We start from the raw sequence: 232,509 nt of genomic DNA, 5'->3' as shown, positions 1-232,509 counted from the left end.
ATCCCTTCACCGTTGATTTTAGCCTCCCTCTATGGCTTTGAATGTCTTCACTGAATGACATGGGATGCTGATATTGTGAGTAATGGAGAACACTAATGGAATTGGCATTAGGTAATACATTTGAATAGCTACTGTACAGAGCAGAAAAAGCTGTTCAGCCTCTGAGCCAAGGATATTGATAGTTCCCTCCTTGACAGTGTTGTTGAAGTACATTTTGTCCTTCTGGGTGAGGCCAGCTCACATTAAAATGCAATAGATGCGATGACATTGAGCTTTATTATGATGCATTTCAATTATAGCTATAATAAATGTGTCAATTAATTTTTTTATGAATATTTTTTCATGTCTCCACAAATGTTAGTGCTGTGTACTTTGCACACATGCTCGATAACCTGTAAGCTGTATTATTAGAAAATGAAGTTGTTTTCATGTTTATGATTTTAAAAAAGCAGTATGTTTTGGGTTTTTTTTTTTTAGGATAAGGATAAGTCTGCTACATTATTCATATTGTCAAAAAATCCCATGCAAAGACCAAACCCACAGTGAATTGATCCTAGTATTGCCTTTATATCCAAAGCCAGATTTAGTCATAGTCCTCCGTTGCTGAGCCACACAGTTACACTGGGTGACATGTTCCTTTAATTACTTTGTGCACTGTAGTTTATTTTGAGTCAGTCCCCCACATAAATATATTGTTTGTTATTGTGTTTCAATATGAGTAACATAAACTACACCATTGATTACTTTAAAAATGATCAATGATGTTGATTAAGATATATATGATTATTGATATGGACGCCATAATTAGCCACATCTGTGTGTGACGGTTGCACAAGATGACAGTTGTTCTAACATTGTTGTAGAACCTTGTAGATGCGACATAATTGGTATAATTGGATTACTTCTTTGTCACTCATTGACAAGTCTAAAACCTGGCAGAGCAGGCAGAGGTATCGATATGCAAACAGGTGATTAAGTCTACATCCATTTATGTCTAATTGTGGGAGTAGAAATCAGGCTTGTGCATGCGTGCCCAGTTTTCCAATGTAATTTTAAGATTTATATAGGAAAACTGTGGAAAAAATGTGTACACATATGAGAAACCTTAAGACTTTTATGCATCTGGCCTTCTCTGCAGTAAATACCTGTCATCACGAGTGCATATTGATCCACAGCTGAAAATAGTCCCCAACAAATGCTCTGTTTACTCCTGTGTGAGTAATGTTTGCTAAAACCGACAGCGCCCAGCTGTATTACAGAATTACTTTCTTAAAAACCAAACTATATATTTGAGGCCCGCTTTTAAGTATTTATGTCTTCAGTAGGAATGAGTGAGCTTGGGGTAGAAGTGGTAAAGTGATGGACTAACACAGTGTTGATTTGGTTTCTCTGTGGAACTTAAGATAAATATAGAAAAACACCAACCATATCCTTTCAGAGAATGTTGACAAATGACCAAAAGAACGTGTATAGTTTGAACTTTTTTATTCATCCTTTTTTTTTTTTAGTTCTTTTTACTTTTTTGCTTTACGAAACAAATGTTTGCAGATGTCCTATGAATAAACAACAGCACCCTTTCTCCTTAAAAAAACAGGGATCATTACCCCTGTCTTGTCAAGAAAAGAGACTCTTCTTGTCCAATTACAACCTCTCCAGATTCCCAAAGTGACTCTTATTTCCTGTATTTGACATTCGTTTAAGTGCATTAGTAGACAACATAACCATTTCGATTAATGTGCAATAGCTGAGTTTATGGTCAATGCGAAAAGATATTTACATTGCAGCTATGACTCACATTAACTGTCTTTTTCATCACTTGAGTTAGTGTCAGAACTGGAGAGGGAGACAATCACAATGCAAGGAGTCTCCTTTCAAGCACAGCCTTCGTAAACAGCAACCTTTACCTACATCATTATCATCATCGTCATCATCATCATCATCATCATCAGGATTAACTAGACTCTTTTGTCATACCTGTTTTCCTCCAGTAAGACAAAAAGGTTAATAGATAGAATGGTTTAAAATAAAGTTTAGTGATTGTGCTTTTAAAACCAAAGTAAAACAAATAACAAACATTGACGACAACACGAAACATAACAGTGCATTACAAAAAAAGGAGAAAAAAAAAAAAAAGAAAAATCCCAAAGTGGCACTTTCTTGGGGCAGCTAAATAATATAGCAATTTACAACATGGATGGAAATGATAAAATAATTATATTTACTGGCATAATAAAATTAGAATTCGCAAAATAAAACGAGGAAGACAAATTTGAGGTACCACAATGGGTAAAAACAAGAGGACATCATGTATACACGTATATTTACAGACAGTCCACCCCCCCCTCTGCTTGCAGCTTTTTTATTACAGTAACATCTGACTGTATCGGCTCTCCAAAGTTCTTGTCAAGGCAAGCTGAGTCATGTCAATGTCTGGAGTAGGATTTCACTCCATATTGCATTGGAATTAAACATAAATATCCTACTGCACATTTTGTTTTGAATGCACCATTCTTTTATCTTCAGACACTCTTTCCTTTTTTTTTTTTAAATGGACATAGAAAATGATAAGTTAGAAAAAACCCATTTGTCTGTTTTCCAGATGTAAAGAAACACTACTGATGTACAGTATGATGGCAGCCAACATGATGGTGCAATACTGAGATATTTAAAATTGTAAGAGAAACAATGGTGCTCCACTCTTGGAAAAATCAGGACAGTTCCTCCTGTTCGCCCTCTCTATTCTTCAGCTTTCTACCATCTGGGTGAAAAAAAAACAAATATTTTAGTTAGCATCCATCTTTCAGAACAGTCAGTCATAATTGTGTAAATCTGCTACAGTCGGATCTGTTTAGGGAAAGCTTGTCAACTTGATAACCGTCTGTACCTCTAGCTCTTCATCTCCTGGTTGGAAGGCCCCCGTGGTGTTCAGGCCCATGTCTGCAGGGTTTCTGCGGCCTCCTTCTCCTCTCCGCCGGCCCCCTGAGCCCCTGGAGGACATGGAGCTGGAGGAGCTTGGGTCTCGGGGACTGTTGACTATGGGGAACTGTGGTCGGCTATAGGGCAGAATGTCCTCTGTACCTAGGGACACAGAGCACACATGTTGAAGGTGTTGAGGTTTTCAGAAAGCATATAAACAGAAATACTACAAATGGAAGGGATTCCTTCACATTTAACTTGATGTTGTACCTGCATGTTGGCGTGCCTTATTTGCGTTGCTACCCTCATGTTTATTCCCTTTCCCTCCATGAGCAGTCTTTTGTCTCTCCTGAGCCTCTTTGCGTTCAGATGAGCTGGTTCTGGGGTCTGAGCCCTCTCTGGGCCGATAGCCCCCCGTTCCTCCTCTCTTGTCTCGACCCTCTCCTGCCTTGGGGGAAATCACTCCCCGGCCCTCCAGGGCTGCCTTGGAGGGGTGTGTAGGGGACTTGAGCACTGCTGGAGGTGGGATGGGCGGAGGTGGGAGATCTGAAGGATAAACACAGGAAGTAAGAACACATTAACCACCAAGATCAAAAACTAGGGTTTTGGTAATTACACAAGACCGGGGGACATGAATCTGTATACTCTTGAAACTTAAGTGTGTATCATCTGTCACTCAGTTGTCTCACACCTGCAAGGTGATACACAAACACAGCTGCAGTATGTGTACATACACTCAGAGCTGTACACACGGCTATGCCCAACGGAAACTCCTCCGAGCAGACAGTAAACAGAACAGATGACATTGAAGAGGCTGTATCTTGGCAGAGAGTTTTCGAGATTTGAATGAGAGGCAAGAGAGGAGGAAGAAGTGAGCGTGACGGTCAGCAGCTGGCTCTCTGACCTGCTCGACTTCCCCCGTCGATGAATCAATGCCGCTTGTCCTTGAGCCATTATTCATATGAGGCCAGCCAGTGGGCCGCCTGGCCTCTCACACATCACATAGCCATCTAAACAAAACGCCAAGAGAAAAGCCTTGTCTGCCTGCGATCGATGGCTTTTCATCTTCAAATCAGCTTCCGACCTGAAGGATGGTTTTGTCAGCAGCCAGACCCCATAATCCACATAGGATTAGAAAGTTAATAAACGGCAGCAAGTGCAAACTCTTACACCTTGTATCCACCTTGTATAAGCCGAGAGACACTTTAAAGATTGTAGAACGCTGGACTTTGAGGAGAATCAAAGCTTTTATTTCTTTTTTACACACAAAAGGCTAATGGGGCAGGTGATGTCTTTGCTGTGTCTTGTTGGCGGAATCAGGCGGCTTCAATACACTTTTCTGATTATCCTCCACCTCCGTCCACTCCTCCTGAATACAAAAGGGGACCAGTCAATATCATACAGCAGAGAGGCGTCCGCAGTTTTTTAATATCTCTCTTGCCTCCTGAGTCCTGCCTCAGTCAGAGCCCGATCAATGCCACAGTCTGTGAGATATAGCTCACTACAAGGGAGGAGCAAAGCGCCAGTTAGATTTATGAGGAAATATCGGCGAGGACAGCTCTGGTCTGAAAAGTGTCTCTGCGCTTGCCAAGGAGGGTGTTTCGGAGGTCTTGGTGGTTAATTAGGCAGAGACGGATCAAAAGAGACTGGAAAGGGTTAAGTTGAGAGAGGAGATAGACAAAGGCATTAGAGTCAAACGCAATATGAATCTTGGGGGGGAATATAACTTGGGTGTTTCCACTTCCACTGTGCAAACAAGAGTAAAATGAGTAGGTCAAAGAGGGGTAAGGGGTGGGGAAGGGAGGTGGCTGGGGCGTTTGGGGGGTTGTCTCCCTTGCTGGTTCAATTGTTTTTCTGCCTTTAACCAATGGTATGTTTGTGTATTTATAGTGCTGTTGTCTGGATAGTATTCTCAGTTTGAAGTAACTGGAAAGGTAGAGTCATGTAAAAATTACAGGAACATACAGTACATCATATTGCGTGTGTAGCAAACATGGTCAGTATTTTCTTTCTTTTGTCCTCATTTAAATTTCATTAAAACACCTTTCCTCACCTATCACCTCAGCACCAGTCTTCCAGACCACAGACGGGTATGTGGGGTGGGGGTGGACAGGGAGACAGAGGAGAGGGAGACAGGAGAGGCAATAACCTCCAAATGAAAAACAATCCATTCAGATCAAATGCAATCAGCAGGAGCACTGATGGACAGACAGAGCTGCAGAGCTGTCAGTCCGCCCCCTCGGTGCTCAAACAAAGACAGAGGAGAGTGGAGCATGGGAGAAGAGGAGAGAGTGGAGAGGGATGGAGAGATCACTCCAAAGGGAGGGGCAGCGGATGGGAAGGAGCCAGGATATAAGGATGATGGCAGGAGGCGGCAATTCGAGGGGGGGCGTTGGATTTTCTGCAGTGATATAGCTGGTCTGGCTCCCAGTGAGCTGGATATTAAATCTCCCTGTCAAGTGCTTCCAACACTCAAGGACACCTGACACTAAGAGGAGAGCCAGCTCTTGGACAGCACGTACTGTACACACCATAGTGAATGCGTGCACACACATACTCACATATAGATACATTTTACGAAATTATATTTCTATGAGATCAAAGTGAAACAGAGTGGCTTCCCACTGTTAGACTGTGTGTTGTATCGAATGATGCTGTAAAAAGTCAATTGCTCTTTTACTTAACAAGGTTAAAGCTTTTTCTTCTGTGTACAGCTGCTCCGGTATTTAGCCCCTGTTTGGTTTATGTTCGGCCCCTGTCGAGTGAAAGGTGGCACTTCGGTACGAGCCAGAGCACCTGGATCAATTTCATTAGTGGCTAGAGTGGAGAGACATCCCAGTGTCAGCATAGCCAAGCTGGGCAGAGCTCCCCTGAGAGAACCCCCACTCTACTCCTTTCCACCACGGCCCTGGCCTCCAGCCCACCACTTGCCCAATCTGTTCAGCACCGCCTCAGATTAGGACTGATGCAATGTATGCATGTGCATAAACACATGAGAGAAGATGATTAAAACTCTGGCTCATTGCAAGCCCATACTCAGTCATTTGCAGATTGTATATCACAGTAAACTGCACTTTTCCCTTCCTTATCTGTAGAGGGAATAGAGGGAGAGCCATTGATACAAACTGGCCATCTGTGTACTTGCGGGATACAGCTAACCTGCTACTGCCGCTATATGTCTCTCTCTCGTACTGTCTGTTGGCTGCTATAAAGTCATAAATACCTCAATCAAGAAAAAAAGTCTGAATTTTCTGGTTCCAGCTTTTAAAATGTGAATAATTGTTGATTTCTATGATAGTAAACTGAATATCTTTGAGTTGTGGACTGTTGGACGAGACAAAAGACAAATTTAATTTACCAATTTAGATTGCTTAATGTTAATTCTTTATGTAAGAATCTAAAAGCAACAACATTTATATCCAGCTAGAGTAACATGATTTTTACAGGATTTTTTACAGGATTTATTTAATTTTGAAATATGTACCTTCATTATAGGCTTCACGTCGCTGGTTCCCTTGATGGGCCGCAGGATGCTGTTTCTGCTTCTTAGGAGGCCTCCTGTGTACAGCTGCCATACTCATGTTGCTGTCTGTAGATACCGGGCTGCTAGGACGGTGGCCTGATGGGTTTATTTGGTATTTTCGTGCTGTGAAAAGAAACAGGAAAAGTTTGTGTTTCCCATTCCTTTAAATTCTTGCAGTGACATTTCTTGTGGATGCGTATATTAAAACCAACCTGAAGCTCCTCCGACTTCCTGGCCCTGTGTGTTGGGATATTTAGCCACCCTGAGGCCTGTATATTCTGCAGCCGCTGCAACGGCTTGAGCAAAGTCGGCATCAGTGAAAAAGGATCCATCTGATGAGCTGACGGCGCTGGATCTCCCTGAAGAGACATTATCCTCTTCAGAGGCCGACCCCCATCCGTTGATCATGGAGCCGGTCACAGAGCTCTCCAGGTCACCCATGCTGGATGCAGGCGTCTGTTCAAGCCCTCGCAGCAGCAACCTTCTCGGATGCATCTGGGGATGGTGAGGGTGTGTATGGGGGTGGGTGTGGTGGTAGTGCATCTTGGCCACCTCTGCATCTGTCTCGTCACCCTCCTCCTCTTCCTCCAATATCTCCTCCTCTTCCTCCATACCATCAGTGTCCAAGGCCAGTGGGCTGGTGATGTACCCATACGTGTGTGATGGGGAAAGGGGCCTTGGAGGGGGTGGGGGGCTCACAGCATGGCGCCTGCAAAGGATGAGGTTTCAGAATCCAAACAAAACAAATCCCAACTAAAAGGTTCATCAAATTGACCAACAAATTGTGGAAGGATCATACTGCTGGTTGTGCATGTATTTAGCCAATTAACTACAAATGTGTACTTTACATTACTGCTGACCATTTTCTACAGAATACCAAAGCTACAATCATTTGAGAGACAACTCCTACTGTATGTTGTTCAGAAATCAAACACAGATGATAAACAATAAGAAATCATAGACGTCAAGGATGATGTGAATGTGGTGACTTTGGGTTTCCTACTTTAAAAAGACTTGATAGTGTGGTCATTTCTTTGAATACAATAACAAGGAGAGTCTTCAAGATAGTTCCTGCTCTCAACTGGATCACCACCTAATTTAATAATGATAATACACTTTGATCAAAAAAATCTTGGTCATATCTTAGCCAACTTTCAAATTCTTGCAAGTTGATTTTAATGCTGTGCTGAACTGAAATAAAACGTTCCCTGGAAAGTAGGAAATTAATCTAAAAACGGAGATCCGCTTTTGGAAAACAGCCAACAGTGCTGCGCAATATACAGAATATGTAGTTAATGGGCTATAACACGGAAAACGGTTATGAATTTCAAATACTCTGGAGATCACGTTGCTCTATGAGGCTTTAAAAATGAGATACATTTCCTGAACATCTTGACATAGCCTGATCACTCTTCTTCTGCTGTTCTGCTACTTCTGTTTGATGTCGGGCAGGTGTACCTGCGTTCGTGGCTGTCAGGTGCATCCTGGAGCATCGGCTGCATCTCCTCCTGGGGTGAGGGGGTAAGAGTGGCTGTGGACTGGTGACTGTAAGATACAGCAGCAGGAGAAGAGGCTGTTCCTCGGATGGGGGGAGTGGGTCCCCTTTCCATTTCCTCTTCTTCCTCCAGCTCATCAGGCTGCAGGTACATGTGAGAGGGGGGCATGGAGCACTGCATGTCTGGGTCACAGCTGCCAACAGAGAGAAACAAGCCTTGTTACCTTCATATCACTCGCTGAAAACATGTTTTCATATACTGAAGCCAGGAAAACATTACTAAATATTCATGCCATCCTTCTATCAAGGTTTGACATGAACCTTGCACTAATAGATAAGAAAACCTTTGGGGGAATTGCTTGCAATGGATGTGAGAAACAGGAGAAAAGGGAGGAAGAATGAACTAGTATTTAAATATAGTGTGTATGTGTGTGTGTGCTTGCTTGTCAGATTGTCTGTGTCTTTGTGTCTGTGCATGTCCCACCTTTGTACCATCGATAGAGAATACTCCTCTGTGCTCCGACTTGGGGGTGGGTTTGCAGGGGGAGGGGGCAGGAGGTCAGCCCAATTCATTGTGCTCTGTTTGGGTAGTTTGGGGGTGCGCACTCCCTTCTTCTGACCCTGACTCCCTGCTCAAAAAGAAAGGGGAAAAAAAAAACAACACTCTGTCAGTCACAAGACACCTACTAGCTATTCTAGCTGTCTCAGAAAAACACATAAATTATTAATGCGAAGAAATCACAAGGTAATGAGTAAGGAATTGACAGCAGATAAAATGCATTAACAAGACTGACTGACAAAGAAAGGCTCGTTTTACACATGAGAGTGCAAAGGCTAATGCAACCCCACTTTATGCAAGTGTGCACACATACCTCTCAGTTATTAAATGATGTGAATTACTATAAAAGGCAGTCATTTCCCCACAACGGTATTACCCCGTACCAGGAGAAAAGGTAGGAAGAAAACAGCAAAAAAGGGTCCAATTAATACCAAACTATTAGAATTGTGAACCAATGAGCTGTGAGGTGCAGCGAGCACTAAAGGCTTAATGACTTGAACTTGAAATGCAATATCAGAATGGATACATGGCATTAAGGTGGCAGTGTTGCATGCCATTTGCAATGTGTTATCATTTGTCCTTGTCCACCGACAGACATTGAGGCCCTGATGAAATTAGGTTGCTCCATACTGGAATTAAAGTAAAGCCAATTAACGAAAGCAATGCAAACTAAGCAAGGGCAAACAGAAAATAAAATAGAAAGCAGTAAAACAAAAAAAAACAGAGTTAATAAAGAAGATCCTTTTGTGTAATTTGCTTTAAACATTTCTTGGATGACATTGCACTCAGAAAACAAAAAGGCACAAGCAAACGCCTGGCCTTTGTTTGGAGGCACTGTTGTCAGTTTCCTCTTCTGTTTTTATTCAGCAATTTTCCACTTTCTGAAGGCATCTTCCTTTTAATTTTTCTTCAGGATAGGCTGACATGGAAATTAATCAAATTATCATTTTAAAGCATGCATTATTAGCGTCTCAAAGTGATTTATTGATTTTTGAGGAAAACTGGAATCATCAAATGGAGCTTGGGGGGTGTATGTGATTATATGGTTCACAACAATAATAAGCTAGGAAAATACTTCAGCAAATAAATTAAAAGGAGAAAAAAAAGAATAAAACTTCAAACAACAAGAGAGAAAGAGAGTCTTTGGATATGTTGATATTAAAACCTCAGTCTGCCTTTCTTGCAACTTTGTCTTTTATGCCCCAACCCTCTTACCGGAGGTGCTACTGCTGCCTCGGTCAGAGCTGTTGTAGGAGCCCCCAGTGTGGCTGTCATGGCTGTGGTTGTAGGGGATAGTGGCTGGCATGGGGCTGTCACCTCCTCTGTAGCGGTCTGATGGTAGGGAGAATGGAGTGTACGGTTAGTTCAGCCCCGGGCAGATATCTTGCCAACACAGAAATGTTGAAGGAAAGCAACCACTTCATAATGGAAAAGGAAATGAACAGTTTGATCAGTAGTACAGAACTACTGTATACTGTATACTGTGTGAAATGACATTACACTGAGCAAAGCGTAGTGTTAAACATGCAGTTCATGCTTTATCATTTTCAGGTAAGTAGTTGAACACATGCAACATCTGCACAAAAATCTCAAAACTATCACACCAGATGTGGTTCCTTTCTGCAGGCACAACAGGGTGATGATAGCTTCGTTCAAAGTGTCTAAAGATCCAAGAGTTATCTTTGTCTTTCCTTTAGAAATCTGACACCAAAGATAATCCTCACACCTGCCTTCATCACAAAAAGACAACCCAGATACCGTACAATGACAGCAACGCAGACCCGGCCCACATTTAGCGGCAAAGATTACACATGATTGCATGGAGGGTGATGAGGGGTTACATGAATGCCATACAGACAGGCAGAAAGAAAGAGTGCCGACGCTTATGTTGACTGAAAAGGAGCGAGACACAACCAAGGAAAATATGAGCATGAAACTCTTGTACAGGCTTCCACAGTGGGGCTGAAAGAGCCGGGACAGGAGAGAACAGAGGGGAAAAATCAAGTGGAGGAAGATCATGGCTCGGAGTTGACCTCTTTAACCATGGCTGCTGGGTATCCCACACACTCACCCTTGTTCAACTTGTTTTGCTCCATGATGTTGTACTGCAGCTGGGAACCCATTTCCTGCTTCTGCTGATGGGCTGAGGTGGGCTTCCAACAGTGTTTCTCATTCACCTCCCCTCCACCCCCAAGTCCTCCTCCACTCCCTCCAGTCCCTCTGTCTGTGTTCATGTTGTTGCCCATGATGGAGGACTGGATGAGCTGGGTGGTGGCGTAAGGTGTAGGCTGACCCCCTGGACCCACAAAGCGGCCATCTTTCAGGTTGGGGCTGTTGAAGGTCTTCATCTCATTGATCTTGTTAGACAAGTCCACATCTCCATAGACTCCTGACTCTGGCACCATGAGGTTGGTCTGCTTGTTTTCCATCTGGTTGTTATAATTGGCGATGCAGTCGGCTGGAGAACATGAGGAGGGTTATTTAGTCAATCTCGTCTACTGCTGATCAGCTTAGCAGCAGTATGCCAGTTCGGTAAATGCTTTGAAACAATAGGGCATCATCATCTGATGTACTGCAGAGCTGAAAGCATTTATTTGAGGAAAGGGAAAGACATTTACATATTCATTTCAAGCTTTTGAAGGATCACCGTGCCCAACAAAGAGACATTTCTATTTAAGTTTAAAGTCTCAGTTTTGTTTGCCAAATGATGATCTACTTTAGGTGAGTGACACAGGTGGTATTACACCTTTCTCTCACTTTCCTCTGTCTCACCCATGACTCAATGTGGGTGTCATCTCTGTTCTTTTCCATCTGACGGTGGGAGCGTCTTTGCTCATTGAGAGGGACAGAGAGACATGTCTGTATCAAAGACCTGGAATGAGGCGTGCAGTAAAAGCACAGCGCTACTGACAGATCCAATTTTCCCTGGCTCATAAAATATTCAAATCCTCCAGCAGATCTGAGAGCCAGCCTTGCGGTAAATACCAAGGACGGCCATAGGTGCACACAGCTCGTGCCACGCGCCTCACATTTCAGCAGCACGGAACAGCTCGACACTTCAAAGGTTGATGTGTGAAAGCGCCCCTATGGCTGAGATAAAGGGACATTAACTCCTATTTCTTTGCTCTGTCACCTAGCCAGTGATCCTCTTAATGTTCACAGAGTTTAGGTTTGGCACACACACAAAGCATGCGTCTGGCAAGCTCCTTAGCGTCATACAGTGGGGTGTCATGCGAAGAGTGAGGGCTGCCTTTAGCCTGTTATTCCCTGTTAAACATCTCACACCATGTTAAGGTAGAGTTAAACACTTCAACCTCAGAAGGGTGATTAGCACAAAGAAAAAACAGAACTTGACGAATATAAAGTCTACAAGATGAATTATTAATCCTCATTGGGAAAGGTCTGAGGTACAGGAACTAGTGAATGGCTGGATGGATATTTGGCAGAACAGCTGGATGGGAATTATGGGCTACCCTTAAAGGCATAGTCCCAATGTGCATAATTTAGAATATATAAAGCATTTCATTGCAGTCCAAGTTTCCGAGGTTAGGGTTGTTTAAGACTTGAGTCATGGCTGCAAATTCTACATTCAACAACATTAAGATATGTGTCATCCAAACTGAAGTTTTTTGGCTGCCAGTGTTACTCTGTTCTCTTTTTAGATAAGTCACTGTGTGTATGAGTATATACAACAGTGTATGTGCTCCCTATGATATCAGGCCAAATATTCTCCCTTTTGTTTACATCTGTATTAGCGTTGAATAAACTAAAAGGCCACCTGGTGGTGTTCCATAAGTCTCTTCCCTTTTTTCCTCTCCACCTACCCTACTTTACTTTATGCCATCCATGCTCTATACCTCTGCCCATATATTTCAGAGTATGCTTTAGCATATACTTAATCCTCATCACTTATTTCCTCCCTCTTCCATCTGGTGTTCCAGGTGCACCTTTCTCCCTCTATCATTCTCTCTTTCTCTCTTACTCTGGTTTTGGCCACCGCCTGTAGTCCAGCCTTGACCTCTTCGCCCGCTGCACATTTCTTAAATAACTGAGCACTTAGAGGAAATTACATTACTGGCTATAACAACAGTATGGAAATCAGCAGAGCAATTCGATTAGCAACAGAGTAGAGCCATAAGCCCCTCTCAGTGTGCTCCTTTTATTTCCTGCCTAAAACAGCTCTACTTTAACCTCAGATAAATCAAATACACAAGCACACTGGCACTCTTAATCCTAATATTTCTCCAGTTTTTTTCTTGTGGAGACCCACAGAAAGGAGAGATACACAGAACAACTCTCCAGGGAGCTAACCCAGATATCAGATTTTACTTTCTTTTGCTCTGCAGATCCCCTAGCGCCTACATTTCTTATCTCTACAGTTATTTTGTCAAGGACTGCATCATTGCATTTCAAGGGAGTATTGGTTGTTGCCTACGTATGGAAGCGTCGACAGGGCGTACCTGGGCGGCTGTATGTCGCCAAGTTGCTGTCACTGTTGCCATTGCCTGCAGTGCAGCAGTTGATGCTGCAGTCGTTGTGGTTGGAGCAGGAGTTGGGCCATGTGTCAGCTAGCCAGGGCTGAGTGGCAGATTCCCCAATGTTTAGCAAACCAGGCCTGCAAAAAATGGGACCAAATGGTTAACAATAGCAAGAAGCTGAGCCAACACCACAATGACATTTATGTGAATGAACTGAAACACCCGCAGTAACATAATATTTGAAAGAGAGGATTATGGTTAGTTTATTTATCCAGCAGCTGAGAATAGAAAAAACTAGAAATCCGGCTTTAGTACTTTTTGCCTTTTGGCCGCACAAACACAAACACACACACACTCACACACACAAACACTGGCCTTAGCGGCACATTAGAAAAAAGCCCAGCTAAATAGATTGTGTGTGCTTGACTTGGCCACAGCCGATGACACTTTCCCTGAGCCCTCGTGAGCATTAGCGATCCGCCTGGATTAGACAGCCAGATAAAATTCACTCCCGATGTTGCAAAATGCACGTCCTGAACAGCCAGTGAACCACAAATGCTCCCTGAGTAGATTCCATGGTGTCACACGACATCTCTATCATTTTAAAAGATTTTTTTTTTTTTTTTTCTAAAGCTGTATGGAAGGAAGGAAGTGAAACTCTAGTCCCAGAAGAGAAACCCATGCAGCTAATTATCTGGACATCAATCTCCATTGTTTCCATTTCTTGCTCCTGTTTCTTTGCCTTTTAATCCCAATACAATCCAAGATCACTTGTTCAACAGGATTCTACTGTACAACATGACCTCGGGCCAAACACTGCCTGTTAAAAGAGCTGAGAATAAATAACCTTCTATTGCTCATGAAATGAATCAATCTAGCATGCAAAGGAAATGCAGGCTACTCTACCAGGGCCATATATTGTTTCAGTATTCAAATCTCCACAGAATGACTCCCAGTTTGCATATCCCAACACTGAATTAGCATTGAATTACGTTACCTCATTCCCACTCAAATGACTCATTTCTTGGATTCATTTTGGGTAATGAACACATTTGTCTTGTACTGCCAAATACAATCTCACAATAGCTCCTCAATCACCCCGGCAGTTGTATGTTGATATTGAATGGCCATTGTCTTTGTGCAGAGCTGACACAGCCTTGCTGCATATGGGATTCAATCATAGAACTGGATAATATAATGAATATAGTTTTACTGCTGATGGCTCCAAGCTAACTACTCATTAACACATCAACACACAAATATACACATAACAGCATTGCGTACATTCTGTACTCTGAGTAAAGAGAGTGCAACAAATGAATATATATTATTCTTTTTGTCTGCATACTCAATTTTCGCCATTTTCCAGCTGTATGAAAACATGCCAAACGTCATCCAGTGGATCAACAAATAAATGTTTGCAAGTTTATGCAGTGTTTGCCAAGCCTTAACCTCTATTGTCTCACTGTTGAGTTCAATGCACCATTCCACAACATGAAGAGGTGTGCTGTTGCTGCTATGTGTGTGGACGAATCTCCATGAATGTTTTATGGTGATGCTATGGCACAGCCTTGTGGTTGGATGTGGCTCTCCACCATATGGGATGAGGATGGGCTCCTGGCAGACTGTATGGGGCTTTGTTCCTGTTAGTATCATAACATACTTTATTCACCTCCTCAGCCCTCTTCCTCTCTACCCTGCTTTAGAAAGTCACAGCACTCCCCCTAGTGTTTGTCAAAGAAAAGCACACTTGCCCAACCCTGCAACATCTATTCAAGAGGTTTACCATCCTATTGTGTTTGAGATTCAGCTCTAATTATCATTCTGTTCTCTAAAATGTTCTTTATATTTGTAATATCATCATAAACACTCTTCATATAAGCAGTAAATTCTCTCTTACCTTCCAGCACTGCTCACTCCCTCTCCACCTCTCTGATATGCCACTGAAAGGAGAGACAATAATGAGTTTCCAACATGATTTCATCACTGTAATTAGTCATCACATCATCATCTCGGCCATTGTCATACAAGGTCAACACAATATTATCAATTTGATTTTGAATTGTCAAGCTTAGCTTAGTGAGTGATGATGGTGGGTATGCTTCTTTTGTACGAGTGTGCGTGCGCAGTTCAAGTGAGCATGTGTGTGTGTGTGTGTGTGGCATAATTTCGGCTGAGTCACACACACAGCAACAGGAGCAGGAGGATATGTAAGAGGCTTATGAAGAACAGAGATGCAGAGCTCTTTGGTTGTCTGGCTCGGGTTCAGTGTGTTTGAAGCTCTGCACGCTGCAAGTTGGACTCTTTCAAGAAGCTCTAAGCTGCCGGTGTGTGAAGGAGAGATAAACTTCCAACTTTAATTACAATCTCTTCCCCGAGAGAAGAGAAGGTGGAAGAGGGGTAGGTAGGGCCTTAGCTGTGTCGATTCCCTGTCTATTTTTCAAAACAGGGAATGGGTTTTGGCCTCTGCATGTAGCCAGAGGAGCTCTTAGATTAGCTCTCTAATGCAAACCAAAGTATCACAATCTGGTTCTAGATTAAAATCAGCATAATGTACTGTAACGTCCTGGTTTTCCACTGAGTACCAGGGCAGGGATTTTCCTCTTAAAGAAACAGAAACCTAACCACACAAGCAAAGAGTGTGTTTCACCTGAAAGATTTCCAGCAGATCCTGAAACAATCTTGCAACTACAAAATTATTCTGCCTGATTGCAAGCCTCAAGGCAGACAGAAACAACACTACTACTGTTTAGATATGAACTCTGCACAGACAGGATCAGCCAGTAGAACCGCAAACACACAGTACAGTATTGTCTCACTTTTACTTCCTCTCACCTATTCACTGTGCCACATTTGCCATTGCACTAAGAACTGCCAACACCCCTGACACACCTCCGGGGAACAAAGAATTTCAGACAAATGAAAGTCCACGAGAGAAAGAAAAAAAACAGGGAGAGGGCTGTAAATACAACCTCGCAGAGAGAGAAAGATAGAGAGGCACAGAGAGAGCTTTTCTGTTATCTGTTTTACGCTGTGTCACTTCAATTCACAGATAACCTCCTTAGCTCTGCTGCCGCTCGCCTATCTAATTGGTGTGTTGGAGTGCGGGTGATGTGTCATTCTCTTAAATCTCATATGTGGTTGCTAGCAGCCCTTTGATCAAGTTACCACTAGTTTTAACAGCCTCTCAGTAGTGCAGTCTGCTCCTCTTTGAGCATTACATTCTGACAACCCCAAACATTTGGTGGAACATTTATTTCTAGGTAGATCTTTAAGCTCTGGTAATGATTGGCTCCTTTTATTTAATAGTGTCCCTCGCTGACTAAACATTCTGTCGCTCTCATCTATTAGGACCGCTGCTGCTCAGTGTTTCAAAAATCAAATATAGTAAAAATGTCCGGTGCACAAATTCAGTGAATACATGAAAACAGTATGAGGAGTGCTTACCTGTAGGTGTGAAAGTAAAGGATGGCACTGTCGGGAGACAAAAAAGGGAAATAAAATTAGGGGAAAAAACCTTGAATTGAATTATTGTGCATCAACAATATCTGAAATCAGTTCCTTTGACATAATTTATCTTCTTTATCTCTACATAGATTCTGTTCAAGTACACAAATATATTCATTACAATTACTCCCCAGTTATGTACAACACTTTCACAAAAAGTATTTTAGCCTGTCTTCACACGCTACATGCTGCCCTCTAGTCTTTGATCCCCTCAGTTATCCCTGGACCCCAACTGGGGGAAAGTGAGTGTTGAGGCAGCTGCTGGTTCAAATCCTGGCCCAGACTGTCAGAGGCCTGCTGGGAGGGGGTCACACACCAGGGAGATATCTGTTGCTATCTCTTACACTCACATCATCACCCACACAGCTCAATTACTCACACTTTGTCATGGAAGGTGCCCTTGTACAAAACAGTAAATTACTGTAGGAAGATTTAGTTTGTGTCTATAATGGCTATTGTGGTCTGTGGGTATCTTCTCTTTCTATAAAATGCACTTTGTTGCAGTGTATTGTTTCCTTCTTTGAAAAGCCACAGAATAAATACTAGAGTAAAAATAGCTGTTGATGCAACATTGCACCATGCTGGTAGTCATCCAGTTCACTGCCTTCAATCTGCTTCTTTTTTTTTTTTTTTCTTAAAAGACATGCTGCACTCAACCTAAAACTGCATCTGAGTGAGACACCTGAGAAGAGAGAGATACTGCTGTTGTAACATTTTCATTTCCTCAATTAATCCACGCAGTATCTGTGTCAACAAATGTCCTGTAAACGACACAATCATTTTATCATGTTCGAATATCTCCTCTTGATGCTCAAATGAGTCTAAAGATTTGAGCTTTCGGATGGCTTTCATCAGTTTGATGAAAGCCTTTGAAGAGGAGACAGACTTAACACTTGGTAGGCAAAACAATCTGTGAGAAATATAACCTTCAAACTCAAGAATAACGTTTCCACAGCTGAAAGATGGTCAGTTCCAGAGTAGATTCAGTTGTAACTGCACTGTGACTCAGCAATTATTTATTTGCTGCAATTTTAGGATTCTATTTCTGATTTGTTTGGATTATTGTCTCCAGCATCATGTAATAACACTTGCACTATGTTGGTTTGCACAATTACATTCATTGTCAGGGAAAAAAGAACAAAAAAAAACCAACTACCATATACTACTGGAATATGACAACATCAACGTACACTGTAGCTGTGCACACACACGTACACAAGTCCCAATTCGACCTATTTCACCCTGAATGCCGATTATTGCTTCATGTGGTTGCAATTATGCTCTTTTCAAAACATTCTTAGTTACCAGTTCCAACAAAGACCTTGGCCTCTTGTGGTCTGGGTGTATGAGGAGAAGAAGAGGGGGGGGGGCATGTCTGCCTACTGTGCCTCTGAAGAGCTTTTTCAGTTTATGTGAGTAAACATCAGCATATAGAATCACAGAGAGCTGGAGGGTAACCTCGGCCTACACGGTATGCTTCTGTATCACCTGGCGAACCTGATGAAGATGTCTCAGCTTGCAGGCATACCATTTCTTCACATAGCAAAACTAACTCATATTACTAACAACATATTAACTATTAATGTGTTATCAGACTTACATGATCAAGATATCCTTTGAAATGTCATATTGGTTTTATTTATTTTTATATTAAGTAGCATAAACCATAATGAAAAATCTGAAGTTCTGAACACAGGTGGGTGTAAAAGACTTGAAGTTGACGGTTAAGTCTTTTAAGACAGCTTAAGGAAAAGCTTAGCTGAGGTGTTTCTCACTTTCACATGAGTCACATGACACACCACTGTTAGCATGACCGCAGTGGATTCAAAACATGGATCTAGTCTGTTTTCTGTGTGACAGCCCCAGATTAGCAACAGCTAAGTCTGCCTATTGTTTGTGTGTGTCTTAGGGTTGAAGGGTGGATCTCCTCTAACCCTGGCAGTCAGTAGTAAACCTGAGCCCAAGAGTGGGGAATAGTGCAGGTAGCGCTCACAGGCAGCAGCTGCACAGCCCAAGGCCATACATTAAGTCAGCCCACACATAAATGAGACTCAGAAAGAAAGGCTAATAGCTCTCTTTATACTCTAACTATTGTGGGCAGAGGTTGGGCATGTCATGAACCCTGTCACTTTGACTCAAGTCAGGTAAAAACCCACTGGGTTACGCTGCAACTCTGAGAGCGCTGAAATGCACACAAAACACACATATGGCCAGGGATTCTTGGATTTTCAAAACATATGGGAAGTAGTCGCTATTAACAGGATTGCTCAATGCTCCACTCCTCCATATCAAAAGGCCTTGCTCTAAAAGGACAGCGAGAGTACTTCAAGCTTGTGAAAATGTCAGTATGTCCTTCATAAAGAGGGATTATGGCAAGACAGTCTCTTTTTCTCAGCACAGTCAGAAGGGAGTTGCTAAAAGGGGAGTTGTTGGACCTCAAAATGTACTTTACTGAAAACACTCTTCACACGCCCTTGCAGAATCAGCATGACAGAAGTATGAAAAAGAAATAAAAGACGTCTTCATGCAGCACTCTCAGTGGGGGCTCACATCACATCTTAGTACTCTACTGGAGAATACCTCCACCTGGAGCGCTCCACAAAGACATCTTTCTATGTGTGACAGAGAGGATGTGAAATAGGTTGACAGCATTTGGGATGACAAAGATGGAGGGGACTGAATTGAAACAGAAAAAAAACACAGTACCACACTAATAGGCTAAATATTGCACTCTGCAATTTCTCACCAAATTTTGTAAGTGAGACAACCTCCTCTAACCTCAAACCAGTAATGCAAATTGGAAATTCAAGTGCAAAGTCCTAGTACTGTAAAATATTGCACACATGTTGCACACTGACCCTTGCGTATGCCTGCATAGCTGCTGGAGAGGCCGTTCCTCTTCTTTCGGTGTCTGTACAGCCAGATACTGAAGACCATGAGGATGATCCAGCAAGCAGCTCCTATGCCTGCAATAAAGGCCGGCTGCTTGACCACATCAGAGATCTGCTGGGACAGGGGGTTCTCCGGGTTCATGGTCTCTGACATTCGTCCAGATGCATCTGAGGATGGAGAATGGGGTAGTGATTGGAGGAGATGTAAGAGTGGGATTAGAAAGGATAAAAAAAAAAAGTACATTTGGTGGTGCAAGAATTGGATGCCACACACAAAAGGAAAGGAGTTAGAAATGTGATAGCATAGCAGAGGAAATTTTAAAACCTAAAAGTGAGACCAGGTGGAAAAGCCTGAAATAGGGGAAAATATATTTACAATAAATGGAGTCAGCACAGTACATAAATACGAACATTCCTCTGTCTCCTGACGCACAAAAAGATTCTTCATCTCAGCAGGTGAGTATGAGGCTGGGTTGTGGAAATGGAGTCGTTTCTCTCTATTATTCAAAAGGCTTTCATCGCAAATCCCAGTCAACAATGGCAGGTGAGCAGACGCAAGCAACCAAAGACATTCAAACAGAGCCTGTGCGCCACACAAGCCTGATGGAACCGGATAGGAAAACACAGAGAGGCATCATTTACTCCGAGCAATGGTGGTTTCATAATCATATAAATAAATCCAATGAGATGATCCTCAAATACAGACACCACAGTAATTAGCAAACTGAGGCACATCTGTGGAAAGCTGAGGTGCAAAATGCCTTGAAGCTGTTTCTGCTGTGAAATGCACTGTAAAGGCACTGTCTGTACGGCTGCTCACAAAAGCCCGCTCTCAGTCTGTTTTTCTCATCTGTCTATTCTCTCTGTGCTCTCCCTCATGCGTGATACATGAAAGACTTCTCTGAGTTGCCCCACCCCCACGCCATTCTGAAATTTCTTCATGTTCGTGTTACTTTGTCTTCATCTCTTTTTCTCAAGTCTTTCATGTTGGAGCCACTCTTTTCTATCAACTCTCTAAGCCAAAGGCAAAAACATTTCCCCAAAGAAACCAGCTCCCCGCCTTTACCCCTCCATATCCTTGTGTCTGTCTTTGTCTCACTCACTCGGTCCATGTCTCTATTCGACTGGCACTCTTCTCACTTCTCTGTCTTCTCAATTTGTGGCTCTGTCTGGCCGAGTGAACGGAGCATGCCAATGTGACTAAGCAGCCCACAAGGGACTGTACAGGTATCTAGGCTGGGATGACGCATACAAGCTCAGAGTGTGACAAATGCATTTGGGTGAAGCGCTGGTCCCCGAGGCACATTGTTCCACTCCAGTGTTGGAACATGGCAACAATCACCACAGGAACTCTTCAAGTGAGAGAAATTGTATCAGTCACAGCTGATGCTTCTTCATGCCCATCCCAGCCTACTCAATCACACATTTAAAACCAGATGGAGTTCTCTCTCCTCTTCATTCTGATATTCATGTGTTTTCCATCCCTCTCCCGTGTAGGCCTGCTCAGAGCTTTGGGGAATAAAACTGACAAAGTATCTCAAAGAATCTGTCCGTCTAGACAAAAGAACAAAAATAAGAAGTAAATTACAACAAATAGCCCTGATGCAGTCAACACTGTGTTTCTTAGCATTAATAACATGTCATGTCTGAGCCCGGAGTGCAGGATTCATTATTGCCTTTGTTGTTTGAAGCAGAGCAGAGGCAGAAAACATTGCATCCTTGACTGGAGAGCAGAGCAGGGTGGAGTAGCTAGCTCCACAGCTCTGCTGCACAGGAATTTAATGTTCCTGTGTTGGTCGCAGTGCCAGCGACTGTAGGGAAAAGCCAACTTAGTGTGCACAAAAAATGAACAGACAGATCAGCACTCTGTAAGTTCCCTGTCACTCAAACTTATCATACACTTCCGTGGCAAGTTTAATGATGTTAGTATAACAGTAATCACGTCAATTACAGTTTTAGGCATTGCTGTTGATAATGAAAGAGAAAGCAGGCAGAGGCTTGAACATGTCCATTACTACAAAGAAAGGAATTGGCGTAATTGTCTGTTTACTTGGCAGAAAGTCATATTACTGAAAAGCTCTTAATTTGAGATGACTGGATTAATGCCATAATTATTTGTCAGTGATTGGGCTTCATTCTGTGGGCAAGGATTGCCAGAGGACAAATACATTAAAAAACAGCATGTATCCACTGGAAGCCAAACAAAACGATGATATGAACTCCTAGAGAAACGAAGAGGATCATTCAACTCACCGAGCTGGAAAAAGGTGACATCGCTCTTGACTCCAGGACCGGCCCCGGTGCTAGCTGCTACCTCCACGCTGTAGCGGATCCCTGGGGCCAGACTGGGAATCACCACGGAAAAGGTTGAGCCGTCAACTGTGCGGTTAATGTGGTATCTGCTCTCATTCCCCAAGCACCAAATCTGTCATAACACAGACAGAGACAAATGTAGAATGAGGCACTGTTATGAAAGCTTTGTGACAACATTCAGTTTGGTAGCTGCCACTGATCTTTGTCCCTGTAATTGGTTGGTGCTGCAATTGCAAAGTTTTGCACACCATGGGTATTGAGTTACATCTCTGAGGTTGGAAAACATTTTACAACATGGCTTTATGCTATACAGGCTGTTCTGAACACAGAGTCAGTATTACCTGAGGTAGCCATAACACATCAGTGCAGGCTTGAGCCCTTGAAAAACAAATGGGGATCAGTAATCACCCCCATAACCCAATTTCAGCAGAAGCTAAGTGCTGTCACTCCCAGGAAGGAGAGCAGTCTCCTAAGCTGACTCAAACAAGGGTCACAAAGAGAACTACACATTCACTTCAGCATGAGGCCTGTAGACCTCTACATCCTGAACCCCTGACATTCTGCTTTCTTAACCCTCCAACTCCTCCCACTGGTTAACTAGGTTAACGTACACACTTCCTTGGGAGCATACTATACATGTGTGTGCGTGTGTGTGTTCGCACTAATGTGATGTGAGCCGCTGGGGACCTGGCTCAGTAATGAGCAGGGAACGCTGTCGAGTTGGACTTAAAAACCATGAAATTACTCTAAAGCCTATCACCAGAAAACATTTACCTGGAAAATGAACAGTGGCTTAACTTTCTCACTGGCTTTGCCTCATCTCCCTTTCCGCCACTAACCTATATTCCCTGTGACACAAAAAGGCTGTCCAATTAAAATACAGGACTTCCACAGCATAATGTATGAGAGAACAGCACTGTCCAAAGTGAGGCTATCACACTAAGAGCATACATTATCAAGTAAGAAGGAGGAAAAGGTGACTCGGAAAGAGGTGCTATAGGTTGAATGATGCATTAGCGCAACCCACGACCTGAGAAATGACTGGAATTATAATAGAGGTCTGTCTCTTTATTATTTTGTCCTTGGTCATTATCATCTTCCACTCTACTACCGTACGTGCAACCTGCCTTCACATGAATATCTCTACTAAATCATAAAATATTTTTGCTTTTTAAATGTCAAATTATTCTAAATCTCATTTGTATCAGTGTAGGATTTGAAATGCAGCATCTGTCATGGATCCTGTCATGCAAGGCCAAACCTTTTATCTTCCACAGGGAAAGGACTGAATACCATTAGATGAAAAAAGAAACCCAGCAATAACTACTGCATAAATTGCTCCACTATACATCTTTGAAACGCCACACAATGTAAGAGTCCACAGTCTCCACCAGATGGCACTGTTTCACAACAAGTTTTCACCAGCTACCCTTCTTTTGACTCATTTTAATCTCTGTCTGCACACAGAGGGGGGAGCACTGAGGATTCTACAAAGGTGCATCAAGGAATTTGTTACCTTTCTATGTCTGTGCAATGTCTCTGTTATCTCCTCTGTCTGCATCCCTGTTTGCGTGTCATTTGTGTCTCTACAGCATGAGTCCCACTTGCACACACTTTAGGTAGCTGCTGGCTGGTTTTTTTGTTACCTTGTATTCCTGGACCACCCCATTCTGCTCCTCTTCTGGAGGGGGTTGCCAGGAGACCACGATGGCGGTCCCATTGTCCCCGCTCTCCGTCACTGTAACCTCGCGAGGAGGGGCACTGGGGGCTGAGGGGGGTAGACAAAAGATAAAAAACACACCTTCATACATGATACTGATTTTTTTTTTTCCATAACTGCGTGCAGTCTCTCCTCGTCTCGCCCCATTTAGCTGTCAGAATTTGTCCTTTATCTCTGTGTGAGACTAAAACTGAGGTGAGAACAAAGGACTAATAATCAAAACTAGGATGCTTTCATCTGAAAACTTGAATACAAGTGCTTTTGTGGGTAAATAAAAACAAATAACTGTATACTCGAAACAGATATGGAGTTATGATGATGTGGTGTATGCTGGTGTGTGAACTCTAACTCTGTGGTAATTAAACTGAAATAATTATGAATGCAATAGAAAAGACATAATCACAGTGTGAGTGAGTGCTATGAAAACAGGCAGTTTTCTGCTAAGGAGAGAACAAACATTATGTATAGAGCTCTGAAAACAATTATCAACAAAAGTGGGAACAAAGGAGAATTTAGCAGGAAAAGATCAAAACCCTCCCACACATGCAACACACACAAATATACTCTCTAGTAAACACTTTACACTCGCATTTCTCTTAACTGTTCACTACAGATTAAAATTTGCTGTTGGGTTTCAACCAAACCTCATGAGACTGCCACAACCACACCCTATGAAAAATTAGTACAACCCTTAGTACTGGAGTGTTGCATATGGGTTTCCATAGGGCCTTTTAAAGAGCTGAACATTCACACTAACATGCTTGAATACACCGCATTTTAACATAGAAAAATCCTTCCCTCACTGCCTGCTGTGAACAGCTGTTGTATGCTCTCGCACATGCAAGCTGTGCATATAAAATTGTGTAAACATGAAAACATGCCTGCACACATGCAAGCACTACAGCGCATTTGCACACTCATACACATCCCCCACCTTCCTCCAGTGTCTTGCCAATTTTGACATCACTGTCTGTTCCCTGGAATTCATTGAAGAAGGGGCGGACTTTGAATTCGTATGTGACTCCCTTTCGAAGCTGCGGCACAACGGCGCTGTCCTCCCCGGGAGTGCGCACCTCGAACACAGCCCATTCACTCCTCTGTTGCCCCTCTGGTGAAGGCCTGTACATCACCTTGTAGCCCTGGATGTACTGCACCTGCTGCTCCACCTAGTGAGAAACCAGACAATAGGTGGTGTCAGCTCGACTTGATTAGGTGCTTAACAGTTAACAGTGGAAAATAATACAGCAGTATAACAGATTGTAGCATCACTGGACAGCTATGGATTTATGCGACTGATACACCAGGCGCTGGATCGAATGGCATGCTAACTCATCACATCACCCCTCTGGTTATCCATCCACATCTACATCTTTCTTTTTGACTGTCTGTCTATGCGCCATTTGGAGCAGCAGCGATTTGTGCAAACCGCAGTATGAGGTCATTGGCCAGAGGTTCCTCTAAGTCTGGAGCTGGTTAAATAGGGCCCAGGCTCCCAGAACAGCCTGTCTCATCCTGTCCTGTTCTCCAGTGTAGTGACTGGCTGCTGAAGTCAAGGGAGAGGGGGAAAGGGTACCTTTATACGGAGTACCAGAAGTTGAGAGTAAAACAAAGTGAAATGGAGTTTGATGTAGCTAAATAAAGAGGATATATGTAATTGGAATGGATTTGTCTGTTAGTTTAATCTAAGGATAATTAATGTTGCTTTGTGATCCAGAATGTTTGTAGAAAAGAATAACCACTAACCAGTATGCTAATATCCCTACGAGTCCCTGTGGAAGGCAAGCAGCACTGGCTTGTAAAGATTGTAGTGATTTCTTTATCCCTCCCCCATAAAATATGCTCCCGGCTCAGGTGGTCTTCATTAGCCTGAAAACTGTGCAACCATTTACCACAACACAAAGGAAAATGTAAAACCAAGAAACTCCACACTGGGAATAGATTTAACCCCACAAAACAAGGAAACTGCGGCGTTTAACTACAATGTCAGTCTCCCTCATGTCATGTGTTTTTCTGGAACATTCCAAGGAGACAGGGTAACTGGGCAGTAATGTTTTAAATCAGTCTTGACATGTCAGTATCCTTTTCACGTTTCCCATTCCCATTCATCACTTACCATGGCACTTCATAATACCAGGGAATGTAGGGGTGGCGTTATGTCAAAAGGCAAAGCAGGTTGAATGTGCCTTCAGTTAAAACAAAGGCCATTCTGCAAACAGATATCTGCTGTGTAACTGGACAGCTATAATCTGCAGCTTTATTATGTCATATTCTGAAAAAAGGGCATTAAGCAGCTCAAATTCAGGTGAACACACTACTTCATATTCAGCTTGCAAGGGGAAAGAAACGTCACCATAAGCTCCAAGTTCTATCCTTCTTCCTCACCCACCTATCCGCTTTAACATCTGTAAGCCATTTCCACTTAAGAGTATGAGTTGGCCGCCTCTTCCTTCTCACTTGTATTATTTTAACAGCCGTGAAGTGTTTTCAATCTGAGAGGGCATAGACTGGCACGCCACACACTGCTATACGGTATTATATGGCCTATTGCAGAAAGCTGTGCTCTGTAGTCCAGCTTTTGGGCGGGTTTGAGAGGTCCACTGTGGGCATGGCTGCAGATCTTTGGTCTCTGGCCAGCCAACCAGCTCAGGGCCCATGCCAGATGGACACTAAGAACACTTAGACTGTGTTCCAGGCTGCTCTCTGCAGTGTCCTTCTACTTTAGGGTGCGAGGATGTTAGCACTTTAGCTCGGCTGAGTGGCCTGACAAATTGACCGTAGGCACATAACTAAACTAACCTTGGAGCTTTGGTGACCAGCTATACTAATGATCCATATGGCAATCTGTAGCTGGCTGCAGCTGTGTTAAGAACAGTCATTGAAATTCAGGCATTCTTGATACTCACCGTCCACTGTACCCTGACAGAGGAGGAGGAGAGAATGGTGGGGTTGTGCAGGTGGATGACCACTTCCCCCAACTCCCTCTGGATCTGACGATGGTCCACTCCCTGACTAGTAGGGGGGATATCTGTATGCAGATGAACAGAGAAATTAATTGATCTAGCCTCAAACTACCAACCAATAGCAAAAAGCAAAAAAAAAAAAAAAAGACTTCTCACCTTGTGTTTTCACAGCATCAGTGATAGGACTGGGATCACTCAGCCCATAGGCATTGGCTGCCCGTACTAAGAAGAGGTAGACGGCACTGGGCTTCAAGCCCTTTAGTACAAATGACTCAGTTTTCACATGCTCTGCCAGGGTCTGCCAGCTGCTCCCTGATGCATGACTGTGGACACACAACAGAGAGAATTGCAGTTTAAAAGGTTTTAATACAGCCATGCAATAATTTGTTTATTTACGGTCAAGCTGATTAGTTTTACCTGAAGGCCTCTATAACATAGGAGGTGGGTGTGGCTCCAGCATTAAGGTTAGGCTTCCAGGAAAGAGTGACAGAGGTCCGGGTAACATCAGTGACCTCAGGTTTGGAGGGGGCACTGGGGATCAGGTTTGGGTCAGTAGGTCTGTTTGGCTGGACTGGAACTCCAAACTCTAAATGTAGAACAGACAGAGGAAAGGAAACAGGTGAGAATATAGTTTATTGCTGTTTCCCAGTAAATCCCTCCAATCTTCAATTCTGTTTTTCTCATTTGGCTTGTTCTTTTGGACATCATAATGAATAATAGTACAACATATCCAACTGAAATGATTAAAAAACTCTACACCTGTTGATAGAAAACTAATGCCGATGGACAAAAATCTCACTTACCTTGGACCTCTAAATAGGCTTTCCATGAGGCCTCACCACTGGGTGTGGAGGCGATGCAGGTGTAGGTGCCGGTGTCACCAAGCTGGCGGAAGAGGGGGGGCATATTTGGTTACATGGAAATTATTTCAACGCCTGCCATAGTTTCCTGATCTGGTAGCAGTCTCTCCCCCTCTTTCTGCTTCTTGCTATCTCTCCCCCACCATCACTGCTCTGCTTATTGACATTCTGACAGAGTCTGTAACAGGCAGCTGTCATTGCCTGATAATCTCAATATCATCTCTTTCATAGCAGGAACTGGGCGAAAGCAGCTGGAAAGGCCAAGTGGCAGACAATTCCTAGTCAAATGGAAAAGATTTTCACAGGATCATAGACTAATTGGAGACCCTTTTCTCTGTCTACCATCCCCCTGAGTACCAAATATGGAAGTGGTTGCTCTGTGGAACAGATGTGGTGGCAGTTTGGTCATACCTCAATTATGCAAACGCTTTTTAGATATAACTTTGTTCAGAAAAGTGAGGTACAATAAAATTTCAGAGCACACCTTATTGAAATCTGAATATATGTATTATGAGCCAGGTGAATTACATTGTAAGTTTAAAAGCAACATTTCGCGACATGCATATGTCTAACAAAGCTAGGAAGCACTTGGAGAGGCTGAACAATCCTCTAAATGTGTTATTTTAAAAATAAAAAAAACATGTTTAGACATTTGTAATCTGCATTTACTTTGGACCCGAATCAAAATACACATAATGAGAGACAATCGTCTAGAACGTGTGCCAGATATTTTTCATTCAAAGTGCACTAGTTCATGAGAAAACAAGCAGAAAAAAAGCCCTTTCTCAAAAAATTCTTGGATCGGTACCTGTATCTGGATCCTGACCAAATACAAATCAAGTGCTTTTTGGCTCATGGCCTACATTTCCTCCAAATTTAATAGAAGTCATTTGACAAGTTTCATAGATATTCTGCTAGCTAACAGGCAAATAAACAAAACAGAAAACATAACCCTGCCGGCAAAGGTGAAAAACATGACATATTTTCCATTTGCTATATTTTTTAAATGTCTGCGGTGTCAACTGCATCCAAAGTCTGTGAGTAAGACAAATAATTCTGTTGTGGTTTGTTGGTGAAGCAGTACGCTAAGGGCTACTGTGCTGGTGTATAAGCAAAATAAAGAGAGCAAAACAGAAAAAGATAAATTGTTTGAATAACTGAGTGTGAACATGTTCTGCCAACGACCCACAAAGTGTTTATTTCTTTGTCTGGTAGGTAAGACTATGTATTAAAACTCAATAACAATAACACTCACGCAACCACATTAATAAAATAAATTACCTCACGCATCAAAAATGCCTTCATTAAAATGTTGTCAAGTAGAAATGAAAGGTTCATTAATGTAAAATGCCTGCAGGGTTTACTCAGCTACATCAGGAGAGGGGTTCAGACCATAGACTGTAGATTTAGACACATCCCCTACTGCCTGCTTCTCACTGGCAGCCCAATCACACTGCAATCTTGTCACCACAAGACATGCCAGCATTCATCAGAATACCACAAACTGACGCGAACTCTGACCCTGTGACGCCTCCATCTGGAAGACACGTCAGCACCCCCTACTTGTCTCTCCCTAAGAGCGTGTTCAGCATCACACAGCTTGCAATCTCAAACACACACACACACACACACACACACACACACACAAACTCGCTCACACACTAAATTACACACAAAACCCACTGTGCTTGCTGACTGACAAGAACTACAGACTGTCTGACTTCACAGACTCCATTTCAAACCCGCGACAACTGACTGACAGCCCACTGAGGGCTGGTTGCTGGCAGGGAACACATGGTTTATTTACCAACCAGCGGGGGTTTGCCGAGCGCATTATAGAAGTGATATGGACAACTTTGAAGTTCATTTGAATGGATTGCGACATTAAAGGCAGCCTAATAGAAAATCTTGATCAAAACCATATTTTTACATAAACATAGAAATACAAGGCCAGCTTATACATTCATAGTCAATCATAAATTAACTCCAAATGCCACAGTACAGTGGCTTTTACTTTGCTTGAAGTTAAAAGGGATCTGAGCATGTGTGCAGGTGTCTTACCTTTGCATAGCGGATCTGCAGTGCACCTGTGTCCAGCTGTTTGACCCTGGAGTCATGGGTGGACACCAACACTCCATCCTTCCTCCACAGGATGGTGGGGGTGGGGTTACCTGATGCGACACAGTTGAGGACCACTGTGCCGTCCACAGCCACTGTCTGATTGGTTGGGCCCTGTCTGATCACTGGCGGCGGGCGGTCTGACACAACTATGGACGGAGGAAGTCGAATGAGCAATTATGTGGAGGAATGGAAGGACAAAAACTGTGAAGCTGTTCATGTGGTGTAGCAAGAACGAGAGAAATGGAGGATTCAGACAATTATATCCAGCTTGTGTGGAGAAACACACAAAAGGCAGAAAATGGTGAGAATCTGACAAACAGCATGTAACAATGTAAGCATGTGAAAACTGCAAGGGTAGTGGGAGACTAATTAAATCCAATTTTAAGAACTGGAAGCATTTTTCTAATCATTCAGCAGCAGGAGTTGAACTTAGCCAAATAAAAGCAGCGTAATTAAAATGAAATGGCCTCAGATACTTCAGCCTTCTCACTGCAGCTCTACCAGATGCCTGGCACTACACATATGAACACACGCAGCCAACAATCCCCTGGCCCATCCCCCAACCATAAAACACAAAACAAGGGAGAAAATGCTTATAAAAACATCTAGCCAGAACAATGTTATTAGCATAAGGACGTTTAAACTCCCTCTCCCTGCTTCCCAGCCTGTGAACGCTGGGTGTTCAACCAGTAGACAAAAACACACACAACAAATAAAGAGAAAGCATTTATATGAGAGACACAGAAAGAGGAGCAAGAGGAGGCCAAAGAGAGAGAAGAAAAAAAAAGATCAGAGACTTTAATTACATGCACCTGATCATTTCTTCATTTTTATTTTGTCTCTACTGTGTGTGATTCATCATGTTCCTGCTATAGGTTGTCTGCCTCCCCCTGATTATTATTATTATTCATAGCACTATTAATGACCATTGCTGTCAGCTCTACTGATTTACTAGCAAGTTACATTCAGTGAGGAACAATCAAATTAATACCTAACACAGTGTAAAGGCAACACATAATGATGTATGTGTGTGTGCATAGATCCTCAGAACCATACTGCGGTGTAATCTCTGGCCCGCTTTGTCTTTGCTTTTGTGTCAGGGATGGTGCAATTACTAAAATATTGTCAGCATGACCTGTAATTACCAGATCTGCCTGCGGAGAGGTGGTGGCCTCAGTGCAGTATGCTCACTTTAATAACTGTTATTATTATCCAGAGAGCAAGACAGAATGAGAGAGAGAAAAGTGGAGAGAGAGATGGAGCATACCATTGTAGGCCTGAAATGAAGAAGGACATTTGGTAAATGAAGGGATGAATCTAGGTGTGTCATAGACAAAATAATAGTTGCCCAGATCGCTGTGGGAACGGTGGGAATTAAGCCAAGGTTAGTCCACCAGGCTGACGGGGATTGGCTAGCAAAGTAATTAGAGGACCCAATCCAGACCTCACCACACGGCCACAGACTTCCAACGGTAGACAGCAGCAAGCCAGCCATGGAATACTGAAGGAGACATTAGCCAGTGTGAAGCCAGCAAAGCCAAATACTGAGCCACGGTCTGGGTGCACAGGCACCAGAGAGTCTCTACCTCTGACAGGAACACATTGACCAGGCCAGACCAAACCTCACAAACCTCAATTCGGATATTAATATGCTCTATAGCACAACCACAGTATTTCAGATGAACAGCATTATCCTCATGAGCCAAAGATTATCTGAAATACCAATATTTATCCAGTCAAGTTTTTCGTTCAGTGTTCCTCTAATTCCCTCTGAGGCTTTGCTGTATGTAGAAACTGTGTTTAAATGGAAAGGTTGCTCACCATCGGTGACCTCTAGTAAAGCCTTGGTGATGACACTGCCAGCAATGTTGAGGGCCTGGCAGCTGTAGTATCCCATGTCTGAGCGTTCAGCATCAGTGATAGTCAGGTCCCCAGTCTGGGATACAGAAAACCGGCTGGATGGTTGAGGAGGTTGGTAGGAGAACAACAGGTTCTGTCAGGGATGAAAAAAGATCACATGCAGTGAGACTAGAGCAAATTAATGTGACAATTTTCTCTCCAAATTTGCAAATATATGCAAATTATCTGTGCTGAGATACAAGCTATAAAGTGAACAAAATAGTTCTTTACAAACTTTAAAATGATTTATGCTTTTCAAACTAAAACAGATGATTTTCAGGTGCACTATTACCTGAACTTATGAAGCATTTTGGCATGAAAACCTTAATTTTATTTTGTTTGTTTATTTTGATTACCTGACTGCCTTCCCGCTGCCAGAAAATGGCTGGCTGTGGGTTACCAGTGACCTCGCACTGGAAGGTGACGGTTCTGCCAACCCCAACCACCTGGTTCCTTGGTCTCACCACAAACGCTGGGGGCACTGGAGGACAGCCATGAGAGTGGTTAGTTATTGAATAAACAAACACACCATACTATACTACTGTAGTTCTCATCTTTACAGTTACAAGTCATCTGGGTTATTTGACTGAAAGGATTACAGCTCTCTTTCAAAACTTTGCATGGTGTGTGCACAGCAGATTAAACAGTACGCTGATAAAATTCAAAATGCAGTCATATTGTCGATATAATGAATAGAAAAAACAAGCCCTCTGATTTGCATGGGCAAGGACAGAGACCATTAAAATTTACATGGAAATGGGGAATAAATTTGAGCCATCTGTCCATGCTGCCACCCTCCAATAGCACCCTCTACTAAGATGCTTTATCCATGCATCTTAATGACAAATTCCAGCTCAGACTGAGTCAAGTCAATCAAGTCAGTTTTATTTATATAGTGCCAAATCACAACAGAAGTTATCTCAAGGCACTTTTCACATAGAGCAGGTCTAGACCATACTCTTTAATTTACAGAGACCCAGCATTCCCCCCATGAGCAAGCTCTTGGTGACAGAACGCAAGGAAAAACTCCCCTTTAACAGAGGTTTTTCCATGTGTGGTGTCATAGGAGTGTGGTGTCATAGCCAATGTCCTCTATGCAGCTCTACAGCAGTGGTGGAAAGTAACTAAGTACATTTATTCAAGTACTGTACTTTACTTGAGTATTTCCATTTTATTCTACTTTATACTTTCACTCCACTACATTTATTTGACAGCTTTAGTTACTTTTCAGATGAAGATTTGACACAATGAATAATATAACAAGCTTTTAAAATACAACACATTGTTAAAGATGAAACCAGTGGTTTCCAACCTTTTTGGCTTTTGATGTCTTACAAAAAAGCAGTGTGTAGTCGCGGTCACATTTCACATGTCTGTGAGTTGTTAACAGCTCCACCAAATAGTGATTTTTCCCTCTAAACTTCTCACTTGATTTAATTTCAATAAGTGTTTAAATGATCCAATATTTCATCAAAAATCAAAGATTAGAGAAAAAATCCAAAAACTGAAAACAGATTTGTGTATCAGAACTTTGTTTTTCCTTCTTTCCTCTCCCATTAATCATCTCACGACCCCTCAGATTTATCTGGTGACCCTTTGGAGGGGCCCGACCCCTAGGTTGGGAACCACTGGACTAAAGTACCTAATTGTATATAAAATAGTTCAAACTAGCTCCACCTCCAGCAGCTACAACAGTAACATGCTGCTTACAGACTGATGCTTCGGTATTAATAATCTAATGATGTCACATAATAATATATCAGTCAGAGGGACCAAACCACTACTTTTACTGCAATACTTTAACTACATTTTGCTACTAATACTTACGTACTTCCACTTATGTAGGATTTTTCATGCAGGACCTTTACTTGTAATGGAGTATTCCACCACTGCTCTACAGTGACATTAGGCCTTGCTCTTCTAATAGACTGTCTATGTGAGGAGACACACCCTAATGTAGAGGTTCAGATGCAGGCCGGTTAAAACCTTCAATTCAATGGACACTGGATACAATCTCTCAATATTACACACCTACTAACATTTAAATCCTTTTTATACAGGGGTTGTGTAGAAAAGCAATCTGGAAACCGTCATTTGAAATATAGACATCATTTGTCCATGAATTAGATGGGATGTTTGGTAATGCATAAAAGAGGAAAATAATAGAATGAAATGATGCGGCTTTACCTTGGAGGACCATGCTGAGCATATTTTTACCCATTAATGTCCTTTTGTCACTGTTGCCCTTGACAACAGAAACATGAGTGCTGATTGGAGGGTGGAGAGGTGATGGGAGGAGGATGGAGGGGGGTTCTGACAGCTTCCTGTCTCTGTCAGGGCGGTGAATAGGTGACGGGTGACATTTCAACTTACCAGACACGACTAAAAGGGAAACAAAAACACAACAACAAAAACCCAAAGATGAATAAATAAATAATAAACAGCATGACATAAAGAGGAGAGATAAGGAAAATAACAATGTGATGTCCATGGGTACAAATATTCATGTTATTATTATTCAATGAATACAAGACATGTCATATTTCACCCTTGACTCAAACCCTAGGGACCACAAGATACACACGGCTAAAAATAATTACCACAAGTGATCAGGAATGCATTAAAAATGCACACACAGAGAAAATACTGAAGAACATCTGATTCAACATTCCTTCTTAGTCTTGGGACATGCTCAAGGACAGGAAACATGCTGGATTATATAAAACAAAATGACAAAGAAGGTACACAGACAACATCATGAAACACACAAGACAGATGTTTTGAGCTTAGCAACATCACGCTTTGTTTATTTTTTTTCCTCTCTTTCCAGGTGTTGTGTGAAGGTGAACATCTCTGTGCCCTTAATGAGGTTTAGAGCACCCTGAGGAGCAGCTAGATCACAGTCTCTCAAACACAGCCAGGCAAATGTAAGCCTGGTCCATAAAAATACAAGGTGAATGTTAACTGTCACTCTCTGGACATAAATCTCCCCCAGCCAATCACTCACCTTATCTAATCTGTCTGCTTCAACGGCTCCCACGGAAACATAAACGCTGTCAGTCAGAGTAATGGCCAACCCCTCCCTCCTCCCCCTACCTATCGCTGGCCTTTAAAATGCAGATAAGACTTGCATCAAATGCTCCCAGAAGAAGGCGCTCACTGCTGTGTGTGAGAGGCTCTAGATACACACGATCATGAGAACATACACACCCACAAATACACACACCACCTGAAACACCTACACACATCCATTCATGTGTGTCTAAGCCTTTAATTAGGTAACCCTACCTCTCCCATGCTGCTGTGATCACAGTTGTGGACCTGGAGGGAGAGGTTAGCCCTAAATCTGACCGGAATACTTTGTTGTGGGCTTTCTGCTAGCTTACAGCGCAGAGGGGAGCCTCTATCAATACGCTGATCAGAGAGGTTGGGGGAAATAGCACTGAGCATTGTGGCCTCCAGCCCAATAGGAGGCAGGCTATGTACCAAAGACCACAGCAGAGATATTAATGGGGATCTGTGTATAGTTGCTGTTCAGTGGGCCTGACATCAACACCAGAGTAGAACTGCAAGCAGAGGATTTAGCATGATTAATAGTAGCTCCCACTGGGAGGTCCGTAGCGTGCTTTAAATGCTCTGTCTCGCTCTGAGACTTTGTATACTGTATATCAACTGAATTGTGGCCCTCACAACTTTGTGTGACAGCAAGCAATACACAATGAAGGTCTATTGGATGGTTAAGCCAAATCAAATGCAGAGATACAGAGATAGAGCAGCACAAAGCATCAGTTCTAAATGTGGCGCCCAACCGCGATTTGGTATTTATCATCACATGAACAGCACACAGACTGCTGACAAGAAAGTTCCTCTCATTCACTCTCTTTTGGCACCAGTTCCAAGTCTCCTTCCAGACCCTTTACATGGGTTATTAGCAACGCTGCTCTAGGGACTACCATTCCATTCAAGGCCTTTCTACACATAAATCACCGCTAACGGCAAACTTTAACTAGCTGAGAAAAAATAACACGTTGATTTTCTGAATCTTGTCCAACACTGTGTGAAGCTATGCATTTACATTCCTATGGTGGAAGTCCATCGGTAAGGTTTAATTAATAAAACACTATATAAGCATTATCTAACCACACCAGACCCACATCAAAATGCCTTTGTCTGATCCTTAAATCTTTAAAAATACATGTACGCACACCCTACTTAATAGCTAAAGAGGCCATCTCACTAATACACTCCCATGTGGCTCGGATTAATGATTTTACTGAGAAACTATAAATATAGCTGGTGACTTGGCCAATTATGTGCTTCTTCCATCAATCAATGGAATATTTTACTTGACATATTTATAAGTCCAGAGGAGGTGTACCAGACTGACAAACACACGTGTAAGACAATAATTCACTGATTAAGTTAGTAACAAGAGCGGAGCACATTGAAAGAAAAATAGCCCAGGGCGCCACTTCCACAATGTCTGCATTGTTCACTGACAATCTGACCATGGAGGGTGTGAAAATCCCCCTCTGTCCATACAGAGCTGGATTCTTCTAATACACTGTTCAGCTCTCGAAAGGGATTTAGTTTGAACAAAAATATCTTCAATACTGTGTGTCTTGCTATATTGTTAATATCACTTTCATATACTATATTGCAATGATAAGCAAATTGCATGATTGCACTGCAGGGAATGATTTATATACTTAACAATTTGAAAATTCTATTTTAATTCAATTAGTTTTATTGTACATTTACACATCAGAGCAGAATTGCAAGAAACTTGAGTTCAAAGAATATTTACATTAATTCCACTTAGGATATAAGAAATTACATTATGGTGTAGTTCTCCCTGCCAGTAGCTCACAACCTCTGAAGTGATTTTATTCAGCTGCTCAGTTGTTCTTATGCCGCAGCTCAGTAATCTTGCCATACTTTGACTCTTGATACAGAGCGACAGCATGGCCCACAAAACCCACAGACTAAACTGCTACCCCCCACATTAGCGGTGTCTTCACTACTACAGCGACATCTTACTACCTATACATCGCTTCTGCTACTTTGGCTCATTTAGACCTACAATTACTCGGCTTTTCTTTCCTTTCCTATGCCCGCATCTGTAATTAGAAGCATGTCATTTCCGGGCGTGGGACTGCGGCCTGCTTGTCTTTAATTAGCTGGACTACTCAGTGCCCACAGCCTCTCTGGCCTCCTCATGTCCTGGTCTGGATGAAGCTAAGGGATCTGAAGAATAAATGGAAATGGCTCTAGGAAGGTTCAGGCATCAGTCTGATCTAACAGTGAAAGCAGTACAAGGATTCCTGTGATTTATGTTATGTTGTTATGCTTTTCACCTGATATTACACTTCAGCATTGGCATGTGTTCTTTAAATCTGCAGCACCACTCAAAAGTTTGGACACACCCTTTCATTCAAGTGAATGGGAAGATGTGTCCAAACTTTTGACTAGTTGTATGTCAAACATTTTTTTCTTTCTTGTACTTTAATCAATTTAAGCACTTTTCCTTCAGTTTTCATGCCTTTCTCACTCTTAAGAGCACGGGGAGCTGGGAGGCACAAGGCAAGAAAAGAGGGTCAGTGCCTGGCTTCTGCATGCAGGCAACAGGGAATTGGTCTGAGGTTAAGACATTTCATTTCCACTGAGGACAAGGGAGGATTTAACATTTCAAATATGATTCTAAGCCTGAAAAACAGTTTATTGAACCATCACATCAATGCTGTTCCTGTTCATTAACTAAGCTTTCATCAGGGTGAAGGGAAGAACGAAAAAAGGCAATAAGAGAAGTAGATATATTGATGGGTATATTGACAGGTGTGCCTAATCTCTCTCCTCAAACCAATCTAAAGATTGCTGTCTTGCGGAGAAAATCAAGAAATAATTGCAAAGGGTAGCCATGTGAAGATGAAATATCTGTGTTTGTGGGTGGGGGTTGGCAGAGGAATAGAATTGCCTTGTCTCTTTATATCTCTGCTGTGCTGACTGCTGGTAGTGACATTAATATGACTGACCTCACCACAGAAACCTCTTTTCCCCTCTATCGTCTTCACCACAATCGCCCCCAGCCCCAATTCCCAACCCGTTCTGCATCAGTGGTGAGCCGCCACCAAAGACCAACATACTCACTGTCCTTCCATCCAATCCCTATCTCCAATGCTCTGAGCCTCCTCCTCCTTCCCTCCCTTCTCCTCTCACCCGACTCCCAACATTCCCATTAGTTTGGCGTTAAATGGCCCCTGTGTTCCTCTGAATCTCAAGAGGCTTTTGGGGTGATCCCAGCCCCCATTCCCCTGAATGGTTCTCTTTCTGAATGTTCACACACTGTGACCGGCTGCTTTATATTCTCACTGTGTTAATAAGACGTCCAATGGAGAGGGCTACAAGAGACACACAGATATTCCATACGTTCACAAATAGTACTGTATGTCTTAAAACATGAAGGAAGACAGGCCTCCTGAGAAATGCCACTTGTATAGGGCAAATGAAATCGATTGTAGAGTTGAGCTCCCATGTGCACAACTCTACAGCTGTTATGGATTTTTGCGTTTCTTTTTATTAGAAATCAATCAGCTAATTGAGAGAGAATAGTTGAAAGTGATGACCGTGTAGTACTAAAGCTGGAGGCTATTATTGCAATGTGGCTGGGCTAAATTGCATTTGAATCAACTGCACAAAGACCCAAAATGGAAATGAATTTAGAGTAGCTGTCTGAGGGGCTATAAATGAAATATTTAACCCACTGAGCAGTGTGAAACTGAAGCCCGTAACTGTGTTCTGTCTTACCGTGGACGGTGAGGGTGGCCACTGCTTCCGCCTTGCCCACCATGTTCTCTGCCACACAGGTGTAGGAGCCTACATCAGCTGGGGTCAGACGACGGATCTTCAGGGTGTGGTCCTCACGAATTTCATATCTGGATGAAAACAGGTATTCAGACACAAATATTGGTCAAGTTCACAAAAACTTTGTGTACACAGAGTCAGAGTAAAAATGCAACATGCGTCAGCTGACGATGTAGACAAAAGCGCGCAGTGAATCAAACAAAGAGAGGGAAAGGGTGAGGGAGGAGGGTATTGTGTGATGAAAGGCAACTAGTTGATGAGTCATACCTTCCTTTGGGCAGTTCTCCATCATCTTTCCTCCAGCGCACAGTGGGAACTGGGTCACCACGGGCCTCACACCTGAACTCTACACTTTGGTCCACCAACACCACCTGGCTGCTGGGACGACGTACAAAGCTGGGACGCTCTGTAGAAAGACCCAACAAATTAAACATCACAAAGCACAGATCGGTAGCGCAGGAGAAATGTTTTGATTAAGTTAAAGTCATGAAATCTGTGGCTCTGATTTCCTCAATAAATCTTGGTTTTATTCTTTATAGTTTGAAATTAGATTTAAAGTTGGATAAAACCCATAGTGGAAAAGACCATCTTGGAGAGAAGCCTGGTTTAAATCATTTTGTTATTGGCCTCGTGATGTGTCTTGTTTTATGTGATATAATGTAATGAAAATAATGAGTAATAATGTGACATAATCTTATTTAGTTTGAGGCACAACATCACAAGAAAATGGTGTATGGTTGATGACACACATTTCATAAATCCAAAATATACTCTTGACTAGACAGTACACATAGAGTAAGTCACAAGACAGAACACAGGGCAGGAAACAGTTACTACTTTGTGGTAGAGTTAAGGCTTTAATTACGCGCGACAAGAAACTAAACTGATTGAAGACAGGACACCTTCTGTCATCTTGTTAACCCCATGACCCTTAAGTCCAGCCCCGACTCTCTGGTCACCAGTCCCAAAAGTCACCACAGCATGTCCAATGTTTATTTTTTATATTCACTAAACCTAAAGAAGCCATAGCTTTCTGTTGCTTTGAACACATTCTTTCAGACTTGGTCCCTAAATCTATCCAGGGTGGCTTATAAATAAACAGAGTTTCTGGTTTATGATACTCACTCTGACAAAAGCTAAGGGCTTGCGTCTTTTAAGCCCTGAGAGTGTTATTTTTCTGTATGTACAGTGTAATTATTTATCTTGCCAAAGCCAGCTTTGTTGTTGTTCCTTATGACAGATTACAAGAGGTCTCTGAGGAGGAGAGGTAGAGGAAGTGAAAAAGCTAGCGATAAAATCAAGAGTCTGGACATGCTCTCTGCTTCGGACACAGAGGAATATAGAGATCAGAGGTCACTTGTGGTGAAATAGGGTGCAGCTGGTCAGAGGAGAGAAGCCGCTGGGGTCAGTGTAGGTTTCATAGTTAAGTGTGAGATTGGAGGTCATCTCACACTATCTGATAAAGGTCAGTGACACCATTTAGTTCTCTGGGAGACAGACAATCAAAGCTTAACATCTGGATTCTGTTTCTCACTGCAGACAAACAGAAAAAAAGCAGTGTGTGAATGTGGGCATGCGTGTTTTTGGGTTGTATGTGGGCTGAGAATAAAGTGGACAGCAGATATAGACACTCTAACAGAGAGAAAAACAGGTTCATTACCAAGCACTGTAAGTTCAGCTATTTCACTTTCCCGTTCTCCAACCATGTTTGTGCCGACGCACACGTACTTCCCAGCATCGCTCTTCCGCGCATTTGTGATCATCAGCTTCCCTCCACGAATCTGAGGAATAGAAGAGGAGGTGAGAGGCTAAACATGGAGAGGAAAAACAGCAATATTCAAGTCTGTGACGCTTGAGGCTGTGTTTGACACAGAGAAAACAGAAAACAGCATAGGCCAAACATTACAAAACATTTCCTGATTACACTCAAGAATGCCTGTGAGCATTTACTTACCAAAAGGTCATTACAACACCATGATAAAATGTATTCACAAACACGTAATAGCTTTGTGCAGAGGAGTTCTTTTTATTGGGCTTTGCTCTGAGACCAACTGGACTACTCTGTCTAGTGGTTTTGTGTTCTTCCCACTCAGCTTCCACTTGAAGTCTAAATCACTATCAGTCAGCCTGTTCCTCCTCAAAGTAATCTGAGCCAAAAAACACTTTCCCAATCCAACACAACCGCAGGTCCCTGAGGGAACACCTGAGGCAGTGCAGGACTGCGAGCACTTTTCCAGTTGCTTCAAAGGGCTTCTGGGCAGTTTTGTCTATTATTGTAGGGAATGTTTTAAAGAATAGGTTTCTTGGAATGTTTTCTGTGTGTGAATACAACTACAGGTGAGACTAAGTGAACATACATTCATGAAGAACACACACACCCAGCAGTGAATGTGTGTTTGTCCAGGTGAATGTCATGTCTGTTATTTCCCAGGGCTTTGATTACAGGCCAGAGGAGGTGCTTTGTTCTCAGGCAGTCAGAAAGGCAGCACAGGCCCCAAGACAGGCCCCTCAGCCCTTCTCTCAGCTGACAACCGTGCCAGTCAACACAGAGACAGACAATAGCATGGTGCACCAATGATCTCTGTGTCTTGATAGGGCTTAAGGTTTAAAATGCACACATCAGCCTGCAAGACCAGGACCACCACCTGCAAGCATGTCATTGATACCCTCATTAGAGAACCACTGACAGGGAGCTTGACACAGAAAAAATCAGCTTTCTCCATGACTGCAATGTCAAACTCAAGCTCTCCTACATGTGTGTTGACTTGCATGCTATTATATGTCTCTCTCCAACACTTAACATACCAGAAGAAAGACAACAAAGAGTTTTCATCCCTTGCACGAAGAACAAACTTAAAACTGTGTGTATATACTGAAAAATGGATTTTAGTCCATTCATAGAGCAGCCAGTCTGAGTCTACGATTTCTTGAAGGACAACTTTGCAACCGGACACATTCTTCTAGGTTCTGAGGCATTCCTCAGCCCTTCACCCCTGTTTAATATTCATGGTAAAACAGGAGGCAGAGAGACTTGAAGAGGCTGTGGAAGGCTGGCTTATTTAGGGCACCCCGTGATGCTGGAGGGGTTTGAAGTATCATTATGTTACTGTTTGTTTGAGGAAAGGCTTAACAGCTAAAACACTGTGACACTCACAAAGGCCCAAGGTCAGGGCAGACCATACAGCAGAGAAAGAGAGGGGGGGGGGGGGGGGGGGGGGGGTGTACTGTTGGTTCCACAGGGCTTTGACATGAGGATCCACTTAAGGCTCTGTCTACTCTATCCATATTCTTACCACCATGTGTCTGTGGCAGTTTCCCATTCTCAGAAGGCATATTTGGAGTGCCAGAGCAGCAGGGACTCTGAGAGTTGGCTAAAATAAATGAATGCAGCAGCGGTCCTCTTTTTCTCTGCATGCATATCCTCTCCACACAACACAGCGCAGCACACAGGCGGCTGAAAGCCCCAACAATCTGACCATTATCCCTGCATTACTGGGAGATGGCTCTATCCTGTTGCCTTTTGTCTCATGTCATTTGGCAGTGCTGATAATGCAAAAGCCCCCATTCAGCATGAACTCTGTTTGTATTCACACAGCAGTTCATTTTCCAGGCTGATAATTAGCCACAACTAGTACACAAAAGAAGGAGAACAATGTGCAGCATTTTGGACATTTATGATGCCGCAGACAGACTTTTGCTCTTAGCAGACAATGGTCTAGGTTTAAATACTGGAATTTTTCCTTTTTCTGTTTATTTATCCTTCCCTCATTGTTCCTGAAAGACCTGTTTGACTAAGTTGAGAGGAATGCAGACAGCTGCTGCTAGTAGCACAGCAGCATTACAGGGTAATAGTCCTACTTCACTTTTTATGGCTTGGTGGGAAACTTTTCACAACCACCCCACATGAAGTCATGAATATATGTGAGATGGTACACAGCACATCATTGGTGTTTACACATAGCTGACTAGAATAGATAGGAAAACAGAGAGGGTTCTCTCTGATGTGTCTTCCTTATCTGAAGTTCATTCCTCTTTATGTAGAAACCACCAAAGTAAAGTGCAGTACAGAGAGAGAAAATCCCCATTGCAGGTGGTTAGGTACCTCGCTCTGATTACCAGTGATCACCAAGGAGACTGCACGTTCCAGCATGTTGCATGGTGGGAGGAATGGACTGAACCAAACAACAAAGCAGGCAGGATGAGAAGCCCTTTGACGAGCTCAGCTGTTCATCACATTATAAAGATTCCACCCACTGCTTCCCTCTACAGTCCCATATTCACTCAGACCACATTTGCTATACTGTAAACATACACTGGGCATCGCATCATGATTGTCCTTTTTGCAATACAACTTGATCTGTTAACATGGGCCACAGGACATCGCCCAGACTCCCATCTGTCACCACAGTTGATTACATATACTTCGATGGTCATAGATGACGTCTAGAACTACTTTAAAAGTGGTCATTTGGGAACACTCAGTCTGTGAGATTTTGTGCTTGACAGGAAGTTTACAGTGAGCAACACCAGCTGGTCCACACGGTGTTGTTAAATCTACCAGACCCTGTTTTCAGTTCCACAGAAGGCCCAACACTGCTTCAGGCTACAAGGACACAACTTTGAGTCATTTAGCCTGTGTTACAGCAGCAGTGCAGAAAATCACATATACAGCAGTGAGAATAAGCCCTCACTTCCACCATGCACATGCAGGGGGTAGGATGGATGTTATTGCAGAAATGATTTATAAACAACAGAAATAGCGTGTGAGTGTTGTATTCAGTGGGGCTAAAATATAATTATGGGAAAGGCCATGTGCATGAGAGCCATGCATAACACTGAGTTGAAACAGGGCTGCTTTGTCCTCAAAGCACCTCTTCTTTAACACTCTACAGTTAGCAGCATGAGATAGTTTAACATTAGGTGATAGCCAAAACTGAAAAGGTAAACGATAAAACTGATTAATGCATTTTTTCTTCATACAGGAACAATTCTCTAATACAAATTATCTTCAGTGTCAGCTCAGGAAAAAATGGGATGTTGCATTTTGCCCAAAATATTATTTACAGTGGAACAGCAAGCACAAATATGTGGTCAGATGTGCAGACATACATTATAAATGCATGAATCAAATGATTAAATAACACACGACAGATAGTAAATTCCTTCAAGACCACAAGAGTTCACTATGTGGCATAGAAGTTTTCGTGCTTATCAGTGACTATTGATTAAACTCAGGGACAGATATGATGTGATTCTCTTTAAACTAGATTATGTGCTTGTTTCTTTCAATTATGCTGCTCAGCAGCCAGACACAGACTCTTAATCTTCTGCCTGTGCAGCTTAGGAAAAAAAAAAGAGAGAGAAAGAATACTTGCACTGTTTAGGAGTTTGAATTGCGATCAGAGCTCAATGTGCCCAACCTCAACAGACAAAACTATGTTTTGTCATGTACGACCCTCCGCTGAAGACAGCCAATAGTGATAAATCACTGTTTTGACTTACCCAGTAATGAAAAAGTATTGAGCACAAGTAGTCCAGGCTGGATTTCAGCACTATGCTGAAGGCATACAGAGTGGAACATCTTTATTAGTACCTTGTATTTATTGTCTGGGGCAGATTTGATTTTCCACGACTTTACTGTGAAGTTAGCTATCGTCAGCACTTGGGGGCCAAACTATTCGATTACTTAATAACTGCACAATGTGGAACCAGAACCTTAAAACCCCACCAGTCGGATTGTGAAAATGAGATCCAGACACACTGCTAACTACTTCCTTCTCACTATCTGCCTGTGTTAGCTGAGTGCTGAGTCAGAGCCTTCACATCCCTGAAGCACACATCCAATCATTACAAATTAAACACAACACAAGTGTCTTCCTGTTTAAGGACAGAGAGTTGTGTTTGGTTGAAACAGTTTGAACTGGGATTATTAAAGACAGGCTTTCGGTACGACTGACTGATACTGCAGTGCTAGCTGCTCTGCTATTTTAATTAAAGCCGAACAATTGGTGGTGTTTTGGTTGTAAATCAAATGTAGAGTGTTGTTTGGATTCTGCAGGTGCTACTGCTGCTGAGCACAACTTTCTCTTCTTTGATTCCAGTCAGCTCGTTTCTGCTTCCTGATCTATGCATTTCTTAGTTGATTTCATCAGCATGCTATCCCCAATCAATGCACTGCTGCTGACCAGTGGAGCAAGACTGATTTTATACCTCAGTCATTAAAGGTTGTAGCCACCAAAATGGGTCGTTTTGGGTTTGGTAATTGCTATATGTGAATGATGAGCCAAACAAATCAATGTTTCAACAAACACTGAAGTGGTGGTAATGGTTTGACCTGCATCACTGGGTCAATCTATCTTACACATTTAAACACATCGTCCTTATATACAAAGCAGTCTTCACACATCAATATATTTGACTATGTGTCAGCAATAACAATGTTAAAGTCAATCTGCTTACAGTGATTCTTTCATCTCGGTCATCAATGTTTACGCCATCTTTTTTCCATGATATGGTGGGTTCAGGATGCCCACGTGGAGGTTGACATTCCAGGACTGCTGGCTCTCCAGCTGCCACAATCACATCTGCAGGGTTCTGTCTGAAATCATCACGAAGAACTGCAGAAGACAGAAAGAGGAAAAAAAAACATAATTTAAACAAGATGACAACATGTTATTCTTTAGGAAACATACAGCAAAGGAATAGTTAAAGAGGCGGATTATTACGTTGTTTTTAAAAAAGCATAACACTTAAATTTGTTGCTACATTTACAAAGTCGGAGTCAGCTAGTAAAACAGCAGTTAAGTGTTTTGACACACATAATTAGTTCTGCACAAATGACAAAATGTTGGGCACACATCACTATTGATTCACTGCTTCTAGCCTGCCATGAAAACTAATCCCATCAAAATGTCTTTACAGTATACAGTATTGACTAAATAAAGTAAAAGCTTGTACAGCTGCTATTTTTAATGGCCTGCTTTCTCCCATATAACCTTACTGTCAATATGTTTTACAACAGCGATGATGAACACATATCAGCGCCAATCATCATCTCTAACAGCAATGACCTTCGTTTTTGTTAACTGAACCACACGGACCTTCATATAACCATGTACATACACACACACACATAGTACACACTGATCATCGGCTCTCCATCATCGCGTTTTCATCTCTCCCTGACACTCCATATTTACATCCCCTGCACTCATACACCCGTGCTATCTTGACATAGATGAAAATCTACATTAGATCTAATCTACCTTTAATGCTTTGCTAAGTACTTCGGTAGGATGTGATTCTTATTTGCACTGATTTCTCTGCTGGAAGTGCTGTAAAAAAGATGACACAGCGATGGATTTTCATTATTCCCACACAAGAGGTCCACAGCTTCTCATTCCTAGGTCTAATTTGTTGATACAAATTTGATAGTGAATAGATGTGAAGGTTTGCAGAGATTAACTGAGCATTTCTTATTTTCATTCGGGAATGCTGGATGCAAAATTACAAAACCTGCCTCACCTAAAATCATTAGTCTTTGCCTGCCGGCCTTATCAGAGTATCATTACCACCTGGTAGTTGCAACAAGCAGATCAATGCATATCTATTTTCTGAAGGGCAGAGTAACAGCATATCTTTGCTCTCTGTATCTCCGGTGTTAAAGATAAACTGGAGGTTTATTGAGAGCGGAGAAAGTAGTGAAAGAGCAACAAGCTCTCCACTGCAGACGGTATGCCAGTAATCATTTTCCCAGCTCCAGCGCATGTACATATAAAAACATATGAAAACAGTGCTTGTAAATTTTAGTCTGAAATTCAGGCTGCACACAAAGTATGCAGGGTCAACACAGTGTGTATGTGCATTGTTATCCCTTTGGATGCATGGAAAAGTAATGTTATTTTCTCTGTGTTTTGGGGATAAACGGAGCTTTGGCCGCCAATTGTCTCACGCTCCTCAGCTTGCTCTAAAGTCACCTCAGTCACAGATCAAAGTCAGCCTCACCCCAGGACCCCTCACCTACTGACAGCCAACAAATTCCTGACTAAACCCTTTAAGCACTTAATTGGTCATTCCGAGCCCAGATATTGCTCTCTGCTTCTTGCAGCGTGGAGTGGGAATCACATTCAACAGTAGGAACCAGGTTTTAGAGGAAGATGGGTGGTAATAGCTTCCCCAGTCCTGCACTGCATAATCATACCTACAAATCCCTGCATACAGCTGAAACACTATAGCTTCAATTCTTAAGCACAGGAACTGTATAAATCTGAAACAAAGCAAAGTGATCCATCAAATATTCTGTGACTCGTATGCTGTTGAAAAAGGCAGAAATGTGCACATTAGTGTACACAGATGAATAACCATTATGCTAGTGACCCCCTAAATGTCCTGCGCTCACACTGATCCAACTCAAACTCAGCAGTGCAGCTGTGTGGTGTGTGAGGTAATTTGCTGTAGTTAAAAGCAGATACAGTCATCCTGGAATGCAAATGTAAACGCTAAACATCCGATCCATTAGAGCACCAGCTCCAATGAAGAAAAAAAAAAACACTGTGTATTTGTATCAGCAAGGTCAACCTGCTCTGAGGAGCATTACTGTAAAAGGCAGCCTTGAGTATCAAGGTGAGCCAAACACCTGAGACGCCACAGACAGCCTTAGCTTTCTTTCTTTTTTTCTTCAGTCAGCGTTAAAAAAGTGTAAAGATACTGCATCAACAACTGGTGACAACATTCTATCAATCAAGACAATGCATACTTAAGAGATTAAAAGAAAAAAGAGTGTGGGAGAGAATGCATGTTCTTTCCTGCACAGCTAATGCAGAGCCTGTAATAAACGTTTGGGTGAGTGAGCACAGTAACTTTAACTGTGACATTAAGTGCACCTCGTCTCCTCTCAGTGGGTCTCTACCTCCCCTGCTGGCCTCACCGTAACTCTTTCGGCTAACATGCAGATGCATCTGTCTCTCTGGAAAATAAAGGGGGATGTGTGGGGAGGAAATGAGGAAAAAAAAGGGATGCTGTATTGACTAGTTGGAGGCCCGAGGGAGAGCTGGCATCATCCACTGTTTACACCAACAGCGCTGTGACCTCCACCCCTTCTGAACAGCATTCACCCCCTACCTCGCTGCTCTCTCTCCTCCTCCAAACCAACACCTCTTTGTTATAAACACAGCTGAGTGCAGCGCAGCAGACAGCCCCGAACATCTGCGTAGCGGAAAACAAAATCCTCTGGGATGGAGGCAGAGAGAACAAGAGGGAGACAGAGGCAGCCAGACAGTCTGTCAGACAGACAGACAGACAGATGAAACCCATATCTGGATGGGGTGCAAAGCCCCAACTTTTCTGCCAGAAGCCCTGCCAGATCCAGAGCTGTGGTGGAATCGGTTGCCTCTGGCCCTACTGGTTTAAATAAGGCATCCACAGTCCCTCCTTCCTGTATACATACTGCATAAGGCTCTGCATGCCTCCCTCTCTAACTGTTCCTGTTCTGGGACCCAGATTTAGGTGAAAAAATGGGATAGAGTGGCTCTCATGCTGTGTGCTGTCCTAAAGAGAGTGTGTATGTGGTGTGGTCTGTGTCTGTCTTTGGGATAATGAGCCTACTCTACCATTCTGTCTCTCTAGTGAGTCTGCAGCTGTCCCCTAGCAGATAATATTTCCTGCACTATTAACAGGGAGGCCAAACTCAATGTGTGTGTGTGTGTGTGTGTGTGTGTATGTGTGCGCATTTGTGTATGTACTGAGAGATTTTCAGTTTGTGGCTTAATATGTGGAAATGGGTCAGAGTCACAGGTCCCAGCATAGAGACACCTCTTTGTCTGTCCTGGATTTGCTCAAATATGCTGATGATGGGATGAAACAGAGTGAATATCCATACCTGGACAGATATCAATATGCTCTATCAAGGTAAAGGGATGCATTCTGCATTGCATTTCCTCTTTTAGCTTTTCAGTGGACTAAGAACAAAACACATCCTATCTCATCTGGCTGCCATATCACGCTGCTTGTCAACCATATCTATCAATGCAGAGGTTTAGTCTGCAGTGGCAAACATCTGTTAAGCCCAGTCTAACCACACTCTACTGTACTGTATGATAAATCGCTCCCCAGCTCCACAGTAGCAAATTGGAGCTATGCTGAGGCTAACACAATTAGCTACCATCATTTCTTATATTCAAACCCCTCCTTTAAAGGTCAGCTGAGATGGCTGCTCTCAGCTCTGAAAACTCCCAGGTTCATCACCCCCACAAACTATCCACCCACACAGTTATACACAGGCACAGGCACACCAGGCAAAGGCACAGGCACACACAGACACACACACATGAACGCACTCTTTTCCAGAGGAAATTGAAAACAGATGTTTAAATGTCAAATTAAAATGAGATTCCCGTGCTACCCCTCCAACATTAATGAAAATGAAGACTTAATGCCACACACCAGTCTGGGTGGGAAGATCAGATGAGCTTTGTTCTGAGGAAATTAAACCAAGTACAACAAGCTTCCCCACAAATCTTTGGAAGGATACAAAAACAGGCCCACCGGGGAATTAAAGATTTATCAGAAGGCACCCGGAGTCAATCCTGCAGAGACACAGAGCACAGCATGGGTCTCGCCTTTGGCTTTGGATTTTTCCTTGAAACAGAATGGACACAGCTAGCCCCAGGGAGTGCAGAGGAAGCAGAATGAATGATAGCAGCAAGGAAAAGAGACTATACATGAGTGAGGAAAGAGAACAGTAGATGAAAGGGGGGGAAAGACAGAAACTGTTCCATAAAGGGGAAGAAAATATGACTTTCTTCCATTCTGTCTGTCTCTCCCACGAAGTTCTGCTTCTTTTAAACTGAACAAATCTACTCTGTTTGCTTCACAAGCTCCCACAATATTATGCTATCACTGCTCAAACATCATCAAATATTACCTGCAGATTTAAGGTGGACACAGCAACAAACACTGAGAAAATATTAAATGGCTAACCATTCTCAGATGTTCTTGATTACATGTCTGCTTAAAGGACCAGTGTGTAAGATTTAGTAGCATCTAGCGGAACAGACTTGGCAGAAATGGAATATAATATTCATAAGTATGTTTCAATTAGTATATATTCACATACAAATAAGAATCACTGTGTTTTCATTACCTTAGAATGAGCCCTTTATATCTATATAGGGAGCGGGTCCTCTTCCACGGAGGCTGCCATGTTGCGCCGCCATGTTTCTACAGTAGCCCAGAACAGATAAACCAAACACTGGCTCTAGAGAGGGCCTTTCGCGCCTTTTCGTGAGTTTCGCAGCCCGCCTAGGTTCTCCTACTCACTTGGAAGAGGAGGGTGAGTGGAGGTGTATTCATTTGGTTGCAATCTGCAACCTCACCGCTAGATGCCGCTAAATCTTACACACTGGTCCTTTAAGGGCTTGACTGCAGTAGAATTTCAGCTTCTTACCCATCCATTTTTTTTATCCTATGCTTATATTATTGGATATTTACTGTAAGGGCTTCTGCATGATGCAATAACAAGATGAGTTAATGTCTCAATAACAGCAAAATACAAACATCCAAAAAAAGGTAAAAGCATGGATGTTTCAATATTTCACATGTAAAAAAAAAAACACATTCACAACAGCTGAATTGTATTAAAATATACCATATTCTGGGCAAATGACAGGCAAATGGGGCTTACAATAGCTGAGGTCCCCTCCAGTCCATTCCTACTTACTATACAACAGAATTCCTCTTCCCCTTCATGAGTATTGTTTATGCCATAAGCAAAAATCTTCCTTATTCACAATGCAGCTATGTTGTGTGGTAAGCCCTTACATATTGATGCTCCTCACCTTGCCTCCAGCTCTGTCCTGTGGGACAAACACCTCTCATTCTCTCCTTCTATGTATCTCTTGCTTTGTCTCTAAAATTCTCTCTACCCTCTCAGCATTTGACCCCCTTATCTTACCTCTCTCTCAGCTTGAACACAGCTTACATCAAAGAGAGGCTCATAGTGATGGTGTGTTAACCCATGCCACTCTATTGCAAAGGCTGCTGCAGGTGGATAATTTGCCAGCGGCATGTGTGTGTGTGCGCGCGCGTGTGTGTGTTTGCACTGTATAAATCTGTAGTTTTGCTGGTGGGTGTGAAGATATAATAGGACTCCTACTGTACTCAGGAGATCACTGCTTCCCTCCTCTCCCTCCTCCTTCTCATTCCCTTGTTCCCCCCTGACCCCACCACCAGGGAGATGAGATTGGACACGGCAGACTCCCCTCTCTTTCTCAATCTGGCTTTCGTTCCTTGGCTCTGAGCTCATGCCCTCTTGCCCACCCTGAAGACACTCTATCCTATCCTGCAGCACGCAACCTGCAATGAGCATGCTCATAATACTGTCTGGGATGGGTGATTATATATATAAACTTCACAGCTATGTACACATACACAAGTACCGAGATAAAACTGACAAGTAGGGAAGCTGTAAATAAAAGTGCAATAAACTCATCATACATTTTCCTGCATATGTTGTTCTTTTAGAATTTAATTTATAGATTTCACATTTATTTCCAAATGCTACTATATTGATAAATCATTTACAAAACAATAGCAGCTCCCTAGACAACTGTGACATTCAATATAAGGTCACATCTGTAGAGTCACATTGGTTAAAAACCCATGACAGCCTAAGTGCCTGGTCGACCACAAGACACCTTGTGGACACCCGTAAATATGTCAACGATAGCAGACAGACTATTAACCAACTGGTCTTTAGGGTTTGCACCTGCACACCCTGAATGCCTTGAGGTCATCCTCAAGATGTGATGTCATGTCACAGAACGGAGACAGGATGCCTTGATTAACTCCTATAAACATTCAGAGACGGCACAATAAACTATGTGAGTCCATTTATAAATAAACAAAGTATATGCAGAACCGATAAATGATATAAAAATTGGACTACGTGCAGACACACACACACACAATGTTTGAAAATAATTTGAAGACATCTTGACAGTTGGAAATCAGATGAGACCATGACGCTGCATTTTGATCAGCATCCAGAGAATGAGCAACACACATGCTACTAACTGTAGAGATACAGATGTAAACGATGCCATGTAGGGAAATGAGTCAGGCTGGCCCTGTTGATGTAGTGTGGATTGAAGCAGGGATAAAAGCTAGGGGGGGTAAAGGCATTTACACTGTACTGTGCCAGGTGATTACAGTCTATACCTGGCACTGGCAGCCTACGCAGATGGCTTTGTGGACCTTTCAGTGGCACAGCACAGGGCTTTTCTGCACTCACCGTGGCCCAGTAAGGCTGCATAAAGCTGAATGCAAAGAGTTCAATCTCAGCTCTTCATTCTTTATGTTACACACTTCAACAAAACACATGCAGTCCTTGTGTATCAGAATCCAACAGCAATTATGTCTGTACATAAAGAAACACAAACATATGTGGACACACAGACACACACACATTCACCACATAAAGGAAACCCTGCCCCACAGACGTACAGACAGAGAGGCCATTGAGTGCCTGTGTTTGTTTAAATGGTCATAAGTCTTCTCGCTGGGCTTGGAGAGAGAGATGGCGTTTGGCGAACACAGCGAAAGGCACAGAGGGCAATGGGGAGGTAGGTTTATGTGAGTAACTGAGTGAGTGAGTGACTTGGCACCTCATAGTTCAATAAACAGTGCTGGTTTGATTGGAGTGCTGGGTGAGCAGCAGTTGGACTAAAATAAAGAGTGTTTCGAGTGCTGGGGCTGCACAAGCTGGAATGTTAGAGAAAAATCACGGCTCAAAAACTACTCTCCCTCCATCCAAAAAAATTTTAAAAAAGGGAAAAATACAAATCCTATAAAAACCTGATAGGAACACCCACCACCACCACAATGCAAACTGTGTAATAAACATCTGTATGGGATTATCACATTTAAATTTAATGTTTGAAAAACATAGAGGGGCTATTTGTGGGGTTTCAGCTCCCGACAAATCGGCTCCTACACCCACCCTATCTGCATATGAAAGTGATTTCAGGGCTGTTTTGATTCTGAAGGAGAACACGTTACCTGTTGTGGAAACACAGCATCAAGTTTGGTTACTCAGACATGTATAGTTTTCTCATTATGGGCTGGCCAATCTAAATAACATATTCCGTGTACACAGCATAGAACTGATGCCAGTGGAATCCAATCTGTTTCCATTTTCAACCTCTTTTTTAAGAGTTTCACAGTGTAGTAAAATAATAATGAGGGAGATAAAGGTGGGAGAAGCAGGTAAATAAACATATTTTACAAGTAGAGAATTGCCTTCGTTTGCATCACTCTTGCAACAAAAAATGACTTAATGACATAGCTGTGGCAACACTGCAGTTGTCAACACTAAACTGCCAGTGCTTAAAGAAGCATGTTTATGATATGTCCTCGTTTGGCAAGCCAGGTTGCACCGGTGCTTTCAGGTACAAAGGTACCAAGTGAGTAAAGCATGTCTTCCGTGTTGTAAGCCTTGTCTATAGGTGGAGCTCTGGTGCCTATTCCCTGAGGACAAGGAGGAACTGAAAACCTCAGTAACCTAGCTCTCACCACTCACTGTATAGCCTCAAGCTAAAAGCTCTCTGCAGAGGTACAAAAGAGTAGATGTAACACTATAGTGCATACAAACATGTACACCTGTACAGTTTGCTATCTCATTCTCTGTCTCTTTCTGCCTCTCACACACAACACACACAGATGCAGTGGGTCTCTCTGTGGACTGTGGCGAGGGAACAAACTGCTTCCAGCATGCACATAGGTTCATGAAACATGCACGGTATAGACACAATGCCACATGGCAGTGGCATTCAGCAACATCTTGAAGGCAGGAGAATAATTATTTCATCAAGGTAATGTGCAGCTAGTATTTTGCATGTGAGAAATTGCCATTCTATTTATATATATATATATAAAAAAAAAATACTACACTATGTAGCCAAGATGTGAATGCGAGTATGTCCTGAACACTATGTGTCTCCATGGTTATAAATATGTGTTGGTAAGCTGTTAAATAACTTCATGATTTACATGCCTCACTGGAAGTGTTTCCTAATTAAAGTATCTGTGGACACAACTTGGACCGACTCTCTACCAAATAAATAGTTCCTATGAAAACTGCTGACAGTGTGGTCTGTGGATTATCCAGGGTAATGGGACCTTGATCCAGTAAGGAGATGTTGCTGTAGATTTTATTAAAAAAAAATTGAATTTTCCATTGCTGTGAGCGCCACCAACAAATTTCATCCACCAAAGTCTGGCAAATAAACCCAAAACCAACAGCATATAGTACTAGAGATAAGTGAGAAAATATTTTTTTTGTCATTTTGGGGAACCAATCCTTAAAGTATTCTTCCTTTTCCCCCCCGCTATTTTTCACTGATATTCTCTCTTCTGTGTCTGTATTCGGCTTTACTAAACTATGGCAGTCTGTCTGAGGCTTCACAGTGTAATAGGATTTTACACAACACAGAATTGGTGAGCATATGCAGATCGCACATTTGTCACCACAGAATGTTCATTACAGTAAATCCCTTTACCTCCAGAAAAGCAAGCGTAAACACGCCAAGAGCCATGGAATATCTTTATCCACTTGTGCCTAAATCCCGCTACGTGTTTTACACAGCTCTGTTCACATTGTGTCCGTGATGTTTGCTGACAATATCTCACTGTGAGCTGCCCTCCTGTCTGTGTGGCCCCACCAGCTAAGCATCTCCCAGCATCTGCAAAGATGAGGGTCTTATTAAAACAATCTTCCCAATTAACATTCCTGGCCCCTGGAGCCCCATTGCCCTCCTCTAGACCTTACCCCTCCTCAGCCCTATGACAAAGAAGCTGTGTAGGAACCTAACCGGCCACGGGACCCTTCAATATGACTGGGATAAGAGGGGGATGTGAGGCAACTTGTTTTTCTTCCTGGGAAACCAAAATCTGTGTGGTTGACTGTTTTTACATGTGTGTTTGTGTGTTCATCTGTGTAGCGCATGTGAGAGAGAAAAAGAGAATGAGGGAGAGAGAAGGAAGATACAGGGATGGATAAATGAGTTAGTGCACCAGTCAGCACAGTACAGTCATCACAAATGCTTCTAATTTGATGTGACATGCAATGATGTGGGCTCATTTGCAGAGGGTGGATTTCTCATGATCCTGGGCAGGAAGGGGTACTGTAAGAGGAGCCTGTCAGCTAGCTAACTCACACCATCAGAGAAATTACATCTATAAACACAGCATGCTTTCCTGCAGAGTGCCATTTGACCCGCCGCTTACCCTTGTCTGCGCATTTCGGAGCACAATTATCTGCTCCAGATCTTTTCACTTCTCTATTAGCCTGAGATCTCAGGACTAGATTACAGGACACTCCCAGTATTTCGCTCATCTTCCCAAAACAAAGACATACTACTGACAAACAGCAGAGACTGACACAATGTTATTCTACAGCGGTGCTGTGCAAACAGGACCAGGGTAGGGGGAATTAAATCCTGGTGTGGGGCTAGACGAGAGATCGTTTACAATGAATGAGGGTCTGGATATCATATTCATATCAGTGATAATAGATATCACAAACATAATAAAGCTCCTGCTTGCCCCTCTGCTCAGCTAGACCTTCCAGTGGTTAATGTACAACAACTTCCACTGTTAGAGTGCAGTATGGCAGAGTCCAGTATGTTTGTGTGAACACTCATGTATAGGCAGGCAGGTGTGTTTGCTTGTGTTTTAGTTCTCCCTACTATGCTGCCACTCTGTTTGGGATACGCCTTATTAATGCATGCTTAATGAGATCCAGTGGACATGCGGTGCACGGATGTTCTCTATGTAACATATGTCAAACAAACTAATTCAAAGCAGAAAAGTCAGAAGGCTTCCTTTCATCTTAAATTGGTGTAATGGAAATCTCAGCCTAATACACTTAGTTTCCAATGAAAGTCTAATTTGATAGAGGTTTAGGAAACAGTAGGAGTGAGTGATTGTTGTGGAGAACAGTGTGTCTTGGTTGGGACAGGACCATAAACTAGGATTACATCAGCGGCTGTTGCGGAGGTGACTGGGGAAGAGTAATATGATAGCGGCTGTGTGGAGGGAAACAGGCAGGCAGAGAGGAAAATGGGGAGGGAAAAAACACAAGGGGATCCAATGTAATGTTACAGCAGATCCCTCAGCCTTTCGTCATGGCCACTTTCATTTCCACCATGCTGATCCCTCTCCAATCACTTTACCAGGCACTGGGGAGACAGGGAGAGATGGAAGGAAGCAGGAAGAGTGACAAAGAGAAGAGGAGGTTGTAGAGGTTAAGTCAAAGTGTGGAGGTGGGGGGTCCCCCAGAGATAGAGGGCACAGGAATGTTAAAGAGGGTTAGACAAAGCAAATAAGGGTACTGGGATCCAAACATGTGCTGCAGCTCCAGAGGGGCACATCTTTCTCTGATCAGTTGGCGTCCCCATTTCAATGGTTTCCACATGGACCCTAAACTTTCCCAGATGGACCCAGAGAAGATGAAAAGATGCCCATATCCCTATCTAAGAGGGGATCTGTTACAGTGGGAAAAGATACCGAAAGGAACGGAGTGAGGGAATGTTGTCAGAGATAGTGTGCCAGAAAGAAATAGAGAGTTGAAATTTCATCTTTAGCACTTGCCTACCACGTGAGTGTGTACTCCTACATGTGATCATTGCCAAAAGCTTTGGTGCTATAGCTTTTCACTGCACTTGTCAAGTTGTCCAACATGCAATATCAAGCATGGCTGATGCCAAGGAGAAAGTTTTGTAAGTGTGCCAGAAATTATCCTGATCCCTGTGAAATTGACACTGTGTAAGGTTTCAAGAGTAATGTTAAGCCCCGGATTTTCCATCTTTACATTTTCATTAGACGGGCCACAGACAAAAGAAAAGTGCTTTCGTAGTTTTTCTCTTTTGTTTTATGGGATACTTTGCTACTGTTAACATGGCTGAAACATCCTGGTGAGCTGATTTATGATCCTTCTCCCCAGGGTACAAAGCCAAGCCCAGCAACGGGGGAAATTTAAGGCTACTGCACCAACTCTACTCACAGAGGCCTCTAAAATATCTACTAGATTTATAGAAGTGGTAGAGAAATCTTTTGCTCCTATGACGTACTATGTGCCTTTTGTGTAGACTCCTCAAATTCAAACTTGGCAGCCTGGGACTAACCTTTCATAGAGAGGAGTGTCTGTCTTAACATATTTTGTAACTATGATTTTGGTTTCCCAACTGTCGATTTGGCCCATCCACTCAAAAAGTCTGTCTTCTTTGTCTTTAAACCCTCTTGCACAGTTGCAAACACTTTCATGAAGCTCATCTTTCAAAAGCCCCAGGAGGAAACTTCCCTAATTTTTTTTTTAATCCAATCCTCATGTCAAGAAAATTCTGTCTGATGGAAAACAACTAACTCATAATTAAAATCATGTCTGTTAAAGCACTGTTTATAATAGTATTGCAATGTTAACATGTTTGTAGACTGTAACAATGAGTTATGAATTTGCAGGTGACACTGTCAGTTAAGACTTTGATGGTGATGATGATGACATGTAATAAGATGTTTTCAAAATTTGCAACATAACATTGAAAAATTGCTAACAGATGATGGACAACTGCTGGCTTTACTGGGTGACATTAAAAGAGAATATTAAAAACTGGTCTCATATCTTTTCAATCCCATTCCCAACAAGCTCTCTCTGCAATGCAGTTGGTGATGGGTCTTCAAAACATCGACATTTGAAAAATTAATATCTGAACACCTAATCACATTGAAGAAGCTTCCTCTGGCAGTTAATCCTCTTGGGAGGAAGAAAAGCCCTGGCAAGGATGGTATGAAACCTATCAAATGTACAATATAATGAACTTATTAAAGATCAGCCGTTGGCATGTTTCAATTTTCTTTTAATAAGGGCAATTTATCCTCCTGGTTTTACTTTTTACTTTATTTTCTCCTTTTCATTTCTTTGTTGCCCCATCTGCTCCGTAAGATTGTCTGTAAGCACTGTTGGAATGTTATTTCTATTCTGATGAAAGTTAATTCTTTTATATTTTCGTGCAAAAAATAAAGCTTTATCTCTTTGCCTCTCCACTTCTTCTGTGCTGTTTTGCTGAGCAGGTGTCTACGGGGACAACTACGGGAAACAGCAACCTCTACTTCACCCCCTCATAAAAAAAATCCAACTCAACACGGATGCCATTCTCAACATCCAAAGGCATGTGGTCAGACCAAAGCCCTTGTGCATCATAGACAGATTGCATCGTAGATTTGCTGAAAGGAAAGGAGAGCCCATCTGGAGCAGAGGAGGGGCAAGGAGCGAGGGGGAGAGGAAATTTAAGAAATGGAGGAGAAAGAACTGGCCGGATGATTTGAAGGACAAGGGAATGCAAGGCAAGAAGACAGAGAAGTATTGGGGGGGGGTGGGCAAAGATGTTGGAGTCTTCCTGCCAAAGGGGGATGCAGGGATGCATGAGAGATCTGGACTGCTCAAGCACTGACTTGAATGTGCTGCACAAATCAGGCTAAAAAAAAACACAAGGCAAGGTAAAATAAGAGCTCATGTGAAGGACTGTTTAAAGAGAAAGAACCTGTGTCATCACTCAATTAGAACTGAAATATAATTTAATTTAATAAGAACCTCAGTATGATGACGGATAGAACTTGGCTATCGGATACTTGGCTGAGACAGTGGTGTGAGTTAGCGTCCAGGATACACACCCAGGTTTGAGGGAGTGACGGGTTCAGTGTATGTTTGAGGTCAGTGCCTGTGTGTACACACACAGCAGTGTGTTAAGAGCTGCTGGGTTGTGTGGTCAGTGGTACATCTCATTAGCACCTGCTGACCTAACCGGTTCACTGCACTCACGGAGCAGCAGAGCTGGGGCGTAAAACAAGCAAGCGTGAAAGCAAATACGAAACACTCTTCTGTGCCAGCAAACAAAGTGTCCCCTGGCAGAAAGAGAGAGAGAGAAAGAGTATGAGCCCCCACGACCATCATCCTCTCTCTCTCTCTCGGTATCTCTTCAACAAACTCATCAGCACAGAGAAGTCAGGACTCAGCGAACAGATAAACTCTCCCTCCATTTTTCCAAGCTGTCCTGAGATAAGACATGCCTAACGTGCCTCACATGGGGAGACAGTTTGCCACAAAATGCTGCCATTCCCTCCCCTCTGCCTGTGCAAATCATCAAATAAATCCATGTTTAGTTTCTGCCAGGCTCAAATATGCCAACAAAGCTGTGATAAGGGAGCTTGCAGCTAAAAAGCTACATTGTGCACAACAAAGAGGAAAAAGCAAATCAGGGCGAGGATGTGATGGGGCTTGTTGCCCTCTGGAGCAGAGGAGATGGGGGTGTTCAGTTTGTTGTAGAGAAGAACAAAATAAAACAGAGCAGTTCACGTAATGCGGGCAAGACCTGTCTTGGAGCAAAGGCCATATGGGTGACATCAATAATATGTGCCTCTTTCATTTATGTTGAAGTCTGTTCTCCGTTCCTCTCTGCTAATTGCAAGGACTGGACATATCCCAGCATGCCATGGGTATACTCTCCATTCAAAGTCTAATGCTGGGATTAAACTACACAATAAACTAGTGATTACGGTTTGGCGTGACAGGCGTGAGCCATGAAAATGAACATTTGGGGTAACAAATATTTGTTTTATCCCATGTATGGATGCAAATCACATCCCAAAGGACGTGCTGAAATGGACTCCTCCAGGAAAAAGAAAACATGGAAGACCAAAAATGACCTGGTGTAGAACAGTGATGGATGAGCTAACCAATATGAATTTAATGTGGGGGGGGGGGCAACATGTTGCCAAGGAGAGGGAATGATGGAGGGAGCTCATTGTGGCCTTATGTCCTACAGAAGACGAAGAGGATTAAGGTAAGATAAGGTAAGCTAAGTGAGTCATACTGCAAGAATACTGATGCAAGATCTGGGGCATCTCAAAATCTCCCAACAGAAACTCTAGCATGTTAGTTTTTACCTTCTCTCAACTAGTTCACGACTTCTATGTTCCATGACATTGGACAATCAGAACGCAAGGCACTCTTTCGTTGAACAACTAAAGATGATGAAGCAAAATAGGAATGATATCGTTGGTGCTTTCAGGTTGAACTGTGAAGTCAGTCCCTGGCACCTCCTGTTCAACCACCTCATCACGCAAGTTGTGAAAGATGGCAAACTGTGATTGACTGGTGCTTTGTCTCTTGGCCAAACAAGGCAAGAAATTATGTCTCTGATAACCTAATCTTACACAATGACCAGGCAAAAATATCGTATAGTCTGATCCCTGCATAACAGAGATAGTCAGACACTCTTCAGGCAATTTGAGTCTTCATTCCACCTGATTTGCATTTTTTTGGAATGTGGGATGAAACTGGCACACCCGGGTCACATTATGTCGGAAGGAAAACTCTCCTAAACACTGCACATATTTTAACTTGACTCAAAACAAAACATTACATTCCCCTGCAACCAATTGGATCTGCCCGCAAAGTTTAGCACTGATTGCAAACATTCCCCCCCTGCAGTACCAGAGTCCACATGCCTTCTATTGTCTGGTCCCCACCATGTTGTCTGTATCTGCGAGAGATAGCATCTCAGCAAGCCCTCTCTGTGGAGCTCTGTGGCTTTCTGAGAACTCCAGAGCCTGTGGGAGGCAGCACACCTGCACAACAGACAATAGCAATGGCTCCTATAGATTCTGCTGGTCTTTGAAGTGGCGATGGATGTGAGCTCAATACCCCAGGCCCTCTTTTATCACACGCATCACTCTGTGGTTTCAGCACGCAGCCTTTGTGATGAGAGACAGCTTCAAGATGAGTCGACCAGAGCTTTTAAGGACATTCAAGTGTTTGGTTGACCAGCCATTCCACATCAGACAAGGTGTTCACATGAGACGTACACAAAGCAAAAACTATGAGGATGAAATTTTCATAGCACACACATACTTAATTGGCATGAGGTCAGGTATCAAAACAGAGACAGTGAAAATATACATGCGGGGCAGAGACAAATCATGGGAGATGACCTGAACGCTGCAGTATGTTTGGGTTGGGGAGGGAAAACACCACACAGACACAACTTTACATTCCTCAAAGGAATATCATAACCTCATCTAATATCTCTTCCTTCAGCATGTCTGTCCAACAGGCCTCCTATAAGCATAAACTAGCTATGAAATATGACAACCAACATAAAAAGCAGGGGGTTTTTCGATTATGAAAAATGTAGGAATTATTCAGAAGCTACTGAATGGCACTGTTTTTCTCTCCATCTGGCTGCTTCTGTCCCTGTTGCATAGTTCTCTTGCTCTGCTTTTTTCTCTCTCATTGCTTCTCTGTTTTGCTTTTTCACTTTATATCTCATTTTTTGTCTCATCTTTTCATCTCTCTTCCTCCGTCTCTCATTTCTATCCTGCGGGATGAATAGAACAACTGTTGCAAACACCCGGCTTACTTTGGATGGGCTTAGAATAAAGAAATATTCTCACAACTTCAAGAGGATTTGAGGAAAGAAGTAGGAGAAGAAAAAAAAAGTGAGCAGTGGAAAGTAAGGGAAGGTAACACTGTGATTGACTGGTGTTAAAGTGGACATCTCACCTCTTGACAGGGCTACAACAAAGTCAAGTGAGTGGAAACCTTGACTGGTAAACAGAGACATCCCAAGCATGCCAGACGCTGTTCCAGTGTCATCTCTGTCATCATGTGGCTAAAAACTCTGGCAATGTTGTCTTTACAATTCTGGTGTCTGACCCTCTATCTGTCACCATCTATTTCACTATCCCTCCTTAACTACGCACCATCAGTGCATGGCCTCAGAATAATAACTCTCTTACTGTACATCACAGTGGTTTACTGTGCTTGCCTAAGCATGATACTGTAGCAGCCATCGGGGAACGAACCAGTCACAGAAGTGCGTCTTTCCTCAGCGGTGACAGACAAGGCCATAGAGTATGTCTCGGCACAGTGAAGAGTAATGATCTCTCTTGGGTTCTCTGTCCCGCTGCATCTCATTCTCATACAATACATTTTCATCTACGTTGTGCTTTCTAGCCATACAATTTTGCATTAAGAATGAAAAGCAGAGAGTTCTTGACCATGATTCATGTTTTTAGAGTGACTATTGCCCATGTTTGGACATTACAGTGACATTATCTGCCCTCAGTGATTGATGCTGGTTATTCGTAGTGGTCTGTTTACATGTTGTTTTGCAAAATAGATGCAAAAATGTCAGCTCAAAATATTGGCGAGATCCATATTCAAATTTGGATTTGTATCTCACTCTCAATACACACTTTACATGCTTGAATACTGGTGAATTTGTTTTGCTTCAAACTTCTGAAAAGGAAATATACATGAGCTAACTGTACAAAGTAAAGCCTTTTGGCAGCAACTTTCATAGAGCAAATTAAGTCATACAGTACATAAGCAGTATACAATGTGACAAAGCCTACGCAGCCGCTTCAACTCCATACTGAAATGAGTGAATATTTACTTGGCCCACTTCCAGTTACACATTTTGAGTTGTAATTTAGGATGCCAAGGAGATGTGCATTACATTTGTTTACCATTTATGTTTCCAAGTTTTTACTCAGTACTCTCGCCAAGGATGAAAGTTTTCACTGGTATTGAGTATTACTGTTTGAAGTTATGAAGCTTGCATGAAGACATGATTCTGTGCAGGTCATTTGACCTGAGTTGTCCTCTCCTTCAGTGTGTGTTTTGTCTCTAAATCACCAAAACATGATCCTGGTGTGCCACTCCAGTACACATAGGCACACTGCCAGCTACTGAGGAGGATACAATCCATGAAAATGTAATTTCCTGATCCAAAGCACATTTTTTTCTTTATTTCTGTAATAACTCCAGTAATGAGAAAGAAAATGAAATAACTTCTAGGAATAGATGAAGCATGACATCCATTCACCAACTAGGCCACATGCTCTGATTCTCTCTCCATTTCCTTCCGGCCTTCACATGCACATGTAATCATATGCATACTGTATTACAAATGCCATACAGGCGTTAGCAGAACAGTGAGTGCACTGCTGCAAAAACACTGCCGCATCGGTCACTAATGTACTCCAAATTATGTGCTTCAAATGGTTCACCACCACTAACAATATCCATTCTTTAGAATGGCTAAAGTAAGGACTGGTAGTGATCAACCTGAATGGTGTAGTAAGAGCAATCCAACGCCACTCCATATGAGATACAAGAGCAATGCCCAGGCTGAAGAGGCCCTCCACCTTCTCATCTATCCACTAAAAGCCCTCTGTCACTGCTTCATGCATGCATCCTCACCCACCCACACCCCGTATAAGCCCATAATGAGCCCTGGGCTAATGCATAGAACAACACAATTAAAGCCAAAATGGACATCTACCCACTCCAGTCCAGGCATGAGCATGCAAGAGAGCCCTCACTGTGCTGATGTGTTTGTGTATTCTACGATGTGGGTTTGACCACTCGTGCATATCTTGTGCACGCTTGTGTGTTTGCTCTAAGAGGCAGAACAAAGATGACAGCTCCAGCCAGTAGCCCTTTGACCTGTGGCCTGAAGGCCCAGCATAAGACAGCAGTGCTGGTTTGCAGTTAGTTCCTCCCTCTGGCACAGATTCTTTGGCAGGTCACCATGAAACACAAAGGCCACAGGCACATGGACCTGATCCAGGGTGCCACGCTTGGTTTGAACTCTACTGACAAAGAGAAAAAAAAATAATTTCCCTCAAGAAAATCCTGGAAGAAAGGGAACAGAGGAACAGTCCGGCAGTGTGCTGCACTGTAGTCAAAGAAATCTAAGTTAGATTTCCGCTCCAACAGGCAAACCTCAGCTCACAATAATAGTTTCACAGAAGCAATATTTGCTTCCAACTACACTGTGTGCGAGTAAAATTGCCTACACAATGGCACATTTGTTATGGCCCTGATATATTTGTCTTCTTCTGTGTCTTTTTTCTTTAGGCCAAAAAGAAAATCATTCTTGGTTTCTGTACTGCCTTGCCTTTCCCCATTTCAGTCACAGCTATTATTTCATGAAATCTGAGTCCTGGTGTTCAGTTTCTTTTCAATTTCCTTTTGAGCAAAGCCCAAGCGTTCCCTCCTCCCATGTCAAGCATCTCTTAGCAAGCAGCACAATGTGCCAAATATATCTCTGTACCAAGACACAACCAACATCCCTTTAAAGCTACGTTCAATTAAATTTGCAATTTCATTTTAAAATAGTAGGAATAAGTGTTGCCATTTCACAAAAATACAAAGACACTCATCCTGGGATTACAGCCTGCCTTTGTTCTCCATCTCTATCAGTCTGTTTATTTACTCCTCTGAGAGTGTTTGTGTTTGAGCACTTGTTTTGGACAGACAACATGAGCCCAACAGACCTCCAAGAAGTCCCTTACAACCCTCCCATGACTTCCTTTCCCCAAAGATAATATACACTCTAATGTAGAAGAAGAAAGCAGCTAATTGACCTGAAATCAAAGATAATTGGCTTCTATTTAGCCTCTTCCTGTCTTACAGCAGTAGAGACACAGAGGGAATATTCTTTGGTACACTTCCCAGAGTACCACCAACAGACAGCAGTAATAAGCAGTGGGAAGTGTGATACTGGACTGTATCTGTATCTGCAGGGTATAGTTGGCCCCTGGCTGGGCTACTGGCTACAGACGACCTGACCTGTGTTTGCCTGCTCGCTGCAGGCTTGGCTGATAGATATCTCTCTCTCTGGCAGTTCCCACCATACAGAGTCATTCAAACTCCCATACTTAATCAGAGGAGTTACCCCAAGACCTACTCCCCCAACTCCCCATAGATCATTTTCTAGATATTTTTCCGGAAACATTTCCTCAGTGTGTGTGCATTAGAATGTGTGTGTTTGTGGGTATGTGTAACCATGGGAATAATTAACACAGACTAAAATCCCCTCCAATAAAAATGCTAATACCGTCATTTAGGTTGCCCTCAGTTATTACTGTAACAGCAACACGCTTTGCGAGCAGCAGGGAATTTACTTTTTGGACATTTTTTTTGCGCTGGATTTTGCCTCTCAGGCTCTGTACAGTTCTAATCATCTAATTGGGGCTGAAAAAATACTGTAACCTCCTCTGCATCATTTCCAAGGAGAAAAAAACAACAAAAATCTATATTTATACTTGACAATATGGACAGTCCTCATATAATTCTCCTAAAAACACAGTAATGCTGATCATGAACACAGCCATTTTTACTAAAAAACACATTATTAATTCATTCTTTTGTTTGCCTACCATTATTGTGGAAAGCATAATAATCCATTTTATTACAGTATGTTATTTGTTAAATTGATGCAGTTTAATTTTTTCCCATTTTTGTTGAGGAACACATGAGTACATTGTACCACCCCCACTTCTAAACCTACGCCCTTGTGTATGCCACTGTTCAGTGAATAATGCGTGTATGGCCCAGAGAGAGATGTTGATTTGATTTTATCTAAGCTCCGCGGGTGCAGTGAAATAGAATAGACAAACTGGAGCAAGATACCCAGTTTGATCTACGAGGTGCAAAGGCAGAAAATTCACACAACACAGTGATGGGTAATAAAACAAATGAAGCAAGACTTGCACCACTGTGGCTACATGACCTACATCTGAAGAGTGGAGGAATGCTGATCCTTATCTAATGTAGGATATGGCCTGAGGACAAGACAAGTCATCTTGGCACACAAACCTCTGTTATTCACTGTAATCTTCTCATTCGCAGTGTTTTCAACTACAAGAGGGAGCTTCGGTGTCCGTGAGTGTGCCGCTTTAATTGATGCAGCAATAGAGTTCGATTCATGTTACATTCTACAAGGAGAGCCATGAAGTATCCGATGAGAGCCCGGGCAGGGTTACATTAAAGGCATTCCCGTGAACCCTCAGCACTCCACAGCACAAGATCCCAGTCTCTGTTCCCCCTTCCAGACAGATGCCAAAGTCATTGTTGTTCGGAGCCTGCTTTTCAGAGAGAAAACTCGATCCTACTGGCTGCCAGTGTCACCAGTGGCCCCCCGTCCTCCCCAGTCATTCAATCCCATCTCTCCTCCTTTCAGGAATGCACTTCAGTCATTCTTTCTTATTCTCCCTCCTTTTTTCTCCAGACCGTGGTGCCCTAGGCACTCTGGGGGCACTGTGTGTTTGGTTGTCCCAGATCTATTCATCCTCTCTGGTGAAACAGGATACAGTGACCTCCACTGTGTCCGGTGGTCCCCATCCCAGGTTCCTGTCTGGTAAGTGTCAGAGATCGAGAACCCGTAAGGGGAGGGGGAGGTAACGCGATGGCTGGTCAGGAGACAAGCCAAGAACATGAGCCTGCTGGGCACCTCAGAGAGATGATACTGGATCTGAGTGAATGGATCAGAAGGAATGTTCCGCAGTGAGTTTATTGCCTCAACACTTTGGACCAAATTCTCAGGGCCATCTGCTGTGTTGTCTTTGTTTGACTCCCTTAACCAAAGCAGTAGAGTACCATGACTAATAAATGATGCAGATTGGTGAAACATGCCATACTGTACCTCAGCAGGGAGTAGGAACATAAATATGTCCATTTCTGTGCTATTTTAACACAGTGTGACACACTTCAGCGCTACGAGCAAACCCCTCGCTTCCCATTAATGTACAAAACTAGGGGCAATTACAGAAAGGGGTTGCTCCATTATAAAAGGGGAATATATGACACCCCCTACCTCACGAGACATGCCAACCTTTCTGCACCTCAAATTAGCATAATCTACGTTTACCACGTGAGCTGCAATTTGTCTGGAAAATCTTTCCCCCAACACAATCTTTCACCCCCATTATTGAGAGTGTGTCCATTAAAAACAACTGAATTACCATCTCAATTGGTTCACCATAAGGTACAGTGTTGGCAGTCTTTGAAAGAGTAATTGGATCCATTAAGGCAGGAAAAAAATGCAAGAGACCATAAGATGCATATTCTTTTGTGTGCTCTAGCTGTGTGTGTGTGTGTGTGTGTGTGTGTGTGTGTCAGTAGATATCTGTGTAAATGCCAGTACATGACGGTTCCTCTTGACTTTTTCTGCTGCCGTAGCAGAACAATGGTTAATTGGGACCAATTAAGATAAAGTTTCATAATTTAATTTAGTATTCTTTAGAGCATATAGACAGCAAGTCATTTTAATGACAATTTCAAGACAAGAGCAGCACTGAATAGACATTTGAACGTGGTTCTATCAGTCACATTAATGTTCATTCAAGAGGATTTTTTGTGATTTTTATACAAAATATCTTCAAAAATACACCCCCAATCTTGTTTTTATCCAGACATTAATATATAGTATGAAGTTGAGGATATAATCATCATTGTTAATAATGCCAATCTCAGTTGCTGTGTTATGACCCAGTCAAGATTTTTATAATTTTTTCAATTATACATGTGCTACTGCATTCACACACTTGTGTTATCTCTTAGCTTGTAGAGGGAAAAGTGGAGAAAAAGGAGCAGAAAACTGGGATGATCCATGTGTAGACTGGTCACCTGTGTGTAGCGGCTCAGTGAAGTGAATCCATTTACAGTTTAGCCTTAATAAAAGCTCTTTTAACTTTGCAGCACCTGCAGCTCAGGACAGCTCATCTAGCTAATGTTAACAAGCTGAACGGGAGTTGTGCTCTGTGATAAATCTGACCACAGCCAGAGAAAAGCTCCTCCAAGCAGCCCTTTCCTTATGATGAATGAACAAGGCTGCAGAGTCCTTGAAGCATGGGGGTTACTAGGAAATGCCACAAACCTATCTGTCTCAATTGTGCTCAATGGCCTGTGATTTCTATGGGTCCATGCAGGAATGTGTATCTGTGTGTATCTGTGTGTGTCTGTGTGTGTGTGTATGTCTCCTAAAAAGAATGAATGTTGTAAAGCCATTACCTGTCTGAAATGGTGGCCCAATTATGACAGTCTCCTTCAGCATGCAGTCTTGCAAAACCAAACTCCATGAAATTGATTACCTGCACACCTGGACCTCATTTGTGACTATTTTTCCTCACCCTCCCCTGTCAGCGACTCTCTGCTGGGCCCTGTTCATTTCCCACCAACAACAAAAAAAAAATGCTTTAAAGATGCATGCATATAAAGTACTCGGATATTAAATCCCAGACGCCAAGGCAACAATTGTGTTGGGAGACAAAAATGCAAAGTGCATTAATTTTTGCTGAGATATGAGAAAATCCTACAATAGCTTTTTCAGACCTATTTGAGACAAAGAGAGAGAAAATGAGAGTGTGAGGAAGAGAGATGGAGAAAGCAAAAGAAAGAAAGAGAGGGCAGGAGATGAATTTACAGATCTTGAATAATCATATGGCTCCCAGTGTTGCCCTCCTTCCTGCTATCATTAGCAACACAGAGTCTTTTATTCCCTCATTCTATTCTCTATCCCTCCTTTAAAAGACACCCCCCCCCCCAACTGCGCTCTTCAGACTGACCTCCTCCATTAGGCTCAAGGTTACTGGGGCGGGTACAAGGACATTCCTTTGAGAGAAACAGCAACGCTTGGTTGCCACTAAATAAATAGAGATGTTTTATGGGTGCTGGTGACAGTAACTGAATGAGATGACAAATCTGCCAGTTGGGTTATTCTGAATACGTACAGGGGAAATATGTTTTTGTGCTGAAGTATGTACGAAAACTGATAGGGCTTAAAACAATTAATAATATTTCAAAATGTATGACTGTATCCTGATTTTTATTCATTTAAAACGATATGAAGTTCAGTCCAACAGTTACTAAGTGTACATTCAGAATTAAAGAAATACAGAGAATTCAGTGGCAGCCAGCAGACAGCCACTGATGGCATCTCAGCGTCCCTGTTTTTCTCCGTCTGGCCCCTGCCTTTGGTCTTAGCACCTCCACTGTGCTTCTCTGTGGTCTGTTATAATGAGCTCTCAGTTCTCAGTGACTGATCAGGCTGAGAGGTGGAGGGGGGGGAGCTGAGACTGTTGTCTCACTCCCTCACAACTCCTGGAGAAAAAGCCTATTTGTGTTCTGCTGTTGACCTCTGTCTCTCAGTGGGAAAATCTCTGGGGACTCCCTCCGTTCTCCATCTCTCCATCCTTCCGCCTGTCCATTCCTCCCTTCATCGCTGACTGCCCGGTAGCTATGCATATCTGCTGATAGTGTTACAAGGCTTTTCCCTCACAGGGATACGTTACGTAGAAGCGAGATGACAACACAGTCAAGTCAAATTGCACACAGATGGCTCCTATCTTTGGCTGTTTTCAAGCAAGCACAAATGTTGAGTTATTTCCCTAGGTCCAGGTTCTTGGCTTGATCTCAGTTTTTTGTTAGATGGACTCCAGAGGCTGTCTGAACTCCCACTCAATGAGCTCAAATGCGAGTGGATTTGGTCTTGCCTGCTGGCTGTGCTCAGAGCACTGTATGGCTGTGTGGTGTTATAACCACAGTACAGGGCTGTCAAATCTTTGCATTAGGTATGTTGATACACTACACATAGGAAAACAAAGCACTGTTAGTAGCAGAACAACATCTCTTAAGAATGCCAGCCTGTGGTAGTCATAATGTGGGAAAGAATGACTGAAATACAAAGCTTAGGTGGGAATGTGTCAGATCTGCATGATTTTGTGTGTGTGCTGGTGGAGAGTAATGTGTGAGCCTGCACAAGTAGTCATGCGGTGGTGGGTCCCACGCAGCAGTGGCTGGTGAGTAAGTCTGGTGTACGGATGACTGCGAGGCGACCTCTCCTGTCTCTCCTGACTGTTGTTTTGCATTCTTCATAATTAGAAGCACCCAAGCATGCCAGGCATTCCTAATAGAGGTGTTTTACACTAGCGGCTGACACCATCACTCAATCTGAAGCCAATGGTCCTTTCCCAAAGGTCAACAGCCCAGCCTTCTCCTTCTTCGAGCTGCCTCCTTCCCAGAGATGTGGGGGCCCACTCGTCAGTGTGACAAAGCCACACGCCTCCTTCTTTTGTTCCCTCCCTCCTGCCCTACCTCTGTAAACCCTGACAACCAACACTAGGGCTGGGTACTAGTTAAACCAAGGCTCCCTATAGTGACGGATGACTCCTCTGCTCCCTACACCAATGAAGATGAATGCTAAGCATGAATTATTAAGGGCCAGAGCAGAGCGGAATATTTTGATATTGAACCCCTTATGAATAATTCCAGCAGGGCTACCCCAAAATGAATTACCTTGCTCTCCATGTACCACAGAAGGAGAGTCTGTTCTTTGTCTCCAGGTTTTAAGGTAGTGGAAGAAGATATTGGGTGCTATATACTGGACATAAAAATCTATCTCATATTGATATTCGGTATTGTGAGAGAGGGAAGCAACCTCAGCTGTGATGTGTTTGGACAGTGCAGGATTGTATATTCCCTTTGATCCGGTGGTCAAAGAAGGGTCTATGGAAGTGTGTGGAATGCAGAGGGGGCTGGAGAGACGAATGATTGGGATGCAAGGGTTGGGGTTGCATGTCCAATTATCTAGCAGGCAAGGAGAGAGAGGAGCTGGCCAATTAGAGGAAAAGGGGAGAGATCTCTGCCACAGACTGGGTATATACCCCCACAGAGAGACAGACAGGCAACCAGACAGAAACATAGCCTATAGAGATACAGGCAAAGAGAGAAACTGAAAAAAGGTCAAGTCAAGACACACAGAGAAAGACTGGGATTTAAAAAGATACTTGTAATACTTTTTTGAGAGGTGAAGGAAAGGATATGAACCAGGTTTTGCCTGAGTTTATGATACATATTACTGAATACTTCATGTTCATGACCAGTTCTGCAAAAACATCCAAATTTTCACCTGATTCGGGTAAACATGGATAAAATCATACACCATTTCACCTGTTTTTTATTTCCTGGCAATGTATTCAGGAACTTTCTTACTGTGTGGGTTGCCACTATTGAAGGAGTATACTGTGTGGCGAACATGGGATTATAATTACCGTTCAGTATGCTCTTTCTGTTGACAGTCAGCTCAAGAAAAATGATGATTATAACCTATGCGAAACTGCAGCCAGCCAAATCCTTGACTGAATAACACTTAATAGGGTTATTACTTAATAAATAATGTCATTTATCCACCCTTACAAAAGCTCTCTGTGCTGCTGCCAGTGTTCACAAGGTTTACTATAATTTACAGTAAGGCTGACTATAATTACCCTCTCTCTTAAGGAACCTTGTCAAAGTGACTGGGTATTAAATCCAGGGGTAAATAAAGAGGAAGACAAGGTCTGCTTTTTTACTAAGACAATGCCACCTGTCTTTGTCAAGATAGTTCATTCCCTGTCAAGTGGAAAGATGCGGTTGTAATGTGAACCCGCCAGCACATCTGGAGCAGAGATAAATGGAACAATTAAGAATCATCCATTCTCACTTTCTAATTAAAGATGTCAAAGACTTGACTTTTAGAACATAGCTAATTGCTCAGGTTATTAGTACTTAAACTCTTTGACAGTCTTCCAGTTGAAGATAATTTGATTTGTTTCCTTTTGTTGGAAGATTCACAAAGTATATAATGAACAAACAGTCAAAGCACATGCTGAATTCTCAAGATGAACAATAGCTTTAACAAATATTTACTGAGGATTACTCACTTACAGTGCACAGGCACAGACATGAAAGATGGAATCAAGTATTTGCTCAACTAACATAGTCATTCACCCACAACAAGCCTGATTAAAATAATCTAAAAATCAGTTACAAAACCTCATTTCTCAGAAAACCTCATATTTCAGTAAGCAGTAACAATATTTATTGTTAAATCTTCGATCTGTGCCCTTCCTTCACCATCCCTTATTTATTTGACTACTTTCCTCTATCATCTCCGTGCCCTGACGATACAGAGTGATTGCTCACTCACTTCAGGAATGTCTGGTGACTTCTCAATGTCTCATTTAAGTCTAAGCAAATTGAGGGGTTTTGAGCTAAACACCACTGCACTCCATGGCCAAGTCAAGTCCAAACAGTGGATTCTGTAGTTTCAGACCAACTGTATAATTTCTGACACCACAGGAATGGAGCCACAACTCTAAACTGAGACTATGCTCACTCACTTTGAAAGAGGAGTAACGCTGCCCTGAAGTCTGACTACCATTCTGCTATCATACACTGTGATAACGGAAAATGGTCTTCACTGCAATCAAGAGCATGGCATTCTCTCTCTAGGCACCTGCATTGCAGATTATCATCTGCTTCCAAGACTGAAGGACATGCCCAATCATCATCAAAGCAGCAGCCTCCATTTCTGTCCTTCAGGAATGCTCCTCTCTGATACAGAGAAACATTTAGGAGCTGCAAACAGGATATTAAAAGACCACAGTCCCCTAGTCTTACAGCTGGCTCTCAGTACAAAGTCTCTCGCAAGCCAATAATTAGCCACAGGTCCACTTCACACACTCGCCATGACCCCTGACCTTTTTTACTCACCACTACTTCCTGTGAGCATATTTAGGGCCCGTTGTAAATGGCCCTTTGATCAAGGAGCTGCACAGATGTTTAATACATGCAAAGTCATTAGTAGGTCTTTGTGCTTTAATACATCATAATTTGGAGTTAAGCAGTCAAAGGTCAAGAGGGCACTCTGGCCTGACCTGGGAGGGCCCTTGGTGCTTGATCAGTGGTCAGTCTTTAACAAGCCTCTTCAAGGAGAGCTAGTGTGCCGGCTAAGAGAAGAGTGGCAGGGGGCTGCTTGGCGATGTGCGAAGCAATACAATTTACTTCACATCAGAACAGAGATTAAAAGTAAATGGGAAAAGGACAGGGTCATCAGTCTTTTAGCCCCCAAGCCCATCCCCCCTCCGTGCATAGCCATTGAAGTGGCTATGCACGAACGGCTGCATAATTGTGCTAAATAGAAATCATGCAGGGAATGAGCAGAAATTAAGCATGTTGTCAGAGTTTCCAAATAATACTTTTGGTGAGAATTCCTGTGATATGCTGCCGTTACGGTTATATGTATCACAGAAACCATGCTAGTTGGTCCTTGCTGCATTATCACTCATCAGCGCTAACCACAGCCAAGACAATTTCTACTTTATTATCTATTTTGTTCTTTTTCCCAGTTCTCTCCACATTCTGCCACTCTCCTTCCTCCTGTCTATTCTTTGGCCTTCTGCCTCACACTCCATTTATCTCTGATGTCTGCTGCATGCTGTGGCTCTCGAACCCACATTAGAAAAAAGCTATAGTATGAAATATATCTCCTTATAATATAGGGAATATTGTAATAAAAGGACACATAATAGACCCTTTCCATTTCAGGTCATCTGAATAAAGAGCTGAATTATTGCAGGCACACAGATGGGTCTACTGTAAATCATCAGAGGAGCAGCAGTTTGTTCAATGTGCTGATGTGGATATCAAATGAAGACATCAATAAAAATTAGTACAAAGTCTGAAAGCACATTATGAACTATGCTTTTAATAAATCAATCTTTTTCTATGCTGTGGCAAAATAGCTATTTCTCCGTCAGCAATTATTAAGCCGCATGGAGCATTCATTCAGAGCTATTCATCATCAAATACTATGATTTATGCAGAACAAAATAGCTCTAATATTTCTAGAACCTTCCCCGGCACTCAAAGGACACTATAAAACTTGAGACAGATAAAACAAGATGTATTAGTAGAGGATGTGCAATGGAAGAGGAAAATTGCAGGGTGGCATCTGGACAGATTAAGATGCAGGAATTTTACAGCCTAGTATCTGTCTTTTCTGTCCTCGGGCTTAAAGAAGACCTCGGACTGTGCATCTTTCTGATTGTAATCTGCGGGTGACCACAATCAATGAAGGCCTCTGTTTGCCAGATCAATGGAGGACAACAGTAGGTGATAGGAATTTATCATGCTAGAGTGGTTTCGGGTGTGTATGGATGTGTGTGTTAATGGTTCCTTACGCACTGTAATAGCCCCCCCATCGACACTGAAGAAATGAGGGATGATTGGCAAACGTCCCTCTCGATAATCACACCCCAGGAACTGCATCCAAAAATAAGTATGAACATCATACATGCACAAAAACTCAAAAAACCCCACATGCAATCATGTGCTTTAAAATGTATTTTTTAAAATATTTTTTTATTACATTGTATTTTGATGTATTTTGTATTTTATGAGAATAAAGTCAAATTACGCTTCAATTCCTTTGTATGTGCAGGCATTTAGCAAATTCCCAAATCTGATCCAAACCTCAAATAACCACAGTTACAAGCATTTTATGTTTTTGGTAAGTACTGATGCATCACCAGAATGATTATTTGGAGTTGAATGGAAAGGCAAGGAATGATGAACAGAAGAGTGTCCATCCATAAAAGGCTGGCCTCAAAGAGATGAGAGGAGAGAATGTAGGTTACTAATCCTCCTAAATTAAAGGCATAAAAGAGATTATCTGGACCAAAGCTCTCACTTCTAGGCCAGTACACTGCTAGCCCCTCTACTCTCAGCTTGACTTACTCTCTATGTATTCAAACACTTTTTCTATCACCACTTAAGTTTTAGCAAGATTTATAAAAAGATAAAATAGATCAGAAGTGCAGGCTGGCAACGCAGTAATGAAAAGGCAAAGAAGTAGCTTGTGCGATTGTATGTACACAAAGTTTTAAATCTTCTGAACACATCAATGTACAAAAACACATGTGCACACACTGACACATGCAAGTGTTTACACTCACATTATGCACACTCACATAACACTACCATGAATACACTGTAATTAACATAATATACGGAGTGGAAAGTGCCATAGGAGAGACACTATTGATGATTTACCGAGGGGATATAACCCATGGAAGATGGTGGGTTCACTGGAATATGTGTGTAAACAATACTTAGATGCACTTACCTCCCTTTTAACACCTGTTTAAATACAGGATAACATTCAAATGGCTGTTTATGCACAAGCATAATGCCACTGACCTTGCTTTCATCCTTGAGAGAATTTTAAAATAGAAAAACCTCATCCAGATTGTACATAACACATAAGCATATTGACCTAGCTTCAAAGGCAAGCATGTTTTTTGAACCAGCTATTTAAGAGCAGCTTTAGCGTCAAAGTGTGGAAGAGAATACCCCACACTGACCTGACTATTTTAAGTCGTGAACTCTCACCTTTAGACAAGGACATGTCAAACTTTGAACAAAACTATGCACTAGCTCTCCAAGTTTACTTTAACAGCAAACTATGAAAATAGAACACTTGATCCAGCTTTCAATTAAATAAACCAGCCATTAATCACACAGTAATTACATCTGACTGATCGGTAAGCGCAGGCTAAGCACGTCTCTATCATATGTGGACCATATTTAAGTGAGCGAGAGAATGCCCTTCCAGTCTGTAGAGCATTGGCTGCTCCTTTTCATGTAATGAGGCTATGCTATGCATCTGCTCATGGTGAACTGCACACAGATGAGCATAAATACCATTCACTCCCAGCTGTGTCTGCTTGCCTCACTGAAGGAGCAGTGGAGAGAAAAGGGAATGCTAACATAAGACCAGGGAGCAGATAACCTGAAGCACTAGCATGACGGTTATTTGCATGTGGGGCAAACAGGAGGGGAAGGAAGGGAAACTACAGAGTGCAAAACACACCACGAACCCACCTCTGTTTCAGGTAATGACAGAGCAGAGCTTCTAAATGAGTAGGTGCGGAGAAACATGTGGAAAGATGAGTGAGTTAAATAGGGAGAGAAGAGGAAGGAAGAGCTCACAGACAGATATGTAGTTGTCAATTGCTTTTCTGACTTTTTATCTCAAGAGGAAAAGTTACCCAAAGTTTCATTTGAAAAGTAGTGTTCAAAAGAAGGAGGATATCCTCCAATGCCTGGCGCTCTTTTATTGTAAACCTAATTATCAGTAACATATCTGTCAAAGAATGAGGCCTCAAAGAAGTGTTTTGTCAGAGAAAATACATAAAAGATGAAAAGAGCGGGGAATAGAGGAAATATTCACTTTGATGAGAACACATTTATGCTGGTTATGGACGTCTCTCCCTGTGTTGTGTTTTCATTGCCCTCCCTCATGTTTGGTGAGATTTTAAGGTCTTCTGGAATCTCCCAAATCTCTGTCTGCAGGAGGGCTGCTTTGAGAGCAACCACATCCCAAGGGAAGTGTATGATGGGAATGCTTTCATCCTTCAGAAAACTGTATGTCTGTACGAAGTTTATCATAACACCGCTGCCTTGGATACACAGAGAGATTCTGCTTCGAAAGAGATGGCAGAGTTCAGACCGTTTAGACCAAATGGACCAGTTGGATTCTAAAAGGTGACCATTTACAGGTATAGTAGTAGTGCAGGAAGACATAAATAAAGTCATTACTTATGATGGTAGCACAGTGCTCATTAACAGCAACATTATTATCTTGTGTGATCATCTCTGCCCGTCTCATCCCTCACTTTCTCCTCCCCGCTTTTCCAAAAGGTTAAGAGGAGGGTGATTTGTTATAAAACGAGGATTAATCCAGCTGTCTGACCACCGCTTAGCTTCAGCACTCGACCGATAACAGGTGCCTTTGTGCGCAAAGTTGACATAGATAAATTAATAGTATAAATGTTAATTTATCTAATACAGAGGTAGATTCAAGCTGGAGAAAAGCAACGCCACACAGATTCATCTCCAGACAGTCGGCTTATTCACTAAAATCTAACATGAAGAATCCCATTTTAAATAAAACCGACAGATACAATGAAACACAAACATGCAAACATGCCCTGTCACATGTGAACATTCAACACATAGACCAAACATATATTCATGCAACACCTACAAATCTATACTGCCACTACTCACAGTTCACAAACTATGACATGGAATGCGTTGCCTATCTCCTTTTATATGATAATTCGCCACGGTTGACATGCTGGAACCTAGATAAGCCAAGCCAGGCTGAGAAGATAAATGTGACAGGGCTTGCAGGGGACCGCTGCTTACATATATGGAGTTTATTTGGGGACAGTCTGGCGTGAAAGTGAGGATACGGCCCAGTGAGATTCCTTGTTCCAGGTGAGGGCTTTGGCTATTACATTTAGTTTCATTACAGCAGCAGCTGACATCCATGCTCAGGGAGCCACAGCAAAGATGAGAGGCACCCTCTCAGAGGTGATGGGAAGAGAACAGCCCTTCAGCACTTAATTTAATGTTTTAGAGTAATTTAACAGACTGAGAACTTTTGTTTATCTGGAGAAACTTGCCTGGGCACACATACTCATGTTCTGCAATGAAGTACTTTACATTCATACCTGGGAGCCGCCAGTCTGTGACAACTGGCCACTGACCAGCTCCGCTAGTGGAACTGGAAGTTAAGTGCACCTCGGCAGCAGCTGTTGAGAGAGCGTACAGCATGAAGGTGGCAGTGTAGTAGAAACAAAATTGGCATGCCTACAGAGGCGCAAAAAAACAGTTTTTCTGTATAAAAAGATTGAGATCAACCTTGGTGAAGTGAGCCAGAAGTGCATCCTTATTCTGATGATGATGGGTCAGCAATTCCCCCTTACTCTCTGGCAGCATATCCTGCCAATGTGACATATGTGACTGGAACTGTACAGCAGGTCACCTACTGTAGCAAGCGTGAATTATAACCCATTATGGATAATTGATCCCCATATAGCGTTCTAGTAAAGATAGCTTGGGTCACAAGGCTAACCTTGGCGACCAATTTCACCGCTGTATGTATCAGTAAAAACAGCTTAGTGATGAAATAGATGATGCGCAGGGATAAAAGGTTAGGCTATTTCTCCCAGTCCATGAGACTGTATTTACTTCCATCACTGGAGTTGGCCATCAGTGTATTTTTTTTCCTGGGAGACTTAGTGATTTCACTAGAAGGTAAGACATTACAGTCAGGAATAATAGCATGACTACAGACAGGCAGGGAATCTCAAGGATCTTCTGCTGATAGATGAAGAGACTGACAAGTGCTGTGGAACACTGCTGATAGGCAGCTAACTGCAACCAAGGGGGACCAATTAGCTATTAGGAACTACAATCATTCACACTTACCTGAAGATAGTGATTAAGTATCTTTCAACACTGCCTGTTTTATCTCGAAGTGTGTGTATATGTGTGTGTGTATGTGTGTGTGTGTGTGAGAGAGAGAGAGATAGAGGGAGGGGGAGAGGTTGCACACACATCCCATCAGACTTTGAGGTATGGTGATGAAGTGTGGCAAACAGACCTTATTAACACAGAGTAAAGCTTTGAGGCCCTCCTCGCCCCATCTCCACCTAAACACAACAAAACAAACAGGGTGACCCTGCTTTAACCTCAGCTCTGTCCATCCATCACCCAGCAGCACACACACATACACACAAGCACACACACACACACACCACTGAAGCCCATATCTCTGCATTGTCGACATTAGACCTACCCCTGTGGAGAGATTCATGCTGCCCCACTCCATTAATAGTTCCAGCTCACACACGCAGTTCACACCATGAGCAATCTAACAATCCGACAGAGCTCCAGTATTCGAGCAGGTTCATATGATTTCTTCATTTTTAGAGTAAAAAATACTTGTAAATTGACAGCAAACTGTTCAAATTAAAGAGTAACTCTTAGCAGAATTTTTAGACTTGCAGATTTGATGGCTTTCAACCTGCTTGTTAACAGACTTGGAATAGTAAACATTTGCTGTGCTAAAAAAAGATGGTTCCACATGAAATTCTCCCTATTTCCTGGAACATATTTTAACTGCGAAAATGTACTTTCCAACATTAACTAGGAATTTTTCCTCAAGAGGAGGAGAGAAAACCATAAAAGGTCTATCTTTTGACAACCAGTGTTACTGCCAATGTTCCTTCTGATCTCTTTCACTTTGTTTCTCAACCTTTGTTTATTATATTTCAAAACTATGGGTATCAAGCAGGGTAGTCGGATGGTACTTCCTATCCTCAATACACCAGACAGACAGATAAAAGATAAGAGCTTAGACAGTCAGACGTGGTCAGCGAGGCAAAGGAAATCCCTATCATTTGTCTAGCCCTGCAGACGTATGTTCAAGCTCAAGTCTCAACCCCCCTATCTCTTTCTTCGTTTCTCTCTCACTAGTTTAAAGTTCATGTGGAGGTGAGGGTTCCTACCTCCCCTCCCTCCTCAGTGACCCCTTGCTCCCTATGCGTCTCAGTGCAACAGACCCCCTCGGGGATCGACCTCTTTCCCCCGGCAAACAAAAAACACACACATGCACACGTGTTGCTTTTACGTGCTCTGCAGGTGTTGCAACACACAGCCAAGCATATTCCCAGCACAGACACAAAGATATATAAGAACATTAACAAAGGATAATACAGGCATTGTAGCTTTTCTAAGAACAAAAAGAGATAGTACCAGACATTGCGCTTACTTTGCATATTTTTCAGGCTGGTAAGACCTAACTTATGCAGAACTTGGGTATAAATTCAGGACAAAGACCTTCTGATTCAAATGGCAGGTACAGTGTGTGCCCTATTGTTCAGACATGGATTTAAAGGATTTAGACGGTGCTCTATGTGCCAAAAACTTTCAAAGAAGGTAATTGTTGTAATTTGATCTTGAATGGAGCAACAACAGAAGAGAAACTAGTATTGCTGCTTGGTGGGAGGGCTTTTAGGGCAAGGGGCAGACAGACCTGGGATGACCCTGTGATGCATAGAGAGAACTATCAGTCAAAATGTCACAGTGACTTTAAATCACTAAACATTTCACTGCACCGCCTGTCTCCTAACACATGTGATGAAGGATAGTTCACAGTGTGACTAGTTTTCCAGCATGTGTGCATTCTCACTTACCTCTCACCCATCACCCCTGCAAATATATCCTGTTTTCCCAGACTTTTGTGTCTTTTCAACCAAATATCCCAGTAAATAAAGAGCTCTAGAAACCAAACTGTCTTTGCCCATCCCCCCCCCCCCCCGAGGAAACAGACACTGATGGACTGATAAATGTATGTATCCTGCAGCTGGTCATGACCAACCAGTCCTGAAATAGGAGTACATGCTGATACGCTACAACTACGCATGATTGCAGTGACACACATAGATAATGTTATGCAGGGCCGAGAAGCTCAATCAATTTTCATCATCCATAATCAATAACGGACAGTATAAGGTTTGCTCATCCATGAAAATGGGATGTGTGATTTTTATCCATATACCTGAGTGTCACCGCAAGCAGAGACACCATTGTGCCCTGACCCAGCAGCTTCACCTCTCAGTGCCCTGGCAGCACCCCTGGGCGTGATGTGGTAATGAGAGGGCAAGGGGACAGGCAGCCTGGGTTCACCCACAGAGCAAGGGGCAGGGGGCAAGCAAAAGAGGCCAAAGGATATGCAGGCTTGAGATGCATACTAAAAAGGCATCAATTACAAATTCCATTGCCAGCATTCTTTGTCAATCCCATCACAGCTAATAAAATTGCCCTGTGATCCAAAAACCCTGCTGAGCACAGAAAATCTAGAGGGAGAGTTCTGCATATCTTAATCCCTCCGACAAAGACAGTGCATCTCAACATTAATTGCTCTTGTCACCTTTAGTGGGGGAAGGTTGATAGGGGGAGGGCATTTTTTTCTTCATCATAGACAGGTGGCAAAGAAGAGATGAGCAAACAAACAAGCACTTTGAATATTTCAACATAACAGAATAAATTAAAAACTAGGTTTATATTCAACCTAAACATACAGATGTTTGAGATGACAAGAAAGAGAAAGAGAGTGTGTGTTGTGTCCTTTACTCTGCAACAGCAGTTCATTCCCCCACAGGACTGTGGGTTAAGTGACAGCTTGGGCCCATCACTAAGATGAATGGTTCTGTCCTACACAAGGCCTTTTAATTAGCTCCACAAGCTGCCTTTTATACAGAGCACATACACAAACGCACCCGCACGCACATGGTATTATGCACACATGCTCATAAACGTTTGCCTACAAGCAAATGCAGAAATATATATATATCAAAATATATATTTTAAGTGTAAGAATTTTGACACAATGAATATCTTTAGTATTTTTCAAACACAGCAACAAGAAACAACAAATACCTTTGACAAACCCCAGCCCCCACCTATATAATACCAAAAAATGTGGGCGTTAAAAAGTCATTTCCGGTGGTTGAGATCAATCCATCATCATTTCAGTGGCAGAAACAAGGGGGTGGATAGTTGTGGTGGATTGGGCGAGGCGTTGGGGGCCAAGCAGCCTGGCAAGCAGACGGGTACCATCAAGACCGGGACAGGAAGCAAGAGATCACACTCCTCCTCGTCTGGTCCCCTTTCATTCCCTCCTTTTTTCCCTTCTTCTCCTCCTCCAAGAATCTTCCTCCGCACATGGTTGGGAATGGCGAGCCCCATGCACCATTAGAGCGTGGGTGGGGTTATAACGGGTCCTGGGAAGTCTACAATGAACCACCAGAGCTGTTCCAATTACAGAGTGACGGATACCAGATGATGAAGCTTGCGGCATCTCACATTAACATCCACCATATCCACAGCATCTGCCCAGATGAAGGGCTATGGAGGGACACTGAGCTCCGTGCACACACACAGTACCATCCAATTAGTGGGTCTGCCAGCTATCCAACATCATGTTGGTGGGTGGAAAAAAGGAAGACTGCCTGAGCGGGACTCTGTCAAACCTGAGCCACTCAGCAAAGAAGCTGTAATTGTGCTACACGCTCTCATTAGCGAAAGATCCTCTTTTGAGCCGCAGTATACTGGTTAAGCTATATGTGTGTGAGAAAGAAAGAAACAAAGAATGAAAAGAGAGAAAGAGAAAGTGAGAGTCATAACGAAAGAGAGAGACATCTTTTTTTATTAATACAGTCAAAGACAGTTAGTGAAGTGCACATAATGGCTTGATCTGCCAAGCTCTTCATCTGGAATGTTTCCCTTTTTCTTCCTCCTCATCATACTCGTTCAACCACTCGGTCACACATAAACTCACACACACACACACTCACAGCCGCAAAACACACAGACAATAAAAGCAGCAAAGGGGCTTACAGTACATCTGTCACACTGCTGGAACAAACACTATAGCCTCACAAGACACCACCAGCTGTTCTGGAGCCCTGACTCAAGGTTTGTTTATAGCTCATTGTTTTCTCTGCCCTGTCTTTCGCTTCTCAATTTCAATTTACTCAGATACACGCTAACACAAAGGAGGGCAGTGTGTCAACGCCCACAGGCCTTTGAAGTGCAGGCTGAATGTTAGTTTAGACATCTGAGAGCAGCTTTAGAGAGAGCACGCTCTCCCCTCTGTCTGCTCTGCACCCGTTCATTGCACACATTTGGAAAGATATAGGACACTAAGAGTATGAGGAAGGAAAGGGAAACGCTCCACTGCTTGCTGCCCAATTTGACCGTCAGCCGACTCAGGCTGTATCATTCCTAAAGATACGGAGGTGCAACAAGAGCAGCCTGGTGGAGAGAAAAAAGTGAGTATACTTGAAAAAATGAAGCACTAAAATATGATCTATATTGGACACCTTAGAGTGGTATGTGTTTCTACCACTCATTTCCTAACTTGTTCCCCATGGAAATAAAATAATTCTTTATCAGATCTACTTAAAATACTGACAGTCCTATAAATCTGTCAGATGTACTATGAGTAACTGCATTCCATTCACTCAATCCCGATATTTTCTGTCTGCGTGGAAAATGGTCATAGCTGCCGGGCAAGTCAAACAGATTTGATTTCACTCATATCTAGTAACAGTACGTTTTTCTTTCTCCTGCGCTGGCTGTAACAGAATATGCCTTGTTCCCCTTGGCCTCGGGAGAAATCTTCTGCCTAGCAGGGCTAGAGATGGACAGAGAGAACCCTGACTGACTGTGGCTGGCGGCGGGTCTGTGGGGAGCAGGCTCATCAGCAGTCTATTGGAGAGGGAAAGAGGGATGGATGGATAGAGGGGAGGGACGAGGGAAGTAGGGAAGGGGGAAATCAATAAGTCAGCCAAGTGTATCCTTTCTTTACTATGTGCTGGTCCAAATTTCCTTTTTCCCCCTTTCGCATAAAGGGATGGTCCACAGCACTCCAATCATAGAAACACCCAGAACAAAGTTATCTACGGATAGATATTACAGACAATCTTGGGAGGACAAAGAATCCAATCATACAGCCACTACATAGACAACTTTTCTTAGTTTTGAAGCAAACAGCCAGACCAAACTTATTATTGTGAGAAGGTTATAGTGCTAGATATATCCACCGGTGCAAACATACAGGAAAACCAATATTACTGAAAGAGCCACAGGGTGCTTCTTCAAACACATCCATATACAGTATTCTACCAAGGGGGGTTTATTAATTTAATTAAACACACAGGCTTTCTCTATTTTCTTTTGTTTCCACCCGTAGGTGTTTCTTGCCAAGGTGTCTCAGTGTGCATCTCATCCCTCTGTCTCTCACTTGTCAGTATATGGAAAATATAAAGTCCTGATTATGATGAAACAGAGAAGCTGGACTCCTGGGAGATGATGGTAAAAGACAGAATCCCCTGGAAAAGTGTTCTGACACCTCAGAGAAGAGATTTTTCTCCAACTGAAGACATTATTCTGCATTTGAGGCTGGAGGCAAATATATATATCACATAGTAGGACAACCATGTCTGATATATTGTGAATTGTAATCCCATTTGTTAGTCATGTGTTGAAAGGGCATCTCTGTTACCACCATCATTAAGAGTGAACGCATTAGTCAAGCCGGCATTAGGACACTTAACCTCTGCCCACAGAGTCAGCAAATGGCCTAATCGATTCCTTCAGATCAGTAAAGAATGGCAAACAATGGCCAACAATCACTGCGAGCTCGGTGCTGAGGGTAAGGCCAAAAGCCTCTCCCACAAGGTCAATATTAGAGCCACTCTACCCTGATAAGAAACCAATGAGTGATAAAGAGAGGGCAGAGGCGGTGAAGAGTCGACACTGTGGTACTTTCCAGTCAGGCTGATTCATAAAGATGACCTCATATCCTGTTTACAGCTGTTCGTCTAGACTGGTTCAGAGAGCTCTGAATCTGAGAGGACAGATAAATGGTTCATCTTGGGCTATTTGATCAAACATAGAGGGGATCACAAAGGGCCATGAGGTTGCCTCATACAATCTATAGCTCCAAAGTGGCAGCTAAAATCATTCATCCTGACTCTTGTCAACAAACCCATGTCACTGTTATTCGGGCTTCATCCATCTGAAAGGGCCATGTTTGATGAAAGGACAGCTGTCATAGTGGGGGACCGGCATAAGTACTGTGATGACAGAGTGATGCTGAGAGAAAAGGAGGTCATGTAGCTGAGAGGCACTTAGGAGCCATGGACCAAGGGGGCCAGGATATTGTTCGTCAACACGACTAACCCCACAGGGCTCACAGAAAACAGTCTGGCTCTCATTTAGTCTGTCCCTGTCTCTCCAAGTGGAGCCGCAGTACAACAAACATACCAGCACTTAAAAATGGATATTCAAAATAGAGATTCATTGATATGCTGCATGTTTTACATTCCACATATGATAGGTCATTAGGTCAAAAGCAAGATAATAATAGTAGGATGATTTAAACATTATTAAACCAGTGCAAACATTACACAATGTATATATGTATATATGCATATGAAACTCAAATGATCCCAAAGGAGACATTGTATACGATATGCAAAGAAAACAAAATAATATAAATCAGATTTTTATAGGGGTACCAACTGGTTAACTGCCAACATCTGCTTAAAGCTCTACCACACAACCCATTGTGTGAGTCTAAAGAAAATAATTATACCGTAATAAGAGAAGAGTCTCCTGTTCCACCTAATTAAGTGTGAACACTCTCCGCTTACAAGAAGTGACTAATAGAAACACAAACAGTCTTTTTAAACAGAAGCATCCTATCCATAGAGAACTATAGTCACCAGATCCTGATACAGTAAAGCAACACAGACTGGCTGGGTTGTTAGACATAAGCTTGCTATCTACAGTTCACTGATATTTGCTGGCAATATTTCTGGGAATATATGTTTCAATTTTCCAGTTTGCACGCACTGCTATTTGAAGCCACCAATGTGTGAGTTGGCTTGTGTAACCTAAAGTCTAAAAATAAGGGAAACACTGAACAAGCCAAGATATTAAAATTAAACCTAGACAGTAGCAGAAAAAAAGCAGCAAACACTGGCATGTGGCTTATTGGTTTAGAATAACATGCAATCAACTGGTTTTCTCTTTTTCATCTTTTTTTCCTGACAAGGGCTTGCAAACAAAACTGCCTCGTTTGAACAATAGAGCCATGATTGTTGTACGCATAAAGTAAAACTTATCTGTCATGTAGCCCCATTCCAGTACGCAGCACTGAGGCCTTCAGAAGGAAAAGAAAAGCCAAAAAATGTCCCTCTGGTACAATAGTGGCCTTTGTCAAACTACAGGCCGATAAATAGCAAACTAAATGGTAAATGTTTGAGCAATGAAACTGAACCCATGTTCATTGGTCAAAGCAAGGCACAACCTGCTCAGTTGTTTGGCAAGCTCTTTCTATGTGTCTGGGGAGAGGAAGGAGGGTAAAGAAAAGTGGTCAAACTTACAAAGAACATTTTCGATACTGTACAAAATAGGAGTTGGTATGTAGTTGTAGGAAGGTAGTAGGTATTATCTATTTGAACTCTTTCTACCTCTTTCAACTATCTGCCTATTCATTTGGGCTGAATCATTGCCAATGAACCCGCAGTACTTCCACGTTTAGCCCTCTGGTGACAAACCTATGTTTGACTTTTTAGTTAAGGTCATGTGCTCTGTTTGGATTTGGGCCCCTGATCTCGGCCTGCCAACACATACAGTACAACTCCTTAAGTCACCCAAGGCACTGAAGTCAAAGAGTGTTTCTAGTGTCCAAGTGAAGAAAAAGCTGAGATGATGGAGGCTTTGAAAAGAACAGATAATGACTACTTTCTTTGGTTGTCAAATCTATCTAAAGATCTTCTAGATTTGGATGAGGGCCCTCCAACATAAATGGACTTTGATATTGACATGAAGAAAGCCAGAACATTCCTCCTATCTCAAGGGACAGTGATTTGGTACCAGTCATTGACATACTTGTCCAGATTCAGAGCCCTAGCTGTGTTCACTCACCCACTGAGAGTATCCAGATTTATCCTCTTTCACTAAATCTCAGGCAGGGATACAAATTGCATGTGACATCACAATGTGAAGACATTGAGCAGAACTGCAGCATGGAAGGAGGCATGGACAGGAGGAAGGAGAAGATGAAAGGAGGCACCAGGATGTCACAGTGAGTCTATTGTGGATTTTTTTCAAGACCCAACGTGCCCTATTGTAGAGGGAAATCAACCATGCCTTCCTGTGCATGTCTGGTAATGAGGGTGTCCGACCAAGCTAACAACTACCACCCAAACAGACCAACACACACACACACACATATACACACACACAGCCAACACATGCTAAAAAACATTGTGAACACATTTTTACTACTGAAAGCAGCTTTGCTTAGTCTACCTATTCACATTGTATAGTCCTGGTCCATAAATAGATGTGGCCAAATGGTACAACATAAACTTAAGATCGAGTTGTGTCCCTCAGCAGCATCTGCCACGGAGTAAATCTGCCCACAGCCTGCAGCTGTCAACAGGAAGCCCAGAATGACCTCCACAGACACACACATGCTCAAAGAGTCAAACACACACACACACACACACACACACACACACACACACACACACACACACACACACACACACACACCAGTCTTTCATCTGTCCATAACTGGCTCATGTCCAGCACTGTATATCTGTTCCACTCTCTTATAACAAAAGTTAATATTCAGTCTTGTTCAGCACCACACTGGGTTAATATTACAGGAAAATGGAATTAGAGCAATAAATTGTCAGTGCACTGTTAGAAATAAGCAAATGAAAAAGTGCTATTGAACTTTTTGTAAACACGTGCTATATTTAACTGCAGTGCCAGCCCATACACCCTGTAGCAGAGTGCCGACAAATGCATGTTCTCAAAGGAGGGAAGGGTTTCTGGTTTTTGTCAGTGCAATAGCTCCTCGCACCTCAAGTGCTGTGTCTCGATTGTCAGTTTGCTCATATTTTCCCCAGCCTGTTGGTGGAAAATTTATAAGAACGTTTTTAACAGTTTGTTATTTCATGGGCTGGCAGAGTCAGTTTTGCTGAGTGCCTTGTAAATGTCTTTTAGGACCTCAGATAATCAGGGGGGCTATATGCACTTCAGAGAGTGGAGTACATGAAAGTAGCAGTTTTCAATAATCTATCATGGAGAGTTGTGGCGAAAGGAGTAAAGTAATTGGTAAAGTAATTGTGCATGTGTGTGACCGCCCCCTCTTCAGCATGTATCAGAAAGCATCATGTCATGTTTCATCATTTTTCATTTCCCTTATCATATCATAGATAAGAAGATGGGCTGCTGCAGTATTTACTGTACAGATGGTTTTTTAGAAAAAGTGTTGTAAGTGACAGCTGAGGCAACTGCCCTGCACAAATCATATCTCTCATCAGTCTTCATTAAATAGACAACAGAAATGAACAGAGTCAACACCCTTGATGAAACAACAGGAACAGGAAACATGTACACATGCACATGCACACACTCATGCACTCTCAACACACACAAATGCAGTCAAGATAGACCAACAGCGATCCATTAACAGTAATGAGCGTATACTAGTCAGGGGGATCTCAGGGTCTGACAGCGGTAGAAAGACAAGGGGGGTGTGTGCACCCTGTTTCAGTGCCAACATGCCATCTGCGCCCAGTACTGGCTGAGTTAATGAGGGGATTAGGCCCACATGCACAGCCCTGGGACAAGGCCCCTACCCTGCCACCAGCAGGAGCCCAACACACCAGCACTTTAATATGGAAAACATGACAAAGGCAAGGTGGGCTATTGCGCACATGCTGAGCAGAAACCCCACTGACTGCCGACGTGCAAGGGCATGTGGGTTGTCTGTTTGGCCATTCCTTTATGGATGAAAATGTGTGTTTCTGTGTGTGCAAAGATGACTGGTGGATGTACTAATAAAGGACCAAAATTCTGAACATGAAGCAGGCTACAATGAAGCCCTCAGCACAGGGAACAGTCGGGATCACAGGGACTCTCGTCACCTCACACAGACCAAAGAGCTGCTTGATTAAAGGAAACCAGGAGGCAAAACAAATCTGTCCACCTAGAAAAGATTAATACAAGGAGAATGGAACAATCTGTTGAACAAAGCAGGAATATGTTAGCAGCTCCGTTAGGCAGTGACCCTAGCCAGCACTGGGAACACACCACTGTTTACACCCAACATGCCATCAGCACCCCCAATCCACCTCTAGAGACTACATGTCCACAGGCAGCCAGCCCCTTCACGCCAACCTCTTCACACCAGCCCACAAGGAGTGTGAGGGCCCTCAGGCCTTCCAGGCTAGCAGCAGCGCCTTCATGTGTCACTCGCTTCCTCCTCATGGTCGTCACCACCTCCACTCAACATACAACACGGAGGTAGTGTTCTGTTGCAGAGGAGGTGAGGAGAGGAAGGCTGCAGCCAAAGACTCAAATGCCAAACAGTGAAAGAGATAAAATTACCTTAAAAAATGCTAATTACAAAATAAATGAACAGATAAATGAATAAATCCACTGACCTTGGGTGCAATTAGCCCTTAATTACTGCACACTATGTGCCCTGGGAGATACATTAATTAAAAGGGGATAATAGAAGGCAACAAGGGAGGCTTTGTACGGAAATACCTGCCAGCAAAGAAGATCCACCACAAGCACCCAGCATGAAAATCTTTATGTGAAGCATGCTGTGTAGTCATAGCGTAGTGTGGAAAAGGACAAAAAAATGAATGAACTGAACACTCAAACCTAATGAAGCTCACAATTTATTATTATGGGTTTGGGAAGTAATGAAATGCGAAATGACATTAATATACCAGCGAAAATGCCTACCATTATAGGTATTATCCGCAAGCATCCACTAGCATTCATGTTGGACATTTTAAATTCAGACCTTTCATGCCCAATCTTGCCTCCTGACCACAGCGAGGAAACTTTAACGACTGGTTAAATTGGGTCTTGGCAAAAATGTTAATTTGCCCTTTTTTCTGTCCGTGTCTATGCTTGTTTCTGTCTGCTGTTTCTGCTCCCGCAACTAAGATGGTTGCTTCCTTCCTTCTTCTTTCCTTTATGCCTGTGGAAACCATCATTATCTTGCCAACCACCCATGCTATAACACTATGAGGGCAAGAAGAACAGAGGCGAAATTCGGGTCGTATACACATCGAAGGGTCAGACGTAATCATAACCTTTACAATTTGAACCACAGTCTTTCTTTTGCCCTTTGTGCCATGTGAAGCTACAGCAGTGTGTGCCAGTCTTCCCATGAAACCAAAGGACAATTATGTTTATGTCTTGACCGTCCCTTTCTCCTCCCCCTGCCCCCCTGGTCGGCCTGTCTCTCCACACTGGCTGATCAAGGCCTCGGGAGCCCTGTAATAACAGTCTGTTTAGACACTCATCACTGATTGTCAATTAGAGCTTCTGTCTCCTGTGACCCCCAACACTGAGACTTTAAGGAGCTGTTGACAGGCTCAGTCGTCTCAACCTGGTTAGTCACCATACTCTTTAAAGACTACGTCAGCTCAAAACATCCTCAAACTGCTGAGTGTCTCCAGAGCTGCCGGGATAAATGGCCACAGTTTAAAATAATGTTAGCAGGCAACCAATAAACAGTAATATAATAAACCAGAGCCTAATGGCTGAATGCAATATGTGTTAAAAAAATAAAAAAATAATGAAATAAAATCACTAGCACTCTGAGATATGGAGTGAGTCATCACTATTTAACCAAAGCCTAATAAAGAAAAACAGACCACAGAATAGACTGAAATGGAATGAATGGCATGGCTTTTCTGTGGCTCATATACAACCTATCAGACCACTGGCAGAGCTGGCAGAACACTGTCCAGCGGTGGTGTTTTATTGGAGACTTGTATTTGTTAATGTGTCTGGGCTCCTGCACTGTTGAGAGAGAGAGAGAGCGCCTAACAGAGAGGCCGTTGTGCATGGGTCTGGCTGAGCTCCACTGTCCCCTCCGGCCAAACTACCATATTCACACTTTTTTATACAGCCTTATGGACTGGGGGCACTCTGTGTGGGTGAATAGTCAGTCTACCTCTTCACACACAGAGTACTTTTTTTAGAGTTCACAGTGTCAGCTGGGCTGAGAGCAATTGTTCCAATGAGAGTGCCATTGCTTTATTTCCATCACTTTTTCGGTCCAGCCTTCCTCTGTGTCTTTCCGGGCTGCTGAATAGCTGCCTACACCCTCTCTTTCATGGTGCCCTCTCTGTTGCTGGAACAGTGACGCTTAGGCAGGGCCTGGGTCCTAAATAAGTGTTTGAGGCCTGACACATGTGGCCTGTGAGCTGACAGCAGCTTTGTGGCAGAGGCAAGAGGGGTGGGAGTTGGGGGCCAGGGGCCAGGGACACTCAGGGAGGAGAGACAAGCTGAAGGAGCCCCTTGAGAAACAGCCTGGGCCAACAACCACAACAACACCTCAACAAGGGCTCCAGTCATCCAGCAGAATTGAGCTGGAAGGAAAGGATGAAACAGTACTACTGCTAGATGCCAACAAGAATCAAGAAACCCTACGTCAGATGGAGAAGAGGAACAGGAAGGCAAAGGAAAAACTAAAAGGCAGAGTGGACAGATGATGGACAGAGGGTTGAAGAAAGAGAGAAAGAAGGTGAGGGGAGACTGAAAGGAAGGCAAAGACTATATTGGTGGGCTAATAGGTCCAAAGAAACCCCCCTTTCTGCTTGTCACAGACAGGAAGCTGGAATAAATCCTGAAGAAAGCAACCTGGGTAAAGGCTGAGTAAAAGGGACGTTGTAAAGAAATAGGAACAGACAGGTAAGAGAGGAGAAGAGAGCAGCTTGAAAGTGTGCCTGTGTCACAACACATTGCTGCATATACCGTGGTACCTGTTAAAAGGCCAGCGAGGAGATAAACAACTCCAGAAGATGCCATGAAATAGCAGCCAGAAATAGTTCCCTGTGACAGCAGGGAGCTAACATAACAACAAAGATAACAACAAATTAAAGTGAAAATGCATAGGAGAGTTATGTTTCAGAATTAGATAGGGATCATCAAAATGTCTCTGCAACAAAAAAATATGGAATCCTATTGTTGTTGGTTGTCACCTATAGGATTCCATCAAAAACTCTATAAAGCTGAAAGAACTTCAAGGGGAGGGAAAAAGAAAAGGCAAGGATGAGTGGGTGGTTTTCCAGGACAGCAGACAAAGAGAAAGACAATTACAGAGGTTCTAAAAATCTCAGTGCATTTTGCTGGGAACCGTTCCTCCTCCGTCTCTCTCTCTCTCTCTCTCTCTCTCTCTCTCCCCGTGAGTCACTGTGCACTCCTCTGGCCCAATCCCAGCCTAATCCTCCACTTTACCTCCATCTCAGATGATTTCACAGTTGTCAGTAAATGCTGAATTTCCTCTTTCTTCCCACAAATGTTAACTGGGGGACATGCCAAGATGGCGCCGAGATAGTAAACTGGCTAGAGGGGTGGGAGGTGGGGAGGGGGGGGGGGGGAATGTGTCTCTCAAATTGGCAAATGTTTCCTTCACGGTTGTTAGCATTCTCCACAACAGCAAGTTAAAACACTTGGCTAACAGCATCATTTAGCAGGTGAAAACATCCAGACTGGAGGCACTGTCCTTTAGCGAGCTTGAGAAGTGGTCACACCAGCTTACGTCCTTCACCTAACATTAACCATCAACATTTCACTAACGAGACAAGAGACCCTCTATGAAGCCAGAGACCCGAGTCAAAGGACTCCTCAGAAAGGCGCAGACACACACATACATGCAATGGTACGAATGCACACTGAAGGTCATGATGACATCCCCACCTGTCCCCAACCAATCAACAAATGTCCACACATCAAGATGGAAGTCATGTCTGTGCCTGGTCTTGAAAAGAAAGAGTTGGAGCCGACTCCCTGTCTAATTACATTTAGAGAGGTCACTGTCCTTCCTGCAGCTAATGTGGATTTACTGACACTAAATCCTGCCTTAACAAGCCATGGAATCTATCTGTCAGAAAGAAAAAAAAACATACAGCTGTGCAACATGGACAGTTTGTGTAACAGGACAAGAGACAGTAGCTAATGGTTTAAAATGCTACTGAACGTTAAATCCCCTCTGTCATGTCCACAATTGTGCCCATTGATTCCCTCCTACAGCTGCAAGTGTTTTGTTTTCTACACTTCAGATCTCTTGAGCTTTATGCCATGAAGCTATGCCACTGGTATGTGACTACTCCGGGCAGTGGAGTGAATTAGGTTTGAAACGGGATCATAATAACTATGCTGGGCCAATGTTCTTGGCATATACAGCACCATGTGTTACCCGGATGGTTACCACTACACACAGAGGAGCGAGGTGTGGTAACAGTAAACAGCCCAGACAGAGGAATGCACAGGGCAGTAAAACGCTATACAGCGCCATTCATCACAGCACCCAGAGCTCAGCAGGGGCACAAATATCAACGTTTCCCCCACACGCCCTATTCCACAAACAGATTTCAGCATACTTTCAGTCTCCTGCTGTCTATAATTCCCCCCCATATGCCTTACTGTCTAGATGGCATGACTGACTGCCTGGCATTCTTGCAGTCTATCATTGATGTGCTTGTCAGAAAGGTTTTTTATTAATAGCTCTATGAGTAAACCATTTGAAGTTTAGTGTAATGCCACATAGGCCATGGCGGTGAATGCCTGAGGGGTCGCCACTGGGACAGAACCTCAGAAAATGGCTCCAGTGTGGAGGTATACAGCAGCTGAGGATTGAAAGCCTAATACGCAAGGCTGGGAAAAAAAAAAAAAAAAAATCAGGAAGGGCTGGAGGAGCACAAGGGATGTCACTTTGAATGACAATGCAGTAAATTGTTCTGCATTGATAGGCTATGATGATTATATATGAGTCAACATTTGTATGAACTAACCTGGTTGATTCAATAAAAAGCAAGTGTCTGTGACCAATGAGAGGAGGTGCAGTCCATATACACCGCTATGGATCATTTAGCTCACCATCAACAGAGTAGGGCAGCAGAACTGAAAGCCTGTGTGACATTAAGGAGTTTGAGGTGTCTGAGTGCGAGTGTGCTTGTGTGTGTGTTCATGCGCCAAGTGTTCGAGCTCCTCCGATGCCTTTGGTGATAAATCCAAACATTTCTGGTCAACTTAAACGCAACATAAATCTGTCTTCTGAGGCAGTCGGCAACAAACAGCCTCAGGGACAGATGTGTAAAGAAATAAAGTCAAGAGTGACAGCCAGCAATCTATCCCCTGCTTACTGTGTCCTTCCTCATGGCGAACACAATCACCGTTTATCTCAGTAAAGCTTTTAAACTTTCAGCCACCACCTTCCCCTGTTTCCAATATATCACAGTACAGCAAAAAAAACCTAACAAATGTGAGATCCTCATAATATGTAGTCACATGTACTGTGCTCTCTCTATTCTGTTAGAGATTCCCGGGGATATTGAGTAGGCAAATTATTTAACAAAGAACTGGGATTAGAACAGTGTGGAACAAGGTGTTTGAAGGGAAAACAAAAAAAGGAAACAATGAGCGATAAGGAAGACTGTGCAGGGAAGATAATTAATGAATAGCTGCATCAAATAATACAAGCTGTAACAGTGGGACCTCTTGTCCTACTTATGCTGCATATTACGCACACACAAAGACACACAAATAAGGGGGAGGAGGAAGAATTAGGAAGCGGTTCTGAAAGGAATTTAATTGTGGTTTACCAACAGACTTTCTCATAAAAAAATGTCTTGAGGAAATAAAATTATGAAGCTGCATGGGTCATTGAGAAAGACAAAGAAAACAGAGTAAAGCTAGCACTAAGGGACATTAAGATTGTGAAGCCACACTGCATGTGAAAAATGTTGGTCAACTGGTCAAACTCAGTATTTTAGGTGATGTGGGGGTGGGGTTGGGGAGTTCAGGGATTTTGTCCTGCACAGGGGGTTTTGGAGTTCACTTTTCTTTGTTAGGCTGTGTCAGCTAGTCAGGGCCACAGGGGAAACAGACGTGCTTAAAAAACTGGACAAATCCAAATGGTCTGAGAACTATTTTATATGGAAATCCTGACACTGTGTTTGCATTAATAATGCAAGTCAGACCAGGGGAAAAAAAACATATACTGGGCAGATAATGAAACCAGTTTCCAGAGGTGCATATTTACTATGAAATGTGATTTGTAAATTAATATTCAAATATATTCAGCTCATGGATTCTGCCTTGAATTATGTGAGGTAATTTTGCCTGTGTCAAGAAAGTGCCTTATTTCTGTGGCAGGTAATTGAGAGCAGTGATGTGAATAGAGTGTCGGATATGGTGAAGGCCTGACTCTCCCCTCAGCGTCAATGTCTCTCTGAGGCCCGGGAAAGAACCATTGTTCCATCAAGAGACACAAAAAAGGGATTAATTTGAATTTGGTTTACAATGCCATGCCTTTCAAGTTAATCCATCTGGCCTGTGCCCCGGAGTTGCCAGCTACTCCCTCCATTCCCCATTCACTCTGCCAGCGCTCTTTGTCTACAGAAGGGGTAAATGTCAACTCTACCACTGCTTGAACAGACAGAGTCCGGAGAGATGCTGAGACAGAGAGAGAAAATGAAGACAGAACAAAAAACAGTCTGCATTTATAGACAAAAATGTCTAATTCTTTCACTTGATTTTATTTACTGATCAGTATAAGTTTCCTTCCCGTTTTGCACTACGTATTTACGATCTATATGAATATCTTTGAATGCAGAGGAATTATGCACAGCCCTGCTATAATCTAGCTTCAGATTTCGTAAATGATAGGCTGTGTAAAAAAAAAAATAGTCATGTCCTTGCTTCCTATGTAGTTACTACTGTACGTGGCCTGCATTATCTGGCACCCCTGCAGAGAATGTTAAGATGAGTCTCCCCATACATCCATCATGTCCGTTTCCTCCCCTTCCCCCAGATATCCAGATTCAAATTACTATAATGGTTTGCTGAGGGGCAGTTCAGTCGCTGTTTGTTTGTTTCTTCACTATCATTATTTCTTTAAAAAAAATATTTTCTGTCATTTAAACTCTCCACCCTCCCCATTTTCCAAATGCTGTGGCATTAAAAATTAAAAAGACTGATGTGGTAAATTGTGCCTCTAAAAAACAGAACAACACACACACACATACATACAAACACACACACAGACACACACACACAAAAGAACAGCAGTACTTCACGGTGCCACTTCTAAACTTAGTACTCATACATTGTGGTGGCTTCAAGAGAAGTATTCAGAACTTTTTATATATCCCTGGTATACAGTATTCAGGAAGCTGCAATGACCCAAAATCATAAAATCTAATTTTACTGCAGAGTGGTTTGGAGAATAGAGTGAGAGGGTGACTGTGATGCAGCAATGGGAGAAGCATCTAAAGGGAAAACTTATGGAGCCCAAAGGCACAAAATGAAAGACGATTAAAAAAGCCTTTGCTACCGTCATTGGCTTATAGATAATAGCACCGCCTCTTCTTTACTCTCCCTTATCCTATGTCTGTGCCAGAGGGACAGTGAGACTACTGACCTGTGTTTCTGCTGCACAACTCCCAGTACACCCCCCTGAAGGACACACACCTCGGCAGATCAACAGAGGACAAAATTTAACAGTTGCAGCAGACATCTGCTTGGTGAACGTGATGTGGAGAAACAACTGAGGGATACAGATGGGGTTTTTGAAGTCTCTTGGCTCTTACCTAGTTAACAAGCCTTTCAATTAGCAGGCACAGTAATCTACTGCAACAAATATCACTAAACACAAAGATTCTTCATTTGGAGCTGAACTTAATTAATGCAATTTATCTTGTTCCCGAGAGAGCTAAGTAAAATACAGATAATACACACAAAGAACAACGGAGAGGAAACACAGATTTTAATTAGTGATGTTTTATCAAACAACTCTACCGTCTCAGCTGATGTCCTCCTGGCGCCACTTAAATACTTCTCTGCATTAATCAGGCAGCTCACAGAGGAGTAGATTATACACAGAATATGTCACTATAACTCTCCACAGATTCTAAAACAGGGCACCAATTCTCTACTTTTTCTTCACTTAACTTCAGCTCTGCTAACATTACTTCTTACTTTGTCCTTATTACAGTGAAGACATTTCAAAAAAGTAGCATAGCAGACAGCCCGAGCCCGATATGAAATTACGACTAACAAAGCCAACTCTGATATTTTATTTATACATGATTGTATGCTGTGCAAAGAGCATTTCAAAGGCTACGAACGAATGATGCCAGATGATTTCTGTACAATTTTCAGATTCATTGTACCTGAAAAATTGTCATATTCAAACTGTCAGAAACCATGCAAACATAAACAAACCAGCTTCCAAATATATTTTAAACTCATACACAGCTATATAGTTGTTCCTAGAGCAAAACCTCAGATAATAACTGAAAAAAAAGAAAAAAGTTTGATCATCTAATTAAATTAGGATAAATACAATATTGTAGTAGCAGGCCAACCGTGATGCCTATGGGGGGCACTATACTCCAATTACAGATTTGGGCTTTTTAGGTCAAATCTCAGTAGTATGGTGAGGATTTAACTAATATTCAATTACACAGTGGCTTAGTGCTAATACAAGCCTGCAGATTTAGCTGTCAGTCAGAGTTTGACAGCATCCAGCATGTAAAACAGGAATAAATGGACACAGTGTTGTGGCCATGTCAGATGTGTTTAACCTACAAAGATCCTGCATCCTGCTCGCACTTCCTGGTACACAAGCATGCTGTCAACTTTGTTTACGAGAGGTCTTTTTCACAGACCCAAATATGTCCGTTCTCTGGCCACTGTCAAAAGTCAGACTCATACTGCACGCTCCTTAAACTGCACAGTGATTTTATCAATGCTGCCATTCTTCAGCGCCGATTCTGAAACATTATACTTGAGGCAGAAGTACAAAACATTGTGAAGCTGAGAATTGTAGAAATGCAGAGTGCACAGCCCTCCACACAGTAGAGAGGTGTATTGAGGTAGACAGCTCATACCAGCCCCCTCTCATACACCATTAGTCCTGGCTGTGTGTTGTACATTCCAGCCCCCCTGAGTGTGTCAGGGAAGTGGGGCCCATGCACTGTGGATCCATCTATAGAGTGCTAATCCACCGCTGGGCCATGCAAAACAGGGGACAACCAAACATAAATAAATAAGAATGAGTTGAATCTCTGTCTACTTTTTCCCATTTCAATCAAGTGCGGGGATGGAAACCAGACGGCACGGTCACATCCAGGGGTCAGTCCAAGCTCAATTAGAAAGCCCCTCACTGAAAACAGCGAGTGATTATTTTTAAGCCCTTAAAGTGTCTCTCCCTGCTGGCTGAGAAGTGGGGAAGTGGGGCTCAGAAAGATTAAAAAAAAAGTGCCTTTGCCCCCTCAAGCCCGCCTCTTTCTTCACACCGGCTGTCAAAATGTATAAAGTTTATAAACAGAGACAGACGGGATTAAAGGTGCAAGGAGGGAGGTCAAAGCAAAGGGAAAGGGAGACTGACGACCCCCCAACTCTTTCACTGACAGATACCAGTCGCCGGAGAGCGCTAAGCTGTGGTAGCTCAACAAGACCACACTGCTGTGGAAAAAAAAAAAAATCTCCTGAAATGTCTAGAAACTAAAACTCACTCTTTATTCTTATCACTCGTTTAGCATTCAGTACTGTGCCAGTATGCACGGTATAATGACAGGCACCACACTGGGGGAAAAAGAGTGGAATACACAGTAGTGTTAGTGTTTATATACCCAGGGAGCATTATCATGTAAATGGTAGTTACTGTACAGTAAAAACCCTGCTCTTACAAATGATAGCAGCTGGGCCTCAGAGAGGGAGGGATGTATCCTGAACATAAGTGCTCTTCAGGGACACCATCCCTGCTTTTTGTCTGCTACATCAAAGAGATACAGCTAAAGAGCCTCCATTTCCATTGCTGAACACTAAGTACTTTGTCCATGAAACTTACATACCTCTCTCTCCCTGACAGTATCCATATGCATGTATGACAGGTGCACAGGTTGGTGAAGATGAATGATCCTGTACCTGGCTATGTCATGTTTTGTATTATTTCAGACAGTAAGTCCTCAGCATACATTTGGTTTCCATAAATAACTGAAGAGTCTTCTAAAGCAGTACTTTATCTGTGAACTGGGGGTCATCCAGAGTATTTCATTAAAACTCTGCTTGATAGCGTAGTTCATTTGATTAGCTTGATGGCATCCAGCTAGTTTTATGCTCTACAGCTGTACACTGTTAACGCACAACCTCTATCACCTTTCACTCATCTCCCATAGCGTAACAAAATTTCATTATCTCAACACCAATCCCTGCAATTTTCGCTAATATGCTGATGGCACTTCTTTGGAGCGGGAACAAAGGGGGAACGATATGAAAAGGACAGCTAAGGGCAATCATTGCAGTTCAGCAATGCAGCATGCATGTAAGGCAAAAATCCACGTCAACGAAGTATGAGTCAAGTTTCATCTCTCTCTAAGTTAACCACTGTTTGGAGTCTGTGCTAAAGGCACTGCGTTCCTGACCCAAGGGCCATACTGTGGCACTGTCCATATCAGACAAAGTACCTCTTCAATCAGTCCAGTCCTGAGACATTTAACGCTGTCAGCCAATTACAGGCCGATGCTGTCAGCAGGACAGAGTGATTCTGAAGCTCCCCAATGAATAAAGGCATGTCGAGGATATAAATCGGTTTCATCTGGAGCCCTTCCATGGATCCAAAGTGCATATACAAGTACGCACATACTTTTACACACACAAACACACACACACACACACATATACACACACCCCTGCTGAAAGATTTTCCCCTGGGTCTCATCCGTCTCACTTTGTTCCACAAACTCACTTGTGATCGTTTGCAGAAAAAACCTGAGTGAGCATCTGTTTAACTTAGTTCTACAGGAGTACGAACCAACCGCTTTTTAACAGTTCCTACTTAGCGACCATGAGCACTCCCTTGAGATCCAGTGACTATATGGGACTAAGAGGAATTATGATTACTGCATAGAAAAAAACTGACAATATGACACTGCATTGTGCTCCTACTATGGCCTTGATGTAATATTCCATGACTTCTAATTACTACAATTTAGCATTTATATGACCTAACGAGTGTATAACATTTTTGTTCTGTTTTGTTCTTGTTGTAACTCAGACAAGCTCTAAAGGGGTAAACAGACTGTTACAATCAGGCTCACTGTGGTGAAAAAGTTGCAAAAACACCCTGATATGCTCAATTAAAATCACCCACTAGAAAAATGACTTGATAATCTTTGGAAATGTATCAAATCCCCTTACTTCCCCTGTCTCGCTCAGATATTCCCAAAACCCCATGACCAATGGGAAACCCATTACTTCACTGGATTCCTCAGGAAAAAGCCAGATACTCCAGGTAATACAGGTGTGTTTAATGTCTAGTCTACCATTTCCATCCAGCAACCCTTTTGTCTACAAGCAGGATAGATGCTCATTCTCCATCTGTGGCTGAGAGGATTAACAGACGGACTGAGGGAGAGTCTTATCTCACCTTGCAGAGATAAATCAGACAGGGACACACGGTGCTGCTCACACACCGCTCTGGGGAGCTGCAGAGAGGGAGATGTAGGCATTTGAACAGAAAAGCCACACACAGCCTCTTCGCCAGACTGTTTGTTTAAAACCTGCTTTAAGGGTTTATGCTCTGCTCTGCCTGCCCTCAGGAATGAACGGCCAGTGGCCATAGGCTCCGAGGTTGTTTAGAATGGGCAGAATGGTCACCTTGATCTCTTCTCCTGTGATAGTTTCCAGACAACATGAGACAAAAAAACTTGTCTGATGAGAGCTTGGCCTAGTTTTTCTTAACCTCTGACCAGCCTCCGATTTTTTTTTACCTCTCTTGGGAATATCCCGACACCCTGTCAGGTGAACTTATTCTGTGGTATAAACAGAATCAGAAATCCTGCTGTTTTATGCCCAACAGGAAAACAACAACTGATTCATCTGAATACTTGATTTATAGGCTCACCAAGGTAATAATATTTGTGACAGGAAACTGGAATTTCTACAAATTATGACACTACCGTATAACTGTGACATACGCGGTGTTGTAATGCTTATATGCACAGAGGACAAGCGAACGTTAACTTAAACGTGGAGTACCGCATACAAAAAAGTGAATTATTTGCTTTAATACATTTCAAAGTGAATGTTTTAGGGCTCCTTACAACTTTATGGTCAAGATGAATAACAGTTGATGTTCAAAATGAATATATTTATAGTTATGTGAGGACAGCCATAACGTCTGTGTTTCTGGAGGACAAAGCTGGCTTTATGAGTCTTCGCCTCAGGGGAAAAGTAGGAATCTTGTGTGGGATGAAAGAAAACCATATTTTCTGATACAATTCAAGCTTGAAAGCAGTGCAGCAGAAATTCTGTCTGTGGCAAAGTGATTCTGAAAAAGTGACCACCACTGAATCCATGGGTCCGAGTGTGCAAAGGATTTGTTCGTGCAGCATTACTCTGCTACAGTCACGGCTTAGACTAATCATTGCGAATAACATTGCCACTCTAACGTTGACACTATAAATTAATCTAAAAAAAAGCTCACTGTGCTGTGAAAAATTGAAGTATAAAAACTGTTATATTGAAACTATATAAACAAACACCTTCCTTTTTATACACAATTTCTATTAAGAAGTGGATGTGTGTGCAAATCACCCCAAGCAATTAGGAATTACTGATCTGCAGAGCTGTCTCAACAATTGTAAATTACAAAAAGCCTCAGTCTAAATGATTGCCTAATGAGATGCACATTTCAGAGAAAATAAGCTAACAGGAATTGTGATGCCAGTGGACATAAATGATGAAATATGTGTGCCCAAGGTAGGTGGAAGTAAGTGTAATTATGGTCTAGAAGGGATATTCAATGTCATTATGGGACTATTTTAACACCTGATTAGATCAGGAATACACTCCCATCATCGTGATTCATACGTACTGGAGGCTACAGCTTATAATGAAGAAAGATAGAGAGTTAAACATCTAGAGAAAGGTGTAGAGAGGTTACAGATGGTCTTGTTGAAGAGACTTCTTTCATCCTAAAACACTATCATTAATTTTTGCATATGAAAAAGTTCCCCGACACAAAGAGGGCATCCTAGTCAAGGTGACCTCTGGGGCGTGAAACATCAATGTATCAGGTGCAGGCCAACTGTTCTATTGAAGTGGGAAGCTGAAAGGAATCAGAGCGACTTCAAAGAAACCTTTTGGCAAAACACAGAGAAAAAAGAGCGGACACTTATAGCAGTTGACATCAATCAATAATGGTCTAGGAAATGGATTTCCATTCTATTCACCAAAAGCAGTGCTAGTGGGGAATCTTTTTCCTGAGTGTCCACCAGAGTGCGATGGCCATGCAGAGTTTAAGAGCATGAATTACATTTAAAAGCAACATGCATTGTGAACAAACTCTGCAAGGGATGAAAGCCAGCTGTCAGGCCACAGTGGCAACTGAGTGCTTCGCCACTGAAGACAGTGTCTGTTTGCCAACAGCAAATAACCACCTCTGGCCCATTTAGTACCATCTCTTTTTCTTTTCTGCAAACAAAAGCAGTCTGCCACTGAGATGACACGAGCTCTTCTCAGTGGCTACCACTACACCGCCCGATCAAACACAGAGCTGTATGTGGAACGAGCCCAAAGCCAACACAGTAAAGAACTCTGAACTAACCAGAGTACATGAGCACTACATACTGCCAGGCCAGCACAGCAGCATTTTAAGTCCCTTCTGTTTTGGCTCATTTGTTATCCCAGCATCTGCTTTGCATGGAAAAGTGTTCATTGGTCATGAAATCAAGTTTACGAGAAAACCAAACTTAACACAAATAAATACCTTGAATTTTTCAGACTAGACTGGGGTATGTGCAGTATATTTTATACGTTTTAAAACAATACAGTACTTTGCGATCTGTCTTTAGCGGCATGACAGAGGCAAAGTCCAAAGTCGCATAAAAAGGGCAAGGAAGTGGGTAAGTGGCTAAGAAAAATAAACAACATGCTTTCATTAACATGAACGCACCACTCCTTAAATCTGTACTTTGTCAGAACAGGAGTCAACCTGCTATTGCCACATACTGAAAACACTAAGACAGAGGAAGAAAAATATTTTAGTAGAACAGACTGGTATAAAATGGCCCGATGCCAAGCGGCTGTAAGTGAGTAGAAAATAAGAACAAGGAAACTATGAAAAAAAGCACAGGTATGAGAGTCGAGACTGACTTTAGGGAGATATCTCAGCTGGCAAGTGCTCAAACAACCACCAAATGCAGACACATGCAGCTATAAACACACGCACTCACAAACAAATGTCACACAAACACGCATACGCACACACTCAGCGACACGCACACATACATTCTACGGCAACATGCTTATAGCAAGAGAGTTGCCAGCTGTCGGAGATCTTTGAGAGAACAGAACACCACCTGTCCCCTTATCTTCCCCTCACAAGCCAAGAGAGGCTCTCCGTCCAACTGGAGCCACCTCCTACTCTCTCATCCCATGCTTAATGGCAGCTTGTCCGCTATTTTCTCTTCAACAATTTCTCTCTGTCTTTGTTGTTCCTTCCCATCTCTCCTTCTGCACGTTTGATCTCAAAGCACCAGATTCAGCGCAATTATTTTAAATCACATCAAGGTTTTTTCTGACAAGAGAGTAATCTAAATGTTGTACCTTAAGCCCTGCTAGTGATGAGACCTGATGAGGTTTAGATTTCAGTTAAGGTGGACAGTTTTGCCAGATGTTTCTCCTGTTGTTGCCAGATAGGAATTTGGCCATCAGGTCAGTGACAGTGTGTGTGTGTGTGTGATGGGGTGCGAGGCCAACATCTCTGTCTCTGTGTTTACACTATCTCACTCTTTCACTTCTCTCCTCGCTGTGCCAGTGTTTTGATTTTGGTTAGCTGAGTATTCGGGTGCAGACAGATTGATAGAAGCCAGGCTGAAGCATGACGAAAGTCCGACCACAGCTAAACCTGGTTTTGCTGCTTTCTATGTAAACAAAAGCCAATGTGATACCCTCCCAGAACCATTAGAATGAGCCTGCTGTCCAACACATAGCACAATCAGTCCTGGCTAGTGATTATGGGGTTAAGACAAGAGTTATTCAGTTCTGCTGCAGTCCTTGTATTGATATAGAGTATAGTGTTAATGGCAGCTTTGCTTGAAGCTGTAAAAATAGGGGAACATTCTCTCAATCTGTGCTGGCAGCTAAAGAGCCACCGGTCAAATAAAAGCAACATTTGCAGTTTCCAGGTAACCAGCCGTAGTGAGAATGTGTATATGATGGTAGTGCAAATGGGCCAGAGTTCCTCTGAGAAACACACACACACAGACCTTCTTGTTCATACTGTACACACACATACACACTGAACAGGAGCACTTAGGCATGGGAAAGAGCAGTGGAAGAAGTGAGTGATGGTCCAACCAGCTGTCTGGAAGTTATGGACTGAATAGTGGAGGCCCGGCTGATGTTTTTCATACAACCTGAGCAGCACTATAGCAGATGGAGGTCACCGCTGGGTAGCATTGCTAAAATTATCCCAACATCTTAACATGAATTAAGCTGGGCCCCTGGGCAGAGAGCCTGCATCCCACAGGATTGAGGCGGGTGCCGGCCAGGGAGTACCCGGCCGACAGGCACCAGACCGCAGCTGAGGAAAGGTTTCACAAAATCAGTAGGGTCCCCTCTGTCTCAGAGCAGTCATTCCAACTCCTCCGAGGTTGAAAGTGAATTTACATGGCAGTGGTGAACCTTGGGTAATGTGATTAAATCCTGGCAACACACTGAGCGATGATTAACTTATTCTCTCCCCTCTCCGTGCCCTTCCATGCTGCTTCTTGCATCTCTGTCAGGCAATCAATAAGCTATTATAGCTCCAAACAGTGGGGTAAATTAACTTACGGCTGCACCTGCAGAGTCGGCACTCTCCACTAATCCCATTGGCAGGGAGAAACGAGACTGGACGCAAAGGCCAGGTCCCGAGATCATCTGCTACCACACCATGATTATTGGCATGAGGATCACATAGAAAGCAAAAGAGGTCCAAATATGACTGAGTGCTTACATTGTAAGGCTTTAAGGAAGTAGGGAAGTCTTGCAGTGATTATGCTGATAGACTTTTATTAGGTAATACTGCAAGTACAATGAAGTTATATTTGTTAAACAAGTGTTGAAAACTGGCATAAAGGCGATTGTCAGGGAAGTGAAGAACTCTGGGAAAAGGACTAGCTATGTCCCGGCTGGTCACTGAAGAGCTTTCTATCCCGTCCATTAGATGTGACCAGTCGACTAAATGGAGCTGAGGCACCACTGACAGATTAGAATCTGATACTAGTGCAAGGCGGAGAAAGAGAGCGAGAAGTCTGGAAGGGAGAATAGAAATGTCACCCCCAAGCCCAACAACAGCACTGTGGTCATATAATACTGGGCCTCACTGAGTCAGATGTCAGCTATTTCAAAACTTACCCACAGCAACACTGACTACTGTTTGAATTTTGAATGGATCCTCTCACTTTTCTCCTTTTACACATGACGTCCCCCTGTCTGTCTTTTATCCAGCTCTTTGCAGTATATGGTTACATGGAGATCCTTTTGTGTCCTTGCCACACCCTGTTTAGAAAGGTCACATGGGCACAAAGGAGAGGTGAGGGTGTATCTGTTCTATTCACTGCTCGGTCAAATTGCCATTCTCCTTATGGTCCTAATTAGACTATTGTATATGTTTACATACACTCCACTGAGGATGATTATGTTCACAGCACGTGTAGTTAGGGCCTGAGGTGCATAAACAACATTCTCTGAGTTAATAAGATGAGACAGATGTTTAAATAAGTCAGACAAAACCTCTCAGAGATGACATGCGCACTCTAAATTATGTTCAGTCTTAGTTTGTTGCTTTTCCTGTTCATCCATTTCTTTTTATGTCCATTGTCATTAGTGCATCATTACTGTGGTAATGGAGTCAATCCCATCATTTGTAACATGAGACCTAGCACGCTGCATATATGGGGCTTAAAAACGAACTGCTTGCTTTACAGAAAGGTCAGGATAACTGAAAGCTTGCATAAGAACTACACTGCGATAATGAGCAACAACTCCCACGCATGCCGGTCCTATTTTAGGACAGACTCTTGTATCTGTGACATGACAAGGAGAAACTCATTTTCTCCCAATTGTTGCTTTAATGATCAGATTAGCTACCACAGCAACCAAGGACAATTAGATGACACTGAATGCCATCATGTATCCCCTGTTTGCGTTTGTCATTGACTGATGACAGGGCTATGACTATCCACAGTCAGCAGCAAATAGACTGCATTCATTTGTAGTCAGATAGCACCAAGGCAGATCATTATCAGTGTTTGGGTCTACTGCTTACCTCACCAGCTCTTCCTGCCTGTCACGCTCCAGGCTCAGCAACATGCTACAACTCTGATAAAATTTCAGATCCCTTTTTTTTCTCCCCTTCCCTTCTCTGTCGTAGAGGTCTTGGAAATACTCCCCGTCTCTCTTGCCTCAATCTTTCTCTCTCTATCAATTCACAGGAGACGGATCGAGTGAGAGCAACACAGCGAGAAAGAGGTAGAGGATGGAATAGAGAGGCAGTGATAGAAAAGAAGATAGTATGTTGGAAAGGGAACTATATCAGATAAAGGCTGATACAGCAAAAGTGCGGCAGAGACACCGTTTCGTGGGTTATCAGTCCATTGAACCTGAGCAGAGTCAGCCTGCCTTTTTAAAGCTACTGTTGAGCAACCAACACTCTGCCTATCAACACAGCAGCAAACCTTAAAAATCTACAAATTACAAATGCCTGCCATACCACCACCAACTTGTTTGTTTCCATATTGCAAAAGCAACTGAAAGTCATAAGTATTTTCAGTATGTGCCTCACATTTCACCAGTCTTGCTTCGTGCCCTTGATGTACTTGAACCAAAAAGTCACAGCTAGATGTCTGCACTCTGCTGAGAGTTAGAGGGTAACTGCAAAACTATCAATAGGTGGCGAATTGGTGGTCTGTCTCCTGGGAACAAACAGTGAAGACAAGGTAGAAAAACAGGCCATCGCAAGGTCCATGCAGGCTCATCTTAAGTGGACTGACTGACTGTGCCCCTTGAGCACATTTTTCTAAGTTTGCCAAAATGTTGGCAGAAAATCCCTGAAGTTCCAGTCTCCAAACCCCCTAATCCTCCCTAACTCCTTCGTCTCGGATCGAAGAGCATGATAGAAGGTTTCAAGTGAGGGCTTAACCCAGGTTTAATAAGCAGAGCACGTCCGCAGAGCAGAACACCTCGTCATATGACCAGACACCAGAATGCAGGCACGTACCACGCACAAACCTCACAGACACATAAACACACATACGCATAGCCTCTCTGGCCACAGTAGAGGCTCAGACCAAGAGGAGATTACACCTCGCAACAAGAGTAATACCCAGGTCTCTGCAGAAGAGGTGGAGATTAGAGTCAGCAGCATATATTCATCTGGTTGTCACAAGTACTGACACACAGTTACCATCAGGAGCATTTATCACATATGGAGTACAGCCAAAGACATACCTCAAACAAATATGGAAACATGTTGATAAAAATGCACACAAAAAGTACACTTACTGCACACTGAAACATGCACACACACACAAACAAGATAGGTGGGTAGGTTTTAAGAGGACAGGAAGCGAAGGTACTCTTCTATCAGTGGTCCTCCTGAGTGGTAGTATAGGACCACTGGACTCAAGAGCTCACATATTGTATCTTATCTACTCTAGACCAACACTTCATAATGTTAATGTCATACTTCACTGTCCTGGGACCCAGCACCCATTCTACCCATGACCCTGTTCTGTACTAGCTGGCGGCTAGGAAAGAAAAACCTCTGACGTACAAGAGTTTAGGGAAGTGTCCAGACACCCAGAGAGAAAGCTGTGCAGTAGCGCTACTTTTTAGAAGACGTATTGAGATATCTGGGCGATGTCATCGTTTGTAAATGGATGGGCCACAAAAATGTCCACAGAAACAGAGGGAAGTGCTTTAAGTGGACTCCATAAGTCAACATTTCCTTACTCGCTAAGAGAGACAAGCCATTTCCTAGATGAATACACAAAGAGAGGAGAATCAAAAGGCAAAAAGAAGAGGATGTCAGAGTGAAACAGCTGCGCTTAGCTCATCTAATGCATTTCATTCTCTATTTTTATAGAGGAAGATCAAACAGACAAATATCTATCACGCTAAAGGGACTAAGTCAAGCTTGGCCTATTGAAGAAATAGGTCTTATAGTTTTATGTTGCCATTAAAAAGGTGTCTCATTTACCCAGGCTCTGTGTTTATTGTTTTATGGTGCTATTTCCTCCAAAATTTCATCCCTGACAATCTGATAATGCACATGATAAGATACAGAGTGGGAATCATGTAGAATCTTGTGAAAGCTCCATTAATTTGGCATTTCCTTGTGTCAAAATCTCAAACTGTGCCGAGCTTTGCCTTCATCCTGTGTTTTCTCTAGGACAAAAAGAAGTGGAAGGAGGGATGACGGGGGCTCTGGTGTACTTTTGGAGGGCATATCTCTGTCTTCCTTGGCCCAGTAGCCTGTCAGAGACGGCTGGAGCATAGAGTGATTGATGGGTCTCTGGGCAGGCTCTTTTACCCATGTCTGTACACCTGCCCCTTTAGCTCATGTACAGACTCCTTCACACAACACTCCGCTAGACATTGTTCACTAGACCAGTGTACACACACTGACAGATTGATGGAATCAAACACATACACAGACTTACACACTCCCCAAATACAGGAAGTCTTGCCTCACCCAATCCTGTTCTATCGAAGGCTTCATTCTTATATAAACCAATCCATTCATACCACTTTCTCTCACCCTGTAGGATGCGTGTTCTCTTTAGGCTTGGTGCCAATGTTCGCTGTAGAACAACACAAAGCACCTAAAACGGTTAAAAAGCTGCCCTGCTTCCCTACTCTGGCTCTTATCTGCTGCTACCCCACTCTTTCCCGTGGTGAGCATTTTCAGTGCTTGGCCTCGCTTCTAGCCAGCAATATTAGTTTTGGAGGGGGGGAGCTATGCGTGGGCGAAGTTATATTTGTGTGTTTGTGAAAAACCATGCTTTAAAAATCCCAAATCAGTGTGACATTTGACACATTTTTACATTACTGAAGCAGACATGTTTCTCTTTACTCCAGGCTGCGATCACTGTAGGGAGTGACAACTGCTATTAGTCCGATTATGTCAGTCAATATATGTCAGGATGTGTCTTATGCATATTTAGTCAATATGGTCAAAGTTCTAAGGTATGTATCCAGGTCACTAACGAGCACAGCATTTTATCTGAAGCATCGCACATTTTTGCAACGCCAGCCTTGCTGTGTATCACAGAAAATCTCTACTCAAAATGGCATGTAAGTATTGACCAAACACAGCAAATAGATGCTGCAGGTTTAATTGCATGGACTGCATTGATTTATGCAAATACCCTGAAGTGCTAAATATGCTTGGTTCAACAGACCACACGCAACATGCATGATAAAAATTGCTCTCTGCATATATGGATTAAGAGAAAACTAATTGAAATGCATGTGTTGAACATGTCTCCCCTACAGAGGTTTCACAAAGACTACGCCGGCAGTTACTGTATGTGCCAGGGGGAGTGTAATTAGACAGTAGCCAGTTGTTTTCCATGTGCTGTAATTTCAAGATTAACAGCAGTGGGCCGAATAGCCTTGAAAAACAGTGTACACCGAGCAGCTATGATTCAGAACAAGATAAACACAGAATAAAACAGAATTCATGCAAAGAATACACAGGGACTTCTGTTAAAGCCAACACCATGCATGCAAAACGTTTTTACATTAGTATGAAACTGAGAGTTTTCTTAACAAGGCAGAGTTCAGGCTTTGACAGCCACACACACACACACACACACACACACACCACTGGGCTTTGAGATTGTGGAAGGGGTCTGGATTCCAACATAAAACAGATTGGAGTGGAGGCCAAGGAGAGTCTGTGGTGTGGAGCCCACGCTTCGGCTGCGTGTTGACTCATGAAGCAGACCCTGGCTGTGCCGTTTGCACCAATTTGCTCTGAACCTCCCTGAGACAAATAACTGCCACAGAGCTGTAACACACTCTGCCTCCAGTCCCCTGGCAGCTTGCCAGCACACTCACTGCTGCTTCTGCTGGGGTTTGGCTGTCCTGATTTTTTCTCATTCTGCTCTTGCTCTCTCGTTCTCTGCAGTTTATTTTTCTCTGCCTCTCACTCACTGTCTCTCTCTCTCTCTCTCTCTCTTCACCTCATCGTCTCATTTTATGTTCGGAACTTCTTAATATTTGCCAAACAGAAAAAGTATGCTAAAGAGACTCGACATAATAGCCAAAAATAACAAGAGCAGGGAGAGTTGTATGCTATAAGTCAATGAAATTCAAAAACAGAAAGCTGTAACAGCACACCATATTGCCACTCTTGTAATAAGTTAATGAAAGGCAAACACCATGACAAATAAATAATTACTCTGCCACCAGGTAGTGAAAGAAGCTGTTTCAGCCATAAGGCTCGTTCTATTTCGGTGGGTTGCAGTGGAGAAATAATGAAGAGTAAAGAGATGAGTGAGGGTAGAGAAGACAGAAACGTGAGATAGACATTATGTGAGACAAGTAGAGGTTCAGTTTGGGAGGAGTTCAGCTAAGACCCCCGGTGAGCCAACAGATGTAGTACAAGGGATTTCCTGCGAGGCAGGCGGGTGCTCAGATCAGTGAGAGGTGGCCATGCTGCCTTTAGATTGGCGCATGCCAGCCAACTGTCCTCCACTCTGCAGTTGACCCTTAGGCATGGCCCCAAATCTGTGAGGTTGAACCCAGCCTCCTTCAACACATCCGATGCCCTGACCTTCCCCCACCGCTCAGAGAATCAGTGAAGCCAACTGGCTGCACATGGTGACAGAACCTTCACAGAAGCAACGAGATCAATGTGATCCTGAGATAAACTTGGCAGAATGGAGTTATACGCAATGGACCAAATTCAAGTAAACATCCCTTTGCTTCTGTTGTTAGTGGCTGTAAAAAGTAAACCCTGCCTCTGGAGAGGATTCTGTGTGTGGATGTGAGGCCTGCAGCCAACCCTGTGCGGTCAGCACTGTGCAGTAAGCCAGGCCACTAGACAGCAGGCCCTGAGGTTATCGCCTGCTCAAGTGCAGCAGTGTGCCGTCCATTACCTCACTTTACTATCTCTGCATCCAGGAAAAGGGAAACAAGCTATTCATAGAGCCTTTCAGGGTCTCATGTGAGCACTGAGTAAAGGAAACTACTGTGACATATCACAAAGTATACAGTATACTGAACACATGTTGCACATGTGTGTAATTGCTAAATAATAGTGAGCACGTTTATGTCTTACTGATGACTACATTATGTTCTTAAAAAAGCAGCTTAATGTCAAATCTAAATATATTCATCTTAGTGACACAGTGGTAAAAATAATATTGTCATAAGGGCAGCATCCAAAGATTTCAAGGAAAAAAGTTAAAACATGCCATTCAATATTTGGCTCTAACTGAATCTGTCCAAGCATTTTAAGGCATTTATTCCAATTTCTATTACAAACACATTCTCTATTTTTAAAATTTTTGTTGAATGTTTGATGAGAATATGAAAAGCATCTGAAGATGCAGAGTTTATAGAAACACATTTCATAACACATAATCACAGTTTTTAGTACCGATGTTAGACTAATTTAAATGTGGTCTTTCCCTTAGTTCTTTATCAGCTTGCAGTTCATTATTTGATGTTGACATCTCTAATACAAAGAAAACAATAACATAAGAGGAAAAGAATCCTATCTTGAGCTTGTTTGAATACACAAGGCAAACAGGATTCATGGTACATGCATTAGCCTAGGCTTTGGGTTAAGAGGCGGAGATAGAGAGATTGTGAGCAGTACTGTACATGTGGTTAATGATAAACCAAACAAACTGGGTTAGCTCTCCTAGCCTGGCAAAACAGAACTTGTTGAAACTCGGATTATGTTAACAATCGCTGGTGAGTAAAGGAAACTGTAAAAGCCAGGCTCTTACAATAACATCTCCAAAAAGCTGTGTTTTTAGCTTTTAAAGTGAAAACGTTACAAGGGCAGAGCTAGGCAAAGTAAACACAATTAAAACCACCATTTCCTTCTTAGGAGTTTCATTGGAAATGAGAAGCCTGGTGGTTCCCTCAACTTACTCTAAGTCTCACTTCAACACACGTTCTATAATGTTCAACTCATAACAGGTTTGACAAGCATCTTTAACGACAGCATGGAATTCAAAATGCTTTAAAACTTTCTTATATGCCCTCATGAGTCAGATTTATGCTTAGTTAGTTTAAATGAGGCCTTGTAATGAAATCTCAGTGCTTCTCTGCTTTTTCTGTTTTACAGCCTTTTTTCTTCGGCAGGGATCCATCCTGGTTGCTCCGACAACATAATTATATGTAGTTAAGCATGAGCTGCAGAGAGGGGAGCGAGAGACACCAACTAAGCGAGAAGGAGAGAGAGGGCTGGAGCACAGTGGCTTGTCATTATGGGTCTGTTTGAACCTTATACAGAATAAGCAGCCCGGTCTTGAGACGGAGCCAACAGCACTCTGTACTCTGGTCCTCATGAGTCTCGCCAAGTTGCTTGTTTTTCTACTTGAAAAACCCACCTCTGAAATAAACGTTGCATATCATCTACTACTAGAGAAAATATTTTTAGCATTTTGACCTATAGAAACTTGTAATATTTGCCAAATACTTGGGTTTTGTTGTATTTTTCTTTCAATTATATTTCATGTAATCAATTTGCTCCTAAAATAGTCTAAGTACATTTAAATTGTGAGCAGAACTCTTATTTCTATGTGGCTGCCTTTAGATATTACATCAAATATGAGGATGAGACATCATTTGACCACGACTGTGCACTGCATTTCTGCAGCTCATCTGTTCTCTGATCATCTGAGGATGTGTCATAGTAAAAATTCAAAAGCAGAGCTCATCAAACACACAACAGAAACTCAGTCTATGATCAAGAAGCCTAATAAGGTATTTCACTCAGATGATACCGAAGACTGCGAAATCAAAAACAGCAGAGCTCTGTCTCATCTGTATACTCCAGAGATCCCTTAAATTTGAAAATATCTGACCGACACCTCATACCTAAGACCATTACCCTTCAAAAAGCCAGGAGCCTATACCCCCCTGCAACACACACGGACACACACACACACACACACACACACACACATACACATTCACACACACCATCCTTTCTTTCCCCATCTTGATTAGATTACAGTGAGCGGGTTGGTGACAGCCTCTGGGCATGCTAGAAGAGCGGTGGATATCTGAGCTCTCCTCCTCAGCCTTCACTCTTAGCCAGTCAAGAGAGCAAAGAGATAATATATCTGAAGAGCTGACCTCACCAAATGAAAGCAGCCTTTAAAGAATCATGGGAACAAATTTGTCAACATAGGTCACCACTCACAAAAAGACTAAATGGTTTCGAAAGATTATTCTCTCTTCCTACATTGCATACCCGCTGACTGACAAATATTCTCCTGACTAATATGTCTCCTAGCTTGCTTGTTGACCCGAGAGATGCTTAAATCCACTTTACATCAAAGCCAGTATGTCTTCGCGTGAGTGTAGCAGACAATAAAAGGCATCTCTGATACTTCATTAAAATGAGTGGGAAAGCTCTTCATTAAAAGATGACTAAACAGATGCAATGATTGCATTCCTCTCGATATAAAACCTTATATCTATCTCTTTGACAAAAAAAGCAGAAGCAGGGCCAAAACAGAAAGGGCTTTGTTCCCATTGTAGCTCCTGACCACCTACCAAGAGTCCTTTAGAGGAGCACTCACCCTGGAATGATCAGGCCACTTCTCCCCCAAGGCTCTGCAGGCCTACGGAGACCGCTGGGCCAAACACATCCTGCCCATCTCCTGAGAGATTATCCAACTCAATGAGCACATTGAAGACAGAAACACTGGAGGAAACTGGAGCCTGCTATTCAGCTACATCTAAACCCAAACTCTTCCATTCACACCCACACTAGAGGCCAAAGAAGAAATAAGAAGACATGCTGCACTTACGGGCTACTTCCAGCGAGGCGTTGTGGCTCACTGCCTCTCCCAGGTAGTTACGGGCAACACAGACGTAGGAACCTTCGTCCGGTTTGCTCCGTCGTCCATGGACAATGCGTAGGAAGAAGAGGGAGCCGCTGGGCAGCAGCATGCGTTGGGAACGGGGATTGTCCCTGTCTGTTTCCACTCGCTCTCCATCCTTGTACCACTCCACTGTTGGGGTTGGTCGCCCTTCTGCCTTACAGTTGAGAGTGGCAGGCTCCCCTTTGGAAACAATCAGGTCAGATGGATGCTCCACAATCCGGGGTGGGGTGTCCTCTTGGCGCAGACGGGATCCTAAAAAGGAACAAAAATTAAAAGTTTATACTTAAAAGGATTTATACTGTTTATTGGTAATGTATTTTAAGGTCCTTATTTACTTGTCAACAGGACGGTTTTAGAGCAACTACATCTTACTCTGCATACACTGTATGTAACAAGCAAATTATCTGTAGGCATCTGTAAAATACCTAGCAGGATGCACTTTACTGTACAGGGCCAATGGTGTGTCACAGATACTGTTAGTGTATGAGGTGAGTGTACATTCATGCTGTACTCATTGACCTTTGTCAGCCTATAAAGTTAGTGCCTTTTCTCAACTCAACTTATAGACTCATGAATATTGATGCCCTATGAGTAGGCATCTCCACTCCTCCATACAATATAATAATAAATCCATGACACATTTACAAAGTGAAAATGCACTTTGAAAGTTGAGAAAGGTATTCTTACAGCTACAATATGAGGTGCTGCTGATGCAAGCAGTGACGGCCAAATAAACTACCAATCTTTGAGTGAAGTCAACCATTAATTACAGTAACAGCTCCTTTAGTAAAGCTTAGCTCCAGCTACGTGACTCTGTCATTTCTCAGATCAAAGAGCAAGATAGAAGAGAAAGAAGGCAACAGTAAACAAAAATGTGACACACCTTAAAGGTAAAGGGAAATTAAGAGATAAAAGATGAGATACAGATGCACTGCATAGTTCACTGACAAAGAAGGAGCATGAGCAGAGATTACACAATTGAAGAAAGACATAGCAATAAACAGCAGTGCCAACAGCAGTGCCAAGGGGGTTAACACCCCAGTGCTATCTCAGGTCATTACTATTGCTCGCCGACCAGTCAGCTGTGGCAATCAAACCTGTTTTACATGCAAATGCGCTTCCTGTTGTTAATTCCTGAAGGGTGGGACTTGGTGGTTGTGAATGCATTGTGTGCCTCAGTGTTTCCCCAATATTCATTCCATTATGAGCGCTGCTGCTAAAATTTCATCATTAATGTCAATGAGCTACTAATGATTTTCACTTGTGCACTGTGAGAGCACGATAACACCCTCCGTTATCATGGAATTGTTTTGAGTCATCGACTAGTACATCAAATCCCAGAATCCTCCCTCTCCTCATTCTTCGAAGGACGTCTACATGAAAAGTACTGTTATAAGAGTGTAGCTACTTTAAGGAATAGGGCAGTGCATAATGTATGTGCGTAGCATGTGTGTGGTTGAGCGAGTGTGATAGAGCAAGCAGCAGAAAAGTGACTGTGAATGCGAGCGGAGCAGGTAACGGTTAGCAGTAAGTTGTGAATCCGGCAGTAAATGTACAGTTCAGGCTACAGTGTGCCAGATAATAAATGCTGCAGCTTCTCAAGACCAAGAAAAGTCTTGTCTGTTGTTTTTCCAACCGCTGGAAAAGTGAAGGGGGTTAACCCCAAAGTTAGCGACTATGGGTTAGCGTAACCTGACCAGGCTCACTTAAGGTGGACTGACCTTTAAGATGGATCTCAGCCGCTGCTAAACTGACTGAGGCCACTGAGTTTCTCCTGAGTTTTATCTCCCCACCCCCACTGGTGCCTACACACAATAGCAGGCGAGAGAGAGACATGCCTACATGCCATATCTCCCAGCATAGGCCTTTGGAACCCATTCAGCACCAGTTTAAGACAATCGGGTCTAATTGGAGGCACAGGCCAGCAATTAATTTACTCAGCATCCCGTGAACTTGCCACACTGCCTCATTTCAGTGCCCACCACCCATCCCCCATTACCCTAGAAATCTACTGCTGAGAAGGCATCTTCTTGTGGTCACCACATATTTTAAGTAAAGTCAGCATAATTAGTGACAGCTCTGTGGAAAGATTTATCACTTCAACGAAAATGTGTAGTATGGTCAATGAAATATAATTAATCCAGTACCCCAATGAAGGACATCATGATTATGAGTCTTTTTAAGTCATTCCTAAACTATCATTTATGACAGGCTGCGGCTGTGCAGACTTTTTTTTTTTTTAATTGCTTGACCGCTGGTGACAATCAGAAATACAATAACTTATCAGATATAAAGTTTTTCCCTCAAGAGATTACAGTAAGTTGCCTCTGGGTATGCATCTTCTACAACTGTTGTTCTTACACGTCTTATGCAAACACTGGGTCTTCTCTTGAGACTTGGTGTAGGCTCCCTCATTGGGCCAGAGTTTCATGTTTAGATGCTACACGTGTTTTCTAGGTCTCTTGGTAATAAACTGTAAAGGTAGTGCGTAGCTGCAGCTTGAGTAATGTTGGAAAAAATTACCACTATAGCCAGCGAGCTACCCTTATTATGCAAATATTTAATTTCCAGATAGCCTACTGAAAATAATACAATGACAACCTTCAGAAAGTCTTGCATAGATATTCTTGTAACTCTGAAACTGTTTTGATTCTGCATGTCATTCCATAGATACTATGTGGATGTAAAAAAATATCTGTGGAGATTAAAGCATTTCAGAGAGACAGACAGAAACAGATGGAGAATTAGAGAGAGCGGCATCAGCCTTTAGCAAGAATGAATTAGTCTGCTATCTGACACTGAATAAAGTTTATAAAAAATACATGTCTGTGCTTCCTGGCTATTGGAGCTGTCTGACTCTGAACCACTACTAGGCTAATTAACCCCCATTTGTAACCTGCTCCCATCACAGGCTTTTGAACCTACAGACCATATGCTAACGAGGCCGAGCCCTTTACTCGGGCGGCATACTGTAGCAAAGAGCTGAACTAACACTCCTCACTATGCTGGCGCACACAAGCCCATTACTACCACAGCAACTGCACCACTACCACCGCCCTTCACCAGGCAAGACAGGCTAATATGTTTTATTAAAGAGGACTTTGAAGAGCTCCGCTGCTATCTGCTCTGCCGGTTCTCTTCCTGATTTAGATAGCTCCTCTCTAATTTGAAATGGTCTGAAGTTTGGAGTTTTATGGGGGAACCATTAACTATTTAGATGTGGCCTACTGTGAAGGGAGCAGTGCAGCAGGCAGTGCCGTGTTTGATCATTGGCTGTTTACTGTAGATGATTACACCGGATCTGCATGATTAAGAGGCAGACTGAGAAAACAATATACAGTAGGTTATAGTATCCTGTTACAGTGACGCTTGTGAGAATAATCTGATAAATATTCAGCAGTTCATTGAAAACTCAAATAAATGTTTTGTGTGTGATTCTTGAGAGGGTGTGCATGTTTTGAGCAGGGAGTGGGTGTGTATCATGTATCAGTGACACAATGCTATTATACTTTCCTTGTCCATGATTGAATTCATTATGTGCGTGTGTGTGTTTTTTGCCATGCTGATCCCCACAGACACTTTGAATGAACCTGGTTACTTCAGCTCCATTACCCCTCACCAGGGGAAAAAGACACAGGGAGTGTAAGGGATTATTCTGAAACACTCCCATGTCCCCTTCTACAGGTGCATACTTGCAGAGGATGGCAAGCTAACTTCCCTCCTTCCCTTCAGCGTGCACAGAAGACCGAATCGGAGACTGAAACAAGAGAGGAACATGAGAGAAGTGCACACTTCACTACCGATCCAAGCTGTTCAGCATCTCTTTCTTGCTTCACTTTGAGTCGTCTAACCCTCCCTTTATTTCAAAGCGCTGCCCTTCCTTCTCCTCTACTACTTTCAACCGCCCTCTCTCCTATTTTCTATCCCCCTCATCCCCCCTTCTTTGCTTCGAGACAGAGAATGTGAGATGAGCTAATGCAATACACAACCTCACCAAAGGGAAGCTGGGACTTCTACTGCAAGGATCTGATCGATTGGTGCCTGAGGCAAGATCTCCTTCTCCCTCAACTCTCTTGCTTGTTGGAGCTCTCTCGGTTTCTTTTTTCTCATTTACTCACACACACACACACAAAGTTAAACTAAGCTTGAGGGAGCTTTTGCTCGCTGTGGAGGTAATTAAAAAAACCTACAATTCTCTGTGACTTTTCGCTCACTGCTAAAAGCAATCTCAATAATGAACAACAAACCATGAGAGCCCAACAGCAAGAACACGTACACTGGATTGAACAGACCCATCCATACAGTCACCACAAGGGTCCAGACCCAGACATTGACCCATATACTTACACATCCTAGGATTCATGAAGACATCCAGGGTATTTCCCCACTCTGAAATCCAGCCTCCCCCCCCAATCATTGATAGACAGGGCATGAAATTTGTGATGGTTCTGAGGAAGCCAAGATCACTTTGCATACATTGTATATTAACATTATGGCTACTAGCTTCATATCGACCATTCATCTGTGTCTTGGGGCTACACTTGATTTTCACTATGCAACATGTACTGTGAATCTATATTCCATAAGATAAACCTGCTTTCTCAATCTGATAAATATATGTATGTGTGTATGTACAGTGTGTGTATATATACATATATATACATATACATATACATATACATATACATACATACATACATACATACATACATACATATATGCATAAGAGACAGACAGCTACTCATCACAGTGAGAATCACATACTGTAATTGACGTCACTGGAGAAAACTATAGACACCAGTGCTATAGTTGCATTATTTATTGTGTATGTGTGCATAATACAATTTTGAGAGAATTTACTATCAGTGTAAATGACCAAGATGTCAACTACAAGAAAATGCAATGAAGTCTTGCTTGTGTTGCTACAAGGGCTATATGTCTGTGAGGCAACAATCGATCTACCTACTCTCTAGATGAAGGAAACCGCTGAAGACGACCCTGGAACTGCAGACTCTGAGCAGCCTCAGGACAAGAAAAAGCCAGACGGGGTCAGCTCTGTCAGAGCCAGGGTCATCCCTTAAACACGGCATGTTTGCTCTTTGCAATTAAAAGCTCTTGTACTGCCATAGGCAACATCATGCATGCTGCATTTTATTGCTAATCACTCTCAGCTGAATTAATCTATATGCCAGAATAAATCAGAAGAGGACAGACATAAAGATGGAGTGAGGCAGGAAAAAAACTGTAAAAAACAATCATTGAGCTGCAGTAATAAGTTCAGGTCTGGTGACTTCTCTAACTTGAAAATCAAATGTGCCTCTGTCTCTCACAGCTCCTTTTCATAGCTCCTATCTTGGCAAAGTGTGAGGAAGAGGAAGGCAGCCAGGCACCTGCCCTTTACCCCAGAGAGCTCACAGGGGAGAAGGACAGTGAGGCAATTTAGATCAATTGTCACTGTGGTCCCCTGAGGTAGGGAGACAAAATAATGTGTCTACTTCCTTGTATAATGAACCAACTTCACAATTCTGGACCATTCAGTCCCATTCTCGCCATAGAACAAAGGATCCCTGCCTAGGATTGCATTGGAGCAATATTGTGGTGAAGATTAATTTCCCCCACAAAGATGCTCAAGGTCGCAGAATCTCATAAAGACAGATGCTAAAATTGAGAGGTATTGCAGGAGCCAAATCAACACACCCCACATCAAATGCCCAGCTGAGCAATGGCAGAGCTATGGAATATGGATCTGTGATAAGCAAGGCCAAGCACAGTAGGCCACTCCCTATCTACACCCCCATTAATCTGTGATTAGGGGACTTAAGAGGGATTTATGGCAGAGATAAGAGCAGAGGGCGTGTCCCTTGGGGTAGCCAGACGGAGACTAGAGCCACGCCTGCCAGGACGGGGCCAGCCAATAAATGAATGAGAGCGAAAGAAAAGGCACCCTTTTCTGTTGAATTAGAGAAGATAACGGCGAGAGAGGGCAGAGATAAGAAGGAGAAACAGAGGGAGAGACGGAAACAGAGAGAAAAGGCAAGGTACCGTATTCTGCTGATCAGATGACATTAACAGGAAAGTGAAACAGAATCTTTTACCATTTCAACATCAAGATCCCACCCTGGAATGCGCTGCATGAATGACTTTGCCAGTTGCATCAGATCAGACCTGTTTTTAATGTTACACAAGGCTATCACTTACACTCCTGAGAGGCAGGATTAAAGCCCTGTGTGTGAGTGTGTATGGGGACCCAGAGGTGGGGTGAGGGAGGGGGATGATGGATATCTTTATGGCCTCTTTCTTTCCTCATCTCTTTGTCTCCGTTTACCAAACAGACTAGGATAATGTTACCTCGCTGATACTACGGCAGCACTTGAGAACCAATATCAGTTTCCCAAAAAATAGAATCACTGTCCAAATTTGTGCTTTTTCAATCAAAGCCTGAAGATACCAAGAGTTTATACACAACACTGCAACCAAACCCTGACAACTAGACAGCTACAAAGACGTGTGGTTCATTTGCTTGTTTATCTGTATTTGCTGTTTAAGAAACTTCCGTAAGTCTATAAACTCATAAATGATTACAATGCTCCCACGGATATTTCAGTGAAATATCGCCTCTGCAGACTGTAGTGCAAACATGACACAAAGCTCCTTTGTTATTTTTGAGGCCAAGACATTCAACAAGGTTAAGAAAGTAATGAGAAAAAATGAAGAGCAAAGTCTAGGGACAAGAGAATATCTGCAAGGCTACCATTATTCAATCATGTATTCATTTCATTTCAAACAACAGCAAAGTCTGATATGCAGGAAAATGCATAAATAGTTAAAAAAATGTCCTTAACTTTAACAGAAATTGCTCCAGGATTCTAACAGTAAACAGTAATTGGGGCATAATAAACTTAACTGCCATCACCATCACATTATCATATTACTGTTGTTACCTTTGAACATCCTGTTGCTCGTTTGTCATATGCAATAAAGAGGTGACAAATCTCCTGATAATACCATAAACAAGTAGCACTCCCTCCTTTGCTCAGGGCCGTGGGTTAGCAACATTAGCTCCGAGGCTAAGGCATAATCATAAGTGCTCATCAGGAAAGGACCCAACAGAGGTCTAAAGGCCTGGAGCACCAGCCCCAGCTCCTGGCTGTGTCAGCTGGGAAACACATCCCTGGCAATGCAGGCCAGGCCGGGAGTGAGACAGCGCAGCAGAGTGCTCCTTTGGGAGGCTGGGGCCCATCCTGCTCTGGGGCCCCTATCTGAAGCCAAGACAATAGAAGCAGTATTTCCACTTAGGCTCCAGGCTTTTCCCCAAACGTGCCTGATACATTTGGAAGACACTAGGCATGATTGCGTGATAGAGGAGTGTTGATGCTCATGAAACACCTCGTATGTCAACTGAAGACAACAAGGACATCTTTGTTTTGTCTGTCTTTAAAGACTTTTCTCCCTCCATAAACTCATGGATAAAAGTTACGAACACAAACTCTATATAGAACAATTTTTTATTCATTTATATTTTAAATGAAGTTTTCTCCTTACAATTTTAGTAATTTTACTTAGACTTTCAGCTGCATAACAATGAGGAGGAATCGTGAAAAGACATGACAGGGGTAAAATATACTATACAATAATGAATTTTCAACAGAAACCCAGGGGACACAATTGTGGATGAGTTGTGGCTCCTCTTGATACCAAGCTGCTCCAGTGAGTGTCATTAGACACAAATAAAAGCTGTCAAACTCTGCAGAGGGCCATGAGGGCAGAATTCATTCTTGCAGGAGAAATGTAGTTCCTATGCTTTATTATATCCATTTACTGAGACAAGGAGGATATCTGTAGTGGAAAAGACTGGAATGCTTGTTAGGAAGCTGCCTGTCAAATTGGCTCTGGAGACCAGGCAGATGGGCTGAACAGAGCAGGGCGGACGCAAGTGAAGTCAGTCTGTCCATATGCATGCATGTCAGTCTGTCTAGTATCTATCTATCACTCAGTCCATTCACAATGTGTATGTCTGTGTATGACTATGAGCAGACTCACAGACTCCTCCAGATGACCCTGCATATTCACAAGAATGACCTAAGAAGAAAAAGGAGCCCGAACTTCTCATGAAAGAACTCCAACACCGGTGTCAGAGATGTCATTCCTTCAGTAGAGCAGAGACCACCAGGAAAAGAGCTGTAATTAATATGGAGCCCAGATGCCAGACTTAGAGCTTCTATTAGGAAGCCTCTGTATGCGGCACATAGGTTTGGAGCATGGAGAGGATTACAGAAAAGCAGCACAAGGGAGAGCGAGTGGGCAATTACTTCTTGTTTTTGTTTTCCAGCATTGCCAGTTTTTAATGAGGTTTGACCAGTGCGATCTCAGTGATACATCAAAGCGGCCTGCAACAGCAGGATAGGAGAAGCAGGGGTAATTGAATATGCTGGTACATTTATTTCCCAACAGGGGACAGCTAGAGTCTCACTGCTGACTTGTTCTATGAGATGCTAGACTTGAAATCCTCAAGAGATTAATACAATTGGATTTAAGCAAAACAATTTGTATAGCATTTTGTAAAACATATATAAAAGCAGACATTATAAACATACTTTGAACATTAGTAGATGGATTTATTTTACATCGGATTATGCAACAATTGCAGAGCAATGATGATAGCACAGTAGGGTTAATATAAACAAAACCTAATTTAATTTTAAATCTGCTTCTTTATATATAACAATATGGTGCAGTGATCTGCTCTTCCCAAGGTCACTCTCTGGACTGCAGCATTTCTGTTCCTGTGACTGGCCATGAGGGGACTGTGATAGGTGGCAGGGAGTTGAGGGAAAGCAGAGGAGGGGCTCAGGGGCAGTGAGGAGCAAGGAGGACCAGCACACTCAGCTGGCACAGACCAGCCACAGGGAGTATGGCATTTGGGCTCAGTGCCAAGAAAAAGAGCAGCTCTGAAGAGATGCCAAAGTGAATCGGGGCAGGCACGGCCAAAAAGTACCTAATGCTTTTTAAATGTTATTTAGTTGATGGCAGCGGCTGATACAGGCCTACTGTTGGACCAGTGTTATATTACAGTCCCTGGGAGCAGAGCCGATGACCTTAACTGCTTATGTGGGCTATTCTAAATGTTCGGCAAAACACATTCTTAAAGCAAATCTCAGACAGCTGGGTGTTGAAAGGGAATTTCAGTTACAGCATTCAGTCGAGGGTACAACGGTAATGTCTGAGTGCAGAAACTTGGCACATTTCCTTCAGGTGCCCTTTAGGTTAAAAGGGTAAGCATGGAGCACATAGCATTGGAGTGTCAATTTGTGCAGGCTTGTGTATGTGCATGCACATATGTGACAGTGGTTCAAACACACAGCTGTGGATACGAAGTATTATTAAAGTGAAACGTGGCTCCCAGAGGCATAGCATAAGTGAAGACTCAGTGGAGCCAGTTCCTCATGTGGCAAGATCCCAGAGACACCAGCATGGGCCTGCTGAGTGGGGCATGGCCCCAGTCCAGCCAAATGGAACACAAATCGCCCCAAACTGTTCAAAACCTGGCCTGGAAAAATGAAAGTGGGATGTAAGGCATGCCATGTGATGCACAGTAAATATTTGGTCAAAATTAATGAAGGGGCAACGTCTGCCAAGAAGCCTTTTTCTAGACGTCCACAGAGGGGAGACTGTGCCCAGTCTGGCATTAAAATTAAATTTCCTTTTGCAGACAACTGCTCACTGGCCTGTCTGCTTTCCAGCACCCACTTACCACGTCCTCTCCTCAAAACACATACCAACTGTCCAGGTACACAGTATATCTAACAAAATACTGATTTCCTTTCATGCTATGACTGAAAATGACTTGATCATAAATGTATCCCAGCTCTTTTATTCCTATCGGTCAGTTTTTCTACATTTGACAACTGAAACACTGTCAGACGTCTGAATAAAATTTCTTAGAAGACCTGTTTTCCTCCAGAGTTTGCTGGGGGTGTGGGGGGCAGATCTGTGCAGCTGAGATGCAAGAGAGGAAATATCCCTATCACTGTTTTGGAAGTGGAAATAACCACCCTAAGGACATCTCTTCTTCTTTCCACTGATGGTAAATTTCATTGATTTTTCCAACTTCTCCTTTAAAAAGTTATTAACACTGAGGGAGCCAATGAAAAGATACAAGTGCAAATATAAGGCCTGTTACTGAAAAAAAAACCCTGAATTTCTACGATGCCAACTTAAAAAGTGAATGCAAGGACGGAGGCATAAGCTCAGCTCAATCAAAATCAAAGGGTAAAGAAAATGCTTTGAATAATTTTGGCTTTGGCTATCCAGACTAGGGGAGGGCAGAGAAAGAGGAAGCCAAATACATTTCAAGATGTCGAAAGGATGCCCATCAATATCACTAAAGCAGAAGTAGAGACAGAAGTGAATGGTATGCTCTGATTAGAGGACATAATGAGATGGAATAAATACTGGCTGTCAAGACTGAATGTCACAAAGAATCACAACAGTCAAGTAGGACGGCATTCATCACGGTGTACCCTCAGACATTTTGCAACAATGTCTTCTGAGCAAAAAGGTGAGATTACTGAAGCCAAATGCATGTGGGGAACTGAAGGTGAGGCTCTAAACCTAAAGCGCACTTTTAATAGTTTGAGCTACGACGCTTCCGATTAAGACGTGGTGACAGACATGCAGTCAAATGCAAAAGCAATCTTGTGCTTAAAACCTGAAGAACCTGTCTCTCACCCAGCAGCTACAATTGTTATTCAATTAGAGCTTTCATTGTACAAGCAAAGAGAGGGGACATGGGAGAGAGAGTGAGCGATTGCAGAAAAGGGAGGATTGTATTCGTAGAGTTGAAGGAGACTTGAATGTTGACGGAGGAGACTGATAAACAGCTCTGCGAGTCTTTAAAAATTGAAAAGTATGGTTGAAAAGCTTGCTGAAAAGGTGAAAATCCAGAAGGCTTTCATTTTAAGTCAAAAGTATCACTGCTGTTCAAAGGGTTATAGTGCCTGCACCTTTTACAAACAGTAAGTGCACCACACACATTATGTACAGCAAAGAAAATGACAAAAAATGTTTTGGATTATTGTGTTCATTTCAATGGTGACATCAGATTTAAGGAAAATGTCACCAATTTGCTGAAAGTAGGTAAGCCTCATAATAGATCTGGATTAGAGTTAATCTCCCAACTCAGAGCGACTGTGTATTTACATGTTGGAAATTCACCCAGTTATTTGAAGCCTCCTCACCATGGTTACAGCTGAATGGTGGGAGTGGCTCCAAAAGCAGTGCTATAATCGTGAATTTCAAGGTCACCTTATCATTAATTATGTTTTCCAGTGCTTCCTCTTAAATAGAGCACACCCCTCCTCCTTTTATCACTGTCTTTTGTGTGACAGAATTAGCCCCCAGGAACTCGAACATAAAGTTGCTGATGTAGCTGTGGATTAGAGTGGCGTTTTTGAACATGGGTATCCTGATGCATCAGTTGCAATGTGTTAAAAAATGTTTCCAAAACTGAAATAAACAGGAAAATAGTGTTTAGAATATCAAACCAAAGAAGGAGAGCAGAGGGAATCTTAACTACCACCGTAGCTATAGAGGGGGAGGAACCAAAGACATTAATCAACTAATTAGCAGTCTCTCTTTTAACTGCTAATTTAATCTATTCCTCTCAGCCTCTTTAATGGTATTTTCCCCTGTCAGTTATAACCAAAGAGAGGTTTAGCATTTCAAAAGTGTATCCAGGCCTTGCAATGAGAGGGTAATAGAATGGTCACTGAGGCTGGGAGGAGGCCTGAGCTCGGGGAGTGAGAAAGAAAAGAAGGATACTGAGGAAAGGCTGTCCTCAATGCCATCTCTCAGTCTCCCCAGTGGGGAAAATGAAAGGGAGGGAGGTCTGAGCTTTTTTAAAATGCACAAGGCAGAGCACCCCACAGTAGCATAGCTTCTCCACCACAGCAAACGCCAGGCCCAGGGCAAGCCTTCTGGGAGTTCCTGGGCATGCAGAATTTAGATACATGAGGGATGTTGGCCGTAAAACACCAAACCAAACCCGCAGCGCCACAGTGAAGCTTTGTACTAGCATCGTCTATTTACTCAGCACTTCTAAAAATCAACCTCACCTCTCCCCAGATGTCCACCTTTAAAAGAAAAAACAACACCAGCGTCCTTGACTCACAGTTTTCCACTACCATCACCCTAATCAGCACATTCTCTGCCATGGGGGACCAGTAGGAATATGCAATGTTAGCATAGAGAGCCAGATCAAGAGTATTCCCAGAGCTGGTGTATCATGGTATGTTTGACTGCTCCGTCCTCCCCTTCGTCCTCCGTTCCCCCCCCCCCCCCCCCCACCCCCTTCCACACCCTGGGGTAGCCTTTGTGTAGCCGCACCCCCCCCCCCCGCCCCCCTACACTCCTCACACACCCTCAGTCCCTGGCGAACCATTGCCTTCCCCTCCTCCATGCCTTACAATCGCCCTGTTAAGGCGACACAATGCGGCCTCCCCGTCCCCACAGGCTTTTTCTGCGTGTCGGCCTGCTTTATTTAAGAAAGGATCTGTGCTGACCAGCCACAAAAAAGGCAAGTCTTAAAAAATTGGGCCAAAACAAAACATGGGGGGATGGGTAAGAGGATGAAGAGATTCCGTAAGCCCCCTTTCACCACCCCACACATACACAAACACACTGCCCACCTCCTCTCCCGTCTTTCCTTCTCGCTCACATTTTTATTAGTGGAGTCATGGGGAAACTAATCCGTGATGAAGCTAGATCAAGTAAACATGCATATGCAATGTAGAATCAAATGTGGATTAGCATTATGTAATTTGCTCGTGCATTACTGTGTCTGCAATATAAGCTTTTTGCATTTTTCATTACAGGAAGCAAAGCCGTGGGAATTTCAAGTGTGTCATTTGTGAACCGAGACAGAAACCAGAAAACACCTTTCATCCTATAAGGACACGCCATTTATCACTTCCACACCAAGTGGCAATAGGGAATGTTTGTCCTCCACGTCCACTATCAGAACGAGATACATTAACTACACTGACTGACCCATGAGTCTAATATTCTGGACACGCCTGCTGCCTTCTAGTATCAGCCTGCTCCAGACTAAAAAGCTTATATGAAGTTATGATCCAGAGTATTCTTAGTGTAGACAGCTTAACTCTGTCTGGCTATATGTTTCTGGAGCTTAGACTGACATACAACTTGACAGACAACGTGATACTTACTAAGTAAGTCATAACAAAGTTATCAGCAAGCAATGAGCAATACTCTCCACAGTTCTCGTTGTCTAAACTGAAGCCTGGTGTGGCATACCAGTTAATTCCCAAGGAATTTGATATACCAAGAGGTTGACACAAAAGGGCATGGGGGTGTATCCTCAGTTTTATAAAATGATCTAAATCCTCCGATTCTACTTGCAGACATGCGTATCAGTCAGGCTGCAGTCACGGCAAATTACAAACTATTGACGTCAGATGGATTTGTTAATTAATCCAATTAAACAGCTCTTTTGGGTCATTAAAGGAAGAGCAGTTGGGTGAAAAGAGATCATTAAGAGTCACCGGCTAATTTATCTGCCCTCAAACAAACTGCTTTGAAATGTTTATCTAGTCAGTCATTAATGACTTACCCACGGTTCTCATGAGCGGGAAGAGGACACGGACTGCCCTGCCGCATTCCTCCATGTGGTTTCACTAAGCCAAAGTCTACCTAATCCCGGATTTTAGGGTGTAAAACCCTGCTTGATTTGGATTAGGATCAGATTAATGTGTATTAGTGGAAGTTATAGAGATATAGCTTTATGGACAGTCACCTCACAGAGGTGTGACACTTGTCAACTCAGGGAAAGAGGCGACATAGCAGACTTTCTTCCATTGAGAAACCTACTGTGCTCACACAATAATCAGCCCAGGAAGTTAAACCTTGAAAAATAGTATGGTATGGTGGCTATTTGAAATGACAGCACACTATTTTGCAACACTGAGAAAAAAGTGGTATAGCTGTGAGAGATGGTGTGGGAGAAAAGCTGGCTTTAATGAGCGTGTTTTCAGGCCTTGCGAAAGGTAATAGTAAGAAGACAGGAGACAGAGATGGGTCTCACCTGTGGTCTCTGGTCATTAATTGGCTGTGGAGCCTGCTGTGTCCTGTCATACTGTCATGATGTAGGAGGTGGAAGGGCTCCGCAATTTATCAGCACTTACGAGTCAATTTGTCAAGACCTCGACGGCTAGGTGTTGCTGGGGCTGGGGGCTGATTACCAAGGCACCACTTCCACTGCCCATATTTTTTTATCAGCACTAGTGACACTTAACATACTCACACAAACACACTTCTATACTTGGATATAATCACCCTAAAAGTTTAAAGCAACATGTATAGAAATTTAACCTGTTCATTAATATCGCTCTAACAACCCTTATCTCCTCAAAGAAGTACAGAGTATACTCAGTGTGAGAAGTATAGCCACCTCTTGCCCTCATCTGAACGGTACCTGTGAGGTGTGTATAAGGTCTGACGAGCACTTGAAGGAGAGATAACAACCATTTAGTGTATAGCGGGAGTACAGATCATCTGATAACAGGGCAAAACATGATAGATGGAGGCATCAATTTACAACCTTCAGACAGAGCAAAGCAGCAATAAGCAAGTCACCACAAGTTTGACAGAGGCAAAGGTCATCTCATCTCTCTCCCTCTATCTCACACATATAAGTGGTATAAAAATACTGTCTTACAACCAGACCAGCCATGTGAAAATAATCTAGATATGATCCACAGAGATGTTACTAAACACCATTAGGAGTTTACTTAAGAGATTTAATACCTTCCCTACACAAGAATGAAGTTGTTAACCCTCCAATTAGCAGCAAATATGAAATCTTTTTTTCTGGCAAGTGGCATGTAATCCAATTTTCCTGACACCAGTGTCTAATCCAGGGCCAATCCTTTGAGTATCTGCTGTCCAGTCCATCTCTATTAGCAGGCCCGATTCTCACGCCTCTCCCCAGAAAACATCCCCAGACATCCCAACAGCTAGGCGTAATTGGACACCCCAGTGTCTGACGGTCTTTCTCACAGGACAGGACCATTACTGACTCAGCCCTGGCCCAAGATCCGGCCAAGGGTGGAGCACATGGAGCCACCATCTAGTTCTCAACGCTCACCTCTGACCCTACTTCCCATTTAGGTGGCTACACTGTTTCCCCAAATGACTGCAGTATCACAGGCTATCCTGTCACCACATCTCTGCCCCTCGACAGAAAACAAAGACCCAATTCAGGAAGCAATCAGGAAGCTTGAGTAACATTTGAATATGGATGCTGAAATTCTGCAGACAGACATGGACTCAAAAAAATGCAAACCACCACCAGAGAGATTAAAATTTTAGATAGACTGACCCTGATATTTTAGCAGGATTTTTTTATGATGTCCTATTGAAGGAACTGGGAAAAACGACCACCACCTGATCAAAGATAAGGAGTTTGCAAATGTGCATGATTGAAATTTGATTCATGCAAATGCTGAAGGACTTTACTTCAAGGGACACCTGGAAACAGACTAAGAATTTGGACAGGTAAGCCATAATGGTGTTCAGGTTTAAACTTGAAAACAATCACTGTGACTCTTACTTAGATAATTATATAGGTGTGTTGGAATAACAATAAACAGTTATGAAGACCGTGGATGTCACCAGTTTCTCTGCTACAATAAGGTTCGTATTTTTACTAAATAAATAAATAAACCTTCTTTTGACCAGTACTGTGCTCTTTGTTCGTACAACTTTTCTTTGTCAAAAATGCCCCAGTTGTTCCCATTCAGGATGCACTTCTCCTAATGTCTTATAATGGGGCGGCAGGCATTCTCTTCCTCATAACTCAGAAGCAACTGACCTGGAAAACTCCTGGTATCATGGTCCAGAAGCTCTATAAAGACATCTATGTGATGGGTGAGGAGGAATAATGTGTAAGATAATAAGGAACAATACAGGCAGCATCAGAGGACAAAGACAAGTGAAAGCAAGCCCCACATAAGCTTGTATAAGTGGTACGAATCTGAACTAAAACATGTCTAACAGTCACTGAAAAAAGACAAGATAAAGATCAGAACCAATGTCATTTGATACGCTGCAGACATTAAAAACATAAAATATGTTGAGCTCAACAATAATAGTCATCCGTGGGCAGAACCGTGACATACATGGAAACATGGTCTCCATAGAGGATCCTACTGTCTGTATGACCGATGATAGCAGCTCTCTGCACTGATCCCACATGGCTTCAGCACTTTATGCGTGACTTTATGTGTGCTCAGCTCTTGAAAGTTAGACAACCTCTTTACCCTGAGAGTTGACTTTCTCATCAAGAGAGAAAATTTCACTATTGTGTATCAGAATTTTGCCATTTTAGAGCATAAAAATTGAAGACAGATGCCAGAGATGAACCTCTTACAATCATCAGACCAAGGCCTAAAACACTCTCTGTTGCACAGCAGTCCAGTGTTCAAAAGTGTTTTCTTATGGTTTGAAATGTATGTCCCAACATTCCACTAAATCTCAATGGGAAAGCAGATATTTCAATAATTAGCCAAATATTTGCTGGATTTGCAATTACTTGTTTTTGTACATGTAATCTAACTGAATATTTGTAGTATGAGGCATGGACACTAATAATTAAAAGGGTTAAAATGGGATTTCTTATCTTCTTTGACTTTTAAAATATGTATTTCAAAATCCAATTTATATAAAAGTGTCTGTATCGATTCCAAATAAGGATCACTGACTTACCTGAGCACACATGGAGAATTCCTACTAGAAATACAAATCCAATAGAAGTTGGAGACATCATTCAACGTCTCTCTTAATAGAAAATTTCTTGTATAATCCAAATTAATCAAAAAACAGTTTAGGCATCCACTCCTTCATGTCAAACTGCAAAACAAAATCTCAGAATCCAGAGTTGAAAACTGAAAACCCAGGTTTTGGTTTTTTAATCAGAAAAAGCAAAATGTCATTTCAGTCCAAAAAAACAGTTCATCAAGAGCTTGCTTTGGCTTCTTGCGGATGAGAAGAAGGGTTAAAAATATGGTGAAAAAAAATACAAAAACAGTTCCAAACAGCCCGAAATCTCAACACATTCTCCGTTTCATCAGTTCATTAGAACTGAATTACAGTATGTGTTAAAACTATGCAAGAATATCTGAGCAAAGAAGTAGCAGAGCTTTATCCTTTCTTTGAATTCATCCCGTTGCTGCCGTGCGCTCAATGGCCAGCCAGCCGATCTCATTCAAATCATTTAGTTCCTTTGTGCCGTGCAAAAGACACAAAATAATAAATCCACTGCAACTGAAAGTGAAGTCAAAAGTGAGTTTAAAAACGCGAGCTGTCGCTGTAGTCCACGCTAAAAGGCTCTGTTCCTGCAGTCACATTATTTCAGTCCAGTTTTGAATCTGTCACTTGAGATCGGAAACTTTGCGAGTTAGTCCTGTCCTCCCTCATCCACCAGACCCAAACAGAAGATCAGTGCAACTTTTCCACTTTTTCCCCCGTTTCTCCTCTGCTGCAACTCCGATTGATCCTCGCGGAAGTTGCGGACCCCGAACCTCAGACAAGAGGGGGGAAATACGGACTCATATTCACAGCATTTCATTCAAGGAAAGCGGAATGCCTCGTCAATTGGTATGCGCCTGTCTACCCCCTCCATAGACCCGACAATGTTTCCCAGAGAAGAAATTTAACCTCTTCCCGCCTGGATCCCACTGAGCAGCGCGCACCCGCAGGACACTGTATTATTTTAAAACTATGTCCAAAAATAAGAGAAACCATATTAAACTATTCGGACATGCTGTTTTTATTCTTGCTGCGGTTCCCGACTGAAAACAACTGCAACAGCCTATTCCAATGATATTCCTATAGGGACTTAACAGTATGCTTTTGAAACCCAATAGTTATTATATAATGGTTCTAACATACTTTAAGATTTTGTTTTGTCTCCTGTGGTTTAATAGTCCATTAATATTTCAGTATTAGGAACTTTGCTGTAAAATGCTGTTTCTGTCCCTCTAAAACTTATTATAGCATAACTTCTTTGTCATAAAACTTGTCAAATATGTTATATTGTAAAGGGCCACCTACTTCATTTAAAACTTAACTTTTCTAGAGGTAAAACGGTATGCCTCTAGCTTACATAGTCTTTTAGTGGCTATAATATTGGCTATTGTAACGTAAATTCTTTATGGTTTTAAATTAAAATTATTCTCCATACAGGGTTATTTTTTTAACATAATCCAAAGAAAACAACCTATATGTATAAGTGCATGTGCTTAATTAACATGGTTAATTAAAATCTGGTCTGACAATTTATCTAGTGATTAATGTTCCCAATTTATCTTTTCCCTCCAATTTAACATAAACTCACCCACATAAAAATGTGTTTCTCATCTCTTCTTTTTTCTACTTCAGACCTCAATGAACCCTCTTCTGCAATAGTGTGATCAGTTTAGCCTGTAGTCTGTTATTTATTTGTCCCTCTGAGGCATAACCATATTTTAGAGTGCCTCATTCAGATCTGGCGTACATCATTTATAACAGTGCAAGTTATCTTGCATTAAAAAAAAATCTAAAATGTAGGGAAAAATATAAATGACTAAAAAAAGAACTGCAGAAAGACTTTCACATATCCTCAACTCAGCACTGCTCAGAGCTTTTCTGGCGACTCTCCTGAACATTTGTTACCAAACAGCGCCCTCCAGTGAACGTTGCCTGAACTGTTCTAACAAAGGCCTGTTTTTACCAGGAAAATATGGCAAGCCTGCTAGGCATATAGGGTGACTTGTGACACATTACTCATCAAGCCCAAGGGTTTCAAAGTGTTTCATGTTTCAAATACATACTTCTCAGAACACACACCCACATTCGATGATGACCTCGTCTCAGAAATTCAATACTGCAGGCAGAGAAACAACAGTAGAGGACAGAGAATCATATGCAGTCTCTCATAACACTAAAATACATTAAATTAAATAGCTGAACTTAACTAATCTGTGCTGAATGAAGGTGCATTAATCATAAAGCAATATATCTTGTGAAGGACATGTCTCAGAGAAGGGCAAGCCAATTTGAAACTGCATCCATTTTTTGAAACTTGAGCATATGGCTTTCTTTAATTACTTTTTATTAGGTGTAAAGACTAATGTTTCAAGTCAATGTGCATCCACATCATAGTGAAATAAACAGAGTATAAATATCCCTCTTAAGCATATCTTCTTCGACATGACCATGACAGCACCTCATGTAGCACATTATGCTGTAAAAATAACCATTACACACAAGGAACAAGGAATGTATTCTCATAAAAAAGAGGAACATCAGTGATCATATGAATAATTTAAAAAAGATGCTTTTTATCAAAAGTCATGGTAGATATGGCGCCTTTTTGTATGCTCCAATTTGAAAAATCTACTTGTATCTATTTTAATCTGTAATTTATTTTTTTAATTTAATCACTATCCCATGGATCCCCTTCAGTGGCCCTTGCATGTCTGTGTTCACCAGTTTGTGACCCCTGCTGGAGTCTGCTTCATGATGAATACTGCTGACTGACATATTTGACTCTGAACATGTTTTTATTTCTCATTCATCCATGTGTGCATTATATTACAGTTTTACACACTCCATTCCCACTCAGTCCTCATGTGCCTTGTTTTCCCGCAAAGCTTTTACAGCCCTGGACCTGTAAAGTGGCTGTACAGCTGAATACATCCAATTGAATAGTAAAATTTCCTCTTGCCAACAGGAGGGAACTGTAACATGAAAGCAATTATCAGCAAAGTCCTCACTTAGACCCACCAGGATAGGAGGGTGTCTGGGAAGGCTGATTGCTATAAGAGGATGTGAGCATTTGAAATGTTTGATGTAGCACAGCAACGAATAAAATGTTGAAATAAAGCTGTGTCACACATAACAGACACTTGTCAGGGACCCTAACATGGTTCTCATCTGTTATTTTCTCACATTAACTGCAAATAATAGAGTGACAGGAAAGGAAACATATAAAATGTAGAAGATATGAGATTGATATAAGTAAATTGTTATTTTACTGGTGTTATGGTAATGGTACGTTTTTAACCTCATCTCATCATAAAAAGCAGTATGCTTGTAGATTACTATTGGACTCATTAGCCATGGACCCACCTCTATAATAACAATCTCATAATTAAATGTTGCCTCACACCCTTTTGTACTCAGGTTCACATGCTTCCCATCAAAAAAAAAATCCACCCTGTGCGCAAATTATAACAACTGAGCTCTGTGAACAGGGAGGCTATGTCCTCGCTCTTCCCCCTTCTTGAAAACCTTGTAACCTTGATCAGACCAGAGCGAGTGAGAAAAATGACTGTCAGGGCTGTGACGGCAGTAGAGACAGCTGAGAGCTTTTAACACCACAGCCAAACCTTTTTTTTTGCACCAAACAACTTCCAAGAATATACAATGTACAAAAGGATAAAAACGTCACCATCATTGACTATAAAGGACGCCAAGGCTTTAATGCTTTAACAACCACTAAAGAAAACCAAACCAACTTCTGATGTCAAAGATTGATGAGTCATTACTTTTTTGGATGGCAGTTATGTAACATAGCACTTATTGCACTTACTGTGAAAGACTTGGTTACATTTGGCTGGTTTGTTGTGGGAATGCCTCGGAGTCTGTTGGTTTTGGTGAAGTCCAAAGTTATTAGGCATCCGTTTGCACCAGTGAGACTTCTGTAACCCAGCAAGATGATGGGCCCTGTGTGGACCCTTATGGTCTTTAGGAACTCCCAGCATCACCAGCATGGCAAACAGAACAACCAGCAAAGACACAATCTGCATGGTGATGGACAACACAGAGCCAGAGCAGTCTTGGTGTACTTGATCTACAGTAGCTATCATAAAACCTTCTCTTGGTAGTTCAGAAGTCTTGGCTGCAGACGGGTCCGTCTCTGCAAACAAGTGTCAAGCAAATAGCATAATTCATTAGCGCCCTAATTACATCACTAGCATTCCTTAAAAAAGTGACAAATAATAAAAATTCAAAAATAATCTAATCCAAAGATCTTCTTGAAGACTCAAAAGCAGCAACAACCTGCAAACATTGCTGCACTTCCCACCAAGAGACCCTCATGCTGGTACGCTTAAGATCTGCCAAATACATAAACCCCTGCCGGCTTGGCTGGTCTCCTAAATCCAGTGACAATGTTTCCCCCCTGAGTACGATGGGATCTTAATGAGGGCAACTCTATATTCAATGTGCATGGTGAAGTTCACTCCCCTCTCCATCTCACCATCCCATCTCTCAATGAAGAGCCTGTCTCTCATCTTCCCGGCCTTTTTTTCATCTCTGATAATTCTCCTTTTAATATTCAAAAGGAGTTTGTGGACGTTCCATCTTTTCTTATGATGTTTCTATGCATGCAGCAAGACGGGGGATCCTGTAGACTACATGCTGAGTCCCTTTTCAGATTCGTTGGACTCCTCACAAAAACCTAGGCCCCTCAGCAAAGAGGTGATGGGGTGACACACAGGCAGGGTAAGGCAAAGGAGCCCACATTCCCTTTCCACTGACTAAGACGATTTAATGGCTTTCATTCCCATCCTACCAGTGCACTAAACAAGATGGCATAAAACAAAACCTTTACCCTTCAAAAAGATACTCCCTGTTGAGCAGCAAACACAACACTCTTTCTCAGTAGACAGAAAATTAAGAATACTTTTCCATCTGAAGAAAAAGTGATGCTTTTTTGGATTTGACACTCCAAAAGCTTAAGTTTTAATAGAAGTAAACAGAAACTTGTCAAAGTTGCAGATGGAGTCACCTTGGACAGAATGTGGCAGTCACAGGAACAGTATGTTTGAGCTCCCTTCACAGACACTTCAGTCGAATGGTTATACTTCACCGCCTCACATTCACTAAAGCCTTTTATCATTTGCGTCCTGTCCTTGACGAGCCATCTTTTTATTTATTCATTGTGTTACATTTCTTTTTATAAGACAGCAGTTCAAATTTGTAGTCTTTGTGAGTTGGCAATGGGCGACACGTCTCCAGGGTGTTTTGAAAAGATAAACACGAATAACACGAGGTAAATAGACTGCATTTGATTGAGCTCTTTCAGCAATTTCCAAGACAATCAGTAAACAGCTGCAGGGTATCTTTGTCCTGTTTCAGTTTTTTGGGCTATGATCCATTTTACAGCTACACAAGTAGCCCATCACAAATCAGAGACAGTATCTGGGCTGACTGAGTTAACAGTCAGAAGAGCAATGTCCTCTAACAAGAAAGGGCAAGACTCTCAGGGATGTTTTATGCCCATAAACAAACTTGAATGTGCTTGGAAACGAGGTTAGAAGAATGGATAAAATACTGGCTGGCTGATGGCATCAATTTTGATCGTTTTAAAGCTCTGTCCTCTTTTTCTTACCAACCTCAATGGAAGACCAAAGACAGAAAATGGTAAACATATGGAATTGCACTTCATCAAATAAGCCAACATGTATCCAGTCTCTTTCAACATAAGGAAATCTCTCATTTTTACAACTTCCTGAGGGAAGTAACTTGCATGATTGATATGTGTAGTCATGACACTCAGTCATGACAGACTGTTAACATTGGACAGGACAATGACAGAAAGGGGAGTAGACAAGAAGTCAGAGTAGGGAGAAGAGGAGAGATGACCTGAAGTCCTGTGGAAGTTAGATCATATTACTGTGTCGCTGCTAAAAGGGGCAACAAATCATCTCTGCTCTATGAGGGAGTGGCGAAGCACCTGGAGCACAAACCATGCCACTATTGCACAAGTCCCTGCAAAGATTAGAAATCTGCTATGTTTGACTTGAAGTGACTCTGTAACGTTTCTAATTGCAGACCAGCCAAACAACTTTCTTGTGACTGTCAATGAGTTAAGGTTAAAGTTTACTGCACACAAAATGTGGGCATTTATCTTATATATAGCCAAAGACCAAAAGACTGTGAGCTTAATTCAAAACACAGCTGGCCAGTCAGTCCAAAATCAACCATTTTTAGAACATGACACATTTCAGCAGAGACTAAAAGTGAAGCATAAAGTGCAGCCTTGTCATATTTCTGGACAGAAACCTCTGCAATTGTCAAGCCATTTCACCCTGCCAGTCCACTGTGGACAATACTCTGGTCCCTTAGCTCGACATGAGAGAACAAGAATGTATCACTCTAGGCTCCATCCCAGAATAAATATAGTTAACCCACTCAGATGAACACCAGAAACAAGCCAAAAAGTCTTTTAAAAACTGGACAAGACTAAAAATGTTATTTGTCACCATTATGTTGAGAGTTTGCCAGTTTGAGAATAGAGAAAGGAACAAGCGATACAAAGCAAGTGCGATGCAAAGCAGAGTGTAACAAAACATAAACAGAAGAGTGAGAACATTCTTCTTCTCACTATAGCCTCTCTGTTCAGCTTTCAGACGTGATAAAAAAAGACAGGGGTCCAGTGAAAGAAAATGACAGCGAACTAAACAAATCTGTTTCTGTTCAGGGAATGCCCCCATGCATGACGCTGATGCTAGAAATGTGAGGCAAGGGGGGTGGGCGTGGGGGGCAGACACTGAGGAGAAAGAAAGAGGGGGAGCTTCACAGGATGCCGCGACGAGGTTTGGAGCACAAAGCAGGATGAGGCGATAAACAGGCTGTTGCTTTTCCGCTTGCCTGCGCACACTGAATCCCTCTTTCCCTGTGTCTTTTAATGGGCCTCACATTAGCATCTGTTTAGCGTCAGCCTTGACATGGCCTGTGGAGGCTGATTAAAATAACCCAGCTATCACATAACATCCTGGCAGCAACATCAAAATACAGTCAGACGTTGGAATATTTACAGCAACAGACGTTCAGGAAGTTAGCATGAATGTTCTGCACTTCTGTTGTTGGAAAAATATTTATTAGTTGCTTCTGTTCAAAGTCTCCTCCCTTGTGATTATGTTCCATATGGAGAGGTATGTAGTTTATTATGTTAGTGTCAACAAAGTATTCAATATTAAGAATACCATGCAGCACTTCATCATTACAGTATCTAAACTGTGCATTTCCATGCATGACTGCGCTAGCAGAAGAGGAAGACAAGTTGTGAACCCAATTAGACAATATTTAAAGGTGCAGTGTGTAGAATTTAGTGGCATCTCACGGAATGGACTTGGCAGAAATGGAATATAATATTCATAAGTATGTTTTACTTAGTGTTTAATCACCTGAAAAGAAGAATCATTGTGTTTTTGTTACCTTAGAATGATATATCTACATAGGGAACAGATCCTCCCCCACGGAGGCCGCCATGTTGCAACGCCATGTTTCTATAGTAGCCCAGAATGGACAAACCAAACACTGGCTCTAGAGAGTGCCTTTTGCATTTTTCTCTTACATGCTTGGGGGGGTGGGGGGTGGGAGTTTAGTTGGTTGAAATCTGCAACCTTACCGCTAGATGCCACTAAATTCCACACACTGGTCCTTTAAGTATCTCTGATTGTACTTGGATTGCTCTCCTTTTCATCAAACATAGCTCTTTGGATGACCCACGCCTCACTCCTTCTCTCATAGAAATGCATAATGGAAGAAAGAAGCAGCATTGTGTTTCATGCTTAATTGGCTTAAATTGGTTTAGAGACAGGAGAGCTTTAATGACTGACAGTGGGGCTCAGGGTAACCGAGCCAAGAGATTCTTTTGTTCTTATCACTGACAGACCTCAGCCAATTACGTAGCAGAGAGATTCAAGACAAGATCACGAACAAGAGCTGAGCTCAATCAGAGTAACAATCTGACCCTAATTTAAGTGAAAACAGGTCAAATCTCTTCATTATTTGTGATCACAGAGTTTAAAAAAAAATAGTGTCACACATGCAACGACATTATGATGTGAGCGTTAGCAATTAAGGATCAGCCTTTGAAAAAGGTCTCTTTCAGTCAGTCAGAAAATATTGTGTCACTATACAGATGTGACAGCACAGACAGCTGAAACAACTCAATTAGGGTTCAATTAAAGAGGCCCAGTTACATATTCAGGACATTGTCATCAGTGTGAAACTATACAGTTGACTCTGACGTGGCAAACTGGTAAAAATGTTCAGTTCTTGTACTACAGAAAAAGGAGCACACTTTTAGATAATCAAATATTCACAAATTGCTGGAGCCACATCCAGTCATTTCCCTTTTCATTAAAAACACATTTTGTATTTTGAGAGTACCGCACATTATTGAAAAAATAGACAGCCAGTGCCCAGAAAAAAAAAACAACAAATTTTGCAGTTTTTGTGGGCTGGAGAAACATTCTTAATTCAAATCAGTTGGTTTTCTACCTTTTTTCATATCATTGAAGCGAAATCAATCAAAGAAGTAAAAACACAAATTGTTCTTTCAATAGTCTAGACAAACCTCAACTGCAAGCCCTTGTTGCCGCAGAGCTGAGAACTGATGGAACATTAACATTTTTTTTTCCTCAAAGTTATTTCTTCCAGAAACTTTCCAGAACTCTACTTAGAATATCATTCTGTAGTAGTTGTGGTTTTGATGGGGCCTGAGAGCCAACATCAGTGACTGATCTGTCTCTGTAGACCCTGAGCTGAGAAAAATGCAAAGACACTGCTCATGCTAAAAGCATTCCCCGTCTCTCAAATAAAAAGCCTATTCTTTCTTTCTCTTTCCCCGGTGCAATCAGCTGCCAAAACAAACTGGCGCTGTGATGAATGTAATAAATATGATCGATGGGATATCTGGCGCTGCTGACCTCACACCACGCGCCAGAGTCCAGGGAGCAGGTGCTGCTCAGATTTACAGCACTCCCACAACCCCCCACCACCACCCCCCCATCTCATAATATTCTCCTCTCTCACACACATAGACGCTGAGCCCTGCTGAGATACATTCACACTGCTGAGTCTCCACAGCCCCCTACAGCTCACTCTGAGGCCTAATATTGGCTCTGGCTGAGTTTCATGTGCAACTTGGCTATGTGTTAATCATACCACCACTAATAAAAGCAGCAATGATTTTTCAGATCATCAAACTGTCAGTCATAGTTGACAGCTATAAAGAGTAATTTCTGTTAAGATGGGAGGAGTACACAGAGCTGTCAGTGAGGTGCAGAAGTATGCCTTGTGTGTTTGCTCGTAAAGATGGCTAATTGATCTGAAGGCAAAGGCAACTCTGGAAAAAAAACATATAAACTACTTTATGTGCTGTGTATTGCAAGAAATGGGTGGCGGTGGGTGGCTCATTTAAGAAAGCTGTTAATATGTTTGTTTCAAGTGAACAAGTTGGTTATAAAATAGTAGATCATATACATAGATATGTGTTCAAATATACTGTAAAATAATGATGCAATAACAAATTATCACAACTGTATCAACACTTTTTAAAAATAAGTGAAATGCAATTAAAAATGGATCAAATTTGACCTCTTCTAATTAAGAATACCTCACGCTTCTAGTGATTTGAACATTTGAAATGGCCAATTTGTTGGCTGACAAAGTTGTGGCTGAAATGCAACAGCGGTTTGGATTTTATGTAACATGCCTTATGTGAACTTCTCCAGCATATCCAGCAGCTGTGCGGCTACAGCTGTGAGCTACAGCAACTGTACCCTTATGTTGTATTAGTGAGTTTGAGTATGTTACTCCTAGAGCCGTATGTTGCAGAACGGCTATAATTAAGTATTTTAAAACCATCACCAGATGGATTTTTTGGAGTAACTCTACCCTTATATGTTTCAAATGTCATCCACTCGTGTGCACTTCATGAGGGGTAAAACAAAGCACTTAAAATCAGAGCATATCTATTTTTGTAGTAGTAAGGTAACCATATGTGTCTGTACAGATTTATTCCTGAAATATGTTACCAGCAACATACTACAGGTACCTGACTCAGACATCGCTGTACACAGGATTTTAGAAATAAGGGGATCCAAAAAATGAGCTTGCCTGGGGAATTTAGGGGTATGGCTCCCTGAAAAAATGTTGATTTTCCTGATCTAAACATTTGCATTTTAAGATGTTTTGAGAGCAAAAATTGGATAACAATATCTTATAACCATACCAGTGGACAATAACATAAATTATCTGTCAAGGAGTAATACATGAGAATCAGTTTAAAGCTGCAATAAAGTCAATGCCTTCTCATAAGCCTCTCCCAGCAAACCATGCTCCAGACACACATGGGCATATGCCAATGGGGAGGACCTTGGCTTGTAGAGAGCTGACTTGATTGGTAGCTACATAGCTAGCCCTGATTGGTTGGTTTATCTAAGACTGGGGTGAGATTTTTTGACTTGTCTAATACAGAGCCCAGGGCACTCACACAAACTGCATTTTTTCACAGAACACTTAATTTTTTGATAATTGCTGGAATGCAACAAATAAATGTAACAATTCTGCCAAAATCTTTGTGAAATAATTTAGCTTTAAGTGTTAAATGAATGATCTACACTAGATACTTGTCCTTTATTTCATTATTTTGCTTGAAATTATATTGTGTGCAGTACAGTGTTCAGTACCTACTGCTCTTCCTCTGTCATCTCCATCATTTTCTCTCTTTCTCTTTCTCCCATTCACCTTTTTCTCCCACATCATCGTCTTAATTTTTTAATTTTCTTTTCTATTTCAGTGAAGAAAATTAACACAGGGTCAAGTGCTGAACTGAAAGAAGAGCATTTCACTCAGATGAAACTAGCTGGCATAAAACATAATGGATGGCCACTGTCTGTAATGCGACCACACAGAAGCTATTTGTCAAAGGATGTCTGTGGATTAGTGACAATCAACAGTCCACTAGTAAAATTAAGTAAAAAATTGTCTGGTTACCCAAAGTATGCTTCTATTTAGCGATTGCCTGTCAACACACGTCATCCACTTGCCCTGCATGTGCACACACATACACACAAGCAAGTGATTTTGGTGCTGTTTAAAATCTTTGCTGCACCAAAGCTAAGTCATTTTAAGCAGTTATTTCACGACCTTTATTAATATACACATCGGACAAAATACCAAGGTCATGACCTTGGGGACCTGAATGGTGCATACGGCCATAGACTCAGGTGTCGTATAGTATGCGACACATTTGCCTCTCTTATTTTCCTCCAGCTTGGATTTATCTGAATTGCAATGTAACATATAAGAGGTTACAGATTACTTGGCCAAGTATGTAGAAATTATAATTCAAAATCAATGTTACAAATGCTGTGTGAACCACTAGCTCTTGTATAGTCAGAAGAAACAAAGCATCCCTCCCTCTCCTCCTTGAGATGGTGAAGAACATGTGACCCATTTACATCCTAAGAAAACACTTATTACCCTTTCACTGAGAATTAAAGTGTGTTTGACGGGGCAGGAGCAGCTGATTATTAGCACTTAGCAAAACCCTATCCAATCTTCTTCCCAATTATCATGAGGACACTAGAAACGTGAATCTGAATATTCTAATTTAATTCTCACCTCATAGTCTTTGTGCTTTCGACCTCTGTGCACTCGTGCTAACTCCCATCTCAAATCTTACCCCCCACTGCAGTGCCTCTTGACCACATTACTCCACTTGCTATCCTGAGAAGAATGGCTAATAGACCTATTTTCTGGGACGGTGCTAAGCTAAGCTGTGCGGATCAGGGAGATGAAAAGAAATTGCATGGGGAACAAAAAAAAAAACCCTTACTGGCCTCAGCAGCACGGAGACTGTGGGGAAGCTGTGTGTAGGACATTAGTGCATGGTTATAACTAATTATATCTCAAGTGAATCGCTCCTCCAGGCGTGTCCAGGGATATTTCTCTTTTGTTGCACTGGAAAGAAATGAGCACTGCTGCTGCACTGGGGATAATACGGGAGAGTGCAGTTAGCTGAACATGTAATGCTCTCTCTGCTTGTTTCCTGTATGATGATTACCAGGGCACTGAGACTGATGAACATAAGTGAGTGTCATGGAGACATGACACCCTGGATGCTGTGGTGACTCTTGTGTAATATATGTGGGGGTGACACTGTCAAGGAAATTGGTTTTCAGGGTGGAGACTCAAGGCCAGCACAACAGCCCAGTAATGAGTGCAGAGGACGAATAGAGAATAGAGCTCTCCATCTCCCTCATGGTAAAGCTGTCAGTACCATGTATCCAGACACAGACCACTCCACCTCCACATCAATAAGGAGAAAAAAGGCACACTGTCTCCACCCACTGAGGCCCAGAAATACAAAGACAAGTAAGCCTCTGTTCTAACGCCACATCATGGTCTGTTCATACTAGAGTTAAATATGGGCATTATCTCTCATTTCAGTGTTAAATATGGTCAGATTTACCCTTCATTTGGTGGTAACATGTCCAGCTCTAAAGAGATAGCATCAGCTGATTTTTGATTCTGGTGTGGTGTGGTTTTAAGTGCTGTTTGATGTGTAACAAGTAACTGTGCAAAGCATTTACGAAGTTTCATTCCTTTTGAAAATAATGGCAGTGAGATTATGGTTAAACTTAGTCAGATGCTGAGACAAATTTCATTTTAAGTTACGGGTCAAGGTCAATATTTGAAGAAAATTAGAGGGAAATAAACAATCAAGTATGTAGATTTCAGTTGATTGGGGGTTTGTGGATAGCAACAAGCAGTTCCACAGAAAACTAAAAGATTTAAAAGATAAATATGAAAAACAAAAATGGCAAAATGAGTGAAAAAAAATTTTTTTTTTGCTCACTTTGTCATTTCCTGCCAGAAAAGACTTCTTGCTTCTTTTGGCCTCCAACATCATGGTAGTTAATACTTGTAATATTGCATATTTCCAATGCAATGTTGCAAAATTGGCAAACAGAAACTTGGCACATTACTATTGTAATGTCTGATAACTATTCAATTCTATCTGTAGATGAACCACAAAAGCATTTTCACAATTCTACTGGATGTTTTGGGGAACTTTCCCTTCCCATTTTCACCTGTTTAAAATTTTCCATACTCTCACCACTTCAAGTATAAATAAGGCTTAAGGCTAATTTGTACAGTGAAAATGTGTCATGTGACATAGTGTCAGCTGACAGAAACGTGTCACACAACACTTAGAGTTCATAGTTCAGTGAGAGTGTGAGTTCTCACTGTAGCAGCCAAAGGTCAAGCCAGACTGTGGATTGTTTATGCTCTGTGAGATAAATGGCAGCATATGATGAAATGTTGCATACTTTGGAAGGAGGGGAAATTTTATGTTTAAAGGGGCCACATTATGGTTTTTGTGATTTTCTGTTATTTATATACTGTTATAATGTTGGATACCTTTGCTAAACATGGCCAAAGTTCCAAAACTTGAGGCGAACGTATGTATAAATACTCCCTGAAAGTCAAAAGCCCAAGCTTCAACCTGCTCTAAACGTTTCGTTTGCAACAGTTTTGCCGACAAGCTGACGTCAGATCATTGCACATGTCAACAAATGGCTACCACTATAGTCTGTTTCATAGTTTGTTGACATAGTCTCCCAAACCGCCAGAAGTTGACTGTGATGCAGCTTCCAGAAGCTAACCAATCAGAAAAGAGTGGTCTTATTAGGAGAGGGGCCTTAAAAAGACTGGAGCTAAAACTTGTTTCAGACAGAGGCTGTAATGTATTGTATTTATTTATCAGGACAGTGTACAGTTTTTAACATAACGATGCACTGTACCAGATTTAGCTTCAAGCTCATTTTCATCTGCAGTCCCTTACAATTAAGACATATAACAGCACAATAACAAACAGCACAAAGCAAAAAACACACAGGACACATTATACAAAATACAAAATACAAAGCTACACACAACAGCACATCACATACGCCCACAATGTCATGCCCACAATGGCTGAACTGAGGGGCTGCATAAAGGTACAGTTTAAGATAAATAGAATGTTTTTTGAAATGTGAATCATGCAAAGATATGCTAATACAGCCCCAGAAAAAATATATAGGCCAGGAAATGTGCATGATATTACACAGCTATAGGTATATCACAGCTATATGACAAACACAATATTTCTGTGTGTGTGAACAGGATCAACTTCGGTTAATAACATCAGCTAGCAAGCCCACAGATGACATCTTTATCATTGGCTGTGCACCTTTTACATTTTCACCATAGAAATGGAAGAATAAAAGCCTGCATTCAACTGTGTGTTGATATTTTCTATGCTATCTCTCCAATCTCTGTGATTGTTCACCACTATTAAGCTCTCTGCCTCCTCAGCTCTAAACTGTTCTCACATCACCTGCCTGTACATCCATCAGCACAGAGAATGGTTTGTTCTAGACATTCATCGGCCTTTGCTTTGAGAGAAGATAAAATACAATATTAAGGCAGTCTGGACCCTTTTATTCTGTAGCCAATCGGTGATGACAATGTGGAAACCTTCAATACCCTCACTTTCTTCCTATCTTTATTTCCATAACCTGACAAATAGAGCAGCTCTCTGAAGTTGCCGTCCTTTGTGATCTGTGACAAACGCAATGGTAGCTGTCAGCAGGGAGGGAGGATATGAGTGCTGATGTGCTCTCTGAAGTCACGCTCAGCCTTTCATGTTGAGGCAGAAGAACCAAAGACCTGTCTCCTCTGTGTGTGTCTGCCTGCCAAGCAGCGGCTAAGCAAAGTGTAAGTGCAAGAATTTTAGCATGCCTCTCTAATCCACTGCATTCACACAGGTCAGTTTCATTTATTATGAATGTGAAGTTCTGTGCAAAGCTCTTTGATATCGGGAAACAATTTAGAGCTGGCTGAGAGTCAGTGTCTTGGGGGACCAATAAAAAACACTCTTAATGTATTGTGAACTTCAGGTCAGCATGTGGTTCCTTATAAAATTCACAGTAGGCTGTATTAGTCCCAGGTGACTAACATACAAGACATTACCATGTCATTGCCCAGTGCTATGCCAGCTGTTTTTAGTTTTATATGAACTAAAAAAGGTCAAGTTACAGTTTGTGCTGCAACATATTCCTCTCAAAAGTGGCACATCCTTGTCTTTTATTCCAGATTTAAGTAAATACTACAACAGGTCACAGAGGGAAGGATGACAAGGACTTACCACCCTCCTTACTCAATGTCATGTGTGAGCATGTGATCAGATAAACAGTGAAACTTACTCAGAAATCAATGAACCTCTTCCCCCCCATGAAGGTCACTGAGATCACAAGGCAAAGAGTCACAATTAAACACAGTCAGGCACCTAAATGATTCTTCACTGTAAAGCTCGAAGGTGCACTCTATTTTCACCTGAGCTAAAATTGGCAGCTGTCAAGATTATCTTCAAGTTCCATCCAGCGAGTAATGCTCTTTGAAAATGGAGTCTTTGGCAGCCGCCCACTTTGTTCTATCAGCGGCAGACTGAGGTATTAGGGCACATTAGTCTCATTTCCAATTCACTGGCTGGGCCAGATTGATTTCCTTCATTTTCATGCACAGATGGGATTAAATGGCCAGATTAAAGATGAACTCCTGGCACTGTCCACTGGACAGATTTATCATTCTAAAGATCAATCCCAAATGCAGTGAGGCAGATATGACATGATTTTCCTTTTTATACCCCCATTCAAAGCATGCTAAAACTGTTGAAAACTGGGAACTTTCAAGATATGCTGACTCAGAGTTTAAATTTATAGATTCCTGTTCTGATAGTTGTTTTGGCTCAAACTTTTGAAATGTCTTGGCATTATTGATAAAAGGCGCAGCGTTGCGCTGATGATAACTGTGTGGTATTGTCTGTTAATGTCTGAATTTCAAGCTAAATAAAATCGAGAGCTGCCAAGCTACCGCACACTGTGATGAACCTCATAACGGTTTTGGCAGCTAATTTGGACTTCCTTTTTCTGCACAAGATTTCCTGAAGCTGTGTGAGGTCCAGTAAATCACCTGGGGAGGTAAATTTCCACGTGGGGACAACACACTGAGAACACTTTTTCCCCTCACTCTGGGGGGAAGAGCCCAAAAAACTCCAACCAAAACATATGCGTCATCAGTAATTTTCTCCAGACTTGATTCCTTTGCATGTGTGCCTGTGTATGTGTGTGTGTGTGTGTGTGTGTGTGTGTATTTGTGTGTGTGTGTGTAGGTCAGTCCCTTAGGTGAGAACCCCATTTCCGACTCTTCATTTCCCTACAGAGCTCTGTGGTCTGGGGAGATACCAGCTACATCAACTGACACACTTGGAAGTGGTGCTGTGTGCCTCATTTTCCCACAAGTCTCCTCTTTCAGCACTCAAAACTGAGAAACTCTTAGCAGCAGTCACAACACGAAGATCATGTTTGAATATATATCTGCAATGGAAACACATGTGGAAACTCAGCATTGAAGCTTATTTATTCATTCCAAAGACTTTTCAACTATGGGGGAATTTCTGTTTGAAAAATGTAAACAATAAGCTCTCCCAGGTGCATTTTGTAATCCCTTTGATTACTATTCTCAATAAAGAGCTTATACATAACACGTTTGTATATCTGATGTGATAGACAACACATGCTCTGTGATTATATGTGCAAGAATAGGTATATATCACTGATATAAATAAGAAGCTCTTTATGGAGGGTAACAAAAGTGTAACCATATCCTGTTTCAATATGAGAAGTTTGAGCTGATGTACAAAATAATCCAAAGTCAGTACTTCAGTTAGGTTCGACTCCAGATTTCCTGCTGGTTATGTCTGTGTGCAACAAATGACACATGAAGCATCGTGGGAAAGCAGCAGCAGTACCTGTGTAGCCCAAAGAGTTGTCATCCTCATGTTCAGTGGTGGGAGCTGGTGTTGCCCCTTCGCTGGCCCCGTCCTGAGCGACTCCCGTCTCTGTCAACAATAATACCACAGGGACTGAGAACCCAGACACATTCTGCCCACTTTCCCCACCCACGGTCCAAATCTCCAGCCCTGTGCATCCCTGACACAGGCAGAGAGCGATGCAAAGAAGTGTTGAGCTCCATCCTTGTAAACTCTGTCTCTGGCTGCAGAACCCAAACACCCACATCTCAGTAAACAACCAAACTTCCACTATCACAATAGTTGTAATCCAATCCGTGTGTCTGGAGGAAGCTAAATCATAATTTTTTCATCAATCAGTGGTTGGGTATAGATCCATCAGAAGGATGCATTGATGCAGTCTTCAGTTTTTCTCTGGACTCAGCAGGAGGTTGTCCTGTTGTCCTGTGTTGGGCTTGAGTGTAAATGTGTGAGTGTCAAACAGAGCCATCTCTACCGTATCAATAGCCATAAGTGGCTGCACCCCAATGGGAGCACATGGGCAGGACAGAGGGAGGGAGGGCCAGGGCGCACTCAGCATGATTGACAGCGCCACTCTGCATGCACACACACACTGTGCACACAACCCTGATGCAAATACAATGATGCACCATTAATTGCTAATCAGCTCCTTTTGATTCGGACCCGTCTTTGTGTCTCTGTCCTCTTCCGAGTGACAGGTTGAGTGTGTGTGACAGGCGGTGTGAGGGCGGGACAGTGGGGGGAGGCGAGAAATAGAGAGGCCAGAGGTATATATGGCTTATGGGGGAGACGGGAGGCCAACTGTGCCCTTATGGTGGCTCTGTGTGAAATAAATCAGACTCAGTCATGCCCATTCTCTTTGTGGGCCAGTGACAGGAGGTTAATTTGGGCAGGGTGGCTGGGGTGGGGAGGTAAGAGGAATCTTAATCATAGAGCATCCAACCCCTTTAGCTAGCTGAGTGGCAGTCTATCGGAAGTATCTGTTTCCTGAATGAGATCTGGCATCACTTCTGATAAATAGCAGACGGGCAGATGGAATCATTTATTGGAGAGTACTTTAGATCACCCAAGTGTGAACAGGAGGATGACCCGTCATTTCATCTACTCCTCCCACCATTAGAGGATTGACAGCAAAAATCTAGGCAGCCTTTTTGAGCACAGTGATGACCCGAAAATCACACTTTATAACAGCACTGGACACATTAATAACAGTAAGCACAAAAAAGACATTCAAAATGCAGTGATCATGTCCCCCATGCTGCTCCTGTAGTGTTGCAATTAATGTGACAGTTAAAGGGCTTCATGCTGGGCCAAACCTATTATCTGGCACTTCTCTGCCTGTCTGTTTATCCAAACAGCAGCATCTGAGTGACAACACTACAGCAGAGCAGAGCCACTGAGTCACACAAAAATAACTACATACAGTAAGTTACTCAGACTCATGCACATGAATGAAGTGCGATGACACATTATGCATGAGATGAAAACATGGTTGACGTGAAGAAACACAGACATCAAGCAGAGTCTGATGCACTGTCTGACACTTACAGCATGACACCAGAAGGATATACAGTGTGTGTAGTGCTTTCAAACTGTTCAAAACAGACCAATTAAACAGCAGTGAAACAGCTGCTTCTGACAAAAAATAAATTGTCACTGACGGCAACCATAGTCTGGAACAAGTATCAATGTACAAATTTGTTAGAAAAAAGGAGCTTTTTAAAATTGCTCTTGCGAAAATGACATATACTGTGACTAACACAAAAGGGGTATACTGTCTGTGATGTCCAATGATTAAACTAAATTTAAACATTAGAAGACATCAAACTTACTCTTAGTGTAATATACAAGTAGTGAACTGTGATGTACCATAGTATACTATATTGGCGGTGGCTCAGGAGGTAGAGTGGGTCGTCCACTAATCAGAAGGTCGGTAGTTTGATCTCTGGCTCCTCTGCATGTTGAAATGTCCGTGGGCAAGATAATCAATCCCAAATTATTGTGAGTCTGTATGTGAATGTATGAGTATTATTATTATTAGAAACATTGTAAAACGCTTTAGATAAAAAGCGCTACATCGCTCTTGATGAGCAGGTTGGCACCTTGCATGACAGCCTCTGCCATCCATTATAATCTATCAGACAATTAGTGTACTCTAGTGTAGTGTATTACGAAAGGTGCATGATGTTTTCCAATTCTCAAGCTAACATTTGATTGATTGGGCATACAGGTGTAGTCTAAAAAACTAGTAATTATTTAGATATTACATTGATAATAGTTTCATGAATAATCGAGAGCAGGTTTTTCCAGAGCTTTCAACTGTATCTGATGTCAGCTGACGGAGCTTACACTGTTGTCATGGAGATGGTTTTCATGAGTCTTAATCAGGTTGTGGTTGAAAGCTCCAGTATAAGCTAGTACTGTAGGTGGAGCTTGAGTTTTGATAATTACTAAATAATTTATAGCAACCTCATCAAAACTTCAGACTTTATATTACCATTAGGATACAGTTTTTCTCAAAGTGTTTTATCTATTGTGTATTGTGTACTGTATGTACCCCTTATGTTCTCATGTGGACTCTTCCTCTGTCTGATTCCCTGGGTGGTCCACAGTCAGAGGTCCAATTAGAGACCACTTCAGAGCTCATTAACAGGTGGTGTACCCAGCTGCCCTTTGGGTATCAAGTGAAAGTCAGGACCTCAATGTTGCCTCGTTACCCCTTTTTAGCCTCAACATTGCACCGAGACCTAGCTCGCCTCTTGGCTAATTAATGGGGGCACATGTGCAGATAACTGACTGCTTACCAAAAGATACAAAGGCAGAGCCTGCCCCCCTCCAGTCATTCCTCCTGGGCCCCAGACTGGAAGTCCTGGCCCTCTAGCCTTCCTCAAACATGAGAGAATGTCCTATTTTCTGGGTCACAGGCCTTTCTTCATGGATCAATCCATGGGGTACCGTGCAGGCTTTTGGCTCAGTTTCCCTACTGTAGTCATAAATCACAAAGTCTACTCTAACTAGATTTGACTTAAGTGGCTGTTTGTAACACTGTGGCTATGTTGACCCAATCAGCACTCAAGCCCCTGGCCTGTACAACCTGGCATGACAATAAACCTGATGTCTAACTTATCGCCCCTGTAAGTGAGGTTATTTCATTTCTTTTTTTTTTTTGTTTCTTAATAGAGGTGATAGAAGAAGCTGTGGAGGCTGGCTGTTGTCTCATTGTTATCTTGTCATGTATTGGCAGCAATGCTCCAGCCCTGGCAGCCTGTATAAGTGATGGATGGGCTTAAAATGATGAGTGTGTGGAGTCTGACTCTGTGGCTTGTTAACAGGACTGACTGATTGTTTGCTGTAGGACAAGTTCCTTCACACAGCCTGATCAGAGAGGCGGCATATTTCTGTAACATGACCCCCAAGCAATTGCAATGATTAAATTGGTTTCTTGGAAAATGTTCTCCCCTAACGTCTGTTTACTTTTTGTCTGATGACAGAGAGAAAAAAATGAACAGCCAACAAGAATGCTAATTGTGGGGCAAAGCCAGTGAAATTTAATTTCTTTCATTTGCAGCCTTTATCCTGTAAGTTGAACATTTTAATCAGACCCCCCACTCCTGAATATCAAACCCATAACACCATCTACAGCATGTAGAGTATCTTCATCATTTTGGACCTAGATTCAATAGGTCTCTTTATTAAAGGCAGACAAAAGGAGACCAAAAATGCCAAAATATCTTTTTTCAGCAGAAGCCAGTCTGTTAGCATTATCTGTTTCCACAGCACCATTACACTAATTTCCATTTTGATTACACTGTCTTTGTTTTCTGCATGACTAATGGAGTTTTAATCAGGCTTTGATACAATACATACACACTGCTGCAGAGAAAAAGTAAAGGATGAAGTTGAAGTAAGGAGGCATTTTTTTTTGTCTATAACTCTTGAAGAAACCCTGAAGAAGCAGCAGCAGCAGCAGCAGCAGCAGCAGCCACATTTAGCCACAAATCCCATGAGATTCAAGTCTAAAGAAAAAAAGAAAACCACAAAGTATACATCATTGCCACTCACTAGTAATTGTTGATATGAAAAGAAAATCAAAAAGTGTCCATCTAAACTGTTGGAAGGATGCCTTTAAGACAAGGAAGAGAACGCTGGATTCGCAGTATAAAAAACATAACACATACGTCATATAATCACAAAGTTGTACTGCAGCTGTCATGGGAAAATGAAGCAAATAACACGAACACACACACACACACACACACACACACACACACACACACACACACACACACACACACTTGGTGTCAGCTCTACAGTATAATAGGCTCTTAACTTCCACCATGTATGAAACTCTGCCCCCTTAACCACTGTAAAATATATTAACAGGTAATTGATAATACATTTAACTTCAAGTGAGAAACAGTAATTAGTTTACCAGAGTTGTGCATCGTATATTAAATCACAAAAATGTATATGCCATGATATATATCATTACTATATACAGCACATTTTAGGTCATACTGCCAAGCCCCATTCATACCCAGGCAATAAAAAAAGTATCTCAATTTAAATTGCCTATAACTTGATCTGTAAAGCATTAATATACAATTTAGTAACCATTAAACATAATGACCGACTCACTAGTGATTAGTTGCGGCTTACATAAATATTACTATGAAAACATTTTGTGTTTCAGCGTGTTTATGTATGTGTGAATGAAAGAATGCGTGGAAGAAAGAGCAAGAAAAAGAGCGATTTGATTATGTCCCAACCCCCGTTTAACTTTACACACTGCTATTATGTTTTCAACAGATATTTAAAATTGTAGCTGCGACACTGACTGTGAAAAATTGCCATAAATAGGACTATATTAGTTCCTGTGGGTAAACTGCAGTGAAAAGCACATTCTAGCAAACATTAACATCAATAGATTTTGCAGATATTTTCCACAAACCCCCCCTGATGTCCTTAACAGTCACGGTTTCATTGCTCATTGCTGCAGCTGGATGAAACATCAGTACAATGAATTACAAACAGATCCGATCTGATCAGACTTGCCAGTTTGTGAATGAATGGATGCTCACAGGATTTCCTTGTTGACAGTTGCGCTGCAGTTGTGTGTATTGTACCTCTTTCCAAATACTGTTCCATTGATTATAAAACCCACAGTGAATACATGCACGTCAATCCACAGAGCTGGAATGTGACTCATCTCTGAATGCCTGATTTGATTGTGGTTAAATAAAAGTACAAATGTCAAGGAAGAAATATGTGCCAATTTGCCTACTGATAGATTTGCTTGGAGGGCATCAGCAACCAACCACAAAAAGAAAAACAGAGAGACAGATAGTGTTGATTGGCATGAAGGGTACTGAATATTGCATGGTCACTAGACTGAACTTCTTTGTAATCAGTCATTGGGGCAAGCAGGCTCACGGTAAGTTAGCAACTAACATTGTAACTGTCACTGCTGCTGTCAGGGCAGTTTTATCCCTAGGGTGAATGTTAAAATGAAGGATGAGCTTTTGTGAAACACTTCCATGGATATCTTGTTCCCACACCCTTATATTACATAACATATATTATTATGCCTCCTTGAAACTTGCTTCTCAGCGTTGTTTGACAACACTAATATCAAATAAGTTCAAAGCCCACGAGGAGTCTGAACTTGCTTGACATCCCTGCTGAGCTGATGCAAGCATCCTTCAAGCTGCCAAAAGCCCAGATGTCCATTTCTATGACACTAGAATACCTTTTCTGCCCAGAGAGAGAAAAATTGAAGGTAAGGGAACAGAAATAGAGAGAGGGAGACTTCTGTTAGGTAAGAAAAATGAGGTCTTTCTAGGATTTAAAGTTCTGTAGCCAAGGTGAACAGCTTCTGAGTGCTTGTTATGTATCAGTCTGTTCTGGCATCTGGAGCTCATGGTCATGACTCATAAGCAGCTTGTCAGCATCAACACCACCACAGCTGACAGACAACTGACCTTCCATAACTTTCTTGATATAAAATTTGCTTCTTGCAAGTACCGTACCCTGCACGCTACTTGAATACCATGAGATTTCTTTGCATGTGGGGGCGATTTGACTAAGTAATGGCATTTAATGCTTGTTTTTTGATACTTTCTTTCATCCCTGATCTGAACAAATCATTCTTTTTACTACCCGCATCACAAGAAAAAGAAGATATACAAGGAGGGAAAAAAAGTCAAGCATAAAAGAATCTGAAGGTTTATGACTATGGCAAATGAGTTGAGAGGGCAGTGGAGCAGATAATTCAGACCTCATTTCAAGGCTGTGGTACATAAATGACAAACTACAATGATGCTACCTTTCCCTGCTTTTTGGTTTGCTTAATCAGGCACATGTGCTCTAAACACAAACACACACACATACACACACATTCAAAGGGAGGGGAAAAGAGCCCCCAAACAGAATTCACATGTGTTTTTCGTATAATCTTTGAAAATTCCATCAATATGTTAATGTGAACAATTCTTTCCCAAACCTAGAGACCAAAACCAAGCCTCTAATCTGTCATCCCTCCCAGCAACATTTACTGGAGCTGCTCCACTGACAAAGTCTGACTTTCCAGGCCTAAGGAAACATCATTTGAGCTTTTATACTTAAATGGGACATATTCCACAGTAGCAGTAACATGTTTTTGAACATAAAGTTTACCAAAAACTGCTTGACTCATGACTCATGCTGTAGAAAAAGACCTGTTTAAAAAGGTGTGCACATTTTGTTTAAGAAAGATATAAAGACTTGATAGTTGTTTATAATTCTCTGTTCACCTGTGCCCTCAGTGCCTGACAAAGTGCCTGGTAAATGCCTCGAGGCTATTTGTGCCATTAACGTGAGCCAAGGGGAATTCTGAAACTTTTTAATTAGAGATCCAGAGAGGTGGAAAGATCCACCAGTGATGTATAACTTCCACGGTCTTTGATGTGATGACACCCAGCTTTCAGTTCACGCTAGGCACACCTATTAATCTGTTTCTTCTCACAAGCTGTGTTATGGTCAAAACAAATGAGCAAACACCACATGCATCTTGGTTTGGCAATGTTTGCTGAATATCTCCACTGACATGCAATTATTGCTTCACACTACGGCATTTACCTGACCTTTATACGAGACAACAGAGCTGCTGTTGAAGGATATGCCTATGAATATTGGCATTATTTTCTTGATCTGACTTTCTCTATATAGTTTACGAGAAAGGCACATTCTCACCATATATATTTAAAATATTTTAATATACTCAATATACAGTATTTAAATTGAGTTGATTGAAACATTTTTCATCTTGGCTTGTGATTTTTTTCCCCATGACAACATGAGTTACAGAAATATACCAGTCTGCCAACCAATATCACAAAATGCACCTTTAATCAGATTAACTTGACATTCAACAATGTGGCAAGACTAAGAGACTACAGGCATGCTAGTGGCTCTGAGGCTGTACCTAGTTACTTGTACTTTGAGCTAAATACTAATGTCAACAACATGATCACAATGACAATAATAACATGCTGCTATAATATTTACCATGTATGTTCAAAGTCCTAGTTTAACATGTTAGCTTGCAGACATTTGCTAATTAGCACCAAACACAAAGAACCAGTCAAAGAATGTGAAGCTGGCACTAGATGAAAAGTCAAGGGATCACAAAGTTATTACAATTTATCCTAAGAGGAACACAAATGCCTTCAGCAAATTTTATGGGAATCTATCTAATATTTATGGAGGTTATTTTACTCAACAAATGTATTACAACAAATGTCAACTGCATGATGGTGTTATAGGAAAAGTCAGGGAATCATCAAAGTCATTAGAACACATTGTCTGGGAACCATGAATAGCTGTAAAGAAATTTGTACCAATCCATCTAGCAGATGCTCAGATATTTCCCTGGATATGTGAAAACTTTGACCTGCTGGTGGTGCATGAGGAAAAGTCAGAGTATTGAGTCCGTCAAGTCATGAGGATTTATCTTCTGGTGACCATGGATGTCTGCACAATATTTAATGGCAATCCATGAAAAGTTATTGAGATATTTCAGGCTGGACCAAAGTGTTGAACCGACCAACCAACCAACAAACACATCCATAGGGACATGCCACTAGCATGGCTAAAAACAGAGTCGACATACACAGTATGTATAGGTGTCAGATTCATATATAGGAGTTTTTCTGCGGAATTCCATATATAGTTGTTTTCCAATGAATTAGCCTGAATTAGCCAAATAGTAAAATCAAATACAGACTTGCACCAGAGCTCTTCTCTGGTTGTTGATTAAAAATGCAGAAAAGGTATTTCATACATAACAGTTTAGCAATAGCTTCAAGGTAATGATTTTGTTCATTTAGCTGTGATTGCCTGTGTCACAGTTCAGTCATCATCTGATCTGAAGTCAAGCAAATTGAACAAACAGCAAGCGCTATCTCCCTTTCCCAGCCTCTCTCACCCTCTCTCTGAAAACACACTCTCATTCCAACATGGATTGGTGCTTTTCAGGGAGGAACATGTGTATGCTAATTTGCTGGAGCACACACTAACTATTCACAGTCCAATGAGAGAGTGCAGATAAACCAACTTATGCTCTCAATATGTCTAGTTCTGATTAGAGGAGAAGGAAATGAGGCACTAAGTCTCAAGTGTGGTGAGAACATTGCAGGCATGCGGCCAGTTTCTCAGCACTCCTGAAGAGAAAGCTAACAATCTTAGAAGACAGCCAGATCAATACTGGCAGCTTAGGTAGCAGAGGCAGTGCCAGGATCTCAGTGCTCTTTTTTTACATATCCACAGATGTGCAAAGTAGTTGGTGAGGCCACAAAGGGACCATAAAGAAAGTCTAAATCTGCAGGCTACTATGACGAGCCCCACTCTACTTTTGTTGTTCCAAGTTACAGTAGTTTACAGCTGGGAACAAGGATGAAATGTCAGAAAGCCTGTGGCATGGCTTTGACTTTGGTCTATGTGACACTGGATCAGACACTTTTCAAGTGTGTCAAATAGTCAAGCACAATTTGTGATATCATTTTTGGTCAATAAAACCCAGGGATCAGTGTTTCAAACATCCACTAACTCACTAAAAAGGAATGTAAGAGAAACTGCTGGTAGGCCAGCTGAGATTAGACCCATTCATGGTCTTGTCTGCTGTTAAAGAATGCCTTTGGCATTGTCAGGATCGTTATGTTGTGCTAAAAGAAAGACAAATTATGTGTTAAAATCTATAGAGATGAAATTCATTAGGCTGTTGAGTGAAAAAGGCTTAGGATGAAGGAAATGTATCACCTAAGGCAAATTGTGAGTCTAAATTCTTCAGGATGAATAGGGATGGATCAGGATTTACAATGTGAGAACTCACTGCCTGACTTCTCTGACAGGTTAAGCCACACATATTTCTGTCCTTATGGAATGCAGAGAAACAGTTGTAAAGCCGTCAAATACAATATTTTGACAATGTTCCAAGGATTTTAGAGAAAGATATCAACCCAACCACCCCTCAAAGGTAAGAGAATGACTATTACTGAGCAATATATGGCTGCTGACAACATGACCTCAAATATACTTTAAACAACATCCTTCCACACAATCTTTCAAACTGTCACCTCATTAAATCAAAGCGTGTTTCCACCTGATATCCTGCCAGGGAGTGTTCAGATGACAACATAATTATTGGTTATAAAACAATTCATAATATTTCATTAGGCATTTGCCGTAACTCATTTCAGTATAAAATGCTGTCAGAAAGATTTATGCAATTCATTCCCAAAGATATATATCTTTCAACATTAACCTACCTTGTATATGTTATCATTATCATCAATGTAAGATAAATTGGTCTGCATCTCTGAAGACAGTATAAAGTGTTGGCACAGGATAAGGCATATAGACTGCAGAATGACTCACATGAAAGTGGATCTATGGAAATAGATGGATACCAGCTGTGATATGCAAGCCATATAATTCATATGGAAATGACATCAAGAGAGGTCTCATATGGGACCACATGAACTGAGAGTCTTGTTTGTTAGCTTAACCCCAAATATCAAGCTACCTTCTATCACATTTGTTCCAACTGTTGTTATCTCTTATTTTCTTATTCTGTTACATTGCTATGTCAATAATCTTAATGGGGAAATTAGATCATGGCGAGTCAACAAGATCAGATGGGATACATGGTAAGCAATTCCCTTTGATTTTTAATCTCAAATCAGCAACTCTTTAAATAAAGATACTGCATAACTGCAGATAGAATAATATTAAAAAAAAATCAATAACTGCTAGTGTCAAATAAACCCAGCAATGGGCTTCTCAGTCAAGATGGTTTTTGCTCTCTACAAAGCAGTGGTGTCACATGACCCTTGGGAGTGCCGAGGCACCCAAGGGCCAGAGGCTGTGAGAAGCAGATCGTAAATTCAGAAAAGGCAAGAAATGCAACAAAAGACAAAGTGCAACTCTCCACACCTCCTGTCAAGGCCAGATACAGCCCTCCCTTCTGTCACCCCTTCACCGCACAAAATCAGCCAAATTTATTAGCGGCAGGTGACTTTCTGGAGTGCAGTGAGATTATGGACTGATGTGCTATAGTGCAGGGTATTGCATTACCATCTGTTCGTGTTAAGCTTGAACACATTAAAAAGGGGCATTTTGATTCCAAAGGAACTAGTCATTATGTCCTTGAAAGTTGAGAATGTAAAAAGTGGTTGCACACCAACACAATTCCTAATGCACTTGCTCATGCTTTACTGCAGTAAATCCCCAGCATTGTAAATCATATGAGACATCAACAACATTTTTGTTACATACATGTGTTCAAGAGGGCTATAGAGGGGGAAATGAATGCCATGGTGTCAGACATCTGGTGGTAATATGTCCAATACTGCCTTCATGTGGTGTGGGATTATTTCTGTGCTGATTCACTTTTATCCTGCACCACTGCTATATTCTCCAAGCAGTGTAGGTCTGTTTCCAGTATAAAGAAGAGAGTGCAAAATTAAGTGAGCACATACAATGATGTAGTAACATCAATCAAAATTCAAAGTACAGTTGCATATTGTATAATCAAATGCACTGTATGCCACTTAAGATAATCACCGTCATCATTGTTTTTTTCCTCATGGTCTTTGTCATTTTGTAAAAGATGAATACAACATTATATTTTCCTTTCAAAATGAAGATACAAAGGAACTGTTCTGTATAATAACACAGACATTGTCTCATTCCAGATTTCTAAATGATCAAATTAATTAGAGAGGTTCATTTTCAGCCTGTCCTCACAAGAAAAATGACAGAATAGATCAAAAATTCAGCCAGCAAAAATGATCTATAGTTACGTTTAAGTGACAGACACCATCTGGCGGCCATAGTAATTATGACCTGGGGAAGTGACACAGTTCAGATGACGTCAATATAAGGTGGCAACTTATTATATTAGGAGGATGGCTAGATAGATTGTTGGCAAAAAGTGGACTTAACTGCGAGAGACCACTGTTTGCTTCCTGTTTCCGACCACGAGTGTCACTATTCCAACTGCAAGTCATTGTTTACTGTTCTCATGACGACAAAGATTGTGTAACTTTAAGGAAGTAACTTTAACCCACACCACATTTCAAGTGATCATTTCAACCCAAACCATGATCTTTCCCTAACACTTACCAAATGGCTTTTGTGCCTTATGGTGTTGTCACACCATAAAACACAATCATTTTTTACGATTACTGCCATTAGCAACAGCATATTAGAAAACACTCCTATGGGTCGTTCCGGAGTGCAGGTACAATCGACCTATGTGGTTGTTTCATTATGAGGATGTGTAGTTCATTTTAGGTTTTATGGTGTGAGGCTCCACTGCCAGACTTCATTAGTGCTGATTAGTGCCACTGCCATGACTGTGCTCTTCACTTAGTAGATGTGGGCGATTCTCTATTGCTCTTCCTATTCACACTGCACTCATAAAAGTCAGAAATATACTGTGATCTTGACATTACAGAGTTGAGCAATTTTAGAGCAAGACAATTCCATCCTATTTCTCCACTTACATCCTGTAACTTTAAAAAATATGAAAGCAGAGGCAAAACCAAGACTTTGACATGGACCGGTTTAAGATAAAATACCTTCATGTGTAATTTTCCACAGTTACATGCGAGACTGACACATATGGTGAGAATGAAACTCTATTTAGCATTAGGGGTGTAACCTTGACTCAATCTTGGATTCTGCATCCCCCTAGCGATGCCAAGTGACGCAGGCTTCAAACCCAAAAGAAATCTCCTTTCTGTCTGTGTTGTGGAAAAAGACGGCTTGAATATCTCTGCACAGATGCAAAACACAAGCTCGCAGTTAACCAGTGTTTTGTGAGGAATGTATTTCCATCATGCCTGTGCTGATTCTGGTAGACAGAGTGGGGGATTGTTGTGAGGAAATGATGTGTGCAACTGCTGTGTCAGCGACAGAGGGATGCTAATGCACAGACCTTCTCAGTTCCCACCATGGAGGACCAACCACTGACACAGCTGGATTGTGCTTACATTTATGTGGATCTACCACAATGGCAGCCATGCAGACAGCAGAATTGGAATAGTTATTAAGCTGATTTACAAAACCATTTTGGGGGAGCAAAAAAGTTTTTTGTTTATTCAATGTTGCTTGAAAGACCTCTATAAGCCCAAGGATTGTACAAAAGGTATCACACCCCCCCCCATCTGAACACATTCATGTACCATTAATGCAGGTTCCTAAATTGGCATCTTCCCTGTAGTTTTGTGCTTTCTCATCTTACAGGAGACCTTCAGCTGCAGACTGCCTGCTGTCCCCCATGGTCCACCCACCGCTGCTGCTATTATTATTAGTCATTTTTGCCCACTGCTACTGCTATTACTATTACTCATATTCCTATTATTATTATTATCGTTGTTATTGTTATTATTGTTGTTGCTGTACTTCTCTGTGTCTCTCTCTCCCCTCTCCCGCTTTCTCTCTAAATCCAACCAGTTAAGGCAGATGCCTGCCCAATTAGAGCCCGGCTCCGCTTGAGGTTTCTTCCTATTAAAGGGGAGTTTTTCCTTGCCACTGTCTCCAAGTGCTTGCTCATGGGGGAATGTTGGGTCTCTGTAAATTAAAGAGTACGGTCTAGACCAGCTCTATGTGAAAAGTGCCCTGAGATAACTTCTGTTGTGATTTGACACTATATAAATAAATCTGACTTGACTTGACTTGACTAGAAAGGAACCATGTTATCCTCTAATTCCTTTAACTGAAATGAAAGATGCGGTTGCATTGCAAAGTTTTTGTACACAGTTTAGATTAAGTCTTCCTATAAAATTGCATGAACTTTCTGTCAGTGATCACATTAAACTGGTTCAAGTGCAAAAATCACAAAGCAGAAATTTCCCTGCTTGCAACGCTCAGCCATGATGCCTCTGGTCCATAGCGTGACCAAAATGTGTTGGAGACAGGCATGACAGCGGAGTGCCTTGAGCATGAGGATGTTCTGTTCTCTGGAGGTGTGAGGCCTCTCCTATAATTACCACTTCATCAGTGAAGTAAAGGGAAAACAGAGGCCTCATTTTTGCATGGGATGGTAAACAGTTTGCATAGTCTTTGCTGTGGTTGGACAATGGGCTTTGCTGCTGTCAGCCAGACAGACTGCGAGCCCTACATGCAAGCATTTATGTCTGAGTGTCCCATGTATTTCAGAATAAAAAACAGACAAACTGTAATAATAATAATAATAATAATAATAATAACTTAATTTATACAGCACTTTTCAAAACACAGTTACAAAGTGCTTTACAATAAAAACAGAACACATTTAAAATGCAAAAAACTAAAAGCCATAAAAACTAAGCACATTGTAAAAACACAAATAGAGTAAAATGAACTAAAATTCCATAAATTATATAATAAAATCACAGAAAAGCAATTTTTAACAACTGAGTTTTTAACAGTGATTTAAAAGATGAGAGAGTTGGCAGCCCTGATCTCCTCAGGCAAGTCGTTCCAAAGTCTAGGAGCCCTGACTGCAAAGGCTCTATCCCCTTTATATATCATTCTGGACCTTGGAGCAACAAGAAGCGATGCATCTGATGATCTCAGGTTCTCAAATGTACTTTAAATTGAACTCATTCTGTCAAACGTGTATGCAGAAATGTGCAGACAGTCTCTAGTATTTCTTTTAAACAATGGCATGAAGCATATAGCATATAGTTACTTTTTTTTGCTGCCAGAAGGGTAAACATACAGTATGTGCCCTCATTGGTCTAAAATCTTTATTGTTCTGGGTTTTTTTTTCCACTCTCCACTTTATTATTGCCAATTCTCTTGTACTGCAGTACTTTTTACTGCTTACTCCACTGTTGGCCTGGAGAGTATGTAGACACCACGTTCCTCTCCTGATGATATGATGGTATTGGCAGCCCTTTGGGGTCAGAGAAGCTCCACCAGGCAATTATTGCAAGTAGCAGTACCTTTTTTTGAGATTAATATTACAATCAAATACTTACAATATATAAACTACCCATAATGCATAAATAATACTTGATTGTCTATAACACTCTAATTGTTTCAACTAAATCAATTCTTCTACTTTAACTACTCTAAATATTTAAAAACCAATGCATCATGCCTCAAGAACACCTTATTACAAGACATTTACACACACCTCACTATAAATATTCACAATAATCAATACATTCATTATAATACATGGCGTTCATTATGTATTATTCTTATCACCTAACCACTTTTTAAATTGACTGTAAAGAGTTAAGTTCCAACATCAGCATGGTCTGCCATGTCATACTGTTTGAATAGCAGCCAATCTGGAGAACAGAAAATGGCAACCACTTAATATCATCTCCAATACCCACATTTTTAATTGTTTGTCAGTGTGGTCTCATGCTGCTATGCAAATGTGATATAGTTTCTCAGCGGGAAAGCTGACAGAAATGCACAGAATGGCTGAAGGTCTCCTAAATGAATGGCATCAAAGTAACTGGTGTCAGGGCTAAAGCAGAATACAAATGAAAGGGAAAAGCTCTTTTTTTCCCTTCCTTTTTTAGTTGCCATTTTATATGTCTCAGATCCAGATGTGGAAACCAGGCATTTGTGCAAACATTTGCCTAAGTAAAAATGTTGAAGTGAAAGTGGCGTGAAAAAGAAGGAATAAAACATCAAGGCGTATAGTGCCATTTCATTTTTAACCTCTAAAGACCTGCTTCAGCACTTAATGACCCTTGACCCTGTATATCCTCAGAATCCCAGATCCCTGTGCTTTCACTCTGGCCCACGCCTGTCAGAGCTACATATTTATGGACCATGTCTGATCACAGTGTCCACCTGTTTTTCCACTCCTCTCTGCTGAAATGTTTCATTTCTTCTCATAATTCACAGCATACAAAGTTGTTTTCCTCTATGTGACTGCAACAAACACCCAATGACTTTATCTTTTAGCTAACATAATACCATACAATCTGAAGGCATGCTCTGCAGGACTGTAAAAGTGAGGGAGAAGTAGCCATAAAACAGGCTTAAATAAAAATGAATTATTAGATGTCGCCTTCTGTGAATATGGAGTATAAATATGTTTTACTGTATATTCATATACATTGTATTAGTAAGCAATGGCAGAGTCAGGTGCCTTACATTTATGCACTGTGGTGAGATGAATATTCAGATATGTGCTGCCCCTTAGGTTCACCCTCATTACATCCCCACCTTCTCCCATTCCCAGCCCACCTCACCACTAACCAACTTTCCGCAGCCTTGTTCCTGACCTTGCGTGTGACAAGCAGTAATTGAGATTCTCAGCTCATTGTTACCTAATTAAAAATTGTCTGAACCTTCTGGAGCCTTGGACAGAGAAAATTGGGAAAGGATGTGATGAGGAGCAGTGCTTATAGGAGGGAATGCACAGAATGACAAAAACACAAACAAAAAAAACAGCCTGAAAAAAAAAAAAGAAAACATCTGGGTGCTGGTGCTTATTAATACTGCTAATGATGAATTAGGGGGAAGAAATAAGATCATCTTTTCAAATTTATTAGCTATAGAGGAGTAAGTGATAGCCATTGAGGGAAAAATTCTGGCTTGATACTCATGGGATATTTTCTATAGTTCGCACTGGTAATATACATTCCTTATACACAGTGAAGCATGTGCAATAATTGTTTTACATGCCTGCGAGGGTCTACTGGTTTTGGCAATGTTTCTGATGACAGTGTGTTTGTGGTTAAGACTGTCTGGACTCCATCTGGCCTCTGACCCAAACCACAGGATTCAGTCCACAGCTCATTAGCACTCATTTATTCCATCCAACTCCACCAAGCTGTATGTCACTGTTGCCATCTATTGGATATATAAGTTCATATCCTTGCACATGGAAATCCCAAGGAAAACAGTCAATGGTAGCTATAACTAAAAACTGTACAAACTTGCTCAGAAGGAGGTCTCATCAATTCAGGAAAACCGCACACTTATCCGTTACAAAATCTATGTAGACAAAACATACTTTCAACTAGATAATTTGTCATGACTTGTCTTCCAGTTCTATTTTTGACATGCAAACCACAAATGTAATATAAGATGATATGGCAATACATGAATATCTGTCTGCACTTTATTTGCTTGCAGTAATAAACAGAAAAAGATATCCAGATGCATCCATGGAAAACTCTGGTATATGTGAAATAAAATAATGTCTTGTACTTCGATTGAATTCTGAGAGGCAGCTTCTATTAGCATCGAGAGCAGAGTAAATCAGCCGTAAATCCTATAATCTGCCTCATCCATCACAAGGATGAGGCTATGTCAGGGCAGAGAACCAAAACCTCAGCAAACAGCACGACTGGTGGTCTTCACTGTGGACTTGCAAGTACAAGGTGGACTAAAGCTCATCTTTATGCATGAATACTGTAAATATATTGCATTCATTATGGGTGATGATGTCATTTTGAAAGAGGGTAAGTCCATCTGCTTGCAGCAACACAACCGAGCCACCCCTGAGTAGTCTTCTGACTTGTCCAGCAAATTGTTATAAATATTCAAAAGGAAGAGAAGATGTGAAAAGCAAAGAGTGAAGTTATAGACGTTAAGGACAGAATTGCACAGAGGGACATATCTAAGCTGTGTGGACTCGAGGAGACAACTTGTTGCTAAAAATAGAAGATGTGATATTTTATTTATCACATATGCACACTCACACAAGCACACACACACACACACACACCCACACACAAGTAAGAACACACACACATGCATACACTCACACACATATCCCGCTTTATGTATTAGACTTACTGTGAGTTCATGCACAGGCTGGTGGACTTTGTGTGTGGGTGAGAGAGCTGTAGAGACAGACGGATCGAGATTGTGTGCCTACATGAACTATAAAAGTGCACGTCTTGATCTGCCAGAGACAGGAGCTCTGCTTTGTACGGCCTTAGAAGCGATTTATTCTCAGGTAGCAAATAATAGCTTGTGACATTATCACTTATATCAGCAGCCTGCCCTCATGTATATCAGTATATTCTTTGTGGACTATCAAATGGAACTTTTGTGTGCAGACTGCAGCATGCCACCTCCAGTATCCAAGAGATAAGTAAGATAAATCCATATACATTTTATAGGTAATGTTTCCATATTTTAGTGGTTACCATAGATAAAGATTTATTTTTTTGCCCTAGCTCGGTAAGGTGAAAAGAACAGAAAATACTCAAATGACATTCTGCCACAAGAGAAAGACTGTGGTGGTTCTATCATATCATGGGATAGGATTCAATACAAGGCCTCTGCCTTTATACAGTGTTGTATTTCAGTCTTATACGGAGCATCATGAAAATAGTTCTATTTAAAGTCAAACATAGGGTTAAGTTAATTGTAGATAACATACAGTGCCTATCAAAAGTATTCACCCCCCTTTGCCACTATACCGACTCACCAAAAGTTGGGCCTTCCAGATACATGTACATTCATACTACAATCAACTGAATCACTGCTTGACTACAAACAGGTGATCCAATTAAACTAATTATGAGACTTCTAAAACCAGTAACTGCACAAGTGATGATCTGGGTAAGTATTTTATATTTTACATTTGTAATTACATTAGATTGTGTTTGCATTCATGTTTTGATGGTAAAGAGTCTTTGATCAGAGTCAAAAAAGCCACATTAAATCTGCGACTGATGTCTGGTTGTAAATACATGACTTTAAAATGGAGAAGAGCTCGTTTTGGCTGAAGTTTTGTCCTTTCAGCCATAACAGCCCCAAACAAACTGCCTCATTGACACAGTTGTGTGGATCCAGACTCAATCAATTAATCAATCCAGTTAATTTGTCACATATAATCGAATAAGGTACAATCACAGTGAAATGGTCTTTGGCAGTGACCTCATTTAGGATCCTAGTGGCCTGAGGGTAGAAGCTGTTGGCCTCGTCTCTTGGCTCGGTGTATTCTGTACCTTCTTCTCAACTGCAGCAGGGACAAAAGGCCGTTATCTGGGTTGCTATCTGGGTTGGGATCCTTAATGATTCTGATTGGTTTAAATTTCCTTTAGGCAGGGTAGAGCACCACCTATTGTATATTCAGCTGAACGAACCACTCTTTGCAGGGCCTTGCAGTCCTGTCTGGTGCTGTTTCTATACCAGACAGTGATCTTTCCCATCAGGACACTCTCAATGGTGCAGGAGTAGAAATTCCTCAGTATTTGAGGGGATACCTGGAATTTACTAAAGTGTCTGAGGTGAAACAGTCTCTGCCTTGCCTTTCTCACTACTTAATCAGTATGCAGCACCCAGGTCAGGCCCTCAGTGAAGTGGACACCAAGGTACTTGAAGCTGTCCACCCTCTCCATCGAGGACCCGTTGATATTAAGGGAGGCGTAGTTCCTTCCCTGCTTCTTCCCAGAGTCCACTATCAGCCCCTCAGTCTTGCCGACATTGAGAAGTAGGTTGTTGTCCTGACACCAGTGGGTCTGGTCCTCTACTTCCTTCAGGTAGGCCTTTACATTGTTTTCTGTGATCAGGCCCACAACAGCTGTGTCGTCAACAAACTTGATGATGGTGTTGGAGTTGAAAGTGGCTACACAGTCGTGTGTACAGGGAAAACAGCGGGGTTCTTCAGCTTTGTGACAAGCCTGGAGTGAACTATGGTGTTAAATGCTGAAGTGTAGTCAATGAACGGTAATCTCAGATAGCACCCTTTCTTGTCCAGGGAATAGGGTGGTGTGGAGGATGTGTGCTATGGCATCTTCCATTGGTCGTTTGGGATGGTAGGCAAACTGTAGTGGGCTCAGTGTGCTGGGTAATGAGGAGCAGATGTAATCCTTGACCAGCTATTCAAAGCACTTCATCACTACAGAGGTAAGTGCCACTGGGTGGTAGTCATTCAGGCTGACTGGTCTTGTTTTCTTTACCTGTGTGTGTATATACGTGTGTATGTGTTGGAATACAGGCAAGTGTTGTGTGTTTATGTATTGTGTATATTGGTAATGTTATGTCGATATCTGTATGTTTCTGTGTGGAATATGCACAGGCTATAAAAAAAAATCTCCCTCAAGACAATAAAGACTATCTATAGAGTCAATGTTGACAATAAAACACAGCACTGTATAAAGTCTTTCTTATTAACCAGATGTTATTGGGACATTTAAATAATAAACTTGAAAACACGTTGCCTCAAAATCATAATGCATACTGTATATATTTAACATTGCACAGTTGTTACTGATGACTATACTGAGGCTTTGTCAGAAAGCTTCCAAATTCAAAATGAGTGTCTCGATTCAACACTATAATCCAAAGCAGCACAGTCTGTGGATGTAAATGGAGCAAAACTTGTATCTGCATATCATTAATGTTCGCATGAGTGCAATTCTCCCACCTCCAGGTCCACTTAAGAGGTGTTGTTTCTGGCCAAAAACAGCTCAAAGTACTCCATGCTCAGAACCCTGCAGAAAGCTGAACTGAATATTTTTAATCATTAAAAGTCTTATCTATTAATACCCCTTATTTTGTCATAGCAGCAAATAAAATCCCTACATTTCTCCCCCGTATACTGAAAGTCGTCTTTTAGCTGTGTGGGATTTGAGGGCACTATTACACTTCACAGAATTTGTAATTGCATCTTCATGTAACTAAATATAACAACAAACTCAAGACTTTAAGCGTCATTGTCATCTAAAACTATACAAGATATCATTTTCATGCCATCCTGAGACCAGCTCATGTCTCCTTGGGAAGGTAAGTGACCTGCTCTAGTTTGACTTAGTGCCTCTCCCATCCCATTCCAGTCATTTAATCTTGGAACAGTATCAAGATAGCGATCTCCCTTTAACCTCCACAGAAGGGACGGACACAAAGGGACATACTCCCCACTTCATCACTCAGCGTCAAGCAGTGGTGGCATGCCAAACAATCCTATTAACCAGCAGCCAAGAGCCCGGGGACAGCAGCAATGTCCTGAATCAACTGCAGCTCTCTGCTCATTTGAACATCCTCTCTCCTCCCAACATCCATGCACTCATGTGTCAGCATATATAATGAACTCACTCAGAGCTACACTCAGCTTTTACTCTGAGGAAATAGGCAGCACCATCACTCCGAATAGCTTTTTACAGCTCAACGCTGATCAATTAATGACTACGAATGAGACCCCAAGAGATATACGGGAATATTAGAGTGATGCTGAGAGAGAGAAGAACACAGGGAGCGGGATAATAAACTATGAATTGCAACTCACAGCTAATTCAACAGCACTGAGGCACTTTCACAGTCACGTACGTATTGATACCTCTTAAAGCTGGCAGCACATGCCAAGGTTGCTGGCCTCATATAGTAGATTTATTTCACTCTCATATCCAGGTGCCTGTCACAGAGAAATGAGCTGAGACTCCAGCAGCAACCGGAGCAATCAAAGTGGCACATAATGTTTAGTGTTTCCCGGATCATACTTCACAATTCCAGGAAAATAATAGGAACGGTAAAAAAGTAACAGAAAGAGAAGACGTTTGACTCTGCTCGTCTTGGCGTAATCAAAAAAAGGTAAAATTTCACAGGAAGAGAAAGGAAGGAGGAGAGCGAAAAGAGTGATATAGTGTAGCAGAGGGAGGAGGAGTTACTCACGGCTCCTGTCACCTTTCCACCTCCAGCTTCCCTTGTACTTCCCCGAGCTGTCCCCTGGTACACAAACTCCACTCAGCACCTCCGCCAGAAGCACCAGCAGCAACAGTGGCATCCGCCCGATGGCCATGCCTGCCTCTGAAGCTTGCACTGGGGCTACAGCAGAGAGTAAAGGGCCATGGGGAGTGCTGTCCCTCGCTCAGTCATATCTCACACAGCTGTATGGAGAGATCCAAAACAACAACACGTCCTCCTCCTCCTCCTCCGCCTCCCCTGGAGCGTTAGCCCTGGGCCACGACAGTGAAGCCCCAGAGGGGTCACACACTCACCGCAGACACCCCTCCTCCTCCTGGGGGATTGGAATGATCCTTCTGAGGGCAATAGCTTCGCAGACTGACTGTAATTCCAGCATTGGTAGATAGGCAAAGTAAGCCTGGATTTCTGGAGCTTCACTCTGAAATATTGATCTTAAAGCCTCAACTGAGCTCAGTAGTAACAGCTCCCATGAGCAGAGATAGCACAGGAAGAAGCAAATTGTTTTCCCTCTTGCAGAGCAGAAGACGTTCAGGTCAAAGAATGGACCAGTGACACATCACTGATCCAGCTGCAGCCAACTCTTGTCACCCACACCAGGCAGTGACTGAATGAGTGAGTGTGTCCAGGAGTGGGTGCGTATAAGTAGCTGTGTCCTCCCCCTCTCTCTTCGTCTACCGAACACTCGTCTCAGATCACATGAGGTAGTGTTGATATGAAAATAAAGAATAAATCACAGAGATAGTTCACTACAGAGCAACCTTGACTTTGTCAACAGAGCGTCTGAGAGAGAGAGAGGGAGAGAGAAAGAGGGAGAGAGAGAGTACATCTCGCAAGTGAGGAAGGGAGATATGGAGGAGAGAGACTGAGTGAGACAAGCATGGGGGGTGTGAATAACAATTTTTCAAGTGCAATAGCTCTTGCACTTTTGTACACCCATGATGCTCATTTATGAAGGTATTTTCATTGTGGATACCCCCACTGCCTGACTGAGCTCAATGGTTGTAAACTGTGCATGTATATGTGTGTATTTGTGTCTCTGTGCTACTGAAGCAGGATTACTCATCTAATGCCCTCTCAGATTTAAAACAAACAAAAAAAAGACCTGTACCTGCATGTACCTGCAAACTAACCAACCAACCTGCCCAACATGCACCTGTGTAGACATGCACACAGACCAGTTTGACTGGGTGTGTGTGCATGTGACATCTTTAATTGCTGCAAATTAATACCTACAACACTGTTTACGAAAGATGTCTTAACAACATCAGTCTTACAATAACAAACACTTGTGCTTTGAGACAATATGCATAGGCTATAATAGTTACTTTAGAATTTAGAGCTGAGGAATATGAATAATTTTGCACTATGAAATCTAAATGTGAAAAAAGTGAAACCTGATACTTTATATTGTTTTGTATTCACTGTAGGTTTGCAATGAGCCTGGTACATGCACTTGTATTGGTTTCCTTTTAATGACACTGTGCCACTTGGTTGTACTGAAAGTAAGATTAAGTTTTAACAACTTTAGGCTGACATGCAGTGTATGTTTATTCTGTATGAAATAAATTAACCATATTGAAATAAATAAACAGTTGTTTATTTATTTATAACTATAACTCCAATAAAACTTTTTTCATGAAAAAAGATACTAAATTCTTCCTCAAAATGATCAAATCTTTCATTAAAGTTACATATGCATACTCTATATTGTGTTTAAAATATACACAATGCACAGATAAACAGTATGCACACACATGCATAAGCACACACACACACCCTACAATGACTATTTTTGTAAAAAACGAGCTCAGCAAGTCTGGGTTTAGAGTTACACTGCTCGTTTCCTTTGGCTGCCCAGGCTGTCAGGAGACAGGTGAGCGCAGGTTAACGTGGGAAACTGGAGGTGTCAGCAGCCCCTCTCCCACTGCCTTCCCCCCATCTCTCTCATATGCCCTTCATTACGTTGTGTAAAATATCATTACTAAGTGTAAAATGCTCCTAAACCAACGAAGTGTAATCCAAATAAATGGAAATTTACAGTGTGTGAGGTCAGTGTGAGAGTGAAAAAAAAACATAAATCTGTATACTGGCTTGTTTGCTGAATGCTTTATGGAATTATAATTATAATATATTGAATTATAAATATAGTATGTGAGTCTACATACATCTCACAAACAGTCTGAATGCTTGATGTTCTTATTGTGTTGAACAGTGCGGACAATACCTTGGAAAAGTGTCCCTATTCGTCAGTCATGTAATCCTGATGTAGTGGCCCCTTAAGGACAATGCTCCTGGAGATGTAATTAATCGTGTTACATTAGCCACTGATGGAAGTCTGATTAAAACAGCTCTCTAATGATTAGGACTCTGGAATAATTACCACTGCAGCGAGGATAGGCCACTTTAGCCCCTCAGGACTCCAATCTAGCACTCCTACTACCTGCAAAATGTCACTGCTAATGCCAACTGCTCAGAGACTTGGACAATGCAATGCTAATTATATGCTGTGGGAATAAATGGAAAAGCAAGTTACAACAGAGGCAGCATTTACAAACTGTCTACAGGTAGCCTAATGTGTATGTTTTTAAGGTCTATCTCTGTTAAAATGAAGCCTGAGAAAGAGATTAGCTTCATGTTTACTGACAGCCAAAGGGTATACCCACAGGTGCATGACATGACTGGCAAAAACACATAAATAACTCTTTGTTACAGGGTTACAGAGAATGGAAACATTGATAAAAGATGATTATATCAGTCTCAGCACAGTCATTATAGACTTACGTCAAGTTCTTCTGTTTTGTGCATTAGCGACAAGAGGCAAGCAACGACATGTGATGCTGATGTCTCTGAGAAACTTTCATCTTTTTTTTTTAATCATGTCCTCATTTGTGAAATGCTCGTGGCAATGCATTTTCCATTTGTCACATTCCTTCTATACAGTCATTTGTCCGTAAATGCAAATGCTAATATGCTATATGTTTCTTTATTTGTTTATATAGGTTACATATTACCATTATTTGCAATTCTAATTTGAATAAAAGTACCTTTTTTATTCCCTGACACGACTGATGTATTCTGTGCATGTTTGCAAAAATGCAGATCATAACGCAACTTCAGCTGGCAAGAAAATGCCACCACAGCTGTGTGGGTACTTCACTAAAAAATTAAAACAGCACACAAATAAATCACATACATACTGAATAACAAATGAATAAAACTCACTCACATAATCAGACATGATATAATTTGCTCTGGCAGTTTTGCTAATTAACAATGAAATTATGGGTATCTCACAGCTGGTTACCATGAGACTACTGCCAAACCTCCAGTATAGTTATTATCACTTTTGTTTTCCATACTCACTCTAAAGTTGGAAACACATTTCACCAGCAACTTGAGGTCATTTTAAGCAATGCATCTATCTAATCTAAAGTACAATATATCACTGAAACATTTAGTCAGACTCGATCTCAGCTTTCTGTATATATTGCATATTATAGGACATCCTTCTCTAGTGCCTTTATGACTCCATGACTGTTGATTCCCGGTACCACCTTGGACTTGTTTATCTCCTATCTATTACATCTGGCACAGTTCACAGGTCACACATACACATCCTGTCAGCTTTAGTGCCCCACAGTGTTAAACCTCTCTTGTCATCCTCTTCATGCTCAGTCAGTGTGCTAGATAGCCAGAAATAATGCATATAACCTGACCCATAGTGAGCCTCCATACTGCACCTTAAAAGCTGCAACGGCAAGGATGAGGAACAGTTATCCTCAGTAAAATAGTGCCTAGCAAACCCAAACCCACTGTGACAGATCTTGGTGTAAGGTTTGATGCTCAATTAACCTTTGAGAACTACATAAAAAACCTTCTAAAACCTCCTTCCTCAACATTACCAGACTCTATCCCACCTTCACCTCAGACGCAGAGGAGCTCACCCTCAAGGCTAAACTACTGCAACAGACTCTTCACTAGAGTCCTTGGCAGGAGTCTCTTGAGACTCCAGTATATTCAGTACAGCACTGCACACCAGAGACTGAAAACACTATCAAACCACACCCTTTGTGTACCAGCTGGCTCCCTGTCTCCTTCACCTGACCGTTCCCTGCATCTACAGACTTGCAGCACCCTGCCTGAAAGAACTGCTCACCCCTGCAATCCTCCAACCTCAGATCAAATGACTGGCCCCAGGACTAAGCATGATGAAATGCTTATGCTTAGAAAAGCATTAAAATGCTTACTATTAGTATTATATCCCTGCACTCAGTTTAAGTGGAGCAACAGCAAGCCACATGTTCTTTCTGGCAAGAAATTGCTGTTTAATGGCATTGAATAGCTTCAGGAGCTGAAGGAAGAAATACACTGTATTCTGAGATATATTCTCTCAATGACCTTGTGTATGAAAATTATTTAACTACTAATGTCCCGGTGTATGTAATAAATGCTGGTCAATGCAGTGGCTGTTCTCTATCCCTATCTCACTCATTGTTCTTTGTAAACTTAATCTTTAACAGTATTACTCTCTTGAGTTTAATATTTCATCTTTGTAAAACAGAAAGCTGACAGAGTGAATGTTATTGAAGATTATTGCATGGCAGTGTTTTGGAGCATCCATCTCTTACAGCCACCGTACAGTATAGCCTAGAAAATGAGATCCCCTTTATTTTTGTTCCTCTCTTCCTCGTGTCAGTATGGTGTTTATGAAGTTCCCGTTCTGGCCCCTCTTAGCTCTGCCAATGTGATGTGACAGCAGAGTTGATGGGTGGTACAAAGACACCCAGCAGGGATGAACAGGCGGAGGACTGGACATTAGTACACAGCTTGGAGCACAGCAAGAGATTCGGGGGGACTGGCACCCACTTTATGCCACTCACACACACACTCACAAATCAGGGAAAAAATAAGAAAAAGCTAGAGGCGAACTGCAGTGGAGTTGAAAAATCCATCTTGAATCATGAAAGTTTTGACTTCTAGTATTGGACTCCACAGCATCATTACACCTCCAAGAGAGTATGGTTCTACTTTGGTGTACTTAAAGGAATAGTTTGACATCTTGGGAAGAACACTTATTCGCTTTCATGCTGAGAGTTAAATCAGAAGATTGATACCACTTCTTGATCATACAGTGGTGTCTTCTTCTCAACAAACTTTCAGCTGAGATGTCAAACTATTTCTTTAAGTCAGTAGCCCCCACAGAGGAGCCACATTTTCCACTTCTATCATAAACATATCTCATACCAGCATATCTGCTCAGTACTTTATTGAGAGTGGTATTAAAGGATAGGTTCACAATTTTTCAAGCTTATCTTAAAACAATAGTCGGGTGCCCGTATGAACTTTGAGACAGGTTTTGCTCACTGTAATCATTCCTCTTGCAAATACTGTCCATTAAAAGATCCCCTCCAAATGCACTTTCAGTGTAAGGGATGGGGGCCAAAATCCACAGTCCTTGTTTTGTGCAAAAATGTATTTAAAAGTTTATATTAGGCTAATACAAGGCTTCAGCAGTCTAAGTTAGTCAAATAAAGTGGATATCTTCCACAGTTACAGTCTTTTTAATAAACATTTCAGTGGTGTTTTCTTGTTCAGCTGCAATGGAAGGATCAAAACAAAAAGAGGGACTTTGGCACTAAAAACACAGTAACTTCGAAAGATATTGACTTAATATTGACTAATTTGCATGGCTGAAGCCTCATATTATCTAGTTGTTGCTAATCTGTTACAGTAATATAACATTTAACTTAGCAAATTACTAAATCAAGCACAGTAAATATGAATATGTGCTCCTCAGACTTCATAACACAATAACTTACAGTATGTCTTTTTCAGTGCGTTTGTGTAGAATTTTAATTACAGGGCTTTGGAGGAAGGCAGATGGCGCATAAATTAGCCATCAGGATTCTGGTTGTACAGTGACACTGTGTCAGGACGGATTTTTTTTTCAACCTACATACCAGAGTTTCAAGAGATCCATATTTCATTACTGTCTCAACCTCAAGAATGCACAGAGAAATCAGGATCCGTCCACATTCATAGAGATGAGGTGTCAACTCGACTTAAGAATTACTGCATGACACACATCACAGTGACATCTAATCTACAGGTTGTAAATACAGTTCAGCACTGGATGTGCACTGGTATCTCAGTGTGTGCATGATCATCGTGGGGAATGCAGTAACTCTGTACTTGAAACACACATTAGTGTATCTGTTGCAGAGTTCCTGCTCTTTCTGAATGAGTTATGTTCAGCACGTATGGAGGATGATAAACAGGACCACGCCCAGCATTCCTTGCATGGCCAGGTTAAGATGACCCACTCAATCAACACCACAGTCCCAATCCCACCCACATCTCCACCCTCTATCTGTCTTGTCTGATACACACACACACACACAGCCTCCCCCACAGCTCTCCAATCAATGAGAAGTCACAGGAGGAACCTGGCTGAAGGTTAATGTGTGCAGGGAAAAACACATGTGATCACTTACAAAGACATAAAGGGAAAGACACACCTTGCACACATTTAGCTACAAGTTTTCATTCAAAATTAAGTACATGACTTTTTCCTGAAATGTGTTGCTTATTTATGTTCACTCTCATATTTCCCATGTTCACTGAGAGATAAAAATGTGTTGCACAATAATTCAGTCTGCCCGAGATTTCATGGAGTTTTACTATGATTGCAGCAGTCAGAATTGCTCCAGCTTTGAAAATAAAGTATGTCAATTTTCTGTTTACTGCCGTGAGCATGAAGAATGAGGAAAATTGCAAGTCAAAGATTAAACTGATGCTTGCTGACCAGACAAATTCTCACTATTGCTACTCGAGTAAAATACTGATCTTTCACGAAAACTCCAGTATGCAGTTTTCGAGGTATTATTATTTATCGAAGCACTGAAATTCAAGAGAAAGGGAGAATGACTGAATACGGCAGATTGCTGTTCACATCTGAAGATTTTATGACGGCTGTATGAATACTAGCATCTGCTCTTTTAAAGAGAAACAGGGCTAATGCCATTTGCCTCACCAACCTCCACCCCCAAAGTCCTGGTTTCATTCCCTGTAATAGCTGTCGTCAGCGGTCTCACCTTGCAGTGAGATTCCAGCCTGCAGCACTATCGTCCTGATCGCACAACACACTGTGATTTACAGCTGCTGTTGCTGCAGGGCCATCTGGACCATAACCACTCCTGAACACTCAGCATTAGTCTCTCTCCTGCTCTCTCTCTCTCTTACACTCATACTCTCTCAGTGCATGCTTCTTTTGCATAAATGCATATTCCTTGGTTCTTCCACATCCACATGATAACTCTCTTTTTGATCTTGTTTCCTATCTTGCTTTATCTTCACATACACACATGTACATGTTCTCTATCTCAAAACTCTCATGCACACTGTATCTAAGTGTAATTGGATTCAAATGCATGATAATACATTTTGATTGTTAATACATTTGAAAAAAGTACAGGACTACTCTTGAAAAAATTAGTTTGAATGAGAAAAAACACAAGACCATTTAAAAAGGTTTCTTTTCATAAAATGTGGCACAGAAGAAAACCTCTTGGCACCATACCTGTTATAAATTTCCTTCCGTTTATGGTTTTTCACCTCCCTCTGTCTGTACTGTAACTACTGTATATGCCACGATTATGAAAGTAATCAAAATGGATTACTGAGTTTGCATAACGCCTAACACAGTACAATTTTATCTCTCCATTTCTGTCTCATGTAAACATACTGACATAGCACCTTCCATTAAAAGGTTTGCACTTACAGCAGGGGTACATTTTCTCATCCTCTCTTAAAAACGTTCTTGCGGTCACACAAACAGAGCTGCCAGGGGCCCTTGAGTTGTAAGGTACATTTGATATATGGCTTAAAATGTCCACAATCTTTTCAGTGCTAAGGTCTCTACAGTCAGGTGGCACTAAAGACACCTGCACCTTCCACAATGTGAGTGAGTCCTCTGCTGAGTTCACACAAAATCCATGGGAACACACAATGCAAACCCAGACACACGGGTGCCGGCTTTCCCCCAAGTACATAGGTGATAATCACATAACCCTCCGTGTAAATGTGCCTCATTCATGATGATGGGAGTGTCATAACTGTGGTTCCGCATCTTTTAATGCCTTGTGCCTCTGATTCAATGTGTCTCTAAAGAGCCCTCTGCTGCAGTTTGTGTTCGCTGGAGTGTGTGATAAGAACCAGGTGAAACATCTGGTGTCATATAAAAAGTGTTAGAGCATTAAGGGGAGAGCTGTACAAGCTACAAAAGAGGTGCCAGATATACAGCAGATGTAAGAAGGGTGCTGTTGAGGTCAACTGCTGTAATATGACTATTATCCAGCAGGGGGCGGTGTTGGATTCGGTCAATATTAAGGTTAGACACTTCATCCACTGATTCCACCCCAGGGAGGTCAGATACCTCAGATCAGGGTTTAGGTGTTGAAGTAACACCTGGCAGCTGGGTCCCGAATTAGACCCCTTTAGATTTGATCTGTAAATCAGCCACTCTCCATTTACGAGATCACTTACACCACAGATTGATTGTAATAAATTATTTACAGATCATATACATGTACACAACCTTATATCCTCTAAGAGCGTCAAGGACGAGCACTTTCTTGAGTCGATCAGGTAGAGAAGAGGAGCATGTTAGACATACTGAACAGTGGTGTCAATGACCGAACAATGTCCTGGTTTGCTGTTAACACAAGGACATTCTCATTCAGCATCTAATGCAGAGCACAAAAGTGTTCAACAGGAAAATATGCATTGCTTCATTTCACTTGATGTCTACATTAGTGAAAGTGGAAGAATGAAGCATGTGGTGGCTCAGGAAACAGAATAAAAGTGCATTTATTCTATAAGGTATGCATTATTCTGTGGATATAAAGGCAGAAAGGGAGGACTTTTTTTCCTTCCTATGAAACCAGAAGTGGTGCTTTCACTTTTATGATTACCTTTATTTCTTTCTGTCCCTAAATTTACTTCTCAGCTTTGAAAACCTCAGCAGAAGATGTCGTAATGTGTGTTTGTGTGTGTGTGTGTGTGTGTGCGTGTGTGTGTACACATGCATATACACTATCTCATGAGTGACGTCTCACCATCTTTTGTGCTGCAACTACAATATCGCATATGCTAGGAGACAATTCTCCACAGGGCTGCAAAAGTTGTCCACATAAAACATTTACACCATAAAATTATATGGGAACTGACTCGCACATAAAATGAAAATACTGAAGCTATATTTTTTGTAAATCAAACTGTAGTATCTGCTGTTGAGCTGGGGAGAAGATAAATGAGAGGCATATAAGAAATATACCATGTGGCCAGTAGGTGGCACTCTACACCAACTTAAAATATAAACCTAGATCTGAAGCACAGACTGAATGTATTCATCTTGTGTATTTGTTTCTACAGTATCTACTGTAAATATAAATTTTAATTGAAAATTATTTAAGCTTTTTAAATTTATTGCAGAGCACAGCAGAAACCAGCAGGTTGTCCACTTTTTAAATAGAAAGTAATCATGGAAAGAGCAAAGATTCGGGGAAACAGAGACAAAAAAAAAAAAAGTTACAGTTGGATTCATACCTCATTAAAAAGTATAGTATAATTACTCATGCCACTGCCTTGATATTGGCTGCAGGCTGCAGGTTACATTTGTGTTGTGTTTTTGCAAAATTCATTCATAAATTCAACTGTATTTATTCTCGTTTTTCGTGGTATCCATCAAAAATCTGGAGTGCTCCAGTTCATTTAAATTGTTAGAAGTGACATACTTTACACTGCCAAAAGAGGGCAGTAGAGTCTCATATTGTGCGAGCTTCAGGGTCACAGCATCCTCACAGCTCTGACTACTCATGCTGTACTTTCCTTGAGCACATCCTCTTCATGCTGTTTCATTGGGACTAATTACAGTGTCCTTCATCAAAAGCAAAATGTTAATGATTGATATGGTTTGTTCCCAAATTGATGCCAAAATGGCTGCATCGGGTAAGTGTTCACTAATTGGTCAGAGTAAACGCACACCCACAACTAAAGTATATGCTGACATATTGCTCACATTAAATACTCAAGTCTCTCTCTCCTCCTCTCCCTTCAGAGCCTCCTGTCTTTTCTCTATTTTCCTACTCTTACACTGTTTCCTCTTTTCTCCCTCTGTGAATTGACAGACCAATAAGCCTTTAATCCCTTTAATACAAACTTTCAACAGAATCACTTTTTAATTGCATAAAATAAACAGTGAATGCGTAACCAGATCTCCTCTCAGGATAGATTTAGTTCGGCTACAGACGGCGGATTAAGTTGAAAAGTAAGCCTGCAAGATATTTTGAGGAAAAAGGATGAAAGAGCAGAGAATAGCGCAGGATGTCACAATAATTCCTGTGCAGCGAGGAGTTAGCCAACACATGAGGAGAATAATCATATGGAGATGATGGTAGCGGCTCTGTGATTAATGGGCCCATTTTCTTTGCACAGCTTGGGTAGTGGGCCTACTTGGCCCCATTAGGAAAAAGCCTAAAGCCACCCGTTTCCTCTGTATGCCATTCATCAGGCAGATATGAGCAACAGAAATGGTTTACTCTGAACATCTATGAAATGCACTATGAAATACACAGAAACACATTCCTGTATTCCTTTTATGCCTCTTTTTGATACAATCTATGCATCAGAATACCTGTGTCAGAGGGTATCGTGTCTCTTCTATTCAGAATGAGATGGGGATAGGAGACATAGCCCCTATCTCTCATAATTGGGTATACCTGCTGTGCAAAATTGGAGGAAGGAGCATGCTTGTGTATTTCCTTCCTTATTTGATGGACTACAGGGAGTAAGAGCAGCAAACACTGGCCAGACAGCCACAGAGACATGCCAGTCCCCCTTTTAGAGCAGTATGCAAATCCACTGTTAAATTTCATTTTTCTAATCCCTTTAATCAGAAACAGGGGAATAAAGCCAGCTGGTAGGAACCCATGTTAAGATGTAATTAAGCATCTGATTGAATTTCAGCGCATACCAAAGTGTGTGTGCCAAGGAGAGAGCAGGAGTAGGAGGAGGGGGTAGAAGATAGAAGGGAGGAGGGATGGGTACTTGTACACCAGATTGAGCGTTGGGGTTGGTGGGGGGACACATTGCCCAGCGACGGGGGACCTGGAGCTCGCGGCGGGCTTGGTATTTTCCAGCATGCTCCACTGCATGAGTGAACAGCGATCAGAGGCATATTTTTATACATTACTAGGAAAGCTCCCATGTCAATCATCTCCCTGCTGGCATTGGAATGGCTTTCTCTTACTTGAATATCAACATAAGGTCCCAGAAAAGAGACACAAAACGCCATCACTACAAGTCGCCTCTATCAGCGAATATATGAAAAAGTGCAGAGGTTGTTATGGTATATTGTTTCCCTGTTAAATGAATTCTGACACAGTCTTTTCTCTCCTCCAACTCATTCTACATAGATCTGCCTCACTACACACTAGTTTTGGGGTCAGTGCAGACAGATATACTGCATGCACACATCCTGCAGCCCACCTGGGAACTGGTCAAACATGTAACCTAATCCATGTCTAGTTAACAAAAGCGCATGTGCAGACACACACACACACACACACATACAAAAGGGTTGGTAATGAAATTCATTCACTCAAAATGCATTCACTCCCAGACAGAGACAATATAAAGCCTGGTCTGGGGAGAGGGAAGAGCTGTCACACCAGTTTAGTCGGGCTTGGATATAGAAAAGATCCATTACTGAAGCCTTTCATCACCAACATTGCACGCTACCTGTGGGGCTCTGAAGCAGAGCGGGAGACGGGGAGAGGGGTGGGCCATGGAAGAAAGAAAGGCAGACAAAGACAGGTGATAGCATTCGACAGGTCATCATGTGTGTGCCCTCCCACCATCCTTTCCCAGTCATCCTTCACCTTTTCTCTGTGCTAAGGTGGACAGCACTCAAGGCCCATCTGCTGAACAAGCTGCCTGGTGACGAATAGGGTTAAAGGAGACCCAAACTATGCCATCATGACCTCAACTGTACCAAGCTGCCACAAATACACTGTTAAGCAACCGGACAAAGGATATGACGAAATTTGTTGCAATATTTGCCCGTATTAAACCATTTTTATCTTATACTCAAAGGTGCAAAATGGGGACGATGCTGTAAACACATTACTCCATAGTGCTACCAGAGGTTAAAAACTCCACAGGGTACCTTTAAGCGTAACCAGCTCTAAAATGTCTCACTCACCGAAAACTCTATTGAAGGAACAAACATCGAATTAAGAACAGTTATATTTTCTCGCAGTGGCATTTTCTATGGCAGCTGATTATGTTTACTGTTTCCGTCCATGACAACATAACTACGAGCATCTAGCTTTGTTGTGGAAATAATGTAAGCTCATCTGAAGCAGACCAAAAAAAAAGCAACTCTTTTCTTTTTCCGTCATTATTGACAGATTTAATGCCACGTTTTCACAACCATTTACTGTATATGAGGCAAATACAGATAGTTCTTTGTCCACAAACCAGAGAGAGGTAGAACTGTTGTGCGCTTGTTTACAGTTCATTGTTGGAGAAATGCAGCCCCTTTCAGGGAGACAAAAGGACAGGGGTAAGCAGTAGTTCAGAGAAAGGTGATGTATGATCAAACGTGAAAGCAGTATTGATTTTCCTCAATTGTGTTTGCTCCGTTTGCCACTATTAAATATGGATTCTGTGCAACTGCCATCTTGACTTTGTCTTGAAATTGACACTCTCTCTATAAAGGGCTATAGCTTTTTCAATAAAGCCCTGTGTCAAGAGAGAGAGAACGGCCTGACACAGCCACAGACTCCACGTTTGATTTGCTTCAGAGGCAGCACATCAATGCCACAGCAGCACTCAGGTTAAACCACGTCAACACCACTTGCAAGAAAGAGACCAGGAATAACAGAAATGCAGTGAGTGGGACGCAGGAGGTGATTGCCCTAAAAAGCACAATATCGCACTAAGACTTTTATCGAGGTTATTAATGCACTGTGTTCATGTGTGTGCATAGGCACATGTTGTTTAATGGCAAAAAGGTTATGAAAGTAATGGCCATGGTAAGTCCTCCCCCCTCCAACGACATGCTGCAAAAATAAGCATGCAAGGCCCAATAAGTGGAAGAGATTCATCTTTGTTAAAGTGTGCTATGGCACTGCCCCAGTCCCCCAGCAATGGTGACAATGTGTCTCAGTTTCCCTCCAACTCCTTAGTTACTGTAGCTCAACTCCTGGCCTTCAGCGTTATCTGGAAAAATATTAAAAATGGTTAACTGCTGAGGAAAGTGAACAGGAACAGCAGAATTATTAGAGGATATATTTTTTCATTTTAAAAATAAATAACATTTTATGGACATAAATGAAACACAGCCAAGAAAATACTGTATTCTTAAAGTATGTTAGAACAAAAGCCAATAACACATAAACCAAAGGAGCGACCGTTAAGTTAGCACATTAATTTTAAAACTATATCCTGGAATGAATGCCTTTTTGACTGATTCCTCTAAAGGAGGAGCTTCTCTGTGAATTGTGGCAGTGACTACAGAACAATAGCACTCTGCAGCATCCATAATGGACAAACATCCAGTTCACTGCTGCTCCTGCCTTTGTCTGGAGATGAATAAATCCAAGTTGATGTCCAACTAATGTACTGTTAAAAGCCATTGTCTGTGACAAATTACACATTACCCAGGGTGCTATGTCCTTGTGAAGTTATTCCTGCATTGTGGCATCTATTAAACGTTTGTTTTGATTTATTCTGACCATTATACTGTGTTTTGTAGACAGATGCAACTGAGCAAATGAGGACTGTTAAACATAACAGGTAAATATTTGATGTGATAATTGATATATGTGCATTATCTTGGGGTTGAGCGACATGCTGATAAATCTGAGAATAGTAGCAATCCTATTAAAAGCACGATCTGTGATCCAAATGTAAAGAAGGCAGTTCTGCCAACAAATTTAAATCACAGGATTAGAACCTAATACACTATAAGTATGTGGTCACTCCTGTCTATTTTGGGTACTTTTGTGTACTTTCTTAATGCTACCAGGTTCCAAAATCTCATGGAAAGCCTTCCAATGAGAGCTGTTATAGCAGCAAACTCCATGGATTTGAAATGAAATGTTCAGCAATCACATCCACTTATAATTAGAAATATCATTTGTTTTCTCAACTTACTTACAAAGTGCTTAACCAAACAACATGAGAAACAGTGATAAAATCAATTTAAAATGAAATAAAATAATAAATAAGAATAGATAAAATAGTATAATATAGTCCTGGAAATATAAAAGTTGAAAGCTAGTTTAAAAAGGTGTGTTTTTAGTTAGTTAATGGTTAAAACTTCAAGTATTCACATATTTTTGACCATGTAATGTATCCCACTCTTTTTAATAGATATTTTGGTAGAGAAACTAAAACTAAACAAAATTTTAGTTGCATCACTTATATGCTTGTAAAACTACAAGTTTAACAGATTTCTTCAATTACGATACTTGAGAAACACACAAAATATTCATCTACAAGAATAACTCTTCCATCACATGTGTGAATATAAATAGAATGTATGAGGTCAAAAATAGCTGATTTAGCCCGTCATGGGTTGCAATCTCATTGTAAAACCATTAAGCAATGTGTCACAGGGAAACATTCTGGGTGCACATTAAAGACAGCACATTTTGACCTTCTGATTAGTATACATAGACTCACAGATGTATCCATACTGAAATATGCACACACATACACACACACACACACAAACACACACACACACACACACACACACACACACACACACACACACACACACACACACACACACACACACACACACACACATATATACACTGGCAAGAATATGCCCATACAGGTATGTTATCCCTACAAAGCTGGTCTCATTATTCTGTGTCCCCTGACATTTCAGCACCACGGAGAGCTCCCATATTAATCTTGAACTGTGCGTCTCCTGTTCCCCGCACATTCCTGCCCCTAATGACAGTTTTATCATAACTTATTACTGCTGCCCCAACTCTGAGCTGAAATTATGTAAATTTTGCATGTTTCGTGTGGAAAACATCTTTATGTTTTGCTCAACGGTCGCTCAAGCGGGAATCTAATTCTGCTTACCGACAGCCTAAATGAATCGGCTTGTTACGATTTGAATAATGGTCTAAGCAGCCGAAGACGGGGTCGGCTGGCTGAAGGTTGAGAAGGAGAGACCCACTTAGTTAGGTGCCGCCTTATCGGATTGTACCCCCGCCTCATTCATTACCTTCCATCACTTCCCTCATTTGCAATAAGCAATATCATTACAGGATGATTTTTCTCAAACGTGGGGTTGAAGTAACATCTCTAGGCAGGAATAACTGCTCCAAAATTTGTAATTTGGGCAGCAATATAGATCGGTAATAAAGCTTCAGATTCACTCTCACCCACACACCCGCCCTGCCCTCTTTGTTTTGTCTCTCTCTGTCTCTCTCTCTCACACACACACACACATCAAGACAGGCAATAATGTAGATAATAACACAATACCTTTCCTTTAATAGGATTTTCTTGAATGCTCTACATCTTAATTGCCATAAAGAGTGTCTCTGACTCTGTCTTTGAATGCATGTCTTTATTCACCCCCCCGTGTTTCTCTCTTCCTATGTGCAGTCAGTGACACCAGACTCTAGCCACCCTATTTATTTAGGTAGTTAGCTGAGCAGCCTCACACGCAGCAGGCCTGATTTCCAATTATGCCGTATTTTTCTGCCTCCGAGAGTGTGTCTGGCCTCAAGAAGCCTCTGCAGCTCGTGTCTTGATGTGTGAGAGCCTACAACCTTCGAAGTCTACACCAAGATTACATGTTTAACATGAGTGATCTCCATGAAGAGTTTGGATTTATATATTAAAATATTTCTGACAATCTATAAAGACTCAAAGTAGACTGAGTTAAAACCATGTAAGCAGGGGTCTTATAGTTAATTCAGCTCTCATTTTGACAACTTGGGTTGGCTTAGAAAGATCACATGAATGCATCAACTACTCCTGCCACCAACCACTGGTAGGCACGTCTAACGTCTTAATAGTATCCCATGTGATGGAATTCCATACTCCGTAATTAGATAAATGTCTTCTAACCTCCGTTTCAACCCATGCTAGCACGGCAAAGTGTGTGAGTCCCAATAAATTAGCAGCTTCTGATGAAATTGAAAGGATCTCAGACCTATTTTGAAACTAAGCCTCCCTTCCCTACCATCTACCCCTCACATAGCATGAATTAAGTTCACCCACGGAGCAAAATAAATTGAGACAAGAATGCAAAGTATAACTCTAATATGCTTTTCTGGTTGACATTTAGCACCTCACATTTCATTTTCTCTCTGAAAATGTCACTTGAAGAAATTTAAAGTTTCCAAATCCTTGCCCTTTGCTGTAAAGCTGATGCTAAAACACAGGTGTTTTGGGGATAAAGTCGGTCAGATGAGACCAAGAAGAAAACAACAGGATCCTAAGCAGTGGTTAACAATATTCAGAGGTATCAGTATCAATGAATAGATTGTACCTGGAGAAAAGTGTGAAGCTGGCAATGATCCTTATCACAAAAAAAACAAAACAAAAAATAAAAACATAACACAGGTAGTCTCTCTTTCTCTTGTTTGCCACAAAGTGTGTGCAATGGGGTATGGGGGGTTTAGTGGTGGTAGGATTGGGCTACTGGGGCAACAGACAACAGACAGATGGATATAAAGAGAAAGACCCACACTGCAGACTTGTCATAGTCGGAGGTGGATAGAGGTGCCAATAGGAGGAGCATTTCTCCCCTCTTCTCTGCACGGTCATTGATTGTGAGACAGCTGAGGATTGACACATTAGCCTGCGGACAGGGACAGATGGGCTGGTGCCTCTGGAGCACACAGGCAGCACCAACTCAGTCTCTGCTGTTGGGCCAACTGATCCTCGATGGGTGAGAGGACAGGGGACATTGAATTATGAGTGATACAAAAACCACTGGGTAAGCATGCCAGAGCATTTGTCATGATTTGGGTAGTTATATGGCTAAGGGAATGGATTTTCAGTGCAGGACAGCACACTGACAAAGTGATAGAAAAATAAACAAAATATATATATATCCAGCATGACTCCAAGGTTGATTTCCCTGCATGCTCAGGCTGATGCTCCCACCAGGAATGGAGGGTAAAGTGAGTCTACTGAGAGAGCATTTCAAGTTGTGTTTAAGCTTTTTCAATTTTCAGGTGTGCGTGTGAGTCTTTTGCTTGTTTTCCAGTTCTGTCTCAGACATACCCTGTTCTCAAAATAAAAAAAAGACAATGGCCTCTCACCTCTCTTGGCACACACACAGACATGCAAGCACACATATATACAGTCTCCTATATCTCTCCTGAACTAGAGGCAACTCCTTAGTCTGTAGTCACGTCTGTATATTTAGGGGAGTAGAGCTGGAGTGCTTCTCCTTGGCTCTAGGTCAGGGGTTTTGTCCGCCTGGGACTCAGACTTCTACAGGCTTCTCAGTGCTCTAATGGGGCACCAAGGGAGAAGAGGTTTCAGTCGGGACCATCTACCTCCAGTGGCAGCTTAATTGGGTATAAAGAGATATAGCCCTCCCTGCGCCCTCCACCTTAGGGTAAACTGTACGATATGTTTAAATAAAGGCTTGCTGGTGTGCAGGTTAAAGCTTGCTTTGCCTTAAATGGAAGGACAGTGTTTGGGCCTTTGTATTCTTGAAATGTCTGGGACATTACTCTCAGATGAGCAGTTTTCAGTTTTTCCTGATGACCACAGTAGTGCACTTAGGGCTCTGTTGAAATTACCCCTGTTTCAAGGGGAAACTGGCCTTTACATTGATGAATGGACTTGAATGTCACTGCTCTCCTGCTTTCCTGAATTCCTTTTTTTAAACAGATAAATCAAGTCAGAAGCCATCGGATGTGTAGCAGCACTGGGGCATTTCCACGACTACTACTGAACATAAAACCTAAACACACACACAGAAAAAAACAATCCCAATAAAAAGGCGGATAAATCACTCTGAATCTGCAGGTCAATAGTATTGAACAATAAAGGTCTTTTTCACCGCTCCTTCATCAGTGTTTGGAGAAGGGCTGGTAGGACGGATGCAGTGGGGGTTGGTTCAGCATGGAGGGAAGTGTTAATGTGTGTTAATACACTAAAAGCCATGGGGCCTTTTCTAGGTGATGGATTGTCACCACTAAATTAGTATATGTGACAGGTCTAGTGCTGCACTATAGGTCAGAGGAGAGCTGTCAGTCGTGCAATAGCAGGTAAAGACAGCAATATAAGTTGGATTTTGGTATGAGTGAAAAACTGAGATGGGCCAGTGTTATACTGTAGGGGCACAGTTAGCTTAAATTCATAGATGTATGGAAATGGTAGACTAGCAAAAGCAGTGAAGCACTAATAAGGGATTACAGTGAAGAGTGGTTTCATTGCCATTAGTATCCCAGTTATCAGGTTTTTGAATGGTTGAATGCTTGCCCTTGTCTTGGTTTTGAGAGACCTGAATAAGCTACAAGGCATAGATCACAGACCGTAAGTTACAGTTACATTAGTAGAAAAACCCAAATATGTGATGATAAACAATGTCATGACGATCTAAAGAATGGGTGTCACTGGTAATCTAGAGGATAGATTGTATTATTGCTCCCATCTTCCATTATTGCTGATCAGATGAAGAAGGCAAGTCAAGCAGAGCAGTAAATACCCTGGCAAATGAACTAAATCCACTGTATCCTCAACTGAACAAAAATGACAGAGACTGGCTAAGCTGTTGAGAAAACAAAGACACTCCTGGATCTATAAAATGCACTGCAAAATCTGGACACTTACACGCCAGAGACAAATTCTACAGATTACAAGTTTCATTCATAAATTATAGACTCCATCAGTTGCAGCTGCAAAACAAAAGCAGTGGAGATATATAAAGCAAAAAACTACAATTCCCTCATTATCATAAATTTGGATACTGAAAGAGAAACACAATTTTGATGCTACTTTGACACACATAAGGACGGCAGGTTCTATTTCCCCATTATCTACCCATTACCTCTCCACTCTGTTTCCAGACATGGAGTGTATTTCTTTAGTGCGGGACCCAGCATAACCACATGACTGATGGTAAATCAATAGTAAGCAGCCCAGTTCTCATTGAACATATGGCAGGAGAGCAGAAACATCTGGAAATGTCAAGACATCCGAAAGTTTTGGTAGTAGAAGACACAACGGCAAACACCAACCAATCGACAGGTAGAAATATATAAAGTAAAAGTGGATGTTATAGTTGATAGTAAAAAGCTGGGCTGGCTAACATTTTTAAAATCCCAACAAAAAAAATAAGGAAATGCAAAAAAAACAATGTAAATCTGTAGCACTGAGGTAGTGTTGCAGCTGGGAGGGGCCGGTCTTTGACGGCACATGTCAGATGTACTGAGGACATGTCACCCAGGAGTGATGTGAGCCCTGTCAGCACCTCACTCACACCCTGTCCAACACCGCTGCGTCAGCTATCTCACTATTGATTGTCAGGCTTCTTTGGGGAATTTAGCTTGATCTGTTGTTGGGGGAGCAGCAAAACCAATTGAATAGAGAAATCAGATGTATAAATAAGCAATGTTCTGCATGAGGGCGCCCAGGAATGACACAGTGACATAGTCACCTTGACATAACCCTGCAGCTCCCTCCCAGAGCAATCAGCGCTGACCAATGCTGTAAAGCCCTTAAACACTGACACGCTCACATCCCTAATGACTGTCTATGTGCTTTTAAATAGATAGAGTGCCAATGTCTTTCACTGGGATCAGTTGGAGGCTTTTTTCAAAATGGCAGGGAAATTCCTCCATCGATTTATATGGCTACTATAAAATTATAAGACAAGTATTAAATCTGTCATTAAAGGGCTCATTAAAGTCTGTAATTGCTAAGTTGGATACATTTGGTGCTGTTAAAAAGAGAGTGTCCTGACATTCGTTATTGTTACTGTCACTGTCATCTTAGAATATGTATAGTATGCCATAAGGCTTCTTGTCATTGAGTACAAAAACCCAGAAGGGAGACACTTGATCTCTGAGAAGTCTTTACCGATGCTCTACCTGCAACTCTTCAAGTTTCTTCAGAAATGTAATTTAAGATGAAAAAAGAAGATGAGGAAGGGTTAAAATATCTGATTCATTTATTCCTCCCACAGGTGGCGAAATGCACTATAAGAGGATTCAAACAGCTTATGCATATGGTGAAAGAAAGAAAAATCTCAATTTTTGTTATTCTTTTCACTCTGCAGGTAAATCACACTTCATCACAGCTCATAAATAACTTTCTCTTTCAATTCTATAATTCATCTCTCTGGTATGATAAGCACAATGTGCTTTCCTCTGAGCCAAGACGAAAAACACATGAATGAAAGATTAAGGAGCGTTGTCTTAAATGTGAATTTCCCTGGTTAGACTGCAACTTTAGCACTGTCGAGTGAGGGTCGAGTGGTCTTGTTCTCATCACTATGCTTGCTTGCTGGTGTCGTTGCTGCTTGCTGTGTCAGGAAACATGAACTCAGCACCTTGGCCTCTCCCTCAGACATGCACAGAATGGCCATGTCAGCAAACTCTGTGGACTTCAGAGTCCACTTGTTCAGCATGCAGAAATGTTTACCATGCTTTACTGTGCCTGTGCTAAAACTGAAGTATCTGTACAAATGATCAGTATGCTGTGTAGTTTGGTTCTCTCGAAGTTCTACTTCTGAGTGTGTTCCAATCAGTCACAGGTAAGGATGAACCACCCGTGGGTCTCTCTGTTAGCAGACCCACCTCCGCTCAGTGCACTCATCATCAAACACAGCTCTGATCAAGTGATTAGATGAGTGGTGTATGGGAGAAGGATGGGCCACCTTTTCCTCTGTGCTCTCTTCCCCGGGCGGTCAGGACGGAGCGATAGAAGGGTGAGGATGAGGCGAAAGATACTTCGAATGACAGTTCACTGACAGGAAGATTAATGACCCGACACACAAAGGTCTGGAGCAGCGCAGTCTTTTGGTAAGACACTCCGGACCCCTGCCGCCACCTGGCTGCAATCCACATAAATCGAAGTCCTGTAGATTCCAGTGGCCAATTAATGAGAGACCCTGGCAAACAATACCACAACCCCCCCCCCCCCCCCCCCACACACACACACACCTTCCCATCCCCGCCAGCGCTTTGTCTAGATAATCTGATACTGTAACATAGACAGAAAGAAGAAAAAAAGACCTGTCAGCGATTGTGAGGGGCAGTTATCTATGGTAATGTGCTGGTAGTTTAGTATGGGCGAGTGGAGTGAAGTGTGTGAGTGACTGTGTGTGTGTGCAATTTATGAGCAGTGCAGAGGTAAGTAGGCAGGTTGAAGGCCTCTTCAGCACTGTTGTTCATATGGAAATGAGAAGTAATGAAGTCAACACTGTCAACTTCACATCTCTCTGCATTGTCATAGTGATAAAGGGCACTAGAGGTAATTAATTTCAGTCAAAATACTGAACACAGAATGGCAGGGAAATGATGTCACTGACACTGAAGACACTGTGCTGTGTCGTTGTCAAGTTTTATGTCCCCACAAATCTGTCACAGCGCTCATGAGATCTCACAACAAAAGTCTTTAACCATTAATAACTGTCCATACTGTCCGTTTTCAGATTAATTTATGCAAATGCAATGGAAAAAATAGGGTATCGCAGCCTTGCCAAATCTCTGGGGCCAGATTCAAAAAAACTCAAAAGCCAGTGAAAGTCTGTATATGCACAAAAGCAGCATTATGCATAAGAAGTACGAAATGTGTAATCCCCCGCATACACATTGTTATACATCTCATTAGTGTATATCTCACTCATCACACATCTCAATCATTGGGGAAATGTAGTTAGCCATAGATGGCTGTTGACACACCCCCATTTCACCATGTTTGGACATAAACCAGACTCATTTTGTCCTTCATCTGGTCCTCCGTCACCACCACCAACACATCTCTGTGTCATTACACACAGCTATTATGTATCAGCATGTCGTGAGCCACAACAGCCTATTGATTGATGACACATGAGTAGGTCGAATTTATGATCCGATGAGTGTTATTATCTACATTACCATCTCATTTGACTGACAAAATCTAAACCTGTTTACTCGTGTGAGAAGAAACTGATGCCTTTGTTAAAAAGGATACTGTTGCATACAAACAGTAAACGGTTATTATATGTAACACAAGTCTAGACACTGTTGAGACCTAAGATATGCAAATATAGCTCCAAATAAATATTTATAGTCTTTGATGTAATCCTCCTCTTTGCACAGAATGGTATATATCACACTCATCTCAGCTCACTCATAAAAGTGAATGCATGCACAGTGTAAAGCATGTGTGGAGGAAGGCATTCTCACTGCATGTTCTTAAAGGATTGATTCCTAATTTTCCAAGTCTGTAAAACAAAACTCATGTCTACATGTACATTACATGGACGTAAAAGTTATCAGTATTAATAATTCCACCTCTGCTTATGGTTTCTGAAGAGATCCCTTCATAACGTGATTCAAATGTACAGTAAATGATGGGGGACACAGCCAAAGCTAATACGAGGTGTCAGCAGTCTGAGTTAGTCAGTGGGTAATCATTGGTAATTAGCCTTTTTAGTACAAAATTCTGTGTTTGTGTCATATTTTCCTCCACAACTCAGCAAGTAATTGCTGTCCAGAGTCACATTAGACTGACGAAGAGTGAATTTTGTACTATAAATATTGTAACTTTGCTTTCTAATGACTTGAAATGAATCTGATTAACATCTGAAGATTGCTTTTTTTATATGTATATATATATATATATTTTGGAGGGTATGGGTCACTGCATTTGATATTTACCATATCCTTCAACATTTAAATGCTTGTATCTGTGTCTGTACATAACGTAGACTGTCAAAATGCTGGTCGACCTAATAAACTAGCTAGAAATCATCAAACAGCTGTCATTAACTTGTCATCAAATATATTCAGGCCTAAAAAACTGTGACTAATATTTATGTTATACCAATATAATAGGCGTGAAGGATATATCAATATAGCGTTTTGAATAGCTTTTCTGCAGCTCGTGGGGCACTGTAACCTTCAAGCTATGCCCCCCTCGCGCAGTCAACTCCACAGAGCTGATAAAAGTGAATCCTGAGTACACAGCTGCACTTGTGCACCAAAGCCTGAAGGTGTGACAGACACAGGCAATAAAACTCAGCAAAGAACGGCAAGATGGTGCTGCTCTGTTCTCCTTTACCCTTACTGTCAGAGACATGACATTAATATGAGACAGAGGGAGCGAGTAGAGAGAAAAAGGCAGAGAGTGTGGGGGAAGTGCACCATATGGATTCAAGCGGAGGAGAAAAAAGAGCAGAAAACTTGACACTTGACATAAGTCACCCGAATGCAGTCGGGGTTCTACCATCATCATCACCATTGCCACCATTATGCTGTCTACACGAATAAATGCTGAATGTACAGTGTGTACACATGTGTGAGTGTATATATATATATATATACATATACTGTATATTTGTGTGCCTGTGTCTGGGTGCATGGGAATTCTCTTTTCATAAACGTTGTAGCCCAGCTGTGTGTGTTTAACCCCCCATACTTGGCCTTGTCATAGGTCTCCTCATCCAGGCAATCACATAACAGAGGCCAACGTCCTCTTAGCATCCTTGAGCGCCTGTGATGGGCACCCAGCCAGTGACTGATCACCCGCTCCTTCCCTCTCGTCAGCACTTTCCCTCATCCAGCTCGTCATCGATGCTCTGCGGTAATAAAACCAATGTCATCCTGCTCCTTGTGAAGTTCATGTGGAGAGATAAGGGTAGAAAATCTGCCACTGGCTTTTGTTCCAAATTAATTTCCCACTGTCTTTGTGTACACCATTTCCTGGGTGGTATTTAGTGCTGACAGCAAGCTAATTTCATGTTTCCTCGCCTGATTTCAGCCTTCATTAGGAAAATGTGCTTCTTCAGAGTCATTTTCCATTTGACTTTTATAGTCAAGTGTGTGTATATGTGCGTTTCGAAATGGAAATAATTGATCAGGTGAGGTTGTTGGGGAGCAACAGGAGCACCTCTTTCGTTAATTAAAGCTGCATGTGGCTGCTGTAAACATTAGGGAAATGGGGCTGTATATCAGGCTTATTAGTTGGACATGATCATCAGCGCAGGGACTTTGTCCAGGGGAATCTCTTATAGCCCATCAAACAGAGGCTTTGCTGCTGCTAAGAGCACCTGTCTCCCTCATGTCATCCAGGAGAGGAAAATGTGAGTTTAGGGAAAGATGGTAGTCATACAGAGGGGCAAATATTGAGGGAAATGGAATAAAACTTTTGGCAGTGTCTGGCTATAAATCATGTTGGTGCTGAGACAGGCCTATTTTCTTTTTTTTTTTTAAAATCTTTCTGCTTACTTACTATTATATCAAAACAGAAAAATCCTTAAGCCTAGAGAGTAGTCCTATCTCCCAATGTCCCCTAACATTTCTTATCCAAATCATTATATGTGCAGTAGACAACAGTATGTTGGAACTGGGCAAAGAGTGCCTGTAGAGATTATGATGGTGCAGGTGGGACAACAACATTAAGAGGAGATAAGGGCAAATCATAAAATAGCAGCATTTCATTTCCTAAAAACGCAATAGATCCCAGAGATGCTAGACAGACTACTATCAGTCGGTCTGTAGAATTATAGCATGGTTATCATTCCTGTGAATAGAAAGGTAGCCCAGGACCACATATGTGTCTGGAATGTTGATATTGGCATGCAGGAAAACTTTGTGAGACCATCATCCTGCAAAATGTCGCCTGATTAATGAGAAAGTAATTCCAGTAAAGCTAAAAATGTGGAAGAATCATACAGAAGTTAACTTCCTGCATCCTGTTCCACATTTTAAAGCTTCACTCAGCTCATAGTCTCTCCATGTAGACCTGACCTTCTGCTTTAGAAGCACAATAGAAATTAATATTTCATATCACAAACACAGATTTTGCTCCAGTATGAAACACTTCAGTGTTGGGAAGTCTCTAAAGCACAGCATACAGCCTGACTAGCTCCCTGGTGCTTTACAATGCTTACACACAAACAGATACAGCGATAATAAAGTGGATTTCCTGACCCTGAAAAAAATACTTTTAAATGTGTGAAAACAGATCTCTACAAATGAATTACAAATACAAAGCATAAAAAAATAAAAACATGTTTGCATAATTATTCATCCCCTTTAATAGGACACACCTAAATCCTCACTGGTGAACTCAATTGGTTTTAGGAGTCACATTATTAGATGAATGGAGTAAAACATGAAAACGCCCCTACTTCTTAGAGACACTATACAATGAGGCAGGCAGTCTATTGTCTTTCACAAGCCTTGAGCATGTTATTTACACACTCATCTCCACTGGGGCAGTTGTTTTCTCATGTTGCCACTGTTGAACTAGTAGTTCATTTCCCAAATAATGCTTTTCCATGAATTGTTTTTCTTATTCAAGACCTGATAGCTTATAAAAAGTTAAAATATAGTAGGAAGCAGTTGACATTGATATTGAGGACATAAAGTTGGACATTTTTCAACTTCCCTATCTTGCACCGCTGGATGCCTTTCAGTTGTTGAGTAGTGATGGGCAATGCTAGCATGTTTTTCAAGGTTCAGTTCAGAGTGAATGGCATCCTGTTGCATCTCCAGTGTTAAGCCTGTATGTGTGAACTGGGTGGTGAGCTAACAAAAAGCCAGATTGATTTAGGGATTAAGATGCCGACCATGAACCGACCATGAACCGCATTGTCCCCGATTTGTCCTTTGTTGCACTCTCTGCCTCATTTCCTGTCACCTCTCCACTATCATTATCTTATAAAAGAATGAACGCCCCAAAATATAATTTAATAAAAGAGGCTAATGAAGCAGCAGCACATCACATGTTTGTTTTTCAGCTTCTGTGTTTGGTTGGAATATATTTCCAAGCAAAAGATCTGTGCAATATTCATCAATTGAAATCAGAGTGACCATAGATCAGAGTGTGTGGATGCTTGTCCTGTTGCTACACATTCAATCTGAGCTCTGGCAACACCAACAAGCCTTAATTTGGTGAGCAGTGGTCATTATAAATTAGACTATTTCTAAGAAAAGATGATAAAATATCAGGCAAGTCGTTCTATTACTCCTCACCATAGATGGACACCTACAGGTGGATCCAAACCGCTATGCTGGGCGTTGCAGCGTGACAAAGGCTAAAAAAAAAAAAAAATTGAAACCAGACTCCTCCTTCATCCTCTCCTCTTCCTCATCGATTGTCCGCATGTCTGTGCCTCTGTCTCTCATGGCAGCAGAAGCCAAAGTGACAGAGACAAAAGACGGTTTGGGTATTAATTCAGCGCTCACGTCTTCTTTCAGGATCCTTTCACATGCAAAACGCTGGGCTGCGTATTGGGCAGAAGGGGACGCTGACAATTACAGCCTCACATTGAGCTACCGTTGGAGACTCACTCTTCAGACTGATTGACAAATGAAAGAGCTGAAATAGCTTCCATTTAAAATGGGCACTTGCCAGAATAGGGGGATCATCTCCAATATCTTGTCTCAAATGGGAAAGGGAAAAGATGAGTGTGCATGGGAAATTGAGCTCACAATTCAGTACTTTACAAAGGCCATTTAGGCTACATGCACAGAATACCCAGTGGTATTGCAGAGGCTTTAAAGCTCAAATTCAATGGAACATCAAGATAAAGCAGCAACTTTCTAAAGGGATTTGCATCCAACTGTTCTTTCCCCTCAATCTAAAAACTTTTCATACTGTGCTAAGTAATCTACTCTGCACACACACACAGATGAACATAAACGAGGGGTGCACATGCTCACACATGCACGCAAACGTACTCTGATTAGCCAAAATCGCCTTGTTCATGAAGTGAAAATCAACAAATATGTCTGGAAAACTCTGCATGCGATTTCTGGGGAGACAAACAGAGATGTTCATTGTCCTGCCAAGCACGTAGGCACATAGATTTACAATCATGGATGTTGCTCAATTTGTCTGCCAGTCCCTCAGTGTATCCAATCTACACAGCTGAGTACAGAATCCAAATCAACAGTTTGGAGAGACGGACGCCTGTTGAGCGCCTCATCACACGTGAAACCAGAATGACATGGCCCCCGTGTGTGTGAGAACTGACAGTGTTTTCTGGCTGAGATTAACTGTGTAATATTTTACTGTCCTTTAAACTTACATTTAAGAAGCAATATCACTGCTTGAGTTAAATCTTAATTGGGTGAGTCAAAGTTTTTCAGTGCACAAGCTAATTAACTGGCAAACATGGATAGCAAATAAAGATATCAACAGATTTCACAATATGAATAAAATATAAATAGCTGAGTTAATATGGTTTAGGTTTGCCTTCTGGAGAATACTTTGGCTCTCGGATTTGTATCCTGCAAAGCAGCTTTTGCAAACTGGAAAAAAAGAAATGCCCCTCAGTAACTTGAGCTAAATCAATTGTCTTGAGGGCAAACCTATTAAAATAGGATCCAAGAAAGTAACTGGAATGATCCAGCACGCATGAACAAAAGTACATCTAAAAATATATGGCAAGAAAGAATTAGTCTCACTGTTGTGTGTCTGAGATGCAGATAGCCAGAGTAGACACAACATAGGTATAAATAACAAGTACTTGTGTCTGAGAGCACAAACAGCTGCAGGGGAGTGCTGCACGCTGCTGTAGGAGCACAAACAGGTTCTTTAATGGAGAGAGGGATGTGAGGAGAAATTCATTTGTGAGATGACACTCTCCCACAGCACAAACCCCGTGAGAGGGATGTTGTGGCTCGGAGGATGGGGGGTGGGGGGGGTGGGGAGGGTTGGATGTGTGATGTGTGTGTGTGTGTGTGTGTGAAGGGGGGGGTTTGTGTGGGGCAGAATGAGGAACGGGGTGAAAAGATGCAGAGGTGCCTGTGTCATGTCTCTATGGAAATCAATAAACTGTACTGCATGCACAGCACACCATCCCACAGAAACACATGCATACAAGTGTGCGCGCACACACACACACGCACACACACACACACGCACACACACAGTACAGTCAGGGAAGGAAGAGGTATGAGGGAGCTGAATGTGGAAAAAATGGGCAACCATTCTGTTATTGTATTATCTGTTGCTATACTGCCTTGTATTTGATTTAAAAAATAATGATATAGAAACGAGGAGATTTCATTGTTTTTTCTTTGTCACATTCAAATGCTTTCCAACGACTGTTTATCAATAAAACCCTTATTAAAACCACCAGCTGTGCCATATGAATATTCATCAGAAAATATCATATTGCTGCTTGAAGGATGTTCTGAATTAGATTAACAAATGCCTTAAACAAGGTTTCCTAACTTGCAGTTAAAATGCCTGAGAGGTTGTAGATGTGTAGATGTGTAGGTGGTAATGACTATTTAAGACGTCAGCATATTTTATGATGACATTACAGCTTCAGCCATTTCTGTTGATCTTGCTTAAACTGCCGAAAATGACTTGCACACACTTGTGGGCTCAGAGCATCTGATATTATTTAAGTTCTTTGCAGTCTAATTAGAGTTCACCTTGATGTCTTGATTTTGTATGAGTAGCGTTTTGTTGTTTGGGCCCTCACAGAAAGTGTGACCTGCTCTAAATCTCACCTTCCCCTTGGACTATCTTTGTTAGCAGTAGTGAGCTGAGGTTCAAGGTGAAGTCACACTGGATTCATGTGAAACTGTAGCCAAAGGTGTGGAATAAAGAAATAGCATGATCAAGTTAAGGACATCAAATTTCAAGCCTGAGAGCAAAAAATGAAAGACAAAAATAAAAAAAAAGGTGCCAGCTGTGTACAAAGACACCCCTCAACACACAAACACACACACACACACACACACACACACACACACACACACACACACACACACACACACACACACACACACACACACACACACACACACACACACACACACCTCCATGACAAAAAGAGAAAAGCCCAAAAAATACAAAGAAGAAAAGGAGAAAGGGAGAAAAAGAATAATAATAAAACAAATGCCCAAACCTCCTGGAGCAGATTTTTCATCATTAAATGATGGCCTGAGGGCAGATGGAGTGTGATGAGGAAACACTGGCTTGTGCCCTGCTCTGTAATTAAATGGTGGCCGGATGGAGTGAGAGGCAGGGAGATGATAAGCACTGGGCTCTCTGCCCCAGGACAGAGGAATATTGTGAGATGCTTCAAACAATAAGGTTATCTGCGAGCAAAGTCGCTTTTTTTTTTTGCAAAAACAAAGATGGCAGACAGATTGCTTCTGTTTTCTAACAGAATAACTGCAGCCTCTCTATAAAACAGAAGTGAAGGATGTGTGTTTACATTTAAAAAAACACATCTAACAGCACAGAGAGAAAATATACAGGAAGGCAATACAATACAACTTCAATACAATAATTAATAAGGATAAAATTGGCATAAAATAAGCAGATTAAAAGTGGGTGACATAAAAATACAAATATATAAGGAAATCTGCGAGTGTGCATGTCCAGAACTGTGTTAAAAGATAAGAAATTAAATTGCCTAAAGGGATAGTTCAGGAAATTTCCTTTCTTTTACCTGTTTAGCAACTGTCAGACAAACTCATGAATGTCTCTTTACATCTATACCAACAGTCTGATTTAAAGGGTCTGCTCCACTGTTACCAAAGAAATTAGATTATGCATTATTATGACAATAATATAAATATTTACCTGTGCCCATGACCATGGTATATGATATGAACATATGATGTGTATTGTGGAAACAGTATACGTACAGCAAAATTTAATGTAACTGTTTGGAATTTGTAGTTACTAATTGTTTTAATAAAGAAAATATCCAATGCTGGGCTTAAAAACACAAAATATAAAGCCAAGCATCTTCAGATAGGGAATGTGATATCAGAGTGAACGTACCAGTTTACAGAGCGGACATGATCCACATCCAGTCACCAAGAAGCACAAGAGGTTTCCTGACATTTGAGTCATGCCTTGTCTGCACACGCCCCAATAATGAGTTTAGTTCCAGTTTAATCAATTGCATGAACACGCCTTTGATTCCATCAAACACAAAAGCAAACATTTTGCTCCCTCAACACAAATACTACCATGCGTCATAGTTAGAGGTGTCGAAAGAGATTAAACTACACACAACAAACAACACACAGTCCTGAAAGCACAATAGAAGGGACTGATATGGTGAAAAGGAAAGTAATACATGGACTGACAACTGGGAAAACCACATATGCAATTTCAAGTGACAAGACTGAGATTGGTTTGCTTTGAGAAATCAGTATGGACAGTGTTTAGAGAAAGGGCCGCATGTAGGCTTTTTTTTTTGACAAAGCTTTTTAATATTTCTTAATGGAATGAATGGCGTCACTAAATCGTATTGTTCTCCAAAAAAACATTCTGTCACAAGAATTTCATTATATGAAATGCCAAGCGTCCCTTGAGAAAGAAGAATAAAACGCAGTGGTGAAATGAGGATTTTTCAACTAAATACAATTAGAGGGCATTTTGCAAAGTGCTGTATAAAGCAATCAGGAATCGCTCTTGAACGTTGGCAAGGAGAGAAAAATACTTTGTTTTTAATGCTGGGATATTTTATTCTTACTTTTTCATCGGTAAAAAGCTTTTGTCTGCCCTTTGCCAAGCAACAACTGTTGTATCGCTGCCAGTCAGGTTTTGAATTCTCTCGCTGGGGATTGAAGATGAGTACAGTCATTCCTGAAAAATGGCTGTGACTCCATGGAGTCATGCAACGGATGCCAAAGTAGACTGCTTCATTTTTCTGGCTTTAGCTTCAAATTAGATCAGACATCAGAAACGACCTTCAGATATCAGCAAAGCCAATATGCTGACTAGGATGCATCAGAGAAAAAGGCCAGTGATCAAGATTTATGGACTGAGGCTTCGTTGTGCGACAAGATTGATACGTGTCTCACCAACGGTGAAATGAAGTGTCAAATTAGTTTGTGTGAGGGCATGTGTGTGTTTCAGTTTGTCTGCAAGAACTCTCTAATGGCTGTTTGTACACAAGATCCAAAGACAAAGAGACAAAGAATTCGCCATCAAATGAGACCCAGAGCAAGAGTATGAAGGGATAGTGTGAGTGTCAAATAGGGTGCTTATAGTGCAGAACACTAATAAGGAAAGCGTCAGCAGGACAGCAGCAGCAGATCCATTCTCCTCCAGGCTCCATCTTGGCAGTACCTGTTATAAACTTCCTCTGCCGTCTTGCACAATTGGTTCTGTAATTTAAAAAGGTCAGCATGGCTCCTGTGTAATTCAATACTCTCATGGTGCTGTATTAACCACATATTTAATCACCCTTGGGGTAGTGTGCAAGCTGCATACCCAATGTAAAGGGGAGAGGGAGAGCCCGGCTCTCCCACCTGACATATACAGTATGACTTACATTATATGTAGAAGAGAAGGTGTGTTTCTATTTTAGTGGAAAAAACATATTTTTTAAAATAATGGATTCATATGTGAGCACACAATGAAATAAAATCAGATATTTGTTTGCACAAAAGAAGAAAGGTGAACAAATTTAATTTGGTTGAGTTGCACTGACAGATGTAATATCTTGTGTTATGGAGTTTCCTTGTCTAGACAATCAAATTAAAGGGCAGGTTTGCCAATGAAAAACCATCAGTAGTATGAAGTTAACACAATCCTAGATCATGAGAAACTCAGTCCTGTAAATTTTGCATGATGGTAAGTCTCAACATGCTGAAAAAGACAAAACCTAATGGATCAACAAACATTGTAGAGATAAACAATAGCAGGGAAAATAACAATAAAAAATCCCTAATGCAAAGTATAAATTTAGATTTTGTATGGCTGTGTCTTCCTTCCTCCCACCTTGCAAGACAGATACCATGAGGCACCTGTTGCACTGAGGCTGGCAGAGTATTATGGCAAAATGAATGATACTTCACCCAGGAAAACCAATTATCAGGTAGATTACACTGAGCAGAGAACCACTTTATTATCTTTAAATAAAAGACTCATACATGTGGTTCAATATACTGCACGCATGGCATGCTCAGCTGAGCAGATGACACTATGCACAAATCCAGCACAAAGTGAAGCCAGGGAGAAAAGACAAATGAATATGGTTGATAGTGAAAATGAACAGCAACCAATTTACCTATATGCCCCTCTATCTAATATGTATTTGTAGTCACTCCAGCGGTGCAACAACTACGATAAATCAAACTCACAGTTGGGGTTGAATCTGGTCAAAATTAAAAATAAATAACTAAACACAATTTAAAAAGCATTTTTTTGGGTTTACAGTTTAGGTTACAACAGTTCATGTGTAAGGTTCAACCTCCAGCCTTTTCATTACCAGACAATCTGGAAAGTTGGAACAAGATGCAGTTGGAAACAATAATCTTATCAAGTCCTTTCTGTCTGTAACTGAGTCCCAATAATCTCATTTTCTTAGAACAAGTGGAGGAGTCTGCCAGTGCAGTGAGATAATTTCCACTCGTTTCTGAACAACAACTTGTCAAAAGCATTTAAAAAGAAGTTTCTGTATCTTGAAACAAGAAAGAAAACTGTACATCATTGCACTAGAATCAAGGAAAATGAAACTTGATTTCACAAAACACCCAAAATAAGGTGACTAGAACTGAAAAAATGTTGAAATATTTTTTGCGGACTTGATTTCTTTCACTTGTTTTAACTTTTTAAAACAAAAGTAACCTGATAACAAGAATAATTTTGAAATGTGGAATATGATGAGTATTCACAGTAAATGTGAAAACTCTCAGTCTGACACTGGCACAGACAATGGTGTCAGCAGATATTTGTTTGCACAGAAGCAAACAACATCTTTCCTGGGCGGCTTCACACAGGCCACTTCTGAGGTCCCTCACATGAATCCTCAACACAATCTCAAACTTTTGCCCCAGAAAGACAACTTACACAGAATACTGACTCATTACTCATAAACCCTTAGAGGGTAAACAAAGTTCTTCAGAAAAGGATAAGAATGCATATTTGTAAAAGGAAGCAGGGAACTGCCGGTATTTACTTAAAGGCAAGGATTATTTAAAGAGCTGTCAGTCGGCAAGGATGCAAAGAAATAAAATCAAAGTGTTGCCTTGACATTTCTCGCTCATTGAGAGACAGTAGAAGACGCACGGTCCTGGTGGGATTCGGCTTCCCCACATCTAGTAATTTATGACAGTTTCTTCAATGTGCTGGCATATGTGCAGAAAGTTCAATCCATAGCTTAGATCCGAAATTCCTCTCTGGTTTGGGTGAATTGTCACTGAGGTTTAACACCTTGCTTGAGGCATCAAGTGCCTCACATAAGAAAGAATATCTATTTCCAAATCTTTGGTCCCATCTCCAATACACTTACAGATACATCGTTCTGCACTTAAAATTCTTGTGGGTGGGACCTTGTATCTTTTAAGCTATAACTCGAGCAGAATATTAGTAGAGGTAGAAGTAGAAGTATGCATAAAAGTGAAAAGAAAAGCCATTGGTTATAGCACTCTGATGCCATCGCAGAGTTAAGCAGAAGTGTCAATTCGCCACGAGCTGAATTCAATCCTAATATAGCTCTAACTGCTGCCAGTCAGAGATCCTGTTCTAAAGCTGTGATTGAAAGCGCTTTCGCCAAGGTAGTGATTCCTCACTCATGCACACGCATGCTCACACACACACACACACCCGCTCACGTTCACACACACATGCACACACCATTAAATCAGAGTACAGGGCGGCCACACTCTGCCCTCTGCTTGACAAGTAAATTGCTTCCTAGATAGTTTTAGCAAAAGAAAATACGAAGAGAAAGAAGATGGGGGGCATGAACATGGTTAAAGAAAATGAATGAGAGGTGAAAGGCAATACAAAGTAGCGAAGAAGCCAGAATAAGTAGATAACAGAAAGCAGCAAGTGTGAAATGCTCCACTAAGCAAGAAGGCATGGACCTGTCATTCTGTCTGATGAGAATTGGGTGGAAAAGGAGAGAAATCAACTGAGATGACTCCCAATTGTTGTGACAATAAAAGCCCAAATGGGCTGCCCTTACCATATCTAAGACAGGGAGACATTTTAATAACATGATTGAAGTCTTAGATGAGAGGCAAAATTGTCAGATAGAAGATTCTTGGAAGGTAAAAAAAAAAAATTGTGTTAAAGAGGAGGTTGACAGAATAACACATGAACAGCTTATGATAAGAGATGAGAGATATTTTGAAAAAGTAATTTAATTTGGCAAAACTCAACTTAAAAACTGCTGTAATGTGAACACTCCTTTCTACACATGATAACATAATGCTCTTGAAAGTAAATTAAAATCTACACTTTCATGGAAACCAGCAACAATTATCTCACAGTCGCTGGAATTTAATCAACACAAGAAGCACAAAAGACCCATCAAAGATCAGTATTGACTGCGCACTATAGTCTAAACAGTGGAAGAAAAAGGAAGGAACTACTTTCTTCGTGGACAATCATTCAAGCATCAATGCCTAAAAACTGTTTCATGTTGGGAGGATCTGAAATTCAGTGGTGACTTTGTGTAACTTTTTGACAGAGACTACAGAGTCCTTTAATAATACATTTCAGACTTGATGCTTCAGTCAAACCAGGGCCAAATCACATGACCAACAGATCATATGTCCTATTCAAAACTCACCTAAGGGGCTATCATCAAGAGTGTTATAATCCATCAGCTGCAGCACTGAAAAACACCCAGGGTGGTCGATAACATGAAGGTTGAAATTCTATCAATAGTTCCAGGATAATTTGTGGATATCAGATAGAAAATACACATGTTCACTCAGAGATTCTTAGTTTTACGACCATTTTCCATAAAAAACAAGAAAAAATTCTTAGAAATAGTTTTACGATATTTTGATGTAGCTAAATATACAGTGTTAAGGGATTTTTTTACATAATCTGAAATAGTTTCATACTCATTTTTACTTACTAACAAACCTCCCAAATGTACTCCATTCATTTTTTCCCCTTTATATCCTTATCTGGATAGCTTGGAGGCTATCTCAGCATGCCACCATGTAAGACGGCAGAGTTGCATAGTTGTTTGTTTCACTCATTGTTTAATGTCACACTGAGATAAATACATGTTTCCTTAGACAGCTGAGTTGACTAAGAAAATCATTTGTAAAAGACTGTTGGTGCAAAATATCTCCTCAGACCTAAAGTTTTACACTTAAATGGAAACAATTAATTGTTTGAGTTTGGGCAACAGTGTCAAGCACATACTGTAATAATCAGACAAGCACACAGACTTACAGACACATTTATGACTCAGTATGAAGTCTTCATGATGATGGAAGGACATGCCGGTGCAGAAAAATATGACATGTCTTACCTGGAACTAAGGGGACCTCTTGGCAGTGGGCCAGTTTGAGCAGAACCATTACGAAGAGGGGCGTGGCCCCTGACCACGTGCCACGCATTATGCTGCTCACTGTCCAGGCATCACTGGGGATCAATCTGGGAAAGAGATAAAAAGTAAAAAAGGAAAAGTCTGGTCACATTGCTGAAATATCCCTATTTTCACTGGGTTGCACAAAGAAAAATGGATATTCAATTCAGTATGCAAATTACAATAACATGCAGTGCAAGAGTACAAGAGAAAACAATAATTACAGCATGACCACAATACATAAAACACCCCGTTTCTAATGACATTTTTTTTAAAGCATTAGTGGATACAAAGCAGCTTTCATGACAAATGACTCAATTCTCTATTGAACTCCTTTACCTTGTAATTGTGTGGCAGTTGAATCCATTATTTATAATCCTAAGAGAGCTCAGTTTCAGAACGCTAAAAAGATTGAAAATCGACTTTCTCTGTCGCTAAACTCTTACTCAGTATCTCCTTTTGTTCACACAAACACACACACACACACACAACAAATGCTTCCATGTCAAATTTATTTCAGACAGGTGAGACAAAAGCGTCAGAGTTTGGTGGTGTGTGCGAGACAATGCCGCCAAGCTGACATCACCTGCGCACAGTGACAGGGACCGTCTGTAGTGTGGAAATAAATCGGAGGATTCTCCAGCTCAGCCATCTGTGGAACAACCTGTTCACCCTTGTTTGATTACATCCAGCAGGCCAGGCAGCCTCGGCTGCTCTGTCTCCTGGTCTTTCACTGCATCTTTCCCTCTCTCTTTCACACTTCCCTCCCCGCACTGCTATACACTATGATTTACTCTCCGTAGTCCTTTTTCCCAGGCATGACATACTCCTTGAATTGGATATGCTTCAACTAAAATATGATGGACTTGCCTTTTCATAAATTCCAAGGCAGTACAGTGGTGACTGAGTCTCTTCAAGCCTAGCATCTTTTGAGATGATGGAGAGCATCGAACAACCCCTCTCCATCATAAAAAGGTGAATGCATGCAACATAAAAAAAAGAAAAAAATGCTTTCTCGGCAAAGCTACCAATGCTCAGAAACGTCTTGCACTCCACACCACACTTTTCCCACAACCAACTGTTAGCGGGAAATCATGTGTTAAATGTCCAACATGTTCCAATCATGTGTTAAATGTCGCAGTTCTTCAAAACTTTCATGTTCTTTTAATTCAGATGCAACACCGAATGGACCAACCATTTGCCACTTCTTATTGGAAACCCCTTCTTCTTATGCCATTCCTCTTTATTTCTCTCTCTCACACATTTCTCTCTGTAATAGGTTTGCAGAAGAAAGAAGGCACAAGCATACCAATTTGCTCTTATAGCTTTTCCTCCAATCTTATCTTCAGGTACTCAGTGGACACTCATTCACCCCTTTATATGCATTTCCAGGTCTCAGAATTAGAGGAGCTTCTGAAAAGACTGTCTATCAGATCTCATACATTGGGAGCTCATTGCTGCAGTGTGCGTTATCTTCACCTCTCATTCCTCCAGTGTCACACCAGAGCCAAAGAATTATGTGTTGTATTTTCACAATTGCTCCATTTGCATGTGATGATGACAAGCGTGTTCCCAGCTAAATGTCTGATAAAGAAGTCCCTGTGGTTAGATTGTAAGGCTCCAGTGCTTTCACTCCTCTGAGAGACTCTGCCTGGTCATTTGCACCAGTATCACGCCAGTATCCTGGAGGAGCAGTGGACTAGGTTCCCTCATTTTTCTTGATAATTGTGTCAGATAAACACTGCATTGTCCTCTTGCATGCAATCTGATAAATACCTAATTACCAGTCAGAAGATGGCTTTGACAAGTGGGCACCAGTGGTTTGGGAATGTGGAATACATGGGATTGAGTTGGCCCCCTTAACCCTGGAGCAAGTGGTAGGGAGCTGGACTTGTAATGTAACTCATCACCCTGTCCCATTAGATTAATGAATGGACGGATTAGAGATAAAGAAGATTTATTTGAGCCGTCCCCTCTAGAAACCACAAACATGTATGTGAAGATGCATCACAGTCCAATCAATTACTGTTCCTCTGTACTCATTATTAAACCCGCTTCCATCAAAGGAAATGAGCATGTTTTACAAGACTTGTTTCAGTGGCTTCCTCTGCATTCACTACCAATTCAATTCAAGAGGAATGAAAGGCCCTTATTGTCTCTCTTTATCTGACTCGATGACTGCTGAATGGATTGAAGGCAATTAATCAGGCAGTGACAAGAAGCATCGCTGCTGGCTCAGTGACCATCTTCCACAAAAGACAGGAACCATCAGCAGAACAGTCACTGCCCACAAATTGATTTTTTGATGCCCACTAAACCAAGGCAATGTCATTCAAAACCTGTGGTTTCTCATAGTGACACATCCACATGACTCAAGCACTTACACTTAGCAGACTTCATGAAATTGTGGGTAGCACATCATTGTTACTGTGGATGATCAAACACATACTTATCCTGTTCATCTTGCAAATGGCTGTTGTTATCAGATGCACTTACAAGATGCAATGCTCGTGTGCAGTATCCTTGAACCTGGACAAGACCCAGGTGAAATGTTTAAAAGGAGGATTTGCATGTCCCTTAAGTGAAAGTTAGTCGAAGGCCCGTGAGAATGAGAATGAACTTCAAATTACCTCTGACTGGGACTTCCATTCCTGACTGCTTAATCCATTTCTCTTTCATCTTCTGCTTTTGTGCTTCTGAAGTGTACTGCACATTCTTACACTGACAAACCAGAAGTAAGGCAGAGTAGGGAGCAAAAGCAAAGGGACAAAGCAAAGAGGACAAGTACGACAAATAAGTGTAGCCATACTAAAATAGGAGGACAGTTTCTGTTTCTTGATTTTACCATGACGTGAATACAACACATCAATAATAATAATTTGAAAAATGAAGTAGTAAACACCTACTGTAAAATACCAAAAAATAGATCAATAAATGTTTATTTCTCCATCCAAGTTTGCGTTGTAATTAATTTTCTCCAAGACAGAAGTCTGTTTGGGTGCTGCAGTTACAGTATGCGGCATCAGCAGTATGAGTGAGCCAGATCAAATGGTTTTCTGGCAAAATTAAGGTTTTTTTTTCCTCTTTTTTTAACCTGCACACAACTACAGGGCCAGAGGGATGTGGCTAGCTTAGACTACTGAAGTCTCATTTAAGCGTTGGCTAAATACAGCGTATAATATATATTATGATAATGCATTTTGGGACAAAACTTTGACTATGAATTTTGACCTCCATCTTTTACAGTGTAATAGTGCTAGGAAGGGATCCCTTCATGATGAATATGGCCTTGATATGTTAGTATTAATTGAATTTTAAAAGAATGCCAATTTAACTGTACCAGTATGAAATGTTTCTGTGCTGGTAGTATTCAGCTTGATCATTTAATCTAATGTTACTTGCATATCTTTTGAGGTAATCTGAGGTTTATCGTGTTATTTTATTAAATGTTATTTTAGCTGTACTTGACTAAATCTTCACAGTTAATTTGATAAGATTATTGTTGACCCTTATTAGTTTCAAAGTGAAGCCTGCATACTAACTTTTTCACTCTTATATTATAAAAGTTTACTGCTGATACTTTAGTTACACCTGGCAGTTACTAGGTGTAATATTTAGTAACAACTTTCTACACTCCATAACTAAGTTTGCTAACCCCGTACATCTGGATGGGACAGCGTGTTTGTATCGGAGCGTAGACACATGCAAATCTCCTTAAGTGTGTTTGGTTGTGTTGTGCTATGTCAGCGTCATATTTTGATGGATAGTTCCTGTGCTTCTCAAGCACTCTGTTCTCTATGTCACTGTGGATACTCCTTCCTCATAAAAATGCCAACGCTGGATTAAGCATCTCACATTCACAGTACATTATACCCCCCTCACTTCATTACAATAAAAGGATTAACCTGCCTCCGCTCTGTAAAGTGATCGGTGGGGAGGGTGGACGACACGTGGCTGAACTGTCCTTCCCCCTTAGCGAATATCACATTTCCCGTGTTCCTCCAAGTCAAGCTACTAATCATCCTCGCTCCTGTGGGGGGCACTGCATTGACTGTGGCAACACACCAGGACCAGAAACAAATCTGAAGCCATTAGGACACCCTGCAGTTGACTATCATAACAGCATATGCTCCATTCAGTCCACAGGGAAAGACCCTGCTTCACTGTCCCACTTTCTGTTCATCGCTATGTCATCTAGTGTAGGTTGGTTATTAGAATCATTTTTAATGGTGGAAACTATTTCAGAAACCGTTCAGTGTGGCCTACATGGGAGTTCTATATTCTGGGAAAGATGATAAAATTGCTATAATTTATTTGAGGTAAAGAGTCTCCTCATCCAAAACTGGCAAAATGATGGAGATATGAGAAAAACCCAAATTAAAATAAATTAGATGAGCTGAAAGCAGTCCAGTGTGACTGGGGAGATGGGCCTGGTCACACAAGGCCTCCCCACAGTGATCCGTCTTCTCATGAATGTGATCTCTGATAAATTAAAAGCTGATTATTTCCTGTTGGGAGAAGCCAAGCGCTTGGCCCCCAGCCCCTTCACTGGCGGTGATGGATTAGTCCACAGTCTGCACTATGGACCTGTCCCCACTGACTGCACAGCCACTGACGCCACAGGCCTAAGTGCCTCCTATCAAAATGCTTTCCCTGACAACTCTTAATTTATTTGAATAAATGCTCCACCATCTCTTTAAAGGACAATTCCATTTTTTTGTGAGACAGATGGATGGTTCTTTGATTTTATTGAAGTGGTATTACCATACCACTATCCAGCCCTATTTAGCGCTGATAAACTATACAGATATATATATTAAAAGCTGGGAAAAAGTAGGCTATCCCCATAAACTATACCATAAGAGACATTTGTTTTTCTATTGACAAGAAACAGACATTATATATACATTTGATTGATTTGAGTTTATGAATGAGGGGTTTAATGATTGAGAGCAGAGTGTTTGTCATGTTTTGTGTGTTTCATTACTTAGCTATAATATGATAAGCATTTAGAGCAGCATGAAGGGCACAACAAACCGGCTCATTCCCAGTGAGAAAGGTCTCCACAGTATTATTGCAGTCACAGAGCACTAGACAGCTGTAGGTCCCGTTGCCAAGCCCAGGTGCACAGTCCATGAGCTTCCATGAAGCTGAGGTTTTTTACATTATGGGCCCATTCTCATGTGTCTGAACCATTTTCCCTGGGTCGGCATCATTTGGACAGCCTACAGCGCAATTTGTCTGTGGTGATTGGGTCTGCCTGAGTGGGAACAAAGGCAGTCAGCCTGGCTATTGTGTCCTTTTGTGTCCCATATGTCAGGAGTCTGCTGCACAAACAATACAGCAACTGCCAAGAGCACAACAGTCATTATCGGGTGTAGAATCGCTGTCATTATCCTGCTGCAATCATAACTCTAATTACAAAAGTTGCTTTGTAAGCAGGTAGATTATGCAATGTTAATTACCCATGCACAATGCAGCAAGCACATGTTCAAATGCCACTCACCATTGTGCCCCGCACAAAAGCAGCACACGTTTTACCCTTTGCCATATGCAACGCAACGCCAGGTCCCTTGATGGCTGCATGGTTTAAACCCTTGTGGTAAACTCACATACCTCTCATCATTAATAATATCTCATTAATAATAGTTGTAATGAATCATCCTTAACCATATTATCTGACATAAACCAATATGTCTGTGCGTAGATCTAATTGATGAACCCCATCGTGTAAACTGCTCCATCTCATTACTCAATATCTGACCTGCTGGAGTTGAGACAGCTGAGCTGTAGGTATCTTTCAAGACTTTGTTCAAACACTTGCGCTGTTGCATCAGTTCTCAGGGTACCTTTTCCTTTGTTCCTTTATATAGATACTTACTGGGCTTTAAAAGCTGTCACAGCCACAGAACTGAACAAAAGTTGACTTAAGTGGGGTAACAATGGTACTAACTTCACTTTTCACTTCAAGGCTAATGAACAAAGATTGAACAACATACAAATGCAGAAAATGTGTTTAAATTCACGTTTCGTCGCCATTCACTTTGACAAACACAGCTGAAAAGGATTTTCCAAACAGAAGTGAGACAGCAAGGATGATTTTCCCCAAGCACAGCAAAGCACAGCAGCCTTTTTGCATTAATCACCATAAGGGTGCACTTTACCAACCCACTCTGGCAAATTAAATCCTCAGAATAATATCTCCATCATTGCTGTATTTCTGTGCTCTGACACAAGCATCTATCTGGCTTTGGAAAGCAGCCTAGCAGAGCCTGCCAACACGGAAAGACCTGAAACCATGGGGCAATAAAAAGTGACATCAGCAATGGGAAAGTTAATAGTGTGTTTCAGATGCACTTTCTGGAGGACAGGAGTAGCAGAGGTTTCATTCACTGTAAGTGACAGTGGCTGGCAATCTCCCTCTGCCTCCCATATGCCCTTATGAATTGCAACCTGCTCTCTGTAATAACTTATAAATAGTTAAGGCTTCCAGAGGGGCTGATGCAGCGTATGTGACAGACTATGATGCTTGGACATCCTCCACATTTACAGTCTGTGTACAGATCATAGTAACAGCTTGTTTTGCTTATTCATCTATTCAATGTGATGTTTGATTGTAGCTGGCAGTTCCCTATTGTGTTGTATGTCGTAAGAAGTGTCACACCAGTGGTTGTGTAAGGCTGTTTTTGACTTTACCTATTTCTAACTTTGAGGAGCTCATTTTGGAACAGCTGTCGGAGAACGCCTGAAGCTGAATAAACAGAATATAGAAACACAGACAGAATGGAGACAACATGACTGCAGGCGTCTGTTTCAAATTGGGCCACTGGCACATTTTCCTTCCATAATACATGTTCTCTTGCTTGTTCATAATCTGATATACCTCCTATTGCCTGTGTAGTGAATTATAATGTATCATTTATCTTCTATCTATCAGGTAAAGTCAACTTGTTGTCATCAGAGCAGCATGATGTAAGACAGCTACTTGTGCTAAGAAAGGGTGAATAAAAGATCGTTTAGTCAGCATCTTGCTTTACACTCTGATATGCAATATATTTCATTGCATCTATTTATCAAACTTCTAAGAAAAGCCCTAAAGAGCCAACTTAATAAAGGATCTTAAGTGAAAGTGAAGAATAAGAGTTGTTTATTTAACAATTTACCACTTTCAGTGAAGTGTAGGAGAAACCTTTAAGAGTGGCTCTCAAGTCATCACATGATTAATCACATAAATGCTTAATGTAGGAATAGCCAGTCAGAGATAAGAATGATTCATGGTGCATTCTTTTTTTTATTATTTAATCCCTACATTTTACTCAGTGATATGTTATTTTGCAAAACATTATTATTATTATTATTATTATTTATTTATTTATTTATTTTTAATGGAATTTCATTTGTGTGAAATCATTAATAGCTCTAGCAAAACACATATGAAATTAACACAAATCTAATATATTTAAAATATAAAAATACATAAATTGCAACAAAAAAATTGCTAAAATGCAAACAAAACTCAAAATTAGAGTAGGAAAGATAATCTACAACTGGCAGAATAAAGTGACATATCATCCTATCAAATATGTGTTTAGGTTAAAGTTATTGTCCTTAAGATTTCCATGGAGTCAAACACCATTTTTGATACTATTTATGGTTTGCATTTTTTGCAATAGCTACTCAATGCATTTGCATTCAGTAATAGTAGTGTTTATTGGTAGCGGCAGAGTCAGCCATTCCTGTGCTGGAATCAGACACCTACCTAAGCAAGAGGGTTTCACAGGATGTTTGCATGTAATCCAGCGCCATTTTATCTTATTGAAAACAGCCTCACTGTTTACAGTTTGCTCTCTTTACACCGTATCAGAGCTGTATTAAGTGACTGCTAAGGGTAACAGAACATCCTACCGCTGCTGCTTCACATTCAAAGTGTTAAATCTGTGAAACACAGGTTGGCTGTTATTGTGATGGAGCCACAGAAAACATATATGGGGGAATTCACAAAAGGATTGTGCAGCTTTTGCAGCCGCGCAATCTAAACCTGCATAAATGAGACAAAAAGAAACCGTGTAATTCACAAAGCATCCACAAAGGTTGAAATGCACCCCGAACTGTGCTGCCAAGCAAATCTCGGTGCTCCTTAGCTATTTGCACATATGTAAATGAGATAATATGCAGACATTTGGTGCAAAATTGGCCCCTTTCTATGCAAATGAGCCTCATTGCAAAAACAGTCCGATTCACAAAGACCAGCGCTAATAGCCACACGCGGTTAGACTGAAATTATTTGCGTCTTCAGAGAGTTGGTGGTAACTGAAACTCTCTCTCTCTCTATCTCCAAATCTTCAAGCTTGTGAGGCATTGAATATTGAATTGATATTGAATGATATCAAGGAATCTTTAGTCAGACATGGGAGGGGAGGAGGGGTTCAAGTGGGTACGGGGTGGTAGGCTTATCTTGGACTTTCAGCTACTTGAAAATAAAAATGTCCTGACAGCTCGAATAGAGCTCAGGATTCATCCATAAGGGCTGCTTTATTACAGATGTGTAGCAAAACACAGAACATTAATAACTGTCAGATCCTGACCAATCTGCTGTTAATGAAGTTACCGCTGCTGTACCGCGTGCGTAAATGCGCACAGCATCTTTATCAGTTTGGAAATGCACTTATTGTTTCAGCTGCTGTGTGATGCTGCAGCCAGCTGTGACACGCAGCCAGCTGTGGGCGACAAACAGAACATCAGTACTGATGTTTCTGTGAAATCCCGGATACATTTAAAAACACCTGAACACCATTATTGTAAGATTCAGACATTAATCTAACACATTTCAGACCTGCCTGAGTCACATTAATAGTTATATTTTGACATTTGACATTTCAGTAGATTATGTTACAGATGCGACATACTACAGAAGCAAAAGAAACAAAATACATGAAAGTTGGTTAATGATTGTGGCGAGCTCTTTGTGTGCGCACCTCTGCTAATTAAAGACATGCAATTTGAGGCTTTTGTGCTCTCTGCAGTTTTCATTATGAACCAACCTGTGCTGAAATATGGAGAAACTGCTCTGCTCACCCGATCAGACACAAAACAAGAGCAAATTGCGCCTAGCTGCAAAACTTCATTGGTGCGTTTGTGCCGTCATATCATTAGTGCAATATCTTTTGTGAATCGGACCTTGAGACGGGACAGATAGCAGTTGCAAACGAAGTGTAATTCATGGTGCAACAGCAGCCGCAATCCATTCTTTGTGAATTTGCCCTTAGTGGGATTAGTACAGAACAGGATCGTTTATCAAAAATGCATCTATAAAACAAAGACAAAGATCATTTTAGGCATTTTTTGTCAGTGGATCATCTTTGATTTTTGCACGGCAGTAACTGAACTCCTTAGCAAGGTAACCAACTTCACTGTGTCCTTCTGTTGTGTGGAAAACTACTTTGTGCGCCGCATGAAATCAAATCAAATTGTGGGTTGCAGTTATTACTGACTGGCAGAGGGTACACAGGGTGTTCGCATCTGAAGGTCTCTTAAATTAGAGAGTGTTTTAAGTCGAAAGAGATTTGATAAGTGTCTTTTATTATTAAGCCTGAAAATAGTATTTTTACTTTTATATTTCACATAATTTCACGTTTAGCTGTTTGATAAATATAAGTCCTGGTCTGAAAATCCTTTAAGTGATACTGTACATCTAAGAAAATGGTATAGTGTAAATCAGAGCTGTGAAATTGGTACAGTTCTTCCTTTCCCTGCAACTTTCAAACCACTGGCCCTGACAACTTGTAGTGGTAGACTTTCATGCTCCAGCAAACAATGGACAAAGATCAAATGTGGGATATGAGACATGAAAACTATACAGGGATAAACAGCTGCAGCTGCAAAGATTGCCACAAAGGGAGGAAAGAAAAAAGAAAAAAACCCAGGTAGATAATGAGAACACAGTGGGTTTGTACTGTCTCGATGCTGACAGACAGGAGCAGTGGTCCTGAACATGTACGTGGTTCAACAAGCCTCTGACACGGTGAGCCCTCCTCCTTGGGACTGTCAGCCTTCAGCAGAGCACATCATCTCTCCATGAGGATTTCATCACATTAGCCTAAGCCAGGCACACAGATAGCAGCAGCAGCTATAGTGCATCATCCACAGGCAGACGCAAAATCACCAATTAGAGCTATCACGCACACTGTAATTAGCAAGACTGACTGATTTGAGCTTGTGTAAAATGTATTCATATTATCCAGATTACAAATAAGCACATTCATCTAATTAGCTCACATAGCACACAAGCTTAATTAAAGTTAATACATTATGATACCCCAAAATCCAGAGATTACAAAGCTCCAAGGTTCTAGTTAATTAGAGTATTCACACATTGACAGGCAGGGATTGCAGCTTCTCTTTCCCTCAGCCAATTAAAACCGAGGGTCAAAGTGAGCAAAAACTTTGTTTCTTCAGTGCTTTTGGAGATTTTTTTCTACAAGCATCTATGAGAATGTTTTCAAGGTAACATTCCTCCATAGTCACTGCAGAGCTACAGACATCTTGTTCTTTTGCCAAATATCTTTTTCCTCTTCCAATCCCTCCTGTCTTTGTTGCACGAAATGATAGTACCAGCCAAGTCAAATTGGCAATTACAGAGGCTGTCATCCACCCAGCTCCGCCTTACTGTTTGTTTACAGAAGGCTTACAAAAAGGGCATTTTCAGATATCTCTCTCTGTATTTATCTTGACGATGGCAGGCAAACAGAGAAAAATACTGAGCTGAATATTCATTGTATCGCGGAGGACATTCAACACTTCGCAGAATTAACTTTGCACTCACATGCTCCGTGAAGCTGCATTAACATAAAGTGGCTCATTACAGTATTGCATGGCTACTGGGCCAGCTTTGTTATTAATGGAGGGGGTGTATCTGAAAGAAAAGCACCAGGGTTAATTTGTTGTCATGGTCTGGGTATAAATCAGAAAGAGTATAATACAGCCTCCTGAGATGTTGCCCTTGTTACCATGAGACTCGTCTTTTCAAGAGCGGGTAACACCCACGCTGTACTAAAAATGATCACATAGACGCACACATGCACAAACACGCACAGACACTAAAATCTGCTTTATTAGTTGAGAGCATATGAGGACAGAAGCTGCAAAAGAACAAAATCCACCTTCATTTAAACAACATTAATAAGATTTAAGGAGATAATCATGATATAGACAAAACATGGGATTAGAAAGTGACATGACTAGTCCTTTGTTTGGTTATACACTTCAGAGGCTTATCGTTGACATTTCTTGCCCTCTCCAACACAGAAAGTGACTCAGGAAGTAGGCCATTAGGTTCGAGAGTTCAAGATTTTTGAGTGTGTGTCAGTGTGGAAAAAAAGGGGGATTTATAGACAGAGGCAACCCTGTCTCCCAGGAATTGCGTTTATATCCTGCTGCCTGGATTATGTTCAGTTGTAACTTTATTTTGAGTAATGGAAGAGCTATGTTTTTGTACTGTGGGTTCTGTGGGAAAGTGGTAAGGGTGGATATTGGGCATAAAGCTCAGGCCTTTGAAACCACAGTCTTTGGCTAAGGTTAGGGGAAAATTATGGTTTTGGCTAAATGTTAATACAGTAAACATATCCAGTCTTGTGCCTCAAGTCATTTTTGACTTACCAAGACCACAATCTTTCCCTGACCTTAATCCAATGCCTAAACATAACCATAAAAAACATGAATTGCGCTTTCATTGCTATGAGCAGATATTGTAGGGAAAACGAATGATATACGTTGCCAGTGAACATTTTGCTGATTTTGTGATTAAGAGGATAAGTTAATTGCAAATATTTCCTCAATATGTTGGTAAAAAATGTAATGCATTAGGTTTCTGTCAAAACATACAGTACTGGCTGCTACAAAATGTCAGCATAGAAATGTAACTTCTAGGAGACAGGGTTGACAAAGAACATGTGCTTCAGAGTTTCTTGATTTACTTTGTGGCTTCTAGTAGTCCGTTATTCTTCTCAAGGATAAATAGGGCAGGTTGACTACTGATATAATCGTTGTTGTTTTTTTTACAGGAACAACGCACATTGATCAAAAGCACCGTAAATGCGCCGGTGTTAGTGAAGCAGATACTTTTAAAAATTTTCTCTTGTCCCTCGGCCAAATGTTAAATTACCCAGTGAAATAACAAACAAGCATTTAGAATCAGACCAAGAGAAGGCAAGTGACACACAAAGCTGCTAAACACAGGCTAAAAAGCTAAAAAGAGAAAGAAAAGTGATTTGCAAAGTAGGAAATGCAGAATGCAAATCAGTAATGTCTTATGTGACACTATACTCTCATTTCTATTTGGGAAAACAGTGGGTAATAAATGTTTCTACTACTCTGCAATACTGCCTACATTGATGTCTATTTATTAAACCCTTTCAAAGGGTTACTTGAAACATACTTAAAGTACCCAGTGTTTGAAAAAAAACCTAAAAAATACTGCAGTGCATTTCAATGACTGTCACAACATCTGTCTTCTTAAATGCAATGAAACTCATGTCTCAGCTATTCTCGAGTTACAGGTGATCCTCTATTATTATATTTGCTTGAGTAAAAGTTCAACTTAGTGTCTTTTAGTACTTAAAGATGAACAAATATCATCACTTAAGTCTGTTAAGCACAAAGTGATGAGAGAGAGCTATCTATGGCACCCAAAGAAGACTGAACAAGAAAAAGAGTGGAGGTGTATCTATTTATAGAACCATCATTAAAGGTACAACAACTAGGATTTTGGCTGCCTCACATCACAAAATGCTTGTATCTATGGAGATCCAACATGCTCTTACAGGGAAAATTTGGAAAATATTTAAAGTAGAAAAACAGAACAATTTTAATGGATCAATAAAGTAGATTAATCTTGCTTTTCCAATATCAAGTTTGAGTTTTTACTACTTTAGGGGCAAATTTCAGCCTGCATACAATTATTGTAATGCTGAGAGTACAAACAGCCTCAAACGACAGTTTTAATTCTAGTCCGCCTGCCTATTTATGATGGCACATCTTAAAATCTGACAACTGAGAAATTGTTCTGCTATTTTCTTAGATTGCTAGCAGTGGAAGATAATATCGCTCAAAGACAACTGCTGATGTTGCAATCAACTTCTGTATTCAAGCATTCTGTCTGTGTATTTCTGTTGGATTGAGACATTCAAGGATACTCAACAACTGCAGATGAGATGGTTAAATACAATTAACATCTCTATGTTAAATATCTGTTATCATGACCTTTTTTGGACACATTTTTATAAATACTGAGTCTATTTAAAAATATCTGTGACATTTTATTCATCAAAAGTTGTTTAGATTTCTCTAAGTCCATCTTTCCTTACAGCCTAGATTCCTCTCCTCCTCCAGTAGGCTGTTTCGGATGCTATTTACATAAAATTGGCATTATTAATAACCATGACCACCTACTCCGACTGGCTGGAGGTGTGGCCCTCCCCCTTCACCCCAGCCAATCGAAATGCTACCTACTGAATAATGCAAATTCCCTTACATTACATCTTTACCTGGAGTAATGACTGCAGCTGGAGATGTAAGAAAGTATATAGCATTCTATGAACAGGAGTCAGATCATGAATAAAGGGGAAGAACCTGCTGTTGCACAGTTGAGATATCAAAAGGATGTTTCAGAACAGTGGGATCGTGTCTAAGTTCCTTCCCTCAAGTAAAAGTCATTTTTTCAAACGTAGCCTTTAGCTGAGTAAGAGAAAGAAATGATCTTTATGAGTGCGCTTGTTTTAAAATTTCATCTAAAGTGGCATACTGTGTCTCGTTATTCAGACATTCGGCTGTAAAATGTGCAGAACGCACAAAAAAACCACATGCTGATAACGGAAGGAAGATTGTCTCCAAAAATAATTTCAGCCCTGACATAAATTTCTATCCTCTGGATGGCTGTAAAGATTTTTTAGTTGCTGAACAACCAGCAACAGCACACTTCCAGTGTCCTGCTTTGTCATCCAGCTAAAATGCACACTCTGACTACAGAAGTTAGCAGCAGGGGTGGGCTTATGCTAAAGCAGCATATTTAATTTGAATTTGTGATGTGACGTACTTAACACTGCCTCAACACCACTAGCTCTTGAGCCACGAATTTCAAAATTTAAAATAACTTAAAAAGACCGAGGAGATATAATTAAGCAATTTTACATCACCCTAATCCAACCCAAAGCTCATTTTTTCTTGTTTTCCACAATAAAAGTCCTTTAAGTCTACCAAAGTGGAAAAAAATGATTAAAAATCCAACATGACTCACATACACAGACATGAGGAAAACACATGTACACACAGACAAACACAGACACACAATCTAGCAGACAGACACAGTGGGTATTCCTGTCTCCCTCACCCTGATGTAGATGGATGCCCCTGGCTGCTGATCCTGAATCTACATTAGGTCATTACAATAAGTAGCGTGGCCCAACGAAGCCGGCAAAGTGGAGGGAGCAGAGCAGCTTGGGAGGAGAACTAGTCTCCCAGCCCTGTGGGGAAACAACCTTGACACAGTCATCTGTCTTAGTTACACAGGAGTTAGACCTACTGACACACACACAGAGGAGCTGGGCCAGCCCCTACAATCTCTGCTATGTTGTTATCATACTACATTAAAGAAACTAATAGAGTGTATCTAAAAATATTGAAAATATCACAGGGACAGTAAGAGGTATGGCTGGAAATAATGGATGACAAAAGTATTAGGGTATTGGGGGTTGTTGTTTTTGGTCAGCTGGTGGCAAGGGTGCACCAAGGTTAGAAATAACCTCACTTCAATACAGGTGACTTCTGACCCTGGGTGTCAGGTTAAGGTAATATGGGGGGGGGGGGAGGCTGAGGGTGGACTAGGTCACGGTGGAGAGACACACAGAGATGAGAAGTCTGGGGAAGAGGAGAGGGGGGGAGAAAAGGCGGGACAAGGGCGTCACTACAGTGAGCTCTCACTCAGTCACCCCGGGGCTGGCTGTGTTTACGGAGCTGTCAGTCACGTGGTGAGGCCTCTCCCGGGGGACACGGGCCACCAGGGCGATGAGAAAATAATAGCTCCTTCTGTCAGAGCTTCGAGGGACAGGGGTCTGATGGACACCACTGGGAATTTGAGCCAGCCTCCGGGACACATCTCGTCCACACTTAAATACAGGCAGGATAGACACTCACACACAGGACGAGGAGGAGGAAAACATACCAGTATCCCTACTGATTATGACTACTAATGTTAAGAAACTCATACTTTTGATGTCCTTATTATATTACTGAATTACTGAGATGTCTGAGGTAAAGGTTATCAAGTTATAAGCACATCCAAAGTAAATAATACCTTGTCTTTGTGTGATAATGTAGCTGTTACTAAAGACTTTTTTGGAAACACTTTCTGAGCTGAAACGTGAAGTAGTGACTTGCTAAACAGCAGCCATTTCAATCCAGGTAATGACAAAATTCAAATGAACCAATTCAATAATGTTATGTTTGCTCATTGTTTTTCTCCTAGGTTCGATTTAAAGACAGCATAGCTTGTCAGTGCAACGTCAGCCAACTTTCACTATCTGAAATATCCGAGCATCCTTGAATGCGTCAACAAGGAGGGTTTTCAAAATACTCATATTTCAACAATCACTTCAACAATAAGGAATGTTTATTGATAGTATAATCAATCTCAGATTCTTCAAGTCTCAGGAAGTTAATTTTCGTATTGCAATGAAATGGTTGCCTGGTAGGAGGGAGATCAATCTGAGAAATGTAATTGGGTTAAAACTACTGCTATTGTCTTATAAGCAAACAGTGCCAGACTTGACATAAAGCAGTGAGGCAGACTTGCCCTCAACTCCACATAAGGACTGTAGTGTAAAGAAATACACTCCTCATGCTGCATAAAAGGGGTTCAGCATGGCCCTTGGTGATGAGCAGGATTGGAAACCACTGCTCCATCCATAAAATCTGACTTTAAATCAGGCCGAACCACCATTAAAAGGGTTGAAAGATAGCCTAGTGGAGCTCATCATTAGTACAAACACTCAGAAATCATGGGGTAGCATCTGTTTTCTGCACATCCTCCCACATCAATGCTCAGAGCAGTAGGCCTCAGGGAAGGGGGGGCTACAGAGGGCTATTCCCCTGTCTCTTACCATGAATAACAATCTCTACCTCCAGGTAATTAAAGGGGACAAACGATGTCCACGGGGCCACACCAGCCTATCATTAAGCAAAGCTACTATTACACTGAGCATGTGTACACATGAGGAGAAATAGGCTCTTCACACACCAGTCCAGGAAACATTAATGGCCATTGATTTTGAGTGGACTAGGAGGGAGCACGTTTCACTATATCTATTACACAGATGAATCCATGTATCTTTTTATCTACCTGCGTTAATGCAACACTGCACACTTTATGCTTTGTTCTCAGCTGCCTCAAAGGGGGTGTCCTACTGCCTTTGTCTCTGTCGGGAGCCTAGACAAGATGATGCATTCCTTACTGATGACCTGGCTTCTGTTGTGGGTTACACCGGTCTCACGGATTGCATACACTAACCACTACAAAGACAAACAAAGACTCGGGATTGTGCATTCTCGCTGCTGACGGATTAATTATATTCATCTATACAAGTGTTTTTTTTCCCAAACAAATTAATGTGCACACACACACACGCAGAGTGCAATGGAGGTGTATTACAAAAGCAGAGCAGACATCTGAGATGCACAGACAGACAATACATACCAGCCAGCTGTGTACTCTTCCTCATCCCATTTGGAATCGGGTATTGACATCAAACATTGAGCCACTGCTGAGCATGTACAAACTTTGCCACTATGTTTAAAGATACTGTGTGAGACAAACAAGAGCATGCAAATAACAGCCTGCATTTGAAATCCGAGCTTACATTTACACACTGCTGGAGTGACCTTGCTTTGTGTTTTTGTTTCGTTGATGGATTACTAATCCAGTTTCATCGTTGTGCTGCACCATAAAAGGCACATTATTAATTATAATATGTACGTTGCCGGTAACGTTGGAGCACATGTCAAGACTGGATATTGAGGGACTCTCATCCCAAGCAAGATAACTGGAGTAGAAGGGCAGTTAGCCAGAGATCAGTGATATCAAAACTTGAAAGGGAGAATGTACCTCTGGAGGAGGAGGAGGCAGAGGGAGAAAAGATTAAATAAAAGGGAGGACACTTTTGCAAAGAAAAAATTGGTCTTCAGTACCCCTTTGCTGCCTCAGTACCACATTTCAAACTGCGTCCAAATACAGGACAGCCCCAAATCAAAAGACACTTTAAAACCCTCAGAAATGAAAAACACCCCAAGTATACCTCAGTGCCTCCCACTGGGACACAAGCTGTTTTATGACTTTAAAACCTGCTAAATAATGCAGCACCTTACAGCGAGAGGAAACACAAAATAATAGACCACAGATATCCCACCGAACGCTAGGAAGTGTGGGTGCCTACTTACTGATGTTGAGGATGTCCAGACTGTAATATAGGCTGTCTCCAAAATCACCCCCTATTTACTATATAGTGCACTACATATACCCTTCGCCATTTTATTTAAGTGTTCGAATGCTGAGTCTGTTATAGAGCACTCAAAAATTCCACAAAGGAACAAAAAAAGTAGAGTGCATGGCATGTATACTCCTTTCTGCTAACAATCCCACAATGTTATACTCCATATTTTAAAGATGTGAAAATCACCGTCATGCGACTCTACAGCTGATAGTGATGACACAAAATGACAATTGGTTAGTGTCCAAAATCTTGATTTGCTATTGAGTAAACTATTTAGTGTTTTGAGGTTATTATACAGGAAGGAGTGAATGAGTGAATAAGCGAGTGATTTCGGACACAGTCATAGTTTCTCACAACATTAACGAGTTTGATGAAGGTAGAGAAAAATGGGAAAAAATGGTGCATGAAATTGAATCTTGACATTGTACCTATTGGGATATTTTGATGCATCATGTCAAGAATGGATGTAACAAAGGAAGTTTTAAGAGAAAAAAACAAAAACAAAAAAACCCTTTTAAACTCAAATTTTTCATATTAAAGATCAACTGACATTTGGATTCAACTTCACTTTTCATGTTATAAAATATGATTTATAATGATACTGCAGGTAATGTGCAATTTTTTCCATTTTTAAAAGAGGACAGAATCATCTTTGGACATATCTGTGGAAACAGCTTCTATCTTCAGGCTTCTGGGCAGGTGTTTCCCATGGCAACAGTGGCTGAAATTTGTGAGCTGGCATTGCTAAAAGACATCATAGCCCTATATAGTCTATGGACATTGATACAAGATGTTTTCCCCACTTTTTAACAAGCCTACATAGCTTCGGTTATGTACCCTTAGCAATTAAGGACATCTGTCCCTTTACAACATTCAACATTTGAGTAGGAAATCTATCATACAGTTAAGTTTGTATTCATCCGGGAAAGTGGAAGCTATAGCTAACTAGCTCAGAAAAAGGAGTTGAGTGGAAGCTAGTTAACTTAGCTTGCTAACATAAAAACTGATAGCCACTAGTTGCTTTTCATTCTAGTTATTGCAGCAGCACCTGCTGGCTCATTGTTGTGTGTGTCCCACATTATAGAAAGGAGTGGCTGTCTCGCTACCGTTAGTGGTCTCTCTTTCATGGGTCCAGTTGTGGTGATGGCAAATGACCAGACTGTCAAAACTCAAAGCAATGGGTTGTCATGTAACCTTTCTTTGTTACCCCATAATTCGAATCATGACACAATACAGTAACTATACAGATATTACACCAATAAAACTGTGAATTCTGTGTCAAATGTAGGGGACACTATCATGGCAGAAAAATAAATTGACCTTAAATTTCATATTTTTGGTAATTACAGTTTTGACCAAGTGTGTTCACAAGTCAAAACAAACACAAAGGTTTTATAAATACAGTATATACTGATTTCTTAGTATGAATTAATTTTAATTTCAGTTAGACTTCAACCTTTTACATGACCTAAAACTAAAAATCTCTTATGTGTTCTCCAGCATCTTGAGGGCAAAGGCATTGTGCATCCACAGAGTGGTTTTCTAGGAATTTACATTCGTCTGTAAGCTCTGTAATGTAAGCCTTGTTCATGCTGAGGCGGCTCACAGGCCAGGAGCTTATCACTGGATGCAGGGGTATGAAGCAGCTAACAGCAGGTGTACAACACAAACCCCTGGATAGGACGACAGTCTATCACAAAGACTTACCCCCAATACATTTCCTTTAATGCTAAATGGCAAGCAGCAAAGGATTGTCTCCCATTTTTAAAAAAATATTCATTCCAGTGTGGATGGGACTGAGCATCTTAGTGTGGACTACTACTGATCAAGATCATATGTTATATGGGCTACATTATTATGGTGAGTTCTGAAGCAGTAAATGCACAGTTATCCTGAGACAAATCATAGAGTACAGCTCAAGCCACATTTTCTATCTTTTCCATTTCACACTTTATGGAGCTGTACATTTGTATGACATTACAGATTTTTTGGGACTGAACAAATTCCTCTTCCGTGACAGGAGAGAAGACAGTAAATACAAACCAAACTGGCTCAGCAGATAGGAATATCCAACAGCAGAAAAATAATAATAGCAATAATAATAGCCCTCATTAATAAAACAACAGCCCTATCGGTATCCTCATGGTGTGAGATCCGTGTATTTGTGCCATAACCAAAACTAGCAAAATAATGAGTAAGTGCTTGAACCATACAAGTTATATTATGATACATTTTTGTACAATCAAGCAATCTTCCAGATACTTAACAGCATTAATCTCCATGTGGTGCTGCAGATTGTCTCTTTGATTTACACAACACTGAATCTCCTTGAGAGGCAACCGAAGATATCTTAATCCACGCCTTTGATCACCATCTCCTCTATCCCATTTCCCACTCTCCTCTCCAGCATTCATCTTGTCCTCCTTGGCCCTGTTGTAGTTGTTGTTGTGATGAAGTCAGTTATTCTCAACTCACAGCATATTCTTCTGCAGTCTTTCTGAAGTGTAATTGAGTCTTTGCTGCATGATAATGATGTCAAAAAAATAATAAAATTATTTGCATGAGCAACAATTCTTAAATTAAAATAAAAACTTTAAACTGGTTATTATACTGGGGCCTTTCATCGTCTCATGGCATACCAAGTAATTAGAAATTATAATCCGCTTACAGTGTGTCCCCACCTGCAGATGAATGACAAAATCCTACCAGCAAACATACCCTAACTCCCTCTAGACATGACTAATTGACTTGCCACCATGGGTGACTGACATGCCATCCAGAGGGCACCATAATGGCCGTGTCATGAGGGAATGATGAGACCTGCCGACAGCTAGCAGCGCTCGACCTTTTGAATGTGAGGTCGGGTGTCAGAGGGAACAGGATCTCCCTGTTGTTGGACCCACAGCCTCAGGGCTCTGTGGGGATGAGCCACAGACGACAGGGAACTGGAGCTTTTCAATCAAAGAACCTTGCAGGACAGTGATTTCATTCGGTGTGGCGTTGGAATGACAAATAAAAACAATAAAACAGAAATCTATCATCAGCAGCCTCAAGGGAACATCTTGAGGGTGGGGGGAAGATGAAGTGGAGTGATGGTAACTTCCTCTATCATTTTCACTCAATAAAGGGTTATTATTACATTTTCTTCAGTTTTTGTCGCAGAAATGTTTTCTGTACTAGAAATAATTCAGATTTTGAATTCAGGTTTGTAGCATTCTTTAAATACATTTCAATCTCCTTTGACAGTGAATATGAATAAGTGAGAATGAGTCTTTTTCCAAACGGCAAATGTTATTGCAAACACAATCATAATTCTGCTTTGCAGTTCAGGGGGGATTTATCAAAGAAAAGTCTGTGTGCTTCTCAAAGAATCTTTATTCACACATTAGTTAGTGTTGTTGGTTTTGCTCACTGGGTATTAATGTCTTATTCATTTTCTGCCTCCTGTCTTATTTCCAAATATCACTAATCCTGTTAGATGAAATCTATTAATGTTCTGCTTTAGCTGCCACACACAAAATTCCAAGTCTGCCGATAAGCCCCAAATTTGCCATGAAGGCATATCTGGTCCGCCTCTCTGGATTAGAGAGATTTACCCAGGCAACCAGAGATGTGTGACCAGCAGTTCACAGTGGGAAAAGTCACCAATTCCACAAACAAAAGCAAGAATACGCTGTAATAAAGTGATTTTCAGTCTCACTATTATTCTCCATGAATATGTCCCTAATTTCTCATTCACTCATTTATTGTATCTGATCTCAGTTTTTGGACCTAATTAGTGCCATTTTGATCCAGTGTGATATGTCATATTCAGGATGTGGTCATGACAATGAAAATGATAACACATGTAGACTAGATGTGCAGTGAAAAGGGAAGAGATAAGATTACACCCAGGAAGCAAAATGTTATTGTGCAAAAGAATTTTTTTTGCTAATGTAATAAATGGAAAACAAAACACAAAAGAATAATCAATAACATAATGGAATTATGGTAATACAGAAAAGAGAGAGACTTTTAGCCCAATAAACTCCCTTCAAAAACCAAGAGGAACTTGCATTAGGAATAATTTAATATTGTCAACAACAATTTATGGTTTGACATAAAAAAGAAGACATAAAAGAAGTCTAATGGGTGCTCATACTACTGTGAGTTGAAGGAGCACCGAAATTAATTCCACCCAATGCTTACTTGAAGCAAACCACAGTTATCCTTGCAAAATAGTCATAAATGGAGGCTGTTGTATAAAGTGAAAGCAAAGCATTGATTGAAAAATCCACCCAACCACCCCCACCATACCTCCATCACTACAGTTGAAGGAGAGATCAAAAAAGATAAAAAAGAAATGGCTCTTCAGTTCTCTGATTCAATGTGAATCAATCTGGAAAGTACCACAGTGGCAAACACTGCCAAAACCGGTAAGACTCACACAGTATCACACAGGGTTGTTTGTATCACTGCCTGGAGCATGAGCAAGAAGAGAAAATGTGAAGTAATGCCACAGCAGCATGGACGGCACTCTACCTGTCCACAGAAATCCTCACAGCCATGTTGTAAGTCTCAAAACAAGTGCAGAGCGTCGGATTAGTGATGCTACCAATCTCACAAGAGAGGCTCCTCACAGTGGGTGACAGGGCCAAATACACAGCACCCTGCACACCTGAGGCATCTGACAACACATGTAAAAGATCTTCTTTACTTTGGTTGGCAAAGGAAAAGTTCTGAATAAGATGAAACACATCTTTAATTTTGTGCGACTGTGTGTGGTAGTGTAAGATTCCCCGTCGCACTCTTACATGTAATGCTTAACCACACAATAACACTGATTAAATGTTACTATACATTGTAAATTAAAGAAAAAAAGCCTCGTGTTGGCTGTCCAAAGAAAAGACTGGTATGCCTGTATTGATTCATCGTCCCACACTGCCCGCTGCAATCCCTGCTGAGATGCTGCTTTCAGTGCGGCAAGACCGTGTAACACGCACCCCTCAGTACAAACCATAGCTCATTTATTTCCTGTAAGCTGATAGATAAATAGCCTCGCAGCGTTTAACCTTTAAATCTTGAATGTCTGTCTTCAGAAACTGTAAAACACATCCTTTTCTCTCCCTTCCCTGTGATGCGATGAGCCATGTGGCCAGTTGGGAAACTTTCAGCACCACAGAGAGGGGACAGCTCCGCCACAGCAGCGCCAGCGTCCTGTCAGTCAGTCTGTCAACAGGCTGCTTTGACAGGTAACAGACACACCTGTCAAGTCACAATACAACATCACACTAGCTGTGGAATTACATACACAAGGAACTGGTGTTTTCACAGCACAGCATGACATGACAGCCTACTCAATCAGATTTAAGATTTGCTGTTATGTGACACATGAGGATATGCGTAAAAGGGACACTCTTTACACATAACCAGATGCGAGCTTGTGTGTATAAGCTGCATCTATATTCAGGAGAACTGCAGCCTGGCTTGTATGAATCATACAGACACAAAACACTGCATAACTAGCCTCCACACCGACAGAAAGAGCAACACGCACGCATCATTTTTTCCCCAAACTGCTGCGCTGTCGCAGGACTTGCAGCATTCTTCACACAATCCAACTTACCTCTCCAAAATGATGCGAAGGCTGCTGCACGTGTGTGTCACTTAAAAGCAGAAGTGATCCATACTGGCGGGTCCGTAAAACTTTCGCTGTGCACGTTTGTAGACGACGAAAACCGGGGGGAAATGCGCAGCCTTCAACTGTCATCCAGCGACTTGAGTGGAAGCTGGTTATCCTTCTTTCTAGACACAAAGCATTGGAAAAGTCGAAGCAAAGCAAAGTTCTTTGATAAAGCGTATCCTTCAGGGTGAAAAAAGAGTATCCTGTGCCGTTATGTACAGTGCAGTTAGTGCAGCGGTGGAGAGCCGGCGCATACAAATCTGTCCATGCTTCTCCTGCAGGGAGCAGCCGCGTCAGCCTCCCTGGGTCCTAAAGCTGCGCTGAACTAAAGACACCGGTGCAACCCTCCGTGCCTGTCAGGAGACTAGAACCAAGCAGACTCATGAAATAATCGGTATTGAAAGGACTGTGAACATTTTCAAGAGAATTTTCAAACCTCCCTAGAAATTCTTAACACTCAAATCAACTCATAATATGTCTGATTAAAGTGTCGTTTTTCTCACAAAAGGATCTTTTTATTTTATTTTGTTTCAAGGCAATATTAGTTCTTTCTAGAGGATTCCTAAAATTAAACATTGGAAATTAGTGAGATTGTTCCTTGGCTGTCTTGTTATCATACGTAAATCAATAAGGCTTTGTTACTGCATATACACTTAAATGATGCAGTGAATTTATTTAGAAGCTATGATATATCACAACTTACTACTGGGGTCAGTCAAGGATCCATCATGAAGGTAAACAGCAAGCTAAGCTCAGGAGAAGCATGTCCACTTGAGTAATCACGTGGCTCATCAATTCATTTCTCAAGAACAAGTTCGTGATAGATAATTCAGTTTAGTGGCCTTGCAGTCGATACAAACTCACCTCGATGTTCTGTCACAGGATTTGGATCGCTCAGACCGGCTGATGTGAGCTCGTGTTTTGAAAATGTAATCTGCTTGCTCATCTTTCTTGTCAGATGTAAGATGTTTGTAAGTTAAAACATGTCCGTGATGCGGTTATATAAGATGCAGTCCTGTTTATGTAAAACGTTGAAATTAGCTGTATAATATCTGAAATATAGAATTTAAAGGGCCCACTACACCATGATGACTGTTCAATATCTCAGAATGTTGGTGCTTGAGTGTATCCTGGTGGTGATGTATTAGTAGAAATTGACTGTAACATCTTTAAGTTTGTTCAGCAGGTCATGTTCACAACCCGAACATGCCTCCTTCACACACACGCCAAAGGCCTGGTTAAAGTAGAATATAAATATGAGGGTGTGGCAATTAATTATTGTCTTCACAGTTGCATTACTCATCTCATACATATTAAACAGCTGTGGAAAACACAGTGGTGCATGACGAAAATGGCTTACCAAATTGAAAGCCATAAGTTCAAACCATATTCTGCATTTATTGTTGTTTGGAAGGGTGAGAGTGATTTTTTATTAGTTTAGATACACAGTATTGTTAAATATGTAGAAATGGATGCTGTGACTCTTAAAGTTGTCAACAATTATGTATTATTTGACAGAATAAGCAATTAGTTTAGTGGCTGGTAAACAGTAGCTGTCTCAGGTGGTGGTCCAAAAAGTTTATTTTCAGTCTGTGTCTTGATCATTTAGAAAAATGCAACCACTGTGGAAGTACAGTATTAATGCCATTCAGAAATCCCCTGACTTAATGCATATTTGCCAGTAATCGTTCCTGATTAAAGAGTAAGTTTATTTTTTCCACTCAGTACTGTAGAAGGAACATTTTGCAAGGACAAAAGATTCTATTTGGCCTCAAAATTGAATTTCTATATTGATGCATTTATGTATTCCATCATCCTCTTGAATCAGTCCATCAATTCATGCATTATGCTTCCCATTTCTTTTTCTCTCTGTTTGACTATTCAATGCCAAGCCATTTTGCACCCCAGTATTTTTTTTTTTTTTTTTTTACAATCTCATGTATTTCTATAAGGGTAAATACGAATGTAACCTCTCCCCCTGTCAATCATTGCAGAGGCTGGCTTTTTGAAATGGACTGAGCAGACATTCAGGCTGGAGTCTACTCCTCTTCTCTCTCTGCATTTTAACAGGCCTGTCTGGTGTGGCCAGAGACGGAGAGAGGTCATGTCCAGAGGGAATGGAGAACGCCAATCAGTCCTAATTCTACCCAAGAACTCATAATCCCACACATGGTCCTATAGAGAACCTCATCCTCAGCAACTTGTATATGGTGTCTGTTCAGCAGGAGAGCCAGCAGGGTTAGTGTTTTATGTCTAAATAGATTTAAATGCATCAAAGAGATGAGATGTGCTGTCTGTTCAGTTGTTTAATAACAATTATGCTTCATTATATTTTAGGCTAATTAGCTTCAAGGTCGTTGTATGGGGGTTAACATGACAAATGGCTGCCACTATTGAATTGGACAACTGCATACTGCGGGAGTACAGTCATTTATTACAGACAGATCACATGTCTGAGCAGAACAGGTGTAAACAGTACCAACAGGTGAGTCTACTGAATAGCAATACCAAACAAGATACAGTGTCAACCAAATGTTTTTCTACTACTTATTTAGTATTTCACTTCTATTAGTTTTTGAAGAACAATGACTCAAAATGATTGGACAAAATGCATTCCTGCACCATAAACCATCATGGTCTGTACAGCTGAACTCTTCTTTGAATACTGGATTCATTAAAAACTTAGTTTTTCATATTTTGATGCTATTTCTACATTTAGAGTATTCACAACAACCTGGATCAAGAACATGATGTAGGCGAACAGCTGTGATAAATCAGTGAAAAGGCAACAAAATGGAATGGAATATTTTATCCACTTATCTATGCATGAATACGACTTAAAATTGTCAAAAAATGTTAGAAATCAGTGGTATTTTTGAAAATTTTGGCAACTCGGTGGAAGTGGAACAAGTGGTATATAGAATTATGAAGTTGTTTTGGGAAACATGGTTACACATTTACACATCCAACAGACACAGAGCATGATTAGCATTCATTTACAGCTATGTTTCTGGCCATCTGATGATGATCTGCCTCTTTAACTGCCATGTTCTCCTCCATGTTCTACAGCTAGTTGCTTAATTTGATCTATCTGGTGCCAGGCAAGTAGTGTGCAGTGGCTTAATCAGAGCTTTTCAGTGAAAACAGCTGTCTGTTGTTGTTGGAAACGATGAGAGCTGAGTTGCCGGCTACAAAACCAAAACAAAGGTAAAAACCAGCTAAAAGGCTCTAAAAGTTGAGGGGAGCTGCAGAGTTGGGTGATGATTCTCTGTGTGTTTGTCACTATGAATGACGTCTTTCACATTTTATCTGTTGCTTATATAAAAATATTGGTTAGTGCAGCTTTAACACGAGTCTATTTCAGGAACCAAATTGGTGGATGAAAAGATGTTTTACAAAATACAGTCAGTATTTTCATATTTCTTAAGATTATCATTATTTTCATTGTTGCATTAATTTGAATCTGTGCAATGTCATTTCTTGAGCCAGTGACATGACATTGTGGGTCTTGCAATGTGTCAGAATGTGATGTTGAGAGGCAGCTAAAGTTCAAATCCATTTACATTCACTTGGTGTGTCTGGTTGGAGAAGAAAACTGAGGAGTCAGCTGCTGAAACCACGCTTCATATGCAGGATAAGCGCCTGCATCTGCAACTTGTTAATCATATAAAACCAAGAAAGCAATGACACACAATGAGGTCAAACATCAATCTTGAATAAGAGAATAACATTCCATAATCTTTTATTCATGATTTGTTCGAGTGCACAGGTGCAGTTGCGGGGAAAAGCCATGTACGATTCAAGTATTTACAGTATATAAATATTAACAGATCACAGATTAAATACATTACTGTGTTTATAGGATATCTATTCATGGGGTTGAGGAAAGAGCTGCAATCGTTAGAGTGATAACATGCAAACTACTGCCTCTCACATTGCGTTGAGCTGGTGGTGTAGCAGCTGGTAGGTGGGAGAGTGTGAGATTAAACTTTTCACTGATTCTAACAGGACTTTTAGCAAAGACATGATCATGGCGTCTCTTCTTTTATGTTCTTTGAAGATGATGCAACATTAACCCTAACTGCCTTCAGCATACTGAAGATTAAATTTGACAGGTATTTGATGAAATGATGAATGAAGAATTTTCTGCTTTTCGGTTCAGCTACCTTGAAGCAATATTTCTGAAGAATTGAGCATGTGTGTGAGTGAGTGTGTGTGTGTGGCAGTAAGGAGAACAGATGGAGAGAAAACAGAAGCAGTTGCAGATGGGCATTGGTAGACTTGAACATTAACTTGTAGACAGACTGACACAGGTCAGCTTTCCAGGAAGATTGCCACATGTTCAGCTTTAGCAGCCAGAAATATCATGCTGGTACTTCAGCCCACACACACACACTCACACACTCTGAATAATGAGAGCACTGCACAGGTGCACCAAATTGCTCTGCTCTACGCAAGTCTTACATATCACAAAGATAATGGCTAACACTCATAGTAATAAACTGTGGAATCAAAGTTGCAAGAGAACAATGTAGTCCTGCTAGGCAAAGGGCAGGAAGAGAGAAGAGTCAGACACGGCTGAGTTTGAAATTGGAAACGGACTCTAAATACGTGAAATGTGACCTCTCTGAGGAGAAAGGAGCTGAAGCTGCTGCACTCAGTTGAAAAGTACCAATTAGATATAGTTGGACTCACTTTTGTTCACTGCCTCAGCTCACAATAAGTGGTGGTCTCTCTCTGTGTTAGGTGATATCGAAGGTGAGATGTTTTGGACACATTTGGAAATACTCAAAACTGTGTGAGGAAAACTGTGTTTGTATTTGATGGCAGTTTAGAGTAGGGCTGGATATCACAAAAAGATACTATCACAATATTTTGCCCATGATTTTATAATACATAGAATACTGTATTTTGCAAAAAAGAAAAACACTAAAGAACTCAAATATCTGCATGAAAGGAAGTAAATACCTCTGCCTTGGTAATGTATGAGAAAGTACTGTTACACTTACATCAGTAACCTGACGCACCAGATGGTTTGTTATATAGAACCATCTGAGAAGTCGTTCATGGAAATTGTTTGCTGATTGGTCCAAACCACCAGTGGCGGTTTGGTCTGAACATATATTTTAAGTATAGGAAGCGTGTCCAAAAAAAGTACATTAATACCCATGTCACAGCATACCTCCATTGATTGGTTCTGCAGATGTACTGTCATGTACTACTGTATGTCAAAATACAGTTATGCTCGTCTGCCATTAATATGCTGTAGATGTACCACATACAGTTTGAGTACATTCACAAAAATATAGATTTTTTGACTCAAAGAGTGCAGGATGTATCTCAGGGTGGCAGGTAAAATCTGGCAAACTGGTAATAGCATGTAAAAATATTCTAGAGAATGCACACAAGGTTGAAAGTTGCACGAGAACACTTGAAAACAGCGTACTAATAAACTGTGTACTTTTTGCATAGGCATTGGCCAAAAATCCATAATAAGTATGATAATATATTTAAAAGAACACAACCTTGTATACTAAACATAAACTACCTCTGAATACATAACAAGTAAACTTTCTAAGTACACTTTCAGAAAATATAATTACATATAGGCTACTTTTAAAAACTTGGGCTTGTTGCGGTGGCTCAGGCACACAGAAGGTTGCTCCCATTGCTCATTGGAGATATTCTAGGAATGGCCAACTTGGAGGACTGGGAGACTTTGGTGCAGCCACAGACAAGCTGGAGGGATTGCAGTACAACTCTACACTCATCTTTTAGTGCACTGAGATCCTTTATGGCAGAGAGAATGCATTCTTTGCTTGTTGTTTAGGCACTGTGACCCTGATTTTTGAAAAATATCAAGCTAACAGAAGCTTTGTGACATAATTATAAAGCACCTATGTTTGAAAGAGATGGTTAACTCATTCTTATATGTCACAGATATAGCAGGAAGAGTGGTCTTTTTATAGTTAGCACAAGGTATCAAATTTCTCTCACTGCCCTTCACAGCATCCGTGAGTTGAAGAAAGGACACAGCTCAGATAAAAGAGGAGCTCTTTGAATGCCTGTTGGCTTGGTGCTCAGTGGGATAAAGACATGAACTGCAATATAGGTCAGAGGTTTTCATCTACCATCCGCTCTTTTTGAGCAGTGTGTAGTTGTGAATCCTGTCCTTGGGTGGTCTGCTCTCCTATCTGACTGGGGAGAATGGAAAAGAGAAAGTCATGCTCTGCGCTAGTCTTTAGGCTCACATAATTTTCAGTCACAATGCGAGGCCTCTGAGCTGATTTCAGACTCCCTCGCTTCTTCCTGCAGTCCTAATTGCTTGGCCCACTTATGACTGTGATGTTGTCATCTCACCTCACGACAGCCTCCAGCGAGCCAGCATCTGACATAGCATGACGAAAATGCTTTTTTTCCCCCCTCAACCTCC

General features: G+C 41.5%; 1 protein-coding gene and 1 long non-coding RNA gene across 7 annotated transcripts; one reads left to right on the top strand and one right to left on the bottom strand.

Annotated features, from left to right (window-relative positions):
- Positions 1 to 1,473: 1,473 nt before the first annotated feature.
- robo1 (roundabout, axon guidance receptor, homolog 1 (Drosophila)) lies at positions 1,474 to 202,884 on the bottom strand. Of its 5 annotated transcripts, XM_042415452.1 has the most exons (31): positions 202,821 to 202,884; positions 146,156 to 146,245; positions 112,363 to 112,689; positions 44,563 to 44,720; positions 39,764 to 39,884; positions 38,371 to 38,509; positions 38,047 to 38,174; positions 33,616 to 33,624; positions 31,599 to 31,723; positions 31,165 to 31,336; positions 29,284 to 29,489; positions 27,166 to 27,247; positions 26,780 to 26,948; positions 26,519 to 26,685; positions 26,306 to 26,427; positions 24,337 to 24,568; positions 23,329 to 23,450; positions 21,623 to 21,794; positions 19,337 to 19,537; positions 16,419 to 16,445; positions 14,872 to 14,914; positions 12,954 to 13,108; positions 10,565 to 10,951; positions 9,709 to 9,825; positions 8,419 to 8,563; positions 7,898 to 8,128; positions 6,652 to 7,148; positions 6,401 to 6,562; positions 3,187 to 3,462; positions 2,885 to 3,078; positions 1,474 to 2,758 (listed from the first exon to the last, which is right to left on the bottom strand). In XM_042415452.1, the coding sequence occupies exons 1-31, from the start codon at positions 202,867 to 202,869 to the stop codon at positions 2,744 to 2,746; spliced, it is 5,040 nt and encodes a 1,679-aa protein (XP_042271386.1). In that variant the 5' UTR covers positions 202,870 to 202,884; the 3' UTR covers positions 1,474 to 2,743. The 5 variants fall into 5 exon arrangements, with proteins under 5 accessions (XP_042271386.1, XP_042271387.1, XP_042271388.1 ...); XM_042415453.1 differs by lacking the exons at positions 146,156 to 146,245; positions 202,821 to 202,884 and adding an exon at positions 129,220 to 130,138; XM_042415454.1 differs by lacking the exons at positions 10,565 to 10,951; positions 146,156 to 146,245; positions 202,821 to 202,884 and adding an exon at positions 129,220 to 130,138.
- On the top strand, positions 8,001 to 38,474 carry LOC121899554. Of its 2 annotated transcripts, XR_006096744.1 has the most exons (6): positions 8,006 to 8,082; positions 29,374 to 29,644; positions 31,621 to 31,745; positions 34,073 to 34,195; positions 38,106 to 38,188; positions 38,385 to 38,474. It is a non-coding gene; the product is annotated as an uncharacterized LOC121899554 (long non-coding RNA). The 2 variants fall into 2 exon arrangements; XR_006096745.1 differs by lacking the exon at positions 29,374 to 29,644 and having other exon boundaries at positions 8,001 to 8,082.
- Positions 202,885 to 232,509: the final 29,625 nt, after the last annotated feature.

The sequence above is a fragment of the Thunnus maccoyii genome, chromosome 6 (genome assembly GCF_910596095.1).
Source record: "Thunnus maccoyii chromosome 6, fThuMac1.1, whole genome shotgun sequence".
NCBI classification, from domain to species: domain Eukaryota; kingdom Metazoa; phylum Chordata; class Actinopteri; order Scombriformes; family Scombridae; genus Thunnus; species Thunnus maccoyii.
The sequence above is the reverse complement of the archived record's forward strand: the minus strand, read 5'-3'. Positions and strand labels throughout refer to the sequence as shown.

Excerpts from the sequence above, each read along its gene's own strand:
- robo1 (XM_042415452.1), bottom strand. The coding sequence starts at position 202,869 with ATGGTTCTGCTCAAACTGGCCCACTGCCAAGAGGTCCCCTTAGTTCCA. Across the intron at positions 44,721-112,362 it reads CGCCTCGCTGGAAGTAGCCC|TTCTTCGTGATGATTTCAGA; the intron begins GTAAGTGCAGCA and ends TGTCTTCTGCAG. Across the intron at positions 14,915-16,418 it reads CTTTACTTTCACACCTACAG|TGGCATATCAGAGAGGTGGA; the intron begins GTAAGCACTCCT and ends CTCTCCTTTCAG.